The 288358-nt window shown below is 38.7% G+C and overlaps 4 protein-coding genes and 1 long non-coding RNA gene across 11 annotated transcripts in view; 1 reads left to right on the plus strand and 4 right to left on the minus strand.

Annotated features, from left to right (window-relative positions):
- LOC127446811 (Krueppel-like factor 5) overlaps positions 1-2003 on the minus strand; it is a 4826-nt gene extending 2823 nt beyond the window's left edge. Inside the window, exons 1-2 of the mRNA XM_051708053.1 lie at positions 1785-2003; positions 259-1042 (exon numbers count right to left, since the gene is read on the minus strand). Coding sequence (XP_051564013.1) covers positions 259-1042; positions 1785-1910 — 910 coding nt within the window. The 5' untranslated portion in view covers positions 1911-2003. The remainder of the gene's footprint in view (positions 1-258; positions 1043-1784) is intronic.
- A 69317-nt stretch (positions 2004-71320) lies between these two features.
- On the plus strand, positions 71321-223951 carry LOC127446807 (dachshund homolog 1-like). Of its 6 annotated transcripts, none has more exons than XM_051708046.1 (12): positions 71321-72846; positions 144890-145005; positions 155018-155179; positions 178880-179052; positions 179390-179525; positions 181104-181238; positions 205016-205158; positions 208331-208478; positions 210445-210588; positions 211533-211622; positions 213752-213820; positions 221830-223951. In XM_051708046.1, exons 1-12 carry the CDS (start codon positions 72284-72286, stop codon positions 221868-221870), a joined length of 1920 nt encoding a protein of 639 aa, XP_051564006.1. In that variant the 5' UTR covers positions 71321-72283; the 3' UTR covers positions 221871-223951. The 6 variants fall into 6 exon arrangements, with proteins under 6 accessions (XP_051564006.1, XP_051564005.1, XP_051564004.1 ...); XM_051708045.1 differs by having other exon boundaries at positions 71324-72846; positions 205013-205158; positions 221833-223951; XM_051708044.1 differs by having other exon boundaries at positions 71326-72846; positions 205013-205158.
- On the minus strand, positions 106363-108660 carry LOC127446816 (uncharacterized). 2 transcript variants are annotated; one of them, XR_007898253.1, is made up of 6 exons: positions 107844-108660; positions 107462-107529; positions 107237-107362; positions 107021-107137; positions 106868-106935; positions 106363-106768 (listed from the first exon to the last, which is right to left on the minus strand). It is a non-coding gene; the product is annotated as an uncharacterized LOC127446816 (long non-coding RNA). The 2 variants fall into 2 exon arrangements; XR_007898252.1 differs by having other exon boundaries at positions 107462-108660.
- A 27955-nt stretch (positions 223952-251906) lies between the features above and the next one.
- LOC127446814 (N-arachidonyl glycine receptor-like) lies at positions 251907-256480 on the minus strand. Its single transcript, XM_051708057.1, has 2 exons — positions 256320-256480; positions 251907-254055 (listed from the first exon to the last, which is right to left on the minus strand). The coding sequence occupies exon 2, from the start codon at positions 254043-254045 to the stop codon at positions 253056-253058; it is 990 nt and encodes a 329-aa protein (XP_051564017.1). The 5' UTR covers positions 254046-254055; positions 256320-256480; the 3' UTR covers positions 251907-253055.
- Positions 256481-284283: 27803 nt separating this feature from the next.
- The window catches only part of LOC127446812 (G-protein coupled receptor 183-A-like), an 11865-nt gene continuing 7790 nt past the window's right edge, over positions 284284-288358 (minus strand). The window contains exon 2 of the mRNA XM_051708054.1: positions 284284-288358. This exon is cut by the window's right edge and continues 6386 nt beyond it. The gene's annotated coding sequence lies outside the window, so the exon portion shown is untranslated.

Consider the following 288358-nt stretch of genomic DNA (forward strand, 5'->3'; position numbering starts at 1 on the left):
GTCCTCACGGCCCGGCCCCGCCCTCCTCCTTGTCACAAATATCTAGTCAACCATCTTAAATCATCTAAATAGTATGATATAGGCAGTCATATGGACTGTCTGAACTTTCAGAGCAAAACCTGTGGACACCTTCTAAATCCTTAAGTGTTATGTCAAATTAAGTATATAACCTAATACTAAAGTGTCAGAACATACTTAACTGAACCCCACTAAGCAGGGCAACAATTTTGTAATGCCCATCAAATCTATCTGGCTCACCTGGTACATCACAGTGATGTATCCTTCTTTTGTCTAGATCAGGATTGTTCCTGCGGTTGTATTGGACAGAAGTAGTTGGCCCTGGACCTTGGGTAGGACCTGCCATTTTAGAGGCAATGCTGGCAGCATAGGATGGAGGTGGCGACAAGTTCTGTATGAGTTCTTTCCTTCTGTCTGGGCTACCTGGTTCTGAGTTAGGAGGGGAGGGTGGTAGATAAGCAACCCTTTTCGGAGGATACTGGGCGGGTAGGGAATGTCCGCTACTGTCCATATTACAAAGGGATCTCTCTGCAATATGACTAGATGGTGGTTGAATGCTGTTATATGTCGACATTGGAGGGTATTCGGCATTGGGGGAATCTGTGCAAGAGTGGGCTCCAGGCACATTTGGGTCGAGTTCAGAATTCAACAGCTGAAACAATGGAATGTCTGGGAATTCGAGGGATTGAATCTCGTGCTTGACATAAACATTGCTACCCGTTTCTGCAGCTGGGCTGTAGAGGTTCAGATACTCTGGGTGGGTCACGGCAGGTGAGACAGCACCGTGGCAACTGGAGTAATTGAAAGACGAATGAAGAGGTTCCGTCTTTATCTGTGGCACTGCAGACCTCACGGGCCTGCACATGCCAGTCCGTAAGTAGGTGACGTCAGGTAAGAAAACATTCATGTTTATGCTGTATGGCGTGCCTTGGTCCATCGTCAGAGGATTGTCTTGACAAAACTTCTTATGGTCTGTCATTGTATGAAACTGAGGCTGCAGGTATCCATCCATGTCTAGTCTGATCTGAGGAATATAAAAAAATTCGGTTTTCAATCACAACAAAAACAACTGTCATAAAATACCTGAAAGTAAACAAGTTCACTAAGCTAGTGCTTGGAATTGTTGCATAAATCCTTTAAGCTTCCAGGAACGATGCATAAATTCCCAGAGAAATACAAGACAAGTTGGCATGAATGCAACTTAAACCTGACTCTTTTCACACTTTCTAAATGTAGCACTGTAACTGCGATCAACTCAAATAGATGCAGTAGACTTCCTTAAATTCTTCTCATATTCAGTGTAAGCAACTCAAGACAAGTGTGAATCTCTAAATGCACATGCTTGTTATTAAGCTCTCCACTCACACACTGTGCCATCCATAAACTAAGAAATATTCCATCTGAATGTATAGCCTACAGCAACTGCTCTGCTTTTATGGAGTTTTCAGATTAAGGTCAGTGCAGAGTTCAGCACAGTTCATCCAACATGTCCTGTTTGGATGAAGGAAACATTTCAATTAATTAATTCTGTTAAGACCAATCCAGTCACAAAACCCTAATACTGAAATGAAAACCATTAGCATATAGCCCATGTATACACACATCTCAGCTTATACGCCTTTATAACGTATTTGAACACTATAATTAAATGTAGGCTGTAGAGCAAACATGTTTTAGATCAAACGCATTAATAATACGCGCATTTCTGAAAGCATGGCACGCAGCACTGCTACAAATGTAACATGCAGTTTATAGAGTTACTCTACCAGAATCTGATGCTTTGATGGGGTGTCATTAAATCCACTGTAATCGTCCTTTCTCAATGCCTCGCGCTCAGTTCGTATAGGTGTATTATTGCAGCCGTGGATCCCGCACAACAAAGCGTTGCTCATAAATGCATGTCCTCAGCTAAAATAAACGGGAGATCACGTCATTCAATATCCCACAAATGAGAACCACACGACAGACAGCTAGTGATGTCAAGCGCTTCAAGCATTTGACAAGACAAATTACGCAACTGCCTCGTTTCAATGTCCCAAAACGGGGCGGGGCTTTATCATCATACATTTAATAAGTCACTTAAACAGGTTTTTAGGAGCTACAATAGTTTTACAATAATAAAAAATAAAAAAAAAGAAGAAAAAGCATGTGCATACAAATAAAATAAATTATGACTAAGCATAATTTATTTGTATGACTTGAAAAAAAAAAAGACATCTAAAATTAAGTCCAAATTTTAGTTTATTAATGGAATTCTTTCTCATTTTTAATATTTTATATTATAACACTGTTTCCCCAAGAAGTCTGCAAAGTAATCAGGTCACATAATCTACAATGCTAAAACGGTCCTCTTGTAATAACTGATAACATCCTCAATCCTGTGAATACAGTATGTAAAGGAATGGGTTAATTCACATAGGCCTATATGCCTCTCTCTCTCTCTCTCTCTCTCTCTCTCTCTCTCTCTCTCTCTCTCTCTCTCTCTCTCTCTCTCTCTCTCCCTTGAGCCATATGTGCTGGTATGCAAAAATGCTTGACTGCACTGCAGCTGCCTGTGTGGATTGTATGTTCTATGCCAACATGCTAAAAGAAGTGTCAAAGTAGGCAAAATTGCTGCCAGGGACAAATATCAGGAATGTTGTGATTAAAACAGCACCAGATCTTACAAGATCATGCTATTTTCAATGCCTCCCATTGTGATCTTCACAATTAATGACAATTTTGTTGACAAATTTGTGTCAACATGATTCATGAGAACAGGTATGCTGTAAAAATGTAAAAATGTAAAAATATAGTTACAAAATATGGAAGCCTAACAGGCTTATTTGCCTGACTATCTCTAACTGATTACAGCAGGATGGTTCTATGTCTTAGTTAACCTTGAATTTCTATCCATCAAAATATAACTGATTAGTGTAAATGTGCCTGAAATTCAGGTTCATTTTACTCTGAAAGGAAATCGATGTTACAATAAATAATGGCAAATTAATTGTGATGTTAAAATAAAGGCCGTTCCCATCATTCATTTGTGAGCCTGCATTGTTTTGATTCACAGAAGCTTTTGAAAACCAAACACAGGCATATTTGCTTGACATTCATAATTTTCAGAAAAACAAAGACACACGTCAGACAGGTTTAGAGATTTGTTCTGGGATCGAACAAACCACTGAAACTAAAACAATGTGGGAGCCACTGATGCTATTCTTTGTATAGTGAAATGACAGATGACGTAGATATGCCAAGTTTTCATTTTCAATATTTTTTCTTGGTTCACACTGGCAAATCATGCAGAAAAGACTGTTGTATAAAATACTTTAATGTTAAAGATTTGGTTGATGTAGAATTGTGCTGCACTGTAGAGCAGAGGAAGTTTTAATTTAAAGGGATAGTTCACCCCAGAATGAAAATTCTCTCATCATTTACTCACTCTCATGCCATCCCAGATGCGACTGACTTTCTTTCTTCTGCTGAACACAAACAAAAATTTTTAGAAGAATATCTCAGCTCTGTAGATCCATACAATGCAAGTGAATGATGACCAGAATTCCAAAAGCTCCAAAAAGGAGATAAAGTCAGCATAAAATTAATCCATCAGACTCCAGTGGTTTAATCAATGTCTTCTGAAGCGATCCAGTTGGTTTTGGGTAAGAATAGATCAAAATATAACTAATTTTACACTTTACATCTTGTCATTGCAGTCTCTAGGCACGATCATGATTTCAAGCTCAATTACACTTTCTAGTGCTTGACGCATACGCAGAGCACTAGATGGCGCTATAGAAAGCTTTTGGAGTTCTGGTCACCATTCACTTGCATTGTATGGACCTACAGAGCTGAGATATTCTTCTAAAATCTTCATTTGTGTTCAGCAAAAGAAAGAAAGCCATACATATCTGGGATGGCATGAGCTGAGTAAATGATAAGAGAATTTTCATTTTTGGGTGAACTAACTCTTTAAGATTACTGTTTAGTGATATTTATGAGTAGCATAAACAAATAAGCATAAACCTGATTTGTCATACAATCGTTGCATTTGTCATCCACATTCGGTCTATTGCTTTTGTGACATTATTTATTAATAAAGATGTATGTACACATTTTGTTCTATCAATAAATAGTCACACCCCATGCATCATTGCCAAATGTTAAATCAAGACCCACTGTGCTGAATCTAGTTATGCACTGAATGTGCATCAAAGACAAGCATTTTCTGTAGCTCATTAGAGAATTTAAGGATCATAGCAGCCAGGGAGCATCTGTTGATGTTGGCACATAGACATCATCATATGAATGCAAGTAATTCATGCCGCACATCATTAAAAACTCAGAATATTTCCAACAACTGCATGGCAGATTTTAGAGAATGCAAAACATCTATTTGGAGACAGTGAGCACCTACTGTACATGAATAAATAAGGTTAAACTAAGGTTAAAATTTGGAAGGATGCAATAGTTTGCAAATTCTTGTTGTTTATCATTTGCAGGTGAATTCACAGTAAAAACAACAACAACAACAACAATAAAAAAAAAAAAAAAACACACAACAACTATATAATATCCACGTATAGTGCAAATGCATTCTATTTAAGATCTATACTCATACTGTATACAGCATGAAATCATTAAATAGGTCTTTCATATTATGAAAGCATATGCATTAATTCAAATTCTCTCAAGCAGTACAATAAATATTGTAATAGGATATTTTATGGAATCTATTAAGAGTTCATAGCCAAATTCATATTTGTGTAATCCTGAAATACAAATAAAAAGACATTTATTTAGTTTTTCTCGTTTATTCGGTTTTCTCAAAAGGATTGTGTTGATCAGTGATTGCATACTGTATGTACTGTACTCTTCTATATTTAAAAAGCAGGTTGTTATGTCAATAGTGTAAAGCTGTAGTTTTAGAGGGTGTGGCATGTGAGAAACTTTAAATGTCTGTAGGATTACAGGTAGGCTTAATAAAAGAGCTTTTAATTAGATGACATTTAATGCTTGATGGCACTGAATAAAACTATTTTATCCAAGTGAGTTTGTGTGTTTATATGGCCTTTGAACTAAAACAGTGAGAGTAAAAATAGATGAAATGAGATAATGTGAATTACTTTTTGTTTAAAAGACATTAGTACACTTTTTACAGTAGTACAGAGATTTTAGGACCTCTGATACTGGGAAACTGTAGAAGCACAAAGTAGTCAGGCACCTACTTTGCTCCACTTAGGCCAAAGAGATCTGGGAGTTGTTGTTGTTTATGTTTGTCTTTATTAATTATTTGTTTAGTTTATTTGTTCTTAAATTTAGTACATAAAACATTTGTTGTATTTGTTATACATGTAAACCCTTTAAAATGCCTCTACAAAAATACTTAAGAGATACTTATTTTTTCTAAAAAACTCTTCTTGTGAGTGAAATAACTGATCCCTGCTCTTTCAAAAAAAAAAAAAAAAAAAAAAAAAAAATTATTGAAACAATTCTCTGCTGAGATATCCATAAAAGTCAAATCTTAAAAGCACATTAGTCAGTGCGTTTTTCATTGACATGTGTGATTACTTTAAATAGGCTATAGTATAAGTTAGATTTATGTGCTGTATATTTCTAAAGTCTGTTGTGAATTTTATCTTCTTTTAAGCTTCTGCTCTCCACTCAATGTGATGAAAGACCAAAACAGCAGTTATAGTATAATTATATAAATATTGAGAGAAAAACAATGGTGAAAAAATTGATGAGGAGACTTTTGTCAAGTCTAAACAATAAAAACCACCCATAGTTGCTGTTCAAGAAGATATTACTCTCTCATTTGTGAAAAGGTAAACCAACACTATTTTATTTTTAACAAGTTAGCTGGCAAGCATCATCATTCTGTTTGGTGATATGTCAGACTTACACAAAACTCGAAAAATGGAATTACAAATACCAGTAAACTGTTTAGACTGTTTTGGTGGGAAAAGAGCAGTGTTTTGAAATAGATGTAGTAATTACAGATTAGGAACTATTGGAGCATCGAAGTAAGTTTCACCTATACAGTTGGATTGGGGGAAAGGCACATAGAAATACTGTAGAAAATTTAACCTAATTCATGTATCAGTGTCGCTGCCTTAATTTTGTGGCTATTTCATCTTTCAAAGTTTATAGCTTTAAATAATAATAATAATAGTCAAGTTGTTTAAGCTTAATAATGATAATTTGAAAGTTAAAAGAAAATGAAGCAAATTGTGGGGATTCCCAAAATCAGCCCTTGGTGAGATCAGACAAACTGGTTACACGAGTCCATTTGCTTTTTATTAGACTATTGAATATCTGGAATCCTATAATGACCAGAATAACTGAAAAACTTTGGACTTTGAAGAAAATAAACTCAGCAAAATAATAGCAAAATTTTTTTATTTTGGTGTTTTTCAGAGTATAAAGGTCTCTTTAGTGTCCTAAGTTTTTATAACTGTGACCTTAATTTCCTACCATCTGTAAGCTGTTAGTGTCTTACCGACTGTTCCACAGGTGCATGTTCATTAATTGTTTATGGTTAATTGAACAAGCATGGAAAACATTGTTTAAACCCTTAACAATAAAGATCTGTAAAGTTATTTGGATTTTTACAAAATTATCTTTAAAATACAGTGTCCTGAAAAAGGGACGTTTCTTTTTTTGCTGAGTTTATATGCAAGTGTATCCAAGTTTTGTCTGGACCTAACCAAGATATGTCATCCCAAAAGCCCCCAAAATTGCTAGACTTCACTATGACTGTATGGCCAAAATAATGGAATAATGTTTCTCAGGAATTCAAAATAAAATAAAAAGATGATTCAAAAGGCTAAATTGCTACAGTAGAGCTACAAGCCATATTTCAGTGACATTATGCGTGATTTTATTTAAGAAGTTGACGCGAGCGTTGGTGTGGGCGGAGCCTCAGTTGTCCCCCAACCAGGTATTGAATATTAATATTAATTTTATTTGTATTATTATTATTATTTTTTTACTTTTTACAATAATTGTTTTTTTTTAATTCTTCTTCTTCTTCTTCTTCTTCTTCTTCTTCTTCTTCTTCTTATTTTTTTTTTTTATTTTATTTTATTTTTTACAAAAATCAAGTACTCTTTGGTATGGACATAATTTGTCATAATATTTCATGTATAAATGTTTGTTGTTTATTTATTTATTTATTTTACACACAATTTAACATTTTAGTTCTATTTCCTCGTTACACTTGCATACCGGAAGTGGTTAGCCGGCGGTAATTCTCCGAATAACGTTTCAAACAGATGATGTTAGTCAAATGCATTGAGAAAACTCCCAAAAGCGACGCATTCTTCAGCTTTAATAAGAAAGATCCACTTGTGGTGAGTTTGCCTACTATTTTGTTATTGAAACTCTTTTTTCTTGTAATGTTTGTTTTGACACTTTTGTTATGAAGTTTGTAAGGCCTTCGTTTGATAGGCTGTAGTGTAGGTTTACATAACGCCATGTGGGGTTTGGCCTGCCAGTGTTTTTCTTTACTTGAAAAATTGAAGATTTGATGACAATGTGGATGACAGGTATCTCCAGAGTGCGTAAATCCTACTGTAGTTACAGCTTTTTCCCTCCAGATGGCACTGTTTAGTCGTCATAGACATATAGATGTAAGGCCTTCAATGAGAGTCCAGTCTTTATAGCTGTCTGTATTCTGTAACACTGTAAAGATGTGGACTCATTAATATAATAATAGTTTGTATTATATATAATATAATTTGTATAGTTTTTATATAATTTTTTTTATCACCTTTATGTAAAGCACTTTGAATTGCCATTGTGTATGAAATGTGCAATACAAATAAACTTGCCTTGCCTTGCCTATTATTAATAGGATTTATGAAGCTAATGTGAAAACCTAAAATGATTGTATTTAAATAGTTTTCTCAGTAGCCACACACACACACACACACACACAGACACACACACACACACACACACACACAGAGACACACACACATGTTGGTTTAGCTATCCTTATGAGGACATATTGATTTTTATACTGTACAAACTATAGATTCTATCCCCTAAGCCTACCCCTAAACCTAACCCTCACAGAAACCTTTTTGCATTTTTACATTTTCAAAAAAACATAATTTAATATGCCATTTCCCTTGTGAGGACCGCTGGCTGGTCCTCACAACGTAGGTGATCTCAGGTTTTACTATCCTTGTGGGTACATTTGGTCCCCACAAGGATAGTAAAACCTGTACACACACACACACATACACACACACACACACACACATGCTGGTGCTGCTATCCTTATGAGGACTCCCTATAGACATAATGTTTTTTATACTGTACGATCTATAGATTCTATCCCCTAACCCTAACCCTACCCCTAAACCTAACCCTCACAAAAAACTCTCTGCATTTTTACATTTTCAATAAAACATCATTTAGTATGTTTAAGCGATTTGAATTATGGGAACTCTAGAAATGTCCTCATAAACCACATTTATAGCATAATACCCTTGTAATTACCAGTTTGTTACCTAAAAAAAAATGGCCTCATAAACCACTTAAACCTGTCCCCCCCCCCCCCCCCCCCCCCCACACACACACACACACACATGTTGGTGCAGCTATCATTATGAGGACTCTCCATAGACATAATGATTTTTATACTGTACAAACTATATATTCTTAGAAGACTTAGGATTTTTAGTATTGTTGAAGGTAATAAATTTGTAATAAATCAATCCCCCCACTGTGGCCAATAATGCCACCACTGTTAGGTTGGCGAGGAGGAAGATGCAGGTATACATGTTGTGCAACAAATTGCTTTCCATAATTGTGAGGGGATGAATTTTTTGTTCAGGATTTGCAAAGTAAACACACTGACTGATTCGTTAACAATGGAAATGTATTTATTCAGTATTGAGCTCCAAGATATACATTGCACTATACTAAAAGCAAAATAATACAAAAGTTCTAACAATGTAAATATATATATAAAAAGTAATATAGATAATTGAAATTACAAATTAAATTGCCACATCATTTGCTGAAGTGGTTATTTTGAATAAGTATGAACTTCATTTTTAAATGTCAGCCCTTAGATGCATTTGATGCTTTTTTTTTTTTAGCGTAATGTTAGTTGTTTTAATAATTTAACAAATAAATACATTTGTTGGACAAAATGTGTTGTCAAAATCTAAGTCACAGTGCTATCAAATTTCATTTGCAAATCAGGGAACAGACCTCTCCAGAGCAGCCCATTAAGATGTTAAATGGCTTTCAAACAATTCTTTTTTCATATTTAACAACATATGATAATACACACTCCATCTGCTTGTCTTTGCCTTTTATCTGACACAGTTTTATTTCCTTATGATCTTTGTGATCATTTCCACAACATTATATTTCCTTATTTTTAAGAGAGAACATGTGTCTAATGTTGCTCTCTGGGGAAGTTCAATATAATTTGTTAATTAAATGGATTAATTTAATTACAGTAGCTCCAAAAAACATTCATCAATATAATTGTTCCTCTAGCTCCAATTTAATTAATGTTGAAGTGAAAACAAGTCAGTTTCAAATATACATAATATTTGCCTACATGCTCCCCTGCCCCTTGCCACCTATTCATTTTCCATCTCTGATCCTCATCACACAAAAGCATGTCTGTGTTTGTTTGATTTTCAATGATACAGTGTTGCTGAAACCAAACATTTATTACAGCAATTTAATTTAACCTCTCAACAGGCTTTTACCAGAAGACCAGTGGGATCGTATCAGTGAAAGGCACTCAGTGTTCAGTTATTAATCTCCCACCGCCGTTGGCCCTTTAATAAAAGGTAAGTATTATCCAAACTCCAAACATACCACTGCCATTCAAGCTGTCTCGAATTTCATCGCAATGCGGACCAGATAAAGTTCAATTTGTCCATGCAAGCCAAAATAATAAAAGATAATTTCGGCTAATCTGCCCAAAGAATGTTGAGCGTTTGATGTGGACAGTGGTGGATCTTCAGTTGAAATAATTGCATATTGACTTGGTCGGGATAGTTGGCTCCTTTGTGTCTTACAGGTGTTCTTCTGGGCAGACAACCCTGCCCTTGTTTTAGAAAGAATGGGAGAGAAGAATCTGAAAGGATTCATCTGATAGCAGAAACAGCTTTTTTGTTGAACACTGGAATTAACAAAATGATATGAGAACTCAAGTGCACAGTGTATCCAAATTCTAGTCTGGTAGTGAAAGTTTCACACATTTTTTTGACATATCAAATAGATAAACATAATTGCTCACATTGTTTTACAAAACTCCAGATCAGGCTCATGATTAATCTAAAGGGGATATTTTACAGCAGTGGTAACTGTAAAAATATAGGTAAAACATAAGAAGGCCGTATATTGTCACTTTGTCAAGTTAACTTAAAAGAAGCATCTGTTTTTGTTCAGTTAATTTATTAACTTGGTATATAATGATCAAACTTCACAGATTCCAATTCAAGAAATAAAGAATTTTCACTATTCCTAATTTGAGTATTGAAACAGTGAGCTACATTTGTGAAACTCATTGTTTCAAAACAATGTTTCCACACCTTTGATCGGTTTGTATACTTGAAACAATTAAAGAATTGCACAGCAATGCTTTGCTCAAACATACACAGCTTATCTATGCCAGCTTAACAAGTTTCACGCTGCTACATGGGCAAATATTTGTAAGCCTTATAGAGGACGTTTTGTAATCAGCTTTTTTATGAGTTTTTAATTGATCACAAACAGGAATCGCACAATGTGAGAGAACATCTGTCCAATTGCTGAATCAAAGGAACAACATTAATGCTGGAATATTCACTGATGGCTCAAATCATTATGTCTCTATTCAACTGTGAGATTGGAGGAAGGAGTTGCCAGTTTTAAGTAGCAGCCGATTAAAAGTACTCTATTTAACAAATGTTATGTGCTGAAATAGTTTATAGTGATTGCAAAATTTGGACACATAAGCCACAGTCATTTTAGTTTTGTTTTCTATATGCATTATATAACAAATATATACTTAGTAGTATCCAGGGTTGGGAGGGTTACTTTCACCAAGTCAGATTACAGAATACATGCACTGGTGGTGGTTGAGGAGATCCCCCCTATACTATGTAAAGCACTTTGAGTGTCTAGAAAAGTGCTATATAAATGTAAAAAAAAATATGTATTATTATTATTATTATTATTATGCTGTAAAATTTCATTTGTAACATATTCCATTAGATTACTCAAGGTCAGTAATGCAATCTGAATACTTTGGTTTACTTCTTCAGCACTGGCAGATTTTCTTCACTTGTTTTGACTATACAGTGCATCCGGAAAGTATTCACAGCGCTTCACGTTTTCCACATTTTGTTTTGTTACAGCCTTATTCCAAAATGGATTAAATTCATTATTTTCCTCAAAATTCTACAAACAATACCCCATAATGACAACATGAAAGAAGTTTGTTTGAAATCTTTGCAAATTTATTAAAAATAAAAAACGAAAAAAATCACATGTACATAAGTATTCACAGCCTTTGCCATGACACTCAAAATTGAGCTCAGGTGCATCCTGTTTCCACTGATCATCCTTGAGATGTTTCTACAACTTGATTGGAGTCTACCTGTGGTAAATTCAGTTGATTGGACATGATTTGGAAAGGCACACACCTGTCTATATAAGGTCCCACAGTTTACAGTGCATGTCAGAGCACAAACCAAGCCATGAAGTCCAAGGAATTATCTGTAGACCTCCGAGACAGGATTGTATCGAGGCACAGATCTGGGGAAGAGTACAGAAAAATTTCTGCAGCATTGAAGGTCCCAATGAGCACAGTGGCCTCCATCATCCATAAATGGAAGAAGTTTGGAACCACCAGGACTCTTCCTAGAGCTGGCTACCTGGCCAAACTGAGTGATCGGAGGAGAAGGGCCTTAGTCAGGGAGGTGACCAAGAACCCAATGGTCACTCTGACAGAGCTCCAGCATTTCTCTGTGGAGAGAGGAGAACCTTCCAGAAGAACAACCATCTCTTCAGCACTCCACCAACCAGGCCTGTATGGTAGAGTGGCCAGACGGAAGCCACTCCTCAGTAAAAGGCACGTGACAGCCTGCCTGGAGTTTGCCAAAAGGCACCTGAAGGACTCTCAGACCATGAGAAACAAAGATTGAACTCTTTGGCCTGAATGGCAAGCGTCATGTCTGGAGGAAACCAGGCACCGCTCATCACCTGGCCAATACCATCTCTACAGTGATGGTGGTGGCAGCATCATGCTGTGGGGATGTTTTTCAGCGGCAGGAACTGGGAGACTAGTCAGGATCGAGGGAAAGATGAATGCAGCAATGTACAGAGACATCCTTGATGAAAACCTGCTCCAGAGCACTCTGGACCTCAGACTGGGGCGAAAGTTCATCTTCCAACAGGACAACGACCCTAAGCACACAGCCAAGATAACAAAGGAGTGGCTCCGGGACAACTCTGTGAATGTCCTTGAGTGGCCCAGCCAGAACCCAAATTGAACCCGATTGAACATCTCTGGAGAGATCTGAAAATGGCTGTGCACCGACGCTCCCCATCCAACCTGATGGAGCTTGAGAGGTCCTGCAAAGAATAATGGGAGAAACTGCCCAAAAACAGGTGTGCCAAGCTTGTAGCATCATACTCAAAAAGACTTGAGGCTGTAATTGGTGCCAAAGGTGCTTCAACAAAGTATTGAGCAAAGGCTGTGAATACTTATGTACATGTGATTTTTTTCATTTTTTATTTTTAATAAATTTGCAAAGATTTCAAACAAACTTCTTTCACGTTATCATTATGGGGTATTGTTTGTAGAATTTTGAGGAAAATAATGAATTTAATCCATTTTGGAATAAGGCTGTAACATAACAAAATGTGGAAAAAGTGAAGCGCTGTGAATACTTTCCGGATGCACTGTAAACAAGTTAATAACAAGTGGAAAAAACAGTAAGTACAGTCAGACAAAATGCACTTATATTGACAATACAATTTTGAAAAAAGCCTAAATATCTTATGCAAATTTATCTTGTTTTGGTTGTTGTTGTTGTTTTTTTTTTATTGTTTTTATAGGAAAACGATTTTAAAATGTCATCAAGAATAAGATTTTTTGCAGTATATCTTTGCCCTAATATCAAAGGTCTTGCTAGAGAAAAAAAAACTTTACGTATGATCGAATGTGGATTTTCTTGATATAAAAAAGAAAAATTGTAATCGTGGCTGGTAACGTACATGTAAGGACTAGAAATAGCATTTTTGCTTAGCATAAAACTAAATGTTCACATGACAGTTTACACAAGGTTAACTATTTATGCTGCTCCAAACTTACTTCAAAACCCCACAGAGTAAACACAACCACATCTTTTCCTCAGTGACATCATATCCACCTTTTCACTCATACAGTGTAAAAGCACCCTCTGTCTGGTTGTATGAATGTAACACATTATAAGAAATTGTTTCAGCACTGTTGATGATAAATTATGCACTCAGATCGCATCATTTATATGTATAAATGTTTTCCAACTGAATAGACTAAATATTAAAAGAAACAAATGACAATAAAATGCAAAGTAATCTCTTCAGTAATCAAAATACTTTTTGAATGTAACTGTATTCTGATTACCAACTATTTAAATTGTAACTGAAGTGGAATACAGTTACTTATATTTTGTATTTTAAATACGTAATCCCGTTACATGTATTCCGTTACTTCCCAACCCTGGTGGTATCTGCAAACAAATGATGTCAGGCTTTATCTCAGGTCCTTTATTCTCCCATTTTTGCAATTACTTGTAACCAGTGTTGGGTAGGTTACTAAAAAAAGTAATCAATTACAAATGACTAACTACTTCTCTAAAATTATAATCAAAATACTTTACTGATTAATTCAATGAAAAGTAAGCACATAACTTTTAAGTTATTTTCTAAAACACTTGTCTTAAAAAATTTTTTGTTTTTCAGCTCAACAAATTCAAAATAATGTCTATTTTCTCCTTGATCATTGTCGCACACCCTTTAGCTGTCACAGAAACGCAAACAGACGTACATACTGTATGTACACATGAATTCACATTTTAATTGTATTACACATAAATAATATTTTTTTAGAAGTATTTGTAACCTAAGTAATGTACCCAAAAATGATTATTCACTTACCCTGATCCCATCTCAGATGTGTATGACTGTCTTTCTTCAGCAGAACACAAATAAAGGTTTTTAGAGGAAGATAGAGCTCTGTCAGGTCCTTATAATGCAAGTAAATGGGTGCCAACACTTTGACAGTCCAAAAGTCATATTTAGGCAGCATAAAAGTAATCCACATGACTCCAGTCGATCAATGAATGTCTTCTGAAGCAAATCGATACGTTTGTGTAAAATTTTTATTGATAATTAAAACGTTATTAACTTTTAAAAAGTGCTTCCTGCCAGCAGCTGACGCGAAGCGTGACGTAAGCGTGTCAGCAAGTTCACGCGAGAATTCGGAAGTGGCGCTTATTTACTACAGAAGAACGAAAGTGTTCGGCCATTTCAAACACTCAGAGCCCTGGATGGAGGCGGCAATTTAAAGTTAAAAACGTTTTAATTATCGACTTCAGAAGACATTCATTGATCAACTGGATTTGCATGGATTACTTTTATGCTGCCTAAATGTGACTTTTGGACCGTCAAAGTGCTGGCACTTTTAAAAGTCTTCATTTGTGTTCTGCTGAAGAAAGAATATATATATTGTACACATCTGGTATGGCATCAAGGTAAGTGAATAATGAGATAATTCATTTAATGGTCAACTATTCCTTTAAAAGTAATTACTTTCATTGAAAGTCAATAACTGTAATCTGATTAAAAGAATTAGAAATGTAATGTGTTACACTACTTTTTGTGCCTAAAAGTAATTAGATTATAGTAACTAATTACTTTTTAATCCGATTACACACAATACTGCTTTTAACTAGCTGGTGCCAAGGTCATTTTTAGTTGATGAAGTCACTCTGTGTCCCAATCCGCACCCTATCGTCCTAAATAGTATCAAAGATTAGAATTAGGGTGTCCCAAATCATAGTATGTTGAAATGAGTGTCCCAAAGTTTGCCGGATGGTCTGCTGTTTCCGGTAGATTTTCGAAGTGTGGATCCGTGAACAATTTTTCGCCTAATATTGCCCACAATCCCTTGCTCCATGGAATAAGAGATTGACCCTTCACTTCACTGACCCTTCATTTGTCATAGGTGAAAAACTACAAACATGGCAGTGAGATCGACAGCGCTTTATCAGTTCATCATGTTTTATAACATAAAATCAACATTAAGCTTTACGTATGTTTGGTTGAAAGCTGTGAAAAGAAACAACTTTGTTCTCGCTGTAGGATGAAGATGGTGATCGGCTCATTAATTTGCGAATGATCAAGCAGCTCCATTTACAGTGATCAGAAAAGGGTAAGAGTGTTTAGTAATTCTCATCTTACCATCATGCATTTTTTTATGTCCACTGACTGTAGTTGTACTGCTTATTATGGATGCCCTTGAGTGTTCTTAAGGGCTTCTTTCTCAAAAATAATATTTAAGGAAAAGTGTTAGCACTATATCACAGAGAGAAAAGGATCAAATGAACACAATTATCTGTTCTAATTTTTTTATTTTTGTCATTTATTATATCACTGAAATATGGCAGGTCAGGTTCTCTTTCAAGGGACTGTTGTAATGATGTAAACAGTATTTGACACTGCCAAAGGAAAACAATAAAAATATAAAGTGATCAAGCACAATGTCATTCAAATTTTCTGTCTTTTTACGACTTATAACATTCAAGTTAAGTACTGTAGATAATCCTAGATTTTTACTTTAGTTGATGACAAACCAAGATCACATCTTTAACTTTAAATATCACTGTTATCTGTGTTATATTTAATCTGCAACACATTGTGAACATAACACATCAAATAGAGATAACGATAGGAAAATAGATAAGTTTGGTTTGCATTAACTACATATTACTATATACAGCATTATATTAAAACTTTGGTGTGCGGTGACTGGATGCACTTAACAGTGTGACTGAGGGGTCTTTGGTTTTAAGATGCAATTTTATGATGTGTTAGTATGTCCTAATACTTGCACACTTCTTTGCTACACACTAAAAAGCAGACACTTTACCATCACAAAAAGCATACACGCATAGTATAAGTAGGCAAATTGGGACGCAGCATCAGTTTCCCTCAGTTTCACACAGGTGCCCTAGCAGAGTAGTGACAGGTATAGTTTTTCACATTGACAACCAGATAGCATCCATGTACATCTAAACTTACTGTAGTGAAATGTATTGCTTGAAAAGTATGCTTGTGCCATCTTTATTAATAAATCTTCAAGTCTTCAAATAAATGCCACTTTATTAGATATTTTGTAATAATGGAATGCTATTCATGCATTTGTTTAGTGTGGCTTAAGTATTCATAATTTTTGGGGCCACTGTATATTCTTTTTTAATTGTATAACTCAATGTTTTAATATTTTCTTATATTTAATCAAAAAAGTGTTTTAATTCTGTGGCTTTAGATGATTTAGAGGCTATATTAGGTCAAAACATTTTATGTATATGAGCTGAAGTATATGGGAGATATAAAGGTAAATGGTACCTCTTCAGCTGCCACATTTCCAGCCATTAGCTGATCTGTCCACACCTTTTCCTCCTTAGTCATTGGCCACATTCCTTTAGAACAGAACTCTAATCATGTGACAAAGCTGTCTCTATTAGCCTCTGTCTTCCCCTCCCTTCCCTTCACTCATCTCTGTTCGGTTTCAAGTACACACACAGATTTGCCTGTTATTATTCACTTTATTGTTGTGCTAATGAATTATTTGACCATCAGTGTTATTTACTGTCATGTGAAATGAGCTAACGCCATAGTTAAGCCCTGAAACTGATATGGAACACTATGATAAAGCTAAGCCTCTTCTGGCTTTAGTCAATAAAATCTAAACAAAGGGGCACCTTCACCATTAAAGCCATCAGTATCCAGTGAAAAACAGACCTGCCAATCAATGGGCTTCTTCAAAGGCATTCGGTTAAACATGTTGTGCATTCCTAGTGAAAGAAGGGGAAATTAAGTAGGTTTTATTTGAAGCATTGTTGCAAAGACATCTTTAAATGCAGCCCTGTGTACCCTCGGAAATTGGTCTACCTAGTGTAGTCTTTTATAATTATTGTGCATGTAGATTTTTTTTAACCATATTTTAGTCATGACACCTTTCAAAAAGATTTAGCATGTTAATGTGGGTATGACATATTGATAGGATATTGGTCTTGGCAGATTAAATCTGCTCTACCGAATTAAGCATGTGGACATGCTGCTGCTACTGCTGGACAATTAGAAAAACACAAGACATGCTGCATTAAACATGTATGACGTAAAAACTATCCCCTTGTAGCAGATCTAGACATTTGGAGCTGGGGAGGTGGAGGGTTTCAGAAAATTTAAATATGAGACAAAGAGAGAGTATGCAAGTTGAATACACGTCAAAGGGCCTATCAGTTTACACTATGTGAGCCAATTGGCTTAACATATCACATGTAAGCGAGCTCAGTTGGCTAACAGATAACAAGTTTAAAGAACCTATTGGCTTGCACTATTCAGAGCTACATGCCTGAAATTAGTCATTAATTAAGAGACTATATAGAAGAGTTTTACTTTTAAAAATTAATTTGTCACACTTAGGGTTGGGAACCGAGAACCGTTCCTTGTTAAGAAACTGTTCCATTCTTTAAAAAATACCGGAATCGTAGAAGTAATAGAAGTAATCTTATACTGATGCACAACTTGAAATGCAATGAAAACTGTTGAAGTCTCACAAGCCTGAAGTAGAACATTAGATGTTACATAGTCTAAACTGTCTCTGGAACTGTTACTGTAATGTTACTGTAATATCATGTTACTTTAAACCTTTGAGACTTTAATCAAGCAGTGCAGATACTGACTGATTGTTCATATGACAATGTGTAATTAAAGATACATGAGTTTTGTTGTAATAAGTGGAATTTTATAAAGTTATAAATGAATAAATGAAATATGCCATCACATTTCTTGTTTGTTTAGATTTGTATATAGTTAGAATCTGTTATTAGATTTTATTTATGTTTCTAAAAAATCTACAAACACACCTTTTACAAGAATTGTATTACATTTATTTCTAATTTGTTATATCTGCTCTGTAGCAGAGGGTAGTAAATACAATAAGAATTGCATTTCTCATTTCCAAAAAATTCCTTTAAAAAAGTACTAAAAGAATTAATGGAGTCGTTACTGGAATCGTTAAGAAACCGGAATCGTTAGGAGCAATCGGATTCGGAACCAGAATCGTTAAATCCTTTACGATTCCCATCCCTAGTCACACCATAGGACCATAGGACCTCTGTCCTATGATGTGACTAGGGATAGTGAAAAACTTAATTTTAAGACATATTACACATTAAAATAGTTTATAAACATGCAGGCTGGTATACACTTTAAAAACAAGAGCTGTAATGCCAAATACCCATCCAGTGAGAAATGATCATAGTCCATGTTCATTGATCGCTATCCATTTGTTGAGATTTACCTCAGGGCACCTTACCTTTATAATTAAAAACACTTTAGTATCAAACAGTATACAGTAGAGGTTTGTTCAAAGGTATTAATTAGGACTTTATATATGCAGATCCCTCAAAGAATTTGCATAAAAATTTATTCCAAAGACGGGTTTATGGGTGTAATGAATGTGCCATCTTGTGATTAAACATCTGGTTCATCACAACAATGCTTGTCTTTTGAAACAAACAAACAAACAAACAAACAAACAAAAAAGGTTTAAGTTTAAAAACAAAGCAGCAGCAACGACTCATATTAAATAAGCTGAGTTTGCTCATGTACTGTAAGTTAAATAGAATGGAATGTTTCAAATTTATTTACAAAAAGCATGCTTTTTGTCTCTAAATTCAACACAATTAGTCCTGTTAAATATAATTTGTCCTCTCTTACAGAGACATAGTTTTATTATAGAACCCTTATTTGTTTTGTAATTCTCAAAGACTTCTACAAAGGAAGCAAACTCCCTTCATTTCTCCAATGTGCCAGTTGGCACACATTCCCAAAGTGCATTCAGCAAGATTTCAAACGAGGGGCGCTGTGCTCTCATCCTCCTCCGGCTACAAGGTCACTCGAGTATTGATAAATCACACAGCTGTGATTCCCTCCTGACAGCTCAAACTAACATCAACCTGGATGGGAGAGAACAAAAGACCATCAAGCGGCCCTTTTCTTGACACTTTTATTCAATCACGGCCAGATTACTTACGACAGCAGCAGCAGCTGTTTTGTCTTCATCTTTCCCCATTTGATAAAATGTGTCAAGTCATATTTTTGTAAGTATTTCACGTCACCCCTGCTGTGTGAAAGTGCTCCCATTCGGAATATGTATTCCACATGAGGGGATCATCAAATGGGTCAGGGTTTAATGACATCCCTCTCAAGGTCATCAGCCATCTAAAAGGGAAGCTGCCACAAAGCTACAAGCTGAGGGTCAAAGATAAGCACGCACTGGGAGATATCTTAGATAAAAAGCAGAAAATTAAACAATGAGAGAATGCGGGAACAATTTGATTGTGTTGTTTAGCGCAATTGTTATTTTGGGCGCACCGATTCACAGTGTGTTAACCTTGTCCTCTCAGGATAGAGGTTACTGATAGGACTTGCGCCACACATGGCCATTGTTTATTTTAGAGCTCCCAGGAATGGGATTTCCATTCCCTTGTTCTGGTCCAGTTATAGATTGAATTTGCAGCAGTTGTTTTTAAGGGTGATGTGTGATAACAATTACAGATGATTGAATGTTCTCTGATGGGGTGAGTGAGAGGTGAAAGGCAGACAGAAATGACAGGTTTAATTTTTTTGAGATTATGGAGAGTGAAAATATAATTTCAGAGAGATTAAATGGTCCTGTTGGTTAAACTATTTATATGGGACATTTCTTACCAGTGGGTGGTGCTGAAAGCTATATTGTTGTACTGAAAGTTCTTGGTGTTTGCAGACAAATGAAATATATGAGGGTCGTTTTTTTCTACACTTCACTTATATTATATACTGATTCACTCTCAGTGTTTAGTTGGACATAATGTTAATGCTTACAGGGTCACACTTGCTTATGTAAAAGGGATAGTTCATCCAAAACCTAAAATTCTGTGATTATTTATTCACCCTCATCTCTTTCTAAACCTTTATACTGTGAAACATAAAAGGTAATTATTTGAAGAAAGTTCTAGATTCTCTTTCCTTATAATGAAAGTGAATTAGGACTGGGGCTCCAATAAATAAATAAATAAATAAATAAATAAATAAATAAATAAATAAATAAAAGTATCATCATTCCAAGTCTTCTAAAGTAATATGATATGTCATTGTGTAAGGAACAGACTGAAACTGTATTTATGGTGATGGATGCTTTATGGGTTGCAGGGGCGGACTGGGAAGAGAATTCAGACTGTACATAGAAACTGGCCCAAAAGTTGTTGGGGGTTCAGCATAACGCAGTGGCCCGTTTCAGCTTATCGCCGTCCGTTCGGCCCCGTTTCGATCTCACCGATCTCACCAAAGTATTTAGTGCAAAAGTCAGCTCTTATATCTGTTCCACAAGTGCTGCTGAACTGCGCCGGGCCGGAATCGCTGCCATGTCCACGTATGATTTTGAATTCTCCACTGTAATGCGATGTCATGCATAAGGCAGCACATTGATTGGATGGAAGCATTCCTTCTCATGAGTAATCTAATGACATAGACATGCACTCTCTAACAATCACACTTTTTGTGATGTTGCTTCAACTTTCATTTTTAAAAAGGAAGAATGAAATGGTTTTAAAAAAAAAAAAAAAATCATGTTTCCCTAAGTATTAAACATAATGAGTCCAATCTTTTGTTTTCAGTTAAATGCAACTTGTACATACAGGCAAATGTTAATATTTTAAAAAATTTGTTTTGGGGTTTCATGACCCTTGGTGTTTAAATGGTCAAAGAAGCAATCTGGAAAGCAAACTGTACACCATATATCAAGTATAAATTACTTACTCTTGAGCTGGACAGAATCCCAGGTTTATACTCATCCTTAAAATCACTCGACTCTCCACAAAAACCAATGCACTGTCCATATGCTCACCTCCTTAGAGGGAGGATTCAAGCAACCAGCCTCTTTCAGGTTAAGAGATGAATGGCAATCAGTCATTGATCCCCTAATGTCCCCTCTGTTAAGACAGTTTAGATTGCTTTCCAGTACATTTATTCAAATCTTTAGCATTTCAAAGTCTTGTTGTTTTTGAGAGTTTTTTTTTTTTTGACAAAAGTATTATCAAAATATACTATTACTTTGAAATGAAATCTTGAATGTATACAGTATATACATTTACCACAAACTGCCGTGGTTGGTTAGGCATACATTCCATTCCAGACTGGTCTCACATTATGCGTCATGTTTATGTGTTTTATTCTTGTTTACATGTCTTTTATTTTCAAGTTTAGTTCCTGTTCCTGTTCCTGTCATGTCATGTCATGTGATTTCCTGTTCCCTCATGTGATCTTGTCATGTGTTTCCCCTGTTCATGTGTCTTGTTTTCATTGGTTCATTGTTTGATTACTTTGTTATTAGTCTTGTCTTTTCATTGGTTTAAGTTCATTTAGTCTTGTTATCTTGTTTATAGTTTAGTCTTGTGATTGGTTGTCTTGTTTACCTGTTACCCATGTCCTTGTATTTAAGCCCTCATGTTTGCCATTGTCTAGTGTCAGGTATTGTGTTTGTAACTTTGTTGTATCCAAAAGCAAAAGCAAAAGCAAAAGCAAAAGCAAAAGCAAAAGCAAAAGCAAAAGCAAAAGCAAAAGCAAAAGCAGTTTAAGTCAAGTCATGTTTTGTTTATGTCAAGTCTTTAGTCAAGTCATGTCTCAGTTGTTCATGTTTTTGTTTTGTTCATGTTAGTAGTCAGGGTTTTTGGATCTCACGTTTCGAAATAAACTGTACTTTGGTTCATCACTTCACCATCGTCTCTTCGTCTGTGTGTTTCCAGCATCGTTAAATTATGTTGCACTTACAGCTCTGTGAAACAGTTTTAAATCCTTTCAGCTAAAGACAATGAAAGTGTGAATGCAATTAAATGAAAGAATGAAATACCATAATGTTATTCCATATGTTACTCTGAAATGACTTTATTGAAGCAACATGCTTCCAAATCTTTTTTTTTATTTTTATTTTTTTTATTGATTCATTTATTTGCTCTTTTGAAGGTTTTTTTTTTTTTTTTTTTTTTGCTTGGCTGACTCTTGTTTCCTTTGATAACTTGTGTGCATTGAATTGTCAAGATGTTCAATGCATTGCCAATAACCTCTGCTGGTTTCTTTGGGCATATTATATTAAAAAATAGCATAAAGAAAAGTGGTATGTGATGTTAGTATGGATGTTATTCTATTACATAAATATTTTAGGGGAAAAAATACTCTCAATATGCTATCTGTTTTGAATGCATGTTGTTGTGTGTTTAAGTTTCTGTGGGAATGACAATTAAGGTAAACCATAAACCAGTGGATTAATTGCTATTGTAAAGCCATAAAGTCTATGCATCCCTTCAGTTGAGGTGGACTCAATTCAGATGAGACTTAATTAAGGTATATTTACCCAGTTTAAATCATCATATTCTTAACACTTTTAAGACTTCAGGCTATGGGCAACATTGCTCATTGTCAACTGTATGTCGCTGCTGCAATTATACAGAGAATTCTGTTTATTAGTCCTCAAGTATAATTTTATTATGCTGAGCATAATAAAGTATAACAGTTAAATATATAAAGTGCTTCAGTGTAATTACTGTTCTCTTAATATAATTTTACAACCATGACATGCTGTGCTATTCACATACATTTAGACTGTCAAGGACAATGCTTGGAAATTATCAGAATATTCATTAAGGGACACATTCTTACCAGCTCAATGACATCTTGCATTTCACAGATTATTATGAGACATTTCAGATAAATTACATTTTTTTTTTCTATTAACAAGAAGGTTCCCAGCATTATCAATTCATAATGGATTTCTCTCTAGCATTCTGCAGCTATACCTTATCAAAGAAACGCAGCCCTTCTGAGATGGGAACTCTCTAATATTTATTTTAGTGCCATTGACTGCCTACAACATAAGACAGTTAAAACTGTTATGGCATGCAGTTGTGAAAGAAAATCCATTGGAATTCTCTGGATTTTTCCATGGATGGCACTTCAAGTCTGATTCTCATTTAAAAAATAACTAAACTTTTTTTTTTTAGGTGACTTTTATGTTTTTATATATTAATAACATTGTGATGGCAGGACAGGAAATGTAGTAAAGAGAAGCAGTGTGGGAACAGGACACAACACAGTACAGATTTAAACCTGCACCCTGTGGGATTACAAATTTAAGTGTCACTATAAGATCAGGTGGTCCACGGTCTTTCACATTACGTCACATGAAAAAAAAAAAAAACTACAGTAATATAAAATCTAGCATTCAGGATGAGCACAGATAAATGATGCCTGTTTCTTAGTTCATTCTTGATAAGATTCAAACTGTGTGAGAATGTTGACCTGTCACTAGTTCTCTGGACCAGGTGGGCATCAAGACCTTTAGTGATATTATTTATCTAGATTAGGCATGCTGGAGCTCACAAGGCCTCAAGCCATTTGGTGATGCTTATATAGATTAGGTATATTTGAGTTTACAGTCAGGAGGTACATTGTCTCACCTCGGTTTCACCCCTGTGTGTAAGGCCAATATGGATAAGGACTGCCCACTGAATGCATATAAAATACAATGTATGCCTCCCTAAGTCAGACTTGATGACTGCTGCACAAGACAGCACATTCTGACCTGCAGACTGATGCCTCAAGATCTTCTTTAATAAAGAATCCTGCTTTACCCAAGTCTCCTGGTCTTCTCTGAGAAGTTTCCAAAACCCCCCAGCTCTTTGGCACTGAGGTCTTCTATGACTCTGTAGTCTACTCAATGGATCTGTGGAACCGGGGTCCACCAATAAAGATGTGGCAGCCGGGGCGTGGTCGAGCGCCCGTCCAGAGAGAGAGAAAGCGGTAAGGGCGCTTACACCAGAGCTAAATTATGTCTAACACCTGTCTCTAATTCCAGTGAGCTTGGGGAGAGCAGCATATAAACAGCCTTGCCACCGCCAGAAGAGAGAGAGAGAGTCTGGCACGAGAGTCTCACGGTGAAGCTACTGAGTTCGTGATGCTACAGAGTAGTGATAAAGACTTTGTGATGATTAAGAGGCTGTGACTAGGAGCCTGTGATGCTAAAGAGTTTGTGAAGCTGAGGAAGTTACTGTGCCAGTTGTGACTGTGTTATCCCTAAGTTTGTGATTAAAAGCTCATCTGAGACCTGAACCTTCCTGTCCCAGTGACCTCATTCCCTCACACTGGTTCCGAAATCCAGGAATCGAAGTACGCCCCATGGAGTCCTCCCAGGTGGCTGAGATCCTCCAGTCCCTCGCCAGCCTGCATCAGTCCAACCAGCAATCCCTGCTTGAGCTACGCCAAGACCAGGAATGACGTTTTTTTTAGATCCTGCGAGCTCAAGCAGAGGACCGGCTCATGATCTGGAGCCTCCTCGGCCAGGAGAGAGAGCAAGTGGCGACCCTGGACCACCTCAGCCAACTGCTTCCCCAACACTCCTGAAGATGTGTGCGGAGGACGATGCCGAGGCCTTCATCGATTTATTTGAGAGGACCGCGGAGATCTGGGCCTGGCCGCGTGACTAGTGTGTGGCCAGGTTCCTCCCACCACTGTCTGGGGAAGCCCAGCTTGCGGCCCAACAGTTGCCGGTGGCTAATCTCCTGGCCTATGACGACCTCTAAAAGTCCATCTTGCAGCGGGTGGGTCATAGCCCAACTTTGAAGCTGGGGAAGACCGACCGCCTGTTTGCCTTTTCCCAATGGCTCCGAGACGCGTGCCAGAAATGGCTGCTGGTGGGGAATTGTGACGTCGGGGGAGTGATCGACCAGGCGGTACTGGAACAGCTGATTCATCGACTGCCACAGGGAACAGCGGAGTGTGTCCAGTGCCACTGCCCAGCATCGCTGGAGGAAGCCTTCCAGCTTGCGGAGGATCACTTGGTGGCATACCCGAGGGCGGAAGAGCCCTCCTCTCTCTCTCTTCCCCCTCCCCCTGTGTGTTCCCCCATCCCTCTCACTCTGCTCTCTCCCCAGAGCCCATTCCTGCCCCGCGGAGGCCAATTCCTCGCCTGAGGAGATGGACACCGCCCCCTACCTCTACAGTGCCCCATCGCTTTCCCCCTCAGGTGGAGTGCCCGCCAATGCAGGTGCAGGCGTGATGTCTGGGCTGGTCTGCTGGGGTTACGGGGATCCGGGGCACTTCCGGGATCAATGCCCGGTGATGGAGCTGGGGACGATCCCCGACACCCCACAGGCTGCCCCCGACCGAGCCGGAGCGTACCGGATACCGGTAAGAATCAAGGGGTTACTCACCAAGCATTGCTGGACACAGGTTGTAATCAGACCACGGTCCACCAATGCTTGGTTCAACACGAGGCTTTGGGCACAGCTAAAACGGTGAGGGTGAGGTGTGTGCATGGGGATATTCACAAATACCCTATGGTGACCCTGGTGATTACATTTCGGGGTACAAAACATAGAGTGGAGGCCACGGTTAGTTAGATTTTTGGGACTAATTGGCCTGAATTTAGAAATGTATTAAAGGGAATATGCGCGGATGGGTCCTGCACAAAAGCGATGAGATGTGAAATGTACGATGCTCTGGCAGAGGAGGCAGAGCCAGGGCTGTCTTCATCTGCTCCACGTCACGATGACGTGAGGGGGGGAGAGGCTGCAGCCCCTCCCGTCCTCAGGGGATTTCCAGAAGGGGATTTCCCTTTGGAGCAGTCACGAGACGAAACACTCAAGCATGCCTCTGACCAAGTGAGAGTGATCGATAGTCAGCAACTCCAGCCGGGTGTCGCCCTTTCATATCCTTATTTCGCAATTATAAATGATCGGTTGTATAGAGTGATGCAGGATGCTCAAACAAAGGAAGATACAACCCAGCTTTTAATTCCGTGGAGCCATCAGGAAATGGTGTTCCAGGCGGCTCACTCTAATCCCATGGCAGGTCATCTAGGGGAGAGGAAAACACTGAAATGTCTAATAGCCCGTTTTTATTGGCCTGGCGGCGATGTCCGAAGGTGGTGTGTGACATGCCGCGAATGTCAGCTGGTGAATCCACCGGCCACCCCAAAAGCGCCATTGCGCCCCCTTCCGCTGATCGAGGTCCCCTTCAAGAGAATTGGAATGGACCCCGTCGGGCCATTAGAGTGGTCAGCATGTGGACATCACTTTATATTGGTCCTAGTGGACTATGCAACGCAATATCCGGAAGCCGTGCCTCTACGCAGCATCTCAGCATGTAGTGTTGCGGAGGCACTCTTCAAAATAATCTCCCGGGTGGGGATTCCGAAAGAAATCCTCACCGATCAGGGCACAACCTTTATGTCACGGACATTACACAAGCTTTATGAATTATTGGGCATTAAATCAATCCGCACCAGCGTTTACCATCCACAAACAGATGGCCTGGTGGAGCGATTTAATAAAACCCTTAAAAACATGATTTGTAAGTTCGTGCACGAGGATGCTAGAAATTGGGACAAATGGCTCGATCCCCTGTTATTCGCAGTACGAGAGGTCCCGCAAGCCTCCACTGGATTTTCCCCATTCGAGCTGCTATATGGGTGGTGCCCGCGCGACATGCTTGATGTTATGCGTGAAGCTTGGGAGGAGGGACCTTCAAACAGCAAGAATGAAATTCTTGATCTTAGAGCAAAACTCCACACTTTGGGGCAACTAACACAGGAGAATTTACTCCAAGCTCAAGAACGACAGAGCCGACTGTATGACAGGGGAACTCGGCTGTGGGAATTTGCACCGGGAGATAAGATACTTGTATTACTAGCCACATCGAGCTCCAAATTACTCGCCAAGTGGCAAGGACCCTTTGAGGTCACACGACGAGTGTGGGATCTCGATTATGAGGTAAAGCGAACCGATAGAGGGGGCGCACGTCAAATATATCACCTCAACCTCCTGAAATTTTGGAGGGAGGCAGTCCCGGTGACATTGGCTACAGTAGTTCTGGAGGGGGTGGAGCTCGGGCCGGAGGTGAATACAAAACACAATCATTTCACCCTGGTCACTTGCGGGGACCATCTCTCACCGTGTCAGCTTGCAGAGGTTGCCAAGTTGCAAAAGGAGTTTTCAGATGTGTTTTCCCCTCTACTGGGTCGTACGAACCTCATCCAGCACCACATCGAGACCGAGCCAGGGGTGGTGGTACGTAGCCGCCCCTAACGATTACCCGAGCACAAAAAGAAAATTGTCCGGGAAGAATTGGATGCAATGCTCGATATGGGGGTAATAGAGGAATCCCACAGTGATTGGTCCAGCCCGGTTGTTCTAGTTCCTAAGAGCGACGGATCTGTACAGTTCTGTGTGGATTATATAAAAGTCAACACGGTGTCTAAATTTGACACATACCCAATGCCTCACATTAATGAGTTGCTCGATCAGCTGGGCACTGCTCAATTTTATTCGACTCTGGATTTGACAAAGGGTTATTGGCAGATCCCCTTGACACCAATTTCCAATGAAAAAACAGCCTTCTCCACACCGTTTGGATTACACTAATGTGTGACGCTTCCGTTCGGTTTGTTTGGAGCCCCGGCTACGTTTCAGCGTCTCATGGACCAAATCCTCAGACCGCATTCAGCTTATGCCGCTGCCTATTTAGATGACATCATCATTTACAGTAATGATTGGCAGCGGCACATGCAGCATCTGAGGACGGTTCTGAGACCGCTGAGATGAGCGGGACTATTGGGCGGTTGGAGGTAGGGTATCTGGGGTTCCACTTGGGGCACGGGCAGGTGCATCCCCAAATTGACAAGACTGCGGTGATTTCGACCTGCCTGAGGCCCAAGACCAAAAAGGGGGTGAGACAGTTCCTGGGGCTGGCTGGCTATTATAGGAAATTCGAGCCTAATTATTCAGATGTCACCAGCCTGCTGACTGATCTCACTAAAAAGGGAGCTCCAGACCCAGTCCAGTGAACGGAGCAGTGTCAACAGGCGTTCACGCAGGTTAAAGCCGCACTTTGCGGGGGGCCGCTTTTACATTCACCCTATTTCTCTCTCCCTTTTGTCTAACAGACGGATGCTTCAGACAGGGGGAGGGGGGCCGTACTCTTGCAGGTGGTGGAGGGGGAGGAGCGCCCGGTGCTGTACATTAGCCGCAAGCTCTCGCTGAGGGATACTAAGTACAGCACCGTAGAAAAGGAGTGTCTTGCCATCAAGTTGGTGGTCCTCACTCTCCGGTACTACCTGCTGGGGCGGGCCTTCACCCTCTGCTCAGAACACGCCCCACTCCAATGGCTCCACTGCATGAAAGATACCAACGCGCGGATCACCCATTGGTATCTGGCTCTTCAGCCGTTTAAGTTCAAACTGGTCCACAGACCGGGAGCGCATATGGCTGTCACCGACTTCCTTTCCAGAAATGGTGGGGGAGTGGTAGACAGGCCGGATGTCTCCCCGGCCTGAGACAGGCGTGGGGATATGTGGCAGCGGGGGCGTGGTCGAGCGCCCGTCCGGAAAGAGAGAAAGCGGTAAGGGCGCTTACACCTGAGCTAAATTATGTCTAACACCTGTCTCTAATTCCAGTGAGCTTGGGGAGAGCAGCATATAAACAGCCACACCACTGCCAGAAGAGAGAGAGAGAGTCTGGCACGAGAGTCTCATGGTGAAGATACTGAGTTTGTGACGCTACAGAGTTGTGATAAAGTAACTTTCTATCCTTCAAAGTTTCACAAAAAGTGAACTTGTGGAATAAATGAAAATAAAAGATGCACAGTTTTGCATCAAACAAAAGTAAATTTGACAGGCGTTATACTTAGTGATGTTTCTTCACTGTGTGTCAGAGTGATTCTGATATGACCTGGCAGACACTGAACAGTAATTCATTGCTTTTATTTGTTATACAGTAAATACACCCCAAAAGCAAAGTTACACATTTCTAAAACTCAAAATGCATTTAGTTGTGCTTTGGCTTTGGAACAAATTAATTGCGCCATAGATGACTCTGATCAACTTTGAAAAACACTAAAACAAAAAGCCATAAAATGATCACCAACGATCTCTAGAATGACAAGTATTATCAACAAAAATTAATCAGCCACATCTTTTCATGAACTCAATTAATAATGTGCAACAACAGGGTCTTTTTTTTCTCGGGATGAAAATTAATTAGCAGTGGGAAGGTCACACCGAGACACTGACATCACTCATCAGAATGGTGTGGCAGTTCTAATTATTTGTCTTCCAGGCTTGGGTGATCAAAAATTATTGCAATACCTGAGCAACATTTAGAAAAAGCTGTGTTTTAAACCTGTTTAATTAGACGTAGCTATTTGATTAATGCCATGTAAGCATTCCAGTTCAACCTCTTATCAGGGTTCTGACAAGTTTTGGTGGTCACTGTTCTGTGAAAGACATTTCATTGACGTTAACCAACTGTTTAGTATCTAAATTACTCACTTTGCAACAATTAAAAAGCTATTTGCTTAGAGTGTACTTGTTGATATCAATAAAGATGTTATAAACTTTGACAAACCACCCAGTCTCTGTGTCACAGAGTGCTGTTATATGCATCACAGGAAGCCCAAGTGACCACAAATGCTGAACATCAGGTAGAGTTTATTCGGTTTTATATCCTGACCCCCATTGCATTTAGTGAAACAAACATCAGACATGAAGAGTGATTATGCATTGAATTGTTTAACCATCATGTTTTGTTTGGGGTCTACAAGACCCCAAGGCCCTAAAATCTAAAAATAAATAAATAAATAAAATTATCTTAACTTTGAAGTATTATTTTTTATTGTATCTTTATATGCTTTTTTGTTCTGAGGTCAAATTGATAACAACTGACAGTCACATTTCTGAAAGAAAAAAGTTCATTTATAACTGTCAGCTGGGTTCTGATTAGGTCAGAAGAACATATTAAAAGAAATGGAAGGGAAAGTAATTGGTTAATTTTGAAATAACTATTATTTTTTACATGTACATCACTGAGGTCTCTGGGACCCCAAACTTAAAGGGATAGTTTGTCCAAAAATGAAAATTCTGTCATTACTGACTTTAAAGTCAATCTCATCAGATCATAAGTGTTAACCATCGACAGTGGTAATATAGAAATTGCAGGACTACCTGTTGAATCCTTTATGCTAAAGACTGTATGAACATTATGTCTTTGAACTCCCAGTAGTCCCAAGTACAACTCCACTGTCGGTTGAAGTATCCCTTACCCTAACCACATCAATCCATATTACCTGCAAATTAGTGAAGTTCTACTTTCAAGCACACAGTACATTTGATCCAAATAGACTTTAAATGCCATTTCTGTTCCTATTAACCTAGAGAGTGCTATGGCAGATATTTCCATGAGGGTGTGTGGGTGAAAAACAGGGGGCTAATGGCTTAGTTGTGACAGCGCTTCTCATGGTGATTTATGATTCTGTGTTTAACTTGATTACTCCACTGCTGATTCTGAATACTATTTCAATTAGTACACTGAAGGTCACATCGCCAAATCCCTCCATAATCTATTCCTATTAACTCTAATGCAGGGAGTATCCGTATCTGTTCACCCTTGTTGATTCAAATAATCCCTGTTCCTAACAGGAGGCTTGTTTACCAGTTTACTGGTTTAGACATATCCAAGATGGTAATTTTCATCCCTTAGCATATCATTAGTGCTCTCACTTTTGACATGGCACCAGAAGGGATATCTCAATAGAGCTGTGATATTCCAGAGATCTTCATTTTTATATGTCTTATGGATTTTGTGATTTTTTTTTCTTCTAATCTGTAAATTTGATGTGGAAGTGTGCTGTGGAAGTTGTTAACACCATGTGATTTGTATCCACCAATTGCTGTTGTGGGTTTGCAACTAGATCTCATGAGAATTCGTATTTGTATGTATTCTTACATAGTAAATGAGGTTCTAGCAGATGTACATTTGCTTACGTTTGCATTAGGGATGTGCACGAGTTATCGACTATTTGAGTACTCGTTCTTCACCAACTAAGGTCAAGGTGTTGGTTGAGGGATGATGGTGTGTGCTTTCAGGCAAAGCCAAGTGTGGCAATACTTACAAATATTTTGGTTATAACTGAATTCTACTCTATTGGCATCAGTTATTGTTAGAGTCATGCATATCAGTGGATGAGGATCCACTCTTATGTTTGAAAAAAGTTAAGCACACGTGTAACTTGAAAGATTATCTGACCTGTGTGTATGTGCGTGAAATCTCTGAACACCGGCAGAGCGCATTTTCTTATAAGCCAACTTTCACCACTTGTCTCTCTGAATAAGAACATGTTAAATGATAGAGTTTATACTGTATATGTGCATTACCCTAATGCGGTCAGTATTGGTTTCTATGTAAGCTCTGGCTGAGTTTTCGTTTTTCATTTTTATTAATGCATATTGTTAATTTCATTTTTTCCTAAAGAAAAGCATAGTTTGTTATGTCATACATAGGGTGACCAGATTCCTACTTGTGGAAAACATGACAGCCTCCTCCCAGCAAAAATGAAACTGATGTATCCTTACCTAGGCGCAGATCAAAGCGAAGCAGAGGGTGCATCTGTATCTGTAACTGTTGTCACCTTGTACTTTTTGCTGGCAGCTATTTTTGTCAATGTGCACTTGTCTTTCAAGAGTTTATTGTAAAATGCAGAGCAGTCCAGTCCAAAATTAAGATGTATGAAAAGCATTGCCTTCATGAATGTTACACTGAGTCGAGATTTATCCAATGTCAATGCTGCTTTCAATAATAAGAATGATCCACAGATGCAGATGTCCCAGGCAGTCATAAAACAAACTCCACGACCTTGGCTAAGACTCCGAAGTTGATTGTCTTGCTCTTCAGCTCACGAAAAACATTTGTCCATCTCTCAGACACGGCCATCTTGTTCATGTTCCATTAAGTGATGCAACGAGTGACAGTGTTTTTCGTGCAAGTCCACTCATCAAAGAGCATGGTTTCGTCAATCAAACTGAGAGCGGGGATTCTGGAGTAGAAGTGTTCGAGGCTGCTCTGAATGTCTTTCCACTCTGGGATGTCTCTCAGTATTGCTCTCTCAAGTTTTTCTGTGTTCTCCAATGAACGGCTCCAATTTTGGAGGTAATCCACCAGTGCTGAATAAAAGTCTCTCACTGCACAAAAGAAATCATCTGCTCTTATGTCACCAGATTCAATTGGCATCCAACTGCTTTTTAATGTCAGAGGGTATGAATGATTACTCCAGCCTGGCCTGCAAGACTTTTCTCAGGTCATAAATGTGCAAAGCTATGGCCGTGCACAACAGAATGATAAGCAAAATGTCCTTCACTTGCATGCACCTTGTCAGATTCTGAACTTGGCTTCACAAAATAATTGCTAACACTTGGTGTTGCACACTTACTTTTAGCAGCATCCACTTGGTTTTTTGTATGAACATGCTGCACGATGTAGGTGCGGCCTCCATGGGCAATGGAAAAGCGAGCTCCACAAATCTCACACCTCACTTTACTAGGCTCTGTCTGTGACTCTTTTTTCAGAAATTTTAACTCTTTTTGAAGATACTCATTAAATGTACATGCATGCTTCCTTGACATTTTTCCAGCCGCAATTTTATCTGTGTGGTCTTTCAAACTGACTCTTCAATCAGTTCACTAACTGGACATCTATTGATAGGGGATTGTGATTGGATAGTTTAATCCAATCATGTACTTCAAATAACACTGTGTTTTTTTATTGGTTTTACAAGCCGTATCCTTGGCTACCTTTAATTAGAATACTCATGTGACTGAGAAATACGGGACAAAACAGAATTTTTTCAGAATAAGTCGGGACACTAGAAAAGTGCTTAAATACGGGACTGTCCCGGGATAAAATGGGAGGTCTGGCCACCCTAGTCATACATTACATGTTATTTTTTACTTACATTTTAATTTAATTAAGTTTCAAGATGGCGCCGCAGATGGCTGCTTCATTGTGGAGCGTTTTTGTTACTTTTGTTTGTTTGTCATGTTTTTTTGTCACTCTTTCGTGATCATTTTCACCAGGGATGAACTGCTGAATATTCGGCAGAGGATACCTGATAATTTTTTGCCAGTGTTTGATTATTCTGACGTTTTATTAGACATTTTAGTTGGAGGCGCAGTGGTGCTCTACAAGCGATCCAAATCATGCATGCGAGGGAAGTGAGCCGGCGTGTTTGTGAAGCTTCGTCAATGCAGATTTAGGACTCTGCTGCCGAGTATTCATCTGGCGAATGTCAGCTCCCTTGCCAACAAAACGGACAAACTGCTTCTGCTCACTCAAACAAATAAGGACTTTTCTAACTCCGCTGCTCTGTGTTTCATGGAAACCTGGCTAAATGAAGCCATCCCAAACAGCGCGTTTCACCTGCCATTCTTCCAGCTGTTCAGAACAGATCGCGTTGAGGAATTATCGGGGAAAACGAGAGGTGGTGGAACATGCTTTTACATCAATGAAAGTTGGTGTATTGATGTAACAGTGCTAAAGAAGATGTGCTGTCCTAATTTAGAAGTGCTCTTCATCAACTGTAAGCCTTTCTACTTGCCGCGGGAGTTTTCCTCATTCATTCTGGTAAGTGTTTATATCCCGCCACAAGCATGCGTGAACGCAGAGTTGCAACAGCTGGCTGTTCACATCACAGACATGGAGCAACAACACCCAGACTCACTTATTATTATTCTGGGAGATTTTAATAAAGCTACCTTCACCTGTGAACTGCCAAATACAAACAACACATCACATGCCCCACCAGAGACAGAAATATACTGGACCACTGCTACACCACTGTAAAGGATGCATATCGCTCTGCCCTACGTGCAGCTTTAGGACTCTCTGATCACTCTCTGGTTCATATTCTCCCGACCGACAAGCAGAAACTAAAACTAATGAACTGGACTAATGAAGCAGAGCTGGAACTAGAAGTCTGATTTGACTGCACTGATTGGAGTGTTTTTTAAGACCTGGACAAGCTCACATATACTGTGACATCATATATCAGTTTCTGTGAGGATATGTGCATCCCTACTAGGACATTTTTACCACTCAATAATGATAAACCATGGTTTACAGGAACACTCAGACAGCTTCGTCATGCCAAAGAGGATGCTTACAGAAGTGGGGATAAAATATTGTACAACCAGGCCAGACAAGCATCACCAAGTACAAGACACCTCCCCTCGCTCTGTAGAGAGTCAACTAATGGCTGATGAACTGAATGTGTTTTACTGCAGGTTTGAAAAGCCCAGTCTCACACCCCTCCCCCCTCTAATCTTCACTTCACACACACCAACACCTCCTGGAACCCCCCTCCTCCCCCCTCCTGCTACTCAATCTGCACTTATGATCTGTGATGAGGATGTGTGCCGGGTCTTTCGGTAACAAAAGTCTAGGAAATCTTCAGGCCAGATGGTGTCTCACCTGCCTGTCTGAAAGTCTGCGCTGACCAACTGGCCCCCATCTTCACACAGATCTTTAATAAATCACTTGAGCAGTGTGAAGTTCCCTGCTGCTTTTAAAGCTCCACCATCATTCAAGTCCCCAAAAAACCCAAAATCACAGGACTTAATGACTACAGACCTGTCTCTTTCACGTCTGTGGTCATGAAGTCGTTTGAGAGACTGGTTTTGGCCTACCAGAAGGACATCACTGGACCAAACACAACAATCTTGAGCTGAACACACACAAAACAGTGCAGATGATAGTGGTCTTCAGGAGAAATATCCCTGTACTCCCCCCTCACCATCCTGAACACCACTGTGGCAGCAGTAGAGTCATTCAGGTTCCTGGGCTCTACCATCTCTCAGGACCTGAAGTGGGACACTCACATAGACTCCATTGTGAAGAAGGCTCAGCAGATGTTGTACTTCCTTCACCAGCTGAGGAAGTTCAACCTCCCACAGGAGCTACTGACACAGTGCTACTCAGCCGTCACTGAGTCTGTCCTGTGTACATCTATAACTGTCTAGTTTGGTTCAGCCACCAAATCAGACAGAAGGAAACTACAATGGACAGTCAGGACTGCTGAGAGGATAATTGGTGCCCCCTGCCAACCCTCCAAGACCTGTACATCTCCAGAGTGAGGAAATGTGCAGGTAGAATTACTCTGGACCCCACACACCCTGCCCACACCCTCTTTGAACTGTTGACCTCTGGCCGGTGCTACAGAGCATTGAGTGCCAGGACATCCAGGCACAAGAACAGTTTTTACCCTCAGGCCATTTTCCACATGAACAATTAAACTGCCTCAGGACACCCCCATAGTGCAATAATGTAAATACGTATCTCATGTACATATGTAAATTCACATATTTAATTCAATACTGTACATACCCCTACCTTGCACATACATTACCACTTGCACATGTACATACACCATTCTGTTATATGTCCTATTATTTGTATGTCTATTTATACTCTTACCTTGTTTTATATTTTGTGTCTCACTGTAATGTTCTGTGTGCACTTGTTTCTCCTATCACAAATAATAAAATTCCTTGTGTAAGTGAGAACACTTTGCAATAAAGCTCATTCTGATTCTGATTCTGATTTTTTACTTGTTTTTGTGGGCTAGTATACTTGACTACATAATTAATAATGCCCATACCTTGTTTGCATAGACACTGCAGTATTGACAGCATCTAAAATGAAATAATTTATGTACGAACAACTTTATATTACCCTGGAATTACTATAAAAAAACTAGTAACCACTGCTGTTATGGGATTTCTAATACAGCTGCTGAGGGAGTAACAGTAAAACAGAAATCAATGCAGAATAGATTGATGTAAACTGTAGCCTTGTTCAAAGATATGAGAATATTCTACACGCACACGCTATAGACTACACACTCCAGAGCACCTTAGGTCACTTTGCACTGCCTCTCCACAGCCCCTCTCCATTTCTTTTGGACTGTGGAACTGCAAGTCAGCTGTCAACAAAGCTGACTTCATTCTGGCCTTTGCCAGTCAGTCAAAACTCAATGTTTTGGCTCTGACTGAGACATGGATCTGCACAAACAACACTGCAACTCCCTCAGCTCTCTCTACTGACTTCACTTTCACCCACACCCCTCGTCTAACTGGGCGGGATGGGGAAACTGGTTTGCTCATTTCCAACTCATGGAAATTCACTCCACTCTCATCTCTCTGCAATAACACAACTTTTGAATATCATGCCATTACTGCCACTAATCCTGTGAAAATTCACTTTATGGTCATCTAGAGCTAGATGTATTGCTGTCCTCATTCCCTGAGAATGGCACTCTGCTGGTGGTCCTTGGGGACTTTAACATCCACATGGACAAACCTCAAGCAGCTAACTTTCTAGCTATTCTGACCTCATTTGATCTTACAAGATTGGACACCCCAGCAACTCACAGAGCAGGGAAACAGCTAGATCTCATCCTTACACGTAATTGTATCTCCACTAAACCCCTTTTTAATCCTCTACATATCTCTGACCTTTTCTTCATCCAGTTTTCTCTCACTCTCCTTTCTTCTTTACCTCTCACTCCACCTAAGGTCTCCTTCCGCCACAACCTTCGGTCTCTCTCACCCACTCACTTCTCTTCCATAGTCTCTGCATCCCTTCCATCCACTAACCATTTATCTTCACTTGATTTAAATAAAGCTACAAATGCTCTTTGCTCAACATTAACTCTTACCTCCAGGCCAACACGTCCCACACCTTCCAGCCCCTGGCTGTCGAAGACATTTCGTGAACACAGCACCGAGCTGAGGGCTGTGGAGAGAAAGTGGTGCAAGTCAAAAGACCCTGCTGACCTAAGCAAGTATCAGTCACTTCTCTCCTCTTTTTCCAGCAGCGTTTCTAGTGTTAAAATTGATTATTACCAGAATATGATCAGTAACACTTCAGATTCACGTAAACTATTTTCAACTTTTTCATCTTTTCTTTATCCTCCTCCATCACATCGTACTACTTCTCTGACTGCTGATGACTTTGCCACATTTTTACTGACAAATTAGCGAGCATCAGCAGCTAGTTCTCTACACCTAACACCCACAGCCACTCTCTTCCAACATCCCATCCTCTGTTCTCCTCTTTCTCCCCTCTCTCTGAGACTGAGGTCTCCAAAGTGCTTCTTTATAACTGTCCTATCACTTGTCCACTTAACCCTATCCCCTCAAATCTAATGCAAGCTGCCTTTCCATCAATATTACCCACACTCACACACATTATCAACACATCTCTCACAACTGGAAACATTCCCAATACATTAAAGCAGGCTCGAGTAACCCCATTGCTCAAAAAACCAACACATAACCCCATAGTAGTCGACAGCTACAGACCAGTCTCTCTCCTACCCTTCCTGTCTAAAACTATTGAGAGGGTCGTATTCAACCAGTTGTCTGCTTACTAGCTTACTCGACAGACATCAGTCTGGCTTCAAAAAAGGACATTCAACAGAGACTGCCCTCTTGTCAGTAGCTGAAACCTTGCAACTGGTGAGAGCTAACTCCAAATCATTCATCCTCATCCTCCTTGACTTGTTTGCTTCTTTTGACATAGTGAACCACAATATTCTCCTGTCCACCCTCTCTGACCTGGGCATCACAGGAACTGGGCTTGGATGGGTTGAGACATACCTCATTGGCAGATTTTTCAAGGGCACCTGGAGAGGTGTCCAAGTCACACCAGCTCACCAATGGTGTTCCTCAAGAATCAGTGCTTAGACCCCTCGTTTTCTTGATATACACAACATCACTCAGACCGATCATTGAGGCACATGACTTTTCCTACCACTGCTACGCAGATGACACACAGCTCTACCTGTCGTTCCAGCCTGATGACCCTACTGTCTCAGCTTGTATCTCTGCCTGCCTCTTGGACATTTTGGCCTGGATGAAGAAACACCACCTTCAGCTCAACCTTGCCAAGACAGAAGTCCTTATGATCCCTGCCAACCCATCTGTTGACCACAACTTCACTATTCATCTTGGTTCAACTACACTAACACCAACCAGAACAGCTCGGAACCTGGGGGTGTTGGTAGATGACCAGCTTAATTTAACTGCCCACATCTCATCAACTGCCTGGTCTTGCAGATTTGTGCTCTACAATATCAGGAAAATCTGACCTTTTCTGTCTGAATATGCTGCACAGCTCCTGGTCCAAGCTCTGGTCATTTCAAGACTGGACTACTGTAATGCTTTGTTGGCTGGCCTCCCAGCTAACACAATTAAGCCACTGCAGATGGTACAGAATGCAGCAGCGCATCTGGTCTTCAGTCAGCCAAAAAGGGCTCATATCACCCCACTCTTGATTTCACTTCACTGGCTACCTGTAAATGCCGCATCAAATTCAAGGCTTTGACTCTGGCCTTCAGGACAGCCAATGGAACCACACCCTCTTACTTCAATTCACTTCTACAGGTCTATGCTCCAACTCGCTCTCTGCAGTCTATGAATGAGCAGCATCTGGTGGTCCCATCACAAAGAGGCTCAAAGTCTATTTCATGATCGTACACTTTCTCTGTTCCACTGTGGTGGAATGAGCTTCCAGCCATCACGTGATCTGCTGATACCATCTCAACATTCAAGAACTAGCTGAAAACACATCTGTTCCATGAGCACTTACTAATTACACTTACTATTGAACTTAATTTGCATTTACTGTACACACACAAAAAAAAAAAAATATATAAATATATATACTTCGCTGTCTCTTTGTTGTGCACTAGCATCTATACTACTCCAGCCACCTTTAGAGATTGGCAGTACAACACTTGAACTTTGTATGACAAATTGACAGCTATGTTCCTCATTCATAAGTCGCTTTGGATAAAAGCGTCTGCTAAATGACTAAATGTAAATATAAATAAAACAAACTATATATTGAGTTCTTAAGCCACTTTTTGATGTTGTCTTATCAATGTTTCTTCATCTGCCACAATAATGCAATTTATTTGAAACCAAATTTCAATACGTATTATATATTTTACGGCATCTTCACATTGTGCTGAGGTTCGGTCACTTCGGTCTGAGGTGTCGGGTGTGTGTGTTGCCGAACTCTCGCACAGGTGTCCTGTCTCATTTTGTCGCCTGTTGTGTGCATCATGTGGCGTTTGCCTCGCGATGTATGCTCGGGTTTTATTTAGTGTGGGAATGCGTGGCATCACTTTGTTTGGCGTTGCTATGTATTCTCTCATCTGTTCTGCCAGTTGGCATGAGCATATATTGCCTTATTGTTTTGGCGATGTGTGCTCTTGCCATTCAGGTGTTTTGTTGTCTTGTGAGAGCATGTGACTTTATTTTGTTTCTGTATCGCCGTGTTTCTCTCTGTCTTGCATCATACTCCACCTCCTTGTTTGCCCATTATTAGTTTATTAGTCACACCTGCCCTTTCTTGTTATCCTGTTGATTTCTCTCCCTATTTTAGTCTCCTTGTGTGTGCTGTATATATATATATATATATATATATATATATATATATATATATATAATTATAATGTCACTGTGCATATATCTGCCTGTTATGTTCATGATATTGTTGGAAAGTGGTTAGGTATAGGGATGGGATTAAGGGATCTAAAATAACTATAAAATATTTTCTTAAGCTGTAAATATTAAAAAAGTTTTAGATGTTATCAGTACGTCTAAATTCTATGTTTCAGCATCTTTCCAGACGTTCAAAAATGCAAACAAATAGCCATGAGAGGTTCTTGGGGAAGGCTACCAGGGCGTAAGCCTGTTATCATCTTGTAGTGATGTCAAAAGTACCAGTGCTTCAGTATCGAGTTGATATAAATATCAAAATATACATATACTGTATTTTTAATATTAAGCAATATATATAGCAATATATATGTTTTTTGCAAAACTCTTTAATTTGGACACCATGCCATGAACCTCGTAAACTTTGCCAAATCTATAACTTCTTTTTTATCACAATTATTTACAGCCTGCTATCTTCTAAACTAATTTAAAACACCCGATAAATCAATAATACGCTTCAAAACTGTAAATTGTACACAATGTGCATCGAACTACGGAAAGCTGAAGGAAATAGTCTTTTTTTCTTTTTTTTTAAATGCATTTGTTTTTTACTTGATTATTTTCCTTAAGGTTCACTTATAATGTTAGTAAAGTTTTTTTTATAAATATACTATTACATGACCTCTTACCACCCTGTCTCTGGCCCTATGTATGAAACGCTCAGTTTCTGCAATACTTCCCCTTTAAGACTTCAATATACACACCCAAGGTTATGATTGTCTAACATCTTTGCAGAGAAAACCATATCGTCATAACATGTGTGGATTGCTTGAAACAAGCAAGGGATTTACAAAATCCACTGAAAGTGCTCAGTCCAGGCAATCATTAATAGCTACATGTCCTAATTTATGTGAAGCACGCAATCAAATTACTACAGTTGTTCGACTGAAATAACAGTCGAAACCTGAACAAAGTCAGAACACTGTTGCTCCTGAATACTTATATTGTTTGGCATACAAGATTTGGTGATATAATAATGCTATATAAAGCTGACAACAGTGAAAATATTCTAGACTAACACAAGCTGTGAATGTGAAGGGTTTATAAACCTGTATCCAGGGTTCGCCTCTGTTGTGTCACCGCTTCAATACTTATCCTGTGTAGGGAAAAACGGATGTTTGCCATGTGGGGAGTTCCTCTTGATCATTTCGCCAGTCAACCAGGGGAGGGGAGCCCCCTCGACTGTTTCACTGCTTAAATATAGGACAATAGGCATCCCGTCTCATTCATTTCGGCCAAAATACAGAACCACTTGGCTAAAATTAGACAGTTGAGACAGCTGGCAAGCTTACTAGTGTTTACTTCACCATTGTCTTTCGTTGCACTCCACGGTATGCTAATCAATATTTTGTGAGCAATTGGGTACCTTTTTTCTTTTTTTTAAATGCATTTGTTTTTTACTTTATTTTTTTTCTTAAGGTTCACTTATAATGTTAGTAAAGGTTTTTTATAAATATACTATTACATGAATTAGACAGTTGAGACAGCTGGCAAGCTTACTAGTGTTTACTTCACCATTGTCTTTCGTTGCACTCCACGCTATGCTAATCAATATTTTGTGAGCAATTGGGTACCTTTTTTCTTTTTTTTAAATGCATTTGTTTTTTACTTTATTATTTTCCTTAAGGTTCACTTATAATGTTAGTAAAGGTTTTTATAAATATACTGTATTTCCGTGTTATAAGCATGATCTGCTCCACATTGGAGACTTGATCATGGTTTATTTCACGATTAAAAATGTCTGACTATACAAATCCTTACATATCAAACAAACACAGACGGATGAAACAGTAGTATTAAATTTGTTGCTGCATTAGTGTCAAGTCTATTATAGTTGGGACCGCTCCATCTTTCAATATAAGTTTCTTAGCTGAATCATAATTGTTCTTAAAAGAATCCATAGAGAGATGTGCCAGACAAAACATATAATCCTACATTGACCCGTTCAGGAACTTTGTCTAAATAAATTTAAGCCACGCATTACAAATGTTGGGGTCCTTTGGAAGGATATTTTGGAAGTTGTTCAACCAGGAACACAACAACATCTGGGGATCGTAATCTTTTCATTGGTTAAAAGCAAACTACAATAACAATATTACACTTTCAGTGCTGGATAACCTGACTTATTTACTTATGCCTACCAGCCCTCCTGGGCTATATGCTGCCAACCAGGACTCTCCAGACGTCTCTGTCTTGGGCTTTTCTTTCAAATTGACTTCAGGTGAAGCCCATCTTCTTGCAGTCAGCCTCAAGGTGTAGGCATCAGGTGTTTCTTGGCCGTCGTCTTTTTCATTTCCCTTGAGGGTTTCAGGTCAGGGCTTGTTTGGTGATGTTTGATGCAATCTTGCAGAGAGTGTGACTGATCCAGTCCCATTATCTCTTCATGATTTCAGCTTGGGGTGGGATGTCATTTGCTATACCTTGTTGTTGCTGATGGTGTTTGGCCAGCAGATTTGGAGGATTCATCTCAAATATGTTGATAAAAGTCTGGACTTTGTTGGATGCAGTCACTGTTGTCCTCCAAGTATCTGCTCCATACAGCAGGACCAACTTCACAATGGTGTTGAATTGTCTGACCTTGGTTTGTTGTGTTAAGTCCCTGGAGTTCCATATCTTCTTTAGTTAGAATTTGCTTTGCGAGTTCTAGCCTTGACAGGTACCTCAGCCGCTCTCTATTTGTTAATTCACTGCGATGACTACATATGTTGTGGATGTGGGTATATTCAATTATCTTTGAACTATGACATAAAAATGCAGTCAATTTCAACACAAGTCGTTTTTGTAGAGTGGAAACAATACTAACTGTATTGTGTCCACTCTGCAAAAATAAAAAATAAAAAAAATAAAAAAATGGAACTGGAGAGGACGTTTTGATTTCTGAAAATTAATCATAGTACAATGACCTCTTATATGTCAAAATGTCAAGGGAAATTGTATTCCTCATGACATGACCCCTTTAAATCACGTTTTAAAGTACATAGTGTTAAAGCATATCTTTGAGCATATGTGAAGCTGAGACAAAAGTAAGTGGGAGCTTGTAGTTTTACAGTAGTTTCAGTAATATTTAAAGATTTACTTTATAAATAACACCCAACAGTGTATTATATTTCGATATTGGATGGCCCAATACATATCCACAGAGGTCTGGGCAAAGCCCCGTATATCCACTCACCCTAGAACCACTCCTGCAAATAGCTACAATTATATATATACAATTGAAAACCTCTCACTTCCCCATGACATAGTCACATTGGCCTATACCGTGTGTGTGACTCTGTGTCAACAAAACAAGATCACTCTCATTACAAACAATATAGCTGTACTGCAAGTGGTGCAGCAATCTATGCAGGAGTACACATAGGGGTTAGTTAGATTTGGAATAAAGCAAGGTTGAGTAAATAATGACAGATTTTTTCTTTTCTCTAAGTTTGAGAAGTTCCAAAGTCGTGTCTCAAACAAACTGGTTGGGAACATGAAAATTCCCTGCTGTAGCTAAATGATCCCTCAGTCGCCCATCATGTGGAAAAGCCACTTTTTTAGAAAGTAAGATGAAAGTGCTGACATTGACATGGGATGACAAAGCCCCATTGAGGAATAGGTGAAGCACTTTGGGAAAGTGACATCAATTTTCAAGATGATTTACTCTAACCATAACACTCTTCTGGAGAAGGGGCAAAATTTCCAAAGTCTGATTTACCCCCACTGACAGTCATGCAACTCCCGTAACAATGTATCCAAGGCTACTAGCGAATGACGAGTGGTCATGTCTGTAGAACCGTCCCCATTGCTTTGATTTATGAGTGGGGGATCCAATAAAAATGGCAATCAAATCAGCCCAGCCACTTTACAGGTAGTAGGCTATCTGATTAAGTTGTCGAAGGCATGGCTGGGGTTCAGAATGATTATTCGGAGGAACTGAAAAGGGGTCCATTCCCACTGCCAACAAGGACGCCATTCATCTCCCGCTGTGTTCTTACCCCTCTGCGATACATATCCAAAATAACTGCACATCTACTACTCACGTCCCCTTACTGAAGGTTATTTGTTGTCTGAAGGACTTCTCTTGTCAAGATATGATGAATACTATGTACTCAGACCGGGGAGCATCAAAACCTGGATTAGCTGGAAAACTCACTGATCTGTGAATAACCTAAAAAAGAGGAGCCGAAGATTAGCAACAACGCTTTTAAGAATGATCCATCAAACTCAACTACCAGACGAGTGCGAATGAATCATCCGCCTTGATTTTTTAAACCTGGTCTCAGCGACTCGAACGCCGTCATGAATCCACCAAGAATCCATGGGAGAATGTTATTAAATAAAAGCCATTAATTTCACACAGATCATTTCTTATCTGGCCTTCAGAATGAATTATTCACACAATAGTGTCACAGATTGCTGAATTAATCTTAGGTCTTTTATATTCAACTCTGTTGACCAGAAACCCTAAAGCAATGTCAATGATTTAGCCCTTCATGAAAAATAATGGTTAATGGGGAAAGAAAAATCCCTTAAGAGCATGTACGACTTATTTTCTCTCATTCGCAATACAATAGAAGTAATTGCCGCATGTTAACCTTTGGTAGAATGAAGGACAGTCCCAAACTGCATTTCCCAAACCGTGAGGCCCAATCCCCCCCCCCCCCCCAACAGCAACCATTCATGCGGTTTCCTATACTAATGCCCCTGTGGTATTTAATGATCACATGGCTGCTTTAACACCATTGTCTCAAGATTTGCATTGGGGAAATGTGTAAGTTGAAATGCTGCTACAGCAGCTCTCTGCTAAGTCCACAGGGATGCAGCCAACAGGTAAAATATTCAATTTTAAATGTTTTTGTTGGTCTGAAGAAATGACAGCATACTTTCAGCCTGTTTACCGCCTGTAATTGGAAGTCCATTGCAGGAAGTGCATTGGATCAAAGTCAGGGCAGCTGGTTTAGCAGTTAGTGTGTGTGATAAGTCAAATGAAATCACCCTCATTGTTACATTGAAATGACATGTCTCAGTGTCTGACAGGAAAAAAGCAGGAAGAGGAAAATGGAGCTGATAGTTGGAGTTGCCTGAGTAATAAAACAAGGCCATGGGCAGCCCTCAAACTTTGAAACAGAACAATCAAGTGGAGAAGCTTTTGTGAAAGGAACACAATCACCCACCAAGAAATTATAGTCTTGTATGCATAATAGGCAAATCTTTGTAGACAAATCTAACCAGGGACCACAAACATGGCAATGACAGCCGTGCCTAGCTGTGATGTCTTTTTTTATATTATTCTTTGGCAGTAATGTGTTTGTTTCTATTAAAAAAAAGTAAAAAAAAAAATTGACATTTATCTGGCTAATGTCACCAATAATTTAAACAATCTACAACAATAGTTTTTTCCACATTGTAGTTATGTCATATGCATGATTTATGGATGCATGATTCAAAATGTCATGAAGCATAATTAGGCAAACAACATTAAATATATGGCCAAAGTAATTTCATGCAGATTCCTATCATTTCTTTAGGCATAACTTTACAAGTCCTGCTGAGACCCCTACATTCTTCATGTGAAAAGACAGGGGAATTCTTAGAACTTAGCGAGTCTGTCTAAATAACATGCATGAAACAGGAAATAACTATTCATTGATTTTTGTTTCCAGAAAGATCAATTTTATTCTTCCTTTGTTTTCCAAGTACAATGCTCCAAAGCTTCTTGCAGCTGGATATATCCTGTACACCAAAGAAGAAAAGAGGCTATTAATCAAATGGTGTTGGTGCAAGCACATTGTGTTGTCCTGCACAATAGAGACAACCTAAAGTGTTTCTTGTTATGCTGCCAGTCTCACATATTTTGTCTCTAAAGAAACATAGATCACTGGACATATGGAGGGGTGCCTGGCCACACTGATTGAAATATTTTAAGATATGACACGTGTTTCCTTCAGACCTTTTTATTTTTTAGCCATAAATCCTTGGCATCACACACCTCCATATTTCCCTACAACTTATTTCAGAGATTTAGCTGCTGTATGTGTTTTGTATGTGACTAAATTTAGTAATAAAAATAGTTTACCACACATATTGCAACAGTACTTTTTGCACTATGAATGGCTGTTGGTCAGCCTTCACATTCAAGTACAGATATGCTGTTTAAAACAATTTATAGAATATAGTATGGGATCTACACCCATCTTCTTCCCTTTTTATTTTTCCTGTATATATTCATTCTACTTTTCATTCCCATCTTTTATTTTTCCCTGCCAAAGAAGCATCACAATGATTATGTATGTACTGACGTCCTTTACCCCAGCCAGCACAGTGACAGCGAGTGAAAGTGATTTCTCAGGCTTTATCTTGCATCTGCCTGTTTAAGATTCATAGAAAAGGCTATTCGGCCTAATCGATATCTTCTTGAAATTTAAGTTGCATAATGCATCGCCTTCACTGGCATGATTTAAAACATCAGCACAAAGTATTTTTAATTTTATTGCCAGCTGTAAATTAAAATTAATGATGCTGACATCCACAATTAACAATGAAAAATGCAGATTCCTATAATTACTTCAGCCATAATATTGTTTTTCAACAAAGACTCAAGGTGCCGCAGCCCAGCTCCTCAACATTCAACGGAACACAAAGAGACAGCTTCATTACATTTTATGTGCTATAGATACAAAAAAGGGCTTTTTATTTGCTATAGAAAACAAAAAGAGGAAAGCTAACAAAAATCCACAGCTCATTTGGGATTCTCTCGCCATGCATAATTAAGCAAATTTGATTGGAATTAAGCATGACTTCTTTGGTTGAGTTTTAATGAATGCAAATCAGGCATCTACATCCCTAAGTTTAATTTCAGCCAATTAAAAAACAAAGCTTATTGGAAAGTGTGAAAGTGTTCAAAGCTGGGTAGCAAAGCATTTTTCCTCTGCTCGTCTCATCCTTATAACTTGTACTCAGGAGAATTTTCCCCTCTCAACTTTGATCATTAGCGTAGAGTTACAAGCAAGCCCTCTGAAATCAAATAGTGTAGAAAAGCACAATGCTCTAACCGCAAAGTCACTCCTCCACAACTCCTAAAAACTTTGTTCTGTCACACACTCTGATACATTTATAAGTAGTTCGTTGGATTGCAGTAGAGCCAAGTTTATGCATCCTAAGTACTTCTTTACTCTCCTGTTTTGTTTTAAAGATAAGTACATGATGTAGAAATGCACAGGGCCTACTGTAGATCTAAATTAATTAAATGTAGAGTTACCAGAAAATGATAATTGTCATCATTTACTCACCCACATTTAGTTCCTAATCCGTTCAAATTTCTTTCTTCAGTGAAACATAAAAGGAGATGTTAGACAGAATGTCAGCTTAAGTCACCAATAACTTTCATAGTATGAAAAAAATAAATAAAATAGTGCTATGAGAATGAATTGTGATTAAGACACATACTGCCAAACACCAACATCGCCAAACATCTACTTTTGGGCATAAAATATTGATTTCAAATAATTGTATTATGTGAGACGAAAGAGATAAGAGTCAGGACAACTTTGATTAACGATCATTACACAACATTTAAGTGCTGTGGCACCTATTGGATCCGTTAGTAGTATTATTATTATTCCTCCCTAATTGTAGTCTATGGCAGCCCATAGACCTGTACACAGGAAAATGATGAAATTTGGCACTCTGATAGGGGTGGGCATGAATAGCTCCCATACCAAATTTGGGGTCTCTAGAACACACTCTATAGCACCACCACCAGTTCAAATATTCACTTTTCTTTTGAGCTTACCTTTTGAACAGTTTGTCCTAGAAACAAAATTAACATGCACAGTTTGGTGACAGCACCACTTATGGGCCAAGAATCCACTACAAGTTACATCTCTAAAATTGTAATCAGATTACTTTTCTGAATACTTCATGGTAAAGCAATCACATTACTTTACTTTTAAGTAACTTTCCAAAACAATTTTCACAGAAAAAGTTTTTTTTCCAGCTCTGAAAACTGACAAAATATAGACATTCTTTTTAATTTGTATTGTTGTCTCTTTAGCTGCCACATAAACACAAACAGACATACATATGAATATATGTAATTAGTTTAAAATGAATTTTACATAAATAACATTACTTTAGAAATGTGTAAATGTAAAATGTAAAAACTTGATTTAAAGTTGGTAAATGTAATCTGATTACAAGAATTTAAATTGTAATGCATTACACTACTTTTTTGATTAAAGAGTAATTATATTACAGTAACTAATTACTTTGTAATCAGATTACACCCAACACGGGTTGTAAGTGTATACTGACATGTTTTATTTGCTTTGATGGAGTTTTGACACAGACATAATCTTTAGAAGAGCACAGTGAAATTAAATGGCTCTGGTCATGTGACTATTTGCACCTCTCAAGTCAAATTTTTTCACATGAAATCAAGAGTCTGCACTGTAATTTACAATTTACAACTCTTTGTAAAATACATCAACAACTCTTTTTAGACCCACCAAATTTCAAACTGAATTTAGGTCACAATTATAACCAGTGGGATTACATTTTTCAAACTGACATAACCACAGAAATAACTTGCATAACTGGTACCGTACTGTTGGGAATAAGTGGGTGATATTGGCCATTCTTTGAATGTGCATTTGTGAAAATGTGTAAATGCAGTGTATTGTAGGTTTTGAATGTTGTGTTCTTCTTTAACCACTCTTCATTTGGAGTCTTCTCATCTCTCTATATTTATACTCCTTAGATTAACTTCAAAAATGCACTTAACTCTTGGCAGTGCATCTTCTATAACCATTTTCTCCTCTAGCATTTGTTTCACTGCCTGGTTACTGCCAAAGCAGTTTCATGTTCCTGTTTTCTCCCCTGGGTGACTCTTCTGAAGCTCTTAATCTTTTAAAAATTTTACACACCTGCTAATGTTTCCCTATTTCCCATGTAGCCACTTAATAATTGAGGAATGGAAGAGGATCTTTCACTCAACACAGGAGAACATTCCTTCCAGCTTTCTGCAAAAACTCATGCTGGTAAATCCTGATTATTTGGCGCAAGCAGACATAAATACTAATGATTTAAGGCGAGCAGGCACCTTCACCATTTGGGGCTGTGGAATGCTAATCCCCATCACCCGCCCCCCCAACCACCCCCCCCCCCCAGCCCCCAGTATGTCGTTCGATAAGAGTGTACATCGATTTGATCTCGCATCAAAAGACAAACACTGATGCGACTCAGCAGTTCCTCTGTCAATGTCATTCCTTGATGTGTTTCTTTCCACACACATCTTTATGGAGCTGAAAGAATGAGCTTTGAGCAATCAGAACTATTGGCATTTTTTAAAGGAGATTCATGGGCGTGGGGAAGGGAGAGAGCATACAACGGCATTCCTTCCACCTGCCAGTCCGGGTGGGGATGCTTTGCTCTACGATAGCACTAATCCCATTGTCTTTACCTGTTATATGTTTCATTAACGTTGTCCTTTAGGATCAGCCTCCAGCAGTGTGGGGGAACAAGTTGAATATGCACAAAAAATAAAAGGAATTCAATGGCAAGGTTCAAAGCAGCCTGCAAAAGGCCTTTGTGTGCGCCTTAATCATGGTAAAACACAGGCTGGTATGCCGGGTGCGTCGTGCTCCCCTTGCTTTGCTGGGTGACAGGGAGAATTAATATTTGGCCTCTGATGCATTCTTTTTGAAGGAATAAAGAAAGTAAAGAGAAGCATTATTTATTCAAGTAGCGGAGGGAATAGAGTATTCCAAGCTGCCTCTGTTCAGCTGCTGTGTCTCATTTTGTCTATAGAAGATCAGAGAGCCGAGTACTCGCCACTGCTGAGCGCCGAGTGGGAAATGAGACTGAACTTAGAGTTTAAAATCCTCTGGGATAGTTTTGTAGGGGTAACTACATTATTGAGCTTATTTGCATCACACAACTGGTTAAATATACTACAAAGCGATATGTGAGCATGCAAATAGCAAAACAATGGAGCGCTGGTTTTACTAATTAAAAACATACACTGGTATATATTTTTAACTAGCCTTTGTAGACTTAGCAAAAACAAATATATTCAAGTTAATAAAGCATTAATAGCATTACGCATTTTTGCATGTTATTAAGTGTTTATTTTGTGTTAAGTTTGAAGTAAGGCGAGTCCCAGCTTACAAATGTATGTACTTAAAATGTTTTTCAAATGTTACACTGTGGTTGTGGGAACTAGAAATGTCCAGTTTTCTAAATGTGAGCTGAACGTTCTTTAGATTATCTTAACTTTTATTTGGCAACTGCTTTATCAGTTTTCACCTAGAAAAAATATATAGCAGAAATCTAGTTTAAAGGTGAAGTATGTAATTTCTGCACTACTAAACGGAATTACAAATATAAAGTATGTTTTCAAACAACCTTTGACAACACCCCTTATACTCATCACGCCCTTTCGCTAAAACTCTAATTCTAATTCCCTATGAACATATAGGCCATTCTAAATAAAAGTTGATAAACGTTGAATATCGTAATAAACAAGACCACTATAACATATACACACCGGACAGAAAGCTTGGCAGAGGAATCTGGGCATCCGATAACATCGCCGTATTGAATGGCATCTGGGTGTGCGGGGATCCAGCACATGAGGTAGGATGGTTCTTCTGGTAACTAGTAAGCATAACAATACATATTCCGAGTATCTTATGAATTTATCTGTTGTTCGACAGTAATGAGCTAACTTGTGTGGCAATACCTTGAGTGTAGCTTACCTGTCGGGAAGCAACTCTGCAAGTTTGATATCTCCATCGAACCCCAAAAATTGCCTCAAAGTCCTCCACCTTGTAAATGCGATGCCAATGTTCACTCTGATTTTACTCCGTTCTCTGTCTCTGTGTCTTTTAGCAAGTCTTCGAATTTTTGCAAAAATAAATTTATTTTCCTCTGTACACGTCTGCCATGGATGTTCATATTCCCCCAGCTAAACAAGTAGCCACGTCCCAAACTCATGCTATAGGTTGAGCTAGAAAGGGATGTGTGGAGCTGAGTGGGCCGCACAAAATATAAACATCAGTGTTTTGATAGTGCCTGGGAGGCTGTGTTTATACTTTTTGTGGAGGTATGCATGAACAATTTCGCACTAAGAACGTTTTCTTCTAACATTGTGTAAACTTTTATCGAATACTAAGGTAACATCCACACGAATCCGGATTCATTTAAAAACTCTGTTTTTAGTCATCATTTTCCAAAGTATGCAGAGAGCCTTTTCAAAACACTCTGCTTTCAGAGCTTGTGGATGAGACGTATACATTGCGAAATGAATGCGTTTTCAAACGAAAATGTATTAGTGTGGACATGGCCTAATAATAATTAACGTGTTTTAGCAACATTTGTTCCTATACTTTATATAATGTTAGACAAAGTTGTGGAAACGTTCCTTATACAGTAGGTGCCTCATGAAGAGATTAGAGACAAATAGAGCAGATCGACTACATTTCATCAGCCATTTACTTTAAACCACCCAGATATGTACTTTTTATATATATATATATATATATATATATTCATGGCAAACACTTTTTTTCCCTCAACCCCTTGGGCTTGATAGCCTATTAGCCAAAGGTTTATTGCTAGACATTGCTTGGCCTTATGTTTTACTTTATGCACCATAGACTACACATTGAAGTCCACTAGAGCAGAGTGTGGGCCTTTGGAAGCATTTGAAATGATTCAGTATAAAAACCACAGTGCTAATACATTTGTAACACAGTTGCAGATCTTCTGTTAGAGCAAAACACTCTCCAGATCACTGTATTCAGTGTGGGAATGTATGTTTCCCTTTATTTCTATGCATAATGACATAACAGATGTTTATTATTCCAAGGGTGAAATCAGTGAAAGGCTACTGAGTCCGTTTGTTTAAAGCCTCAGTAAAAGTGGAATAATTTGCAAAGTCTTTGAGAATCAACACAATCAGCAGTAGCTTTAATAGCATTTTAATTAATCTTCCTCAAATTGCGTGCAACCGTTTAAAAGGAGCCAGCATGGCGCTGGATCTTCTGGGTGTTATATTGTGTGGATGAAAGATGCAGCTATGAGATGGGAAACCCAGGGGACTTGCAGTAGGACAATGCTGGGTCTCTGGAGGATTTTATGCTGCCGAACTGAATGTGAATGCATAAAAGAAAAATCTGCAACAGTGGGGAATAGGGCACAACATGGTTTGTGTGTCTTTTGTACACAGGGATGTGAAAAACCCCCAGCTCAGAATATGTCCATATTCTGGCTCTAATCTTAAATAGGTTACTTATTCTTTATGCTTGGGTGAATTGCTTAGTAAAGCAGTCCTCAAATTGTGGGTTGCAATCCAAAAATGGGTCACAGGTTTGTTCTGATAGAACAGCAGGGAAAAACAATGCTAAATGCACATAATAAAATGCTACTAACCATATGATCATGCATTGTTAGGATAGCTAAATAAATAGGCTGATTTTAAAAGTGAGGGGAAAACACTTTCATATTTTTTGTTCTTGACATCAAAGGCTGTGTGTCCAGTGAAACACAAACACAAATGTATTTGTCACATGGTAATATTTCGAATTGTACAATATTTGGCCCACTGTTTATTACATGTACTGTACATAAATCATAAATTTGTACATAAATCTAATAAATCTGTTTGTTTATGCATTTACAAAATTGGAAATGTCATGATGATCATTTTGCATTTTTTGTTAGGCATGTGAAGTTTATGGTAATTTTAAGGGGTTAGTTCACCCAAAAATGAATTCTCTAATCATTTACTCACCCACATTCCATCCAAGATGTGTATGACTTTATTCTGCTGAACACAAATGAAGATATTTAGAAAAATATCTCAGCTCTGTAGTTTCATACAATGCAAGTGAATGGTGATCAGGCATTTGAAGCTCCAAAACGGAGATAAAGTCAGCATAAACATAATCCACCAGACTCCAATGGTTTAATCAATGTCTTCTGAAGCAATCCAGTTGGTTTTGGGTGAGAATAGACCAAAATGTGACTCCTTTTTCACAAATCTTGACATCAGCAGTCTCCTTGGTGAGCATGATTTTAAGCTTGATTACACTTATTATAGTGCCATCTAGTGCTCTGCGTATGCGTATGCGTCAAGCACTAGGAAGTGTAATCAAACTTGAAATCATGATCATGCCTGGAGACTGAAATGGCAAGATGTACAGTAAAGTTCTCACCCAAAACCCATCATATAGCTTCAGAAGACATTGATTGAACCATTGGAGTCATATGGATTAATTTTATGCTGACTTTATCTCCTTTTTGGAGCTTTAAACGCCTGATCACCATTCACTTGCATTGTATGGAACTACAGAGCTGAGATATTCTTCTAAAAATATTTGTTTGTGTTCAGCAGAAGAAAGAAAGTCATACACATCTGAGATGATGAAAGAATTTTCAGTTTTGGGTGAAATGTCCCTTTAATAAATTTAAGGACAGTTTTGTTACTTTTGTATGATATAAAATTTTAGTGCTGTTTTAAAATCTGGAACCACTGCCTTGGTAGATACACATTAGTTAAGACCCTTATTTATGTTGTAGTTCATGCACCACAAGAAAGAAATCTTACAAAGAGAGAGTGTTTTTATGAGAAAGAAAAAATGTTTTCTTGTCATCAATAAACAAAAACAGATACATGCAACGTGAGTATCAACCATGCGCTCTGTGTCAGCTCAGACTACACCCCGCTATTTGTTGCTTGCCTGCTTTTCCTGTTTGGTCTGCTCTCTTTTGGTTTGTCCCTTATCATTCCATCCTTCATTTCTCCTTCTTGATACAGCGCTTGGCTCTGCCTTGTGTTGTTTGGCACTCTTTCTTTCTACTCCCTCTCTCTGTGAAAGACACTTCTCATTCCTCTGCTGAAATTTAGAGATGAGGGATAAATGTCTTGGCAAAATGTTCTGGGTATGCTGCCATTATACCTGGATGTGTCCAATACTTTGTCCTGAGGGACATCTTGTCCTGCAATGCTGGACAAATAAAGTCTTCTTTGTTTACTCTGTACCAAACAACAAAAAAAAAAAAAAAAAAAAACAGTCAAGGTACCTTATTCTAAGTATGCTTCAAATGTAATTAGTTTTATTTTAGTTATTTTAAAGGGACAGTTCACCCCTAAATGAAAACTCTGTCATCATTTAGGTTCCAAACCTGTATGACTTCCTTTCTTGCATGGAACACAGAAGATATTTAGCTGAATGCCCAAGATCCATACAATGAAATTGGATGGGGACAGGGACAACTGTGGAAAGGAGCAGCTGGATATTGTGCTATATAATTCCTTTTGTGTTCAATGCAAGAAAGGAAATCATATGAGTTTGTAAAGACATGAGGGTGAGTAAATGATTACATAATTTTCATCTTTGGATGAACTATTGCTTTAACTATTACATTGTGTTTATGTATGTAGCCTATTGTTAACTGTTATAGTGACACTATTCTCTGTTTCTTCTCTGGAAGTCAAATGTAAATCAGAGTATTCCACCTTGAATCCCTGTAGAGGTCACTGTTGCTTGGTTCACTTGAAAACCACCATAGCTCATTGCAAGCATTATATGTTATTCACACATACAGTTGCAATTTCATAAAAGGCAAATCCTCAGATCACTTAATCCCAGCATAATCAAGAATGCTTATTTAAATGATCTGCAGCAACATCCTGAAAAATTTGAACACGTCATATTTTATATTTATTAGATCAGTTTATTTGTGCAAGTGCTCTCTCAGATGGTGATTGGATTCCTTGATATTTGTGTTTCTAGAAATGATTACAGGCTGTAATTAAGGGTGGACTTTGTTATGGAGCTCTGAAATGAGAGATATTAATTTGCTTACCACTCCACATTTGTTTGTGTCATTTAACTCTGAAATCCACACACACACACACACACACACACACACACACACACACACACGCAGTACGGAGAACAAGTCTGAATCAACTCTAAATCACATTTATCGCTAGGAACACACGTCCAGATGGCAGACTCTTAAGTGAGCTTGGATTAATGGAAGGACGAGCAAGAACTGCATCAAACTCCTCTTAAGGACCTTTGAAGAACAGCATTGCTAATCACTCATAAGGACGCTGTAGAGCATGTTTGTAGGGTAAAAATAAACAAATTATGCTTTGTTTGGAAACACATATTGCCAGCTTCAGCTGGCATTTCTGATAGATATTCTTTGAGACTGTGTGTTTATGGTAAAATGCAGATGGCCTGGCCCATATAAGCCCTTAGTTAGGATTCTGTTTTAGTGATAAAATCAATTCCAAGCAAATAACACGAAAACCTTTGTGTAAGCACTTTTTACACTGTTAATTCTCCCATGTTAAATTAGCCCTACTGCTGGAATGATGGGACCGTAGATGAGGATGAAACCTGAGCGAGCTGACAGTGGAGCATTAGTGGTTTGATATAAATGTTACTAAAGTGATGTTTTAACATTAAACCACTTTGTTTCAAAGCCAGCAGTATGCTAGTAAAATGAAATGCATTAAAAACTTATCTGATGTGGATGTTTTTCAAAGATTGACTATCTCTGTCAGATAATAGGTCATTGTAAATTCACAGTTACTAGGGGTTGAATTTATTGGGGTTTCCAACTGGGAGAAGCTGTTTTAATCTAAAAGAGATGTATCATTATGCGCTGATAATTCCACATAGAAAACGTGGCTGGCTATGTTTGCTTTGCCTTCACTAGGGTTTCTGTATGCTACCCCAGTTGATTTCCACATCTAAAAGGACAGGGCATCTCATTTCTTGTCACTGTGTCCCAAATTCCTAAAGGTACAATTAGCATTTTGTCTTACAAAGTGTTGAAATGTTCATAGATTGATATTTGCAAAAATGCAGCAAGATGTTTTTTTTTTTTTTTTTTTTTTTGCTTGAATGCAAATTTTGACATTTATTAACTTTTATTCTGGATCTGTTTATGGATTGTAAAAAAAAAAAAAAGAAAAAAAAGCGTGCATACATTTAACGAGAATAAAGCGAAATTACAATGTTTACACAGTTGCTGTCCAATGCACAAAGTGTGTAATTTAACATTGTGGCAATGAAATTTTTACTATCCTTGATTTATGTCTTCGACATGGCATTTCTAATGAGAGTGAGTGGCATTTCATTGCAGAACAGTGCAGGAAACTACATTTATTGCAGACCTGGTTTTCTCTAGGGTGTTTTTCCCTTGTGAAATAATGTCAGCACTTTCCCACCTTCAAAGTCCTTTTGTTTCTCAATCTATTAACAATTCTAATTGTACAGCACTTCTTAAGTAAGCATGGTAAATAAGGCAGGAAACACATTATTTCCCTTTAGTGCAGATTAAAGGTAGCACTGTGAAACACATTAGTGAACACTAGAGTAAAGACAGCGAAAAGAAAAACACTTCGTTCTTGCTTAGCAGTGCAGTATAGCGAATGCATGAGCTTCTTGACGTTTAAGTGCCGTTTCTGTGAAAAACAACTGCCTCATTCCATCCAGATATCTGTTAATGAACACATCCGTGCTCTGGAATCTTCAAAAGAGATGCAATCACTTTAAATTTGATTAAAGTGATACATATTAGGCTGCCTGTTTTTCTTTGGGCCTTTCAGCTAATTAAAAAGCTTTGTATGACATCAACTGCTTTTCTTAGACACAACACCCCAGTTCAACTTTGCTGGTCTGGATGGCCATATCTTAATTGGGGATCATTTTGCAAATGTGGTTCAATTTCCTTTACAAGACAGTTACTGTTAACTGCTATTTTTAAAGCCAATAACAATGTCAAAGCATTGGATGATTAAAGCAATTAAAGTTTCCCTTCGTTTTCTGAATACAGTGAGATAGGCAGCGGTGTTTGTATAACATTTATTAAACATTTACTAAATGGAATTGAATCTGTCATCGCAGAAGTTTTTCAAGACAATTACTTTTTTGTGTAGCGAACACGCTTTTATTCAGGGAATGTTTTGCATCTTATATCCTTGATTAGTCCTTTGATTTTAATCAAACTTTAACCTTAAATCTACAAGCTGTGAGAAGAACATAACTCATGTGTAATTTCAGCACCAGACTTTACCCAATTAGCATACTACATTTTCTCCATTAGATAAACTGCCTTTTGAGATCTGTCTGGTTTAATCTGTTTAATGTGCGTGTAAACCATAATCTCTCAATACTCCAAAACCCCTTAAAGACATTACTCACATACTCTTCACAAGATAGTTTTTGAAATGCATGATCTAGTGCTGCTTTTATAATCAGAATTAGATGCTGATTAGAAGACACATATTTCATGGACTTTTTCCTTCCTGGTCAGAGACAGGGAGTTGAGTTACATAAAAGTAATCAGTTGCAGACCAGTTTTACCACAAGTTTAATGGCATTGCACAACCAGACGTGTTCCTCGCACCACACTCATGTCACATTCAGATGTTACTAATCAGTGGATGTACAATGCAAAACAAATAATAAAAAAAAATGTAACAGGGAAATGTCAGCCTATGTAATTTTTAGACCTTTGTGCCCCATTCAGTGAATTTCATGAAGACTTTTATAGACATTTATATACTGTATATCAAAACTAATGAAAATAATCAAAACACTTGGTTTTTGCTTTCTGACAACTGAAGCACACATGAAATGACACAAAATGATTTGGGTATACAAAATGTACTTTCATAGGATGTGAATTGAGTGACGCAACAGAATATTTGAGTGCATATTATTGGGTTTGATATATACCATGGACTCTGGCCGGAATGGGTCTTTGTGCAGGTTTCTTTTGAAGTCACTTCATTGATTACCTCAAGCTTCGAGGAAATGGCTCATGCATCTCATGTACATTATAACAAATGTTCTCTTTGCTTTACAATTGAATTGTGATTGTTATGTTCAATCAATGGGAAAGGTCAAAGGATCGCCACTGCCAGCAATTTAATGGAGAAGTCGATGGAGATTCATTTTAATCACTGTGGCTGTTGCTGAACGAGCACAACAGGGTCTATGAATGGCACGGTAATTACTACTGTTTATACAGGTTTACCTTCCAATTTAGATATCCACAAATCTCTCACCTGATATAAAAGTCTGTGCCGCTTTAAACAGGGTACAGGGCACCGTGGAGTAATTGTACAGCTATCAAGCGGGTTCTTTTGAAAAAATGAAATTAGCTCTCTTTTAAAGACTGATATCACCAGAGGGGCCATATTTTACATACGGTTGGACGTTTTGCCAGCTCAGCTCACAAGACACTCATCTGGCATCCTTCCAAGTGAATCCTGAGATTTGCAGATATATTTGCAGACAGGATGCAGAGAGAGAGAGAACGAGAGAGATGTAAGGCAGGGTAACATCATCATAACAACCACACAAATGGATCATAACATCAGAAGAGCTTGAAATCTGATAATTATTTCATGGCAGCATATCTCTACATTGCATATAATGAACTGCTTCGTTCTAATTTAAGATTATGGTATAACTACATATTGATGAGGTTTTATGTTGGTAATGTACTTTGCCATTATGCTTTTTATTTATTTAAAAAGTACACAGTTTTATGCCAATATTAATATTAACTCCTTATCACAGTTAAGGTTACTGAAGACACTACTGGTCTTTTTCTATCTGTATATATTTTTGGGGGTGACTACAGATCTTTGAAAAACAGCTGGTGAACAAATAGACAACCTTAAAAAGAACTTTGACATCTTGCTGGGTAATGTGTCATTTGCATTTAAAGGCTGGGTGCTTACTCAGAAATGCAATTGGCAACTTTAGTGACTGCTTAGCAGAACCTATTAAACCTCCTATTGTCTTAGGTTAATTTTTGACCCAGGACAGGTAAAGAATATGTTATAAATACTACATAGTTTTTGGTACTGGAACCAAACACTGTGACTTTGACAAGACCATCAAAATAAATAAATAAATAAAATAAATTTTTTTTTTAAAAAATGTATATAATTATTTAAGAGAAATAACCATTTAATTCCATTTCATTGTCTTAATGGGTCAATTTTGACCTGTATGGGAAGAACTAATGACTTTTTACCTTCTGACTTTTTAGAGGTAATACAGCTTTAAATAGTTTTTTGAAAATCTATGAATCAAATGTGACATAAAAATATTTCAAATGGTCTTAAATTTAGCCCCTAGTGTCACGGTTCCGACATTTGTGCCGGCTCATACTGTTGTTTGTTTTTCTCTCCCCCTCGTGTCTCACAGGTGGAGCCGGCACGCGTGATCAGCGTTTCCCGGGGAGGCGCTGATCATGGCAATGATTTATTCACCCGTTCCACCTGCTTCTCACTGATTGCACTCCCTACTTATTCCTTTTATTCCTCTTTCTTTGCCAGTTTATTGTTTGCTGTCAAGTGTTAACCATACTCTCTTGTTTAGTTGGAGATTGCTCATGTGTCTGTTGGTTGCCTGTCTCTAGATGTGCAGTTGCCTTCCTGTTCACTGTCGCCTTCGCCTGTATTATCACCCAGTTCCCTTGGAGGAGGATTCCTCGGTCTCTGCCCATGTGTGGGGGGAGAAACTCACCCGGGCTTTGCTTCGCACCACACCAGCTTCAACTGACTCTCTTCGGATTGCTCCTGACTTCCACAACACACACACTCATCATACTAACACACTAATTCCTTAGCCCGCTGAGCAGCTATAGCTTTTGACTCTGCTCATCACTGCAGCTGATGCAGAGTGCACCTGTCCTTGTTTGCAAACATTGTTGTTAATAAACTCATTGATTGTTTCCCCCTGCGTTTGGGTCCCTTTGTCTCCCCTCACCCCCTGACAGAATAAACTGGCCACCATAGACCCAGCGGAGGAGCCTACTCTTCGCTCCGCCCTTTCACAACAAAGAGCTCTGCCTGGACGACAGCAAGATCAACTCTCTGCCTCAAACTGCTCTCTGGAAATGATGGCTTCACAGCTTGTGGAACTCACCGCGGTTGTCCAGCAGCTCCGCCCTCCTCTTGATCCCAGTCCCGCACAGGACACACCCCAATCTCCTTCAGCAGCTTTCCATGCCCCATGGTGCCCAGAGGCTCGCATCCTCCCTCCAGCTCCGTTCTCAGGTGAGAGATCTGTTAGTTTTCTCTCACGATGCTCACTGTTCTTCTCCTGGCAGCCCTCCACATTTCCCTCAGACACAATGAAGATTGCGTGTGTAATCACGCTCCTCTCCGGAAGGGCTGGAGAATGGGGAAAGGCAATGTGGGATAACCAGCATCCGTGCTGCTCCACCTATGAAGCTTTCTTCTCAGACCTTTGCCGAGTGTTTGACAGTGCAGCTCAAGGTCGGGAGGCTGGGAGGATTTTATCAGGACTGTCCCAGGGTAATCGATCAGTAGCCGACTATGCGATAGAGTTTCGCACCCTGGCCACTTCCAGCGACTGGAACGATCATGCTATGTGGTACCTGTTCTTGCAGGGACTTTCTGATACCATCCAGGATGAGATTTATCCTTTGGAATTTCCCCCTCGATTCGACGATTTGGTGGACCTGGCCATCCGAGTCCATCAACGCCTGACTCAGCGTCGTGATCATCGTCGACACCGCTCTTCGCCCGCTCGGGCAGCTGATCTTCACCCACGACCCGCTCCTTCTACCAGATCACCTCTAATAATCAATGACTCTCGTCTCGACTCTGAGCCCATGCAGGTGGGTAGACTTCCGGTGTCACATAAGGAAAGGCAGCGGCGGGTTCTTAAGGGGTTATGTATTTCTTGCGGCCGATCGGGCCACCTCTCTGCAACATGCCCATTTAAAGACAATGCTCATCAGTAGTAAGGGGGTTACTGGCGAGCGTGACAGCCTTGGACAAAGCCCCTGGACATCGCACACTTCTCCTGGCCCAGCTGCAGAATGGAACAGACAGTCATACGGATTCCGGTACCGAAGGGAATTTCATTGACACAGACTTGGCTTCCAAATTGTGGCTCCCCAGGGTCCAATTGGATGAGCCCGTCACCGCCCACACACTAAGTGGCACACCCCTGTCAGTCATCACCTGTTCCATGTAACCAATCACCTTTGTCTCCGGTAACCACTCTGAACAGTTGTCCTCCTATCTCATCCGGTCCCCATCAACTCCAGTTGTGCTGGGACATCCCTGGTTGGTAATGCACAACCCACACATAGATTGGGCAACCAACACAGTCCTTGCTTGGAGCTCTTTTTTTCTTCACATTGTCTTAACTCTGCTGCCTCCCCTGTCCAGTCTTGTGTTTCATTGCAGGATGAGCCAGTGGATTTATCCGGAGTACCATTGGCATACCACGACTTGAGGGCGGTGTTCAGCTGATCCTGCACCGTGACCCTCCCACCTCATCACCCGTACAACTGTACTATAGAATTGCTTCCTGGGACCTGTTCTCCTCAAGGATGGCTGTATTCACTCTCGGCCATGAACAGGTGTATTTAAATGATTCTTTAGCAGCCAGTCTCATCCGCCCTTACTCTTCACCCACAGGGGCAGGGTTCTTCCTCGTGGAGAAGACGGATGGCTTGCTTAGACCCTGCATAGATTATCGGGGGCTGAATGACATCACGGTGGAGAACCGTTATCCTTTGCTGTTGATGTCCTCAGCCTTCAAACTTGCAGGGGGTGTCCATCTTTACGAAGTTGGACCTACGCAAAGTTTATCACCTGGTCCGTATCAGGAAGGGGGATGAATGGAAGATGGCATTTAACACCCATAGGGGGCACTTTGAATATTTGTTCATGTCTTTCAGATTGGTCAATACCCCCGCCATCTTCCAGGGGCTTGTGAATGAGGTGCTTAGAGACAAGGTCGAACGTTTTGTTTTTGTTCATCTTGACGATATTCTGATCTTCTCCCAGAATATGAAGGACCATGTGCGGCACGTCAGGCAGGTGCTTCAGTGGCTGTTGGAAGATTGCCTGTTTGTCAAGGTGGAGAAGTGCGCTTTTCATGCACAGTCGGTTCCGTTCTTGGGGTTCATCATTTTGTCTGAGGGAGTGCAAATGGATCTGGCCAAGGTTAAAGCCATCTCCAAGTGGCCAACCCCAGATTCTTGCAATGCATTGCAGAGTTTTCTGGGGTTTGCCAACTTTTATCAGATGTTCATAAGAAATTATAGTCAACTCACCGTGTCCCTGACGGATCTCACCTCCACGTGCACTGAATTTTGTTGGTCTCTGTGGGCTGAAACTGCGTTTTCTAAACTTAAAGAGCGGTTTTCCACGGCACCTATTTTAATTACCCCCAACCCTGCTAGTCAGTTCGTGGTGGAGGTGGATGCATCTGAGGTTGGTGTTGGAGTGGTCCTCTCACAACGCTCTCTCTCGGATGGAAAGATGCATCCGTGTGCATTCTTTTCGCACCGCTTAACACTGGCAGAATTGAATTATGATGTCAGTAACCGGGAATTACTGGCTGTCCGGTTGGCTTTGGGCGAGTGGCATCATTGGTTAGAGGGTTTGGGGATACCTTTTGTGGTTCGACTGATCATAAGAACCTAGAGTACATCTGTAGCACCAAACATATTAACTCTAGGCAGGCTCGCTGGGCGTTGTATTTCACATGTTTTGATTTCACCCTGTCGTATCGCCCAGGCTCCAAAAACGTCAAGTCCCAATTCCTTATCTCGATGTATCGAAATTGAGACCTCCACTGCCCCATGCTCTGGAGTGGTGGGCATGATATCCTGGGAGTTGGAGGCTAAAGTCCACATTGCGCTACGTAACACCACGCCCCCCGCCACATGCCCAGTGGGTAAGCTGTTTGTTCCACAATCAGTTCGAACGCATGTCCTTCAGTGGGGTCACTTGTCTAATGTTGCCTGCCACCCGGGGGCTACTCATACCCAGACGCTCATTAAACAGTGTTTCTGGTGGCCATCACTTGCGCGGGATGTTCACCAGTTTGATGCTGCTTGTCCAGTTTGTGCGACTAATAAGACCTCCTGTAACCCCCCCGGCTGGCCCCTCCAACCGCTGTCAGTCCATTCAAGACCCTGGTCGCACATAGCCATGGACTTTGTAACTGGTCTCTCCCCTCCCATGGCAACACAGTAGTTTTGACTGTAGTGGACCAGTTCTCGAAGCTCGTTCATTTCATTCCCCTCCCCAAATTCCCCTCAGCGAGGGAGACAGCAGTAGTGGTCATTAATCACGCCTTCCGCATCCATGGCCTTCCGGTCGACATGGTTTCTGACAGAGGCCCCCAGTTTGTGTCACGGTTTTGGGCAGAGTTCTGTTGACAGCTGGGGGGCTACAGTGAGTTTTTCCTCTGGGTTTCACCCCCAGACAAATGGGCAAGCAGAGTGAGCTAATCAAGAACTGGAAAAGTCCCTGCGATGTATGGCCTCACATAACCCTTCTTCTTGGAGCAAAAGTTTAGTTTGGGTCGAGTATACCCATAACTCATTGCTGTCGTCATCTATGTGGTTGTCACCTTTCCAGTGTAGACTCGGCTACCAGCACCCTCTGTTTCCTACCCAAGGTCCTGTCTGTTCATGCATTTTTACAGAGGTGCCGATGCACATAAAGCCACCAGAAAAGCCCTCTTATGGACTGGCGCTCGTGTTAAAAGGTCAGCGGACCGACACCAGTCTAAGCCCCCCACTTACATGTGTGTGCAGAAGGTTTGGTTGTCCTCCCAGAACATTCCACTCCATCTCCCCTCACGTAAGCTGGGTCCCAAGTTTATCGGACCGTTTCTCATCGCCAAGGTCATTAGTCCAGTGGCGGTCCGCCTCAAATTACCTCCTCACCTCCGTCATATTCATCCTACCTTTCACGTTTCCAAAATTAAAATGTTTTGCATTCTAATTTGCAATTATCTATTATTACACTTTCCTAAACCCCTGTAACACTGCAACAAATTGTTTGACATTTGTGGGAAGCAATGGATTTGTTGCAATGGACGTGCAAAGTGTGCCCATTCTGACTGCTGTAAAAGGCAATAGAGATTCATTTGTGAAATAGGCATGTACTAAAATTGTAACTCTAAACTCTATGTACACTGTTGATTTTCTACATGCAGAATAAATAAAAAATTGTTGTAATATATTTAAAATATTATAAAATGCCAAAAGTGATTAAAATAAATGTAAATTGAGACATCCTTGGCCGATGTTTGTCAAGTTTTAAATCTTTTTATTTTTTTTTTTTATTTTTTTTTTACTCTTTAAAAATTATGTTACTTTATTCATATATAGAATATAGCATGTTTTTCCCTTTCATTATACACTTTGGGACCACAATATAACAGATTTTCACTAAGGGAGGTCTTTAATTTATGCATTTTGAATGGTTTTCATTACGGGTCAAAAATGACCCGAAGGACAAAAGGAGGGTGCAGTTTCTTAAGACAATAGGAGGGTTAATCACAATTGTGGCCTCGGTTTCTATGGGAATTTCTTTACAGAGATCGGTCACTAAAGTTCGTGTATTTGAATCTTTTTTATGTTAAATTTACACTTAGAATGTCTATATGAAAGATTCAAATAATTCAAATTAAGACGTCTCTGGAGAAAGTCTGGGCATTAATGGGATCAAATCTGCATTCCATTTTGAGGTTCTTTCTCAGATTGTATTGACATGCAACATTCCAATCAGGTAACAAAGAATAACATTTTTGGATTTAATTATGTCTCATAATGTCATATTTGATTTGAGCAGGAACTGCTTTGTGGAAATAAGACCTGTAGATCTGTAGTTTTATTATTACACATTTGGTCCCTGTTTACTCTCTGATCTCATCTGTGATGTGAGCACAACAAAGACAGCGGTAGTTTTGCTTTGTGAAACATTCCAACGGCAGTGAACTCAGAAAATTCCAGTCTGGGGAGAAACTCCATTCTAATTAAGCACAGGAAGTAATTCTCTCCATATTTTATTTAATGACAGTCCCCAACTGCCTTTTGTAAAGTTTTCATTCAGACTGCTACTACATGAGAGGGCTCTAATTAAGAGGCTTTATGTATTAACCCTGTCCTTTGTGTACCTGTAAGCTAAAATAAGATTTTCCACAGTTTACATAGTGAATAGGAAGGTATGTAGTGCTCTGAAACTAGGGTGGTGTCTTTCCCTAGAGAGTGGGTGGCTTTAGGCGCTGTTTGAAAATGCAAAAAGCCCCTGCAACGGCTCTCGGTGAGCTGAGGGTGGAACTGAATGTAGCTACTCATCTGCCCATTGTCGTGGTCAGTTTGTGTGCCGTGGTCAGTTTGTGTGTTGGGGGTTGTCTTCTTTGGATGGATAGGGTCAATGGCATGCAGCCTTGAGGCAAATATATGTATTTATCTCATTCTGGACTCTTTTTGTCCGAGCAGCACTTTAAGCTGTATCTTCCCCTGAGAAAAGAACAATGTGAGCAATATGTTAGTCAGAAGATAGACTTGCAAGCACTGTTAGAAGTACCCAAATATTCATCATCAGATGAGATATGTAGTAAGCAGGTTAGCATGTATTGGAATCTACCAACACATTGCAATGTTTCTATTTGAAGTAGGTATGCTCATTTTGTGCAATTAAAGTTATTTATCTCCCTTTTCAAAGTTCATCAATTATGTTGAAATACTCTTAATTTCCATAAGGGGGATGATGTATGATTGGTGTAATTATTTCTTATTCACCATGCTTTCAATTTTCAATATAAATTTTGTTAATACCATGTAATTAAAACATGTCAGTGCACTACAAGTTGTGGGCTATATTAATGAGTGTGAAAATTATTTTAATTAAATAGCCAATTATAGAAAAATCCTAACCGTGAGAATTGACATTTAAATGAATTTAATTTAAATTGCTTTTCAACATTGTTTTATCAAAGCCTTATAGACTGAATAAATTATTATATCAAAAAATATACAGTGCCATTGATCATACTGGTGTCATATCACAGTTTCTACTTTTAAATACTGCTTTGCTATTATAGTTTAGCTTTATGGTGATTCATGAAGATGGAGGAAAGCTCTGTGCACCCTGTTCATTCTCAGCTGCCTTTGTTTCTGTATTATTATAGGGATAGTTCACCCAAAAAGGAAAATTCATTCATACTTTACTCACCCTTATGTCGTTCCAAACCAATTAGGCAGAGTGTTAGCCTCAATCACCATTTACTTTTATTGCACCTTTTTTCCATATTCCCCAACATTCTGCCTAACATTATGGAATAACATGAGATTGAGTAAAAATGATAGAATTATAATTTTTGGACAAACTATCCCTTTAAGTCATCTAAACAGTGTGTTGAGAATCAGAAAAGAAAGTAGCCACATTGTTGTCAGCTTGATTGATTGAATATGTTTGATGCAATGTCACAGTGTTTGCTGTGTGTTTTCACTGTAACAAATACCATAGACAAAGTGGAATGGGTTAGTCATCAGACCTGTAATGCCATCAAACCTTTGTGCGTGTGGTCTTCCTTGCAAACAGTCTTGTGGTAGGCTAACATATGAACACACGGACGAAACACATAAACATCTTTGACTAACTTCAAGCACTGTTTGGAAACCATTTAAATGTCATTTTCAAACAGGAAAAAAGTGGAAAAATAAAACCCTTCATTCTTCTTTAGAAGATAATTGAGCATTTTATCAGTTGTGATCAAACAGTCAGACTGTTTTAATTTGTGGTTAAAATATTAATATGAATGCCAATGTTGTGAACACATTGGCATTCCATAATTACACTCATTCTCTAATGAAAGGGACATCCTGGCTCAAACTCGGACCATTTTTTAAACCAATCTTGCGCCTGTCTGTGTTTCACATATATCACAACTCTATGGACCCTTTTCACATTTCTGGGTTTGGAACACAGAGGTAAACAATAGCAGAATAAACTTCTGTAGCAGTAAATATGAAAACTAGCAGGTATTATTTTTGCGTCCCCATTTACACAAACAGCAAAAGAAAAAAAATCCACTATTAAGTTTCCACAACTTTCCAAAAGATGTCAAAATTTGACAGTGCATAATGGCAGAAGAGAGAAAGATGCCAAAACAATTGTCACTCCTTCATTAGCTGTATTTGAAACCCAAGAGTAGCAGTGTTGACTACAGTAGATTTCTTTTTAATTCATGCCAGGGTGATAGAACATGAAAAATTATATTATAAATGTACACTAAATAATAACAATAATTAAAATAAATAAATAAATAAATAAATAAACAAAAGTTTGTTAGATTTAAAAAGGTTAAAAAGTCTGAAATGGGTCATCACAGTCTGTGAAAAGGGTCCATACAAACTGCACTTGTTCAAGTATGGAACACTTCAAAAGCAAGAGCCATTGTGTAATTTTGAAAAACAAAAAAACAAAAAGAGTTTACATGGTTTACACATTATTCTGCATGACTCACACTCAAAAAAATTTTTTTGCTGCTTGTTCAATTTACTTAAAGGTGCAGTATGTAACAATTTTCATGTAATATTCGCCTTTTTATTTTTTGCCAATGTGTGAACGGCTTGTAATGCAACTTAAAAAAGGATCCCTTCCTGAACTTCCTAGGTTGCCTAATAAAAACTGTTCACTGATTTTCATGCGAAGGGAGCGGGTCGGTTTTACTGGGAAATTCCTAAGTATGTGACGTTTATGCACGCTTCCGAGAGCCTTGCCTCTGTGCTTCTCTTCCGCTATTCAACAGCGACAACAAACTGGAACACTAGGTAACGTTATCTTAGAGATGGAATCCAGCAAACGTCCGGCTCCCAGCACAACACCGACTCCTACACAAACTCAGAGTAAGGCAAAAAAAATAAAAAATCTACTGAATCCCATCTGGCTAAGCGGGAACGTGATCATGGTCAAGCAAAAACTAGAGTGAACATCGGCAGGGCATTTGATTCCTGGAGGGACCTTTGTTCGGTTTTGGTGATCAAAACTGACCCTTCTTATTGGACAGGTAAGCTTATATAACTGCAAAGCATGTGAAATATAGTGCCATAAGGATTGATCTGTGTAATTTTAGCTAACTTGATCTTGCTTGCTAATGCTGACAAATTGCAAGCTACCTTGCTTCGTAACTTTCAAATAATTTCAGTGATATTCTCTTTATAATAAAAGTCAGGTATACAGGATAAATGTAAGCAAATACGCTGGTTTCTTGATCGTAGTACAACATATGACATACAAAACATACAATAGTGCAACATAACAGTGCAGTGCAACAGCAAACTGTCTGGTATAGTTCGGTAGTATGTAGCTGTATGTGTGTATCAGTATGCTATGTTAGCTGATAAGTAATTTTAGTTTAGTCTCAAAGTTTGTAGTAAAACAATCATAACTGTGTAATTTGAATTATGCTACCTCATCTGTCAGCATGATTCACGTCCAGTCTCTTTGTACGTTATGCCATTGTTTTGGCTGATGCTCACTCGCTCGCGTCCCTGTGGAGTGTGTGCCCAAGTGCGAGCATGAGCAATAGGTAGCTGGCTGCAGTTCACTTAATGGCCACAGGTGTCATTAATAACAAGGGTTTCTGAATCTTACATACTGCACCTTTAAATGGGTCATGAAATGGAGAATAAAAGTTTCCTTGATATTTAGACATATAAGAGGTAAATATACTATAAAAACATGCTATAAATTTCAGAACTCAAAACTCCCTCTCCAGTCTAAAAAGAGCATTTATAGTTGCCATGCTGCTGAAATGCCTTGTTTTGAAATCGGTCTGTTCATGACGTCACGAAACATTGCTCCTTTGTATTTCCATATCCCACAACATGCGTCATCTCACCTTTGACCACTCCCCATGGCGCAGTTCGAGAGAGGAGGCCTTGTGTGGCTAACTATTCCTAACATAACACCTAAGGGGACCCATCTGGACTCGTTTAAATTATATTGTATATACAGTAAACATGAACATGTATGTGTGTTTTTTTCTGCTCATGTCAGCGTGGATCGCTTGTGAACCGGACATAATACGGTTCAAGCTTTGCAAAGGCAATGTTATTTAAGGATGGGGCAGTTAAAAACACTTGAACCCTATTAAAAACATAAGTAAATCGTTTCATTTATGAATATTTCAAATGTCATGACTGTCTGATATTTTACGGTGCTGAGTTATAACAGTTGTGCTTGATATGAACAGTTTAATATATTCGGATGCAATGTGTTGGATGTGTGTTATGTGTAAACCCTGTTTTTTTTTTTGTTTTATAATGTCGAGATTTATTCTCTTCCGATTGAGTTTGCTGAATTTGAGGGGCTGCATGATGTTAGTCAATCATAACAGTGTCTGTTTACGTTGAAGTTTTAAGGAGGTGCTTAGGCCAAAACTGAGCATTTCAGACAGAGGATCAAAAACAGGGTGGAAAATGATCATATATTACTAAATTATGACTGTTTTGGTGCAAAAAAACTTTAGAAGATTATCATTGGACCTCAGGGAAGATAATTAAATTACAAAAAATAGCACTTCATGACCACTTTAAATAAAATGAACTAAATCAGCACAGTTATAGAACAACTTGATATTATTGTGCTCTATCCATAAATTTGTAAAATGGAAGTTTACTTAATCCATTTGAGTTGGGACTACATGAATACTGGTGTTAATGTAGCACTGATGAAACTGGGGGGACCAATTCAACTAGGTTCTTTCTACACAAAGTGTTTGTGTTGAGTTTAAGTTAAGAAAACTCCTGGAACCACTGTCCACAAGTGAATCTCTTTCAGCCAAAGAGCTATTTGTGTGTGTGTGTGTGTGTGTGTGTGTGTGTGTGTCTGTGTGTGTGTGTGTACTTGAGGTCGACATGCATTTTATGAAATTTCGATACTGCTGACCTTGAACCAGACTTGATCAAAACATTATAACATTTATTTGTTGATGGTTTCAAGCTGCTCTTTGTTCCATATTTAATTATTGTTTGCTTGAACTTCACTCAGGTGGGCTGTGTTATTGTCAAATTACATAGTATTCTTCTCAATCCTGGCTCACTGGATAATGATGCAATGTAGAATGAACATGCCTTGGGGCGTTCAACAATTCTTCTAAACAGCGAGATTTGAGGAATTCGTGCAGTGAAGCTTATTTACCCAATACATTAAGATCACAGGCATTGTTAATTTACCCAGTAAAACTAACTGAATGTTCAAGGTTAGAATTTAACTGCTATGAGCATTTCTCTACATGGTACATCCTGCTGTTTGTCTATTGAAAGTCTGTTGTTCTAATATACATACGTTTGATTCATCAGGCCCACCCAGCTCATTAGACTCTGAATCTGAGACATCATAGAAGTCCTGTGGTGTTTGTGGATGCCTTTTTGTCTTATCATCATTCTTCTATGAATGAATGTCTACTTGCGGTTCTGCGTGGAATTTTATGGCCATCATTTGCTGTTAACCCCATGCTAACATGAAAAATTGTTGGCAAACTATCATGACATTCACTGTTTTAATGAAATCTTAATATGATGCATATTTAAGCAAAGGTTAGCAACATAAAGGGCAACTGGATTGTCTGGCTTTGAATTTTAAGTGGATATTGATTTTAGACTGCATGTTACCTCCATGCCTGAATGACAATTCTGAAATATTGTTCTGCTTATCTTAAGGAAGATCAAATCAGAATAACTTGCACTTTTAAGTTAACTTGAATAGTTAGGGTTCTGACAGTGTCCCATTTTATTTTCTCTTAACTTTAGAAAAGTTAGATCTGATTCAGCTCTTTGAAGAAACAGATACCCAAAATGTAATTAATTAAAATGAGAACAACCATGGTTTATAAGAAAAAAGTAACACTTTACAATAAGGTTCCATTCGTTAACATTAATTAATGCATTAGGTATCATGAACTAACAATAAACAATGTGTTTTTTTATAGCATTTATTAATTTTTGTTAATGCTAGTTAATAAAAATACAATGGTTCATTGTTATTTCATGTTATATACAACTTTTGATTTAAAAAATGTAGTACTACAATATATGTTGAAATTAACATTAACCAAGATTAATAACTGCTGTAAAGTTATTGTTCACTGTTAGTGCGTGTTAACTGATGTTGTTCACGAATGTTAACAAATGGAACCTTATTGTAAAGTTTTACCAAAATTATAAACATTTGGAATCTTGAATTTCACATTTGTAAAACCTATGCTGTTTACAAAGATGAAACTTTACTCCTATTGTGAAACTACACACTAATTATTTGGTAAGCTTCTTTAGCTTCATTTGCAACTAAATTTAGTTAAAAGTTTCAATATCAATACTATAATCTATAATACTGTAATCTTCTATTGTAAATGTAATATTTAAAATTAACAGTACTTTATGAATTTACTGGTGTTAATTTTCATAGTGGACTAATTCACATTTGACATTAAACTGTCATTAAAATAATTAAAAAAATATGGTGTAATGCTTAAAAAATCATTAATGAACATTTAAATAGCTAGAAATGCCATTAAACTTTGTCAAGTCAAGTTTTATTTATCATTTGCACATCTTACAATGTGTATACTGGGTGTGGCAATGCTGGGTATTGAATTGTGCAAAACATCAGAATCAGAATCAGAATGAGCTTTATTGCCAAGTGTTCTCACATACACAAGGATTTTTTTTTTTTTTTTTTTTTGGTGATACAGTGATAGACAGAATATAAAACATGGTAAGAGTATAAATAGACATACAAATGATAGGACATATAACATAGAATGGCATATGTACATGTGCAAGTGGTAATATATGTGCAAGGTAGGGGTATGTACAGTTATTGAAAAAACATGAGTAATTTTACATATTTACATGAGATATTTATTTACATTTACATTAAAACGACACAGACTTATCCTCAAAGGTAATAATAGAACGTACAGTATATATGTAATAGAAACATTCAAAATGTAAATGGTAAATAGAAAGTTTTAAAATAAATTAAAAAATAAAAATAAAAAAAAAGATAAAAAAAAAACTTCTATTAATGGAACATGAGCACTGATGGAACTCCTGAGTATTGTATTGTAATAAATTATAAGTGCATTCTATGTGGACAGCATTTTTATATCCACATACTGTATTTTCATATTAATAATGAAAGTGTTACCTTTTTATTTTGTTATTGTCTGTATCATCATGAAGTGCATGCTGCAAAAGCTAAAAAAACAAAACAATAACACTTTTTAAAAAGAGGTAATGCTGCGTCTTGAAATGTAGCAGAGAAACTCAGAATAAAGTTCAGTTTAAGAGCATTTGTTCTGTAGTTCTGTAGTTATCGCGCAAAGGTTTGAGGTACTACATGCTGCAAATGTTCTGTTTTCAGTTGCACTGATAGTCGCGCTCGAGGGTCGCATTAGATTCTGCATGTCTCCGTTTCAAAGGGCTGATAGTGGCTCCTCCCTCTCTGTACCTTGTGACAACAACAACTCATCCATAGAACAGAGCCACACTTTTCTGCTCAATTTCTTCCTGTCATTCTCTCTCAATCTTTCGCAGAGTCCTAATTTATCCACGACACCTCTCCTCGTGCACTCGCGCATCGGTGGAGCCCTCTCCGGTGGATTTCTTCTTCTTTGCGCTACTTTTGCATACTGGTTCTCTTTCCAATCTGAACTTATTTCATAGGTGCAGAACACCATGGCCGTACCGGCTGCTCTGATCCCCCCCTCGTCTCTGGTCCAGCCGTGTCCGATCTCAACTTCATCGTCAGCATCATCAGCATCATCATCATCATTCTCCGTGAACGCCGCACCATCATCCTCGCCCACGGCCACTTCTGCGTCTCCCTCTCAGTCAGCGACCCAGAATCTGTTCCGATCGGATCTGATCAGCGCTAACTCCAGCATTCCTCTGCCCGGCAAGCCCGTGTACTCGACCCCATCTCCTGTTGAAAACACCCCGCAGAATAATGAGTGCAGGATGGTGGAGCTTAGGGGTGCCAAGGTGGCCTCTTTCACAGTGGACGGACAGGAGCTCATTTGTCTTCCCCAGGCGTTTGACCTGTTCCTCAAACACCTGGTTGGAGGACTGCACACCGTCTACACCAAACTCAAGCGGCTGGAGATCACGCCCGTGGTGTGTAACGTGGAGCAGGTCCGCATCCTGCGGGGACTGGGGGCCATCCAGCCCGGGGTCAACCGCTGCAAACTCATATCCAGGAAAGACTTCGAAGTCCTCTACAATGACTGCACCAATGCCAGGTAAGAGAAGAACATGTGCAACTCTTTCAGTTTGAAATAGATAAGAAATGCAAGTTAGATAAGAACTAAAGATGGCCGTGACACTTTACACTACATTTTTACATTTTTACAGGTAATAAATAATGTACCAACTGTGTAGTTAATGTGTAATGCAATGTGTAAAAAACGTGCATGACATTTTTAAATAGTTCATATTAGTTTTTACCCTCATCTTTGTGTCATATCATCAAAACAATAATAACAAAAAAATAAAAATAAAAACATTAGTTTAAACTTTCTTTTGTTTAATTGATAAGGCAACAAATTCTAAAATACTGTAAAATTTCAATGTGTTGATGAAGTAGTTCTTAACTCTTTTGCACTGGTAGAAATGGAATATATTATTAATTATAAACATAAGCATCTTAATGGACAGTTTTAAAAACATATGTAAAGTCCAGGACCTTCTTTTTCTTTAAAATCACAATAGTACTGTTATAATTAGGCCTACTAGAATCAACAATTAATTCAGCTAAAAATATTTCGAAGAAATCATGCACAAGCATTTTTCCCCTTCTTTTTTATTATATAGTTTTGCTACTTACAAGTATGTTTTAAAGTTTAATAATTAAGCTTCATTAGATTAAATTAATTCACACTGCGTTTGTGCACATTGTAAGCAATATTTAGCTTAAAATGAGCATGTAAGGCAAATATTATTTTAAAAGATTTTCTGTGATTTGAGCAGACTTAAGTATGCTTGTCAGAACTGTAATAATAGATTTATAGGCTGACATGTCTTTGCACTCTTTTCCTTCTCTGGGGGAAATCAAATCATAGTCAATAAGTGCTTGTATACTTAATGACAGGAGTGATACAGTGCTTGCAGGTACAAAATCACAAAGGGAATTATTACTGCTTGTAACACTGGTGAATCATTTGCCCTAAAACTTCACTGTCACCCTTTAGTGAATGGGCCCAATAATTACTAAAAATACTGAAAACTAAAAATAGAAGTTGTCCATTAGAATCACTCTAAAATTAAAAAAATAATTAAAAGCTGGCAAAGGGCAGTTTACTCATAATTTTTATGTCAATACATTCAATTTAGTCCAAAAGTCATCTTTTTGAATCTGATTGTGTAATTTCAGCCACTATATTTTGCAGAACTTGTTTGAGTAATGAATATTATTTCACAGTTTTTAACACCATATTTTTTTTTTATAAAGTAACAATACATAAGCATTAAGGGATGTATGCGAAATAACAAAAAACACTCTTGCACACACACACACACACACACACACACACACACACACACACACACACACACACACACACACACACATGTTGGTGCAGCTATCATTATGAGGGCTTTCTATAGACATAATTATTTTTATACTGTACGATCTATAGATTCTATCCCCTAACCCTAACCCTACCCCTAAACCTAACCCTCACAAAAAACTTTCTGCATTTTTACATTTTCAATAAAACATAAACCACATTTATAGCATAATATCCTTGTAATTACCAGTTTGTAACCTAAAAAAAAGTCCTCGTAAACCACTTAAACCTGCCCACGCACACACACACACACACACACACACACACACACACAAACACACACACTCACTCATAATTTCCAAGTACATGTTTTGGACATATGTAACCTTTATTCAGCAAGAGTCCGGAATGACAACTCTTCTTTTTTAAATGACACATTATGATATTTTTGCAACATTCCTTTAATTTTTATATGCAAAGTTTGATATTGAATTTTTATCTGTTTCTTGTGAAACAGATATATTGTTTACACATGGATTTCCTAATTTTAGCTCTAGAATAACAAATGCATTATATAATTTGTTTCTCATGGCTACTTATTTTTTAAGCGAAATATTTATTTTATATTTATGTCTGAATTTGTATGCTTGCTAAACATTCCTCTCCAGCTGTATAACAAGTCAATGTGGTGTGTGATCATCCAGTAGCAGTGCTAATAGAGCAGTTTTTCCCATGTTGTCCCTGTGAGCTCATTCTGGACCTGTACTTGTACCCTCCCTCCCCATGCAAACCGTCCCAGGGTCCTCAGGTGATCGAGTGTGTGGTTTGATCTCCGGGGCTGAAAAGGAGAGTGGTCAGTGATGGGGTTAAAGGATAATGCAGTGCTACACATTGCTTTAATGACGTTAAAGTGCTGGCCTATTACTGCTGCATAGAGAGGCCTGTAATTGTCTCTGAAAGCACCAGGTACTGCCGGTGTTATGCTGAAATCAATCACCTCCTCCATGTCTGCTTCCAATTTGGAGGATTACATCATTTGTATGGACAAAAGTATCTGCTTGGATGGAATATAAACACACGGGCGGGACTGGCTTTTATTTGCAGTGTGGATTTAATGTATCTACATCTGTTTTGGTTCTCTGTACGGGGAAGGTCAGCCCGCTAAATCATAATTCTTGTGTGGACGTGACTTGGTGTGCTGTTATGTCCTTGGATGGTGAATTTTAAAGATGGACCATAGTGGCCTTTTTTTAAGTTCCTCTACCAAAATCAAAATTTTTATGATGTAATGTCTTAAGGGGGGTAGTGTGACTTGCTTTCCACATGAATCCTGTCTTTTGCAGTGAAATGTGCAGCACAGCACTTTACGTTAACAAGCACAAATGATTGCACTTTTCCAGTGTTCAGCGCAATTTACACAGTGCTGAAAAAGTGTTAATAATCCTCTTTTGGGATAACAGCGGCCTTATGTCTTTGTCTGCCCACGTTAAAAGAATTCCCTGTGAAGCCGAGTTAGACTCGCCTCATTCTCCCTCCGCATGAGGACATGTTCCTTCGGCTCCCCCCTCGTTCTCCCAGGGACCCTCGACCCAGATTAATGCGCACCTTCTGCGCCGAACAGATACAGGGCTGTAATCTCTCTACTTTTACAGGAGTTATGACTCTGCCCCGTGAGAAGCAGTACTTGTTCAGCTACTTGTTTTCCTTTCCATTTTGTCCATGTGGGACGGTATGGCTCTTGCCGCCTGGTGACACTTGAACTCTAAGGAAAGGTTATTGAAACACCAGGGCGGTGGGGCTGGAGGTGATTGCTGATGCAGCTGTTACGGTGGAGAGTTTGTCAGGCATTGATGTAGAAATTAAATGACACTCGTTGTCAACTATTGAAGGTTAAATAGATGCCTCTGAATGTTTTGCATATTTTAAACTTTTTACTTTTTAATTTAATGAGGCATTGTATACATTTGTATGCACTTTCAATTTAGTGTAGATGTCTGTTTTTTTTGTTTTTTTTTGTGCTGCTTTATGATTTTATGTTCCTGTTAGTTAAACCAGTTATGTTAGCAATCATATTTTCTTTAACATGTTTTTTTTTTTTTCTGTTTCATACTTCAGCCACAAGTGCATCACATTTAACAAAATATTTTTGTTTGTGTTATGGTACAGAATGGCATATTTACTGAGAAGCATCATTATTTTGTTTAACACTCGGGGGTACGTCTTAATACACAATGGCAGATTTTATCGCTCTTTTTTTCTCGCTCCCTCACTTTGCAGTCCTCTTCTGATATATTTGTTTTCGACAAGGCATGAATGTGTTTACAGGTACTCATGGGAAATCTTTGGATCGAATTCAAATCATTCCCAGTCAGAGTGGGTGCTAAGATACCCATCACCCAGCAACCACATCCAAGAGGGAGCTGGGGCGATAATAACTTCAAAAAACAGAGTGACAGATGCTGATTAGAATGAAAGAGTTTGGGGGGGGGGGGGGGGGCATCGGGGGTGGGGGGTGGGTGCATGTTAAAAGGCTTGTTAAAATTACAGATTCATTGTAGCACTTTCTTACAAATCATATGGATCATTCTATATTATTTGCTCGAATTCAGCACTGATGGATCAAAAATGAACAGATAAACAATTAGATTCTATTTTTTCTGTCACGGTGAGTCACTGGAGATCTGCTTGATAGGATTAGCCATGTGAGTTCAAATTAACTGTGCACATGGCATCCGTCATCAATGTGAGAAGAGACAGTACAGACCTACACAGGTTAATGAATGTGAAACTGATAAAAGCAACTCGATATATCTGCATGCAATTAAGGTTAATTTGAAACACCAGTTCTGTAAAAAATATATATGTGATATAATGACATGTGAAATGTTGCTTAGTTGTTGTTGCTATTTAGATAAATTGTGTTTAAAAGGCAGCAGATGCTATCACTGGTCATTTTATGGTTGTCTGTAGTCTTTAATTTGGTGCATAGTGTGTTTACACTGTTCAAGTTCTCACCGTATTTCATTGCACTGTATTGTATGTTTCTCACAATTGACTTGCATTTTAAATATTAAAAGAGTTTTTTCAGCTGGTCAAACATGTAATGATGTAGTAGATATTCATGATTCTCAAAAACAATTTGTTTTTGCAAAAAACAAACAAACAAACAAACAAACAAACAAAAAAAGTTAGGGTGTCAAATCATTTGCAGATGTTTTTTTTTTTTTTTTCTCAGAACTAGCTTGATTAAATGCGACCGACTGGGACACTCTGAAGCTGCCCATGAGACAGAGATTGCCGGTGGCAAAAGCAATGCATTACAAGCTTTCTGACTCAGAGCCCTGGCATGTCTTTAGCCACCATCCCTTCCACATTACAGCATATTTAGGAAGCAGTTTGCAGATCACTGATGCTCGCACAGGGACGTTAACCACTACTGACACAAGTTAGAGGGAGCAGATGAGATTTCTTGATTGGAGGGCAATTCCAGGCCTTAGCCTGGCTCTGTCTAATATGATCACATAAAGAAATAGATTTTCCTCAGAAATTAATTAATTTTTCATATAGCCCAAAGCTGGAGTTTAAAAAGAGAGTGCACTATCTGGTTTCCTATTTTCTTCCTTTTTTAAAGAATTATTGCCTAATCATATTAATACTTTTGCCCTAAGGATAGAAAGATGATTGTACAAATGTGCATTCGGAAATATGTATCATTGAGTATTTATGATTAAATTATGCAAATAACTCGGCTTTCATCCTTCGTGGACGCAGTTTGTCTAATTAGGATTGATATGCCGAGTAGATGTTCGGGAATCTGAATACAAGCATGTCCAAAGAGCAGAAAATTGAAAATGACAAGGCCAGAATCCTTAAAAAGTATTTTTTTTTTTCACTGTCTAATTCAGCGTAGCCGTATCAGGAGTTAATTTTCCCTGGCTTCATTTTCGTGTTGAAGCTGACAGGAGAAAAAAAAAAAAAAAGAATACTTCAGGGAAGAAATCTCAAATGGGATTCCAGAAATTTCCTCTTCTTGTTTTTTCCCCCATCTTCAAGATATTATCAAATGATGAATCTCCTCCCATATAAACTTTTCATGTTATCAAGAAAATATCTGCGTTGCTTGAACTTAATGGCCTCTTCTTGTCTCACTCTACTGTGATAAAAGAGAATGATGGGAAATCTAGCCAGTAAGAGTGATATTTACTCTGTTATATAAAAGGAAGAATTGCATGATGGATGTTTACGAGCTCTGTGGTTTTGAAGGAATACAGCAAAGTCTGGATATTTAAGTTTGAATTGCTGTCATAAACAGTTTCAATGAGGTGTGGGGGAACTCTGAGTTGCAGTCAGCAGGTTTGACGGGACTGCAGTAAAGGACAGGTGACCACGGAGGTCTCGAGGCTGTTTTCATTTAGGTCAGAACAAGTGGCACTTTACAGCACAATGAGAGCGCCATGACTCCATTAAAGAAAAACAAAGTGCTCTGAAGTGCTTGAGACTCTTTTCCTAGGACAAAATAAATAGCGCTCTCAATTCAGTTCACTTCAAGCTCTCCTGCAAGAATGAATTACAGTATTAAAGTACACTTTTTAAAAAAACTGCTTTCAGAATTCTGCCATAAATTATATATTTAGTAATTTATGAGTAGTCCAATAAATATGCTTTTACAATGCTTTATTAAGAGATGCTTTTTTTTATTTTTTATTATTTCTCATATATTTTAAGTAGTTCCAGAACAACTGAAGAGTTACCAATTTTTTTCATTATTCAAAGGAATAAAAGAGGAAAGAGGAAATTATACTTTTTTTTATCCACATTCCTCTTCTAGCAGTGCTTTGCTGTGCTACAAAAGACTTCTAACACCTCTGGAAGTATCTCATAAAGTTCTGATTGTTATCTAATCTTTACCTGGCCCACAGTTAATGACACTTGAGAATAGAAAGGAACTCTATCAGAGCTCAAAGCTTGTGCTCTCTTTGACAAAGCTGATATTCCAGACCTCCCTCATGAAGCTGAAATCTACATGCACCACACAGAAGCCTATGAAGTCATTTTAGCAAAATTTAATTATAATTGAAAATCCAAATATTGTCCTCATTGCCGCCCAGGAACCCATATGTTGCAGCAAGCTGTAGCTGATGCAGTTGCACTTGTTGTAGATGTGTTTGTATGTTATTCTCCACACCTTTGAGGCAGTCATAGAAAGCAAAAGATTTACTTAGCATGTGTTTTGATTACATCCCTCAAAATGTGTACGATTGTGTTCTTTTTTACTCTTAGGAAAATATTAAGCCTTTTTTGAAAGCAAAGCAAATAGTTAAGAGACCTTATACTTATCCAGTGTAGCTCTATCATGTTATGGCAGAGGAATGCCAGTAGAAGGCCAACATGAATCAGTGTCGCATAGCACAACAAACTTTCTGCTGGGGAAACATCCCGTCATGGAATGCAATCTATTTCAACACATACTATTATACTAAGGGCTTCTTGAAAACAAATGGAAATGCTTTTTCTAATAACTGTATTACATTTCCCAAACAACAATTCCCCAAACTGTCTGAAAACCTCCAAAGGTCTTACTGCATTTCACTCTCAGCAAACAAAGGTGTTTTTCCTTTGAAAGCGATCCAGAGCCTCTCACAGTGCAGTGAGACAGCCATTCTGATAACTCTTTCTATGATGCTCTGCTTGAGTTTCTACTCTAGACTCAAATGTCAGAGTCTCGCTAAGGTTTCTTAAAAAAAAAAAAAAAAAAAGTCCCTTCCATAGAAAGCTGTTTTGCCCAGCTATTATTACTCTCTTCTTAAAGACTGACAGTTTGCTCCAAAGAGACATGACACCAAACTCGTCTGCTGGAGGCGTACCATTGCATTTCCCATCTGTCCAATCAGATATTTATAAACTGACGACACCTGGCAGGAGAATGTAAATGGTGAGCCCAGAGCTGCAGCAGACACAGATATTGTTTTCATGCCTTTGTGTGGTGGAAAGATACGAGACACAGTTACATACTAGGAAACACAGATCATGCCACAGAGGAAAGTATTATTGCTCAGAGGATGCTCTTTCAAATCTCAGGAGGCCTAGTGGAGATCTCAGGTGTTTTGTGTGGTATTAATTTTGTCTTAGATGTTTCTCTTTAAATTAATTAGGATACATAAAATTAAAAAAACTGAAATTTAATGGTCAACATTCAGTATAGAGTATAGAGGTGTAAAATTAACCCTTAAATGCATGGTGATTTTCCCAAACACTCTTACATATTCGGGTCTTTAGAGACCCGGTACTTATATCTATCAAAAATTTATGTACAAAATGCCCAGATAGTGTAAAATTTTCCAAATATTTTCAAGACAATTAGAAAACAATAAAATAAAATATATTTTAATATATGTTTTATTTTTCATAAATTAAAGAGATAATGCAACAAATCAGTACAAATCAAGAACAGGATTCATTATTTTCACACTGAAATTTCATGATATGCAACTGGCTGTCAAACACATATTGAGCTACACATAACACATAATCTACAACTTATGTGTAGCTTATATGTATTTTATCAGGCTCTTTTTGAGTCTAAATAGATGCACAACTTGCATTATTTCAGTAGTACACCCAAATGACAATAGTCATACAGTATAATACTTTTCATGTGTTCGACTTATTTTAAATTTAATTCAAAGTTGTTTCTTCATCAAATAGCAATGTCAAATGGAAATCAAGTCAATCACTGAAACATCAGTGCCACCTTGGGTATGAAATAGCATGTATATTATGTATGTGTATACGCATATAAAATACTGATATTTCACCATTGTTGATAGTTCATTGTTCCACAGAAAATCAACGTGATATAGTATTTATTTGTATGAATATAGTACTAATTTCTCTTGTAATACACAAAGAAATAGATATCCTGTGAAAGTAAACTTAAAGCTACACTGTGTAACTTTTTTCATTAAAAAATAACAAAATGTTATTAATGAGAGAGTGCAACAAAAATCCATCTTCCAAACCATGCCTTTACCCAAATATACTTTGATAAACCTATAATAATGATTTATATTTTAGAGCTGTTGGGACAGATTTAGAAGGAAATTGCATACATACGTAATTCGCCCGTGCGTGTTCACGTGTTGACGTCATATCCGTATGCAGAGAAAATAAGCTATGGCCACTGTAGCATGTGTGTGGGAGTAGCGTGAACCTGAAAATATGTTGTCACAACGAACGAGAAAAATTGATGGATCATTCAAAACGGCAAACCTTTGTGGACTCACAGGTTGTAAAAACAAAGAAACCCCAAACAGAGCAGAGTCTATAAGCAAAAAGGGAAGCAACAGAGTCCATAATAAAACCCGAATCAACATCGGCTTTGCTTTCAGAGGTGGCGACAACTCCGAGATCTGAAAGGATTTAAAAGTGACCCAGAGATGGCTTTTTTCTTATTCAACAGGTAAGATATTTTACTGATAAGGTTTATGTATAGTTGTGCAATCACATACACACACATACGTATGTCTGTGTGTGTGCGTGTGTGTGTGTGTGTGTGTAGTGAAATACAATAATTGTACTGTAATCGGTGCAGAACTTTTCACTTGCTAGCACAAGTGTGTATTTTTCTTAATAACGGCAATAATTTATATAAATAAATCCTTTAGTCCTAGGCTTGCCAAGGACATGTGAGTCTTGAAATTATGTTGACCACTGGTTGGTAACAATGGCAATCTATAAATTAGTTACTACTATGGTCTGTTTGGACAGAATATCCTGCAGTTATTAAAACTTACAACATTTGACCTTATCAATGTGTCTAATGGTAACAAACATTGCCTAACTTTTTGAAATTTATTTCAAAACATCAATGTTTCCAAAAAGTCAAAACAACAGCATAAGATATGGCACTTACCTGCTCAGATGTCATGTTTTCGGATATCCGTCTTTTCCTTTCTTTCGTTATTTATTTGTCCATTCGCTCCGATAAGATGTTCTGTATCCATGTGTACACCGGTGCCTCGAACCACATTCATCCATGCAGAGGAGCAGAGCCAAAGCACAACTTACGTCATTACCAAAACAATGTTCTTCCGCAAGACACATGCAGTTTTATTTTTTAACCGCTAGAGGGCCAAAAGTTACATAGTGTAGCTTTAAATAGACATAAAATAATTATAAAAAATATTGCTCATGGAAGTGCAAAAAAAAACAAAAAAAAACAAAACAAATGACACTCTTAAGGCCAAAGTATACTTTGCGCATCCGCATTGCTGATCACTCTGTGCACAATATGTGTGAGCCGCCTAGATTTTCTTGACTCACGCACGCGGTCCTCGTCTGTGTGCATCGTCTGCGCATGTGCTGGCCATTGACTGTACTAAAAAAGTATTACAAATCAGCTGTAGTGTGCATACGTCGAATGCGTTCATGTTCGCTTGCGGTCAGAAAAGTATACTCACAAAGGAATCGTGGTCGCCCAGACACGATCCGATCCGGAACACGTAAAAACAAAGTATACCTGGGCCTTTACGTACTTTTGGTACTTAAACTGGTACTTTTTTTTTTGGTGCAATTTTTGCATTTTTTGTTTGACACACTATTTATAAGGGATAGATTGAGGACTACTAAAGGGGTGTGGGCACAACTCCAAAAAATGGAGGTACAGGGGGTGAAATGAAGTCCCGGGTCTCTAAAGACCCGAGGAATGCGTTTAAGGGTTAATGTGAATAACAATAATATTTTAATTGATATTTACACTTTTCCATTTAATGGGTGTTTAATATTAGTAAGAGTCCAAAAAAAACGACTAAAAAAGATTCTTTTTTATCTATGAACAATATTGCTCTCATAAAACATGTGGTTCACCTTCAGAGGTTTGAGATAAATGATTTAGTTAGAAATGCAGAAACACATATTGGTTATTCGGCACCTAATCAAAAATAATCAGTATCTGCATAGAATAATATTTGTGTATCTCTGTATAATATATAAATATAATATATAAATCTTTCAGATAATTTGATCTTGGAGGAATATGATGAGAAATGATTAATTTTGATCCAGACTCTGACTTTTGATCCAGACTTTGGGTTCTTAGCTAATCTGAGTACAGTCTGAGACATTATTGAGATCTCTTCTGAAGAGATCTGAACACTACTTGTGAGAGTACTGTTTTTTTTTTTCTTCTCATGAGAAAAATCTGAGAAGCAAGATACTCTATTTGCTCTCCATTTGTTCTCATTTTGTTTAGGAGAAATGTTTGTAATTTTTCTTTTCTGTTGAACTGTTTGTTGTCTTTTGAATTACTGCTGTACATTTTCAGACATGGTCAAGTCTTTTTACATCCTTTGTTTTTACTGCATCAGGAAGGATAACATTTACTAATTATTTTGATTGTGGATTTATTTTTGGACATGATGTCAGTAACGAATAATTCAGAGAAAATTATTTCCTTGAATGTTCTGCTTGTTTTCATTATAAAGCAGTTCAGAAGAAGCACAGGAGGTTCATTGCTGTACATACATTTACATATTAACATTAATGTACTTTGGAGAGAATTGTCTACCAGAGTGTCTAGTAAGAAAGATAATATATTCTGGTTTTGGATTCGGTCTCACTTTGAAACTCTGTTGTGTCTCCATGCAGACAGCTTACGCTGTGCTAAAACAACATTCCCAGCATAATGTGTCTGTCCACATCTATTATCCCACTCTGGAACAGGCAGTGTGATATCCGTAAACTTCACATATGGATAGGCTCAGCTGAAAGGGAGAATGAATTAAGTCAAGCTGACATTGCATGCCAATAAGCTTTGTTTCATTTCCAGTGCAGTATTCATTTGCTGCACAGAAAAATGTATTGTATGATTGACAATTATGAGAGGATGACCTAGTTTTTTTTGTAATGGAACAAAAATGGTTTTCATGGGACGGCACTGCCTGTCTTTGTATTCTGTGGATGCCAACTGAGTAGTAAGTAGGCTTTCTCACCAAGAGAAGCTGCTTTATCTTTCTCTTTTTTTTGGTTCGAAAGAATACTCAATCACTTTACTTTTGCTCAATATATTTTGTCTAGGATAAATAAGTGTTAAGTGTCAGCGGTCCACATAGACATCAATTTGCCATTAAACTAAAGCATTCAATTTGCTCCTCAAAGTTATTTTCAATGCGATTTGACATGGCTTTCCCTGCAGGCAAGCACTTAAGTCATTTTATACACGGAGGAGGTATGGTATAACTATTCAATAAGCTACTAAACTGTCTCCCGCACTACTGAAGCCATCCAACAATGGGATGGACAGCTATGTCTACTTAACCAGAGTAATATTCATGACACTCTTTATTGGGATCTGGCTAATATTTCATGATTCATGCATTTTTGATCTTACCTTTCTATTAACTGTTTTATTCAGCTCAGTAAAGCTCATTACAGCTGTGAGAGGGTCTCGAGCCCCCACGGGACCACCGGTTGAGTGGAACCACAAATGGCACAAGCACGGTTTAGCCAGAAGTTAATATCCTGCAAAATTGTTTCTGAGTAGCTCGGCAGAATACGGATGATTAAATGACACGAGCAGATCAAAAAAACGTTTTCTCTGACTACAAAGTGTTAAGTGCCAGTGCTTTCAAGCGCTAAAGGTTGCCATTAAGTGGAATAGGACTTATTTAATGGGAAAGTCTGTCCTGGCGGGGAGGGAGACGGGAACATGGTGCTGAGAGTACAGGGGAAGGCCTTGTGTGCTATATAGAGAATGGGTCAATGGCCTGATAAAACAACAACAGGAAAAACCACAAACAAGATTTGAATGTATCAGTGTCTTTATCTTCAGTTAAGTTGGAAAACTGTTTTATTAAATTCTTGGAGGTTTTTATTCCTTATGTCTGCTTATAATGTTATTCTTGCACCAAAAACATAATTTAGTTATCATTTAAATTTACATGTAATTTTCTACCCTCTGTTTGACCCTTACAATTAAACCAGCTGCACTGTGATGTGACAACCGAGATTTAAAAAAGAGCTGTTTTTACAGCTTAGTTTCAATAAGTGGTCTTTTTGGACTGGGGAGGGAGTTTTGAGTCCTGCAGGTTATGGTATGTTTACATAGTACATTGAACTATTTTATTTCAAAAGATCAAGGAAATTAATTTTTAATGTATATTTAAAATGCATGTATTGTTTTGTGCTGTGTTCTCCCTACCTATTAAGAGAAGGTAAAAACTAAAGTTAAATATTTGGGTCAAAACCATGCTACAGGCCAGTGCAGACAATGCTCAGTTTCCTGAAACCTTAAAAATCTTTACAAGGATGGAAAACAAAGTTTGTCTAACTCGTTATATGGGATCAGAAGTTTGGCTCACTTAGCATGCTTGTATTGCTGTGTAGCGCTTTGACCTTTTGTGATGGTCAGAGCATTGCCCGTTTCTTTCCTCTTTTTGTCTTCAGTACAGAAATTCCTCAAGCTTCACTTTATGATGAACAAATGTGAGCAAACACAATTTCTCTTTCTCTCCCTCTCTCTCAACTCTCCCCCAAAGATGAAATGGTGTTACCGATTCCAAGAAGACAGATTAAGGGTTGTAAAATGGAATATGAGGATTTTGCAGTTATCAAATTTCCTCTCACTCTTGACCTTTCAAATGTCAGAAATGGAATGTGTGACAAAAGCAAGCCCTACAGATTTGATTACATGGATCAAAAGAGTCTTTACACTCCTATCAGTGACGGACGTTTAATTGGAGGATATTGTTGAAGCCAGCTAAAACAATACATCATATTTATGTCTTCTGTTCTGTTTTTATCGTTCATGTGTTCCAGCATTGTCTTGTTGTGGTGGCAACAACTCGTAGTTATCAAAGCATTATGTAATCTTCCCCTGATAAAAAACCTCTTCCACAGCTGTGTCTCTTGCTAGTCTCACTGTCACATTCCAAATAGTCTAATATTATTCCAAGAGTCACAGGGCTCATAAATGAGTACTTTAAAAGAATAGCGCACATGATCTTGTGGCTCTGATATGTATATACTTTTTTGCCATGGAAGGAGATTTGAGACAGGATAATTAAAGTTATGTTTCTCAAAGGGTCAGGGTCAAGCCAATAGGAATGTCAGAGACTTGCGAGGCTATGACAGGTCTTTTCAACAGGCCGCGCTGGGCCGCGGCAAGCAGAGATAACGCAGTGCCCGAGAAAGGGCAACACGCTGACAGCTCTCCAGCCGCGCCAACCCAGCAGGAAGGCATCAGTTTGAGGAACAGATAGCGAGTAAGGCCATCGGTGGCATAGACCAAGTCGGGACAGATTAGGCGTGGCCCGTGGGTCACCCCGTTTCCACCGATTGCTCACAGCCTCGCGAACCCTGGAGAGTTATTAATAAAAGACAGTGCAGAAGTGCTCATTGAGAATCACAAACACAACTCTTTCATTTCACATACACCAACATACTTATACACACGCTTCCTGTGCCATTAGTATGCTACCTGTGGACACAAGTTGACATGTACTGTGCCCTACACTTAATTTCTGCAGCAATAATTTAATTGAAGTTAATAAAAAAAAAAAATGTTTTCAAGAAAGTTTTCAGAAAACACCCCCTTTCGTAAAAAAAAAAAAAAAAAAAAAAAAGAAGATAGTCCCACCCCAAACTCTGGTCAGGATGCTCAAACAAACAGAACAATGTTTTGATTGCGCCACCCCACCTAACATGGAACATTCCAACAACTTTATATGTACAATATATACATATAATAATCATACACATTTAAAACTATACTACTCTCTCCACCACCCCACCCCGAGAGCCCTCCAAAAACTCCAAATAGATGCCCTATTTCCCAACAAACAAATCCAAGTTACCCCGTCTTCCAAATGATATCTCTTCAAAAGCCGCCACCCTCCCCATCTCCGTGCACCACTCCCGAAATGCAGAGTCTGGGGCAAAATGAAAACCGAGTGCCCAACACGTCACACACAAAACTCTGAACCTTCACCCAGAATTTCTGGATCTCAACACACCAGGTGGGTGTGTATTTAAGACCAAGCCTATACAATCTAGAGGGGGTCCAATAAAATCTATGTAAAATCTTGAATTGCATAATGTGCACCCTTGCATCTCTAGATGCAGACTTGACGTTTTTTAGAATCCTAGCCCACACTCCCTCCTCCAGTACCAAGTTAAAATCTTTCTCCCATAATCTCTTGATAGAAGTTAATGCTCCATCCCCCAGACTCTGAATTAACAGGGACTAATACACTGATGCCTCATGACCTTTTCCAAAAGCAGTAATCACCATTCCCAGAGCATCTGCCGCTTTAGGGGGGTGTATGCTACTCCCAAAGATAGTACAGAGCAGGTGGTGCAGCTGTAAATACCTACAAAACTGAGATCTGTGAATCCCAAAATATTGAACCAAATTTTAAAAAGAGCCAATTCTGTAGCATAAAATCTAAAAAACTCAGCGGCAAAGCCATCTGGCCCCGGAGCCTTGCCTGTAGACAAGGCCTTAATTACCTCGCCAAGCTCCTCCAAGGTTATCTCAGAATCAAGAGAATTTTTTTGCTCAGTCGTCAGTTTAGGGAGTTCTAATGATTCCACAAAGTTTCTAATATCTTCATCAGTAGACGAAGACATGGAACTATAGAGATCAAGATAGAATTCTTTAAAAGCATTATTAATATCAATGGCCAAGGTAAAAATTTCACCACCAGCAGATTTCACTGAGGGAATGGTAGAAAAAGACTCTCTCTGCTTCCCTGCTTTCTCCCTCGACTCAAAGTATGACTGCCTTGCCCTGAATAGCCAAAAATCCACCTTCCATGACAAAATAGTATTATATCTGTATTTAAATCGGGTCATTTCTCTGAGGCCATCATGCCAAGGCACTTTAAATATTTCCTTCCAACTCCACGAGTTCTTGTGCTTTGGATTTTTTGATGAAAGAGGCATACTGTAGGATCTGACCCTAAGATCCGCCTTAAGTGCCTCCCAAGCCACGCCCACAGAGGATACTGAGGACCAGTTGGTCTCCATATAAACATTGATTTCAGCCTTTAACATTTATTGGAATTCAGGATTTTGCAAAAAGGATACATTAAAGCACCAACTATATGATTTCTTTTCTCAGTATGTGGCAACACCTCTAAACTCACCAGGGCATGATCTGAGACTAAGATGTTTCCAATTGAGCAGTCAACAACAAATGAAAAGAGGGACTTAGATATATATATAAAAAAATCTATTCTAGAATAAATCTTATGGACTGATGAAAAGAATGTATAGTCCGTACCAGATGGGTTCAGAAGTCTCCAAATATCTGTAAGACCAAGATTTTTACACATCCTGTGACACGTCAGTGTTGCTCTAGGGGGCTTACACACTTTTGCTTCGCTATGATCAAGGACTGAGTCCATCAATAAATTAAAGTCTCCTCCCAATATTATATCATGAGGGGTGCCAGCGGCTTGCGACATCCCTTGCAAGATCTATAAAAAAGCCCTGAGCATCAGCGTTAGGTGTGTAAATATTAGCCAAAATCAACCATTGCCCCTGAATTTCTGCTAAAATAATAATCACTCTTCCTAATTTATCTTTACTCTGTTTGAGACATTTGAATTGTAGATGTTTACTTATCAACATAATGACTCCCCTGCTCTTACTTGAGCCAGCACTAAAGAAAACATGCCCACCCCATATCTTCCCAAATTTTTCAGCTTCCTGCGGAATATGATGCATTTCTTGAAGAAACACTATATCATATTTATTTCATTTAAGAAAAGAAATAACCTTCCTTCTTTTTATGGGGTGCCCCAACCCATTCACATTCCATGTGGAGAGAGACAATCCACTCATATTAACATTTGACATTTTGACATATTAGAAAAAATGTATTGTGTGTCAAATACAAAATTATAAAGACCACATTCCAACATTAGTGCAACAATCAAACCCAGAACTTCCGCCACAACCAAAAAAACAGAAAAAAGAAAAACTTACGCATTAACCCCGCGCACAACAGCACCAACCGGCGTCCATCCCTCTAAACTCAAACAGTCCATGTATGCCTACAAGAGCCCCCGCGACAACTTTGCCGTCGGATTGCTCAAGTCCGGTGTTTCTATACAAATTTTGTGAGACAGAATTACATATCAGAAAAAAATCTATAAAACTAACTCCAGCCAATAGGTAGAATAAACACAAAGAAAGTGTAAATTCATCCACATAACCGTCCTGAAGGTGTGTTCCTCCACAATACAGGCTTCAGCCGCTAGCATAACCAGCACAGAAAAAGAAGGCAGTTTGGATTCCTCTGGCAGTCAAACGAATGTTCAGTGAGCAGGCTGTTACATGAGTGCAGCAGATGACCTAATCCCTCCAATGTCCTGCAAAAAATACTCCACAAAACAAACTCCAGCCAATAGGAGGCATAAGCACAAAGAACGTGCAGATTCATCCATAACACTGTCCCAAAAGAGTGTTACTACACAAAACAACCTCCAGCCACTAGGCGGAACCAGCACAAAAAGAAACAAAAAAGGCACCCAGTTTCCTCAGACAGTCAAGTGAATGTTCAGTGAGTCAGGCCCACTCGGCTGCAACGTGAGAATCACACAGTGACATACTCATTCCATTGACTTTGTGAAGGACCATGCTTGTTGGGGACAAGTAAATACTTTGCGGCCATCCTTAGTATCTATTCTCAATTTGGCCGGGAACATCAGTGCAAAAGCAACCTTCCATAAATGTAAGAGTTTCTTGCATTCCATGAATCGATCACGTTTCTCTCTTGTCGAATTTGCAAAGTATGGGAACAAGAAAATGTTGTGGTTCTTCCAAGAAAGCCTTCCTTTACACCTCGCTTCGTGTAACACAAGATCTTTATCGGATGATCTCAGAAATTTGGCCAGAATTGATCGGGGCCTGTCTCCCTCAGTGAATCACCGAGCCAGAACCCTGTGAGCTCGCTCGATTTCCAGCTTATGGCCTGTTATGTAGAGCAGACTTGGAAAGAGCCCATCCAGAAATTCCACCATATTCTGACCCTCTGCTCGCTCAGGAATTCCAACAATTCAGAAGTTGTTTTGCCGGTTACGATTCTCAAGGTCTTCCAACTTTTCCCAAACGCATTCCAAGTCTGCCTTGGTCGCTAGTGGATTAGCAGCTAATTCCCACTCCAATGACTCCAGATAATCGACCCGCTTCTCAACATCCGCCACTCTTGTAACCAACACAGTGAATTTCGTCTCCATGGCAGTGATCGATCGACGTATTACAGCAAAATCCTCCAAGTCAGCAATGACCTTCGTCAGCATTACCGACATGTTCGACAGTTGACGCTGACTCTCTTTCACCGCACCGTCCAGTTTGAGTCCCTGGTCCTAGGCCTGTTGCTCAGGGTCTTCAGCTTGAGCACGTAAGTGTCTTTTAATGTCTCCAGAGCCCAAGGATTTTGAATTCTTTGACATATTGTCTTCATAGAACAGTTATGGAACTGGGTGTATCAAATCTCACCGGTTTATGATACAAAAAGTATTAAAACTAGCAAAGTGCGCAGAGCTCGCCGTTCACATGTCCGAACCTCGCATGGCACCACGTGACTTTATGAAGGTATTTTTAAAGGTTTCCTGTTTCATTCCCAAAATTAAAGGCTTATAACGCTACAAAAAACCAAAGAGGGTCAATTGTTTTGTATCATTTTAAAGAAAATGTTTCACATTTTTTAATGATATAGATTATAATCAATTATGAGACTCTCAGCCTTTATATCTCAGGGTGTAAATAAGGTAGCTCTGAAAAACATTTGTTTTGTTCCCAATCATGTCACCTGTAACTGAGTAAAATGTTGTGTTGATACGACAAAGCAATCAAAAGTTATACCATTATAAAAATAATTTATCCAAAATGATATGTGTCCAAAAACATCTCCAAGTGTCCAAAAGCCTCTCCAAACAAATAAAACATAATATTTGCACATAAAACTAATTACACATGCAAATACAACAATGACTTAAGATCTCATTCAGTTCCATTCTGTGTCATTTCAGCTATCATTGAGTCTGTATCATGTGCTTGGCTCCATTTCTTGTGGCCATATGTAATTAGAGTAAATGACCTACGAATGGCAAACTTATAATTGTCTCTTCATCTTAAGTGGGGATAAGAGAAAGTATTGTAACATCTAAAAAATTACACACTTCACTTTTAACTGGAACTCTATTAACATTGCGCACTTGTCGCTGTAAATAATCGGTGCAATTCAACATGTTAGGTGAGAATATCTGTGCATGCATGGAGATAAGCCATGCTCACATAACTCTCTCCTTACCTTAAGCGATGACTGGTGTCACACCTGTCATGTGTATAAAAGGAAGCATAACTAGATAGAGCAAGATCTCCGATCGAGATGCGCAGGTGTGCGATGGCCATGATTTATATGCCATGCCTCAATAAAATGGATGTCAACTTCAGGCCTTAATGAAAGCTCTTGAACATATCTGTGGCAGAGAGATATGTTGACAGTCAGCATGCAAATGAGGTTAAATGTGCGCAAACTGAAATGAATCACCTCCTGTCTGGGTCGTTACTCCAGCAGTAAGAAAAGAAGCTCTTCGCTGGCTACGTAGTAGCTGGTGACACATTCCATCCTTTGTTTCAAACTGCTAACTGTATTTAATTTCACATCTTATCAGCCTAGGCTTTGTCTGTCTGCCGACTCCTCCCAAGTTAAAGCGACCCCTTGAGATAAACTCTGTCAGACTCCGGGGTGATTTATTAAATTCTGATTTCTGTGAAGGACTTTAATGGGGGTGGGGTGGGGAAATACATTGCAGGTGGCTGCCAGCTTCAGGCACTGTTTGTTCTCTGATACACTCACTAAAGGTAGAAGAAAGAGAGAGAGAAGTACAAATTTAAGTGGGATTTCCTTCCTTTGTTGTGGCAAGGGGAAACTTCCCCCTCCCTGTCCCCCTTTAATTTCACCATTGCAGTTGTTCTTAAAGGTGATGTGTGTTATTACTGCACTACTTGTGGCACCAAGTGGAATTGCAAAAATAATGACCCATCTTTCATTGGTCGTACAAACAGATAGTCCCGCCCCCAAACTCACGCGATTGCTTGAGTCAGTGCTGCTATGTCTGGCTGATTATAATACTTAAACAGAGCAATGTTTAATAGCACCACAGAGCCATAATGATCACACTTTTTGGGGAAATCCTTCGAAGGACTTACTTGTTTTCTCTGAAAACTGAAACAGTATAAGAATATTAGACAATTAAAAAAAGAGAGACTTCACCTTTAATAACTGCTGTTTAGAATTGAGACAGCTTGAGGAACTCAGGGCTATTTATATTATCCTGTGACCCAGAAGTGTAAATTTACATCCATGCAAATCCACTGGTGGACACCTAAAAGTATCTCTGACCCTCTATCCAAATCTATTAGGTAAATGTACTGACCAAATCTCAGCTATATTTTATTCAACTAGATTGCATCTCTTTTTCTGTACTGCACTTGTCGGCAATCTACCTGCAGTGAATGATGCGTGCATCACACTAACTATTTGAAGTGTGGTGTGTGAAAATGGGCTAGTCAGTGTGTTGTTAAAGGTAATTTACCGGCGAATATGATTAACCACAGCAGGCATTTCATCTCAAGGTTGTGCTCATATGGCCCCGTCTTTTTCTCTAGCCAATAATGGCGGGACAGTACAGCCCATAAAAGTGATGTGTTACTTAGTCTAGTGGTATCTCAGAATGGCTGTGTGATTAGTGCCTGATGTTCACTGGTACAGCAATACACTTTTCTGCTCCACGCTTGCCTACCTGCCAGCTTAATTTCAACGTAGAAGCTACACTCTCAAACAAATGGTGTAGATTTCATGTTTATTTGTTTGTGCTGTTGAAGCACTTAATATAACATGCTGTGCTGAGCTGAGAAAACTGTCCCTCCCTGCTGAAAAGAAAAGCATGAATTTCCATGCTGGTCTAATCTGGTATATGCTGGTTAGTATTGGTTTGGTGCTGGTCTAGCAGGTCCAGCAATGCTAACCTTTTCAACAGGGCTTGTGTGTGGAAGGCTGTCATGGGTTTGACATGGGTCTGCACGTGAACAGGGGCACATGGTTAACTTGATCGCCTGTTTAGTTACACTCAAAAACCGCACGTCTCCTTTACAGCTGAATCCCCACAGCGGTCTACTGTGATCCCAACATCGCACGTTCTCTATTGTTCTCTACTTCTCAGCATCTTTTGTCTTGTGGCACTGATTTGTCTTTTGATCTGCACAAGTGATTTATCTGCATGGAATCAGTTTTCGTGCAAAACATACCCACCCACCACCCCTTCCCTTCGGCCGCAGGAAATTTGGAATTGGTCTTCAATAACCTTGGCAGAACCAAACGGTATAAGCTGATCTTGTGTATTTTGATGCTGCCCTCCGCAAACCACCTTGAAATGCTTCTCAGCCACCATTACATTGTGTAAATGCAACACTGTTTAGTTTTTCTTACCATTACAATAATTTAACGACATTTATTTAAGATGTTTATATGCTTTCACCCTCTGTCTTGCTCCTCACTTCCGAGCTTCTGTGATCGGCCAATTTCAAGCCTGTGAAATCACTCCAAGATCAGGGGAGTTTGGTGGAAGACTCTGATGTCTTGAGACGGCAACAGTTTTTCCTCTGTTTGCTTGGTTAAAAGCATTGCGGGTTGGGGGATTGGAGTTGACAACCCTGAAGGTATTAGAGCTGTTTGCCTTCTCTCTCTCTCTCTTTCCCTTTTTTTTCCACTCATCTGCAGCTGTTTGAGTCTCTTCCCGCCAGCTGTCAGTTAGACGATCTCCGTAAACAACTCCACACACCACCTGCTTCCCAACAGGGAAATAGGTGTATGTTGGAAAAAGTTTGAACAATACAGAAAGGCAGACAGGTGGAGAATCTGTATTCAGGCTGCGAGTCCAAGGTCTGACAAGGCATTTAAGTGTCATCTATGTCCAGGGTTTTCAGAGTTACAATAATTCTAATTAGGAAGGCTGTGTTTGAGAAACGTCTTGTTTTGTATTCAAATGCAAGCTGCCTTGGTGATTTCAAAAGTTAAGAAATTGTGAGAATTATAAAATGGATTTCATGGGACAACATTTTTTTTTTTTTAAAGGAATTCCTATAGGTCAGCGTTTTGCAGTCAATTCCCAGAGTACCACTAACAGTACACATTTTGGATGTCTCCTTTATCTAACACACCTGATTCTACTGATTAGCTAATTAGTAGAGTGTCCCATGATCTGAGTTGAGTGTGTCAAATAAGGGAGACATCCAAAATGTGTAGTGTTGGTGGTACTCCAGGAAAGGATTGAGAAATACTGCTATAGGTAATTGTTTTTTTAATGCCGCAGTCTTGTAAATTTCTAATTGTCTTTTGGTGACCCAATGAATTAGACTTTTTCTGCAAAACATGTTTAACCCTTAAATGCATACCTCGGGTCTTTAATGACCCGGGATCTCTTGCCACCCCCTTTGAAGTTGTACCCACACCTCTTTAGTATTCCTCAATCTCACTCTTATACATAGTGTAAAAAAAATGCCAAAATTGCAAACAAAATGTTTTATTATTATTATTATAATGGTTTAAGTACCAAAGGTGTATAGGGTCATTAGAGAACTTGGTATGTAAGAGTGTCATTTTTTTTTTTTTTTTTACTTCCATAGATTATATTTTTATGATTATTTCATATCAATATAATTTTTACTATCACAGGGTATCTATTTCTTTGTTTATTAAAAGATAAATGAGTACTATATTAATACAAATAAATACTATATCACATTGATTTTCTGTGCACTAATGAATTAACAACAGTGGTGATTTATCAGTATTCCATATGCATATACTCATACACTACCGGTCAAAAGTTTTGAAACACTTGACTGAAATGTTTCTCATGATCTTTAAAATCTTTTGATCTGAAGGCGTATGCTTAAATGTTTGAAATTAGTTTTGTAGACAAAAATATATTTGTGCTACCATATTAATTTATTTCATTATAAAACTAAAATGTAATTAAAAAAAAAAAAAAAAAGTTTTTGAAATTGATGACTTGGACCAAATAATAAAGAAAAGCAGCCAATAAGTGCCCAACATAGATGGGAACTCCTTCAATACTGTTTAAAAAGCATCCCATCGTGATGCCTCAAGAAGTTGGTTGAAAAAATGTCAAGAGTACATGTCTGCAAATTCTAGGCAAAGGCTGACTACTTTGAAGATGCTAAAATATAACACAGTTTTGATTTGTTTTGGATTTTGTTTAGTCACAACATAATTCCCATAGTACCATTTATGTTGTTCCATAGTTTTGATGACTTTACTATTATTATAAAATGTGAAAAAAATTATAATAAAGAATGAGTAAGTGTTTCAAAACTTTTGACCGGTAGTGTACATGTTATACATGTTATTTCTTACTCAAAGTGGCACTGATGTGTCAGTGATCGACTTGATTTCCATTTGACATTGCTATTTGATGATGAAACAACATGGAAGTAAACTATAGCAAGTTCAACAAATGAACAGTATGATATGACTATTGTCATTTGGGTGTACTACTGAAATTATATAAGTTGTGCATCTATTTAGACTCATAAAGTACATGTGAAAACACATAAGTGTAGCTTATGTGTATCTTATGTGCTATGTGTAGCTCAGTATGTGTTTGACAGCCAGTTGGAAATTTCTCAGGAAATTTCAGTGTGAAATTAATTCTAAAGTAAAGTGTGATTTTTTTTCTTTGATATATGACAAGTAAAGCATCAAAATATACAGTACTATGCAAAAGTCTTAGGCACATAAGTTGTTTCATAAAAGCATTTGTCTTGAGATGGTTTAGTGTGTCAATAGGAAATATAAATGTACAGGGAACAGGGAGCCCTGCAACAGATGTCATGGCCCCCACAAAGCCCCCCACTGAACATCGTGTCAGTCTGAGATTACATAAAGAGACAGAAGCAATTGGTAGAGTGCTCCATGATCTGAATTGAGTGTGTCAAATAAGGGAGACATCCAAAATGTGTAGTGTAAGTGGTACTCCAGGAAAGGATTGAGAAAGGTGGTCACACCGAATATTGATTTAGCTTTTTTATGTTTACTGGATTTTGTATGACATTAAGTGATAAATGAAAACTATTTATGTCATTATATTTGAAGACATCCTCACTATGCAACATTTTTCACAAGTGCCTAAAACTTTTGCACAGTACTGTATTTTATTCTTTTACTTTCTAATTGTCTTGAAAATATTTAGAAAATTTGACATTATTGGGCATTTTGATCCATTTGTGATAGATATAAGTGCCAGGTCTACAAAGACCCGATAAATTTGGTGAAATTCCCATGCATTTAAGGCTTAAAACAATGTTTTTTGGTTATATACTTGTCTTTTGTAAATCTTTAAAAAAGTGAAAAAAATATGACAGAACCTATTTATATTATGACAATATCCATGTATAGTTCAAAACTGATCCTATTGTAATATTGTAATATGCTCTGAACTAACTTGTAATCTAACCTTTGTGGTTACTGAAGTGTTGTAATTCCTCATTTTAAATGTAAAATTACAACTGTTTAGTATAAATACTGCTTTAGGCACCCCCAAAACAATTGTAACTTTTCTTTCACCCACTTGTAATTGACACCATGAAGACCAGAACGCATAAATCAAAGTCAGGAAACTTTTGAAGTTGCATCCATATTGTGGACTAAATGAAATTTGCAGTCTGTTAGTCCGTCCACGTTCCTTCTTTTGCAATTACAGCATAATGTCTTGATTTTGCATCTGTGTGGGTGTGTTGGTGTTAAGTTACTGTCATAATATGAAGGAAAGCAGACAAGTATCTTTTCATCAGTCGACAGAAGCATTTATTCTGTCTGTTGGAATAGTGCAGACTCTGAGGAGAACATTATTTAACTTTCTGTCTTCCTTCCAAGACTAAATTCATCAATCCTCTGACATTATCTTTACACAAATTGTGAAAGCTAATTAAAGAAATGGCCTACAGAAATTCTGATAACCTGAATGTTTTTCTGAAGACTTGGCTTGTTGAGAGCCTCGCCAACAGGATTCTTTCACACAGGAAGTTATGAAAGTATTACACGGTGATCATTTGCACAATGAAATCCCAGGCCTCTCACAATGTTTGTGCTTAAATCAGCATAGCAAGCTGAAAAATGACCAGCTCAAGGCAAGTTTTGCTGCAACCTCTTAACTTCAGAAATCATTTAAGTACCACAGCCCTTTTTTCGAGACTCATTTTTTCTCGTGGTTGATTTAGATTTTGGATTTGTATTAGTGCTACCAAACTCGCAAAAGTTGCAACATTTCTAACAAATCGAGTAACCCAAGTCAACTAACCCTAGACTTCCTCAATGCTTGTGACCACAAACCGATTCCACAGTCTTACTGGAGATGGCATGTCCCTGGTTCTATTTGAGTTATTTCCTCACTTCAGACATTACACAACTGCCGTTAGAACACTCTGCAAATCAGTCAGCGAGGCAACAGAACAAGCTCCACCAACAGAGATTAAGGAGTGGTTTGATCTTGATAACAGACTTTCAGATTGTCACATGGAATGAAAAACAAAGCATGCAGGTTTTTTATGCCGGAGAACAGGGAAGAGAGGGGAGGAGGGTAACGGCATTGAGCTGAGCTCCTGTTTAGTGCTCGGCAGCCCCAGGCAACTGTAAGGCATCAAGGCCACCTGGGTGTGACTTTATTAAAGGATGAAATGAGAGGTCGCACGTTCCAGACCCTCACATGACATCCTGCTGCTGGTGTCCTACGCTGCCCTGCTCTCCACCAGCCTGACTTTTTTGATGGGTTAGCCATGAAAGTGTTTTTCATTAGTCCCTCCAAGGGACCCTGGAATGCTCTTTTGCGAGCAAATTTTAATTTAATTGTTGATAGGTCTGTTAGAAGCATGCCGTGTCTATCGCAACCTTTTAATTAATGCTACTTGAAGTGTTGGTGAGGAATTTGTGGATGGATGTGGAGCTCATCATTGTTTGAAGATTATTTTTTTTATATTTGTTTAACGAAAAGCTACATTAAATAAATTGGTTTGTGTCCTGCAAAGTCCCCATCTTTATGGTAACGAAACTATCGGTGCATGCTAGTGTTGCTAAAACAAGAATTGCTTTAATTTTTGCTGCTAATTGCAATGTGCAATCCTACATATTTTTAAAAGCAACTAGTTGGTTAGTTGTCTGAATGACTAATCTGTCTTAAAGTAATTGTTCACCCAAAAATTAAAATTCTTTTTCTTAAACATTTGCTTATTCCAAACCCATATGACAATTTTACTTCCATGGGAAACAAAAGGGAGATGTTTGGGAGAATGTTCGAAACTGACAGCCTCCAATAATCTTTTACTTTCATTGCATCTGTTTCAATACAACTGCATAGTGACTGAGGCTGTCATTATGCCTAACATCACCTATTGTTTGTCCAACAGAAGAAAGTAAGTCATATGATGAAAGGATTTTCTTTTTTGGATAAACTATCTCTTTAACCTCGTGCGACCTGCATCCACATGCGTGGATGTTGTATTTTGGCTTCGCTATACGTATAGGCTATACATCATTTAAATTCATTTAAGCCGACTGAACACTGTTCACAAGACTCTAGACCAGTGGTTCTCAACCTTTTTTTGATGAATGCCCCCCCCCCACTTTAGGATGTAGATGTAAATTTACTGGTGTCAACAACAGTAAGGTTATGTGTAACATCTATAAAAAGTTAACCTAATTTATGTGACTAAATTATTCTAACAGTGTGACTGAGTTGGAACTCCTTTCATCAGGTTCTTATTGATTCAAATTCTGTCATCTCTTGGAATTTCTGAAGGCAAACAAAACCAGTAGGATTTACGTATTTCTATTTAATCTAAAAAAAAAAATATATATATATAAAAACATTTGTATTTTGCATTTGCCCTTATGAAAATGTAAATGTATTAATTTATTTATTTTTATAGTTTTAACAGTGGTATTTGTAACAAGACCATAGGAAGTACATGGAAGAATGGATCTTCTTCACTGCTGTGGTTAGATGTAAAATTATTTCTATAAAACAAATTATGGCATTTTTGTAATCACGAACAGTAGGCCTACTCTAAACACATGTAATAACAATAAATACTAAATATAAACATTTAAAAGTTGTGACAAATTTATTATATTCCCTCACTCCCTTAATTTAGCCTATGACAAATGTAATAGAGCTGAATTAGTGATATGATCATATGTATTATGAATCTATTTCTGCCTAAAGTATAGTTAGTGTTAATATAGTAAATTCAAAGGTGGTCATATAGAATTCTCTGCCGAATTCAAATGGTTTCCACATCTCTTGCCGTGCTTCTAACTGGTTCTTGCAGCGCTGCAATGATCAGAGGTGGGCGTTTAAGAGCTTGAGATTGTCTGTGAGTAAAACGCACCTGCTTTTGCGCTCACGCTGCTATGTCCATTGAGCCGTATCCACCTACAGAGCCATACAGGTGCATTAGCGGAGGTTGTAACTTCACCTGTGACTTCATCTGTCTATTTGATGCTGCTACACCAGATACTTCTGATGCATCGCTAGACTTTAGAATTAGATGAACCATGGTACAAATGAATACCAACCCATATATTGGAATCTAGATAAACATTTTATTGCAAACAAAAACGTGATGATAGATTTGATTAACATGACTGATAAACGTCCCCCATTTGTAACCTAACACCCCCCTCTCTACTAATTTCATCTCAGCGCCCCCTGGCATCCTTTGAACACCCACTGGGGGGGGGCGGTACCACCCCCATTGAGAACCCCTACTCTAGACTGTCATTTAAATGTTAAACTTCTGGCCTACTAAGTCACGTGAAACTTAACAACTTGATGTGGATTTCTGTAAAGCGGTTCTACGTGCTCAGAGCCAAAAAAAGTGCCTCTGGTAAGAAACTTCTTTAAGTTTTTACATTTAAACCTGTTTGAGTGTAATGAGTAGCATTAGCATTTCATTTGATATGCCACTTTAAAAAATGCATTCATTTTTTGCGCGTCAGCGCACTGATAAACATGATGTCCTCATACGTGGATTTTGGGACATTATTCCCTCAAAACTTGACAAAAACATTTGAGTTATTTTGAATAACTTTCAACATTAACACATCTGTGGGTAATTTTGTTATCACTGTACAATACAGTTCTATTCATTAACATTAGTAAATGCATTTCTATATTCACTGTGCATTTTCACATTGCGAATCAATGGGTTCATCCAAAAGCTGAAAAATGTTGCTTTCAGAGGTTTTATTCTGAGACCAGTGCAGACAGACAGCACACTGGAGGTTAATTAATTCACTAAATAGGGAGAAAGGGGGCATCCTATAGCTCTCTGTGCAGCTAAGTGCATTCACTTCTAAAACCCAAAGTTCAATTTCAGGCAGCAGATGATGTTTGGACCACTCAACATGTTTGGCAGACATGGGACAATTGTAATCAGTACATAGGTTCAGAATTTAAAATGTATAGTTTATTTGAACTTGGTTGGCAGCGATTTGAATTACTTTGAATCAGAATGAATTATGCTCATTTCTGATGTAATGTCTGTAATGTCTCAAAAACATGAATAACCAACACTCCTGGTAAACAAAATAAACAATTTGATGTAAAAAATCAGACTTTCTATTGCTTGGTATTATTAAAATGTCAAAATTAGTCCCACTGTCTACATATGTGGAAAAGCTATTTGCTCTAGACATTTTTTTTTTATTTTTATTTTATTTTTTCGTTTATTAGATGCTACTAGTTACAAATCAGAAAGGGAAATGGAAAATACACACAGCAGTCACGATCAGGCATGGAAGCTTAAGAATATTGTGTCTTTCATTAGACACATTCTCATGTTCAAAAAAAGCTACATGGATCACAACAGCATGAAACAAAATGCAGTCTACATTTATGTGGATCAGAGTTTTATGCTCACTCAGTTTTTCATAAATAGTTTTTTGCATTGTAAACCTGTAATCTGATTGCAACAATTAGGTAACAATTAGGTAACAACTTTATAGTGCTTTATCATGGCTGTAGACTGTAAATTGTCTAACTGTTTGTATTGGCAGAATGTTCCACGTTTTATAGTAGTGTCACGTCATGTTAAACTCCTTATCGTTGACAGGCACTCTTGTGTTCTCACAAACAGGCACCTGTTTTAGCCATTTGAACATATATTTTTTTTTTAAAGGAAAAACTCTATTTGAGAGAAAAAAAGAAAACGCTAGCTTGTAAAAGTGCAATCTGTTGACATATTACACTGTAGCCTGTGATTGGTCTTTTACCGTGTTATCATTTAACAGGGAGCTTTTAATGCTATCATTTAATTCACCTCTCTCCCTCTTACCGGCTTATTTGTGTGCTGCTCTCTTGGTGTCTGTTTGGGCTAGCTTTAAGAAGCACAAAGCTTTTAATTGTGAGGTTTAACATTTTGCAATTAAAATCCACCCGTATTGCTCAGAGCAACGAATGATGAGGCTTTGATGTATTTTAATCAGTGGAGATGCATTGTACTTTAAGGAGCGTAGAGATCCCTGATACATTTCTGATTGTAAATTGACATCCTCTTCTACCTTTGAAGATGATAGCATTTCAAGCTGAAAGCACTGAGCTCGGGTCCCTCAAACCCACCCCCTAAATAATAAAGATTTTTATCTTTCTGATTCTAAAGTGGACAAATAGGATTATAAGAGACATTTATATTTTAGCTGAACCAAGAACTTTACATTGATTCCCCAGAGCATGAAGAATCAAATTTCCAAAGATGCAATAATTAGTAGGAAAAGTTTGCATGAAGAACTTTTCAGGATGATGACATACTCTGTGACATACTCAGTATTGTTTTTGTTTGATAATGTGAAACTGTAAAATAATACTTTTCACATTTCCGGATTTTGGATTGGGGGAGCAAACTAAAGCAGCGTCAACTTCTATAGAGGTACATAGGAGACCCTAGCAAATTTGTTTTTTTTACTTTCAGAAAAAGTAAACAGAAAAAAGAAAAAAAGAAAAAAAAAATCTCTATTGATTTTTGGAAATCCATTACGGCAGTCAGAAGAGAGAAAAATGCCAAACTTACTGTCATATCCTCACCTGCTGCATTTGAAATCCCATCGCAGCAGTGTTTCCTTTTTTTGTGTGTGTGTCAGGGTTATATAAAACAAAGAGTAGCATTATAAATTTACACTACATAGTTAAAAAAATTAAGATATAAGTTTGCTATATTAACAGTGCTAAATTTAGTCTGAAATTTGTCATCACGGTCTGTGAAAAGGGTCCATTGGTATTTTGGATCATGTTTGGAAAACATTTGCCTTGTTTGTCAAAGACAAGCAGGAATTCACTAACAATGGATCTCCTCCGCTCTGGTTTCCCTTTGACAGATGGACTGTGTGTGCACAAATCGAATTGGGCTTTAATTGCATTGTGGCGTTTCAAATTTATCTGCTCCAAAGATTTTGTTCACAGGTTTTAGGGCTCATAAAATGTGATGGTTTTCTTTTCTACTTCTCTAAACAGGAGACGACTGTAATTCGTGGAGAATGTGCCATGCAGTTTGCCCTGTGGGGACAAAACTGTTCAATAGGGTAGTGTGTTTTTTTCTTCTTCAATATAAAATTACGGTAAATAGTATACAACTGCCTGGATGGTCTTTGGAGCTTTGTGTCTGCTTGGCTGCACAATGTTCACATGATGGGGTTCATTTGGATAGGTGGACACAATGTAATCAAATTCCTTTCCGCACCTGAACTCGCCTCTCCTCTCACACATTTATGAACACTCTTTACACATGTTCACTAATGTCTTGCCTTATTAAGTCACTGCTTTTATCCTCGTATGCACATCAAAGGTCTGTTGTTCGGGTCGGAAATTATAAATATTGTCAGAAAAAAGATTCATACATACCATTGAAAATTAATTTTTCAGCATTTTCAAAACAAGCTAATGATGATTTTGTTTGATGATGTTTTGTCAACAACAAAAAATAAACAGTGTGTTTAGTTTTTTGTTTGTTTAAACAAATTCTGGAAAAAACTACAATAACACCTCAAAGACAGAAATATGACTGTGACGAGGAGGAGGGTGTGGCTGGGCCGTGAGAATGCACACCTGGTGCTGAGTTGCCTAATCAGCGGGAGGGAGATAAGGGAAGAGCCGGGGACGCCAGGGAGAGAGAGACACACGCGGCCGCTCTGTGTGTGTGTTTATGTTGCTGTGTTTTCAGTTTGATGTTCTGTTTGATTGAAGTTTTGTTGTTTGTTACTCCGGTTCCCTCATCCTCCTTTCCTGAACTGTTACATTGGTGCCGACACCCGGGAAAGGAGGAAGGGCACGCTGTCTGGGAGAACTCGTCGCTGCCGTCCGCCGGGAAGCGGAGGAGCCGCTGCCGTTCGCCAGGAGAAGGAGGAGCCATTGACGTCTTCCAGGGGACAGAGGAGTCTCTGCTGTCCGCCAGGAAGCGGAGGAGCTGTTGCTGTCCGCCAGGGGTTGGAGGACTCACTGCCATCCGCCGGGAGGCGGAGGAACCGCTGCCGTCTGCCAGGAGGCAGAGGAACCGCTGCCATCTGCCAGGGGACGGAGGTGCGGCTGAGGACCGGGTGGGCGGCGTGCCCGTGGGAGCCGAAGAAGAGTGTTTCTTTTCTCTCTCTCTTCTCTCTCTCTCTGTCTCTCCCGCTTGCTCTTTCTCTCTCCCCCTCCCTCCCCTCGTGTCTCTCAGATTCTCAGGTGGCGGGGAGAACCATTGGGTGGCAGAACGGCCGGAAGGGCAGCGTCTCCCCTCCAGAGATGGGGGGGAGGGGATGGAGTAAGCCAGTCCGGATGGCGCCCCGGCCTGAATGGGAGGGTGGAGGAGTGTGATGAGGAGGAAGGCGTGGCTGGGCCATGAGGATACAAGCCCGGCGCTGAGTTACCTAATCAGCGGGAGGGAGATAAGGGAAGAGCCGGGGATGCCAGGGAGAGAGAGACACATGCGGCCACTCTGTGTGTGTGTTTATGTTGCTGTGTTTTCAGTTTGATGTTCTGTTTGATTAAAGTGTTGTTGTTTGATACTCCGGTTCCTGCATCCTCCTTTCCTGAACTGTTACACTGGTGCCGACACCCAGGAAATGAGGAAGGGCACGCTGTCCAAGAGAACTCGTCGCTGCCGTCCGCCAGGAAGCGGAGGAGCTGCTGCTGTTCGCCAGGAGAAGGAGGAGCCATTGCCATCTTCCAGGGGATGGAGGACTCACTGCCATCTGCCGGGGGATGGAGGACTCACTGCCATCCGCCGGGAGGCGGAGGAACCGCTGCCGTCTGCCAGGGGACGGAGGTGCGGCCGAGGACCGGGTGGGCGGCGTGCCCGTGGGAGCCGAAGAAGAGTGTTTCTTTTCTCTCTCTCTTCTCTCTCTCTCTGTCTCTCCCGCTTGCTCTTTCTCTCTCCCCCTCCCTCCCCTCGTGTCTCTCAGATTCTCAGGAGGCGGGGAGAACCATCGGGTGGCAGAACGGCCGGAAGGGCAGCGTCTCCCCTCCAGAGATGGGGGGGAGGGGTTGGAGTAAGCCAGTCCGGATGGCGCCCCGGCCTGAATGGGAGGGTGGAGGAGTGTGATGAGGAGGAAGGCGTGGCTGGGCCGTGAGGATACACGCCCGGCGCTGAGTTACCTAATCAGTGGGAGGGAGATAAGGGAAGAGCCGGGGACGCTAGGGAGAGAGAGACACATGCGGCCACTCTGTGTGTGTGTTTATGTTGCTGTGTTTTCAGTTTGATGTTCTGTTTGATTAAAGTTTTGTTGTTTGTTACTCTGGTTCCCACATCCTCCTTTCCTGAACTGTTACAATGACAATCAGTAGAAAAAAGAAACAAACTTGCCATTGTAAATTGTTTTCTGTTATCTGTATTTTCAAAACAGGCCAATTATATTTTTGTTTGATGTTTTGTCAACAAAATAAATAAATAAAAAATGGCTTGTTTAGTCTTTTTTGTTTGTTTAAACAAATATAATTCTGGAGAGAAATCTCATTTCAGGGACAGAAATACCAGAAAAACCATTTTCTCTGTAAGTGTTTTTGTTAATATTGGTCTAGATGTTCATTAATCACTTGTAGCGTGCTTCGGGTTTTCCACTGAGTGAGTCAGACTAATGGTTAAATATTTTATAGAGTCCAGAAACATAATATTCATTTTGAAAGTTTCAAAATTTGTCAGCCTTTAAAAATGATATCCTTACAGTATGAAACAAAAGCATTCGCTTATTAAAAGTCCCTTCGAAGTCTTGGATGTTAAATCCTTAGCCACAGCAATAGAAACTCTCTGGAATAAGTTTGTGAAGAGAGAGGATGTTTCTATCTTGCCCTTTGCCACACTCTCATTTGCCTCCTCTTTGTGAGCCTATAATATTTTTCATGTGCTTCTAATGAAGATTACCCCTCTCTTTCCACTCACCTTATCATTATCCTGAGCTTTGCCCGTGCACTAATTGATGCACCCTTGCCAATTCAGACTCCGGCCCTGTCACTGACCCCCATTAAAAACCCATCCTCCCCTTCTTATGGAAATCACCCCCAGCGTTGTGAATCCTCCACCTTCAATCAGCTCCGCTTAAGTGGAGAAAACAGCCTCTTGTAGCTCGCCAAGATCAGGTCGACTCTCATTTCTGTGTCCACTGGCTACAGTGGCAGTGTTCTCAAAAAGATGCATTCTTTTACACTGATTGATCCAAAAACTTTACAATAGAGTATTGGTCAACCAATGTGGATTTTACAATGGCCGATGCCAGAACCGATATTAGAGAGCAAGGTGTTTGAAGACTGATATAATGATTATATATAGTCACAAAGTATAAAATATTTAAATATCACACACACACACACACACACACACACACACACACACACACACACACTAGAATAGAGAAGAATAGCATCTCAGAAAGTTATTCTGAGATGCTGGTTGGCGCTGTTTTGATTGCACGAGGGGGACCTGCAAAATATTAGGCAGGTGGTTTTAATGTTGTGGCTGATCAGTGTAGTTTTTAAATACATTTTTTGTTTTATTACCAGAAGAACATTTAATGGATATGCAAATTGAATAGTCCATATTCTATATCACTAAGCGAGTGAAATAACCATATAAAAGACATTTAAGTTTTATTAAGTAAAACATTTTTAATAGTTTGTATTTACAACAACACAGGCAATAATTAACATAATTCATAATGCACTAGTTCTGAGAATTTACTTAATAAATCCACAGGTTTGCAATAATAAGCTAAAACTTAATTAGTAGTAATATTATTTAAATAAACATCATAAACATTAAATCATTTAACATGAACTATGAGTTAACATTATAACCATAAGTAAGATTAATAAACAAGTAAAATAATAACAAATGACCAATGAAAAGCTGTTAAACAATTTTAGCACTGGGGCAGATACAGAATCATTTTGTTGGTCTGAAAAACTGAATAAGGTCTTTTAGATACAACATATTAAGCAAAACTTCACTTCAGCCATCTCCATGTCATCAGTCTGATGCCGACACTCTGCACTGAGGGGTCTGTACACCATATGAAAGATCAGGTTGAGGATGAATGTGCTGATCCCTGTAAGTATGTGAAACATTTAATAGACCTGCTGTCAGTATGCAGAGTAATTAAAAACAAAGAAATTGGTATCTCTCTAAACTGCATCTTAAAACTTACATGAATAGGAGTGTTGTGTTTTATCTGTATGAAGATAGTCAAACTGGTAATGCTGCACTCCAGAGCCACTGCAAACAGAAATTACCCATTATTTAGTGTCATAAAAGCCTTGATGCAATGCAAAAGAATGAGACAAATTAGACAAATATGTACCTTTTATGACATTGTTTATGTCATTGTTTTGAAGTCAAATGTCCCCTTTGACTTCCACTTCTCATGATGTTGATGTCCAGAACGTCAGAAATGCTCTGAGTTAGGTGAAGGCCTTTGCTAAAACCCATGTTAAATTAATATGGCATCTTCAATAAAAAATACATAATTATCATATTTTTGAAAATTACAATAAAACTACAAACAACAAATACTCACAAGTTGAGAAATTGAAACATTTCCATCTGTTCCTCTTTTTGACTTTGGACATTTGACATTTTCACACTATTGAATAAAGCTTGATTCATCTCTTTATAAAATTGTTTCAATTGTTCCCCATGTTTTCTAGATGCAAAGAAAATTAAATTATAACATAACCTGGTATCAAGATTACTAGTCAATCCAGAACAGAGATTTTAGTGATTCAAGTTGGAAATTACTAACCTCAGACTGGCGGAGAGTATTGCAGGCCTGGACGAAACCGTTATGTCGACATTTATTCTTTGTACTTGCTGAAATAAATGTGTAAGTCATAAATGACAAGGAGTTAGGTCAAAATAAATTAAAATAACATAAAATTAATCAACAAATAAATGTATTTCTCTTACTTAACAGAGTAACATCGCACTCAAGCTTTCAGCTCAGCCGACTTTCTGTGTAATCAACCAATGCCAATAATTTAAATGTCCAAATATCAGCCAATTTATCGACCTGGATGATTTATCACTCTATCACTACAATAGATAATGCTGCTCAATAATAAAGACGTGTGCATTCGTGATGATAATAAAATTACTTTTTTAATTTTAAGACACCTTTATCTCACCTGAACCGAATAAGATGATGAAGGACGTTTTATCTTGACCAATTAGCATGATCATTATCATCAACTTTATAAATGTTGGTGTATTGCACCTGTTCTAGTATCTTCATACTGTGCACACCAAACATGGCCATGTGATGTTTCCCTAGCTTAACTGCCCTTAAATAGACGCTATATCTCAACCTCTAGTTATTTATCTAGGGGTTTCCTCACAACTATGTGTGATGCCATCATATACAGTATGTAATGCAATTCTCTGCAAGTTTGACATTTTGAGCATTGCAGTTAAGATGCCTTCATATTACACCAGCTAATATGGTCTTTCAGAGATAGATGAAGACATCTGGTCGGGTCATACAGTTATTGTCTTGTGGCTTTAAAGATGAAGTGTAATTTCTTTGCCACTTGCATCACCAAATGCAATTGCAAAAATAATTTATTTCAAAAGGATTTCCTGAACACTCCCCTGTCTTTCAATTGTTGGAAAAACAGGTTGTCCCACCCCAAACTCATGCCATTGGTTGTGCCAATGTTGCTGTGTCAGGCTAGTCAGGGTGCTAACACAGATAGAGCAATGTTTTGATAAAACCACAGTGTTTACACTTTTCAGAAGAATCAACCTACAAATTGCTTAATTATACTTGCCTCTGCATATTTAGCTTGGATAGAAGAAAGTATTAAACAGCTTTAAATATGAGTTAGAATCAGCTTTCCACTTGGCTTTTTAACTCGCCTAATTACGTAATTACGTAAAAGATTTCTGTTTTCAGCATTAACTTTTTTATAACCTGCTCTCAGCTAGTGTAGCCTATTTATCCCATTTTTCTGGCTTTTTCCCCACAGCAAATTGTTTATGTGTCCAGCTGAATACAGCTGGAAATGCTTATTTCTCATTTCGAGTCCCCAGTGCAGAAGAGTCCACAGCCCCTGTCTTTACCTGTACTGATCTAAAACTGGGTCAGAGAAAGCAATCTGCCACATGCTAGCCCTTGCAACAATTTATAAAACAATTTATATATATATATATATATATATATATATATATATATATATATATATATATATATATATATAGTATCAATAGTCTGCCCTGCTCTCAGACAATGACATCACAACAATTGGGAATCACTTTCGGTGGCTCGCTCCATGAGGGTAACGGCAAGGCCCGAGACATCTAATGCACGGGGGACGGCTCACAGTCTAGTCAATGTGTAAACACAATGGGGCAGTTATTTTGTGAGTGATATGCACTTTAGTCATTGTAATACATGCCTTTAAGTTAAAATACAACAAAATGACAATGTTATTCTAATCCAGTGGTTCTCTCTTTTTCCCCCTTTGAAACTAGATTTGTTTCTAATTATTATTATAAAAAACTGATTTTTAACATATCAAAATAGATGATAAAATAAAACAATGAAACTGTTTTTCAGGTGCAATATTTAAGAGTAACATGAAAGGATTAGTTCCCCCCCCCCAAAAAAAAGAAAATATATATATATATATATATATATATATATATATATATATATATATATATATATATATATATATATATATATTAATCTGTGGAATACAAGGATGAGGGATGAAAGGGCAATGGGTTAGACTGTCAAGCTCTAAAAAGCACATAAATGTACTATAATAGTAGTCTATAGGACTCAAATGCTATATTCCCAGTCTTTGGAAGGCATACTATAACTTTGTGTGAGGAACAGACCCACATTTAAGTCTTTACTGACTGAAAATATTTTCCTCAACCCATATAAATCTGGCACTTGGAAGGGAATCTTTGTTTTATGTCTACCATAAGGATAAGAATTTGGCACAAACTTCATTTGTTCTTGCGTGTATCATCAACGTGGCAGATTTGAATGTGCACACAATTAGAGAACAAGGGCAGTCTCTTTTGAGTCTAGATAGATGCACATCTTACATACTTTTTTATTAGTACACCCAAATGACAATAGCCAAATCATACTGTTTATGTGTTACACTTGGTATAGTTTACTTCCCTGTTGATTATTCGTCAAAAAGCAATGTCAAATGTAAATCAAGACAATAACTGACACATCAGTGCCACTTTGAGTAAGAAATAGCATGTATTATGTGTACACGCATATGGAATACTGATAATTCACCACTGTCACACAGAAAGTCGACGTGATATAGTAGTCATTTGTATAAAAGCATTAAAGGGTTAAATGTATTTACTACAATTAGTAATCAGGCATTGTCCTTATGTTCTAACAAGCTACATTGTCATTAGTAACTTTAAACACCTTATGGGTACTTACACAGTGTTTTTATTTTTGTTGGATTGCTTTGTTTCATTACATGACAAAATCCTTTTTTGCTGAGGGCATTTTGATGCTCTTCCAGATTGTCCTCAAATGCCTCATAAAATATGGCTGCTGGATCAATTAATTGCATACAGAGTGGAAAAGCAGAACTGCAAGTGTTACAATGGAGGGCCTGTCTCCCCTGGGCCCTAGAGGCTTGCACTGTGATGTTTCATTAACTGTGCGCAGGCCTGTGGCGCCCAGTAAACATACAGTAATTAGGGAATTTTGAGTCGTCGTTTCTGAGCTTGCACTATGGTAATGATGTTATGACCCTAAAAAAATACAAGGTACTTGCGTGGTCACGAAATTGGCAACCTGCATTTAATTCTGTTTGCCGGTCCAATTTAAATTAGCCTGTGACTGTTTAATATTCCCATTTTTACATGTTAAAATGGAGATTTATTTGCAGATAAGGGCGAAGGATCATGTTATGGATTTTTTTTTCTTCGGAAGCTAATCATAGGGCGCAGATTGATGGAACGTTTGTCTGTGTCAGCAGCCAAGGACTTATTTGCTTGTTAATAAACACCGACATCTATACGTATACAGTCGTAAAAAAATTACTAGCAGTCAGAGTTAATTATTCCCGCGCAAAACAGCAAATAGCACAGTTTGTTATGCGCTGTGTGTTTTTACCTCTAATATTAACATTATATTAAGTCTCCTAATTAGTGATGGCTGCAGTCAAACCTCACAATAGTAATTGCTTTTGCTTCTTTATATAAAAGGCGGCATGTACAATTGCATCTCATTACTGATATTGGATAAACAGCGGCAGCAGGCGGGTTGGCTGAAACGAGAACAGTCGGGTTGGCGGGCGGTGCCGGGGCACAGAGGCTGAGAGACGAGCACCTCTAGAGGGACACAGAGAGAGAGAGAGAGAGAGAGAGAGAGAGAGAGAGAGAGAGCTGCGGATGGGGAGGCAGTGGAGGCAGCATGTCAATGAGACGACTGGATGTCAGTAAGCTCACCAGTCAGGACAGCCATCTGAAAAATCAAAGGCCAGCGCCATCTGCTTTACTGTATTCTTATATCTCACTGATGTCACCCGGGCCTCAGAAGTCTTTTTTTTTTTTCTTTTTCTTTTTTTCAAAATGGGATCTTTGTTTATATCTTCTCCTGGATTTGATAGCCATCTTGTTTTGTCAACACGGCTGATGTGGAATTTTTAAAGTCATTTCTTTTGGTTCAGGTTTTGTATTTTGACCCATGAGGGGACTGTAAAATTCTTCTGAGTTACAAATTTATGAAGTTCAGTGACACCTGAGTGTTTTTGTGAAAGAGCAGCGTTAACGTGTTTGTGTATTTCTAGAGTTTGGCTAAAGCATTGTTTAAAGAGCGACTGTATGCAGATCTCTATTTTTTAAGAAGCCTTGTCTGTGAGACACAGATTGAAAGGTGCCCCAGTGCTCTCCCTTAACCCCCCCTCTCCTGACTCTGTAAAATGGACAATGATGACATATGTGGATGCGAGCTTGTTCATATCTTTGTGGGGCCTTTAGGGAAATAAATATCTGAGAACATTCAGTGAAATGAAGCTCACTCAATAAATCAATCTGACACAATAAACACTTCTGGCACATGCGTCCCCCCTCCTTCCCCCTTTCCTTTCCGGCACCACCTACCTCTTGCCGCTCTCGCACTACCAAATGGTGCCTCCCCAAAGGCCGGTAAATCAAATCGGCACACAAATACAGTGGGAATTTATTTGGAATGGGTTTTTGTTCTGTTTAACGCCCGATTGTTAGATGGACTGGGCCGATGATAAATCTAGAGACTGCCGCTTTACCCGTGCTCGGAGCCTGTTGCTCCATGGCGCCGGGTATAAATCAAATCTCCGATTGCATGAGAGAGCTTTTGCTGGCTGCTGACAGGAAAGAGAGTGGCAAATGAACAGAATATATGTCCAACACTATTTATCTTCCCTGGCCGCTACTGCTGCAGACCGCTGAAAGTTCCCAGAAAGTTTCATATTGAATTGTGAGAGTTATGGGGTGGAGAAAATGTCTTGCGGTGTGATTAATGGCTACCGAGTCATACGCATTTGCCGTTGAACATATCTAAAATGTTGATGTTATTGTTAGCACACCTTGCACTGTCACCAGTTAGCATAAAATGTTTCATAAAATTTGCAACCTTGTGATTTTGTCTGGATTTTAAATTCAAATCCCTTCTGCCACTTTCCTACATGCCGAAATCCCAATCCCCTGGGCACTATTTAAACAGTAATAATATAAGCCGTATAGCAGGGAATCATTTGTTTATCAGTGTTTGCTATGGTAACACATAGTAACAGCCTTAAGTGACTGTATTTTCAAACACCAGGCCCTGCATACATTTTCCTTTATCTAACCAAGCAGTGGCTTTGATTGCTCAGTGTTATAAATGGCACGTACTTTGCAAGCGGAGAGAAAGACATTGTTTACAGTTGGCCCCACACAGTGAATCTGTCCAGTGTAAGGTAATCTGCGGTAATAAGCTCCATTTGTTTTGTTTAGCCCTTTAACAGAGGGCTGGGAAGGAGAGAGAGAAATCTCATTTCAAATCCTACTAACCTCCTTATCTTTATTTGTTCAGTTGTTTTTAATGCCACATACTGAAAGAATTTCAATTGTTGTTTTGCCATGAAGTCATTTGTTATCCTTCAGCAGGCTTTGGTCTCCCAATTGTGTGACAGCCGCCAAGTGCTTGAATCTTCCATATGGAGCTAGCCAGAAAGAGACGCTAACAAATGTGCACATGCACACAAACACTCACACTCAAATACCCACATACACACCACACAGACAGGAATACCTTTAGCATTTGGTAAAGGGTGAAATGATTGTGTAATGGTTTTCAATGTCTTAATTCCAAAAATATATACACTATATTAGAGAGGTGCCAGAATGTGTCATTGCATGCCTTGCGAGGCTCTTTGTTTTAACAGGTGGGATAGCCAGTGGGCTTGTCCTTAAAAGCTCCAGTCTTTGGAGTAATGCGTTGGTGACATCCTAACACGATTTATTCTAAGGCCAGTGTCATGTTGTATCCTATACAATCCTGTGTTACTTCACTTTACTGTGGCATTATGTGTTGCTGACAGGCTTTGGTGTGAAATTCACATTCAAGGTACACTGCTGCAAAAAAAGGTAACAGCTTAATGATATGCACTTTACCAGTCTTCATGACTGTCAAAATTGGAGTATTTGCTTTGAAGATATTTATATGCTAGTTAACTCTTTAATATTAACAAAATTACCTGTAAGCAGTTATACAGATTTGAAGGAATAGTTCACCCAAAAATGAAAATTCTGTCATCCTTTACTCACCCTCATGCCATCCCAGATGTGTATGACTTTCTGTCTCCAGTGATTAAATCTATATCTTCAGAAGTGATATGATAGGTGTGGGTGAGAAAAAGTTCAATATTTAAGTCCGTTTTTACGATGAATTCTCATACGTGCCCAATAGGTGGCGATATGCATGAAGAATACAAATCACCAAAAACAAAAGAAGAATGTGAAAGTAAAAAAGTGAAAGTGAAGATTTATAGTAAAAAAGGACTTAAATATTGATCTGTTTCTCACTCACACCTATCATATCACCTCTGAAGGCATGTATTCAACCACTGGAGTCTTATGGATTACTTTTATGCTGCCTTGTCATTTTGGAGCTTCAAAACGTTGGTTCCCATTCACTTGCATTGTATAGACCTACAGAGCTGAGATATTCTCCTTAAAATCTTTGTTTGTGCTCAGCAGAAGAATGAAAGTCATACACATCTGGGATGGCATTAGGGTGAGTAAATGATGAGAGAACTTTACGAAATACAATTATCTAAATGGGAATCTGCACGATTGAGAATATTGCGCGATGGACTTTCCATGGCGAAGAATTTCCTCTTGTGGATTTCGCATAGAGTTCAAGTTAAACTTTGACAGGCGAATTCTCAGCATTGACCAATAGGAAGTTGCTTGGTTTTCCAGTGACCTCTGTGTGGGTGATGTTTTCTACATTTTCAATGTAGAATTTTCAAAGTGGACAAGAACCACATTATGGAGACCAAGAGGAGGTTAACCCAATGTGACTCTACCCACCCTAGCAACCGGGCCAATTGGTTGCTTAGGAAGCCTGACTGGAGACACTTAGCACACCCTGGATTCGAACTTGCGACTCCAGGTGTGGTAGTCAGCGTCTTTACTTGCTGAGCTACCCAGGCCCCCAATATACAGTATGATATTTTGATAGCATTTGCTAAACCTTAGAGGTCAGTTCAATGCCTAGTTTTCTAACTTGAAATTGGATGTTGTGTGAAAAGGACTCATTTTGTTGTGCATCTGTTTGCAAAACACTCAACTTATTGAGCTAAACTTTGCTATAGTGAATAATTCTTTCAGATTACTCTCTAGAAAGGTGCCAACACCAGTACTCAAAAAAGATTCATCAGTATTAATTTTTCTGGCTGCTCACATGGGAAATGTAGTACATAGACCTTTGTGGTGTGATTCTTGCATGGGAAACAAAGAGACTTAGAAATGATTAGACTTTATTTTGTGTTTCAACAGGACTCTACTTTATTTATGTTTTCACTCATTTTGTCTTTTCCCTTTCTTTCTTCCATGGTGTTCTGGGCATCCCTGTGTGACAACCCGCCCAACTCAGGTTAGTGTTATTCAGTACTCTTTTCTATTATGTACAAATCCTTCCAAATGCCTGTCCGCAGAGACAAACAAAACACAGTTTCAAAGTAGAAATGCAAAGTAGAAAGTTTCAACTTAAATTACAAAGATAAAACACACATTGCCCTCAATACACTTTATCTACATGCATATGACTATTGGCCATCATGTTTTATCTAAATACAGAACTGCTAATAAGGTCTTTCTAGTGTTTGGCTGTAATAAGCATAACAGTGGCAGGAATATGACTGATTCACAGCGGACCTCCAGGTTCCATTCATAACTTAATGGAGCTGTGCTTTAATTTGACCAAGCTCTTGACTGACAGCTGCTTGCGATATCTCTGCAGTAACCCTTGACAATGGACATTAGCGTCGGATTAAAGCAAGGTGTTAAAGTGTATTAAAAAATTAAGTCGATTTCCATTCTGTTCCCTCATTTTCCCCCTCAGACTGCATTAGAATTTCTCTACACTTCATTTTTAATAGATGATAGCAACTTCTCAACGGCTCTCTGTGCTCTTTTGAAGAAAACCAAATGACCGCATATAGTGGTGTATTGTTATAAGGGAAAAAAAGAGAGAATAAAATGTCATCCTTCATTGAATAAAGCATACAAATATTCTATGACTTGTGTGCAGGGGAATTATCTGCAGAACACTGGGCTTTACCTGTCAAAATGAATCTAATCATATCTCAGATGGGTTCATATTGCAGGCTGGTACATGTAAGAAAGCACAGCCCCCCTCACAGAGAGCTTTATCTGTCAAAAATGCTCAGCTCGAACCTCTTAATTTGCAGTGAACTGCAAGCCTGCACTTTGTTTATTGTATTATTTCACGCTGCTGTAAATAGACATAAATCTCTGGTAAGAAATATTGTTCACCCAGACACCAAAGCTTCCTACTTGTACAGAGATTGAGCGTTACTTATTTGATTCCGTTTCCCATCGTTTATGGATTCGTGAAGAGTCTGGTTTGAAGACAATGAACTAACAAAAGATTGTTTTAACAGCTGTGTCTTTGATTACACGCTTCTTTGAAGTATCACTTTAAGTTTGCCCAGAAATGAATTGGGCTCCTTTTTGATGTAAAAGGCAGGATTTGATTGTTGAAATGTTCATAAACTGTTTCCAACAATATGAGAGGATAAGTTTGGTGTTGATTTTCAAAGGGGTATATGGGGGGCGGGATAGAGAGAGACACACACACAGAGAGACAGAGAGACTCCTCTTCCGGCACATGATAAAAAAATTAAAAATACACATGAGCAACGACTTGTTTTTCTTCAAAAGTGATTCTGGTTTCATGTAGCTGTTGGGGTCAAAAAGCTATTGTATCATATTTTGAATCCATCTTTACAAAGATTTTTTGCCTGAATTTCTGGAGCATATCACAAGAGCGGTTTTACAAAATATATTAATAATACAAAATAAATATAAATATAATAATTGATTTCTACAAGCACATTTTACACTAATCGAAGAGATTTGGAGGTTTCTCATCTTAAATCTAAGAGCCTTTTAAAAAGACAATAATATACAGTATAGGGTAGAATTACAGATAAGCTCAATTTCCTGTTGTTTGTAAGACGTACTGGATTATGATGTTGCGTAAAAGGAAAAGTTCCCCCAAAATTGAAAATGTATTCATTATATACTCATCCTCGTGTTATTCTAACCCAATGTGACTTTCTTTTTCGGTACACAGAGAAATACATTAAAAAAAATTAAAAAATAATTGTGCTCAGTGATGTCATGCAATGGCAGTGGATGGTGCCACTTCAAGCTTTAAAAGGATGCAAAAATATAATTCAGAATACGAATAAATAATCCCATGTGACTTATGCCTTGTTCTGAAGGCATACGTATGATAAGGTTTGGTGAGAAACAAACCAAAATCAAATTCATGAGAGGGCACAAGAGCAACAGATATGCTGCACCTGCTTGCGAAATTGGGCGTTCAAGCGAAAACTTGCATGTTTGGTACAATCGGACTACCACAAAGATATAAACAACAGAAAGCACAACACAACTGCACACAAACCAGAGAACCGAACTTACAAAACAAGTCTGAAGAGTCTGAAGTTGAAGAGGAGTTGCATTTCTATGCCCAGCATTATTTGTATGAACCGGAGTACTAGGAAATCGAACTTTGAACTAGAGTTGGGGTACTCGAGTTTGGACTCGGACTCGAGCCTTTGGGACTCGGGAGTCCAGCCAAGTCCTTGACATTTGTGACATTTGTCAAACTGAAATGTATTTTCAGTTACAAGTATGTCATTTTGTGTATTCAAGACTAAATACAGAGAAATTGCATAATAAACATCACCATTTCTAATCATTCAGTTTGCTCAGTTACAACAGTTTCACTAAACTGCAAACTCATTAACGTCAATTTTTTCATTCTTGAAGAAGATTCTTTATCTCCTGCACCACTTCAGCTCGTCCTGTGTGTGTGTGCTGTTATGTTTGTGTGTGCTTCAGTAAATGTTATATCACCCTCATGCGATCTCCCAACGCTATTACTTCAGACTGTTAAACAGAGGGCAACTGAGTGTATTGGAAAGCACGCAAACTGGGCTATTAATTTAAATGTCGGCTAATTTTATTATATCGATGCCTCAAAAATATATTTAAAAAAATAATGTGCCGATCAATAATCGATATATATAAATATTTTATGACATCCTTACTGTATACACATGACAGTGGCGTGTGGTGGACTTTCGAAATGAGGAGGCAGATTTTTTAATATTATGTAAATTCATATTTAAGTTACATTTGACATTTACTTAGTTTTCAGGTTAAATCCATTCATAAATTTGATATATCATAATAAAAAACATAGGCCTATAATTTGTATGTTCATGTATGGTTTTAAATGATAAAAAAGTATTTATGTATGCAACAACATATTTTTAAAAATACAAAAAGAATAGCTGCTTTCATGTATGTAACACACACACACACACACACACACACACACACACACACACACATATATATATATATATATATATATATGTAGTCTATATGTCCAAATACCTGAACTATATATCAGATTTCTTTATGGAAAAGTATATGAAATACCTTTGATCTTACACTGTTTATAAGCATACCATTAAATATTTGTATGGTCATATTAATAAACTATTTAAGTCAAATCAAAGTTTTTGCATTTTAGTATAATTATTTTTTACATTGCTTCCAAAATAATATCTACAATTATACAGCAACAGACATTTTCATGTATCATTTATCTATTCGCTTATTATTATTTTTTATAGTCACATAATTTTTAGATCATTGATTGACTCTTCTGTAGTGATGGCATGATGGCACTGAGTTGTATCTTTAAGAGAGTGTTCACTAAAAACCGGCTCACTGACACACACATTTTTAAAGTCATTTCAAGTTAATTTGGACGTGACCACAAGTGGAGTTGTCCGAGTTAGTTGGTTAGTTGCTACTTTCATAGTGATCTGCAGAGACCCACTGCGAATGTGAGAGAATGAAAGGCGGGCACTATCGCATTGATTGATTGACAGCATATTGAACGAATCAGTGCAAAATTGAGGCAGTGTCTCCTCTCACGTGACTTTTCGCCTGTACTCTGCGGTTCTCGGCTCACATTCACGCCATGCTTTAGGAGCTCAATGAGATCGCAATGCACTCTGTGAAACTTTATCTGCTGCTGTCACTATTACGCAGAGTTACTTTGGAAATATGATTGTTATACACATGATTTGAGCTCACATTTCGTGATATTTAATTTGTTTTATTTATGTGCAGTCAATTATTTTTCTCACCCAAATTTTTCACAAAGGCACTGCCTCCCTTGCCTCCTCTGAGAAACATCACTGACACAGTGTATACCCAAAGTATACCAATATTTCATACCGCTCATTTCAGTACTTCAAATTCAAAGGTCTCTTGAAAAGATGTAGTGTCTCCATGTCTCAACCCATACCCCCCCCCCCCCCCCCAAATTACAACTTCAACTCATAAAAATAGCTGAAACAAAGTTAGAGTACATGGCCTATATCTGTCAAAGACATTAAAAGACAGTGTGTAACTCTTGATTTATAATCGGCCGGGGGAAAAAAATTAAATTTTTTCAGTATATTTTCATTGAGTCAAGGACAAAGAAATGGATGGCCCCAGCTCACTAAATGACCCACATAACAGAATACATGCAATTCATGATCTACTTAAACAACATGATAAATGCAAATACTGTCACATAGCCCCTAATCCCTGTATCATTGTATTTTGTTTACTCTCTTTTCACCCTGCTGTTTCTGATACAAACACGCTCGCCTTTTTCCCAAGGCCTCTGATATGAATGTTATTGGAAGTGAAATGAGAAGAAATTTAGATATTTTTACTTGATGTCCTACATTTTGTCAGCCAAAATGGGGATATTGCCTGAGCGAGAGTGAGGCATGTTCTTCAGTTGTCAAAACGCAGAAAGTAATGATTAAAATAGCAGTGTGAATCGCTGGGAGATTAAAGTGATGCTAATGATAAGTGAGAGAAGAAAAAGGCAAGCTATATTTTAATTCCTAGGAGAATGGTTAATGACTTCTATTGCCTGAGATTAAACTAAACCTGTCTCATCAGCTTTTTTCTGCTCACAGAGGAAAAAAAAAGGCCCCGTGCACTTTAATTTATTAAACTCTTTTAAGGAGGCACATTGCTCTACATAGGTTAAACTTTCAAAATTTGGGCAGCACGTTCCATAAAGCTGTCTGCAAGAGCCGGGGCAGTGGAGTAGCTCAAGGCACCACCATAAAGAGTTCATTATCTATGAACTGCCACATTTAATCATAAAATATAAATTATTTAAAGGGGAAAGCTTGCACTGTTTAGCACCGGAGGATTTGGAGATGGTCTAGATTAAAGTGACAGCCGCTGACAATACGCTGTGTGAATTTCCACTGTAACACAAGCCCTCGTTTTAGGTCTATTCGCTACGGTATGTCAAAGCTTGCGCTCGCCTACTGTATTCACGTGTGTGATTACAATTACATAAATAATGCAGAGGTGTACTGCAAGTAAAATATTTATCTAGCATTTTCAGCCTCACTTGATTGACTAAGACATGTGTTGTAAAATTTTAACTGTGACATTAAAATACAACCTCTCTTGACCTGTGTAATGAAATGTATGTGTTTGTTGACACAGCATTATACGTTTCGACAGACTTTATTCATCTCGGTTTAGAGGGAACCATTTGGCATGTCCTTGGTGAAGATACAGGGTGGAAACAGACAGTGTGCGGCCCGATACATATTTTGGATGGTAATTAGCATGCATTCCAATCCACTGAACCCGGCATAACAGGCCAATCCTTGCAGCCACTAGACTCTTTCAGCACCAAGGTGATAGAAATCATTGAACATTCTGCTGACAGCAGATTATTTTTGTTTTTATACAGATGTCAGGCTTGAGTTGGTGGCGTTTTTCACTCTAGCTGCAGGGTCCCAGACGCCTTTGCTCAGTAATGCAGCAACGGGAGCAAACTATTATTCTTTTTTTCTCTTTGTTTCTTGTTTGAGACATAAAAAAGCTGATTTTTAAAGATCAGTTGATGTCAGCAGCATACATTTCCCATAATGCTGTGTTAGGCCCTCAAACATGGATCTTTTTTTTTTTTGTTTCACAAAACGACATGGTTCAAGATACAGTGCATATTTTCCTGGCAATTTCAGAATAGGGAACAACTCAGTGTTAGTGTTGGATTTGAGATAGTGAACTAATGACTGATTTATGGAAATATCTATTAGGTGAGCAGGAATATAAAGCACAGTGAGCCAGCTTGGGATCCAACAATAACGCTTACCATGCTGTGAATCAGTAGTGTCAATGGCCAAAGCTGCTATACAGAATTTGATACCAAGGACTTGTGGTGACGTTCACTCCTGGTCAATAGCTATGCAATCTTTTTTTTCTTGTTTGAATACATAATGACTTTCATTGTTAAGATAGACTCTGACATGGTGCGATTACAATTGATTGCTTCAATATATGCAAGAATATCCCAATAAATCACCCTTGCCAATAGTGCTTGATGTTTGCTGTTCAACTGATCAGGTATGGCATATGCCATAGCAGTGTTTGATTGCCTTTTATATAAGGTGTCTTTTAGCCATATTTAGTTATACTTTCTTACTGAGTGTGCATTTAAAATAATGACTAATTATAATTACATGCAGAAGCTTGGCTCCCATGTGCCCCCCACCGGTCAGACGATATAAAACTCGCACCCATCCACCCCCCACCCCAACCCGGTCGAACGGAATTTCAGTGCCACCCCAGACTGATCACGGTTCCCTGCCCGGTCCCCCCTGCGAAAAAATCCTGGCACCGCCCCTGTTTCCCCAGACACCAACATGTCACAGTTGTTGTTAGATCCCTACTGGTTTCAATTAAAATGTTTCTGAAACAATAAAAATAGGCAATTAAATTGGAGCAAGCACTGCAGAGATAGACATGGGCTGATTAAATTAACCTTGAACAGCAATTAGGGTTAAAAAATAAAATTATATGTATATTTGTCACAAGCAACAATGTTAATCCAATAAATGCTAGTGTACATCTTAATATTCTGAAAGTTTTAATTACAGCAGTTGCTTTAGTTTTAGAGTGATAACTTTGGTAATTTCATTACTTTGTACTTTGTTTCCATTCTTTGTGTTAATGAGCACTTACACGTCCCCACTCGTGGCAGTAAGTAACTTCTTTGATTGAATGTTGGCCATAGGACGCCCAACTCCCTCTTATATCAAGAGAATGACCTCAGCCTTGATATAGATGAGCTTTCTCAGGATGGCTTGGCCTTTGACTGTGACACTAATGGAATGCTTGTGCTCACAGGCTTTTACACGGTTAGGTATAAGGCTTTTGGTAGTGAATCCTAACATGTTAGCTTAAGTGAAAACATTTATTTCTGGAGCAATGCACTCACTGTCATTGGTGCTGCAGCTTGTGTCTGCCTGTGAGTCTCATTATCTGGCGCTTTAAATCAACATGTACCTCTCAACCCCAGCCCGACGGCACAGTGGTCCCGGGCCCTGTGGCTTTGACTGCTGTTCTCTTTGCCTCATCGCCATCTCCACCTGGAACGGAGCGTGTATGAAAAGTTACAAAATATTCCTGGTGTTGTCCAGGTTCCACACCATGGTCTCAATGCCGGCATTCCTTGAAGAATTTACATACATTTCTGCGATTATTTTCCCATGATTATTAGAATCCCATGATTTACATGCTTTATCTTTCTCAAGGCCCTTTTCAGCTAATATTGTACGCAGTTAGTAAATAGTTCTGCCCCCTATAAACAGTACAGTTGTGATCCTAAATTATAAATTAAGACATACCCCTTTTCTCAGTAGTTTACATACCCCAGAACATGTAAGATGTTTAGCATTTTTATAAAATAAGAGATCATACATTTTTCTTTTTTTTAGTTACAAATATATAATGATAAAAATATTCCATAAACCAAAATTATAACTGAAATTACTCAAATTATCCATTTCAAATGTTTACATACTCCAGGTGTTGCTTCCTTGGGCATCAATGACTGTTTGTTGCCTTGTGTTGATTTAGTTATTATTTTTTCTTATGTAATATATGAAAATATATCAAATATCTGCAATTTTTTTTAATCTCTCTTCTTTAAAAAAAGAAAAGAAAAGAAATAAACAATTTGCAGATTATACAAGGGGTACTAGTCTGTATGTAAACTCAAGAGCAGAACGGCAGTACCTGGAGGCTGGGCCAATGTCTGATTCTTTTGACTCAGGCATTTTGAATAAATATTTACTCTGTTAAAAGTGTGTTGTGGCATCTTCTGGACTATTGTAGTTCTTTTTTTTATTTTTCTGTCTCTTTCTGTCTGTCTCTTCCTACTCTACCCAGGCCACCCGCCTCCTCCTCCCTCAGCGCCCTTGGCAAATGAAAGGTCAAAGACGCTGCAGTGATTAATGAGCACCAAGCGCCAGGATCCCTCTGTCATTTCCCCCCTTGTGTTTTTAGTCAGGCTGCTAATTCCTCCAAGACAGCTCACGCTTTATTGGCCGATGGGAATGACATGGTGTCTATGGAGGTTTTGACAGAGCCACTCTTACTGTTTGGTTTAGCAAGAAAAAGAAAACAGTCCGACGGCACTCCTGAAAGGTTTTACTAAAAACCCTGTTACAACAATCTCTATGTTTTGCTCCCTGGTCCCTTTTAAACCCACTAAAATGTTTAAGCGTTGAGTGACGCTCCTTTCTCTTCAGTTTTGTTTGATCTAGGAACAAAAAAACCCACTCAGACAACAAGTTTAGATTTTTTCATGAAATAGAAGTGGCTGTCAGTTGTTTTTCCACTGTGTGGATGACACTTCAGCACTCCGTACCGAGTATTTATTTGAAAAAGTAATGAAATATTTACTCCCTATTGTGGGTAGGATTAGCAGTGGTAATTGACTGCAGCAAAACTGAGTCTGTGTGAAAGCGAGTAAGAGACTGAGAGAGAGAGGGAGAGAGAGAGAGGGCCCCTCATGTTTGAATGCAGATCCTCAGTCACAATGGTCCTGTTAGTGAGGCTGTATTTTGCTCTCTCCACATGTTGCTTTTTCTTTGAGAGATAAGTGGCCCTAATGCTGAACAAATAGTGTAAATCAGAAGCCACTGAGAATCATTCAGCACTGGTTTTCCCATGGCACCCAAATAGACGCCAGTCTCACGGAGAGAGGTAGCGTGGGGGGAGAGAAAGAGAAAAAAAACCCTCTCCGACGAGTGAAACAGTTTTGTCATCGAAAGCACATCCAATTGAAAAGTCTCCTGGACTGCAAAGAACTGGAGTTGTCAAACCGGGCCAGGGCACTGAAAAGATCCAAGAGCCCTAAATTGGCATCAGGTGTGGGGCTTCTCTCTCTGATGATGGGCTCCCACATTGTGTCAGCTAGACATTTGGCCAATTCCAAATATAATGGGAGAAATTAATGCAAATGAGTGGGTGGAATGAAATGTATTTAAATGCAGATTGAAAGGGCTTCTGCGTTCTGCCTGATAACAAGTTGCTTTAGGAGAAGGGCCACATTGTGTTGGCTCTTCTCACCCCCTACTGTTTCCGTACCCGCATTTGTGTCTCATAACAGGCCATTGTTCACTGGGTAAACTCACTCTCTAAACTTTTTACATTGCTCATTAATTTAAATTTCAGATGTAACTGCGCTCCCCCTCACAACCTTTGGCGAGACGGTCAAAAACGTTAATTGCACAAGCAGAAGACAGAAAGAGCCCAATATTTTATAATGGTGTTGCTGTTGACCATAACCTCATAAGAACCTGTAGTATTTCACAAACAAGTTCTTGGCCCTGTGTTGGCCGACTCCTTGCCTGTGGCTAGCCATCTCTTAAAACATCCTCTGTCTCGTTTCAAAGAGCTCTTGTTTCAGAGCCTCACACTCTGTGTGTTATAGCCATTATTAGAGAAGCCTGGAACACACCAGTTTCAAAGGAAATGTTCAAATCAACACAGTTCAGTGAGAGGCCACATTTGTTTATCTGTTTGGACAGTACGCCTGCCAGATGTGTCTGCGTCCAAAAGAACAGGATATTGTTAATTTGGATTCAGATATAAATTGTATAGATTTATTGTTGAAAAGATCAGCATTGATGGTTAGATTTTGTGTTTTGGATGCTAATATTACTACCATGCTTCAGCTTATAATGACTGTCCTGGGGTGCGATTCCGGTACAACTACGTAACTCACTGCTTAACCATCATAGTACAATGCATCGTTGGAGAAATTAACTAGCTAGTCACGACTGTTTCCCAAAACCATAGTAACTGTGTCGCACATCCATCGTTCGATCCACGTTGGTTCAGTGATAAAGAAAGAGCTGTCGTTAATGATGTTATGCATGGTATGGAGTAATAACTTCTGCGGATGTCAAATTATAACAGTTGTTTTACACGTACTCCAAAAAGCTGTTTATTGCACGAATATGCCGAAGACACGAAAGCTGCATGCATTATGTAAATGCGACATACATTGCGCTGCAATAGTGGGGTTTCCCTTGACATCAGTCTTCGGGGTTACCCGATGCACTTGAGCAAATATGCACATGCGCACTCCTCAGAAACCTATAAGAACGGCACTTATGTGTGAACATGGGCACATAATTCGTGTTTTCCCACAGAATCCATGTTTGTTAAAGTGCTTTCTCTTAACAGCCTTTAATCCCTTAAATGGCTGCATTTGCGTTTACGTGAGGTCTCAGAACGCGGTTTTCTGCAAAACCCCGGAATAAGCTATTTTCTTTAGCACATGTAAACACTGTCAAAGTCTTGAGAGAATGAAAGATATACAGTATATGAAATTAAATATATTGAAGCAGTGGCGAAGTCAAATGATGTCCACACAGCAAACTAACAAGAAACTATGCTTCTAATCACAGGTGGAGAGCTGTAGTTTTCAAAAAAACACCAAATCGTTGAAATATGTTGTTAACGGTGGAACTTGCGACCATAGTTTGCTAATGATGCTTTTGGGAAATGCACCCCAGGTTTACAAGTACTTTTTGCTGGTGAAAAACATGGCTATGCTGATCCACCAGCTAGACCAAGACCAAACCAGCACTAACAAGCATGAAAAAATTTGGACCAGCATGGAAATTCATTATGGTCTAAGCTGTTTTTTTTTTTGTTTTTTTTTCTTCAGCATTGTTGTCTGTACTTACAAAAATGCTGAGAAAACATTTGTTTAGCATATGCTAAGAGTGTGGTTGAAAAAAGGGAAAACTTTCTACAGATGCAATTTACATGCAATTAATTTTAGTTAATTGGATACACTGACTTCATTTATCATGCATATTTATGTCAAGCAGCTTGTGTTTTTCCCTGATTATTAACTGATAAGGAGAAACATGAGCATTTGACTCTTATCTATCTTCCTAACATTATCTGCTGTATAAAGAGACAGCCGCTCTTACTGGCATGTAGCTCTGACATTTCGTGTGTCTAGTGCACTAAGAAGGGATGGTCAGGTTTGATGAGAGTCCAGGGCAGAGCAGGAGACCGCTGTGTCCAGAAGGTCCGGGCCTGTGATTAATGTGATAGATAATGTGCTGGGGAAATGAGTAAACACTCCCTCGCTGCCTAGCTTTGTGCTTCATCGAGCTGATGACAAGGGCAGCACAAGGTGAGAATTTAACAGGCCTGCTGGAAGAAAAGAGCAAAAAAAGGAGAGGGATTCAAAGGAGTGAACCATGACAGACATGGGGAGGTAGAGAGACAGAGAGAAAGAGAGAGAGAGTGGGAGTAGGCTGCTTTGCTAATAAAGCAAGCTGACAAAAGTGGAAGTTTTTCAGGAGAGGAATAATTAAAAGTGCTCAGGGGACTGCAGTTTTAATTTCACATGTAAAGGGCTAAAGATTTCATTTATAGGCGCACTGAGTAGCGAGAAGGTTAATAAGACGAACAAAGCGTGTATTGTGAGAACATACACTCGGAGCAAGGCTGCTGGACTTTCACCTGACACGTTTTTAATTATCTCTCTTTACATATTTCTTGCAAGATGAGAAAAAAAGAGGAGATTAACTGATTAACAGTTTTAGTAACCAATTGCTGATGGTGGATTATACTCAAGTGTCTTGTTCAGCGTTAAACAACAGCATCAAGTACAAAAGTTCTTTGCTTTACAACTCATTTTGTGGTAAAACATTGAACTTGAGCACTTAGATTAAGTTGGAAATTGTATTGTTAGTGGGGGAAAATTCAGATTTTTTTTTTTTCCAGTTAATAAATACTTAATATAAAGAAAAAAGTAGAAAAAGTATTTTTCAATTATTTAAAATGCCCTGCGAACATTTTTATGTATTCAGTTGTTTTCAAATGAATTAAAAAAAATTTTAATTAAAATTTGTATTCAAAGTACCTCATGATAACAGTTTTTCAGCAGTTTTTCTCTCATGTTATAATGGAATTATTAGAGGGATACTGGGGTAAGCTGTGTACTTTTTATTGAAGTTGTCCTCTAGGTAAGGAAAGATGTGTGATATAGGTACAATAGAGGTAGAGGTAATAATACAAGGTACACAGAAGCATTTAGAACACTTTACCCCACAGCTACCATTGTGAAGAAAAATATTTATTGACTAATCCATGGCTAATCTTTAGCCACAATATTGACAATTCACCAACATATGTGATATACTTATATTTGTATGTATAATATTGTATGTATGAAATACTGTATATACAGTACATGTATGATGTATATTCTTAGACCTGAGTACGTTTGCTTTGATATCAAATACATTTTATGTTCATGTAAAAAAATAACAATACATATATTTTTAACAGTTTTTAACATAAAAATGCAAAAAAAAAAAAACTTTTCTCATGTGCATCAATCAATCACAGGCAAGTGTATATGATGGGCGTTTTTAAAATATGCATAATGTACCAATGCCCACTTTGCTAGATTAAGGGGGTTTAAACAGCGCACCCACTGACACATCTTACCCCACTTTCCCCTAAACACATTTTCTTAATTTGAACCCAGAATCCCAAAGCTGCAGTACGATTTTCTGAAAACCTGCTGAACCACAAAAGAATAAATTCAATCTGTTGAAGCCCTGATCCTTAAACAATGTCAATATGACAGACACTCTGATGCATGTATTTGTGGTTTGAGTCCCACTTCATTCAGACAGTCTGGGTCTCGTTCATCCTCTCGCACCCCATAATGTCCCGGGCTGGTCCAGATCATTCTGTCATTCAGCAGTGGATCGTGGGAATGAATGATTGCAGCAGCGAAATCCTCCAAATCCTGCCTCCGCCGGCCTGTCACACGCTCCACTCTGGGCCTGACACTTCTCTATTATATGTTTATCAGTCTCTAATGAAATTCTGACAAGTTTCGCCACACAACCGATACTGTGTTCCATTAATAGTATTTAACGAACCTTGAGCTCTCACAATGGCTGGGCCCTATTGCCAGTGACAGCTAAGGGGCCCCATTGCTGCTCCCTGGTGAGAGAAGATATTATGCATTATGAACATTTGCAATCCCCCTCTCTTGCCCCAGACCATCTTACTTGTCTTGCTGAAGGGAGAGAGAGTGAGATGGCCCGTTGCAATATGGTCAGTGGTGTCTAGTTAGAATTGAACCCATGCTGTTGTGAATTTTACAAATCCGCTGATGTGGTGCTGAGATAGATAATGAGGAAGAAATAATTTTTCAAATAATTTTTTGGATTTGTATTACATATCTTTAGTTTACTACTATGTTTTTTTCTCTAATGAACAAAAGAGAGCTTAAACTGAATGAGCGCCAATCAGTGTAAAAGTTTATAGATTTATCATAGATAGGTGCTCTATAACTGATTCTAGATTAGTACTCAATCACTGATTCTAGATCAGTTCTACAAAACTGTAAAGTCTGACATATATGGGCTCAGATGTTTCCTTGCACACTGTATGCAGTAACTCAATATATGTATCAACTGGTGGAACACTAAATGTCTATTTAAAGGTGAAGTGTATAATTTCTGCACCACAGCATCACCAAACGGAATTGCAAAAGAATAATTTTTTCAAACACGTTTTCTGACCGCTACCTATTTTGTGTTGGTCAAGACTGTAGTTATTAATATTTAGATTTTTTTTTCTTGCGGGATCATCCAAGCTTAACCAGGTTAACAGGGTTAAACAAACATAGCAATATTTTTTAAAAAAAATCAACCTTCAAATTGCTTTCTTTTAGTTGGTTTTGCATATTAAACTGGGATAGTTGAAAAAACATAAAAAAAATAAAATAACTAACTTTACTTTTAAAGCTGAAGTATGTAACTTTTTCAGTGTTAAAATACTTTATTCTATCCCAGCTTAATATGCAGAGACAACTATAAGTAAGCCATTCATAGGTTAATTTTTAAAAATAAATTGTAAACAATATGTCTCTGTGGTGCTATAAAAATTCCTGTTTGTTTTGAGTGACCCACCCTAACATTGTTATTCAACCAATGGCGTGAGTTGGGGGCAGGACTATCTGACTGTTTGAACAACTGCAGTCGAGGGGCAAATTCAGAAAGCTGTTTTGAAAACATTGTTTATTTTTGCAGTTCCGTTCAGTGTTGCAGAAATTACATACTTCAGCTTTAACTATATACTGTCATAAATAACTTTATAAGGTTTATAAGTAGTTTAAGTTTATGAGTAGTTCAAGTCTAATATTCTCTGTCTTGTCTGATTAGACTTTAAACAGTAGACCTATAGTTTTCTCTGTATTAGCCATTAAAGCAACAGTAAACTGTGCAACAATTCCCCTAAAAGCTATTATCTCTTATTAGCGAGTGAGGGAAATTCTGTTCTCATGAATAACTGGCCATAGCACCTTGCATACCTCCGACCATAGTTTATTTCTGTTTAAGTAACCTTTTCCACTGAAGTCACTGAAAACTTTAGTGTGTCATGGTAATTTTAAGCAGATGCCCGCTCGACCCACAAAGTGATTAGTTTCCACAGATGTCCGTGAATATGCAAGCCACGGCTTACGAGACGTGCGTGAAATATCGGCGAGGTCTGGCTTAAAAGTAGAGAGCAAAGATGTACCTCATCTGTAATACACTGTGTAGACTAATATCTGCTTCTTTTTTCTTATATTGCAGTGCGATATTGATCTGCTAAAATTGTACCATATTGGAGCTGTCTGTTGTAATATTCATCATTCTGTCATGCCCCCCACCCCACCCCTCCTGTAGCGACGAGTTATTAGAGGCAGCGGTTTGAAGAGGTTGAAGGCTTTAGTCGCAGAGATGTTGCAAACAATTCATCATAAAACCGAGAGAGAGAGATAGTGGAGAGGGAAGGAAAAAAAATCTCAGGTGATGTCTCGTTTAAGATTTATGTGTACCAGGGCCATGCATTACGAATTACATCATCAAGTGGTGTGAAGACTTTGCGCGATGTGCTGAGTTGGACTATTTGCTCTCGTGCTGAGCTTAAATGGACTTTTCTTACATCCTCATGAAGCTTTTTAATGGAATCTAGAGCTTCCAGGAATAAAGCATGTGATTTAGTTAGTGTGGTGGTGGCGGGCTGCTGCGGCTGGGTCATGGGCCCTGATAAAGCTTGTCTGAAGTAATTGTTATTCTGTGGGTTTAATGAAACAGGCCTTGCCTTGCTGCCATTATGCCACATTTGGCAGTTGATGGCAATCAGACACCGAGGATGAAAGTAAACTTGTACGTGCCACATTCGATTTGTCTCCTGACTGGGTGGGGCGCATTTCCCTCCAACTGTCTTAAAAGGTTCTGGTTGTTTGCTCTCCACACAACTCCTGAAGTCTTCCTGAAGGATCAAAGGACGGATGTGGCTGACAGTCGTGTGTTTAGCAGTCTGGCCTTGATTTCTCTTTACTGGGACAAATCGAGGGATTTTGTTAGAATGGTCTATTTTCAATGGTGTTGAGGTCAATTGTTCTGGTATCACGGTTAATAGCTTTTAAACTGCAGCTGACTGAACTGACCAGAATCCGCGACTCACAGAGGATGAATTGGTCTGCACAAACAGTATCCAAAAGCGTGAACACTCCTGCTATATCCTTGGAGAAAGAGACACTGGGTCTCATTCACTAACCATGTGTGCACACTAGTGCTGTCAGTTGATTAAAATTTTAATCACGATTAATCACATAATCTTTCATATTTAATCGCGATTAATCACAGATTTAGAAAGTGCTGAAATTTTACACTATATATACTTCTTTTCTTGTCAAAATGCATTTATTTCCTTTTTTATGAAAGAAAACAAGATAACGTAACAAGATAATGCTTTATTAACATTTTCCAAACAAAGCCTTCCACAGTATAAAGATAGAAATGCAATAAAATAATTCAAGTAACATTAAACTTTTCTCAATGTCTAAGTGGGAGTTTGACTAATTGAAATAACTAGTCCCTTGATAGGTTGCATAGTCATTGCAATGGGCATTAAATCTCATAAACCCTCATCATCCACAATATTAATCAGCCGGCAGAATGTGGATCTGCTTTGTTGCAGCAGTTGTGAAGCTGCGTTCATGATTTGCATCAGGGCATCAGTGCCAGCGTCAAGCGCCACTCTGATCTCCACATGAAAAGTGGTGCAGACAACATCTCATTCTGCGTTTTCGCGATAGTTAAGTCTGGACCTGCTTCTGTGGTAATTAAATTGCACCTTACAGAGGCTGAAAAGTACTTGCTTTCTATCACAAGTCATGCTTTGTACACACAAATAGCGTTAAGAGGTCCTTTCCCATCACTATTGTGTGTGTGCTGTGTTGTGTGCGTCAGTGGTATGACTCCGGGCGAACACATCGCAATGGTTCCATCCTAGTCCTATCAGTGTTTTTGCTGCTTTATGCTTTATTAATAGTAAATGCATTAATAGCAATTAAGAAAAATGTACACGTTAAACTTTTGTAAATTAATCGCATGCCTTAACGCCTTAATTTTGACAGCTTTAGTATGCATATATTGTTCAGATCAATTTAGGATCCAATTTAGAAACACAAAAATCACAGATTAGAGAAAATTTATTTATATATTATTTTTTAGTTAACTTGAATAACTAAGCGACTACAACAAACATGATGTATAAATCTGGGATAGGTTCTGCTTAAAAAATGCAGCTGATCACATTTAATCTAGGCCAGTATAAAGTTGTTTATTTTGTTTGAACTGGTGTTGAGAATGGACAACGTGATCTCATGAGAACTTGTATGTACTCTTACGTAAAGTTTGGTTCTAGCAAGCGTACATTCTCTTATGTTTGCATAGATACCGAAACGTACAATATTGACGTATTGACTACATGTAATATCATCATCATTTTATATATTAACACCTATAGAAACGTACAAATGTTTACGTGTACTGTTTGAATTTATTAATATTAAATAATTCATAGAATTAATCAGTTAAATACATTTAATTTATAATCAATGAGATTAGTTAAATGCCATCACATTTATTTAATGCAGTTGACATTATAATATGACATTTTAACGGTTTCATTCAGTTCTGCTGCCCTATACAACGTTTTTAAGGATTATATCACTTTAACCAAGACTACACTTTAAAATCTTAAATGAATAAAATCTCTGTAATCGTTTAATCATTTATTAAACATTAAATTTTATTTTTGTTTGCCATGGGACACAAAAGGAGTTTTCAGAATATACCAAAAAGCAAAATAAACCACAAAAAGCACCACAGAACAACAATAAAATTAATCAATAACATTTGTAAAGAACAGATCAAAATTCAAGCCTTTTATTCAACGATCTCCATATCCATCAGTCATCACTCCCACTGTAACCGTCAACCCGCGTTGATTTCGTTTTCAAAATTCAAAAACTGCCGCCTCAAGCATTACGACCAGCAGTTTTACGGCAGTGATGCCGAATGCCCACTGGCTTTCAAGTGTCTCGTGACCGTTTGCGGCATGCTGTATTCTCCGATGTATATGTTAGAATGAGATATGACAGCGCCTTATTGGAGTGCATCAGGAGAAGATTTAGAGCGATTAATAATTTAAATTCTACTCTCCACCTCACACAATGCTATTGTATGCCATCAGGGAGTACACTGGATGCGGCGCATCGCCCTTTGGACTACTTTTGTACTGAATTTAGCAATTTTTCTGAATAAATTATTGTGATTAAATGTATCAGCCTGTTATGTGTTTTATATGCTTTATAAATGGTTATGGTTAGGTTTAGGAGTAGGTGTGGGATTAGTGACTGTAAAATATATATAAATGAATATATTTTAACAAAAATTATTGCATTAATCTACTTACATGTTTTTATATTGTTGAAATGTGGTTATGTTTAGAGGTTGGGGTAGGGTTAAGGGATCTAAAATATCTATAAAACAGTAAAACTTTACAAATATATTTATAATCAATTCGCGTGTTCAAATATAGTTGTAATGGATTTGTCAATATTTTATGTTTCTAAAGCTGTAAATATGTAAAAAATTTTACATTTTAGATGCTTTCAAACGTCCATATTGTACGTTTTAGTGTCTATTCAAATGTGAAAACGTACGTTTAAAGTTACAAATATTAACATACAAATAGCTGCGTATATTAATGAGATCAGGCTGGAATGGAACACTTGACATTAACCAAATATCTTGCATCTTTAAAGAGCATTTGCAGAGTGTGATGAATTGCTGTAGGGGTGAGGTTGTGCAATAAGCCCTTTTATGGAGATGTTTGGGTGTATATTATGCTAATTCTTATCTGCTGGCATGCATTCCCTCATCTAGAATAATCTGGATTCATCAACATTAGAATGGCTGTAAGAACACATTTTTGTGCATATGCACTTGTTGTGAATTGTGCAAAAGAGAAACCTTTTGTATGCACAAGTAAGAACAGTTGTACGCAATTATTAGTGAATGAGAACCAGTGTTATTTCTGTCTTGGAAGTGCAAGAAACAGGGCAGATTTGTAACCTCTTTCTCTGCAACGCAAACTCCACCATTGTGCCATTGTGTAAACATCGCTCTTCCTCTCCCACCACAGATCACTTGTGGACTCCCTGGAATATTTACATTTCATTAATTATTAAAAAAGAAGAAAGAGTATAAACAGTGGATCATTTTTGTTTAATGTTTCACTCAGGATTCCGATTCCACAGTCCAAATAATGTTAATCATTAAGGACTTCCTGTTTAGTTCTGACATTAATTTAGTTTGTCCCTGAGAGGATACAGACCTTAAATAAATATTTGCTCATATTATAATCATCTTAGCCTATTTTAGTTGCAACTATTTAGACACTGAATTAATGATTTAAGAGATTGCTCAGAGGTGGGAACTGGGTTCAAGAACTGGGTTTCCTCTGTCATTTGCCAATTAAAATGCATAAAATACACTATATAATATGTGTTTATGAAACATAATTCCATGTAATGTGGGATAAATGTATTTTTTCCTCATTAGAGGAAAAAGCCTCTAGATTTGTGAGTGTGTGCTTGCATGCTTATTTGTATGGCCCGCTGCCTTATTCGTATTGATTCCGAAATCATATTCTCTGAATTAATATGCGTCAGTCTGAATGCTATTGTTTTGTGGCCTCTTAATTGCTTCCTGCTGTTAATATTAAAGCACGTTAAAGTCTTAACTATTGGCTCTATCTGAAGTTACTTTCAGCGTCATTTTCACAAGACAATGGGAGGGATTAATAAACTGCGGCTTGATCTCTGTTATCAAGCTCTTTTACTATAGAGAACCAATTAAGTACCCTTCAAGATGACTTTCACTTAGTCTGTTCCTCTGCCAGAATTTGGTATTAATTGGGAATTAATATCCTCACTAGAACAAGTTCGCTTTGTTTGCTTTGTCTGACTTTAACAATTGGCACAGAGGTTATCCCAACCTGTTTGTCAAACCCCCCCACTCCCCTTATGTGAGACTGATACATACACGTCCCAGATCCCTTCAAGCTGAAAATATGGGCCATTAAGAGAGAATAGTCGACAATGATTTTATTCTCTGCGTATAATTTTTTTGAGCTTTATTAGCCATGCATATTAATGACTCAATTAATTCTATTCATCGTCAGAAGTCAGCTGTTTGTTTTCACCTGACCTTTTATCTTAGATGTATTCACGCTCAGCTCGGTTTAAGCACTTCCTTTGCGCCGGCGTTCTCCCACAGTGGTCGAGTGGCACCGAAGGGAGTCATTTTATGTGCTTGGGCAAAAAACCTGCCTCTGTCAGAAAGCATGCTGGATGTAAATGTGACAGGAAATATGCTATTATTACACACCAAACCTTTCGCCTGACTTCCCACCAAATAAAATTGCAGCATTTCCCCCTCCTCCCCCTCTCCTTGTCTCCATCTCATCGCCTCTAAAACACCTCTTTTTTTAATTTATGAAGATCGGAGTAAACAGGCATGTGATGTGGAGGAGACCGGGGTTGGATACTTGCCCCACGCTACATCTATCTCCAATTCAAAGTTAGTGTTGAGGACAGGACATATAATTGAAAACTGCAGCTGGACTGTGTACAATCATGTAAAAGGATGCCTTGGAAATTAGATTAATCAAGAGGCAGACATTGTGGGGAAAGTTTGTTTCGAATGCCTGACAGTATCGCTCTTTCTCTCATTTCAAATGCTGGCAGGGCAGCAGGCAGCTCCAAGGGAAATGTGCTCCTTTCATACTTGAGTAATTGATGAATTGTATGCAATATGCAAATGAGAATCCATAAATCTTATGAATGACAGCTTAATTTATGTGAGCCTTAATGAATGCAGGATTAGATTTTAATTAAATATCCTCAAAGGCACCCTGACTAGTAAGTTTTTAAAGCCTTGTTTTGAAGACTTGTTTCATATGTGTTGCCATTCTGCATGGTAAAGAGAGATCACTCTATGCGGTTCCTCACCATTCGTAAGATAAGGACAGCTCTGTTTTGTTAACCAAAGGGACTAAAATTAATAAATGTTGCGATGGAAATCATATCTACCGATCTCATTTTAACTTTCCTGGAACTGATCATTTCATACATTTGATTAACTGCATTTATTCCAACCCCCCCCCCCCCCCCCCAACCCCTGCCGTATCTGATCTATAACATTTTCTGCAGTGTCTTTTTAATTAAGAGAATCGTCCATTAGGCACGGAAAAGTCAACCAATTAGGCATTCTACATCAGTTCCCTAGATGTACAGGCCTGCTGCTCCTTATTAGTGCTAATAGTACTGATAGAAAACAATTTTAAGCTTTACAATTATAGGATGCAATTAAGAAATTGGCTTTTCATCATTAATGATGCATTAAAATAATCAACAGTTTATCATGCTTTAAGATCTATTCTCCACTAAGATCTTCCTCTATGAAGTTGTATTTGCAATCACGGTCTATTTTTTGACCAGTTGGACAATTTTACATGATGCCATGTAAATAAAGCTAAAGGAAAGAACATGACTTGGTTGCAAGTTCCTTCTGATGGCCCTGCCCAGTGGCTCTTTAATCAGAACATGCAGCGTACAAAGGCAACAGGACAGCCCTTTTTTATAATCTGAGCGCTTCCTGCATCTCTAAATATTACACTCAGTGCTGGGCTGTTGAAGGATTGTTTGTAGACGGATGAGGTAACTGCTACCTTTGATTGTATGCATTTGATCTTACATATTGTTCTTCACAAAAGTTCACAGCTGTTCCTGCTTATAAAACTCTTTATATGAAGTGCTCGCACATAATCCATCAATGTGGATCTGATAAGGCATCTACCTTGCTGAGGGTGACAGGTGTGAGAGAGGGAGCTGGTGGAGATAAAGCAACAACAGTTCAATGCAAATAAAGAGAGAGATAAAATGGAGATCTGAGGCAGGACTGATTAATGCTGGAGTGGTGTTCGAACGGGACGTTACGGCGCTCTGGATGACCTCTCCTGTGAGCGTTCCATTCATGTGCAGGTGTAAGTGACAACCACTTTGCTCCTTAGTATCGGGAGGGATTGCAGATTCTATTACGTTGCTTCCATACAACCCTTGTTGGAAACATAGTCTAAGGTTATGCTGGCGGTGTGTGTATAGAATCAAAAAGGTGTTTAATAGTTTGCAAAGTCGAGAATGTTAGTGTTTCGTAATGCAATTGTGGTCATGGCATGTCCATGGTGGTCAAAGGCTTTTAAAAGGCAGTAAAAGTCTTTTAAAAGCATTAAATAGTTTCAAAGAGCAATTTGTAATCGCTCCACTAAGTTTAGAATCCATCAATTCAGATTACCCAGTGCAATGTTTTGGCTCAGTTTCATGTTCGATTTTGTCCTTTAGATGTATAGTAGTTAAAATTGAATATCTTTCTAACTATGATCAATCATCTGAGGTTTTATACTTTAATTTTCAAGTCAGTCCACAACAAAAAAGGTACTGTAGAAAAGGAAGACCTTTACCTGCCAGCATTCCATCTAATCGGGCCGAGTAAAGCTGCAAAGTCTGGGGCCCTCTGTTATTGTAGTGTGTTATTGTAGTGCAGAGACCTCGGTTTGTTATCAGGCCCATGTTTTCTCTGCTAGCCACCACCTCAGCAAAGTAATCAATGAGGCATGTGCTGCTATCTCGCGAAAATAAATGAAAAATAAACCAGTGATAATCTCTCAGTTAAAAGGTTATTCAGGCTGATAAAAGCTATTTTGTTAATTTATTTACATAAATGTATTTACATTTTGCTTCAGCAAGATAAAGAAAGGGAACAATTAGGGAATTCTAGGTGAGAGATTTGAAAAGGGCAATGACATTGGGTTAATATTTTATAAGGCGTGATTGGTGGGCTTCTGGAAGAGCCTGTATTTACAGAGGCAGAGATGATGCGATTCGTCCGCTTGTTTTGGTTGACTATGAATAAATGGAATAAATATCTTCATCTTTACCTTTCCCAATGACAAACAAAAGGAAGATGGGAAAGGTTAATTGCTCCATTTGAGGCAAATCAAAACTGAATGTTCTTTCGGTAAACTTGAACAAGACATGTATTGACTCCAGGTTAAGGTTTCATCGGCTGCCATCCAAACGTGTCTCCATCAGATAATGAGACCCCAAAACCTTACAAAGTTGTCAGAAATACTGAAAGAATTTCTTCTGTGTTTACCTGTGTAATATGAAATACTGAATTTTGAATAGCATCATCTGAAATGTTTGTTTCTGGTGTACCACAGAGTCATGCATAATAAATGTGTTTATATGCTGATAAGAAACTCAAATTGGCATATTTCAGCCTGATGGCTATAGACAGATCTCTAGACAAAAGTTTAGAGACCTTGGAATAGATTTAAAATAATTGACTATTGACTTTATCGGTCTTAAATTTCCTGTTAAAGAAATTATAATGAAACTGTCATCCATGATGGTTTAGCAACTGTGTGCAATGATTTGCATGCAAAACAATGGTCTAACACAGTAGTTCTCAACCTTTTTTTGACGAAAAAAAAAAAAGTGTATTTTGCATTTGCCCTTATGAAAATTTAAATATATTTATTTATTATTTTTTTTATAGTTTTAATAGTAGTATTTGTAAAAAGACCACAGTAAGCACATGGAAGAATGGATCTTCACTACCATGGCTAGATGTAACATGATTTCAATAAAACAAATTATGGCATTTTTGTAATTATAAACAGTAGGCCTACTCTAAACATGTAAAAAACAATAAATGCTAAAAATAAACATTTAAAAGTTGTAACAAAAATATATTATATTCCCTCACTCCCCTAATATATCCTATGACACATTTAATAGAACTGAAGTAGTGATATGATAATATGTGTTATGAATCTATTTCCGCCTAAAGTACAGTTAGTGTTAATATAGTAAATTCATGGATGGTCATATGGGGTAAATTCTGTGACGAATTCAAATGGTTTCCACATCTCGTGCCGTGCTTCTAACTGGTTCTCGCAGCTCTACAATGATCAGAGGTGCGTGTTTAAGAGATCGAGATGGTCTGTGAGTAAAAATGCACCTGCTTTGCGCTTGCGCTGCTCTGTCCATTGAGCCGTATCCACCTACAGAGCCATACAGGTGCATTAGCGGAGGTTGTAACTTCACCTGTCTATTTGACGCTGCTAAAACAGATACGTTGCTAGACTTCATCAGATGAACCGCGGTACAAGTGCACACCAACCTGTATTATGGAGTCTAGTTTAACATTTTAATGCAAACAGGAACTTGACGATAGATTTGAATAACATGACTGATAAATGCCCCCCATTTGTAATATAACATCTCCCTCTCTACTAATTTGCTCTCAGCGCTCCCTGGGATCCTTGAACGCCACTGGGATGCGGTACCGCCCCTGTTGAGAACCCCTGGTCTTACAAATATCAGCAGATTTAGAAATAAAAAATGTTTTATATTTTAAAAAGGATAAAAAACATTATGAACAGTTTACTGCTGTTGCATGATTATTTTAATCATGTAATCCATCAAAAAGTAAATGTAATCTGATTATGAGTATTTTAAAATGTACATTTATCTAATTACTAGTATTTTTTTATTTTTTTTTGTGATTTGATTACGTAATTCAGATACATGTAATCCATTACTACCCAGCACTGCTTTTTACAATGTCAGAAACAAAACTTTAGTTTTAAACATTGATGAAGTTATTTACACTATTTGAATTTGATATTATTGGAATTTTTGTGTATTCATACATAAAATCTTTGTTCCACTCAGTCATTTACTTGTCTGGGATGTTAACAAAGACCAAAAAATTCCACATATATTTTTTTGTCAAACTGCTCTCTTGAATAAAGCATCTAGTTTCCTACATTTGTGAGATATTTGAACCAAAACTCAAGAAATTACATACCCCAAATAAAATGGTTGCAATACTTTGGAGGCTATACTATATTTTTGCCCAAGACATTGGTTTTTGACAGAAAAAAAGAGTTTGGTGATTTTCTTTTTTATAAACACGTTTCTTAATATAATTTCCTGATGGGGAAAAAGCACACACATGAGAAGGTGAATTTAATTATTTGCTGACTTTTGTATTGTGGTAGTGAGATGGCCGAATATTGTGTGGATCTAATCTGATTGCTTTCTCAGTGTGGTGGGGTGGAGAAGATCATGTTCCAATGTAAACTCCTGGGTCAACATTGACCAAGTCCATTAAAGGAAGCGTGGTTCATGGAAAGTTCACTGCTATTTTCTTTTCGCCATGAATGCAAAACAAAAAGGAGAATTCCTACATTTGTTACAAATTTGGCACTTTTTGCCCCTCAGGCAAGTGCTGTCTATAAAGTTTCCTAAGTTGATATATAGGATGTGTGATTAATTATGGCATGAGCAATAAATGGAGAGTGAAGGGTGATTATTTGGTTATATTATTTTTTGCTGAAAAGAAAACATAATAGAGAAGAACTTGTGAGTGAAATTCAGAGAACATGGTAACTAAAACCCTCTTCCTTAAAGGAATAGTTCACACAAAAATGTAATTTCTGTCATCATTTACTCACCTCATGTTGTTCCAAACCCTTATGACTTACTTTCTTCCGTGGAACACAAAAGGAGATGTTAGGCAAAATGCTATCCTAAGTCAACATTCACTTACATTGCCCTTTGTTTCATACAATGAATGGTGACTGAGGCTGTCATTCTGCCAACTCTCCTTTTGTTTTCCATGGGAGGAAGAAAGTCATGTGGGTTGGAAAAGCTTGAGGGAGAGTAATATATGACATAATTTTAATTTTGGGGTATACTACCCCTTTAATAACTGATTGTCTGTTTCATATATTACATTTTACAGCTAATTTCAAATGTTTACATTCTGAATAATACAAACCACTCAGCTTTATCTAATAAATAAATGCATTATATTACAATACATTGTGTTCCTCCTCTAGGGGTAAAATTCTTGTTTATTTACATTTCTCAGCATCATGCACAGCAAAACTTCACGAATAGCCTTGCATCTCCCATTGTGTAAAAAATATATCCCCAGAGTTACACAAAATAAAAAATAAATGTAAGGGGAAAAGGATGTAACTAAATTTGGTAGTGGTGACATGCAGTATTTGAGTGGACAGGGCATATCTTGGACACAAGTGGATCTCATGCACCGTTGTTGTGCTCTAATAGCCTAATTTTGAGGACTTTTTGTGCCTGGCTATTTAAGGACTCAGCATCCAGCACATGACAAATTATACTAAATTATTTTCAAGCAGGTCTGCTGAACACTCCCCCTGTCTGCCTTAGAAAAAAAAGACAGTCCCACCCCAAACTCATGCAATTGGTTGCGCCAATAGTACTATGTTGGACTGGTCGGGATGCTGAAACAAACAGAGCAATGTTTTGATATTGCCACAGAACCACAATGTTTTAATTTTCGGGGAAATGAACCTTGAGTACCAATGGATTGCTTTAATATTGTCTATTCACATTAAGCTAGAGTAGAAAGTCTTTTAACGTTGAAAAAATAAAACACTTTACCTTTAAGTGTTTACTTTATACTGTAAGTTAAAATATTGCTGCTACAGCCTTAGAAAAAGCCACACGATCAGCGTCTCCTCTTTCCACTCTATACCTTCGTCTGATATGGTGTAAACACTCCATAAGCAGATCCCACCACAGCTTGGAGGCTAAACGTCTTCTTTGTTCATAATCCCCTGCTCTTCCCAGACCTAAAGTTGATGTGACATTTTTGTCCATTTTTTGTCCAAGTATTTTCTGCTTTTGGCATTGTTAAGGGAGGGGGGTAAAGGCTTTTACCATCACATGCCATCTATTTAGGTCTTTTATAAATAATTCAGTCGGGTACATTGAAAATGATGACAGCAATAGTGTCATGCAATCTCCCTCATGAGATCAAAGAGGTGTTTCTATAGGAGAAGGAATTTCATTTCAGGACTTTCTGTGGGTCGGGCATGTGATCATTTCTTCCCGCTGTCTCATCTGTGCCAAGTCTGTTTTGCTACTCTGTGGCAAAATCAGATAAAGAGCTAAATTTAAAGGAACAATCCACCTTTGCCTTTAAGAAAGATTTCTGGCCTGCTACATGCCTGAAAAGAGACTCATAATTAAAGCAAATAGAATAGCAATGAAGAAACTTGATACATGCCAATTATGAACAAAGGGGGTGCTGCAAAGATGAATAATAAAAAAATAAAAAAATAATCCTAAGGATGAAACATAATTTTTATTTTTATTTTTCAATTTGGAATGCCCAATTCCCAATATGCTCCAAGTCCTCGTAGTGGCATAGTGACTCGCCTCAATCTGGGTGGCGGAGGACGAATCTCATTTGCCTCCACATCTGAGACCGTCAGTCCACGCATCTTATCACGTGGCTTGTTGAGCACGTTACCGCAGAGACATAGCGTGTGTGGAGGCTTCACACTATTCTCCACGGCATCCACGCACAACTCACCACGCACCCCACCGAGAGCAAACCACATTATAACGACCACGAGGAGGTAACCCCATTTGACTCTACCCTCTCTAGCAACCGCGCCAATTTGGTTGCTGAGGAGACCTGGCTGGAGTCACTCAGCATGCCCTGGATTCGAACTCGTGAATCCAGGGGTGGTAGTCAGTGTCTTTACTCGCTGAACTACCCAGGGTTTTTGAATAAAATTACTCGTTTTCTTTTACAATAGTCATTTGTAAATCACTTTGGACATTTGTAAGTGACTTTGGATTTAAGCATCTTCTACTGTAAATTATTAAATGTAAATGTAAATCTATGTTGGTTTTAAACACCTAGTTCAAAACCTTCTTAAAACTAATTAATATTTACTCAAATTTCAGTATATCATATTTCTGCTTTGGCTGTTGGGTAAACAAGTGAACACAATAAAACCTCTTTGGCATAGAGCACAAAGGGGCTTAAGGCCCCCTGGGTAAATGCAGGCGTGGCTCATCTAGATGGGCAGGTAGGGCAGAGCCCCACCTAAATGTTCATCCACTTAAAAACATAGATCCATACTATGAACTGCTATTAATGAAATTTGTTAACACGTAAATTTGTTCAAAATGCTGACATGTGTATTTTTAAAATGTTGCAAATGTGTGTAATGAGAATCCCTGATATTATCACATTTATTTTTAGACAAAATACCTATTTATAATTTTTGTTCAAGGTGATTAAAACAAAAGTTTTTTAGTAACTGTCCAATAAGTGAAAGGATAGTGTTTGGAGTAAAAAGCCCCCTGTTGCAGGGGCTGAAGGCCCCCATAAAACACATTGTTCTTCTTAAGTGGGGTGAATAGATTTATAATGAAAAATGTTCAAAGTGGGCTCACATTGACTGATCCAATTACAATGGACATTAATTTGTTTAGAAAATACTTGAGATGTTATGAAACGCCAAATATGATTGATATTAACATGAAATGTTTAACACTTTTCTGAAGTGGGATTATTTTAACTTGTTACTCAAAAAAGCATCTTGCTGTTTCAAAAATATTTGCCTAAGTTGTCAAATTTTGCCCTATAACTATTGTCCCTTTGTATTTGCACGATATCACTATAACCCCCCTGGTGGCCTTTTACACCATATGTGGGAGCCTTTTACCCCAAGTGTGCGGTAAAAGTCTCCTTCGCCACCTTTAAATTTGTTTTAAACCTTCCGTTATTATTTCTTTTCACACAAATGATGTTTTATTCAATAAAAAAGTGTATTTTTTTTTTTTCAATCTTGATACACTTTGTGACCAGAAAAAAAAAAGCACATTTCACACAAAGGTGTGCCTTCAGCCTCGTTGTACCCTACATTTAGGCAAAACTCAACTGTGAATTGAAAGGTTGAAGTTCTTAGGACAAGGTTATTTATGTTTTAAATGTTATACATTTATACAATTTATTAATTACAATGTTTGAATTTTTTAATTGTAATTGTTATAATTTACATTGTTTTTGCTGATTTACAAAATTGTTTACATTTAGCTGAAAAGCCTGTAATTGACTATTTAATGGCAGGCTCCATTATGACAACTTACCCACATATAGTCTGGCCAGAACTTTAAGATAGATTTTCAAAAATAAACCTACCCTGACAAATATTAGCTGGAGTAAAAAGTGTGACAATCTCTATTGTTTTTTTTTTTTTTTTGTTTTGTTTTTTTTATGTTTGTGAACATAACAATTCAGAATACCTTACTGGAACAATCTCCATTTTGGGATGTGACGTGGAAATGATTCTATCACATCTGAACAGGCTGATGTGGTGTAAGCTCCTTACAGTGTGAATAGCCCCAGGCCTGTCTCTGTCGTGTGCTGCTCTTTCACATAGCTTGGAGTTTATGGCCCCTCTGTTTTTAGTGCATGAAGTGAAGAATTTCTGTTTCAATTTAATGCCTGTCAGGGATAAAACATGATAAAATGCTATAAAAGGAGCTCATCTGCCCAGTCTGTAAATGGGCTAAACGGATGCACATGACAGACTTTCGTGGTATGTGAATAAGTGAGTTTTTAAAAAGACCTTGGGTTTCAGTAAATGCACTCTTCTCTTTCGTACTGGCCATGAAAATGAGGCCTTGTTTAGTCACTGGAAAAGCAGAGAACAAGACCTTGAGTTAATGAAGGTCTCTTTCAGTCATGTTCTGATATTCCATTGTAACAGAAGTGCTATGAAATATAGACAGTGCCCTAAAAATGAGTTTACTTGGACCACAGCAATTTAGAGACAGTCATTGTGAAGGAATATTTTTGTAAATGCCTCTTTGGTATTATGCAAGCTGCTGTCTGAATAAAAATTACAAGGGAAAATGCATGGATGAACAAAACTTAGTAATGTGTGAAAAAATATTTGACAATCAGCTAGGAGGGGCGTTTTTTATCCTCCGTCAGCCTTGCACTTGCTGTGTCATTAATCATTGTGTGATCTTGGTCACTCATTTAAAGTAATAAAAGTTTCCATCATAAACGCACAACAGGTCTGAGTCACTCAGTCACACCAGCTTCCAGCAAAGGCTCCTATTAAATCAAGCAAGCAGAACATTTCCTAAGGCAGCCATTGGCTTTTAATTTCCTGAAGAACCTTAGAATATCATTCATTATGAGAACTACACATATTTGGTTTTTAAAAGTCTCATAAATCAATAGTGGCCTGACTGCAATAATTATAACAAGTTAACATATAATTTTCCAGGCTGAAAGCCGCATTGCCAGATTTTAGCATATGCAAACGAGGTGATTCAAATAGTGTAGGGATATTAATACAGAGGGGCAGGTAACGAGGTACAGGCTATGAATTATGCATAAAAAAGTGGTTGAACTTCAATAAAGGAAATGAATTCACTTTGTAATCTAATTAGTTATGGAAGTCTATTATGTCGAGCAGCAGAAAGCAACTGTCCTTGAAAAGGGATTTATTTACAGTACATGTTAGCTCTTTGGAATGAAATTGCATTCTGGAGCAGTCTGAATGTTAACGGAAACCTCTGTCCCTCACCCCTTCTCTCTCCATCTTTCCTCTATACTTTCTCTGTGTCCTCCTCTGCCTTTACCACCCCCTTTCCGCCACTTCACTTCTGTTTTAGCTCAAGACCCGGGAGGCCTCCAAAACGGACCCAGAGTGTGACATCGCCGGAGAACCCGCACATCATGCCACACTCGGTGCCGGGGCTCATGTCTCCAGGAATCATTCCCCCCACAGGTAACACATGCGGGCCTCCACCCTCACACTGGTCCGTTTCACAGCGGCCTGCTGCCCATCCGTTAAATGGCACACTGCAAAATCTGACAGCACTAACCCAAACTGCCAGCCAGAACCATTGGCCCCCCTCCCTTCCCAGCAGCCCCCTCTGCAACCAAAGCTTCAGAATAAATTGGAGTGGAGGGAATTTTTTTCTCCTAGATTTCTACAGTGTTGCATTCTGCCTTGAGTGGATTTTAATTAGCCCGATTAAATCCACTTCACTGCTATATGTACATAGGCCATTGTGATGTTAAAGTAAGCTTATCGCCACAAGAATCAACAACAACGTTTGTGCCTTTAGTTCGCCTAGAGCGAGTCTTATGCTTTTGTTCTATTTACAGCTGGTTTTCATTGTAGCGGCTTTGAAGTTGCTCGCAAGAAAGTGTCCTGATTTACATATTGTGCTCTCAGTTATTCTAGCATCTTTTAATAATACACAGTCATTAAGTTACAGTTAACTCTTTGTTAGTGCACAGTTAACTCCTTGTTAAAGATCTCTTGCATACTGTTAAACAATTATTTAACACAAAGCCATAGCTCATTAACTTACATACCATTTGTTTGTGTATTATTATTATTTTTACACTATTAAAGATCTTAAAGGATGAAGCATTGTGGCGCAACAAGAGCAACCATGCTTCTGGGTTATGGATTTGATAAATTATTATCTGTAAGTCATTGTACAGTATAATGTAATGTTTGTTAATGTTAATAAAGTTATTATAAAGTGATATCTATGGTTTAAAGTGAAGAAATGTCCTTTTTTGAACAATAGACAAAAAATGTGCAACTTTTTTTTTTATTCAGTATTTGAATTTGTTAGATGAGTAACAGGTTATTAAATACACAACCTCAAACCGCAACACTTCTAAAGCCTAAGAAATGTGACATTTAAAAGTACAAATCATTACAGCTTAAATACACATTTACCACATAAGTAATAATATTTGACATTGATCAGAAGGAATAGTTCACCCAAAACCAAAAATTCTCACTTCAGTTACTCACCCTCATGACATTCCAGATGTGAATGACTTTCTTTTTTCTGCTGAACACAAACAAACATTTTTAGAAAATAATTTCAGCTCTGTAGGTCCTCACAATGCAAGTGAATGTGTCCCAAAATGTTGAAGCTCCAAAAGCACATAAGAGCAGCATAAAAGTAATCCATATGACTCCAGTGGTTAAATATATGTCTTCAGAAGCGATATGATAGGTGTGAGTGAGAAACAGAAAAATATTTTTCCTTTTTTACTATCAATTTCCACTTTCAATTTCACAGTCTTCTACTTTTGTTTTTGGCGATTCACATTCTTCATGCATATTGCCACCTACTGGGCAGGGAGGAGAATTTACAGGAAAAAAGGACTTAAATATTGATCTTTTTTTTCACCCACACCTATCATGTCGCTATCATATCATGTTGATTTAACCAATGGAGTCTTATGGATTACTTTTATACTGTCTTTATGTGCTTTTTTGAGCTTCAAAATTTTGGTACCAATTCACTTGTATTGTGAGATCTACAGAGCTTAAATATTCTACTAAAAATCTTCGTTTGTGTTCTGCAGAAACACAGTACCAAAATTGTTCAAATTAGCTATTTGTGACTTCTTTATCTTATTTCCATTGGCATTTTTTTTAGTTGTTTGAACCTTAAACCTCACTAAATGTATTATTTTATTTCTTATTTTCTAACAGCAATTTTTGAAGTGTTATTTCTTTCTTTTTTTAATCCAAAATGCAAGAGTAGCATTCTCTCTCTCTGTAAAGGAATGCAATGTTTCATTTGAAATTCAACATTGGCAATAGAACTGGTAATGTTGAACAATAGAGCTGAAGCATTAATAAGGTTTTCAGCTTTGGAGACTGGGGCCAGCTGCCCCCTCCATGTTTGAGTGAGGTCATCCTATCTGTGTCTTGTTTAGAAACAGGAACTCAAAGGCCATGCAGTACAGGATGAGAGCCCAGGATGAGAGTGTACTCTTATTTAGTCCTGAACAACCATGACAAAAACCCTTTGATATCCAGGCCTTTAAACCTTAAGAGATGCTCAGATCTTGACATTTTGTTTGGGACTACAATCAAGTTTGTAAGGGTCTTCGGTTGTTTGAGGGACCGGCATACAATGAGTAGATGTAGTAAGATTTGCTCGCATTCAGCTTTGATGGATCCTTGTCATCTTGGACAACCCCAGGATTGGGAGGGCAAATGTAAACGACTGTTTTAATCAGCATCAAGTTGTCCTAGCTATTTTGTTAATGTAACTTTATCATAAATGAATACAGTTGTAACATCGTCAAATGTTCAGGGCCGTTTTGCACTTCACTATGCTCATGCAATACTATTACACTTTAGGGTCATTAAAACCGTTAAAAATCTCACTGTCAGTCTCAGACTGCTGTCCCTTTTAAGTCAATATTCACTAATAATTTTCCCCTTCACTGATGTGCTGAAATCTCATTCATGTCTATGTCAGATTTTTTTAAATGGTGCGTCAACCCATTGCACCATGTTTGATGGCATTGGTTCTCATGTGTCATATGACTGAACATGTGTGGCAGTTAGGATACATATAGTATGTGGAATGGAGACTGAGATTTGAGAGCTGCAGCGGAGGGGAAGTTTATCAGTGAATAAATATTTAAATTTGGGACTCCTGGCTTTAATAATAGGTCAGGTATACTACAGATATATTTATACCATCCATGCACACAAGACAAAGCTAGCAGAAGCTAAAAGCTAGCAAAACTAGAACTTTATTAACAGAAATAGACAGAAAAAGAAATGTTATTTGTTCATAATATAACATTGTTTTATTATTAATACCAAACAAGGTATAAAGACTTATTTAATGTACTTGAACATCTGTTTTGTAGCCAAGCAGGAAATGACGTCAGAGTATCATTCCATCAATCTGTTGTTAGGTGGTAACACTCACAATCAACTTGAAATGCTGCTAGAGTGGGAGAATAGACACAAAAAGAGGTTAATGAAACATGTAGCCCTTCACACAGATGCAAGATTACACTGTCATAAACAGATCAGTCAACCCTAATGTGACTGTCCTTACTCTGAGTTCCAGCAGCTTAGTGCCGTCTATAATTTATGTGCAGTATTTGGCTCTAATACAGATGGAACAATCCAGTTATATTAGTTCACCCAGTCCTTGTTGGCACAATCTTGACTTTTGCGTGCAGTCAGCTCTCAATAATCACCGAAACTGAACTCATCTCTGCAAGCATACTAAGTAAATAGAGTGAAAATTGGCCTTGGTCTCTATTAGGAGCCCTAAATGTTAAGTCAGTAGATAAACACTTGCTTATCATCAGCAAGGCTAAGTCACTCTTTGTGTACTGATGTGAAGTTAATCTGATCTTAATTTAATTACACTATTAGTGGAAGTACAGTACATTCCTTATTTGTTATAAGAATGTTCTGACATTGAGCAGGTATGGGGCAGCCCGTATGTTAATTAATAATGAACATTCTGACAATATTCAGAGGCATGACAGCATTAAGCCAGTCTGCTGCTGGTTCCTTTGCATATTAATAGATCCTTCATTATTATTTAATATGACAGCTGCTCCAAGGGCTACGATCAGACCCCATCTTTATTATTTTCTGTTTTGTGCACAGTGTGACAGTACCATGCGATTCTTTATTTGTTGGACAGAGTCCCCTCCCCTCGCCACCGTCTTCCATCTGCCTGCTCTTGCGCTCTCTTTTAGGCTTGGCTGTTTATATATGGCCAAAGAGATTCACATGTCTGTGCGAAAACAGACATGGGTGTCTGAATCTAAAGGTGACTTTCAAAAGTCAAGACGTTGCAAACTGCTATTGGTGCTTAGAATACTAATGAATGCTAATTGAGGATGGACATGCGAGGGCACAGCAAGTAGACTTGTTGCTGATATGAAGAACAGTTTATTGATGAGTACTCTAGTGTAGACTTATTGTTAGAGTCAAACACCTTTGTAGATAAGATGGATCGTATTTGTGATCGAGCAAAACAATAAACAAAGCTTAATGGGATAGTTCACCCAAAAAGTTAAAATTCTCTCATCATTTACTCACCCTCATGCCATCCTAGATGTGTATGACATTCTTTCTTCTGTTGAACACACTTTTAGAAGAACATCTCAGCTCTGTTGATGCTCACAATGCAAGTGAACGGTGACCAGACCTTTGAAGCTCCAAAAATCACATAAAGGCCACATAAGGTAATACATACAACTCAAGTGGTTCAATCCATGTCTTCAGAAGATATATGATAGGTGTGGGTGAGAAACAGATCAATATTTAAGTCATTTTTTATCATAAATCTTCACTTTCACTTTAAGAAATGTGAAAGAATGTGAAAGTGACAGTGAAAGTGGAGATTAAGTTAAAACAACTTAAATATTGATTTGTTTTTCACCAAAACTTATCATATCGCTTTTGAAGATGTGGATTTATCCACGAGAGTTTTATGGATTACATTTATGTTGCCTTTATGTGATTTTTGGAGCTTCAAAGGTCACCATTCATTTGCATTGTGAGGATCAACAGAGATATTCTTCTAAAAATCTTTGTTTGTGTTCTGCAGAAAGAAGAAAGCCCCAGATGGCATGAGGGTGAGGTTTAAATTCCTTTGAATTTAATTTGAAATGAACAATATGAAATGATAATATAAAAATTATCCATAAGCATGTGTTTAAATGCTTATACTAGTGGTTCTCAACTGGTTTTGCCTCATGAACCAGATTTTACTTTGTCATCAAGTGGCGACCCATCACAGTACCAAAATTGTTTGTCGCATAAAAGTATACAAAAATGACCTTACAATCAAACATCGAAAAGTATTATTAGTATTTGCTTATTGTATTAAGTCAATAAATCATAATACAAAATGCGGTGGGGTCAGCACAAACCGTGTTTGTTCTCATCGAGAGTGAAACTGAATTTAATGTAGTTGTATCTTCTGTTACCTTGCATCGTTGTCACGCAACCTGTTCATGTATTTTGACACAATTTTATCTTTCACTTTAAGCTAGCAATAGTCTATTTTGGCTAGCTTCTCCCAAGTGACAGATTAATTTGCACCAAATTATCATTGAGTTTTCATGAACTTTGACCTCAACCACAAAAGATATAGGAAGCATTTTCTCCTTCCTTGTAAAAGTTGATGAGTCTTTATTTGACAATCATAACTATGCACATTGGTTAGCAGCCCTATCAGAACCGTCCCATGACCAGTTGAGAACCACTAGTCTATACTGTTATAAGCTAATTAAGCATGAAATTGTTGTAAGCTGTTTATTGATAACGTTCATACCTGCAGGAGATTCAACATTGGCACGTCCATTTTAGTGAGCTGTTAAATGAGAACAAAAGACAGTGTTTAATGCATAGCTGAAGTGAGTAATTGCTGGTCCAAAGATTTCCTTAAATGCTACTCAAGTGCCTGACTTTATCGTGCAAACAACATTATTCTTAATGTTTTCCCTAGGTCTCTGCTATGCATACATCTCATTAGAAAACAGTTGACTCTCTCCCATTAGACGCAAATGAAGACTGACCTTCAGTGCGACTGGAGGCCATATTTATTATGAGTGTGTGCATGTAGTGGTGGGGTGGGGGGTTGTTATATCCCATTCGCAGCTCTAGGACATGCATATGCAACAGCAAACAAGAGCAGCCACTCCAACACGAAATATACGATACATCAATATGGTACTGATGTACTTTAAAATGCAAACAAGCCCAGAAAGCCGGTGGCATGCGATGCTGCCTGTGCCATCTGCCTATCTGCTGGTGGGGAGGCAAGGTGGCGTAGTAATGCCACATGCTCGATATCTTTCCTTTTCCCTTTCTCCTCGTGTTTATGTCAGAGACCTAGGGCAAATGGCCACAGTCGAGTCATATCAGTGAGATTTGACAGCTAAGTAATGATGAATTTACCAATTGGCTCCCCTTGTGTGGGGAAAACAGAATTCAAACAGGCCATGGAGCAGTGGTTATATAACTGTTTGATGGTACATAAGTGGATTTTTAGATTTTGAGAGCATAAATACAGAATGTATGTCTTGTAATAAGTTTGCTGAAAGCTCTGTCTTAATAAATATTCAAGATACGTAACTGTATAAATTAAGGATGGATTTGTCCAGCAACCGACTAGTGAATAGTGAGATCAACTAAATTTAGATTTTTTCTTATTCATTTAAATGTTTTATTATTTAAATTTAGATTTTTTGTGCATTTGCTTTCACACTCGATGCATTCTTGCATTCCACCTAGACTATTTTATTTATTGTTTCAACTTATGTAAATATGCATCAGATTGATGCATATGGCCATTGTAGTCTCACTGTTTTTTAGTGTCTTGCACCATGAGCACTGCATTTTGAGAATGCTAATGTTCATATTAGCAATGGCATTTGTGAGTTAATACGCCTATAAACACATCTTCTGTTAAATTATGTTGCACTCTGTCTATCTTCTAATGCAGGAACACATCCTTTGTGAACAGCCCCTTAGACAGTTTGCATGGTAAAACCCTCTCAAAGAAGTTGTGCCTTTAGATTCACCCCCTTTTGTGCATCACTGCTACACCCATACACATGTTGCAGACTAATGTCTTTTGCCATTGTGTCATGACTATCATGTGTCAAGCTGTTTTTTGAGCATTTTGTGCCATGAGCACTGCATTTTTTTAAATTATGTGTTGAGTTTAAAATAGTTCAACAAATGTGTCTCAAGACCCCTGCATGCTTTTTGAGCATGCAACCTATGTGAATGCCCCCAGATATGTATCTGATCGGTGTCAAGTGAACCCAAATCCAGCCTAATTATTAAGGGCTTCCTTAGACTGATTAGTCTATAAGTCATTCAGGCAACTGTTTTTTGCAGATCTCTTGTTTAAAACACACACACACACACACAAAAAAAAATAAATAAATAAATATATATATATATATATATATATATATATATATATATATATATATATATATATATATATATATATATATATAAAACCTTCTTGTTCACTTATGTCATTTAATATTTTGTGGTTGCTCAGCCCATAACCTAGAACCCTTTTTGCCTCCTAATCTCATACAAAAGTCTATTGTACTCTTACCACTTTCAATACACTGTATGTATAAAATGAGACAGAGATCAGAGGATTCACTGAGCACTGCTGGAAAAAAAAAAGCCCAGCTTTGATACATCCATTCACAGCATTTCATTAATCTTCATTCATGATTTCAAAGTCTCTTTCAAGGATCTCTCTTTTACTTTCTGAGAGTCGTTCAGGTGTTTTGTCATTGAAAAAGAGTAAATGACAGCGAATCAGTTCTTTATCAAATCTCCCCGGCTCCGCGGTGCTCCTTTTAAACAAATCAAACAATGGAAAAATTATTATTGCCACTGGAGCCATAAAAATGTGCAGCGTTCCTATTCATTCAGGGGGAATGACAATGGATTTGGAGTCAGTCAAGAGCATTCAGTGTGCGTTTATTTGAGATGTCATAGACATTTGCATGTCTTTGTGAGTGTGTGTGATTTAAACACGTCTTTGGTTTCCCACTGTTTCAGGCTGTTTGTTTTCACTTTGTCATACATTCCCACCCGTTTATTTACAAACAGAAACCATGGCAAAATGTCAGTCCCGATATGTTCTCCTGACTCCATCTGTCACCATCAAAGCACAATAGTGTCATCTTTGCATTTAGAGAGGAAAAGAGACAGAAATAAGGGAAGACACACATGACAGTCAGGCTTCCTGCAGAAAACGTTGCATCAGTCCAATGGGGCCAGCAGTGTAATCAAATACAGCAAAAGCTACTGTCAGTGATGGGATGCAAATGACGCGCTCTAGTTAAAACGAAGTGCTAGACTGAGTTAGGCTAGTGATGGGAGAAAAGACTGTGTCAAACAGTTACAGAGCGAGAAGTTCTTTTTTCTTTTATCTGAGCTATAGCTCTAAGTAATGTGTCATCTGAGAAGCATAAGGAGTGTAAAAGAGCAGTGATCTTATGCATAATTACATCACACATGTTGACGGTATCTGCTCAAGTCATGTTTCAGTGCATCTCATTTATTGTTGGCTGGAATATATGTACAAAATGCACAATATCCAATAATGTAAAGATGTCTTTACACAGGCAAGTTAAGGCTGCTCTGAGCAGACTTTGTGCCAGCTTCAAATTGGTTGTAAGATGTAAAGACGCAATGCCACATACTGTAAAATGAAATGCAGCAAACTTCGTTGTCATGATAGAGCATACATTTTATACCCTAAAATGTGTTTATTTATAATTCTATATTTTCACTCATAATTTAATATTTCTGTAATTATCATTTGATATCTTATCATTAATAATCATATTAGTTCTTATTTCTTTTTGTGGTACTTACAGTATGTCACCTCTGATGCAGCCTCAGTGGTTCCTTTGCAGTGTAAAAATGACATACTGTAAGTCACTAAATTTTCTAGAATATTTCTAGAGGGATTCTGGAGCATCAAGAAGCACAATCTGGACTCCCCACTAAACTCCTACTTATCGTTATTATTATTATTTTTGTATATAAATATAAAAAAAATACATGTGAAAAAAAATCTCTTTACTAGCTTGTAATTTTCTTGCAAAACTTGGAACTTTGTATTGCAGCACTTCTCTTCAGCTGTATAAAAATATCTGCTAAATAAATTAATATAGAAGTAAAGTCGTGCAGTGGTGCATCCAGGAATTTTTTAATGAGGTGGCCAGAAGGAGACAGGTAAAAATCTCTCTCTCTCTCTCTCTCTCTCTCTCTCTCTCTCTCTCTCTCTCTCTCTCTATATACATACACACAGTCTGTCAATTAATCATGTAATCATGTAATGCAAGTTTCAGCAGTCAATTTGTTTATAATTCAATAATTATTTAATTTAATTAAGATTTATTTATATAGTACTTTTCATAAAACAAATTGTTCCAGAGCATGATGATGATGAGTAATTTTTTTTTCAAACAAATATGAAAGCATAATATTAGATTACGATAGCATCTTTTATAAAAGTAAAACTACCTGCCAACACACGTTTTCTATCTGCCATACAAGTGAATCAAGAAGCCACAGATGAAATTATTTATTGATTCCCACAATTGTAATTGCTGTATAAATGTATTTACTGTATACCTCATCTGTGCATTAATCAGTATGTGAAACACACCTTTTCATTGCAAACCATATGACACTTCAGTTGGACCATTTCTCCACATCAAAATTACAAAAAAAAACCAAATTGTATTATGCTAATATAATTATAATATAGCTATTCGCCCTCCTTGTGGAACCAATCTTAGACGAATGGTAAGCAAAAAGTAGGAAAAGCTAATATTCTTAATTCTTTTCTAAATAAACCAGGACAATTTTTTATGAAAGATAGCCATCTCACATCAGTTTTCATATTCAGAGTTACAGAGAGTCAAGCATTTTCCGTTTACCTGGGAAGACCAAAGTGTATCTTTTTTACAAGGGAAATAAAACATTTGGTGAAATATGTTGTATAAATGCTTACCGTACTTCTTTTGTCCAAAGAGCTGGTTTTGTTGTTGTCAAGTTCACAGTGCTCCTCTTACATGCACTGCTGATGAAGTGGCATGCTACAATGCGCATACGCAACAAAAGTGGATTTGGAGTTTTAAAGGGAAATTCAAAATTTAAAAAAATGCACGTAATATTGGTACATCAGAAATACCAAAAATATTATTCTATCTTAAATAAAAACTTTTATTATGATCAAGATGGATAGGTTGGGGGGCAGTGGGGTGGCCAGGGTTTGCAAGGCAATGCAAGGCACACTTATCTAATAATTCACTGAATTTCCTGGAAAATGTTTAGTCTGGAAGCACTCTCGACCATGCCCTTTTTTTAAGCCGACATGAGCTGCAGCGTTCTTACAGTGCTGTGACCCAATCCCTCCACTCTGCTGCTGCAGGTCTGACAGCCGCCGCTGCAGCAGCTGCAGCCGCCACCAATGCCGCCATCGCCGAGGCCATGAAGGTGAAGAAAATCAAACTCGAGGTGATGAGCAGCTACCACAGCAACCGCACTCACCATGGTGCAGACTCAGAGAACGGAGATCTCAGTTCCAGTGTGGGTGAGTCACCATTGACCGGCCTCATGGCCCACACTGCACTCAGACTCAAGACTTTTGCAGCCGCTTATAGCATTGTTTATTTACTTGCGCTGTATGTGATGTTTTAGCACCCTATACAATAAAGGAATTGCGCAAATGAGGTAACAACACAAACAAGCTAAATATACTGGGACTATACACCATCGCTCAACCAACTTCAGGCACCTAAATCGGCTCTTTAAAATGCAGAAAATGCACAAACTACACCGCACGTCTGGATATATGCCTGGTTATAATGTGCTTCTCCGTTATTTCATTATCATTTGTTGAGTTACTGCTGCTTGATCAATCCAAAATGTACACAAACATCTATTTTTTTAATAGCATTCAGTTTACCGCCTGCTTTCTGTAGGCAGTAATAATGCAACATTATTTTCACCAGGCTAATTTAGCATAATTTACATAGAAAGGAAGTGTGTTTGTGCTAAAAAAAATACAACAATGACTTGAAAGGAGTAGTTCATACAAAAATTAACATGCCATCATGCCATCCCAGATGTGTATGACTTCCTTTCTTCTGCAGAACAAAAACATAGATTTTTAGAAGAATATCTCTGCTCTGAAGGTCCATGCGATGCAATTGAATGGTGACCAAAACTTTGAAGCTCTGAAAAGCACATAAAGGCAGCATAGAAATAATACATAATACTCCAGTGGCTTAATCCATGTCTTCTGAAGCAATCCAATCGGTTTTGGGTGAGAACAGACCAAAATGTAAATTTGTAAATTTTTCTCTATAAATATTGACATCAGTCTCCTTGGCGATCATTATTTCAAGCTCAGTTACTCTTCCTTGCGCCATCTATCGCTCTGCACATGCATCGAGCTCTAGGAAGTGTAATCCAGTTTGAAATTATGATCCTGCCTAGAGACTACAATGGTAAGATGTACATAAATTTTGGTCTGTTCTCACCCAATTGGATTGCTACAGAAGATGTGGATTAAACCACTGGAGTCTTGTGGTTTTATGCTGCCTTTATGAGTTTTTTGGAGCTTGAAAGTTGTGGTCACTTTTCACCTGCATTGTATGAAACTATAGAGCTGAGATATTCTTCTAAAAATCTTTGTGTTCTTCAGAAGAAAGAAAGTCATACACATCTGGGATGGAATGAAGGTGAGTAAATGATGAGAGAATTTAAATCTTTGGGTGAACAATTCTTGAAATACTCACAGCACAACACTATTTCAGCGCATTTAGTGCTTGGTTAACTGGATTGTGAGTGGTTTGTGAATAAGACTAAAATACTACACGCAAATGTGGCGGAACTGTTTAAGAAGCAACTGATATGTTGTAGTGTTACTAAATGTCATTTATTGTATTTACCTACCAAAAACTCTTGAGATGTTTGTTTAAACTCTGTTTGCACTTTAAACACCATACTTCTGCATCTGTAAGGAAACTAGCAAGCTTTGTGCAATCTCCTTTTGAGCAGTCAGTTTGTTTGCTTGTTTCCAAATTCATCATTAGCAGGTAATGCCCTCTTAAAGTAGCCACACATCAAATGCATCCATGAGCACTTTATCCCAAAGCTAATAGCTATTAAGCGAGCCGCTAATTCAATTTGGTGAAGAAAATTGGTTTTGAATGTCTCACGTTCCAATTAATTGTTTCTGAGATACATTCAGATTTTTTCTCTCTCTATGCAACATTACTTAAAGCCATTTTTTGTGGAAATTACACTGTTATATTAAACCACAAATCCATTACAAATGATTCAGTTAACATAATCCCTGAGCTGAACTGTGTGTGTCTGATTTCCATTGTGAATATCCACTTTGTGTCGAGGATTTCCCAGCTGTATTTAACACTGTGAGTTTTGGCAAAACATGGTACGTTTTAGGCAGATAAAAAAAATAAATAAAAAAAAATGCGCATGGAGCTGAGGTCATCTAACAGCTAACAGCGGCGGAGGGTTACAAAGTCACCAAAATAAAGATAAATGCGAATCAAAATAAGCGAGGCTGCGGCAATGGGGCTAATAAGAAACTGTTTTTATCTTTTTACAATTTAAATTGTAACCTTGAACACGCAGACTCCCTGAAGAATAATAATTCTGGGCCCAGCAGTGAGCAAAGGAGACGAACTCGAGAGGCATTAGAAGCTCTGAGTGAAATATATGGCCGCGACGCCTCTCTAGCCCATCCACAATCAATTGGATTCTTTTACTTTAATATTTACTCGCAGCGATGAGATGCTAGTCTGCATGGTGATGAACAGTCTACCTCTGGTGTTTGAAGGTGACCTGTCACCGCGTATGGACAAATCTCTCGCTAGCAGAAATGTAGAAAATAAATCATTAAGGCAGGCGCGCTTCTCATTCCAGGATTTAAATCACTCCCAGATTTATGATTTAAATTAATGCTTCGTTTGGTCAAAAGAACGGAGGCTGAGACAAATGATGTTTGGTACTGAAGCCATCCTAATATTGATTACTGGATGTCAGTGCAATCTCTTGTTTATATCAAGCACTCTCCTGTGACGGCATGGCCAATAGGAGTCACCCACATGATAAGAGGGCGAAATATAGCGGCTTCTATTCAGACAGCCAGAGGGAAGAAACAAGCTCCTTTCAGCCTTTAATTGCAACATAAATTAGGTTTTTAAGTGAAATAGACAGTGTTTTCTTTTCCCGTCTTCCAGCAAATTCCCTCACTACACCGGATCATTACGGCATTAAAACGGAAAGGTCATTTCGCCAGAGAACCAGGAGAGATATCATGTCAGGGTGTTTTAAGAGAGCACCAGAGAAAACAGGCAAACTGTGAAAATAAACTCTTATGTACAGTGCTCTGCTGACTTCTGCCTTTTGGAGCACAGTGATTGGCTCTAATGGCTTTGGACTGTGAATGCCTATTATGTCCTGCTTACAGGCGCATTGTGCAGCTGGAGCCCAGAGCCTGAAATCATTTGACAGATATAAAGATGACTGCAGAAGAGAGGAACTCTTCTGCAGGAAATGAGCTTGTGCTATATTAAAACAGCTGCTCTGAGGTTTATGTACAGACACTAAGTTACATGCACGTGTAAGTATTTCCTAAATGTTACCAGGGGTGTAAACAACACCACCACCATTTATTATAATAATAATAATAATAATAATAATAATAATAATAATAATAATAATAATAACAACCCTGCTGGAAAATCCAGATATTACTAGTTTTGCATGTCCTGGATGGTTGATCTGCTGGACTAACTACTGGTGGGGTTGAGGTTAACTTGATAGACCATTGTGGTCAAGCTGGTTAGAATTGGTAGATCACCTTGGCCGTCCAATTTCATGTTCTAAAAACCTGTTTGACCAACTCAAGCTGGTATGAATAGTTTTTTCTAGCATATAATAATAATAATACTTATTATGATTATTATTATTTTATATAATTATTGTATTTCTTTATATATATATATATATATATATATATATATATATATTATATTTTTTTTTGTTGCATTTTCTGAAGAAAATATTTGTGGAGCTTGCCTGTGCAAAAGGTACCACCACAATTCTAGGGTGTTGTGAGTGAATCCCTGGTTATTGCTATGCAGTTACTAAGGTGCTCTTCATTGTTTTTAGCATGTTGCTGTGTGGTTGCTAGGGTGTTGTGGGTAGTTGCTTGGCTGTTACAGGGAGTTTCTTGGTGGTATCTAGGTGGTTGCTTACTGTAGAAAAAAAAAAAAAAAATATATATATATATATATATATATATATATATATATATATATATATATATATATATATATATATATATATATATATATAGATAGTGTGTGTGTGTGTGTGTGTGTGTGAAATGGGCATTGAAACATGTTCTTCTCTTTTACTACTCCTCCACCGAGATCTTTTAATTTCAATTGGAGATTCTCTGCATTCTGTAGAACAGATAGTCAGAAATATAGACAGGCTGATACTAAGTGTGAAGGGCATTATACTCTCCTCTAGAGTCGCTGGTGTTGTTGATATAAATTGGATGGGCTATCTGTGTTTCTTCTGCATTAAATATTCAACTCAATCTACCTCCTCAGCTTGCGACACTGTTTCAATTACAAAAAAAGAGAGAAAAACAGTCAGCCAGTTCAAGTTGTAGCCAAATAGCCAAACATCCTGAGTGAGAGAGACAGAGGTGAACGTGATTAAGCTAAGTGCTTGGTTCCCTTGGATTCTTCCCCAGTTTTTTACAATGAGAAGGGGGTTCCCTCCTCTTACAATGTGGATTGTTCCATTGACTCACATGCAGGAAATAGCACAATTACAGCTCACAAACCAAGCAAAACATGTGTGAAACGGTGCCTGGAAGAGAAACAATCAGTGATCTATTCCCTCCCACTGAGTTGACCTAAACCAAAACCTTCATTATCCACCAGAGGAATCGTGAACTAATACCTGCCTGTTTCAACAAGAGGAATTGTTTGCTTATTTATGTGTAGGAATTGGTTGCTTATGTATTTGGATGTATTTCTTAAATTTTCTGTGAAGGTAGAAAAGAAAGAAAAAAAAAAGAACATTTGCAGCCTTTGGGTTAAGAAAGGGATGGAGATGAAAAGAATATCTCTCTTGGTGACCACTATATGCCATTTTGCATCTGATTCCTCGCCACAGCAATGTTAATGGACCTTAAATCCTCTCTGTAATTAGATGGGGGAATTGTGTGTATCACCAACCAGATGATGCTGCCATAATGAAATAAGCGACAAACTTTCAGGCATGCATGCACGCGTGGGCACGTTTTTGTGGGTTTCTCTGATTTAGCAAGATAGCGTGCTCAGACCTGGCCCAGACCTGGTGTTTAGTGTTTTGGGGATGTGGGAAGCGGGAGTCAAGTCATGGCTGGTGACAGGTGTCTATGTTAGGGACAGAATTAAAAGTGAAGGGAGGGAGATTATGGGTGGGCCTCCCACCATCGATGAGGTCAGCCCGCTAATTCCGCCAGGCTTCTTCTGGTGGAAGAGGCCAGCACTCAAGAGATAGATCTGTAGAGAGACCGCAGCTGTAAGCGTGGAAGAGCTAATTGGTCCTTATCTTGCTGTCCCATTCATCTTCATTTTTTACCAATTACTGAGCATTATCTGTGTTCTCGGTTGGATATGGGAGTTAATCCTTTCTGATAAAGCTGCTGGTGCAGCTTACAAATTTCCACTGGTGGAGGGGGTGAAAGAGTCACCACGAAAAACAAACTTAGGAAACTTCTCATCATTTTACACTGGAAGGAATCGATTGGACCTCAGGGAGGAGGGGAATCAATTATTGGTGTTATAATTCAAGTTCTAGTTTGCAAATGTTGCAACACCATTGATTAAATTGTTTTCATTGCGCTTTCTATTATCGAGTTGTTAAAATCATATTTTCTTCTCATCTGTGGTTTCAAATGTGCAGCCAATCAACCACTGGTGTTTAAAAGCTTGTAATAATTATTCAAAATGTATTAAATTGTGGCACTACCTGCCAAAATGGAGAATTACCCACTTTTTCTTAATTTCAACATTATTTCAGCACAGAACTCATTATTACTATTTTATTATACGTTAAAACATATGGATAAGCTTGCAAACACATTAATAACTGTGAGACTCATGCCTCTTATTGCACTTGTTACACTGTCAAGAACAATCTCATCACAAATTCAGTGCATCACTGCATCAGCCATTCGACAATGCTTTTAACTGACACTGATGTCGGCAAAAGGATGTCGGTAGCAGCGCGATATCTGTCTGATGAGCACTGTCACATTTCCTCAACACCTATCAAAAAAACATAGACCCTCAACCTATTGTCTTTACAGCAGGCACATCCATCATGCATCGGGGCTGCGTCGCCTCTTTGCTATCAGCCAGCTTGTACATTGAGCCCTAATTTAGCATAAAGCATTTGCGCTCAATGCCGGGCCTCTTAAAATAGCTCCCCATAGAGGACGGATTGAGTGAGCCATGCCTCCTGCTCTTTGATAGGGATCTGTTTGGTCACTCACAGCACCAGCTGTCATCTCTGCCTCGACTGCTGTGATTTAATTAGTCTGTTTATGTCCTTTCTAATAATAAATCCCACACTGTGGAAGGACAAATCCAACAAGGGTTGTTCTTTGTTTTTTTAATCTGGTGGCCCGCACTGCTAAACGTGGCTCAACAATGGAAAACAGCCGAAAGCTTTGGTTTTATCATTTCTGTCTGACTTTCTCTTTTTCTGTTTCTCTTTTCCTCACTGTGGCTGCCTTCCTTACTCGCTGCCCAGTTAGTCAGGTGACTTAAGTTCACCCAAAAATGAAAATTCCCTCATCATTTACTCACCCTAATGCCATCCCAGATGTGTATGACTTTCTTCTGCAGAACACAATGAAGATTTTTAGAAGAATATTTCAGCTCTGTAGTTCCATTTAATGCAAGTGAATGGGTCAAATGGACATAAAGACAGCTTAAAAGTAATCCATAAGACTCCAGTGGTTAACTCCATTTCTTCAGAAGTGATATTATAGGTGTGGGTGAGAAACAGATAAATATTTAAGTCATTTTCCACTCATTCTCCACTTTTACTTTCACTTTCACATTCATCTTATATTTTTGGTGATTTGCATTCTTCATGCATATTGCCTTGAATATTGATCTCCCAATGTCTCCCTCTCAGAGCTCTACCAAGAGAATTACCCACCTGCACCTAAAGACTGTAAACATGTTGTTCACTTCCCGGCCATATCTGAGCCGCACCGGCAGAAATCAGAGCAATGATTCATTCCTTAGAACTCACTGACTGAGTCCTACCACAGCCATTTAGCATTGCAGAGTAATTTTCTCCAAAACTGCTTCACCTGTGTCGGTTTACATTGTTGAATGCTGTTTTGTCTAGCCTTACACATCAGCAGGGCTCTTCACAGGAAGCGTTAGTAATAGCTCTGAGACCAGGATGAGAAGCAGGGCTGATTTTAGAGAGAGACACGCCGTCTCTCCTGGGCATTCGTTGCTGAGTGCTTCTATTAGTCTGTTGTGCTCCTGGGAAGCAGGTGACAGATAAGTGGAGAGCATCACACATTTTAATAGAATTTCAAAAGATAACTCGATAATCACTTAGTTTTTTTAATGAAGTCGAATTGCTTGTTTTAATTCCGTTTGCATCGACAGTTAAGCATCAGCATAAAATTGAATATGCATGATTTTAGAAGTGGGGTGTCGGGGGGGAGGGTGAATTTTGCAAAGCACTGGTGTACACAAAAGTGTACAACTGCAGAAACAGATTACAAAATGGGAATTGATTAAACATTATTTCTGTAATGATCCGTATCATGCTCTATCATCTCAGAAAAGCAGCACAGCTCAACTTTATTGCAGTGAGCACAGCCGACAAGAACATGATGCATAAAACACTCGTAATGCAATATTTGTGTGGCCGCCTTTCGCACTACAAAGGCAGGGGTATAAAAAAATAAATGGATAAATAAACAAGTGACCGATTTACATGTCAGGCCTCATCAACATTAAAGCTCATTCCTCATTAATTGGATGAATTAATTTGAAGCTGTTTGATTCAGTGGTGAGACGTGGTGCGTTGCGAGTCTCTCTTTACTAATCTCTGTCAGGTTGCATTTATAAGTGGAATTGAGTGACCTTTGGAGGCAAAGATAGGGATGAAGAGACCGGCGCAATTTGAAAAGACATTGTCACATGGTGTAAATGCGATACATGTAATAAATGACATTCAACCTTTCACAGATGATAAGCTTCTGCGGTCCGTAATGCGAAAGATGCACACACTTTGACTGCTTAGAATATTTCTCCGATAGGTCATCTCACTGCACTCAATTACGTAGAAAAATAAACTGCCGTATGACATGTAACCAGCATGCCTTATGATGACAGAGAGGATGCAGCGCATTCGGAATATTGCAGCGATTATTGCAGTGATAATAACATTGCAGCAATTAGAACATGAGAAATGAAGGCACGGTCATTATCATTTACTGGTATCAATCATGCCTGGAGCCCCATTAACCCAAACCAGACAAGTGATTCTGCTCTGGGACAGGCTATCTGCCAAAACAAATCACCCCAAAGTTACAGAAAGTAGACTGTTTTTTTTTGCTACAGTAGAGCAGAAGCCCATGTAGTAAATACAGGAATGTATATATATATATATATATATATATATATATATATATATATATATATATATATATATATATAAAACAGCTATTTCTGGTCCTCGAATCTGATTGGACAAAAGACGTTCCATGAGTACTGATGGTCTCACACCATCAGCACTCCGACGCTTCACTATTTGTATCACTCTGCTTGTGTTCGTGCCGTTCTAAACTAAAGTGTAAGAGCAGTGCATATGTGTTAAGAGCTATATGTGTCTCTTTACATTTAATGTTTTGACATTACATATTTTAGCCAGCAGGTGGTGGCAAAAGACCATTTTTGTGTGTAACATGGGACAGGTGACGTGAAGTGAGAGCTGAGAGACACAACAGACCGATTAATTACACAAACTCAAAGCGCTTACTTCTTACCGGAGTTTGCACATTGGAGAGGACATACTGTTCAAAATGGCGGAGGAGATTGCGGTTTCAATAGTGAATGACTCTTGCGCACCAGCTACCACGAAACAGAGAGGAATACCCCCGCTTGGACGGCTATTTTTCCACTGAGAAAATAGGATGAATTTGACCAAAATTACATTATCTTCAGAAAGCTGACTAACACACTACAGCATCATCAACAGGTGATTGCACATGCTCCATCTCTCTCTCTCTCTCTCTCTCTCTCTCTCTCGCAGTCTCACACACACACACACACACACACACACACACACACACACATCCTTGTTTCTCCAATAACTAGGCCTCGTGCCTGCGGCTGAATTACAGCAGTGCTGATGTAGGGCCATATCGCACTCTTGCTCGGTGGAGGCGGAGGAGTGGTCGAGGACTAGGTGACGGCATGTCTGGGAACTGGCGAGCAAAATTTTTTTCTCTCCTCTCTTTCTCTCACGGTTGCTCCACCTCGCTCTTTCCCTCTCCCCTTTTCCCTCCCCTTGTCTCCTTCCCAGGTCTCAAGAGAGGTGGGGGAAAGAAGGGCAACCCCCCCGTATAAGTACAGCATTCTGAGCTTTTGAGCTTTTCATAGAGGAAATATGTATTGCTAAAAAGTTGCTCTTTTTTGTAGCTCCAGAGACTTGCTCGTGTGATATTGCTTAAATATATATATATATATATATATATATACAGTACTGTGCAAAAGTTTTAGGCACTTGTGAAAAACTTTCAAAGTGAGGATTTCTTAAAAAACTAATGACATAAATAGTTTTTATTAATCAATTAACGTCATACAAAGTCCAGTAAACAGAAAAAGAGCTAATTCAATATTTGGTGTGAACACTTTTGCCTTCAAAACAGCACCAATTCTCCTACTTAAACTTGGACACAAGTTTTTCTTGGTTGTTGGCAGATAAGATGTTCCAAGCTTCTTGGAGAATTCACCACAGTTCTTTTATTTATTTCAGCTGTCTCAGTTACTTCTGTCTCTTCGTGTAATCCCAGACTGACCCGATGTTCAGTGGGGGGCTCTGTGAGGGCCATACCATCTGTTGCAGGGCTCCCTGTTCTTCTGTTCTATTCTGTTTGCAAAAGGAATGTTTGGGAGTATAAAATTCATATTTCCTATTGACACACTAAAGTAGCAGATATAAATAACTATCTCAAGACAAATGTTTTCTTATGTGCCTAAGACTTTTGCACAGTACTGTATATATATATATACAGGGTTGGGAGGATTACTTTTGAAATGTATTCCACTGCAGATTACAGAATACATGCTGTAAAATGTAATTTGTAACGTATTCCATTAGATTACTCAAGGTCAGTAACGTATTCTAAATACTTTGGATTACTTCTTCAGCACTGGTAGATTTTTTCACTTGTTTTAACTATAAAAACTCTGCCAGTACAGTAAGACATAATACACGTTAAAAATACATTCTCTGAAAAACCTAAATATTTTATGCAGTGCTGTTTCTAAAACAAGATCAATCAAATTGATCTTGTTTTAAGGATTTTTTAATATTTTTACAGGAAAACGATAAAAAATTATTATCAAGAATACGATTTTTGCCCTAATATCAAAGGTCTTACTAGAAAAAAAGAAATTATGATACAACGTGAATTTTCTTGATAAAAAAAAAATGATCGTGCCTGGTAACGTGCATGTAAAATGGCTAGAAATAGCATTTTAGCTTAGCGTAAAGCTGACAATTTATACAAGGTTTATTTCTATTTCTTCTGCTCCAAACTTTAAACTTCCTTCTCTGTCTGCTCGTATGAGTGTAACACAGCATAAGAAAGTGTTTCACTGCTGTTTATATTGCATCATTTATATGTATAAATGTTTTCTTGAAGGGGAAAATATAGTCTGAAAGGACTAAACATTAAATGAAACAAATGACAATAAAATGCAAAGTAATCTCTTCAGTAATCATAATACTTTTTGAATGTAACTGTATTCTAATTACCAATGATTTAAATTGTAACTGTAGTGGAATAAAGTTACTTATATTTTGTATTTTAAATACTGGCTGTGTCTCGTTTGGAAGGATGCGTCCTCCGGAGGTCGCATTTCTCGGCTGCATACGTCATCAAGGCTGTCTCGTTTCAGAAAAGCGAGTAGAACACTTCAAATGCAGCCTTCGAATGCGACCTGCTTTCATGGGAATTCTGAGGATGCATGAGGTGTATCCTTCTTGGGCTCTCACAACCCACAATTCTTTGCTTCAACGGAAATGTCTAAAAAAAATAACGCCAATTTGCCCGTAAATATGATGTTCAAATGCAAGTAATGTTAATTCCCAAGTTGAAGTACCTCAGAAGATGGGTGCAGAGTATATAATATGTATAATTATATTAATATATAATTAAAATAAAGTATTAGACTAAAAGTACACCTGTAAAATCTATTTTCTTTTCTCTCTACATCATTATAACTCTCCTAAAATGTACCTCATGCATTCCCTTCCAGAGGGACTTTGTTCTCTTCTCACTCAAAGCGCTCGCACTTGTTAAAGTGTAGCGTGCTGTCATAGCAACCATGTTACGTTCCATTTCCGTTTGTCCTACAAAGGCCGTCTCGTTTAAACGACACTTGTTTAAAGGAGGACACTCGGTATACTGCAGCCTTCAAAGGACGCAACCTCTGGAGGACGCATCCTTCCAAAGGAGACACAGCCACTGTGATGAGGAGGAGGGCGGGGCTGGGCCGTGAGTGTGCACGGCCGGCCCTCAATCGGGTTAATCAGCCGAGGAGAGGGATAAAGCCGAGCCGGATGCAGCAGTTCGAGAGAGAGAGAGCCACACGCAGCTGCCGTGTGTGCAATTGTGTTTGTGCCTTTTTGTTTAAGTTTACATTAAATATTACTTTGAATGTTCAGCCTGTTCCTGCCTCCTCCTTGCCTTAGCTTTAACCCTGTTACAAATATGTAATCCCGTTACATGTATTCCGTTACTCCCCAACCCTGTATATATATATATATATATATATATATATATATATATATATATATATATATATATATCATAAAGTACAGCATTCTGAGCTTTTGAGCTTTTCATTATATTAACATATAGGAAATTTATATTGCTAAAAGGTTGCTCTTTTATAGCTCCAGAGACTTGAAGAGTATTAACTTTGTCTTATATGTCTCTCCTTGGAAATGTTACAAGAACTAAAAAAATAAAATAAATAAAAACTGTTGACATTAAGGGCTCTATTTTTGTCAGCATGAAAAACAGTCCTACACGCTATGATTGTGCACTAAGTCTTAGCCAATTTTTGTGAAAGCACTAATTCTAAGCGCAATTTTTGTGCAAGTGGGCATGGGTGGTATTGTTTGGGCTAACTGTGGGTGTATACGCGCAAACTGTGGGTGTATTGTAATGGTAATGAAGTGGCACAAAGCGCAATTTGCTATTTTCCTGAGAAATAGGTCATTGCTCTAAGATGTTTCAAAACCATATCTGTTTACAGTGCAAAGTCCAAATTCAGTTCTAGGATTTTCGGTTTGGAGATGGTTTGGTGGTAATAAAGTTAATGTCCAAACTCTGAAAATATGGTGGAACATCAAATTATGAATTACATTTTTCAAAATCAAAATCAAAATCGACTGGTAGAAAAGTTTAGTACATTCTGAAACAATAACGTCCTGGTTACTTTCATAACCTCCGTTCCCTGATGGAGGGAATGAGACATTGTGTCAATGTAGTGACACTAGGGGTCACTCTTGGGAGCCCCAAACCCCTTTTGAAAAAAGGTCAATGGGAATTGGCGAGAGGAATTTGCATGCCACTCCCCCAGACATACGGGTATAAAAGGAGCTGGTATGCAACCACTCATTCAGGTTTTGTGCTGAGGAGCCGTGACAAGGTGAGCTGTGTTACGTGGACTGGCAGTGCGAGACGGGCAGACCGCTGTGTGCCTCGTAGCCAGTGGCACCAGGCCGTCACGTAACCTCCCCCAACACTCTTATGAGCGTCAAACGGTCCTTCGGGAACAAGTCGACTGCCCAAAATATAGGGACAGGCTAGCCCAGCCGTGGCCTCTTTTCCTCTTTTGTCTCCCCAAAAAGAGTGGAATTTGTTAACCGACTGGGGTCCATAAATGCCTACGTCGGGGGGGGGTCACTCCCAAGGGAAGACACCGCGGAGACGCACACCCCGCCCAGAGAATAGGGGGAGGATTTTGAGTGGAAATACGAGGGGCCTCTGCCAAAGGAAGACGCAGTTTATCGACTGGGAAAGATTTAGCGGAGGATATCACATGAGGCCACCTACGGGGAACCAGGACATGTGGAGCACCTACCTCAGTTCAGGGCCTAAATAGTACATGTACTGTGCCAGCAGCGAGTTTCTTCACAAACTCGTCTGCCACAGGGCTAAGGAGGAAAGTCATCCAGGGATCACAGCTTGTGACCATGACTGGGAGTCAAAAGCACACGTCTTCACCTCATGGGAGGGGAAAGGCGCTATACACATGTGGTATACCCGGCCAGCTTTCCTGGAACTTACCTGCTCGTACCTGACAACACACGGGACGAAACCGGCTCAACCCGGAGATTATAGAACCTCGCAAAGGTGTTAGGTGTTGCCCAGCCTGCTGCTTTGCAGATGGTCAGGGCCCAGGAGGCCACTACACTCCTAGTAGAGTGGGCTCGTAGCCCCACGGGGGGGCGGCACGTCCTGAGCGTGATATGCCATCATGATGGCGTCAATGACCCAGTGGGCGATCCTCTGTTTGGAGACAGCGCTTCCTTTCTGCTGTCCACCAAAACAGACAAAGAGCTGCTCGGAACTTCTAAAGCTCTGCGTGCGATCCAAATAGATGCGTAAAGCACGCACCAGACACAGCAACACCAAGGCTAGGTCTGCCTCCTCCTGGGACAGTGCTTGCAGGTTCACCACCTGATCCCTAAAAGGGATCATGGTAACCTTGGTCACAAAGCCCGGTCGGGGTCTCAGGATCATGTAAGAGTAACCCGGACTGAACTCCAGGCATAATTCGCTGACAGAGAATGCCTGCAGGTCCCCAACCCTCTTGATGGAAGTGAGCGCAGTCAGGAGGGCAGTCTTCAAAGAGAGTGCCTTAAGCTCAACTGACTCCAGGGGCTCAAAGGGAGCTCCCCGTAGACCCCGAAGGACTACAGAGAGGTCCCACGAGGGGATGAGGCGCGGTCTGGAGGGATTCAATCTCCTAGCGCCTCTCAGGAACCTGATGATCAAGTCGTGCTTCCCCAAATACTTACCATCCACTGCATCGTGATGTGCCAAAATGGTGGCTACATACACCTTCAAGGTGGAGGGGGACAGCCCCCCCTCCAGCCTCTCCTGCAGGAATGAAAGCACCAATCTGACTGCGCATCTCTGGGGGTCTTCGCATCGGGAAGAACACCACTTAGCGAGCAGTCGCCACTTCAAGGCATACAGGCGCCTCGTAGAGGGAGCCCTAGCCTGAGTGATCATGCCTACCACTGCGGGTATTCTGCGTCCCATCCAAGGGCCAGACGTGGAGATTCCAGAGGTCTGGTAGCGGGTGCCAGATGGTGCCCCATCCCTGAGAAAGAAGGTCCTTCCTCAGGGGAATTTGCCTCGGGGGGTGCTGTCACGAGGAGCTTGAGGTCCGAGAACCACGTCTGGGTGGGCCAGTAGGGTGCTACTAGGATGACCTGCTCCTCGTCCTCCCTGACCTTGCACAGGGTCTGTGCAAATAGGCTCACTGGGGCAAATGCATATTTGCATAATCCCGGGGGCCAGCTGTGTGCCAGGGCGTCTATACCAAGGGGTGCCTTGGTCAGGGCGTACCAAAGCAGGCAGTGGGAGGATTCCCGGGAAGCAAATAGGTCTACCTGTGCTTGACCTAATTGACTCCAAATCAACTGGACCACCTGGGGGTGGAGTCTCCTCTCTCCCCTGAGTGTAACCTGTCGTGAGAGCGCATCCGCTGCGGTGTTGAGGTCGCCCCAGATGTGAGTGGCTCGTAGCGACTTGAGGCGTTGGTTACCCCAGAGGAGGAGATGGCGGGCGAGTTGTGACATGCAACGGGAGCGTAGACCGCCTTGATGGTTGATGTATGCTACCGTCACTGTGTTGCTACCGTCACACCGGACCAACACATGCTTGCCCTGGATCAACGGCCAGAACCTCCGCAGGGCGAGCAGTACTGCCTACAACTCGAGGCAGTTGATGTGCCAACGCAGCCGCGGGCCAGTCCAGGAGCCGGCGGCTGTGTGCCCGTTGCATACACCGCCCCAGCCCATCTTGGAAGCGTCCGTCATAACCACGACGCACCTGGAGACCTGCTCTAGGGGAACCCCTGCCCATAGAAATGCAAGGTCGGTCCAAGGGCTGAAGAGGTGGCGACAGATTGGAGTGATGACCACGCGATGTGTCCCGTGGTGCCATGCCCATCTCGGGACTCGAGTCTGAAGCCAGTGCTGAAGCAGTCTCATATGCATCAACCCGAGCGGTGTGGCCACCTCTGAGGATGCCATATGCCCCAGGAGCCTCTGAAAAAGTTTCAGTGGAACAACTGTCTTCTATCTGAACGCCTTCAGACAGTTCAGCACCGACTGCATGACTCATTCGTGAGGTGCGAAATCATTGAGACTGAGTCCAACTCCAAGCCGAGAAAAGAGATGCTCTGAACCGTGGAGGGCTTGCTCTTTTCTCAGTTGACCCGAAGCCCCAGTCGGCTGAGGTGCGTGAGCACCAGGTCTCTGTGCGCACACAATACATCCCGAGAGTGAGCTAGGATTAGCCAGTCATCGAGACAATTGAGGATGCAGATGCCCACTTCCCTTAGCGGGGCAAGGGCTGCCTCTGCAACCTTCGTGAAGACACGAGGGGACAAGGACAGGCCGAAGGGGAGGACCTTGTACTGGTACGCCCGGCCCTTGAAAGCAAACCGCAGGAAGGGTCAGTGTCAAGGTAAGACTGAGACATGGAAGTACGCGTCCTTCAGGTCTACTGCCGCGAACCAATCTCGATGCCGGACGCTCGCTTAAATGTGTTTTTGTGTCAGCATCTTGAACGGGAGTCTGTGCAAGGTCCGGTTCAGTTCTTGCAGGTCCAAGATTGGCCGAAACCCACCACCTTGCTTCGGTACAATGAAGTAGGGGCTGTAAAACCCCTTCTTCATCTCGGCCGGAGGGACAGGCTCTATCGCACCCTTCCGTAGAAGGGTAGTGATCTCTGCACGCAAGGTAGCGGCATTCTCGCTGTTCACCAAGGTGTAGCTGACGCCGCTGAACCTGGGCGGGCGCCTGCCGAACTGAATCACGTAGCCGAGTCGGACGGTCCGGGTCAGCCATCGCGACAGGTTGGAAAGCGTGAGCCACACGTCCAAACTCCGGGTGAGGGGGACCAAGGGGATAATCACGTCGGACATACCGGCGGGTGGGGCCTCGCAGTGGGGCAGAGCCTGAGGCGCCACGTTGAGGGGGTTCGAACCCCATGACCGTGCTGAGTGCAGAGACATCGAAGCACTTACCTGGCTCCTGATGCCCACCATAAGATTGGTCGAGGAGGGGGGAGGAGGTACATCATCCCCGCAGTCCGTTGGAACCAACCCGGTGTGGGCATGTTTGTACCACAGCTGGGCGCACAGGGGCGGGGGGTCCGCCGCGACCGCAACGTTGCCATGGTCATGTTCTCACAATGAAGACAAGACCCATCCACGAACGAAGTCTCCATGTGGGCAGCGCCCAGACACGTAAGACAGCGATCGTGGCCATCAGAAGTGGAGAGATAACGACCGCAACCAGGAATAACACACAAACGGAAGGCATCTTTAAAAAGACTTTCCGTGTGTGCCGCTCTTTTAGAATTGAAAATATGCTCTTTTTTAGAATATACTCTTTTTGTTGTTCTGCCGAAGCACCCAGGGGCGTTCTCTGCACTCCATGGGGGCAGAGGGGGAGAAGCCGCTGAAATGTGCCGTAAAATTCAGCAGTTTGAGGTGATCGGTAGGGAGAAATTGAATTCAGTGCACTGAATGCAACCGCTCGGCTCCGATGGGAAAATCTGAATGAGTGGTTACATACCAGCTCCTTTTATACCCGTATGTCCGGGGGAGTGGCATGCAAATTCCACTTGCCAATTCCCATTGCCATTTTTTCAAAAAGCAGAGGTGTTTGGGGCTCCCAAGAATGACCCCTAGTGTCACTACATCGACACAACGTCGAGTGAGTGACAGATAGGGAACTGATAATACTAGCCATGATTTTTGTGTCAGTTGATGAAAATGATTAATTATACTTACATTCTCTATAATTTAGTGGAGCCTACATCTGTATCCTGAACCACATTTTCCATTTGTGTAAAAGGAGCGTGTCACATTTAACAAAGTTAATGCACTAAAAAATACATAGACTTAGCGCATGCTTGCAGGAAAATATCAAAACTTCATGGCCATGCCCATTGACTTTGTGTTTATGACAAATGGCATAGTGCTGCGCTTAACACTAGCACTCTTAAAATAAAATAAAAAAAACTATTTTTAAAAAAACTGTAAAATTAATGTGGATAGCATATCACAGATAATGTGGTCTTGGGAAAAAAAAGAGAAATGTTTGAGTTCATATCAAACTCACTGAATGTTGGTTTGATCAAGACCAAATATTGGTCTGACAAGCAGAAGACTTAAGCAACAATCTCCATTTGATCTCCATTTAATCTCACTGCTGTTCCTGCTGAATAATAATAAAAAATAAATAAATGAACCAGCCCAAGGTAAAAAGTGTAGTAAACTGCAATTGTTACCTTAAAGAGCTGCCTGTATTTCTACCTGATTTAACGCTTAACAATTAGTTTTGTTTGTTTAATGTAATGTAGTCAGGTTGATTCAGTCATTTTAAATAATATTTTTGACTTATTTTAAAAATCAGTTAATTAAGATTTAGTGCGGAAAGTACTGAAACAGAAAAAAAGGATGATTTTTAAGTGCATACAATTAGACGAAAGAAGTATGACAAACATAACAAATCTCCTTTCACAAGGAATTTCAGAATCCTACAAAGATGCAGCCTCTGCAATGTGATGCTAATTTTGTAATTAGAACAGATGATGCAAGAGGCAGTCTCATCCCCTGGAAAGCCTTCCCATAGACCCCTGCACTGTGTGACTGATAACACCGTTCGATACATTTCATTTCACAGTCCAAGTCAAATGACAACTGCCTGCCATTGACCAAAAGCAATCTTTTTAAACGGGACTCTTTGCTCAGTATCAGATGGAAATGATTCCCCTCGCTCTGCCTGGGTGTCACAGCCCCCGAGGGGGGTGTTTATTGATTGGGCTTGAATATATTGTACTCTCAGTGGAAACAGCTGCTAGTAATGTCCACTCCCTCCCAGTTTCCCCAAAACAGCAGTAGTTTATTGAGAATGATACGGGACAAGTCTAAACTGAAACCAATTCAAATCTGAAATTGGGTGTGCTTTCAGTAATGTGTCCTGAAGACCCATGTCTGCGCATCTTGTACCATGTGGATAATTACGTTAACCAGATCAAGTTACAGCCTATATGAAACCAAGCTGTGGCGCTCACCAGAGACAGACGATTAGAGCGTACCCATGGCTTTATATTTCATGTTTGTTTTTGTTTCATGATTACCTGTGACATTTCAATAAATACAAAGACCAGAGAGATGGAACTCAGATTTCAATGAAAAAAAAAAAAAAAACATTCCTTTGAACAGCCACTCAATCAGGTGAAAATGAGAAAACAGATAGTTCTAAGTCATTGTAAAACAACTGTAAACGCACACCTTTAACCGAGTTGCTATGTCACTTGTCAACTGCGAAGAGCCTATAATTAGGTAAATGAACAAATGTACATTTACATTTATTCATTTGGCAGATGCTTTTATCCAAAGCGACTTAGAAAAGAGGAATAATACAACACAAGCGATTCACCTTAAGGAGATGGTAGTACGAAAAGTGCTGCATTACAAAGTTTCAATTGCATCAGAAAAATACTATCCAAGACAAAGATTAGAGTGCAACAAAAAAACAAATATATATATATATATATATATATATATAGTTATTTAGTTATTTAGTTATTTTATTTTATGGGTGTATGGTCAAGTGCTATTACTTGTTTATTCAGATCATTTTTCATAATACATTTAATATTTTTTGACCCTTGGTGTCTTTTATTATAGTGGTGTTGCCATCCTTTATGAAAGCAACATTCCAAAAAATGATTCCCAGAAAAAGTCATTTAAACAGGGATTAAATTAGATTTTAATTAGTCCAATTAATGCCAATGCAAATGTTTTTGCTCTGCAATTTACCAAACTGTATTTAAGTGTACTGTTTAAGTTCATATTCCTCATTCATTTTAATTAAATAATTTACATTTATTCTGAATTCATCATATGTTCACTATTTCAAAATGACTCAATTCAGTTTGATGACTATTTGTCATACAATTAAAATGCGTAAACTTTAAAAATAGACTAAAATATAAAATATAAGTGAATAAAGCCACTCTAGTGCATTATAGTGATTTTACCATGGGAAAAGTGTTTTAGATATTTCACGTTGTGAACACCCCTTGCCCGTGATAATATCACTGTAACACATGGCCTCTTGTGGCTTATTGCCCGGATATGCTTTATTAAATTATACTGAAAACCAATAACTATCATCTTACATTAAATTTAGATCAAATGCTCTTCAACAATGAACATCAAATTGTTTGTTATCGGCCAGGCTGGGTAACAGGTAGTGACGCTGGACTTAAAAACAACTCCACCATATGCCAAGAACTGCTGCTGGGCCTTTATCCTCCTGGTGGAAGACTAAATAAATAAATAAATAATAAAACAATGCTGTCTGTCTCCTCCGTAATCCCTACCACATGTTTGCTTTGATGGTTGTGGGGGGTTGCAGGGCTGCGTAATTATGCTACCTCATCAGACCAGAGATGTTTTGTTACCATTATTTTTTACTTTCATGTGTAATAGCCATTTTCTTTGCCTTCTGTTTCTTATTAAGCACTCTCACTTCAGACTGAGCATAGTAAATGCATTTTGCAAGGATGTAGTTTCTCTGTCAATGTCTAAAATTGCTTGTGGCTTCAGAAATTGCCCGCATCACATACACATGGGTCTGAGGGTGTTTTGTGATAGTATACAGGTCTGTTTCTTTTTTTTATTTTATTATCATTTTTGGGGGGATATTAAAAATTCAAGATGTTATTTTTTTATGATTAGCATTACAATTATAAGAAGGAAGAAAAGACTTTAAAGTTTTTCTCAATGACACAGAAAGACCGTGGGTGGCTACTTCAAAGTGAATACCTTCCTTTCTAACGGCCTTAATGAGTTACAGCGTTTAACAGCCTTGACTATGCCATCTGGGAATAAGAAAACAATCTATACTCTTCGTCTTTTTTATGAAGGACCTATGCTTTCATTTCCAATAACACTTCCTTTACACAGATGGAGATCTGCTCTTTGTAAAAGACGGAATGTATTTATGACTAGCCTATATTATGTATACAATTAAAATATAGCATGGTCCGTTGTCTGTATGAAAAGTCTCTTTTTTTTCTGTGTGGTTCTAATTCCCTGCTAAAGTCCCTGATTACAAAATTGTTTATAAATGGTTTAATCGATTAGTGTTTATGGCAATGACTAATGCAACTGCATGGTGAGACCTCATTATAACAATGGACATCGCAAAAAATAACAGTCTGCTATTATACAGCGAGGTGGAAAATAATATACATTTGTTATCCCGATTGAATAGCTACTTCAAAAGGCAGAACGTTTTGGCTCTCAAATCAAAGCGATGACTAAAACAACGTCTGTTTAGATAAGAGCATTGACAACATACTGCTCTGTCGCTTTGCGCTCACAAACAAAGATGGATAGGCCAGAAACAAGTCATTTAATTAGCGCTGGAACCCCCGTCTCTGAGTTCGGCAGCCAATTACACATTCCAACGGCATCTGCAGGTCCTATTTCATGGGAGGAAAGCAAATCTTCCCTGGCTCAGCTTCATACAGTACATCTTTCCTCATCCATTTAAGAGAAGGTAAATAGCAGAGATAGACAGCTTCATTAGACAGCATCTGAGAAGCAGGCAGGGTGGATTGTCGCTTAAATAGTGGGCTTTTACTGGAGGGCTAACCGGCGACCTCAGATCAATTACAGCTGACATTATTGTTTGTCGTGAGCTCTTCCAGGACAGAGGAGCAGAGGCAGAAGCTGTGCTGAAAATGTAATTTTCCTCCTCTTTTGCTTTCAATCCACAAACAATAAATCACTCAGTTGAAGAGATAATAAAGTGCCAAGTAGAAGCGTGTTTAATTTTTGTCAAGGGAAAGCTTCCTCCCTCACAGGATAATGCAGCCTGCTAGTCCTTTAAAGGCCAGCTTTTACCAGACAATGGCTGGTTCAGTCTGTCTCTTTTAAAAACCACTGTAAGAACTAGCAAAGTTCATGCATTTGACAATAATATCTCAGTCTCTAATGCATGCAAATTAAATTAGGATTAAATAAGTACAAAAAGATCAGCCTATGTATTCAAGTGGAATACAGGAATATACAGATTTAGAAAATGATATATTTACACAATTATACTGAATATCAGCACAGCTTTTATTTGGCTGCAGGTAACAGTGTGATTGTGATATTGCTTTTAAACAATAGCCAAATAAGAAATAAAATAATCAAATAACAATATGTCAAGCTGTTTTGTCTGTTTTTGCTTCACCAATGAAAATAGGTCCGAACACTTGGACTGCATTGGCAGAGCACACATCAACACATTCACTGACCATTTATCCCTTGAAATCAGAATAAATCAGTGATTCTACTTTTTTTTTTTTTTTTACTTTTTTCCCCCTTTGTAATGTACTGTAATCAGTCAATCAGCAATTCTGACATACAGTATGCTGCACTTGAAAAGCAATTGTCATGATAAGAACAAAACCAATGGCACCTTATTTAAAAGTAGTTGGTGAATTTCTATTAACAAGGCAGATTCATCAATATAGTTTTGCTGCCTTCACAGTTTCTGAAGGGGTTTTGTTTTGGGACTAATTTATAGAAAGCTACAAAAGAGGGAAAAAGACAGTTGATGAACAATGTGACTGCTTCATCCGACTTCTGGATTCTAAACATCCACAATTCATTGCCTTTCGGGCTGTCTGAAAAACCTTGGTGGACTCCTTTTAGCTTGTATCATGTTTTCTTACAGTTTTGAATAGGCCATTATGGCTGAAACATCACTTAAGGATGGCGGAACATGAAAGGAGGTGGGACAGCGAGAGAGAAAGAGAGAGATTAGGCCCCTGAGAGAAGTCTGCTACTATAAGCCCACAGTCGTTCGTACACACACACACACACACTCACACACACAGTTCTGCTCTGTGGAAGTCTGTCAACACAACAGACATTATTGACCGCTGGGTTGATAAAGGACGCCCATTTAAATGACAAAAGCAAAGTCATATCAGACTTCAATACATTTCTCCCCTTTCTTGTAAATGTTGATTTCCTGAAATCTAGGCAGACCTTTGCTATGTGAATCACAAAGGCATGCTGGCACTCAATCCGGCTCTCGAAAGTTCTGAAAGGTAGATACGTGCATGAATGCCTCTCTCAATTTGTTTCGACGTGGCGCTGTAAGTATCTTGCAATCACACACTGGTGCCGTGGCAGATTTTAATTGAGTCCGGTCCTGCGAGCGGTAATTGATTCAGACTCTGCACTCGACAAGAGACGCATTTACAAGGTGCTGCCTAGCCTCTCGTTCTTTTAATCTCCACCTCCTTTTTAATGTTGGGGAATGTGTTTTCCCTGCAAATCCACTGGTCATCTTTCTTATGGAAATGTACAATGCTTCTCCGAAGAGCAGTGACACTGAAGTGGGGTGATTTTTTTTGTTTTGTTTTTTTTGCATCTCTCTTTTCTCTCCTCTTCAAACACTGATGTTGACTCTCTCACAGCCCTTGGCCACTGATATTGTGCACAAAAACAACGCAAAGCTGCTTGGTGGATTATCCCTCAGTTCCTGTTACCTTGAGCTTGGCGTTAAAGGGGAAACATGGGACTGATCGAGGCAGTCGCTCGACTGGTTCCACTGCAGACGCTGAAGTTTTCTTTCAAGCACTCGAATGTCTTTGAATGCCCGAGACCAGAATTTTCCCAGTTATATTTGATCCTTTAGTTCAAAGTCACAAGTGGAAGAGAGTAGGTCTTTAGTTCAGGGACACACACCAGGCTGTGACCTTATTTGTGTGCATATGTCCTTTGAAAATGGGGGACCGTTTCCTTTCTACCTATTTAATCACTGTCTAAGAACGTAGCACAGTTGGCTTTGGATATAGATGATATTAAAGTCCATTCACATGTCCTCCTACATTCAGGATCTGTTTTTTTGTTTTGTTTTTCTCGTAAGAGAGCATTAAATGTCTTAAGTATTGCAATCCCATGTAGCTATCAAGGACTAATAAGGAAGTCATACAGTTGAAGCTAAATGCTCTCTGTTAAACAAGCAAAGAGTAATGGAGTTTCTGCCACAAATACTCATAATTAGCTTCTAGCCATTCTATGATGCACACTTAGTTTTAATTGGCTCATTTTCACTCATTTTAAGTAATGCCTTTCATGTCTGCCTTATTTTTCCACAGATATTTTGAATGCATTTACTATTAATGGCTAAATATTTCCATAGTTTTTCCTTTTCCCAACTTAATAAAAATTAGTTTAAATCTATGTTAGGTTATTATGGCTGTAATCAGTTTTTTACTATATATTTTATTAATAAGCATATGTATTATTAACAAATGGAAGTGAATATTTATGTTTTTAATGAGCATAATGGTTTGAAAACATACCAGAATAAAGCATTTAATTACAGTATTTTTTTAAATAATACATTATAATTTGAATGTAATACAGTATGTAATGTGAAGATTATTATTTAATGAATATTTACTTTGTAACCCAAGCTGCACGCACGATAGGTTACACATGAATAATTCATTGAGTTGCTCCTTTAAATCTCCCTCTCTTCTTTAGCAATGCACTTTCCTTTTTGTTACACACATCTTTCATTTGCACAGAACTTAATGCCAAAGATGATTAATTAATCAGCTACTCTCCTCTCTCATCTTCAGGCTTGGAACTGCCATTTATGATGATGCCCCACCCCCTGATCCCTGTCAGCCTGCCTCCCGCATCCGTCACCATGGCGATGAGTCAGATGAACCACCTCAGCACCATCGCCAATATGGCCGCCGCAGCACAGGGACAGAGTGCCCCATCCAGAATGGTGACATCAGTGATTAAGGTAACCCACGGCGCCGTTCTCTCATTGTGTCGTGCACATCTCTCATCAGCCATTGGGGAAACCTGGAAAGGGACAGGTGGTGTGCGATCCGTGCTTTCATACAGCATTGCATGGAGCAGACTGTCAGACAATAGCCTGGGGATGAAAGCAAGAAGCAGAAAAGGGGTGGGGTGGGGGGTGGGGGCATGGTGCATACAACAATCACGACGCACGCATATAGAAGCTTCTCTGTCCATGGCGGCATGGAAGCATTTGCCTATAAAGAGCTGTTGAGTGCAGAGTGTGTGTCATGTAATGGCCACTGTGGCTGTGTTTGTTTTTCCTGTTGGCTGTGCAGGAGCGTGTCCCTGACAGTCCCTCCCCTGCCCCCTCTCTGGAAGATGGCAGGAGGCCGGGGAGCCGACCCTCATCCCAGCGCAGCAGCAGCGTCTCCAGCTCTCCCGCGCACACCGAGAGCTCTTCCGACAGAATGCGTACGTTTATCTCATAAATCTCTCACCCACTTTCTTTGTCTCTCAGTTTCTTTGCCCAGTCTCTCTACACACCATCACACACACACTCTACTAAATGCTACTCTAAAAATGCCTCTTGTTTGCAAACGTGTGGTCCTGCCCAGTTTACGTTATTTTGGACAGATGTAAAAGAGTCCTGGATATTTATGTGATCATTTTAATCTTCAGCCATTAGTTCCTCTCTGGCTCCTCATGTGCAAAGACCATTTTAAGTGTTTTTCTTGCTTGTCACACATCATTAGCTGTGTCATAGAATAAAAACAATGTCTTTAATCACAGAAAGAGCCTCTATGTATGTCTCCCGGCATCATCTCTAAAATATGCTTCCATGCTTTATTACATTATATTACGAGCAGTGTCTTAAAGGAATAGTTCACCCAAAAATGAAAATTTGCTGATAATTAACTCACCCTCAGGCCATCCAAGATGTATCAAATGTACAAATGTTCGCTTCCGTACATCTCTGTGACGTGCGCTCATGAGAGGGATGAAGTAAGCTCATTGGTAAGGTCACGCATCACGTGGAGGAGGAGTCAGGAAGCATGTCATTGTTTACAAGAGAAACTTGTGCCGTTCACAAACCAAAACAGTCCAAAACAATTTCAAAACAATATAAAATAAATAAAAAATAATTTCCAAATAATAATAATTAAAAAAAACAATGCTTCCTGACTCCTCCACGTGACGCGTGACCTTACTAACGAGCTTACGTCATCCCTCTCATGAGCGCACGTCACAGAGATGTACGGAAGCGAACATTTGTAGTTAAAAAGTATATAAGTATTGTTTTGTTTCTAAAAATAAGCAATCATTTGCGTTCAGAAGAACTTTATTTGTCGTGTGGATTATTTTGATGTATCCTAAATATGCATTTTGGACCGTCAAAAAACGGAGGACATTCACTTGCATTGTTTAGTGGAGGAGGCCTGAAATGAAATCCTAAATGTCTTAAATTCTGTTTTGATGAAGAAAGAAACTTTTCAAAAACTTAATTTTTTGGAGAATTATTCCTTTAAAGAAATAGTTCACCCCAAAATGTAATTTATCTTATTTACTCACCCTTGTGTCATTCCAAATCTATATGAATTTCCTGCCTACGTGAAACATGAAAGGACATGTTAGGCAGGGTATTTGGGACTGTCTGCCTCAGTCACCATTCACTTTCGTTGTATGGAATGAAAGTGCATTTAGTTTCGTTGTATGGAATGAGAGTGCATTTAGTTTGTTCCATTTATCTGAAGTATTTTTGAGATAATTGTATTTGAGGGATATCAACGAGTTTAGTTTTAGGAAATGGTGCTATAAAGGGGATTGCGTTTTTTATTTTTATTTTATTTATTTATTTTTCTGTTAAGGAGCATTTTTTTCTAATCAACAGATGCAGTTTTCTATGTATTTTGCTCACAAGTTCTGCCGCCTCATAATAGATATTGTAGAGAACTGCACTGAGGATTTATCACTCGAGGTGTTTTACGTTGTCGATTGAGAGCGTGAGGAGATGGGAAAAATGTGTTGAACTTTCTTTCTGTTTTCTCAAAGCTGTGCATCAGAACGGACTGTCGAGGAACCAGGCATTACTGGGCCTGTCTCCCAGCATCTTACCCGGACCTAAGGAGGGTGACTTGGCAACTCACGACATTGGCCATGAGGCCAAGAGAATGCACCTGGAGAAAGGTCAGATTTCAGTCACTTGTTACAAATCTTAAACCAACAAATCTTTTTATAATTTTATAATAACTTGAAAACCCACCCTATCCCATTGTTTTATGTGGAGATAATTTAATGTAATTGTTGTCTGAAGTAGTCTTGTAATTGGGTTCCCTGATATTTGGGTTTTAAATGAAGTATCTTTTTTTTATTATTACTCTGTTGAAATCTCAATTTATTCCACAATACAAAAATGTACCAAAAAGTGCCATGGTTTTTGGATATGCATTCTTTGAAGTACCTTGGATTACCTAATAAAACATGGTATATTAATATGGTAATGATTTGTTACCATGGGACAGTATATCCTCGTGCGACCCTGTATACACGTGTGGACAAGGGCGTAGATATGGCTTGATCATTGGGGGGGGGTGTTGCAACATAAAGCATTTACATGTTTCCATTGATCATAGTATAAATATTGGGGGGGGGTTGTACTTGCTTCTTTTGATTATTGGGGAATCTACACCTCTGTGCGTGGACATTGTATTTTGGCTTCGCTATACGCAACGCATAATTTAGTTTCATTTAAACCGACTGATCTCAGTTTAGGAGACTCTGGGCTGTCAGTAAAGGGTTACATTTTTGAGGTACGGTGTCATGTGACAAAACAACGTGCTGTTAATCACAGCAGAGTTTGTCTTTAGGAGAAACGCCAACAAAATCTGATAAGAAACCTAATTATGTTTTAGAGTAAAAGAATAAAAGATTAGGGTCTCTAGTTTCATCCGATATGCCATTTTTAAAATCTGAGTGATTTATCGTGAAACGTCACTGCTAAATACAGTGTACTCAGTGTACAATAGTACAAGGTTTTCATTAGAAATTCTATATTTACTGTGCAATTTCACATTGAGAAAAACAATTCCTTTAGAGGCTTAACTAATTAGACACATCCAGACTGAGCCGATATGTCTCTATGGGGAAAAATTTTCTGTGGAACAACATATATTGTGATAATATTATAATAAACATGCCAAGATAGCAGGGGTGTCAATCGAGACAAAGTACACAATCAGTCACAAGAAACATGAAATGAGAACGCATCAACAACACACATACCAGTTCAACAACTCCATCCCCCTAAGACCCACACAAAACACCTCTCCAACCTACAGGCTGGTTACAGTACACTTAGTGCTCCATTCACTCCCATTCAAACACATCCGCATGCTGCAGACCGGAAACCCTAGCTCATGAAAAGAAATTTCTTACTACACTGTGTACCAAAATTCAAGCTTGGTGAACTCTGTACAGTAAATTTGAATGAGAAGAGGATGCGTGACCAATAGGAGATCGGCGTTATTGGCTTTTGTGCTTAATTTAAAGGATACAAATTTTAAAGATGTGAAATTTATTGTTGCTGGAAAGTTAGTTGACAGTTTAAAAAATAATATTATTTTTTATTTGTGATTTATTATTTACTTGCACCAGAAGCCCTCCCGCATGAAATCATATCCTGGTTCATAACGTTGTCCGAAAAAAAGTTGTGTGCTCAAAGCCTAGTGTGACCGCCCCTTTTGAATTAAAACTACGGTGCATTCTGGATTGTCCTAAAACAAGGGCAGACAGACAGCACACTGGAGGTTAAGTCATTCACTAAATAGGGAGCAACGGAGCAAGGGAGCATCCTATAGCTTTCTAAAAGTTGTTTCAGGCTACAGACTATGTTTGAATCACTCAACATGGTTGGCAGTGATTGGACAATGCTGGCCATTACTTGTATAAGAATTAATTATGCTAATTTATGATTGGTAAAATGCTTCAGCACTGGCTATCACTTGTTTGTTTGACAGTGAAATAAGAGAACATTTAGATTTTGTTGCCAAAGTAGAAAACAAAAAAACATTAAAAGACAAATCAAGTCAAATATTTTTTATTTGTATAGTTTTTTATTTGTGCTTTTCCCAATACACATTTTTCCAAAGCAGCTTTACAGAAAATCAGCTTTAATGAAAAACATAAATAATCGGCTGAAAAACATAAATAATCAACACTCCAAGAAACATAATAAACAATTTGATTAAAAAAATCAAAACATAGTATTATTTAAAATTTCACAACTTAGTCTTGTTGTCCTCATATATGGCCATACATTTTTAGGAAAACTATTCTGCTCTAAAAATATATTATTATTATTATTATTATTATTATTATTGCATGTTTATTAGGTGCTACTAGTTACAAATCAAAAAGGAAAATGGAAAATGCACACAGCAGGAGGATATAAAAGTGTATATATACCATGGTACTGAATCAGTATATACCATAAAGAAGTATATACCACGTTAATAAAGTATAAAGTATATATCACTGAACCATGGCACCTCTGCTTTACCTTTTTTGTAAATGATGCAAAAAGGATAAAACAACTCTTGTTACAATACCTTTCAATCAAATATTATGTAATCCTTTATTTTAGACTGTTAACCTTCATAAAACCTGAACAATTAAAATTATTACTCCCTTCAATGTTTGAATGTGAGTAATAGTAATAGAATAAAAACTGGTGAAATGTCCATTAATAACTCTAAGCATGCAAAAGTGTCATTCCCAAATGCCCTGTTACTGCATTGCATTCAACAAATCTATCAAAATGCATCCATCTCCTGAGTATAAACTTGCAGACAGTGCATTAAATTAGAACATTTAAATATTTCTATACTTTTCAGAAGTTGCTTTGGTCTGGCTAAAGAAATGAAAAGGCCTTTTACCTGCTTTGGATTAAACACAAAATGAAGAAAATAATAGATTTGAGAATTCTCTCCAGGCGGAAGGCAGGGCTGGGGAAGTGTTGGAGAGGGTGATAATGACATTAAAACCACGGTGGAAATCACTGGGCTGCACATTCCCTGCTGGATCCGCCTGGAAAGGAGGCGCTGTGTAGGTCTCTCCCATAGATAGAGCAAGCCTGTGAATCAAAGTAATTAGCATGATTATATGAATTTACAGGTCAGACCTTAGGTGTGATGGGCGGGAGGGGGTTGGAGAGGAGGAGTTTTGTGTGGGTCTTAGGGGGATGGAGTTTGTGAATTGGTGTGTGTGTGTGGTTGATGTGTTCTCATCTCATGTTTCTTGTGACTGATTGTGTACTTTGTCTCGACTGACACCCCTGCCATCTTGGCATGTTTATTATAATATTATCACAATATATGTCGTTCCACAGAACATTTTTCACCATAGAGACATATCGGCTCAGTCTGGATGCGTCTAATCCCCCAGCACGCCACGGTTCCTCTAGCCTCTTTAGATATCAATTGAGTTAGATTGGTCCTGATTCTCTCCGACTGAGTGAAAATCCACATTGTCTATTTGCACCGCCGCTGCATTGCCGTTCAGATGCTTGGTATGCTTAATATGTCACTCGTCTTGATTAGAATCCAAAGCTCTCTAACGTGTGCAGCAAAGGTCTCGGGCTGTGGAAAACATTTTTATAAAATAATCCATTAATGCAGAGGGGTGCGACTAAATTAGTTACCAATTTGCTGAGCATGAATTAATGAACAGAGCTTCTCCCGGCTCCCAGAGTTGTAATTTTCATAATAACCTCAGACCTTTATTTGGCAGGTTGTTTAGTTTTTTCGTTTGAAGGTTTTCATTAGTCTAATGAGGACTGTGCAAGGGCGAGCAGTCAGCACAATTTACATGAGGAAGCTATCATAATAAATGAGGCAATTTGAATAACATGCGCAGGTTTATGCTGCGAGATGAGAAAGATTGTAATGCCGGATCTAGAGGTAACCAATACATTAGAACAGCTAATAACCAAAGTAATCCCAATAAAAGCCTTAAGTGAAGGGAATAAAATTAATGATAGATATATTGAACTGTAATGATATGATACATGATGCATTAGATTAATAAAATAAATGTGCCCCATTGTTAAAGAGGAGGGGTTCGTCTGGCCTGGCCTGTTTTTGTTTATGGCAGCCTTTTTAATTAGGGCTGTTCATTGGATCAGTTTGTTTAGACAAATGAGATTACATTCCAATGGTTTAATGATATTTCTCCACTCGTTTGATCTTTATGGTCCTGGCAGAGCATTAAATTAATGCCACGTGGTGCACTTTCACTACAGAGCGAAATATTATGATTCAGGTGTTGACGTCACTTGTATCCAACCAGATGAGTTTGGGACATTCTTTGTGTCTGAAGCTTTTATAAAATCTTTTCCTCTTTGTGGTTTTGTGGAAACAAAGCTCTCACTCTTAGTTAACAAATGTTTCTGAAAAGGTTGTATACGATAATACACCATTATCATATAGCAGCCTCTCTGTCTTTTTTGCTAGGTTATCCGTGCCAACAGATTTGCTGGCAACTCACTCTGAAGTGAAGCAAAAAAGTAAAACTAGCTTGCATTTATTATAAAGTTTAGACTTGTTTCACGAAGGGAATCTGTCAGAATTGTTTTTGACAAGCCTCGCTCTCGTGAAACAGCAGGTAGTTGACAAACAAGGAAATTTGAAAGGCTCTAAAGCCTTTGGCAGTAAACTCATTTTGGACATCAAACATTTAACATGGTTTCTCTCCTTGGGGGAGCTGCTCGTGAACACATCCACATATGGGCGGTAGCTTTAGCTAAGCACTATATAATAACAACACTAGAAGAGTAATTTATGGGATAATAACTGCAAACAGTTTCTGTTGCCCAAGGCAATGGTAGAAGTTTATTTTACCAAATGAAAACAGCTCGCACATAAATTATTCCTACATTATTGATCATTACAGATAAGTCAGATCTGATGACACTGATGAGTGCCAACCTAATGTTGGTGCCCCATGGCATGTGTTTAGTAATGCAAAATCTGATTTGTGTAAAGGAACTTCAAATAATAAAAATGTACAGTGCTGTACAAAAGGCTTTGGCACATAAGATGTTTCACAAAAGCATTTGTCTTAAGATGGTTATTTATATCTTCAGATTAGTGTGTTAATAGGAAATATACATTTTAGACCTCCAAACATTCCTATTATAAATAAAATATGATTCAATAGAAGAACAAGGAGCCTTGCAACAGATGGCATGACCACCACAGAGCCCCTCTACTAAACATAGAGTCAGTCTGGGATTACATGAAGAGACAGAAGCAATTGAGAGCCTAAACAGATAGAAGAACTTTGGTGAATTCTCCAAGAAGCTTGAAACATCCTATCTGCCAATAACCAAGAAAAACTGTGTCCAGGTGTACCTAGGAGAATTGGTGCTGTTTTAAAGGCAAAGATGGTCACACCAAATATTGATTTAGCTTTTTTTATGTTTACTGGACTTTGTATGTTGTTGCAAAAATTTTGCACAGTATTGTACATTCTTTTTTCAATACTTGATTGGACAACATTCTTTAATAAATGTAAAACACTTTACATAAAGATTATATTCGATAACATTAGTAAATGCATTACTTGTCATGAACTAACAATAAACAATTATTTGTTACAGCATTTATTAATCTTGGTTTATATTAATTTTAAATATACTATTTTTCATCATTATGTTAGTTTATTATGCATTAATTAATGTTAACCTATACAACTTTCATTGTTAAAAGTGTGTTAGTATAAGTTGAATTAAACATTAACCAAGATTAATAAGTGCTGTAAAAGTACTGTTCACTGTTAGTTCATGTTAAGTAACTAATGTTAATGAATACAACCTAATGTGTTGTAACCTTAAACATTACAAATAATGCTTCAACTAGTTATATAACAACTGCAAAAAAAAAAAAAATCTGAAAAAATCTGAAAAAGTATGAAATCTATGGGACTATGGTACGCATCAATTCTTATTGAAGATTATAACTACAAATGATTCTGGTTTCCAAATGGCTAGTGTATATATGATTATTACCCTTTTCCCCTTTTGTAGTTTCCATGGTATTCAAATACATAAATGACCACATCCTCATCACAAGCTTATTGTGTGACATTGAAGGAACACCGTACCATCACAGAGTCTCTCTATTGACAGTACATCATGACTTTGGTTATGCAAGTAATTGATGCATACACCCCCTCCTCTGAATTCAGCATTAAATGTGTGTAGAATAATCGGATCTGATTTGGCCAAACAGACAAGCATAGAGATGCAGTAGTATGAATAATGAAGCATGGCAGCTGCAGTATCACTCCAATAATTTGCCAGCTGGTCAGTGAATGGCAAAGCATGTGTTAGCCATTATATAGTTTCATCATAAAATACCACATCCTTAAAAACATCAAAAGACACAGAATAAAAGTTCTCTTTTAAAAACTCAAATCAAAGAGAAAAATGTACATCTTGAAAAAAAAAAAAAAAAATGTACATCACACAAGGATGTGTGATGTACAAAAACCAGGCGTTCCTACTTTTGGGGTTAGTCCTAAGAGTTTCTGACAGCATGTAACATTGTTGTATTGCAGTTTGCAGATGAACTAACATTGTAAGATCTTAAATTTGTCAAATATCCTGGCATTAAATTTAATCGACAGAAAAAGAGTGGGGAAATCTACTGTGATTTATTTTTCCATCTGGCAGAATTAGATATTTTTCTTGCAGTGAAAGAATGGAAACTCATTAAATTGCTTTGCTGATGTAATTGTCTTCACAAACCCAAAGGACAGAGGCTTTATTTCATTTAGAGAGTAATGCTTCAGAAATAATTGGGCTAATTTCACTAAGCATAGTGCAAATCCTGTGATCCTTTCCAGCTAAATAAAAGTCATGATGTTTGTTTCATACAGTATCATATAACGCGATCATAGACATGATTATTGAGAAGGGAGATGTTTTCAATTTTACGATTCAGTAAATAAATTACATAAACAGAAAAGTAATACTTATTTGAAAAGTTACACCAATATAGAGCACAACAGTCGGGTTCAGAAGTAAAAATCCCATTCATTTTCTCTATAGGCAAATTCATTTTTAATAATAACTTATAAACATTTAAACTCAGACCTGTGTCACTGCAATGGCATAATGCGTATTAATGGTGTGGATGTGCTTTTTTCATGTGGTCGGCCCGGGTTCGATTCCCCCTTTTGTTCCACTAGTGTTGGGTTCGAGTCCACCTTAGCTGAGTCCGAGTCAAGTCCGAGTCCGAGTCGATTCCAAGTCCAAAAGGGGCCGAGTCGGACTCAAGGCCGAGTCCATAACAGGCCGAATCCGAGTTGAGTCTGAGTCCGAGTCCGAATGAATCTGTTCAAGAATCTGAATTAAAAATGTAACCGTAAACTCAACATCAATATTTTAAGCTTATTTTAACCTTCACAACTAAGAAAAAAATGTTTCAATATAAATGCAAAAAAAATACAAAAATAAATGATTTGTATCCTGCTGAACAAATTTCAAAGCAGTTTCAGAATGAAAGCATTTGTTTTAGGTGTATGAAGACAAAACTGTCCTTCAACACACTTCTTTTTGCGTTCTGTTGACATTTCAATTATTTTTTGCTTTTCCCCTCCACTCAAACATACACCAGAGAAAGTGAAAGCTGCATTAGTCATTACAACCATTATTAACAAAGTTATTATTATTTCAATTTTAATTTAGTTTTATTTGTACTTCATTTTCAATTTGTCCATTCAATTTAGTTTCGTTTTATCTAAAATTATGGGTGAAATACATTTAATGTAATTAATTAAATAAATTTAATGTGGTTAATACATTTAATAAATGGTAATATTAAAACATTTAATAATGCCCATAAAATTAAATACAACAACATAATATAAAAACAGAAAAGATCAGATACCATTAAAAAAATATTTATATACTACAGTACTACACTTCACACTTTTCAGTCCTCCTGCTGTGTCCAGATGTAGCCTATTTTCCTAAAGTCAAGATCAAATTTTTGACAAAATCACCTTGGCGGACGTTTCTTTTCACATATATATATATATATATTTAGTATGGATAATAGGTGAATAGAGACTTCTCCCCTCACTTGTGCTTTTTATTTTATTTTCTGACTTTTTTACCATTGAAATGCAAGTGCCAGCTTTACAGGTAACACAGAGAGGTTGTGCTACAAATATGTGACGGACTGAGTTGTACAACTGTATTTCATCCGTCATATTAGTTCAAATGTCCCTGATACATTGTAAATTTGATTTTGTCTCAATATAGTCAACATTTTCAGTTAGACTTTGCGTAGTCTGATCAAATGTGTTCTATTTAATCATTTGCAGAGTTCGGGAACATACTTTTTAAGGTGTACTTACGTTATTGATATTTCTAGATGAGAGTGGCAGAGCACATCTGGTGAATGGCGATCTCTTTCCCGCGCACACATATAGCACAGGCATGCGGGCGAGAGAGTTAAAAAAGTACTTTGAAAGAGTGCGTGCTGCTGCTCTCAGCCAGAATAATCACACATTAAGACATATACGTGTGAAAACTGATGCACAGTATCAAATACACAGAATGTATGATAGTACTAACTGTAGAGACTACATCATTATGAAGACAAAGCCAAATCCTGGACATTTATAGCCAATTTTGAAATCCCAGCCGGACGCTTTTTTCAGGTCTGAAAAAGAGGACATGTCCATGAAAAAGAGGATGTATGGTCACCCTATGTTACGTTATTTGTTTGCTTGTTTGTTTGTCATTGCATCTCAAATGCCATGGACTCGGCTGGAGTCCGAGTCAAGTTCAAGTAAAAATGCACTGGAGTCCGTGACAAGTCCAAGTCCATTAAAACTGGATCCGTGACTTGGACTCGAGTCCGAACTCGAGTACCCCAACTCTATTTTTTCCCATCCTGCTTCTGTTTCCACTTTTAATATATATATATATATATATATACATATATATATATATATATATATATATATATATATATATATACAAAAAATAAAATATAAAATGAAAAAATATATATATATATATATATATATATATATATATATATATATATATATTTATTTTTTATTTTTATTTTTTATTTTTTTTATTATAAGTAGTATTATAGGTTTATTGGCTCACAGTGATTTGGTTATGGTGACGGTCGGGGAAAAAGGTTTGATCTGGGTAAAATTATCCATAGATTTACTATAGTAATATTGTGTTAATATAGTAACCATGTTTAATTTTGTGGTTTACTATGATTTTACTGCAAAATACCATGGCGATACTATGGTCACTGTATAAAACCATGGTTCATTTTTGTAAGGGAAGTTTAGGGTTAGGGGTAGGGGTTGGTGTAGGGTGTTTGTGGGACTCTAAATAAACACAATAAACACATTGTTTAATGCCCCTATACTGTATGTTAGTATTGCTATTTGCCGGGGTGCATCTATTGGGCCTCTGCCTATATTTATATATTTTTATTATACACTTTTAACATAATTTTTTATTTGATTTCATCATTCATAATGCTTCATGGGCAGTGTTGGGTGTAATGCGTTACAAAGTAACGTGTTACTGTAATCTGATTACATTTTGCTGTAATGCGTTACTTTAAAATGAAGGAATCTGATTACAGTTACAGACATGAATAAAATTATGTTACTTGGATTACACATTTATTGCTAAGACAATAATATGAATTAAGTAGAATGTATTTTAAAATGTTTTATGTTCCTATGTTAGTAATTTTATGTGTTACTGTGTCAGCTAATGAGCATGCACTTTAACAAACCACCATGGCATAGAGGACATGTATCGAGATGAGTGAACTGCGTTACTATGGATGCAGAAAAATGTAGTTGTTTATTCAAAATGAAAACGTAAGTAAAGCGTTTCAAGATTTCATGCGCTCACAACCAACCTCAGTGAGCTCTGTGTCGGCATGCTCCCAGCCCTGGCTGGAATTGAGAGGCACGCAAGGCTGAGCCGGCAACAAATCCTCCTCAAATCTCCGCACTCTGTCCCATCCTCGCATGCCTCCCTCGTGTATCCCTCTGCAGCTGCTGCGGGAGGAGAAGGGATCGGCTTCTGGCGTATATGGAAAACAGCGCTCGTTTTCGTCTGACAAAGGGATATATCGCTCACAAGGTGGAAACATTTGCAGAACGCCGTCTTGAAAAAGACATCGCTAAGCAAACGGCTCTTTTATGTTCTTTATGTACTGTACACAATTAAACACAGACACAATGCTATAGCATTCTAACTCCTAAGCAACCAAATTGGCCCAGTTGCTAGGGAGGGTAGAGTCACATGGGGTAACCTCCTCGTGGTCACTATAATGTGTGGTTCTCGCTCTCGGTGGGGCGTGTGGTGAGTTGTGCGTGGATGCCGCAGAGAATAGCATGGGCCTCCACACGCGCTATGTCTCCGCGGTAATGCGCTCAACAAGCCATGTGATAAGATGCATGGATTGACGGTCTTAGACGTGAAAGCAACTGAGATTCGTCCTCCGCCACCTGTATTGAAGCAAGTCACTATGCCACCACGAGGACTTAGAGCACATTGGGAATTGGGCATTCCAAATTGGGGAGAAAAGGGGAGAAGAAAAAAAACAAGCATTCAAATACACAATGGATTTACTATCAAAGCTGTTTGCAAGTGTGTTTTCAGAATTGTTTTCAGTTTATTAGGATTCTTTTTCTGTCTTTCAAACCAACACAAACACAGGTAAACAAGCATACTGTACACATACATGCCACACACAGCTAAGAAGGTTGTAGATAGCGTGGACACACACACACACACACACACACACACACACACCCATGAAGATACTACTACAGCATATTTGAGATAAGAATGTTAAGTTGCATATTTAGAAATGCATTGGATCTCTTTAGCCAAGTTGCTGTCATATTGCTGTAATTTTGTTATTGTTTTCAGTCAATATTAAAGTTCTAAAAGTCTATATTAAAGTTCTGTTAGTGTCACATTTGTTTTTTGCAGGTTTGATTGGTTTTAGAAAGTAACTTCAAACTAAAGTAATTAGTAATTGTATTACTTTCCCAATGAAGTAATCAGTAAAGTAATCAAATTACAATTTTAAAGAAGTATTCAGTAGTGTATTACTTTTTGAAAGAAACTTACCCAACACTGTTCATGGGAATGTAGTTCATGCCCTCATGGAAGACATTAAGTCTTGTACCTTTGTCTTTTTATCCGATTTTCAAATACTCATGGCTTAGAACTCTTTTATGAAGGACTTTATGAAATTCCCTATGGAAGAAACGTCAGGAACCACAGTGGCTGCAAAACTGGGTGGGCACTGTTGTGCTCTACTGTATGTTGGTGTAAATGGAAAAACACATAACACAGTGATTTCAAAAAGTAATTTGATTAAGTAATGCAAGTAATGCATGTTACCACACACTAATCTCTACCCATAAATGCTGATATCTAATTATTAGGTTGCTGGAGAGGGTAGACAATTACAAAACTATTGAGAAAGGAATAAAGTTACATAGTTTAAGAAAATAAAAATAAAATGGATCCAGTTCAGCAGTTTCATGATCACCATCTCACATAGTTATAGACACAGATTTTTGCTTAGCAAACATGTTGCCTTACAACACAGGTATTTAACTCCACTTCTGGTCATGGTAAACTTACATACTCTTCTTTCATTAGACACTTGCTTTCCAAGCATGTTTTCTTTCGCCTTTTTAAGTGTCCTTGCGTTTCTTGCTTCAAAAGTGAAACGGACTGATGCTTGTGCTGATTCGGCTGACTTTTCCTAAGACAAAAGGCTGGATCATTAGCCATGGGGATCTGAAATGTGACTTGGCAGACAATCATGGTTTATGATCAAACAACTTGTCAGCGTGGTCTGTCGAAATGAAGGGGTGCAAAAAAAATAATTAAATAGAGGATCAATCAAGTTTGCAAGCAGTGAAACAAATAGTGCTGATGATGCAAACTTGGGCCGTCCCTCCAGGACACGGCGCTTCATTCGGATATTTGTTCTACCTCATGAATGTTCCATTACATGATACCAAAGACTGCTAATCACATTCCACAAGAAAGACTTGCTTTTAGAAATGTTGAAAAGAGAGAGGTTCTGTCAAATCTTTGAAATGCCTTAAAAGTGACAGAATGCTTTCTCCTGCCAAGATGTAAGGCTTAGATAGAGAGATAAATATGCTGTGGTCAGCTAAGAGTATCTCGCACACAGAGAGGCAAATTTAATAATGTATAATAATTCACTAGGGAAGGTGAAATCTCTTTGTCCATCACAACACGCCAGGGCCGTGTTATGTTATGCTTCATTTCAAAGGAAGCAATGTGCTGCGGAGACAACTGCTCTGATAAAAAAGAGAGATGCAACTCTTGGCCTGGAGGGTTAGGGCTTCTCATTTTTGACGGTGCTTCTAAACTCTGCACTGGTGGTTCGAACATTTTCCTTTCAGTGTTTTGTTTTGTAGTAGAAGGGCAATTAGAATGAACTTGGATCCATATGCAATGCGGACAGTCTCTTTGTGAATTCTAAGTACATATCAGAGCATCTGCCCTTAACGGTATGCGCACTGCTGTGAACAAATCTACCTGCTTGCCCTTGGACAGACAAAATGTAACAATTAGCAAAACTGCTTCCGCTGTTGCTAATTTGTGATTCAGAATGCAAAAAGCTGAATAACAACTGTCGTAATAAGGTGAGGCTGACCCTAACTTTGTGTTTATTCACCTGTCTTCTGTGCTGTAGACATAACAATTAAAACCTCAAAGATCCTTGTTTTCCATGCACTGTTTTTCTTTAGTAAATAACATTTATAGGATGTTGTCAAACCGATTTACTAGACATAACAATTTTGAGGATGCATTGCCAACATTGTAGTTTACAGACTGATGTACTGCCATCAAAACCCCTATTAATATCATATTTGAACATAGTGTGTCACATTTTATATTTTTAATCTTCTGTAATTATCATTGGATATTTAAGGCTTTTATATTCTTTTTCTGTGAATTAAATTGTTTCTAATAAAAAAGAATAGGGGGTAGAGAAAAACTGCAGGAGGACTAATTTTCCACTCTCTTGCAGCTCGAGTTGCACGTATGAAAGCTTGCCTAAGTGTTCCAGTCACCTTGACTTTGCCGCCACAGGCCCAGAGACGCTGTTGCTTATCCCGCCTAACCCCGGCCTGTCAATTAGGTGTTTAAAAATTAATCTCTTTAACTGGAAATACCATGCCAGCTTTCTTCCATCTGTAAATGGAGTGTTATTAATTCAAGCTGTGCAAAGCCAGTGTTATGAATAATGTTATCAAAACAGATTTCCACACATTTAACACATCACTCGCTTTTAAAAATCCTAAGTATTTTTATAGCTGTGAACCAGATGCAAATGGATTTGCATCCATTTTCCTTGAGGAAAGGGCTTGAGAAACAGAGAAAGAGAGAGTGTCAGACTGGGGGCTTCTAAGCTTTGCTCTTTTTTTTAAATTTACATTTACATTTCTTTATTGTCTTTCATCCTTGGTCTCCAAAGCGGCTCAGTACATAGAGACTGGATTAGTGCCAGAGTTGATTGTCACCCAAACATCCTCATTCCCTGTAGGATTGCTACGAATTACATTAATATGTCCACCTGTCTTCGAAGGAATGCACTCCACTGTGATCAGACTGCAGACTATTTTCCATTTCTCAATGTTTGAGTGCTTGTTCTATCAAAATGTTTTGATTATGTAGGGTTTTTGCTCCTTGTTTGAATTTCTAATGTCAGTGTGGGTACAATGTGGAAGACATTTACATATTTGGCACTGGAAGAAATTTGTTTTTGTGTAAGGACGACAAACCTCACATTATTCTTGAGTAGCAAGTTTGTAGAGTACCAAATGAGGACAATTCCAGTTAACACAAATAAATAAATAAATAAATCTTCATGTTCACACAAAGCCATCTCTAGAGATGATTAGCAATAGATTGCACAGGAGGGTCTGGAGTGTGATTGTGAGGGCCATAGCATTCAGTGATCAATAAAATGATTCAATATGGACTGATTACTTCTGTAATGCAAGCTCATCGTAACACAATTCCCCCTAAAAAGCTCAGGTTTGTTAGGATACAACATGTTCGATTTCCAGACCTTAATCATCATCACCACCCCACACCCCACCCCCCCCACACACACAAATAGTAAACAAGACCCTTCACTACATTCAAATCTTGCATACATTTACTTTTCAAAAGGTAATTAATTCAAAGGCCTTTGAGGGCATTAGTTACTCATCCTTATTTACCTTTATTAATCACGTTACACAACACTCTCGCCAACGCGCCATCCAGCTTTAAGGAGTGTCTGTTTACGACAACGATGGATGTCATTGTGTGGCTAGTGCGGTCTTCCTGTAGGACACTCACTTGAAGTAACAAAAGTAGTGGAGGGGCTTTTTTTATGCAGTCATCACAGGCAGTCAAGCCTTTAATCCTCAGCGGCCCGATAATGACATCCCTTCTGCATTTATTACATGGAGAAGCATGGAAAAACGCTGACTTTGAACAAATGAACACTCTGACCTTTATGCAATAAATATGACATGGGCCATATAAAAAGACAAGATAACTTCTTCTACTGGGGCTTGCGTCAGAAACATTGCCTTGCCTCTGTTGTATGGCCCTACACCAGAAAGCAAGATGTTTGTGACAATGCTGTACATGCACTTGAATTAAAAAGTACGAATTGTGAGCAAACGTGTCCTTAAATTCTTTCAAGAGGGTTTTTAGGACTCAGATTGCAACACATGGTCTCTCTGATTTGTTCAGGTTTACATGTTGGCAATGTTGCATGAGCCCATGAACATTGCTACCAGTGTTGGGGAGTAACTAAACAAAAATTAGCAAAACTACTTAACAACTTAACTGCATTTTTCAGTAGCATGACAGTTTTTCAGTAGCTCAGTTGCTTTTAAAAAATGTTTCGCTTTTCCAGTATCGAGCTACTTTTTTAAGTTTAGCGATGTGCATGACAAAACACTACATCACTGTTTTGTGAGGTAATAATCACATTAGCTTGCCTAAAATTGCCTCTCTCTCTCTCAAATGAAGCATTGAGAAGTCTGATTCATTTTAGTTTGGATGCTTCTTTTAAATGAATGGTTCCAAAAAATTATTTACCAATTCATTTGACTTCCTGCGCAGAGAGAGACTAAGTGGTTAGCTACTTTTTATTTGGAGCTTGTAGCATACCTGACTACTTTTTTTTAAGGGTAGCTTGAATGTAGTTAAACTACTTTGAAATTACAAATTTCTTGTAGCTTGATAAGATACAGTTTCAAAGAAGCTTTCCCAACACTGGTGTCTTCTTGTAGCTTATAATCTTAACCAACATTGCTTGCTGTAGTGAGTGATAACCGCACAAGAAATTGTTTCGCTGGTTGTGAAATGCACACCATAAAGGCTGCTTTTGTTTTTATCACTGACCGCGTGCGACAGTTAAGGATTTATGAAGATTTCCTCCCCTTCGCCATGCGGCTGTCTTCAGTGTGGCCTTGAGAATATGTTTCAATTTATTAAGCCAAACCAAAGGACTCATTATTTCAGAAGAGGGGCGCGGAGTGACACACAGAATTGGTTATTAATGGAAAGGCTCTGCCACAGGGCAGTTGAAATTTAATGATATCCTACAAGAAAATATGATGGTGTCACTTTCCCAAAAGTCATGCGAAATGTCAGCGTTTTAAGGTCTCGATGCTAATTTTATGCCCGTGCACAGTAATGTTTAGAAGTGCATTTAGGAAACATGGACCAGTGCCTGTGCTGATTATCCCCCTCACCTTCCCTGTGCTCTCAAATGGGTTTGTGCAGCAAGCGATTTAATCTCTAAGTGTAGAGAACATTAGTGGAGAAAGAGAGAGAAAGCAGCACTGTGCATTTCTCAGAGATAAGGCTTTCCAAGCCAAATGTTACCTGTTAATCCAGGGGCAACTGACTCCAGCACTTGACTTTGAATCTCAGCAGGAATTTTGAAATGGCTAATTTTCCTCTCGGAATTAAAGAGGAGAAAAGAGCAAAGTGGAGTGGATGTGAGCAAGGTTAGTGACTCTGTGGTAGATAGCTGCCTTCTAGTAACATTTTTGCCATGGTGTCTGTTCACCCTGCCCATATGCACAACATATGCACCTTTAAGTCATTCTAAATGAATTTGCCCACTATGGATCACAGCACACATTTCTCACTGTGGTCTACATGTGTACACATTCTGTAAAGGTAGAATTACTTTACCCTTCAATCTTTTCTTTTCCTTTTTTCTGCTTCTTTTATTGTTTTGTTTTGTCTTAGTTACAGAGTCTGCAAAGTGAGCACTGTATTTATACAGTTTGCCCCTTACTTACACATTTCTGCAATGAATTCATTTGCTTAACATACAGACTCTGTTCAAACCTTAAGTGTGCTATCTATTTTGTCATCTATATTGATAGAATGCTTGCCATTCAAAATTGACAGCATTGATGTGATTTTAATATTGGCATACTGAATTGTGATTAGTCTTTTTCACATCTTATATTGTATCATTCTCTCTATATATTTCTCCTTCTATCTATATCTAGGTTTTCAACATTCCCAACTTTTTACCTAATCTTTTTTCCTAAAATTTGAACACTATTTATTCTTTTGCTGACTTTTAAACTCTGGTATTTCCTTAAGGAAATGCAAATATTGTTCTACCCATCTTACATGCATTGCTTTTTTTTTTTTTAAGAGTTTGTTTGAACATACCTGTAAAGGAAATGGGCAGCAGTCAGACACTGGCAGTGGGGGGCCGTGCAATTACAGTCTAGGCCTTCAGTGTGATTCATGCCATTAAGAAAACACAGTTTCACAATGAATAAGGCACCCTATACCTTTGGGCATCATACATTATGTCGCAGCTAACTAGTAATACCAACTGACATTTTAAAAACACGTCTACGCACGAAAGCTAGAACTTGAAATGACACTTAATGCTCAAGCAAGCCTAATTTTAACTGCAGAATGACGTCTCCTGAACAGACATTCAAAAATCATAATTTTTCATATGAATCCACCAAGGAGGTCTATAATACCTGGAAAAATCTATCTAATAATATTTGTGATTTAAATGTTGCTTGCAATAAATTTTGTTTCGTCAGGGTACACGGTTATGCTATGTTCCATTCAAGTTGGATGTGGGATATTCCTACTTGATATCTCTGACCATAAATGCATTCCATTCCCTGATATTCGGAAGATGACGATTAAGGAAACAAAACTGCAATGCTCCCGTTAGCTTAGCAGGGGTTTGACTCTCATTAGAGATGTCTTTTAGCAACCCAACTGATAAACAATGCTGCAACGCTAGCATTTGTGCTTCAGGTGTACGACTATAATTTACTATGTTTTATACACCTGTTTCTGCAGGCGTTTGTTAAACAAGCTTTAATATCATGTAATGTGGAAACTAACTCATTTATCGATATTACTTAATAAAGTGAATGTTTATCACTTACTTTGTATAACTCCCTGAGTGTCGAAATGTTTGTGTGACATCATGCACCTGCCTCTTGTTTGAGAATTTCTGCACGAGTCTTCAAGTTGTAATTTTGATGCATTCCATTGCACTTTTGCTAGTAGGAAGTTGTAAAATCCAACTTTCCAAGTTGAATGGAATGCAACACTACTTTTCAAAACTTGATCTGACACTGAATGCTCAAGCAGCCTAATTTACACTTAGAAAACTCCTGATGTTGTTATAACAATGCAAAAAGCACTTACCAATTTACTTGAAGTGAAAATCAGTTTCCTGTATAATAAATTAAGCAATCACACGGACATGCAGAACATCTCGTGTTTTTAAATCCATAAGGATCTCTTTTTCAATGACAATACCAGCAGTGATGACAGGCAACTCGTCATGCAGCATGAGCTTACGTTTTTCGCTCTTGAATTACGTACATCACTTAAAGCATGATTGCGTCACTCAAGGCCAGCTAGAAGGCCTTGACCGGGACATATTCTAAAGATCACACCCACCAAGAACAAATAAATCAATCTGATTGGCTGATGAATCTGACAGTCTGACTTTAGTTGCCCATTCATTTGCACTACTGAGGGATTCTGAAGAAATTCTGAAGGCCTGATGGAGTGGAGCTCAAACTCACGCACTGCTTCGGCTTCGGGCTTCGGGTATGTGATTTGTTAAACAGTTGTCACACTTTGCTTGTAAGCATCAAGGAATAAATTCTGACTGGATAAACTTTTCGTTTTTCTCTATTTGTTTGTAGATTAATTAAAGTGGAAAGCGATTAAAAATACATAGGCAAAAAGGTGATTGAGAATGAAAGGATGAAAAATATGTATTTATTTGGCATGTTAGGCCAGCAGAGAAGGCTTTGCTGGCCCTGAGAATTTGCCACTGGACACTGGCACTTTAAATGCAGACTATAAAAACTAAGAAAAAGAGTTTCCTGTTGAAATATTTAATGGAATGCAGAAGAAAAAAGAAGATGATGCTGTTTTAAAGATTAACCACTGTATAATGCAGTGTTGTCTCCATTTGTGAGGCTGAAAGATCATAACCACTCCCATGGAAGGAGGCAACTTCCTCAGCCCCATTGGTAGGTCATATAAAATGTAATTGTCTGCTGTAGGCAGCGGCAGCCTTTGCAGAGAGGAAACTGACATCCTCCAGGTTTTAAACATTCAATTCTCCTGCTGCGAGGAACACAGGTTTGCAAGGACACGGGCTTCACCTGTCAATATATCACAGTGACTAGCTAGCCAAATGCTACAATGCCCCCCCACCCTCCTCCGGCTCAGTGCCTTCATTGGAGAAATCAGCTGAAAGGACCACTGGGACCTCAATTCAAACACTGCAACTCAGAGCATATGGCAGATTTTCAGCTCTCAAGGTCAATTAAAGCTATTTATTGAGAGAATGTTGCTAAATTTCCCAAGGTTTCCACTCAACTCATCGCAGAGTGCCTTGTCTATCGTATTAAAAATCAGTCGAGTGGTTTGCACTCTCCTTGCCTTGACTTTCCATCAAAGATATCAAATGGTTTTGAGACATTTTATCTTCTCTTATCAAAAACATCTCTCTTACTCACTCTTCCCTTTTCCTCGGCACAGCCTTGTCCAAACGCTGCTCACAATACAAATCTAATAACATGTAAATTGGAGATAAGCCCAGATCCCGCCAAGTGATATTTTTTACATTCATAGTTTGTCAAGTCGATTTCTAAGCCCCTGTTTTAGCAGCACAACACATAAGGACTGAGAGAATTAACTGGAAAGGTGATTTATCATTGCTACCTCACTGTCAAGGACTCCCACACGAGAGGGAGGGCATACGTGTGTGTGTATTTACATGTGTATGAGTATGTACTATACGTTGTTTTAAATTATGGCATTTCATTCCAAAAGCGCTCTATTTACAGCATCCCATTTTTATTTGAGGCTCCTATTATTCCGTGAAACAGTTGTGCATGAAATGTTTTTTGTGACACAGCTGACCTAAAAGGATTTCATAAAGATTTTTTTGAGGCAGAAAGCTGCAAATGGACCTGTCACAGCTGCTGCTGGCAGCCCCGGCGGAGAAATATTACCTGGAAAGCACAGCTCTCTCCTTCGGTCTCTTCATCACGTTGTCGTCTGGCACTGTAATTAAGTCCAAGTCAATGATTCTGGACCAATGGCAGAAAATAAACAGATAAAGCCAGGCCAAAATGGATTGCACAAAACAAAGAGCAAATCAGAGAATGCTCACAAACACAATAGCACTAAAGTGTGGCTCATGTAAATGGAGAATGACCAAATAAATAAAAAAAATTCAGACAGCCGTTTGGTTAATGTGGTTGTGATTTTACAATGGCAAATTCTGGCCCATTGGAATGCTACTTGAGAGCTGAATTGGTAATTTGAGATGAAATGTGCTGTTTGCTTTCTAATGCATGACAGATTGTTTCGTAGTAACAAAGCAATATGAACCACCCTGTGATCCAGTATTGTGTTTGTGGTGAGGTCCAAAGCATAAGTTGGTTTAAGCGATGATGTATCATTTATGCCAACACCACAATCCAGGACCACAGTGGCTGCAGTCCAAGAACTGGCTTCTGATATCCAAATTTCCTCTATTGTTTCTCATTTGCTGATTCACAACTTACTGTTTGACATGCAAAGAATCAAAGCAGTGAAACAGTCAAAGCATTTTTTTATAATGTTACAACTGGGTTGTTGACATTAAATACTTTTGGGAAGTTGACAAGTCCTTCATGCTGTATTCCATTTTAAACTATTTAAAAAAAACAAATTCTAATTATTATGCATGCAGATTCATGCAGGTTTATGAACCTAATATTAAAAGAGAGAGTACTTTAAAAAATTCTAATATAGATGTGACAAGTTACAGCACAATAAATATACTCTTTCCCTTTTACATTCATATACATTTTAACCATAAATGTTGATATTCATAAAAATAGTTTAATGTTGTGCCTCAACTACCCTTTAATCAGTTTACCTACTTAGTTTATCATAGCACAAAACTAAGCCATCCAACAGCAGTAATATGTGTTTTGTAAACACAGTTGTGTCTCATTTATTTCTGAAATTTGATTATGAGCAAATGTAGATCCATTAGATGGCTGCCCATTGTCGACAATGAACTGGAGTAAAATGCTGGTTAAATTGTAAAGAGATTGAAGGAGATCCTCCACGGATTCCCGGCACTCCTCTTGGCCTTTCCTCGGTCCAAGAATTTCAAATTGTAAAGTCCTAATTGTGGTGGCTGATATTCAACTGTAGGTTGGCTGGATGTTTCCAGGGCATTTGCAGATGCTCGGAATAATCTCTTATGTTTTGCAATCTGCTGCGGAGATGGTTGAAATAAATACTTTAAACTAATTAATGTAAGACCAGCTGTTACCATGCCTTGGCCGGTGTTAGTGAATATTGATGGCAGAAGAGGGGCTCCTCAAGTCGTGCCGTGTTTGTGCATGATTTAGGGAGTCATATAAACACATTAATTCTGTATGAGAGGCTGATCGTGGGGTTTGGTACTTCAATGAGGGAAAAAAATTATAATTTATGAAGCCTATACAGTATATATACAAAATGCATTAAAACACAATATCAACACCAAATTTAATATTTTCATGTGTTATATTGCATTTTAGCCTATTCTTTAGGTGTAACCACAAATATGAATTCTAATGTCTTATAGCTGTTGTGGCATTTATTTATGAAAATATATAATCGATTACAATGTATATCACAAGGCATTATACACACAGACTCTATAGAATGCTTTGCAAAATCTTTCTTGATTGTGGTGTTTTTCTTACCTTTTAGATGGTCAGAATTATCCTGTTGTGTTCCAGTTGTTGGTGACATGGCCTGTGTGTTGTTTCCTTTTGTGGCTGGCAGAAGGTTGAGACAGTCCTCTGTTATGATTGGCAGCTCGCTATGACAGCATGAAGATAGTGTCAACGCAGGGCTGCATGGTTTTAAATGAGTTATGATAGTCTGTGTGTACATGTTTGTCTATGTGTGTGTGTGTGTGTGTGTGTGTGGGGGGGGGGGGGGTGCAGGTTTAAGTGGTTTAAGAGGAAATTTTTTTAGGTTACAAACTGGTAATCACAAGGATATTATGCTATAAATGTGGTTTATGAGAACATTTGTAGTGTCCCCATAATTCAATTGGCTTAAAAAATATTGAAAATGTAAAAATGCAGAAAGTTTTTTGTGAGGGTTAGGTTTAGGGGTAGGGTTAGGGTTAGGGGATAGAATCTATAGTTCGTACAGTATAAAAATCATTATGTCTATGGAGAGTCCTCATAACGATAGCTGCACCAACGTGTGTGTGTGTGTGTGTGTGTGTGTGTGTGTGGAGGTAGATGTAGAGTTATGATGGTCCATGCAGAAGATGGCAGAGGTCTGCCCTTACGGCACTGATGAATGGCAGATGATGTCATCAGGGCACTGACAGGCGATGTTTGCTGCTCACATCAAGTGCAGCCGTGCCCGTAATCTCAAGTTACTCCAGGAGGACAGAAGTACCTTTGGAAAAAGCTTTAGCTATTGATTGTTTCCCAACCTTTTTTGTCTTATGTATCCCCATAAATAAGGCTCAAATACATCGACACCGAACCAGTGATGTCCCTTTTAACACATATTACTGGGTATCATTTAGCATTTTCATTTATATTACTAAAGTCAAAAAACAAAATATACTGTGGGTGAAAAAGAGACTTACCAAGTAGCACATACTTTATATTCTACAATGAATGTCATCTAAATCTTTTTTTTTTTTTTTTAAACAATTAGTACAGATTACACATATATATATATTTTTTTTTTGTTTTCTTTTCTTAAAAAGAAACTTGAAAATCATAAGAGAAATCATGATAAATAATGTAGTGATTAGGTTTTTTCTGTTTCATAAGTTTAACAAAGCAAAATTAAAAAGCAGAAGTACACCCTGGAACCTGCTTAAGTGCTCATCTACCCCTTGTTGGTTGGAAGTGAAATTAGGGAATTAGTACTTTAAAGAAATGTCTGTTGGATGCATACCTTACCAAAGACTGTAAAATTGACTAGGTTTGATCATAATCAATGCCTACTGCTTGTATTGCTCTACATGTGTTTCTGTAGCCCATCTGGTTGAGCATGGTGCTAGCAAAGACAAGGGGATGGGTATGATTCCCAGGAAACACGTCCTGAAAAAATGAACTGTGAATGCATTGTAATTCGTTGTGGAAAAAAGCATCTACCAAATGCATACATGTAAATGTAATTCATGTTGAATGTAACGCAACTGTTTATTAAGCTGCAAAGAGGATTTTATTTTTTTCAGGTATGTGTGAGCATGTGTTTAGTTTATTTATTTATTTTTTAACACAGGGTACTTTATATTACTTTAATTTGCCCGCATGATGTTTAACAAGTTGGCATTGTGATTAATCTTGGAAAGCTATTTGGAAAGACATGCTGCACACTTTACAGGGCTCATTCCAGCATATTCTCTCCTTTTGACATTCAACAAGAAGTCCCAATGGACTAAGTGATAAAATATATACTCTTTAATGTTCCAGCCTCTGTTTTTATTTGTCTGGCAGACATAAAATACTTTTTCTTTTATTTCCAGTGTGTTTTAACAGCAGCCCCACCTGTGGCATTTTACACCTGCACATTTATGTGTCACCGGCTGAAAGAGAGAATAAATGATATTTATTGGACTCCTCTGTTTTTGTTCCACCAAGTTCCTCTTGATTCTCTTCCAGTCATATTGATTTTTGAATGCAGCGATTCCTTCGAGGGGTTTAATCCATTTGTCCAAAATGACATTGACATTCTGGTGAGGGGGAGGCAGTAGTATTGAAACATGGTGAATGAGGGTTCACCACCTTGTGCCATATGGCCTTTATTGGGGAGCCAAGGCCCTTGATAATCTCAGCTTGTCATATGCATCTGCTTGAGTGTGGTCTTTTGATATAAGATAGTTTTGTGCCATATGGAAGGGGTGGGCTTGATCTCCCAACATTTCTGTGCCCTTGACAATATAGAGAACATATACTTTCCCAAATATGGAATTGCCTAGAAATGCCTATTTTTTTATAGATCCTTTCATTCTGTCTGTGTGTAAAATCTCTCAAGCATTTATAGCAGCCATAAATACAGTAGCATCAATAATAGAGTGCTGTGTGACACTGACAAAATGGGCTATCAATCATATCTGCTTGATTGGGTATGCTTGTATAGATGTTAATTTTACATCTCACAAACAATCTGTGTGTATAAACACCAATTCGGGAAAATAATGATTTATTTTAAACCACAGTATTACATGAAGTGTGTCGTTTGTTGTGCTGAATGTGTATGTTTCTGTGCTTGCCACCAGAAGAAAATCCCCTGTGCACGCCAACAGCGAGAGACAGCTATGAGAGACTGTCGCTGGCAAGTCAGGGTTTACCTCCAGGATTCCCCTCACCTTTCCTCTTCCCTGATGGACTGTCATCTATAGAGACACTTCTTACTAACATTCAGGTGAGAGACAGTAGATTCTCAGCAGATTAACTTTTCTAGGTCCAGTTCTCTCTGGTCAATATGATCACGTGGGAAGTTGGCACGTTATTTCCGAGAGTTCCAGTACCCTAGGTCACGTTATACTGACTCACTGACAAGCGGCATCTCCCATTTGACATTTTTGCATTGACTCAAGCATAATTTCCTTTTTCTTGATGTGCAACTGGAAGTGCATTGAGTCAGCAGCTTAGGAGACCCGGGTTTGAAACCAGGAAGTAGTTGCGTTTGCGCAATAAAATATTGAATTTTTTCCCCCTTACATTACATTTTTACTCCACTGATGGTTAGGTTTGGTGTTTGGGGGTACGGTTTATAAAATGCGCATTCCTTTTCACTGTATTACATCTTGTACAGCTGGAAACAACTCACTTCACAACTCACTTTTGGCACTCCTCCATGGACATTACACCCGGAAAATGGAGCACATACGCTCAACAAAACTTACTGCTTTGGCCACTGGGGGCAGTGTTTAAAATTTCGGTAAGCACATACTGATTTTACCTAAAGAAAAGTCAACCTACTCTTTCCAATTTCACTGTGAGATCAGTCTGTCCTGGTTAATTCAGATAGTCTAACTACTAAGTAATGAATTGGTAAGATTTGGTTGACTTGCAAAGCATTTTAAAACATTAGACTGTAAGTAAGAAATGTAAAACTGTAAGGTGAGTGATATGGAACCATAACCATGAAAATGGTATCGACTGATGACTCAAACAAATTGTTAAATCAGTTTTTGATCAGTTCACTGAAGTGAAATGTCTGAATGAACCAAAGTGATAAACAAACCTCCTAACGAACTGAATCAAAAAATGAATCAGACTTCCCAGCTCTACTACAAATTTATAAATGTATAATAAGTGGTTATTGGAGTTCTAGGATTCTTCAATTAAACACATTTAAAACTGTGAACTGTCCCTTGATTTCTAGCTAACATCCAGCTGGTTGTCACAGTAATGCTTTATTTTAGCCCTCTGTGGACTGGCCAGCTGACACATGCCATGATCTTATCACGTCATATGTCAACACAATGAAAACCACAAAACAATATCACTATTTATGGCAATCTCAACCCTCAGTTCGGAAAAAATATTGTGAAAAGAGTCTGATGTGCAAGTGTACAAGTATGTGTACACTGACATAGGGCCCACACCAGCTAACTATTTTAAGACACAGGAAAAAATTACTGTTCAAATGAATGGTTTGTTTGTTAGTAAATTCACAAAGATGCTATTGTAGACACTAATAGACACTCAGTGTCCAAGATTAATACTCGTCAAGTGCCAAATGCAAGTAGAAATAAGGCAAATAAATGAAACTAATCCTAGTGGCCTTTTTTAGGAATAGAAGAAATGCATATAGTCTGATCCTCGATGATGCCAAAATATTAAAGGTGCACTCAGTACATTTTTAGCTGGCTCTTACTTGTCCTGTTGGTCCCAGTTATACTTGTGGTTTTGGACTCTATACTAACACCCATTGTCCTGGATACTGGAATTTTGTTTACTAAGTGCTGCCGCTTCACACCGAAGATGTGTTTATCTTTTGTTTTGTTACTTTTAGTCTGTGTTTTTCTCCGTGTCATACTACACACGTCCTTTTCATGGACATTCTTGGATTCAATCCAAACGAATTTCCACGCGTTGTTGCGCACTGGACATAACTAGTGGTAGTAACTCAGTCAAATTAAAATGCATGACACAGGTTGTCATGTGTTGTCAACATGGCAGTGCGCATGAAGGGGTGACCCGCTCAATGTTAATGTTAATTAAACAGCTTTTATTGGGTTGCTGACATGACTGGAGTCTTCATCTAATCTGAGTTTAGTGAGTGTAGGTAATTTTGATCATATTTCTAAAAATATATATTTATGTCTTTATGTGTAAAACTTTTTTTAAATAACAAAAACTTACTAAGTACTCCTTTAAATCAAAGAGAAACAAACAGTCTACTAAAGACAAGCTTAGTAACTGTAGTGGGTCTTGTAACCACGTTTATTATCAGAAGTTTAACCTGTAAAGCAGCCATATACTGTATATATATGATGTTTTTTCTTCAAAACAAATTTGCAACCACTTATATTTGGCATGACTCCCTTGATCAGCTGTGGTTATCCTGCACATAAGACCTAGTCAGAAAGATAAATGTAGTTGATTAACACCTCCTTTGAGACTAATGATGTGGGTACAGTATAAGGAGTGAGAAGTTTGGTCACTGCTCTTGTAATATGGCCATCAGATCTATCATGCTCCTTTCGCCCCATTGTTAATTAGCAGGACTTAGTTTAGTCAGTCATCTTTAATTGTGATTTCAGGGTAATGTTTTGATTGAACATTCACACACAAATCAACAAAACGAACCCAAGCAAAAAATTCCGATAAAGCAACTTAGTATATATTGGGGTCATAAGAAGGAACAATTAGTATGATACAGCCCATTGCATTTGCCTCAATTGCATGCGTACAGGGAATACTTGTTTTAAAATGGTCAGCGCTCCGTTTGTGCTGCAAACACCACTGTAAGTGGCTGTAAGTTGACATAAATCTCACAGTAGTTGCTGTTCATCACTTCATTTGAGGAACTGACACAGTGAGCCAATAATGATTGAGTTGTGGCTCATAGTCTCAGTTTTCCCAAAATATTTTCTCTAACAAGTTTTTATCTGAGGATTGTTTAAGTGACAACTTTCAGTATTAAGTGACATCACTGGGTCCAAACAGAATTAACTTTGCATTTTAACATGCCGCTGTTGTCAGTAGCTTGGACAACAAGTTTTAATGCTAGCTTAGGTTCAGTTTCATTAACTCTAAGTAAAGGAAGTATAGATTAAAGCTTGTGTATTAACAAACAATCAGACTTAATTTTTTATGTTTGTTTTGTAGCAGTGTAGACAGTTTAAAAGATAAAATTTAAAGTGACACCATGAATCCAACATCCAACATTCAGTGCACATTTTTCAAGATGTGGCTCTTTTAAGCAAATTAAATTGGTCAATTTAGCGCTGGAACTGGCTTAGTATGAGTACCACTGCTCTAACATACTGTAAGATAAACCATTCATAGACTTTACTGACTCCTGAGTATGTATAGTGTGTGCAGACTGTGAAAGATGTGTTTGTGTGCTGGTTCTGTTGCAGGGTTTGCTGAAGGTGGCGATTGATAACGCCCGCGCTCAGGAGAAACAAGTGCAGCTGGAGAAGACGGAGCTGAAGATGGAGCTGTTTAGAGAGAGAGAGCTTAGAGAGACCCTGGAGAAACAACTGGCTGTTGAGCAGAAGAACAGAGGTGTGTACCGTACAAACACTCACACACACACAAATACAAATTACTGTATTTGAAAACCCCTCTCGCTAGATATTAAAATTTGCCGCATAATGCATCCTGCACCATTTGTGCTAGAAACATGAATAATACCTGAAACAGTGCAACATGTTTTGGAGAGGTTTGCTATAACTTTTCTAGGCTTACAATTTTCACCTGGCAGATGATAAAAAAAAAAAAAAAAAAAAAAAATTTAAATAAAAACATTAGACTTACATTGAAGGAGGGACCTGAGCTATGTCTGGGAACCAAAATATCATAGAGACTTGGAGGTGAGCTCTTTTAAATTGGTCCAGCACTGTAAACCCTAAAGTTGTCATTACTGGAAATATCAAGTTGTCTTAATTAAGTATTACTTGAAATGTCAAGTTTTGGGCATAACTCACATAACTCAAATATTTAAGTTTATTGAACTTATTATTATAATTTTTTTAATCCATAGACTTATGATTTTAAGTATTAATAACTCAAAAGGTTGAGTACAAAATTGAGGTTATGGGGAATCCCACACAATCCCTTGCGATTGAATTACTTAATTATGTTTCCCTGGTCAAAGAAAAGTTATGGGAGCATTTAAATAGTTGTTATTAAGAATTAATAGAGGTTTTAGCTCTTCTGTAATATTATGTATGATGTCGTTTTATTTCAAAAATTTGAAATAGCAAATTTGTTGTCACAAAATTTGACTTAATTTCATATGTTTTGGAGACACCATTACTCAATTCAGTTGAGGGAACTACTTCACTCAAACAAATGAGAAGAGTCAACTTTTCAGTGAGAAAGCAGCCACTTAGCATCCAAATTACACTAGCAATCACATAGCAAGGCCCTGGCAACCACCCACAACAGCAATCACATAGCAAGGCCCTGGAAACCACCCACAACATCCTAGCATTCAAGCACCACTCACTATTTCTTCAGAAAATCTAGTATAGGTAAAGCATCCAATAATTAGTGCTCAAGAAAAGCATGAAAAACATCATTAACAGCATGAAAAAATTAAGCTAAAAGCTCAGTTAATTACAAGCTCACAAAAAGCACAGAGATCTCAGTAATAGTGCCAGAGTGATAGAAACAAGGTCATAAATCGAGCAGAATGAGACATATTCACATTACGATCAATACACAAGCATGTATTGAATATTTGTGTAGAAGCACTTGTGAGAATACAGTATATTACTGTAACTACATTTTCAGACAACATCTAAATGCACAGAGAGCATTAGGAAGATCTAGACAGTCTTTATGCAACTGAAAATATGAATAAGTAATTTATATGTTCTTAAATGAGCCACAATATTTCTCTAGGGAAGGTAATGATTAGACTACAGATTGTTAATAGTTGAGCTAATAATTTTCAACTCTCTTTGAAATTAAAAGGGATATGTGCATTACAGATGGCCTCTAGTTACACACTCCATTGTACTCCATTATTGCATGAACATATAATTATGAATCTACATTTTGATTTTTTTTTTTTTTTTTTTTTGAATTTCTCTGCAGAGAAGTATAACTAAATGTGACTTAATATGTATTTATCCTACATAATGAATCAAATGTAGCTTATTAAGCCAGTTTCACAGAAGGATCCTTAGAAATGTGCTTACAGCCCTCCAGCTTTCTTCTGTTTAATATTCAGAGTGCCTTTCTCCTCTCCCTCTTTGGAGAAAGTTTCCTTTAACCTCATCTCATTGGCATTTTAACCTAGGTTAATCCAGGTTATCGCTGGTTCAATTAATTTGCTAATGACACAGTCCGTTTTTATTGAATGAGAACAATTTTTAAGCTGCAAGTTTTCTATGAATATTTCCTCCCAAACAGAGTTTAAAAGCCAACTTTCCCTCTTTAAGTCTTGAATATCAGATCCTGGGGCCATTTCTACCTCTGCATATGACTGCGGTTCATTGACTTTTTTTGACTTTGTGCCCAGCTATCATTCAGAAGCGTTTGAAGAAAGAGAAGAAAGCGAAGAGGAAATTGCAAGAAGCACTGGAGTACGAGTCAAAGCGACGAGAGCAGGCGGAGCAGTCCCTGAAACAAACGTCACCCACAGAAAATCTCAGATCACTCAACGGTGAGACCTGCAATGATACCTTATCTGGGATGCGTTTCCCGTACAACTTTGTAACTCACTGCTTAACCACCATAGTACGATGCATCGTTGGAGAAATTGACTGGCTAGTCACGACTATTTCCAGAAACCGTAGTACAGTAACTTTGTCGCACATCCATCATTCAAACCACGTTGGTTCAACAACATAGAGCTGTTGTAAATTATATTATGCAGAGGGTGGAGTAAAATCTTCTGGGGAGATCAAATTTGAGCTTATTTGCACGTACACCAGAAAGCTGTTTATTGCGCAAAAGCTGCTGAAAACATGAAAGCGGCGCACACTATGTAAATGCGAAAGACACAATAGTAGGGTTTCCCTTTTACATCAGATTTTGGGGTTCCCCCGACGCACTTGAGCACTTACATGCACAGTCTTCAAAAACCTATTAGAATGGCACTAATGTGTTAACATGGACACATAAGCCGTGTTCTCCAACAGAAGGCATGTGTCAAAACGATTTCTCTTAACAGCCTTAAATCCCTTAAACGGCTGCATCCGTGTTTACGTGAAGATTTAGAAAGCAGCTTTCTCCAAAACCCCAGAATAAGCTGTTTTCTTATGTGCGTTTAAACGTGGTCAGAGTCTTGACAAAATGAAAGATAGATATGGAATAAAAGATATAGATGCCAAATGATGTCCACACAGCAAATTAACAAGGAACTATGCTTCTAACCGGGACTAAAAATGAAATGTTTTGCATTTCAGTTTGTTCTGAGCAGAAACGATATGTTTTAGTTAATAAATACATCTTGCCATCTAAAATCAATTAATAGCCAAAATCTCTCTCCAGCATGCATGCATACACTGCTTGGCATGTTTGGACTAAACGTCATATTATGCGGGCTGAATTATTTTATTTGAAACGTAATAATTATTTAATTTTAATTATTTGTTTTAATTACAGATCTGCTTCTCGGTCAGAACCTGGCAGCATCAAATCTGTATCAAAGCATCATATCTAACAATAATTCAGTGAAGACTTGGAAACAACTGAGTAATGTACTTTTTACCTCAATATATTTCCTTGTATCTGGATTAACCATGCATGTATACGTAGTAGTTATGTATAGTTAACTAAAAGGTCTTCAGCATGTCACAGAAGGCTACATCCACAACATTCAGTAAGGCAAAGAAATGGGTGATGCAACGGTTTTCCTTCAGAATCAAAGCACATGCTCATCATATTCAACTAAAAAGAGAGAATCCTAATTTTTTGGGCAACAGGAAGTTGTGTATTTCTGAAAATTTACTGTATTAAACTATTTAGACTTTGGTTTCATGAAAAAATTATCAGAATTAAATTAACCAGTTATTAACCTGTTCTGCAAACAATTCCTTTCCTTTTCGTTCCTTGGAACGTTTTCAGTCCTTGCTTCTAACCACAGGTGGAGTGCATTACTCCACTAAGTATTTGCATTGTGGTTTGCGAATGTTCGTTGGAACTATGGTTTCGGGAAACACAAAATCATTGAACTATGTTGGTAATGATGGATCTTGCGGCCATAGTGGGCTAATGATGCTTTTGGAAAACGCACCCCTGAACATTGGCATATTTAAATTGAATGAATTAAAGGGCCTGTAAGAGATTTTTTCATTGAAAGGTATGCAAAAAATATTCCTACTCCTTGAAAGATATTACTGAAATAAGTGTTGTGAGATATCTCACCTGTTTCTGTGACAGCACTAGACTGTGTGCCCTTTTGACCTGTCAATCATTTTGCGTGCTCTAATAGTATTGTAGTTGCAGCGATTTATTGAGGCTTACTGCCATTTTTATGCCATGTTGTTCATAACAGTTGTCAGCTGAGGGTGCTATTTTGCTTCTGTTGTTTTTAACATCCGTTTCTGCTCGATATTGGTCTCAATAAAGCTCATTTGGTATCTTCTGAGTGCAGGGTTTTGGAAAGAAGGGGAGTGGCTAATTCAACAGCTCAGTCTTCTGGAATTAGAATGGCTGAAATCGCTTACAGCATGCAGTATGTACTTGTTGTTGGTTTATGAAGATTTAGATTCAGTCTGCCTAGAAAAGATGTTTTCCTGTGAAACATTTTGATGTTTAATGCTGGATGTAACTTTTTACTTAATAGTACTTTAAATAAATTTGTTCAAATTATAATATCATTGGCATAGAAAAAGCTGTTTTAGGCCACTTCCACTCTAATACATTTTCATGTCAAATCACATTGATTTAGGAAATTGAAAACAGAGTTTTTAAACTTAAATGAATTAGTGTGGATGTAGCCTCATTCTACATGGGTTCGGTTGCTCCCCAAATTAAACCGACAAGATTTATGCAATAATGATCAGATGACTGTACGTGATTCCACTTATTACATGGCTACTTACCAAATAAATCAACTAAAGGACATGAAATATTGATGTGAGATGGAAAATATGTATCATTTGATAAAAAAGAAGAATTAAAAGTTATATGAATGATATGAGACAAGCACAGCTATGTAGGAAATCGGATGCTTGGTACATCAGTCAATTGTACAGATTAGTGTTCATTATACAAAAATGTAACTGCAGAATGCTGTGATTGACCAATCAGAATGAAGTATTCCAGGGAGATGTTTAATAAGCCTAAATGAGATGAGACAAATTTGCATGATGAAAAAGCAAACACAAGCCTAAATTGTTGTTTAAAAACCATAAAAAAAGGCATTTTCTCTCCCACTGAAGAACTTGACATATTTGACCCAAATCTGGTTCATTCTTAGTGATTGAGTGTTTGCTGTCAAAATGTTGTACGCCAGTTGATTTTGATGAATTTGTGATGTGTCTACTGTATGAAACCATAGCACCCACAGCTGTGTCTAAAGGACTGGACACACGAAGCATTTATACACCCTCAAAAGGTTTAAGGTTTATTTAAAAAAGTTGTATATACTGCATTAGCAACATAGCATGCAAGCTTTGCAAGATACGTGACGAAAATATACCACTGTGTTTTGTATTCATAACATCGTTCAGCCAGTGATTGGTTGAAATTTCGCCCTGCCCCGAGCAATCCGCTGTACACTTTCCCTCCGCCCGTCATGAAAGACGGTTAGAAAAACATTCCTAATTAAGCACAGATGTCATGGATGTTTAATCGTCATTATCTTTTCATTTTGTCAGACTCGTTGACCCAGGAGATAGAGACTGACCGCAGTGGTGGCAGAACAGATGCTGAGAGGACAATACAAGGTACGTGTTTTTGAGGAGACCATAAATCTCTGCGTAGCTCCGGTATATGAGCCTCACTTTAACTCGGCCTGCTGTCCATTCATGCAGCCTGCCATCTGGGCCACAGATCTCACAGTTCAAGAGGAAGGTCAAGATCACTGGGATCTGTCAGTAGAACATTTCTTGAGAGGGAAAATCGCATCCTCTCGCACAAATGTGTGATACGAATATGTCACGGCCTACTAAGTTGGAGAGTAGGGGTAGGGGATGTGACCAAAATACAGTATTATATCATGGTATGAGTAATTTTGTATCACGGTAACAGTATATATCATAAATAGTTATTTTTGATGGCAATAGAGCACAACAATCTGGTTCCGGAAGTAAAAATCCCATTCATTTATCCCATAGACTAATTGATTTATAAAACTTTAAAGACAGACCTACCGTGAGCTACAAGGTTGTTCATCGATGGTATATGCTTCCATTGAAGCCATCCATCTGTGCTATTTCATCTTCATTGTTTAAAAATTGTGTTTGATACTGGAATTCATGGTAAACAACTAGATTACCCATGGTACAGCAGAGAAAAATCCACCAATCAGAGAACTTTGCTAACGAAACCTGCAAAATATGCCTCGGAGCAGCCACACGCTCCTGTGATGCACTGTGAATGATGTAATCGAGTCGGTGGCTCTTCACCCTTAAACTACTTATATATTTGTACATAGCGGGATATTTTGCAATAATTTCTATGCTTATAATCAGCAACCTACAATCAATAGTTTTATATATTACCATTGTTTTTATTCAATGACATCAATGCTTCATGGGATTGTAGTTTGTGCCATCATGAAAGACAGTAAGTACACAGCCTTGTACCGTTGTCTTTATGTCTGGTTTTCAAATAGTTTTTTTGCCTCAAAACAAAGTTTGTGATGTGATTTACCTCAGAGCTGGCTGGTTTGGTTCATGGCTTACAACTCTTTTATGAAGGATTTTATTAAAAGTCTGTGGAAGAAATGAAAAAGTGGACAGGCACTGTTGCGCCCTATTCAACAAAAACTGTTTATACGGGCGCTTCTTCAACTTTGGATAATTTCATATACCAGGGTTTAGACAACGAACAGATTTCAACTTTTTTTTTTTTCTTTTTGTTAAATTAAGGTCACATTAAAAATTTACTTGGAAACTCGGAGTGAAATAAGCACAAATAATTTCATATTTATTGTGGGAAAATTATTTCTATAATTCTTTTCAAAAATTACAACTCTCCCACATTGGCATCATTTCCACCACACCAAAAATTTTGCCCCTTACGATTTTTTGTTTTGTTTTGTTTTTTCAAAGTTATTGTACTTAAAAGTGTCAATGAAGTGCAGGCTTGAGATAAAATATGAGACAAGAGATGGTAAATGTTAAGGTAAATATTACTTAAGAGCAGAATATTTTTACTGACTGTCAATTCCAATCAAGCTGTAATTTTGCCAAATTATGCAAAAAGTTTAAAAATATTATTTAATTGTGTATGTTTTGATACACAAAATGTCAGCAATGAAACATTAAAAATGTCTCTTCCATCTCCATCATTTCCACCACAGAATTCTATTAAACACAACACAGAATTTGAGACATGGTGAAAATGACACTGTGGTGGGAATTTTAATGACCTATAGGTAAAATGGCAAAAATTACATAAATCTAAAAGTGGTTTACACATGTACATATACTGTATATGTATATAGTTATGCCATTTTTTGTTTTTTTTGTTTTAATAATCCAGTGAATGAACGGTACTTCATCTCATTTGATTATTTTCTCTTTTTATTTTTGAACTTGACGGACACAAAACATTTGAATTAATAATTCAATACATTTTATAAAATGAATGATAATTCTGGCATCAGTGCAAAAACTGTTTCACATTACGTAACACTTGAGTTAAAGACTCTGATGTCAACTAATGTTATAAAGCAAATAGATCCTCTAAATTCTAATTTTCCGAGCCACATTTGAAGCCATTGTAAAATCCTGCCCAATGATAGCTAAACAAATATTTTTTCTATGGTATAAACAGTATAGCACAATCTGTACCATTTCACACATTTCTGCCATCATACTTGCTACACATTGTACTGTCATACCACCCAGCCCTATAGGAGTGTTGACTCTTTGTGAGTGTGTGAGGGAACTTAATAGGTTATTAAACAAGGAACGATGAGATGATTAAACTTTAAAAAAGCCCACTGAGTCAATTATAATTGTACATTTGTTTTGTAGTTTTTACCAGCAGGGATATATTAAGATATTATTAGGTTATAAAAAGCAATTTTGTAGTATACAGCTCTGGAAAAAAATTAAGAGACCACTGCAAAATCATCAGATTCTCTGGATTTACTATTTATAGGTATGTGCAAGGGTGTAGATTTTTAAATTTGTATTTTCTTGGGGTTGCAGTATGAAGCATTTAGATGATTCCATTGATCATGGAATAAATAATGGGGGGGGGGGGGGGGCTTATTACCTCCCCCCAATCCCCCCTGGAGTCTATGCCCCTGGGTATGTGTTTGAGTAAAATTAACATTTTTGTTTTATTCTATAAAGTACTGACAAAATTTCTCCCAAATTCCAAATAAAAATATTGTCATTTAGAGCATTTATTTGCAGAAAATGACAACTGGTCAAAATAACAAAAAAGATGCAGTGTTCTAATAATGCAAAGAAAACAAGTTCATATTCATTTATAAACAACACAATACTAATGTTTTAACTTCTAACAAATTTAGAAATCAATATTTGGTGGAATAACCCTGATTTTCTATCACAGCTTTCATGCGTCTTGGCATGCTGTCTACCAGTCTTTCACACTGCTGTTGGGTGACTTTATGCCACTCCTGGTGCAAAAATTCAAGCAGCTTGGCTTTGTTTGATGGCTTGTGGCCATCCATCTTCCTCTTGATCACATTCCAGAGGTTTTCATTTGGGGTTCATGTCTGGAGATTGGGCTTGCCATGACAGTGTCTTGATCCGGTGGTCCTCCATCCACACCTTGATTGACCTGGCTGTGTGGCATGGAGCATTGTCCTGCTGGCAAAACCAATCCTCAGATTTGGGGAACATTGTCAGAGCACAAGGAAGCAAGTTTTCTTCCAGGACAACTTTGTACATGGCTTGATTCATGCGTCATTCACAAAGATGAATCTGCCCGATTCCATCCTTGCTGAAGCACAACTAGATCATCACCGATCCTCCACCTGGTCGTCTAATGGTTAGATGGAGACCTGAAGAGGCCTTCAAGCCACAGTGTCTCGCACCCACTTTGAAATTTGGTGGAGGATCGTTGATGATCTCAAGGTGCTTCAGCAAGGCTGTAATCGGTCAGATTCATCTTTGTGAAGGATGCATGAATCAAGCCAAAGTTAAAACATTAGTATTGTATTTTAAAAAATGAATATGAACTTGTTTTCTTTGCAATATTCGAGGTCTGAAAACACTGCATCTTTTTTTGTTATTTTGACCAGTTGTAATTTTCTGCAAGTAAATGCTCTAAATGACAATATTTTTATTTGGAATTTGGGAGAAATGTTTAAATTAGTACTTTAAAGAATAAAACAAAAATGTACATTTTACTCAAACACATACCTATAAATAGTAAATCCAGAGAAACTGATAATTTTGCAGTGGTCTCTTAATTTTTTTCAGAGCTGTATATACAGCATTAAGATGTTTTTTTCTACCCAACAGATGAAGCTGAAAGATAATATTATTTGGATTAAAGACAGAGAATAATTTTAAAGATAGACCCTCCCTTGATGGTAAGATTCTGTCTTAGGTTGTAGACCTCAGAGACCAGTGCATTTTAATGAGCATAATAAGAAGTTTCATTATCTTAGGATGACCCACAGTGGAGTTGCCTCACAGGAGCACAACATACCCACTCAAAACTGTAAATACACACATACTAATATTTTATGGGTTTATGGTCCAGGTTTGGTAAATGTCAAGAGAAAATCAACACTTTTGAAAATATTTCAGTCACACTCTTTTAACTACACATTAAGTGTTAAGTCACTCGTTTCTCAGATGTCTATTTTAATTGTACCCAGCAGCATATGTGATACAAAAACCTCGTCTTGAGTGGTCTCAATTTCCCTTTGAAAATAGTCTGTGGAAATTGCTATGAAATGTGCAAAATGGCATTTTAATACCCCGTCGCAAGTAAAAGCCCCGTAAACCAGTTTGATTAACCTAGTTAAAAGATTTTAGTATAATAAATGGAGAGTATGTTTTTTTTTGTTGTTTTTTTTTACCCCATTCAATCAAGGAACTTTGAGCTGATAAACGGAATGCTTTTTTTCACAGCATATAATGTCATTGGCATTATGATGGTTTTTATTTTAATAAGATTAATAATATTTCAGCACTAATTGCTCAGAAGGTTAGCATACTGTAAGGTTAACATGAACACTACGTATGTGTATGTGTGTATGTATGTTTGTGTATGTGTATATGTATGTATGTATATATGTCTGTGTGTGTGTGTGTGTATATATATCTATATCTATATCTATATCTATATCTATATATATATATATATATATATATATATATATATATATATATAGTCTATTGTGTATTCTGTATATACTTTATTTTCTTTTCAATATTTATTTATTCAATTTTTAAATATTTTTTAAAAGTCTTGCTGCTGTTTTTGTATTGTTTTGTATTGTTGTGTACTGGAAGCTCCTGTCACCAAGACAAATTCCTTGTATGTGTAAGCATACTTGGCAAGAAAGCTCATTCTGATTCTGATTCTGATTCTGATTCTGAACAGAAAGGGCAGAATGCCTGACTATTGCTTGAATTTCTTTTGTCTCAGTTACTTATTTGAGCAGACACATATTCAAATATAAGACATTGACATCATTTGATCTGAGAAATTCGTCATCTCCGTTCTTTATTAATGTTTTTACTCAATAGTTATTTGTGTGTGTGTGTGTGTGTAAATAGCAATTATAAGGTTTTTCTTTTTTTTTTTTTTTTTTTTTTTTTTTACTCTGTCCTACAACCAGTAGGCATAATTGGACTACTTTCAAATGGCAAAAACATAAAAAAGATGCTGATAAATTACACTCGCATATGAGGGGGGAAATTATATCCCGATTCTTATGCAAAAAACCAAAGAGACGTGCTATAATTTCATCACTTGGCTGTTGGGAAAAAAAAAAATAATGAGAGCATAATTCCAGAGAACTAATTATTTCTATTTGTCTTTTGTCACACTCTGTAATTCTGCTATATTAACACAGTCTGTGTTTATTAATTGCTTTTCCAGTGTTTTGAATCCATTCCAAGAATAAGCTTGACTGTTTTTCCTGGCTCCGTGCTTCTGGGAGCACATCTCGCCACTAATTCCTTGTGATACCAAACATAATATCTCCCGGTATCTCTTCCCGATTCTCACCGCTTGCCTCTTGATGTTTTCTGCAAGTTTACACGACCCTGTGAGGGAAGATAAAGTTCTTTGTTGCAAGATTAAACATCAAAACAGTTAAAGTGAAATTAAAATTAAATGAATGAATGTCACTGAAGCAAAAAAGGCAGTCATTAATGGTTCCCTTAATTGTCTTCATAAAATATTTGCATGGGCATAATTTGCATAATTTACATGTATTAATTAATCTTTCAAAGGAATTTTATGCTGAGAGAAGCCAAAAATTCCTTTTATTTTATTTAGCATCTAATGAAATATTTATCCTCTTTAATTAACTTTTCATCTTGATTTGAATAAAAAAATGCAAAATTTTTAACAGATTTTAATGAGGGGGTTCTTTCATAAAACAACATGGCAGTCATCTGATTTTTCCCGCTCAAGAAACTTTCCTGGCACTGTTTGCACATGATAGTTTAGCTACACTCCATTTGGCCCAGAATTAATATGGTAATTTGTAAATTTAAGATTAGCTCTTCGCCAACTAACATGTTATCAAGGTATTGAAATTGATTTCCTCAAAACCGTGAACAAATCCATTTGTTTTTTGTGTTTACATTACAGATTAATCTGTAACAATAGAAGTCATGGTTTGTTATTGTTATATGACTGTGGCATTTCATATTTTAGTAGTGTATTTTTACAACATAATTTAGAAAAGATAATTCTTGGGTGTGATTCTTGGGAATAATTGCTTTATTGCTGTTGTTGTTCGATATTAAGATGATATACTGAACATTTCCATTACTAAATACAATACGATTTGAAATTTAGGCACTCAATTTGATTACCCCCTTAGAGGCCAGAATATAATTGATTTCCTTCTTCAAACTACATATTTTCTGAACAAGTCTCTAAAGTGTGTTTTATTAATTGGTTTAAAGATTATTGTGTTTTGCTTTCAGTGTTTTATATGCTTTTATAAAACATAGTTTTTTTTTTTTTTTTTGTAAGAGGCCAGTGAGTGACAAATTACATTTGAAAAAGAGAGAGATGAGAGCAAAGCTTAAAATGACACACAAAGATGAAGTGTGTGTGAAACAAATTGAAGGCATGTTGCACTGGGTAAAGAAATGAGTCAACCTGTGTGTTGCTCTGTGTTGCTCAGACTGCAGTTATCCCTTGACATTTGGAGCTGTAATGACTTTTACACATAACTCAGCATTGGAACTGGTCATAGAGAAGAGCCTTGGAGACACAGGTCTTTTTCTGTATTTAGCCTTGCTGTTTGTCTGTGCCTGAGACAACTTCTGTTGTCTACACAGCTCTTACAATTCATCAGATTCCTGGGTTCATAAGACCAAACTGGGAGAAAAGCTTCCTGCTTAAGCTGTTTTTTCTTCTTCTTCTTCCAACAGGGATGGGTATCATATTACAAATTAATTGAAGAAAAGTCCAAATGCACAGATTTAGAAATGTTTATTTTATAGTTTACATATTTTTTTTTACATAGAATCAATGGAACACATTATCAAATGATTTCATATCTATGGTTTCACTAAGCGAACACAAAATAACCAAGCCACAAAACAGAAATGGCATGTTAACACATGTCACTTCTGCACCAGATATTGCCATCAAACCAATTGCCTAATTTCAGCCAACACAGATCTTCCAGGATATGTCACCACTTTACTGTATGTGTTTTGTTGTCCTTTTGCTCATCAGAATTAAATTATTTATCTGCACTTTCAAAGAGAGGACATGCTGCTTAAAGGCAGTGATGCAGCATTCCTGTGCACAGAGGAAATATTCTGGTAATAAACGTCAAACAAGCTCCTGAGCCATGCCTAACAGATGCTTTTATCAGCAGAGGCAATGAGAGCTGCCGCCCATTCAGGCATAAATTCACCACGAAAGTTCCCTGGAAATGGACAAAGCTTGTTAGATTGCAGGTGGCGGAGATAGTATTGCAGAAGAATGGCTTTTCACTAAACGCTATTTACACACAGGAAGTGTCATTTGTAAAGTGCTTTACATCATGAGTGCAATATTGTGTTCAAACATGTATGTCAGAAGAAATATCTTAAACATGTGACATGCATTGATCTGGGGTTTACATTGTTATAGTTATTCTCTAAGTTTGTGAATTTGCATTGCATGTTTCTTAAATTCCCCATGAAATCAAAATTGTTTTGTGACTTTTAGTCAATGTCTATTAGCTTTGAAGCCAACTATTTGCTATTATACTCCTACAAGTTGATAAAACTAATTTATAACTTAATAGATTTTACTGCATCCTTTCAAATTTAGTCTTTCTCTTTGGAAAACCCAACTGAAAATATTGATGACTCATCTTGCGCTACACAGATTTTTGCATAGATTTTTGTCAGATGCTCTCTAGAATGAGAATATCCCTCCCTCTAATACCATCTGCACCTGACTTGCAAGTAGCATATAATGGTTCATAGCTGTGATGTAACTAAAGAAACAGCGCTCGGCAAGTGATTTCATGGGGTCTTTAACTTTGGTTTATGGCTCAACTCTGTCTAGTATGCCATGCTTATTTTTTTCTCTCCCTGTGTTTTATTGTTAGCAGATGGAAGACTTTTTCTGAAAACCACAGTGATGTACTGATAGCATGCCGTTGAAGACTGGTGTCATATGAAGATTTTCCCGAGTCCCCTTGCAGGGTAATTTAGTTACAGCAACAGGTCAATCGCTCATAGAGGTGCATCAAGTGTCTGTTCTTGGCCCGATGTGGAAGACGGATTGTTTCAGAATGTAGTATTAGGACTCTTATTCTCACAGAAATTAATGTTATAATATGCCAGTTGTGGGGTTTGGATATCATGAGTTGGCTGTTGTGAAGGTGACAATTTGAGCACAGTAAAATGTACCGTTTGGTACACATGGTGATAATACTTACAACAAACTCACAGCACTGAAGAATTTTTATACTGTATTTAAACCAGCGAGAAAGCTTCGAAAATAAAATCTGATTCAGAGGTTTTGTTTTGTATTAAAAAAAAAGAAAAAACATAAGTCCTTAATGTCATAACTATTTGCCAAGATGTTAAAAATCCAAGCTTAGAAAAGAGCCTCTGAAAAATTTAATTTGAATATATGTTGATGAACAAAAATGACTAATATTTGCTTTTAATGTTTTCTAAACTAGAAGAAAAAAACAATCATGTTTCATTTCTATCATTATTGTATATACAAGAACAGAAACTATAGGTTAACTCACTCAATTTGGTATTTGTATATAGTGTTAAAAGTTGGTATTGTGTATGCAGTAGATCTATTAGGAGAACAATACCAACGTTTATATTGAATTTATAAATTTGTTTTGTTTCTGAGCCATCATTCTTTCAATTCGCTACCACTATGGTGAGGAAGCATGTAGGCATGTAAATGTGTTGTCCTGATTTTATGTTATTCAATAAATACTTAACTGTGCTGAACAATTACGTACTTAGGGTTTATTCACTTACACCCAGAAAAGGTTGATAAACAGTATCATTTTAACTGCTACATTTTCAGTTTGCAGTGAGATGAATCTTAACCATGTATGCATTGATTTAAGCTGCAGTTTATGAAGAAGTTGTATAGATCATTATGTTTAATCTGGTGTAACCCCCCTTTAAATGACAAGTGCTCATTGTGTAAATAGATATTTTCACAGCAGAGCAACATACTACCTTCTTAAAATAATGGGGGGGGGAGGGGGGTGAAGGAATAGCTTGAGTTAAAGAAGGTTGAGTGCATTTTTTCATTGAATAATATTATATATGATAAAAATGTATCTTGAATTTGGATTTGTTTTAATCACTTGCTGAACTGTAATAATCCTAGTTTAAAACTGTTATTTCCAACAAGATTAGATACTTCATTAGAATATTAGATATTTCACTAGATATTTCAGTCTAGACTTGTTAGCAACACATCAATTTGTTCATAAAAATGTCCTTTATTGTTATATTTGAAATCATTATTTATTATGTAAGATTCTTTTAGAAATTCCTGAATTAATTGACAACATTTGGCAAATTCCCAACAATTAACTTTTACATATACACTACCAGTCAAAACTTTTGAAACACTTGACTGAAATGTTTCTCATGATCTTAAAAATCTTTTGATCTGAAGGCGTATGCTTAAATGTTTGAAATTAGTTTTGTAGACAAAAATATAATTGTGCCACCATATTAATTATTTCATTATAAAACTAAAATGTAATAAAAAAAAAAATTAAAAAAAATAGTTTTTGAAATTGATGACTTGGACCAAATAATAAAGAAAAGCAGCCAATAAGTGCCCAACATAGATGGAAACTCCTTCAATACTGTTTAAAAAGCATCCCAGGGTGATACCTCAAGAAGTTGGTTGAGAAAATGTCAAGAGTACATGTCTGCAAATTCTAGGCAAAGGGTGACTACTTTGAAGATGCTAAAATATAACACAGTTTTGATTTATTTTGGATTTTGTTTAGTCACAACATAATTCCCATTGTTCCATTTATGTTATTCCATAGTTTTGATGACTTTACTATTATTCTAAAATGTGAAAAAAAAATTATAACAAAGAATGAGTAAGTGTTTCAAAACTTTTGACCGGTAGTGTACGTTATTGAACTTTGCCAATATAAAGGCAAAAATCAAGTTATCATGTCAATCTGAAACTATTGAATTTGAATAAAGTGCGAAACAATTGTATCAGTTTAAAATAATACTGTGCCAATTAATGGTAATATCGAACACATTTAAGCATAGATTACTTTCATTGTATCTAGTAGATGATTAATATGATTATACGGCAGTTATTGGATAATCAAGAAATAATTTGTGTTGAAAGGATGCTAGATGGACGTATCTAATGTTACGGGGCAGCTATTTATACTATACTCATAGACATTATTTTGTCACACATTTGTCCACACTCTGAAACAATTTGAATGTTTATTGTTTTAAACTACATGTAAAAGTATCTTTTACCTCATCAACGAATAGGCTACTTTTTTTATGTGGTGTAAACACTGTAGCAAGATTTATGGACATATTGTTCCTTATTTCTTTCTATGGCGGAAAAGGAAACGTATAGGTATTGAAATAACAAAGATGTCTTGTTTTATAGTGCTTTTCCTTATTTTATGATCTTGTCTCCTGTAATGACACAGTATGAAAGAGAGTGTGTGTGTGAGAGTGTCTGTGTGTGTGTTTCTACAGTAAGTAAGTGTGTCTGTGGGGCATTGCATGAATGTGCATCTGTTTTGGTGTCATATATGGTATTAAAATGTTTGTGAGTCAAAGATTATTAGGCTAAGCTCTTTTGAAAATAAATCACTTTGTCATTATACAATTTTTGAGAGAGAATGGTTGTTCATAATATTACAATATGTCACCAAAATAATGAAGGTGTAGCCATTAATGCACACATTATACAGTATATGAACCTCAAATAGAAAGAGATGTTTTTTAAAAACATGTCTGTGGCAACCTGACAGTCGCAAAGTTTAAACAAGAACAAAAACAAATAACTCTTGCTCTTAAGCAATCTATGATGTGGCTTTACCTTCAAATGTCACTGTGTTTAATGGAGTTGAACTTTTAAATCTAACAGATTATTTTTCCATGATTCAATCCGAAGAAAGTCCTGCTAGGGTATGCTTATAACTAGACTGCAAAAGTTCAGCCGCAAACAAAACGTCACATATCATAGTAGTACATAAGCAGCATGCTTATATTTTAATCTGAAGGGCAATCAAAATTGTTCATGGTTGAGTTGTAAAACATGTGTTACTGAGCAATGACAATATCTAGCAGAATAAAACCACTCATGCTTAGTACAGTGAGCATGCAGCTCTACACAACACATAATTGAGAAATAATATCTTTCATTCCAGCTGAATAGGCACAAAATTCCTGGGAAAAGCCTCATATTTAAAATGTGTATCACATAAAAAAAAGAAGAAACCTACCATCATTATTGATATAATGTTAGGAGCTAACCTTCCTTAAAGGGATAGTTCAGCTAAAAATAAACATTATGTCATTATTTACTCACCCTCATGAAGTTCCAAACTCAAATTACTTTCTTTTTTCTGTAAAACAAAAAAGAGATGTGGAATAACAGCCATAATTCCAATTCACTTTCATTGTATGAAAAAAAAAAAAAAAGATGCAATGAAAGTGAATGGTGACTGATTCATACTAACATTCTGCCTAAAGTCATGAAAGTAAGAACGTAAATGGTGATATGATTTTTGGATGAACTATCCCTTTAAACTGACCAAATGATTGTATTAATATTATTTTGAGAACATCTAATTTACTGGTTCAGGAAACAGTATTTTCTTGTTGTATAGAGCAGGGGTCGGCAACCTATGGCATGCGGGCCAGCATTGGCATGCGGAGGGGTAATCACTGGCACGACAGCAAGGGCGAGAGAGGAGTAAACTATTTTATTTATATGAAATTCCGCACCAGCATTCCAATCTACATCTTGATGTAACCCTTCCTCATGATCACGCAGTGTGTTTTCATGAGCTGAATGGGAGGCTAAACAAAAAGTTCAAATGTGACGAGACTGCAGTATACCCAACAGACTCATGTAGCCGGCAGCACTTCATGTTCGATTAATCACGCGAGTAAACACACCCGCTTTGCTTCGGTCAGGCTGCGTGGATGACAGCCTACATTCCTTGTTTCATTACTTTCTTTTTGCTTTCAGAACAACACGTGATGTAGTAAGGAAAACACCACTATTAATCCTTGAGATTTCCAACCCAGCATACAGGTACACCCTCCTTAAACCACAGTCACACTCAAAATTACATTAAACGATTAAAAGAGAAAACATAAACCCACATCATGGGGTTCAAAAATCTGAGTCAACTCAAAATATAAATTAAACCTGGAAATAAAGTTTTAGGATTTTGCAGGTGCAATTCACCGAAAAAGGGCTAAATAGTTGATCGGCTTGTGATGCACAAATGGCTTGCACGCTTGAAAAAAGATGGCTCGAAAATCAGAATCATAAGAAAGGATTACATCAAGATGCAGATTGGAATGCTGGTGCGAAAAACTTAATATAAATAAAATAGTATGGAGATGGAATTGTTTCATATTAACATACAAATGGAAAAAGATTCACAAAGAGAAAGTTGGTTCACAAAGATACTGAATGAGATCCACAAATAAATGTAAGGTGTTTCGCAAAAATGAAATTAATTCACAAATAAAAAGAATGAGAGTTATAAATATATGTTAGGAGTTTCACAAAAATAAAGTGATTTCACAAATAAATAAAATGAAATTTGCAAATAAAAAAAAATTATATACAAATATATTTTTTTAACTCACAAACACAACTCTGTCCAGCATTTATTTGTGGATCGCTTCTTGTGCATTTGCAGATCGCTACACGCATTTGTCAGTTTTGAAATAAATCTAGCGTCCAGACATGCACACAAATCTACAAATACAGTTGAAGTCAGAAGTTTACATACACCTTAGCCAAATACATTTAAACTCAGTTAGGATCACTACTTTATTTTAAGAATGTGAAATGTCAGAATAATAGTTGATTTATTTCAGTTTTTATTTCTTTCATCACATTCCCAGTGGGTCAGAAGTTTACATACACTTTGTTAGTATTTGGTAGCATTGCCTTTAAATCATTTAACTTGGGTCAAACATTTTGGATAGCCTTCCGCAAGCTTCTCACAATAAGTTGCTGGAATTTTGGCCCATTCCTCCAGACAGAACTGGTGTAACTGAGTCAGGTTTGTAGGCCTCCTTGCTCGCACATGCTTTTTCAGTTCTGCCCACAAATTTTCCATCAGATTAAGGTCAGGGCTTTGTGATGGCCACTCCAATACCTTGACTTTGTTGTCCTTAAGCCATTTTGCTACAACTTTGGAGGTATGCTTGGGGTCATTGTCCATTTGGAAGACCCATTAGCAACCGAGCTTTAACTACCTGGCTGATGTCTTAAGATGTTGCTTCAATATATCCACAATTTTCCTTCCTCATGATGCCATCTATTTTGTGAAGTGCACCAGTCCCTCCTACAGCAAAGCACCCCCATAACATGATGCTGCCACCCCCATGCTTCACGGTTGGGATGGTGGTCTTCGGCTTGCAAGCCTCACCCTTTTTCCTCTATACATAACTGTGGTCATTATGGCCAAACAGTTTAATTTTTGTTTCATCAAACCAGTGGACATTTCTCCAAAAAGTGAGATATTTTTCCCCATGTGGACTTACAAACGGTATAAAAGGAGATGGCTCGCAACAACTCTTTCAGGTTTTGTGCTGAGGAGCCGAGACAAGGACCCGGCCATTTCAGCGGGTAGTTCAGCATTGTGGCAAGAGGGACACAAATCTCGTTCCCTCCATCAGGGAACGGAGGTTACGAAAGTAACCAGGACGTTCCCTATCTGTCACTCACTCAACGTTGTGTCGATGTAGGGACACTAAGGTTCCCTATACGAAACGCCACAATAAGCTGAACTGTGTTACGTGGACTGGCATTGTGAAACGGGCAGACCGCTTTGTGTCTCATAGCCAGCGCACCAGGCCATCACGTCACGTCCTGAGCATGATGACCCAATGGGCGATCCTCTGTTTGGAGACAGCACTCCCTTTCCGCTGTCCGCCAAAGTAGACAAAGAGCTGCTCGGAACTTCTAAAGCTCTGCGTGCGATCCAAATAGATGCGTAAAGCACACACCAGACACAGCAACGCCAAGGCTGGGTCTGCCTCCTCCTGGGGCAGCACTTGCATGTTCACCACCTGATCCCTAAATGGGGTCGTGGGAACCTTGGGCACATAGCCCGGTCGGAGTCTCAGGATCACGTGAGAGTAGCCCGGACTGAACTTCAGGCACCTTTCGCTGACAGAGAACGCCTGCAGGTCCCCTATCCTCTTGATGGAAGTGAACGCAGTCAGGAGGGCAGTCTTCAAAGAGAGTGCCTTAAGCTCAACTGACTCTAGGGGCTCGAAGGGAGCTCCCCATAGACCCCGAAGGACTACAGAGAGGTCCCACAAGGGGATGAGGCATGGCCTGGATGGATTCAACCTCCAAGCTCCTCTCAGGAACCTGATGATCAAGTCATGCTTCCCCAAATACTTACCATCTACTGCATCGTGATGTGCCGAAATGGCGGCTACATACACCTTCAAGGTGGAGGGGGACAGCCGCCCCTCCAGCCTCTCCTGCAGGAAGGAAAGCACCGATCTGACTGCGCATCTCTGGGGGTCTTCGCATCGGGAAGGACACCACTTAGCGAACAGACGCCACTTCAAGGCATACAGGCGCCTCATAGAGGGAGCCCTAGCCTGAGTGATCGTGTCTACCACCGCAGACTTAGGTCTTCTGCGCCCTGTCCAAGGGCCAGATGTGGAGATTCCAGAGGTCTGGTCACGGGTGCTAGATGGTGCCCCATCCCTGAGAAAGAAGGTACTTCCTCAGGGGAATTCACCGGGGGGGGGGGGGGGGCTGTCGCAAAGAGTGTGAGGTCCGAGAACCATATCTGGGTGGGCCAGTAGGGTGCTACTAGGACAACCTGCTCCCCGTCCTCCCTGACATTGCACTGGGTCTGTGCAAGTAGGCTCACTAGGGGAAACGCGTATCTGCATAGTCCCAGGGGCCAGCTGTGTGCCAGCGTGTCTATACCGAGGGGTGCCTCGGTCAGGGCGTACCAAAGCAAACAAGTCTACCTGTGCTCGACCAAATCGACTCCAAATCAGCTGGACCACCTGGGGGTGGAGTCTCCATTCTCCCCTGAGCGTGACAGCGTGTCCGCTACGGTGTTGAGGTCACCCGGGATATGAGTGTCTCTCAGCGACTTGAGGCGCTGCTGATTCCATAGGAGGAGACGGCGGGCGAGTTGTGACATGCAACGGGAGCGTAGGCTGCCTTGGCGGTTGATGTACGCTACCATCACCATGTTGTCCATCCGGACCAACACATGCTTGCCCTGGATCAACGGCCAGATCCTCCGCAGGGCGAGTAGTACTGGCAACACCTCAAGGCAGTTGATGTACCAACGCAGCCGCGGGCTAGTCCAAGAGCCGGCAACTGCGTGCCCATTGCATACAGCGTCCAAGCCCGTCTTGGAGGCGTCCGTTGTAACCACGATGCGCCTGGAGACCTGCTCTAGGGGAACCCCTGCCCGTAGAAATGCTAGGTAGGTCCAAGGGCTGAAGAGGCGGCGACAGATCGGCGTGATGACCACGCGATGTGTCCCGCAGTACCATGCCCATCTCGGGACTCAAGTCTGAAGCCAGTGCTGAACCGGTGTCATATGCATCAACCCTAGTGGTGTGGCCACCGCTGAGGATGCCATATGCCCCAGGCGCCTCTGAAAAAGTTTCAGTGGAACCGCTGTCCTCCGTCTGAATGCCTTCAGACAGTTCAGCACCGACTGTGCACGCTTATTTGTGAGGTGCGCCGTCATCGAGACTGAGTCCAACTCCAAACCGAGAAAAGAGATGCTCTGAACCGGGGAGAGCTTGCTCTATTCCCAGTTGACCCGAAGCCCCAACCGGCTGAGGTGCGTGAGCACCAGATCCCTGTGCGCACACAACACATCCCGAGAGTGAGCTAGGATTAGCCAGTTGTTGAGATAATTGAGGATGCGGACGCCAACTTCTCTTAGCGGGGCAAGGGCTGCCTCTGCGACCTTCGTGAAGACACGAGGGGACAAGGACAGGCCTAAGGGAAGGACCTTGTACTGGTACGCTTGGCCCTCGAAAGCAAACCACAGGAAGGGTCTGTGTCGAGGTAAAACCGAGACATGGAAGTATGTGTCCTTCAGGTCTACCGCCGCGAACCAATCTTGATGTCCGACGCTCGCTAGAATGCGTTTTTGCATCAGCATCTTGAACGGGAGTCTGTGAAAGCCCAGTTCAGTACTCGCAGGTCCAAGATTGGCCACAACCCACCGCCTTTCTTCGGTACGAAGCAGTAGGGGCTGTAAAACCCCTTCTTCATCTCGGCCGGAGGGCCAGGCTCTATGGCACCCTTCCGTAGAAGGGTAGCGATCTCCGCACGCAAGGTAGCAGTGTTCTCGCCCTTCACCGAAGTGATGGGGCCACCCATTGGCCTTTTTTCAAAATCAGAGGTGTTTGGGGCTCCCAAGAGTGACCCCTAGTGTCACTACATCGACACAATGTCGAGTGAGTGACAGATAGGCAACCATAGTTTTCTAAAATGAAATCTGTGGAGTGGTTAAAAAATTAGTTTTAATGACTTCAACCTTAGTGTATGTAAACTTCTGACTTCAGCTGTAGGTGGACTCCACCCATCGTCTACTCAAGCCAATCAGATAACGGCCACATTACTCGGACCAATCATAGCACGTTCTATCTTCAACCAATCTCACTTCGTTTTACTATCAGGGCGGGACCAGAGTCATAGCTCTCATGAGCAAGGAATCAAGCAAATAGAGATAAGCTCCAAGGCCACAAACTTTTAAAGAAACGGACACCATCAGAGGAATACTGTGACTTAAGGTTCGTATCATTTTCTCTCAGTTATAAACATGTGTAGTGTCTTGTTAAATGTTGACAGCTGAAAATTGCCTATTTGATCAATAGCTTTATAGCTAACCTGGCTGACTGTAAGAGTCTGCTATTTTAATTTTAACCAAATTTCTTGGCTGAAATGTGTCGTCAACTTTACTCTTAATGTTACATGGCAGATCCAAACAGACACACTACTAAACACTACAAAGGATCAGTAGTACAGATAGTGTCTTTATAAAACATGAATCATATTAGATGATCTTAAGAGCACAAACCATAAATTAATACCCTATATTACACAGTGTACAAGATCTGCTATGCCAATAATTTGGTTTCACATTATATTAATTTATTTAATAAAAGCAGATGTAAGGTAATATTTTGGCACAGCCATTGATCAGGAAAATAAAAAATGGAACTCCATGTCAAAAAGGTTGCCGATCCCTGGTATAGAGCAGTGGAGATAATTGATATTAGTGTTATTTCAAATTTATAAAAGCTTAGCCAATTGACACTGAATGACAATTTCCTGTTGTAAGCAATTCTGTTGGAAATTTGTTGACACAGCATGGTCATGCACAGGTCCATTTTGCATGCTTTTGAAAGCATGGCTGTAACAGAGAGCCTTCAATATGAATAATTGACTGATCGCTGCATAATTCAACGCAGCATTGTAAAAATTCAAGGTCTGGAACGTTTCATGTTTTTCTTCTTTATTGAAAATGAGGTTAAAGTTTCTATCAACCTTGGAAAAACTACAGATAAAGTGGCAATCAATGGTGACTGTAATTCAAGTTCGGCCCTTTCACAAGCATAAAAGGTTTCAGTCGCTTTCCAGTGAAACCTGAACTGTTAGGGTTTGAGGCAGTAAAGAAGCCACAAATATGTTGTCCATCAAATAGTTTTTATTTTTTTCTTGTTCACCTGCATTCTTAAAGGAATTGTTCACCCAAAAAGGAAAATTCTCGAATAATTCACTCCCCCCTCATGTTGCATCAAACCCATATGACGTTCTTTCATGAATCACAAAGGGAGATGTTACGCTTGATGTTAGATTGCATTTTTTCTGAACAATGAAAGTAAATGGTGACTGAGGCTGGTCTCTTTTTTTGTTCTACTGAAGAAAGTTAAACAGAACAACACCCAATGATAACCATGTATCACCCTGAAGGGTTTTGTTTTGCAATAACAACCAGCTGACTTTATATTATCTTATTAAACTGCTATAACCAAATAAATAAATAAATGGACATAAAATATTGATCTGCGTTGAAATTATGTTAGAAGAAAAATCACAGAACAGCTGAATTACTCCTCTGGTTTGCATCTATTGGTGTTTATTTAGTAAATAATGACCTCCAACTACTCTTTATACAGCTTTTTACAAGTCTACTCGGCAAATAAATTGATAAATTGACATGAAACGATTTGAGTTAAATTATTTTATTAGCTTATATGTAGAGATCATGCAGTGATACGAGCAGTAGGAAAGATGACTCACAATACCCGGATTGATATGTATTAATAATAATAAATAATTACTCCAAAATATAAGACTGCTAGATGGTACAGTTGACCAATCAGAATCGAGTATTTCAGAGACCTGTGCAATAAAGCAGTTTAATGAATGCATATTGAAAAAGAGGTCTAAAAGACAGAGGGTCTTTGTATTTTAAAAGTTGGCAGTCAAAAATAAAACTGTTGGAGGATACCTATATTTTTCATTCTTTCTGACAAACAGCCATAAAAGGCAATGTGAATAACAGTATGCTACATTTTTAAATTGTAGCATACAGCATTTATTAAAATGGGGGAATAGCATTCGCAACTCAATATTCACCATTCACTACGCTTGATTACTTTTAAATGAGCTACTTTTTTGTTCTTACTAAAGTTAAAGTACTGTTACTTCCCCAAAAATTTTGTGTGAGTAGAGTAAAAAGTACCTATCCTAAAAACTACTTTGAGTATGGTTTTTCAGTACTCTTTCCACCCCTGCTCTTAAGTTGGTAGACAATGTTAAATAACAGCTAATCAAGACATTCTTTAGCTAAGAATACTATTTATTTCCTCTCTCTCATACAGACATATACAGTAGTTATGAGCTATTTGATGTCTTATTCTGCCCCAGCTATTTAAGCAAGGTTTTCCCCTCCAGCTAGATGTTTCATATCACTGCACATATTGTAATAAATACATTTCATTTAGAACATGACTCTGAGGCATTTGAAAGACCAAAATGTCCACTGTGCTATAATTGTGTCCATGTCGAGCACATTTATAATGGGTATAGCACATTCCAAACATGGATCGTGTCAATGTCATCACTTCAGAGTGTGTGCTTTTCTTGCATTGAGCAAGCATATAAAGATATCCTCCTGAGGTTAACATTTCACACGATCTTTTCATTGCTATCATGCGACCATGCCCAAATTGACACTGTCAAATGGTTTGTGACGAAGCAGATACAGTAAGTGCAAATTAATCTACATGTTCAGTTAGATTTCCATGCAGTAGCTCTCACGATGATGAATATAAGAGAATTTCATGGCTTTGAGTCTTTATCTCATAGACTTCATAGATGGATGTTTAGAGAAGCCTAATAAACTTTTCCTATACAGTTGCATTAATTAACAAATTAATAGACTAGCATGAATAAATGCTCATTTATTTCATTCAGGTAAAAAAAACAAAAAAAGAGATTAATTACCAATTAGTCAGTATCATGCAAGCAAAAACAGCATGATTGCGAGTGTGATATTGCTTTTATAAAACAGTTCTTTAAAGTTAATATCAAGTGAGTCACATTTTAAAGACAATATGGATAGTTATTTTGTCTATTTTTGCTTGTGTTATAAAAAATATCAAGAGGACCAAAACTAAATGCTCTATAATAATATATTAACACACTGCCCACAAAATGTTGATGTATGGTTTTATTTTAGCATTTCCCTTGCATGCCTGGGACACCACACAACAACTCTTTTAGAGGTATATTAAAGTGTAATATTGTTTTTTTTGTAGCTTTTGTTGGTCAGACATAATAACTCATCCTTATTTGACATTTAATAAAGTATAAAGGTATCAAAGACTCGCCAGCCATGTGACTCTGTTCTTCATCTGCTCATCTTTGAGTCTGCGAGGAAGGAAATCGTACAGGCTTGATTGAACACAAGATAGACTTAATGTCATCTAATCAGAAAGACCATTATGTATTAGTGGAACCACCAAACAGAATTATCTGACAAGGGGCAGGCCACATTATCTAAATTAACATTTTGCAAGCATGAACATGCAAGGCCACAGTGGAAAATGAAAGGCTACAGGAGAGCGGCCTGCATTTAGACATTCGAGCAGTAATTATTAATTTATGCTTGTCTGTGGTCTTAATGAAAATGAAAGCCAGGAGAAGAGAACAGGGAAGGATAATGTGCCGTGAAATTGAGTTTCACTTGTTCGGGGGCCACCTTTTAACTTTTCCTTTCTTCCCAGGAAATGAAACCAGCCAGAGTTCTTGTGTGTTTTTCTTCCGTGCACTCACCACTGACCCCAGCCACACACACACACACACACATCTTCCCAGCGTAGACCCAGACAATTTCTTGACCTCTGCAGTATCTGTAAATATCCTGTATGCCTCTATAATCTACTTTATAGAGCCCTGCTCCAATGACTATTATTTCTTCTTCAATAAAAACTGCCCATGTTAGCACTTTGTTCTCCACCATGTGATGATATTGAGAACACAACCTATTACAGATTGTGTACTGGAGCAACCAATGAACAGTTGAGGTATGGTGTCAGAAATGGATAATGAACTGTCTTTTAATGTGTGCTATTGTAAACTTCAAGAAAAATGTGTTCATGGTTATGTACTGTATAATACACACATTCTAAAAAAAATAAAAAAAATAATAAAAATATAAAAAAGGTTCAAAGTAGAACCAAAACCTGTGTTTTACAAACGTATACCATTGAAGAGAGCATTTTAAGTTCCACAAGCAACTTTTTATCCTATGGTTCCTCAGAAAACCACATAGGTACTTTAAATCAGTGATTCTCAACTGGTTTTGCTTCAGAACCCAAATTTTGTATTGGGCATCAAGTGATAACCCAACACAGTGCCAAATTTGTTCAGTGTACAAAAGAAGACAAATGTCTGTGAAATCAAACATTGAAACATATTATTACGATTTATTTGTCATTAATATTGATCAATTTACCACAATAAAAAAAATTAAAAAAACATTGCGGTTGCCTCACACTATGTTTAATCTTCAAATTACCCCACAGAAGCAATTTAAAAACCCTATATTAATCATTTAAAAAAAAAAAAATGCCACATAGTTGATCAAATAGCATGGTCATGTAATTAATGTTTAAATATTTTAAAGAGGTAAGTTTGTTTTCTACTGAAACGTTTTTGTAGATGTGATGTGCACATGATGTCAGTTGTATGATGAAAAAACAGGAGTGTTCAGAGAGAAAAGCCACCATGAAGTTTCTTGATCCAGGGATTTTTCTTCATTTTGTCCATTTGTCAAAAGGAAGGGTTGGATACGTGTTGTACGAGGACTCTGAACATATAGCCATGCATGCACACAGAAACACATACAGAAGCTATTAACCTTCCTCCAGCTTATCAACTTTGCTTTGCAATCTTCCCACTGAACCATTAGAATACCCTGAAGAAATGACTTTCCAATTAAAGGGGATCTAGGAGTAGACAGCCTTTTTATCTCTGACTCCAGGAGTTCTTTATTCCAATCATTTAAATTGGAATTGATTTTTCAATTTAGCTGCTGCTGGACTGTTCTGGACAAGCAGCAGAGGGGGCCAAGCTGAGTTCTGAAATATTTGTCCCTCATAAAGTCATGGTGGCCTCAAAAGCATTAATGTGTTCTGCACGCCACTGCCGCAGACAACAGATTTTTAGCTCAGCATGCTGATGGAGAGAAAGCTCATTAAGAGTGGCCACCTCCCTCACTCTGCAGTGCACTGGACTGCCTGCTGCCTGTGGATTTTTTTATTTTTATTTATTTATTTCTGCCAGAAAAGCATTGAGATTATTTTTCACTTTTTTTTTTAGTTTACACTGCTAATGTATCTATATAAATAGCTTGGCTCATTTGGTCAGAAGGGATGTGGTGTTCACAGATGTAATCTGTAGATGCTATAATTGCAGCACATCACTTCAGAGTTTAATTTTCATTTATAAGGTTGTTATCGTAGCTAATCCCCCACATTAATCAGTTGATCAGTCAGTGCAGTGAATGATTAACTGTTCTAGAGTTTAGCATTGTGCTGCTGTTCCTGTAGTTTAACTAGAGCATGGTGCTAGCATTGCCAAAGTCATGGGTTTGATTCCAAGGAAATATACATACTGTATACCATGAATGGACTGTGAGTTCAGAAACATACTCTACACAAGTATCCATCCATCCAACTTCTAAAGCTGCTTGTCCTATGTAAAGTCGCAGGTAATGCTGGAGCCTATCCCAGCTGTCTCAGGCTGAAGGCTACAAAAGTATGCATACTTGAATCCTTGGCCAGTGCCTTACCATACATTTCCACTGGCGCATTGTGAGCAAAGGTGAGCGAATGTTTTCAATTCATTCATATGGAAGTCGAGCGCCATGCTCTCGAGTTGGATTGTAGGATTGACAGAGGCGCGGAGAATGCATTGAAGGTGGTCGATAGTGTCAAAAAAATTGAAATTCTTTAACTTTATGCAAATGAGGAATGAAAAACACTGGGTGCCGGCCAATGACTATGAGCTGAAAGCAGTGATGTCTGTCATAAGTGCTTCAATATATGAGGATAATGCTAACGTTTCTGCTGGATTCAGGGCTGTGATCATCAACGGACTTCAAATAATGATTGCATGCATTAATTGTGAAAATACAGTGGCTGGATGGAAAAGCACAATAAATCAACACAGTTTTTATACATTGGGCATCTGGAAATAAAGTTTGCATTTTTCTGACTGTAATCATGCATATTGATGATGATTAGATAGACCGTGAACTGAAAACAATAACAGGATGAGTTTAAATGACATACTACATATACTTTTTGTAGCAAATTAGCTTAAAAAGGGAATTATTTATAATTAATTATAACTGGTTATAATCAATAATAAATATTTAGATTAGATCTTAGAATTAACTGTAGCAGAATCGATATTACAACCATTTGATCTGTCCGTCCACCGAGCAGACAATATAATTATTTATCAATTCTAGGAAGATTACTTTCCTGACCAAGGAACAATAGCCTTCCTACTTATACAGTGCTAGCAGTAGTTTAGCATGTAGCAAGGAGCAACATTCAGTGACTTTGAATTGTGAGCGGAACACAGAGACAATCAAGTGTGAATATAAGGGATTTAATAAATGAAACTATAACTAACATACAAACAAACTAAGCAAAACATACATATATAGAATGAAGGAAAGTAAGGAAAGGAGAGAGAAGAGCAAAGAATGGCAGTATTTCACATCAATTAACCACAACCTAAATGAGAATCATCAGAGGCACAATTCACCTTAAAAGGGGTTCAAACTTAAACACGCATCTAATCAGTTGTAAATGGTTACTTGCATTGGTTTGTTGCTGAATAAGAGTCTTGATGCGGTAGACGAGGTTCTCGACGATTTCTTTAGGAGTGAGTTGAAGAAGTCCACAGCAAATCCACAAAGTTACTTGAAGGTAAACACTGCCAGAAGGTTAAACTCAAGAGGAGAGTTTTGGAGTGTGTTGGTCTCAAGAAGAAGAGTTTTGAGCAATGATTAGTCTGCGTTCTGGAGTTTTAATAGTTTATTGCCGCACCCATTTTGTGGGTGGAGTGGCCAATCAGAGGCATGCATTTTGAGCGGGAGAGACATCCTTTGTCTCCGTTTATGGCCCATTCGCATTTTATTGCTGATCTGGACCGCTAGTGCAGCTTTTAATTCAAAACATAGTAAGAATTGTTCGATGCATTTCACGATCACATGGTGTACATTATTGTGTGAGAAATAAAGAGAAGATCATTTTGATACCAAGAAGGTAACTTCCAGACGATATTAAAGCAGAGATACACTCATACACTTGAATATAGGCATTTAATGTCTAACTAATACAAGTAAAGGGTTTTAACTAAGTTAATATAATAGGGGAATATACATACAACACATGCACATAGCAGATACATTTATAACTGCTTACTATGGCCTAAATAGAGAAAATGTCTTTAGGTGTGTGTGTGACGTGTATTGGAATTGGTGGAAACAGACAACTGCTCTGGTGCCTGGCACGGGGGTCACCCCCCTTTCTGTGGAATGTGTTTGAAGCTTGATGGAGACACTCCAGAGGCGACCTGTTTTAGCATCCTTTTGATAGTGATAAAGACCATCTGCAATTTAGCACCCATATAAATGTAAACGCGGAGGCCAGGTCAGTAATTTATATGCAAATGTCAAAAGGCTAAAAGGGTTTTTTTTAAACAAAGTGTAATTAGCCATCACTGATCTTACACAGACGTTACATTTTACTATTTCTGCCACAGACTGATGTGGCAGAAGCAGTAAAAGTAGTAAGGGAAGTATGCGATTGTGAAGAGAGCCCACAGTCACTGTAACGGCCCAAAGCAGCAGCTCTATTGTGTTGAGAGCGGCTTTGAGCAGAGTTTTTCAGTCAGCAGCATTGTCTCTCGCTCCATAATCGCTCAGATTACACTACAGCATGGAAATAAAGTTAAACTAACAGCTACAGTATTAAGGGTTATCATAGCTGAGAGACAGAACAGATGAAGTAATCACACATACTCAAGGTGCTTACCTACTTGAGTTTCCGTGTTGGGAGCAGACGCAGGTACTCGCACAGCCTCAATCTCTCTCTCTCTTTCTCTCTCTCTCGCTCTCTCTCACTCTCTCTCACACACACACACACACACTCACACCTTGTTTCTCCAGTAATTTGTTAGAAACAGCCAAAGCCATTGTAACTAGGTCTAAAGTGACGTTTTTGAGTTAGTAATGGAGGCTTGGGTGCATCTTTCGATCTAGCAAAGGCAGATCCTGATCCGTGGCGTAAGAAAGTAGTTCCATGCACAAGTGCGTTTTGTGTGTGTGTGTGTGTGTGTGTGTGTCATTCCTAATTTTTTTTTATTTACTTGTTCGTTGGCTAGCTAGCTTGCTGAGCTAAAGTAGGAACAACTGATTTGCACAACATCAGGTAAGTAACATTACAGTAACTATTGTATAAAAGCAATATCAGTCGCAGTCATGCTGTATGGCCCTAAATCAGCACGACTGTGATTACATAAGGTACGAGGCCACAGCCGAATCACAGCCGTGCTGATGTAGGGCCTTACAGCACTCTTGCACGTGTGATATTGCTTTAATAACATCAGTTACTGTAACGTTACTTACCTGATGTTGTGCAAGTCAGTTGTTCCTTGTTTACTGCACCTCAAGCTAGTTATAATTAACCACTTTGTCCAAATAAATATGCCTGTAGCCCTGTAGTACATTGCTTGGAGTATGTTATATGTAGGCTGGCATCTGAAACCATATTATAAATCATATTTTTAGATGTAAAGACATGCAGAAATTTTTTTTTTTTTTTTTTTTTTTTTTTTAAGAAAACAGAAAGACAATGCCAGTCAGGAGGAAATAGGGAGCTCAAGAGGTATGACATGACCAATGTCAGACTAGTAAATGAGAAATAGATTGATTTATACAGACAGTTATTTTTAAAGGGCCAGACCTCTTATATAATTCAATTTTTTTGTTTTGTTTCAATTTAAGATGTTAAGTGAATAGTCGTCCATACACTGTAAATACATTATAGTTGGTCGTTTACATCCATGCCATGTAAACATACAGTTCTGTGCAAAAGTTTTAGGCACTTGTGAAAAATGTTGCATAGTGAGGATGTCTTCAAAATTAATGACATAAATAGTTTTCATTTATTACTTAGTGTCATGCAAAGTCCAGTAAACATAAAAAAGCTAAATCAATATTCGGTGTGACCACCTTTGCTTTTAAAACAGCACCAATTCTCCTAGGTACACCTGGACACAGTTTTGCTTTGTTGGCAGATAGGATGTTCCAAGCTTCTTGGAGAATTTGCCACTGTTCTTCTATCTATTTTGGCTGTCTCAATTGCTTCTGTCTCTTTATGTAATCTCAGACTGACATGATGTTCAGTAGGGGGCTTTGTGGGGGCCATGACATTTGTTGCAGGGCTTCCTGTTCTTCTATTCTAATCTTTTTCTATTTGCAAAAGTAATGTTTGGGAGTCTAACATTTATATTTCCTATTGACACACTAAAGCTGAAGATATAAATAACCATCTTAAGACAAATGCTTTTGTGAAACATCTTATGTGCCTAAGACTTTTGCACAGTACTGTATATATACACTGGCGGTCAAAAGTTTGGAATAATGAAAAGATTTAGCTGTTTCGGAAGGAAATTGGTACTTTAATTCACCAAAGTGGCATTCAGCTGATCACAAAGTATAGTCATGACATTACTGATGTAAAAAAACAGCACCATCACTATTTGAAAAAAGTCAAATTTGATCAAATCTAGACAGGCCCCATTTCCAGCAGCCATCACTCCAACACCTTATCCTTGAGTAATCATGCTAAATTGCTCATTTGGTACTAGAAAATAACTTGCCATTATATCAAACACAACTGAAAGCTATTTGGTTCATTAAATGAAGCTTAACATTATCTTTGTGTTTGTTTTTGAGTTGACACCGTATGCATGTCTTAAGGTCAATATTAGGTCAAAAATGGCAAAAAAGAAACAGCTTTCTCTAGAAACTCATCAGTCAATCATTGTTTTGAGGAATGAAGGCTATACAGTGCTTGAAACTGCCAAAAAAAAAAAAAAAAAAACTGAAGATTTCATACAAAGGTGTACACAACAGTCTTCAAAGACAAAGGACAACTGGCTCTATCAAGGAAAAAAAGAGATGTGGAAGGCCAGATGTACAACTAAACAAGAGGATAAATACATCAGAGTCTCTAGTTTGAGAAATATATGCCTTGCATGTCCTCAGCTGACATCTTCATTGAATTCTACCTGCTCAACACCAGTTTCATGTACAACAGTAAAGATAAGACTCAGGGGTGCAGGCCTTATGGGAAGAATTGCGAAGAAAAAGCCACTTTTGAAACAGAAAAACAAAAAGAAAATGTTAGAGTGGGCAAAGAAACACAGATATTGGACAACAGATAATTGGAAAAGAGTGTTATGGATCTTAAACCCACTGAGCTTTTGTTGGATCAGCTAGACTGTAAGGTGCGTGAGAATTGCCCGACAAGACAGCCATATCTATGACAAGTACTACAGGAAGTGTGGGGTGAAATGTCACCTGAGTATCTGGACAAACTGACAGCTAGATTGCCAAGGATCTGCAAAGCTGTCATTGCAGCATGTGGAGGATTTTTTGATGAGAACTCTTTGAAGTAGTTTAACTTTACCTAACTTGTTAAGCAAGATTCTCTTCAAACTGTTACTCCACCATGATAGTAGTTGACGTGAAAGAAAAACATTGACCGTAGAAGAAGACACTTTACACCATTACCCGCTGCAGTGCCCCTTGTGGCAACCCTGAGAATGCAACTCGTTATTAATAGTATTCTGACACATACACATACTTGTTTATAGTATGTTTTTGGCCCACATATCTTTGGTTAAAGCATCTGTCAAATGCATAAATGGGACAATGAAAATGAACACATGGCATTGGACAGTTTGTAGTGTGTAACAATGCTTTGTACTTAAATAATCATATGCCATGGCAGTAAAACTGAACCAACCTGAATTTAAGGGTGCAGTTAAAGAAAAATAAGACATTGAACTACACTACTAGCTAAAGTTCTGTGTTTAACAGGCCTCGGCTACTGTGTAGTCCAGCCTCTAACAAGCTCTGCCATCAGCACTGTAAATTTCCCAAGCTTCAGCCCAGGCGGAAACAGTTGTCTTCTTCAATTACAATTGGAATCAGATGTGCTTGTGTTTTCTAGCCAGGCCTATGAAGTCCTCAACAGTCCTGGCAGCTGCCTTTTAATGAGCATTTATTGTTTCGCTGGGCATGGATACCACTTTTATAGGGTCAGGTTCAAGGCAAAATTATTTTCTTCACAATGTTTTACGGAAGCGTTTAGAGAGGAGAAGGTGGGTTTTTGTGGACTGATGGCTCACTCTCGGCTTCCTGACAGCTGTGCCGGCTTGTTTGGCTCTCTCCCACTTTTCTTTTTCTCTCTCCAGAGTTGTTTAATATAGTTGTGTCGCAGGAATACGGAGGAGAAGATTAATGGATGCAAAAGATCAGTGGCAGTTGCGAAGAGATGCAGGACAGAACAGGCCAGCAGCCATCTGTTCTCAGTACCTTTATGGCTCTCTTAATGGAGGAAAAGAGACAAAAGCATCTCCGCCACAAGGCAGGCTTTGAGCATCTCTGTACCTCCACTGTAAACTAATTGTCAGCTCTTTTGACGATGCACAAGCAAGCCACAAACACATACACACAGATTTTCTCCCAAATGTCTTTTTACCTCTCAATCAAGTATAGTTGGGGGTGGTCCAAGACAGTTGCATCACGTTTAGAGGAACGATGCTACGAGAGAAAAGTGATTAAAAGATTCTCTTGAGGCAAAACAGATCATTCACGGAGACAGGATGGCATGTAATCAAATTAAGATGAACAAATAGAGATGGCCCTTTGGTCTTTCTTCCATTTGAAATGAAACAGAGATGTTCTCAGATCTTCATCAAATGTTGGCCCATGCTCAAACACAATGCAGCTTCTTCTGAACATCATAAGCAGCAAGGGATAGATATAACTGAACAATATCACACCTGCAAGAGGGCTGTTGTACTGAATATCACAGCTATACTGATATTTTGTATAATAGCAGGGCTGCAATTGTGATATTTCTTTTATACAAAAGTTGTGTTACTTTAAAAGCATAAATGTTTTCCAATTGAATAGACTAAATATAAAATGAAACAAATGACAATAAAATGCTAAGTAATCTCTTCAGTTATCAAAATATTTTTGAAAGTAACTGTATTCTGATTACCAATTATTTAAATTGTAACTGTAGTGGAATACAGTTACTCATATCTTGCATTTTAAATACATAACGCCGTTACATGTACTGTATTCCGTTACTACCCAACCATAAAACACACTGCATGATTATGAGGAAAGATTACATCAAGATGTAGATTGTAATGCAGGTGCGAGAGACTTAATTTACTGTAAATAAAATGAAAGCTCTTCTCAGTGATGCTTACATTTCAGTGATTACCCCTTCATAAGCCAATGGTGGCACGTGTGCCATAGGTTGCTGACGCCTGATTTATATTTTTCTCCTCTAACAAAAATAGTTTCAAACTGAGCCAAAGCAGGATTAAGCATTGCATGTCGCGACTGTCGCCAGACCAACATGATCACACGGGATGTCGACATGTTGGTACCGAATGTTCCAGTACCCTGTAATTGACCCCATTCTGCTGAGATACTGACAAGCACCATCTCCCATCAGACATTTTTGCTGAAGTTTTTACCTTTTCCTGTGGTGTGACTGTGTTGTGTCAGCAGCCTTAGAGACTCGGGTTCTCGTCTCGCATTGAAATTAAGAATTTTTGTGTTCACATAATCAATGATGAGTGCGATTCAGAGGTTACATTTTCCTCTAAAATTAAATTTGTACTCCACTTGGGGAGAAAAACATTTTTATTTTACTCCACTGATGGTTATGTTTAGGGTTGTAATTTGGGTTAGGGGATAAAGTAAATACAATATGAATTTCTGTTCACTGTATACATCATTTACAAAAAAACAAGTTGCTTTACAACTCGCTTTTGGTGCCCCTCTGTGGAGAATCTGGAGCTCACACATGCCCATATGTTCAAAAAATACACTTTCCACTTCGGCCACTTGGGGTAGTGCTTAGAATTTTGGTAAACATAGTCAGATTTTAGCTGAAGAATTTTCGACCCACTGTCACCGAATTCACAGTGAGATCAGTCTGGCCTGGCAAAGCACAGCCCGACAGCCTGTCTAGAACATTGCGAACACAGACACAACAGAGTGATAGCCTACTAACAGAGAAACATCTCATGTATGTCCCCAGAAATGCCACATGTCCAGTCAGATTATATGGACTAACTGTAGTATAAAAATCATATTTTATAAGACTACATCTTATTTCTGTCATTTTTAGTAGGTCATTACTATAGGTAAATAACAGCCCTCCTAGTTTCATATGGGCTGAAGCCATGTTTAAACTTTCGCCTGGCACCACAATGGGTCCTGCGTACGCAGCTCTCGGCGGCCTGAGGCATTTATACTTGATGCGAACCACAGTTGCACTCTTCTCCAAACTACAGACGGCACTGCAGAAAATATCAGCTAAACCAGCAAGAAACAGCAGTGAGGAAGTGCTTTGCTGAACTTTACATTTACAGAGCCAGGTATGATAATAAATAGTTCATGGTTGCTGGTCAAATGCAAGAGGTGAACAAAACAAAAACACATTAGAACCACTAGTCGGCTATTTACACTGTCTGGCTGTGGCTAAACTCAAGTACTTTAATTTGTTTACAGTTAAGATACTAGTGTTTTCTATTTTATAACCTAGTCAAGATAAAAAAAAAAATAATTAAAAATAATTGTATGGTAACTCCAATTACATTTAAACACATTTAAATTTACACACGCTGTAAAATAACAAGAGCCGTTCAGTTATATATTATTGAAACCAAACTCTAGTGTATTGTTTAGACCTTTTTATTCAGTCTACAAAAGCAAGTAGATTAATAAGCATACTTGTCTTGCCTTTCTATTTGCAGTAGTTTTACTATGCCTCAAAAGCACAGGCACATCTGTCCTGCTCCCTTCCTCAAATTCGTCCAATGGGATTGAAGCACTGCGCAAAAAGTTACCAAATTTGGCCTGTGCACGACTAAGCCTAGTCAATAGCCGCAATGATGTCACTTTGTGCGTACGAACCCTTGAGAACAAGCAGCTGGGTCAAGTATAAACCAGGCTTTATTCTCATTCCACAAAACCATCTTATGTTGAACAACAACCTCGCTTTTCTCTGGTGGTGTCGACATCTGTAAAGCAAAATGAAGCTTCCTCTCTGAGTATCAATCTTGTAATTGAGCTCTTGGAGGCTGCTACGTGACGTGCACTCACAAAAAGCCTCCCCTCTGTCAGATCCCTATACGCGACTGCCCTGTGCTGCTGTCACACTAAAGAGGGCTCCTTCTCTCTCCTCTTTCTCACAATTACAGTATTTGTCTGTATGCAGCTCCCTTGACCCTGCAGTGGGAGTCCACCCGCGCATTTAACGAGTCAGGTTTCAATTATTTTGAATACCAAAAATCTTCCCATAATGAAGCATGACACAGACATGTAGTCGAATTTTAAATTGGATTTAGTTGTTTTCTCAGTTGTAACTTCTGTAGGATAACAAGAGGCAAAGGAAGAGAGAGGGGGATTGATTGAAAGAGTGAGAAAAAAGAATAGTGAGAACTGAAGGAAGTGAGTGGGAGAAAGACAAATTCTGCCAGTGATGGAAAGAGAAAGAAAAAAGTAAAGTCTCTGATCTGTTCATCTTAACACAAATCTCTCTGTGTAAGCTAGCTCTAGCAAGGGCAATGTTTGGAATTACAACTTTTATGTCTCTTATCCCTGTTGTAATCCTGCCTTCCCTGTTCCACTGGTGCGATACAATGGATCATGGCGAACTTTAAGCGAGACTGAATAAAATATTAAACCAATCTGACATGAGCCCTGTCTGCTTCACAATGCTACAATTAAAACCAGAGTGCCATGCTTTTGAATGCAACACTCGATCCCTGCTGAACACTGTCAGGAACATGCTACTTTACAGACTTAAAATAAATCTTGTCCTAATCTATTGAAAACCTGACAAGTGGAGCCCAAGGTTTCAAGGCACTTAGCTGAGTAGTGTAGAAAAAGGACTCTACATTATTTATGCCATCTAATGGCGCTGTTCTCTGTGTGTGAATCAGCAACAGCCCAGTCTGCTTAAATAACTGCAGCTGTAATCAAAGCCATACATTTTCCTCACCTCTCGCCTGCTAACTGGTGAGTCAATGGGACTCATCTTTGCATTGAGCATGTTCTTTCAGGGAGATTATGCCGTTTAATATAGATTAAATAGTTCTTTTTCCCCACTTTTGACCAGACAAGATCTTAATGTGTAAGCTAGTAAGGGTAAATACAGGCACCACTGGTTAGGCATTAGGCATTAGGCATTTTTTGAGATTTCTGTGGCTGTAGATCTAATGAAGGGCACCATCCAATCGTTTTCAAACACAACTATCCACCTCAATTCATTAGGTCAATATGCCACTTTTGACATTTGTGTCATTTTAAAAACATTGTGCAATGTGTGAGATGACCCTGAATAAGTTGTTATGAGAATAATGCTGTTCTGCCATTTGATATTATCATGTCAAATCTTAAAGCTGCACTATGGAAGATTTTTTTGATTAAAATGAACAAAAGTCCATTATTGAGTGAGTACATAATAAATCTGTGTTTAAAACCCTGTACTTGTCTGACCCCGATTCACTATGGTAAGCCTATAATAATGATTTTTATTGTGAGCTGTCGGGTCGGATTTGCAGCGAAATCGCAGGCTAACTTCATTAATCTTTGCGTGTTTATGTCATGTTTGGGCCGGCTACTGTGTGCATGTATGTGGCGGTTGGGGAGGATACGGCTGTTCAGTCAGTCACAGTTTAGGACAGCAGTGACAATACAGCACTCTCTAGATAGATATTTAATTGTTAATTTGTTTGGCAAAATTGTTTACTTTCTATAAGGCTAGGTTATGTTTTCTGGTAGGGTTGTTAAAGCTTATATCAGTTGTCATGCTTCAATGAATTAAACATTACTCGGGGGACATTGTGTTTACAGATTGCTAAATGTTTATTATGTTTCGTTTTCCGGTGAAGTTACTGTAACATGTTTACTAATATTCATGACTTCTGAGTATATTATAACATTGCTTCAGTTTTGAGGTTCTCTATGTGTGTGTGAATGTGCTCTTGTGCCGCTGTTTTCTCATTCATTTTACCCCAATCACAGAAATTAACAAGTTGTTGTCACTTTCCATTGCCCTTTTATCAGATAAACAGAGTGAACAATGTAAAATTGTATCTAAAAGCCAATATAGATACTAGCAATACTGGGTAGTAACGGATTACATGTAATCTCGATTACATGTAATCAGTTGCTAAAAATAAAAAAAAATTATATTTGTAATTAGATTAAATTGCATTTTAAAATACTCACAATCAGATTACAGTTACTTTTCATGGATTATATGATGAAACAATCATGCAAAGGCTGTAAATTGTTCAGAATTTATTGATCCTCCTAATTCCCTGCTTTTTTAGACTTTTATTTTTTGTGACGTTGATTTACAAATATAACTGGTCTGATCTGTTACCACACATGGATGGCGTTTGTAATGCCAAAATATACTGCGTAAGAACCTTTAAGAAGCATCACGGTGATCCGATCACATGTGGTCAGGTGAGATCGCTGTTTACACCTGGCTGCTTAAATGCATCTCCTGTGACCACTTGTGTTCGGATTTGGAGATGAGGGTCTCTGTTTAATGACGAAATACATCAATCACTATGTCAGTGTGTTACTGCATGATAATAAAGTGCAACAAAGTCAGACAAAACAAAGAAATGGCACATAGTTTCTCCCAGATGTAGCTGAAATTTAATCTAAGCACAAACGCAACATGTCAAGCAGAATTATCCTTTATTTTGGATTACCTGTATAGGAGCTTCAGGTGTCTGTGCCCTCATCTGTGTTGATATCAGACACACTGAAGAAGATCTGTGAAGCTCTCGTGCTAGTGCATATATCAGCTTTTTTAAATTTTCTTTATTTCCTTTTAAAGCCACTCGTAACCGGCAAAGTTTAAACTCTTGTTTAAGCACAGCGGTTGATTGACAGGTGAGGGGTGGTGCTTCACTGCTGCTGGGACGCATACAGGAAGGATTAGCGTTTATGAAACCGGTCCTGCTCGACCCGCTCCAAGCAGGATTCAAATTGGCGTCTCCGACATGTGAGGCGGGCACGCAAAAGAGGAGGCTAAAGGCTACAGCCTCTAGTGTCAGTTGCTAGTGCACTTCTTGAGGCCAGGGGAGTGAGGTTAACACACTGCACAGCTACCTACCTGCTGGCTAACGTTACTTTTACACCTCAGATGCGATGTGGTCATATGCGTTTTTGACCACATTCGTATGTGGTTTTTGTGATCCGATCACAAAACGTTTTAGACCCCATTTAGACCTGTATTTAGGGCTGACCACATATGATCAGATCACCTGAAACGCATTTTAATACCAGGTGGAAATGGGGTCTTCAGTGCCTTTTTTATTTCACTCAGAAACAGACAAATAGTGAGTAAATGACACACTAAAAGTCATCTTATTACTTATTCTCATATTTTGATCCATAAAGTAAGTATATTTTTACGTTTTAGCAACATTATGTCAAAATGTTACAAGTTTATCCTACTCAAATGCTTGTGACATCAAATAAACAAGAATTAGTTCAGAAGTAATCTGATAGCATTCAGATTACAAGATTACTTTAAAATGTAATCCAAGAGATTATGTTACTGACTACAGTTTTAGTGATGTAATTTGTACATCAAGATTACAATTCAGAGGACATCTACTGGATACAAGGTAATAAAAGGTAGTTCCCCATGAATGTAGAGTAAACTCATCTTAATTTGTTTATCACGTAAAATTTTATAGCACAGTAAGCCATCCATTTTCAATATCCGCTTATCAAATGTAGGGTCGCGGGGAGTGCTGGAGCCTATCCCAGCTGTCTTGGGCTGAAGGTAGAGAAACACCCTGGACAGTTAGCCAGTATATCGCAGAGCTAACAGAAAGAAGTTCATATGAATCATATTACCCTGGAGTGGTCTGATAAAGCAAGTCAGACACTACCAGTTTTTATATGATTTGTGAATTTAGCACTGGTATAAGTGCCCACCAACAGTAGAATCCCATTATAATTCCCATATCAGATTATAAACTCTGCAACAGCTGAGGCATAAAAACAACACCAAACCCACTCCATTGAACTCACTGGAGACACCGTGGAGCAATATCCCACCAAACAAACACTGCGGGCCCACTCTGATCATCACTTGATAGTGTGCTGACAAGCAAACTCTATTAAGCTGTCTTCAAATATGCAAAATTATATGATTTTACAATGATTACATATTCACTTCCCAGCTGGCTGGCTCCATGCAACTCCATTTGTCATTGACTATTGTGTCCAATTATATGATTAGCTCCGAACACTCCGCCACTTGGAGAGCTCTCGTGTGTTCCAGTGCACTGACTGATTCACAAACAAAGTCATTACAACATGTATTCACACATATCAAATAACAAACAGATGGCCATTGTGCGCCGACTGATTTGTTTGTAACACGAGCATCAGAAAAAAAGGTCGTTTTTGCTGGGCTTTGTTTAAGCACTGACTGTTTTATTCCCAGAGAGAGACATCTGGCTGCCGAGGCAGCTAAATCAACTCAAATGAAAGACAATCTTGTTTCCATTAATTTTTCCTATGGCAAAAGCACTTGTTATGAAGATTCGAAATTACTGAGAATCCTTCGAGATAATTCATCATGTGGGCTGGACAGAAGACTGCAATTGCTCAGAGTGTCTGTCACCATCAGAGGGTATTAACTAAATTTGATGTGTATCAGGTGGGGTTGCTGAAGTGTGGAAATGTTTGTTGTAGCAACACACACTTTACAGTATGGTTTCACGGTAGGTTTAGGCAAATTCATTTAACCATGAAAGAAACTGAAACAATCATCTAGCAGGCTTCCTCTTTGAACATCCAGACATTTTCATTATATGAATCACAATGAATGTGACTCAAGACCTGACTAACAGTTACAGATATGAATGCTGTAGTTTTGTAATGTATGTTTTATATAACAAAAGTTATATATAGGCCTATTATAAATAAATATGAAATGTAATTATTGTTCCAAACAGGTTTCCCCAAAACTCCAACCATACACATGTTATGTTATGTTGTCCCTGCCAACAGACAGCAGATTCCTGGAGTTACTGACCATAGATCTGTCATGGCAGCACAGTTGCAAAGACTGGAAAAACTAAATTACTTATTCATAGTAGCACAATATTTTATTTTTGACATCAATGAAAAAGAGGCTGTGAGGGAAGACTTACAATCTCTTTAATGGCATGCACTGTACAGTATAATGCTGTATAAAGATCTAGAATAGATTGCATCTAATTTTCACAACTAGGGTTTTCTGGAGTTTTTGTCTATTGAAATTTTTTGGAAAGATATATTACCAATGTTTCATCAGATGAGCCATCAAAACCAATCTAAACAACAGTACAGCACATTAAACAGAATTTACTTCTATCTCTCACAGCCTCGTTTTCATTTGTGGCAGCAGTGCAGTGCATAAAATCATGCAGAAACAGGTCAGGAGCTTCAGTTAATGTTCACATCAACCATCAGAATGGGGAAAAAAATTTGATCTCAGTGATTTCAACCGTAGCATGATTGTTGGTGCCAGACACGCTGGTTTGAGTATTTCTGTATCTGCTGATCTCCTGTGATTTTCAAAACAAAAACTAAACAAAAATCAGTGAGCAGCAGTTCTGCAGACGGAAACACCTTGTTGATGAGAGAGGTCAACAGAGAATGGCCAGACTGGTTCGAGCTGACATAAAAGCTACGGTAACTCAGATAACCACTCTGTACAATGGTAGTGAGCAGAATAGCATCTCAGAATGCACAACATGTCGAACCTTGAGACAGATGGACTACAACAGCAGAAGACCACATTGGGAACTTTATTAGGACCATAGTGTTCCTAATAAAGTGCTCAGTGAGTGTATATATTACATTGAAATACAGTCAAAATAAATATTAACTTTAGTTATAGATCAATATTTAAGTCCTTTTTTACTATAAATTTTCACTTTCACATTCTTTAACATTTTGAAAGTGAAAGTGGAGATTTTTGGTAAATAAAAAAACTTAAATATTGACCTTTTTCTCACCCACACCTGTCATATTACTTCTGAAGATATATATTTAACCAGTGGAGTCTTATGTATTACTTTTATGTGGCCTTTATGTGATTTTTTTTTTTTTTTTTACTTCAAAGATCTGGTCAACATTCACCTGTATTGTATGGACCAACAGAACTGAGATATTCTTTTAAAAAATTTCATTTGTGTTCTGCAGAAGAAAGAAAGTCATAAATATCTGGGATAGCATGAGGGTAAATGATGAGAGAATTTCATTTTTGGGTGAAATATCTCTTAAACCGACAGTGTTTTTGAATGAATGGAAATCACATGAACAGTTTGAAAAGCACCTTATTTTCATCCTGCCCTGCTATCCGAAAGCAGCAATTTCTAGTTTCCAGATGCAGCTATTGTGTGTTCCGGGAAAGCAGAGGTTGTATGGTCAGCGTGTGTCTTAATAATTGTTTCTGACCTGGCAATTATTCATTTAAAAGTGAAGCACTTGTTGTATATACAGTGATTACACACTATAGCCTACATAAAGTACATTTCTAAAAGTGCACTTTTTGTTCTGAAAGATATGTTTATACAATATAAAGCAATACCTTCCTTTCCCATTCTCTCGATGTAAGGTATTTAAAGTTCAAATTCAAATTATGATCTAAGTGTGCACAATTCCCTTCCATGCCCCCCACTTAAACCTGCCTTTACCGGAGGCACCTTAGCTGTGATTTTATATCCTTGTCCATTTAATCTCTATGGTTTTGGACAAGTCTAGACATGATTGATGCACTGGTTAATCATGGAAAGGTCAGGTGACAATCCTTTACTAAAGCTCAGTGGTGTTTGGAATACTGTATCTGTAATGCCAAAACAGAAGGAATGTAGGCACAGAGTGGTAAAAGACCATGTGTCTACTTTGTTTGGTCCAGGTTTCAACTTTTATTCAGGTAACATGAATATGTGGATATTGGTGCTTTTAAAAATAAACATAAAATAAATCAGTCAGTCTGTTAGCAGCCATGTCTATTTTATGGAAAGTTAAGGAGAACAAGAGAAAACCTTAATGGAAGCCACTGAACAGATATAATGGCAATTTCATCAGAAACAAAGTACATAACCATCTAATGGTGATGAAATGTTGTCTGTTATTACATGACACCACCTAATGGTGATATTAGAACAAAGCACTGTGAGGGCAGAATATACAGCCCTGGTGAGTAGTGCCTCCCACTGGCCACTTATATGACAGGTCAAGTTTATCATGTACTGTTATATTGTTCATGTAATTTTTGATATTATTTATAATTATTGGGTCCATTAAACAAATCACAAAATTGCTATAGATAAAGTGCTCTTATACTATATAATTTAATTAGTTTTTACTCTTCTGTTTGGACATTTTAATGTGCTTTTCATCCCATCCTATCTCATTTTACTCTTCTAAAATAGCCAAACATGTGTGCTTAGAAATAACCTTTTTAAAAAGGTGATGTTAGCTGTATCGGAATCATACTTGGTACAATTAAAAAGCATGCTTAGCAAGTCTAAAATCTAAAATCAGTGCAAAGAGTACAGAGAAAATTGTGCAAAGATCCTGCAAAGGAAAATATTTAAAACTCCTTGGCATGAGATATGTTTTCATATCTGAAGTTGAAACTTTTGGGCCAGTTCTGGCAATAGCTATAGCATCGCAATTTAAAACTCGGAACAGATGAACTTGCAACATGAAACAAAATGGAACTTGAAATAGTGTGATTTAAGGGGCAATTCTTGCATATAATAAAAAGTGATGACCTTGTCAGAAAATTGTCTGCATTCCGAATTAGTTTGATTTATGCATTGGTATTCGTTCATCTTGTTCATGAGGCATTATACACCTCTGTAATTTATATACAAATGCCATCCCATTTGTGATCGATCTTTTAAAATCTTTAGCCAGTTTTGCAGCCCACACATAAAGTTAGGGCTTTCAGCAGTAGGAGTAGGAGTACCAACCGAGTACAGCCACTCGACCTCCTGCCATAAGATCACTATATGTGCACAGGTCATCACAGCTTAAAACGTAATTTTGTAGACATTCTTCCAAACTACATTCTTTGATATGTACACTCTCCGTAAGCAGATGCACACATACGTTTTTGTCCACTGTATTATTTCTCAGATCATGGCACTGGTCAGGTTGCTGAGGGAGCGTATGCTGTTAGTATGACGACTCTTCCTGCGGACACTTCTCAGATAGTTCCTGTACAGGATCACACTGATCACACGATCCTGGAACTGCTTTGATACAATATAGAAGAGTATGATGTCCAGCACTGTACTCGCGTTCATTAAGAAGGTGGTGAAGGCCCCCCAGGTGTTATAACCTTGCCCACTGCTCTCCAACAGCAGGAAAACAAAACATACATGGAAAGGCACAAAGCACACCAGCACCTGGACGATCAATGTGATAATGATCCTTATCGACTTCTGCTTGACTTTGGGCTTCAGTTTAGACGTGCGTCCATGGATTAGGTTGTCTACGATGATAATGTAACAGCCCACCATGATGCATACAGGCACCAGGAAGAAGAAGATGAGACGTGCAAAGTGGACGGGATTGTCGCGGCGCAAGTAGATGATGTCATGCATCTTGATGCAGGTGGTGTAGTTTGAGATGCTGTCTGGATCGTCTTCCAGGAGAACGAGAGGTGCGGTGCTGCCCAGGGTCATGATCCAGACCCCTGCACAGGACAGCAAGGCTTTACGGACACTCTTCAGTTCTCGGGTGTGTCGTGGTTGCACGATGGCCACATAACGATCTGTGCTGATGAGGGCGAACAGCCACAAGGCCAGGCAGGGATAGAGCACAGTCAGTGCGGCATTAACCCTGCAGAACACATCCCCAAAGGGCCAGTAGTCCTGACTGTAGTAGACCATTCGAAAGGGAAGCAGTGAGATAAATACCAAGTCCACTAAAGCAACATTGATCATGTAAACAGTGATAGAGTTCCGTCTTTTAGTGGTCAAGGCAAAGACCCAGAGGGCTGTCAGGTTAACCACTGAGCCAATGATGAAGATAATGATGTAAAAGATTAGGCTAGCAGTCTTGTACACTTGGGGAATGTGGCCTTCCATGGTGATGGGCAAAGTTATGTTATTAGCCATAATGGTTTGCCTGATTGGAGCATAAAAAGAAACCAATATTAGATATAAATGTCCAATTTTTTTTTACATTTGCTGGCAAGCTTTAATACATTCTATAAGGCTGCACAATTAATTTAAAATAATTACGAGATTTCCATCACGGCAGTTGCAATTAACTAATTGTAAAACGTGTCAGTTACAGAATCCCCGTCAGGTATATTCCAGTCATGCCTAAGTTTTTAATTTACAATGTGGTTGTATTGAGCATTGTAACCAGTGTCTTTTGTGTGCAAGCATGCAATGATGAATCATAGTGTTTAAATTTTTTAGGCCCAGACAGACACTTTTTTTTCAGAGTGACTATTTGCAATGGGCGTAAATAGCACCTGCCACACATCACCGCTATTTGCACTCCTGCAGTCTGATCGAAACACAGAACTGGAAGACTGCACCTCAAAGTGTTGCTGTAATAGTGTAGTATGTAAAGATGGTATGGATGTGCTTTTTTTGTGCAGACAATCCGGGTTCTAATCTGCCTTTTGTCCCACTTTTCCTGTTTCCTGTCTCCACTCTTAATATTTCCTTTAATTCTACTTATAATAATAAACAAAATTAACATAAAGTTTGATTTCCTTGCAGTGATTTGCTCATGGTGAAGGACAGGGAGTTGAGAGAAAGGTTTGATCCTGGTCAAATTAACCATGGTTTTACTATAGTAATATTGCAGGAACCATCTTTTTTGTCGGAAACCAAAAATTTTATGCAATTAACAATGGTGTTACTACAGCAATATGGTGTTCATATTGTAACCATGTTTAATTTTGTGTTTACTATGGTTTTACCACAAAATGCCATGGTGATACTATTGTTGTTGTAGTAATACCATGGTTAATTTTTCTAAAAGAAGATTAGGGTTAGGTTTAGGTGTAGGGGTTGGCATAGGGTGTCTTTGGAACTCTTAATAAACACAATAAGCATGCTGCAGTGATAACGCTATTCTGTATGTTAGTATTAGGGGTGCAAACAGCATCTAACACTATTTGCACTTAGTGCAGAGAAGATGCTTTTTTGTAGCTATTTACACTTAGTGTAAATTAATATAATACTTTATATTACTAATATTACACTTAGTGTAAATGGCATCTATTGCTATTTGCACTTAGTTTAAATAGCATCTATCGCTATTTGCACTTAGTATACTTAGCGCAAATAGCTTCTGCCCTTTTTATTTTTATTTTATTAATTTTTTTGTTATTTTCTGTGCTGATTTTGTTGGAAAATAAAAAATAATAATAATTGCGGAATGGATTTAAAATGGCAACATTTTTTTTTTAACTTAGTGGAGAGTACTACAGTCCTAATGGCTGCTGAAGGTATGATCAAATTAGCTCCAAAAATCTTTAAAAGCACGCACATCCAAAAAAAAAAATATATCAATAAAAACACGCATCAAAGTTGTTACACTGTTGCTCCCAAATCAATTTAATGAGCTCACCAAGAGATAAGCAAATGTGACGTTTCGAGCTACATGCTCTACATCAGACTCCATTATCAAATTAGTTAAAATATTTAATAAACAAACACACATGGGGCAGGGAATGTGTGGAAATTTGTGAATTATGTGTGTCCCATTGCAGAAATCTGCAGTTTTCTCGGCTTGTCTTGGATGTGTAGCCTAAATAAAGAATATGACATGCAGTTGCCCTAAACAAAATATTTTTTATTTTATTTTTAAATATCAAGGGAAGTAATAAACAATTATGATTTTTGTTTTTCGTTTTTCATAATCGTGTAGTCCTAACAGTTATTCTGACAGTCTGTGAAGTCCTTTCAGTCAGAGGATTGGTAAAATCTTTCAAGACATCAAATAAGTGTTAAAAGGGGAAGCAAAAATGGCATAGAGTATCTCTTATCAAAATGTTATTGTTTTTTTTTTAAACAATAACAATAAAAATTCCTTACAATAAATTTAGGCAATGTACCTAGACAAGAAACACTACTTGTAAAGAATAACTAAAATCCTAACACAGTCTTTTTAAAGTCTTAAAAAACTTGTTTTGGTGACCAATCTCTCCAAAACGTTCATCAAATCATCTTTCATCAAATCATGTTGTGCCCTAAATGATCATTAATTTAGTATTTTTAAAAAATATATATATACATGAATTACTTACAGCTAAATATTATGTAAAATCACATTAGATTTACAGCATATTCTAATAATAACAGCTGTTTTATTAACACATGAGTTTCAGTTGTGTTCTATGTCAAATTAAAATCTTTAAAATGACCAACCTCAGAGATCCGTTAAATCATTGTGTCTTGGCATTATAACCATTTTGATGCCTGTGCGGGTGATGACTGTAATGTGCCATTGCTGCAGAGCTCGGAAGAAAAATAGAGGAAGTCATGAAGCCAGTGCCTTTATTTAGATTAGACCTTTTTTCTTTTGGTTTCTGTAAAGCCCCTTCTCTTCCTGTAATGCATGTACTGGTGGAGAATGTCTCTTTAAAGCAAACAGTATGTCAAATGCATTTTGATAATGGTGGAGAAGTAAAGATGTGACAGGTTTGGGTGCTGATTATTGATTGAGAAAATAGGGTTTGTCACACAGCATTAGCTCTCTTGGGAGCACCTCACAGCAGGTGGCAACAAAAGGCATCTGGTGCTGAAGAGTTTTAATTAAACACAGGATGCTGAGCTTGTTGGTGTTTACACAGGAAATGAGAACTTTGTGATGTAGGTTACATTACATGTTGAGACTGCAAACAGAGAGATTGTAGCCCATCTTATAACCTCAAGTACAAACAGAAAACCTCTAGATCTGACAAGTGATCACACTTGTTATAACACTTTTATACTCATAATTATTTTGTTTGAGATCAAATAGCTATTTGAAGATTAATATGATTATGGTAACTGTACCACACTTTTTGGGAATAATAATGAACTATGTCTCAAATAGTGATTTAAAATAGGGTGTGTTTTCAAGTAAAAAAATAAATAAAACAATTCATAGCTGACATTTTTTGTTTCCATTTTCATTACTGGTGTTATTGTTTCATGCCTAACCTTTGGGGCCAAACCCACACAAATGGAGTGTTCCAGCAGTCACACTTTAGCAGCAAGATTAATATTCTGTTACTGTATGTGAAAGTAGGTTGTAGGTTCATTTAAAAAATAAAATTAAAATTAAAATTGAATTAGATAACAAATTATTGAAAAGTGTGCTATCTTTCATAGTAAATACCATCTGTTGCCAGTTGATACAGTATTGTGGTATCTTATGCAATGACATTCTTATGATTTTAAGTGTCCAAATATTTTTGGTATCACTGTACATTCATATTCTCCATCATCATCATTACAGTAGACCATGTGCTCCACTGTGAACTTTTACTCTACTTCAAAGAGTAGGGCCAGTGTGCCACCCACACTGTATACTGACGAATTAATTCACCCTTTCAAACACTGTGTGACATTTCCCCAGTTCAGCATCCACCTACACCAGGAAGTCACCAGATTTAACTTTAAACCCATAAGTTGATTACTGACTGACACACACACACACACACACACACACACACACACACACACACACACACACACACACACGTGCGTTGTAGTTGAAACTTAGGAATTTTAGTTTTGGTGCAGTGTTGAAAGTTTAGGGAAATGAACTTGCAGCCTGTAAAATGAGGAACGTCTGCTTGGTCTCTGAATGCACACAGATATTTATTTCAGTTCCACCATATTAGAAAAAAGGAAGAAAGAATAAATGAACATACCGACATGTCTTATACAAAACTAGTTTAAATTTCAGTAGTGAAAAATTACATTGCTTGTGCACCATGCATTTCTTGTACAACAACATAACTCACTGCTGAACCAACATAGTACGATGCATCATTAGAGAAACTAACTAGCTAGTCACAACTGTTTCCTGAAACCGTGGTAACTATGTCACATATCCATCGTTCGAACCATGTTGGCTCAACAATGTGGAGGTGTCGTTCATGCCGTTTTGCTGTGGGTGGAGTAATAACTTCTACAGAGATTGAATGGATATCAAATTGTAACAGCTAATTTACTTGGTCAGAAAGCACTTTATTGTGAGACCACTGCTTAAGACAAGAAATAGTCATTTACATTTAAATGCGCTTTGTAAGTGGCATATTCTTTACTACAGTATACAAGCGGTTTGGTCAGTAGGCACTAAGCAGCTCCATAGCAATGTTATTTCCCCACAATGCTGCTGTTAATAACGAACATGGCATCCGAGGACTACTTCGCTATTTTCTGTTCTCCGTTGTTTCACTTTATTTTCACATTTCCTCTGTTGCTCGTGTGTTTGTTTTCATTGCAACCTGTCGCAGTGTTGAGCTGCAATAGTGGGGTTTCCTTCTTACCTCACTTTACCACACTTGAGCACATACATATGCACTCTCTTCAAAAATCAATAAGAACGTCATCATTATTTTTGACACAATGAGAGATATAGAATTAAATATATATAGAGTGAAAGATACAGACTGGGTCTGGCAAATGGGCTCTGGTGAAGCTGTGTGCTTTTGCATGGCAACAAACATACAATTTTCAACTTGCTTTGAGAAGTTAAAACCCTTCACCATCTGAATTGAAATACAAAATATAATATCCCATTTGGTGACCAAAAATACTCATTTTGTAATGTGTTTTGTGTTAGTGCTTTTCTAATATGCATGGCATTCATCCAGTAGTTTAAGATGTGGAAATGAGCACATAAATGTGATACTTGTGACTTGATGCATCACAGTAGCATGTCAGATAAAAATGTAAACATTAATGTGTGAATCATGTCTACCATGAATCCCTGTCATCCCTTCATAATCAGCTACCAAAATAATGCCATTAATAAATTAAATAAGTATGATAATGAATCATATGGAATGAAATACAAACTTTTATTGTTTTGCAGTAGTGACCCACCATCACATACACTACAACAGTCAAGTAACTAAAGTTTACTATGTAAAGATTTTCTCAATACACAATATAATGATTATATATATATATATATATATATATATATATATATATATATATATATATATATATATATATATATATATATATATATATATTTATTTATATAATATCCTTTATTGAAATCCTCAGACAATTCTCAAGAGAGGCTTACTTATAATTTCTCCCAAGCCACAGCATGAAAACTATGAAAAACAGCATGAAAACAGCCTATTTTAAAACCAAAAACCAATTAACAGATTAATATAATTACAATGTGAGAAACGTGATAATCAGATTAAACTGTACCCTATTACTGTCACCAATCATTGATGAATACTCATGTTTAGCTAGTTAATTTAGAATGATTATTAGCCACTAAGGTGTTTCTATCCATCCCTCAGGTACATCAGTAGCAGGTGTACTAATGACTCTCCTAATAAAAACGTCTCGGTTACTGTCCTTACCTCCATTTCCTGATGGAGGGAACGAGACATGTGTCGATGTAGTGACACTAGGGGTCGCTCTTGAGAGCCCCGATAATCTCAGATCTTTGAGAAAAGGCCAATGAGAATTGGCGAGTGGAATTTGCATGCCACTCCCCCGGACATACGGGTATAAAAGGGAGCTAGAATGCAGGATTCATTCAGGTTTTGTGCTGAGGAGCCGAGACACGGTCCCGGCCATTTCAGCGGCTAGTACAGCATTGTGGGAAGAGGGACCCCTTCTGTCACTCACTCGACGTTGTGTTGATGTAGTGACACTAGGGGTCCCTATGGAAAAATGCCACAACAGCTGAACCGTGTTATGTGAACTGCCAATGCAGGTGCAAGCAAGCTGCTGCGTGCGTAATAGCAGGTGCATCAGACTGCACATAACCTCCCCCAACGCCCCAAAAGACATCATGAGGTTCCCCACATCCCTGAGGGGGGGAAGCGACGTAACTAGCATGGGAGCAGGCCGCGCCAGCCGCAGCCTTTTCTCTCTATGTTTTCTCTCCACAGAGTATTAGATTCAGCTGGGGCCATCTAATGCTATCATATACATCGGGGAAGGTGTTCTTTTCCTTTCCAATTCTTTCAGGGGGAAAAGACCCTGCGGAGACCACATCCTGCCCAAAAGGGGAGGTCAACATGTGGCAATACGACACATGGGCTCAGCAGCCGCACGTGGAAGAGGCGCGGTGGTAGGTCCCGCCACGAAAAAAGGGGGGGAGACTCTACAAACACAGCGACCGGGGGCAGAGAGAGCTCTGCCCAAGGGAGACGTGGGTCCGCTGACAGGGAGACCGTACCGCGGAATATACATCACTGGGGTTACTAGAGTAATTGGCACCTGTGGAGCACCTATACCAGTACAGGGCATATTAGACCCCGTAGTGGGGCTGGCTGCGAACTCCTCTGCGAACCATAGGGCTAGGGAGGAAGGACATCCAGGGTCAATGACTTCGTGAACTCGACTGGGGGTAAAAGTGCATATACGCAAGCGATACACCTGGCCAGCTGTTCCGTAATAATGAACTCTACCTGTTCATACCCGAAAGAACATGGGACGAAACCGGCTCAACCCGGATATTGTAAAATCTCACGAAAGTATTGGGTGTTGCCCAGCCCGCTGCTCTGCAGATGTCTGATAGAGAGGTGCCATTGGCCAGTGCCCACGAGGATGCCACACTCCTTGTAGAGTGTGATCGAACCCGCAAGGGGGCGGGCATGGCCTGGGTCTGGTAGGCCAATGCAATGGCGTTCACGATCCAGTGGGCAAGCCTCTGTTTGGAGACGGCATTCCCTTTCCACTGTCCACCAAAGCAGACAAAGAGCTGCTCAGAGCATCTAAAGCTCTGCGTGCGATCCAAGTAGGTGCGCAAAGCACGGACCGGACACAGCAACGACAGGGCTGGGTCTGCCTCCTCCTGGGCAGCACTTGCAGGTTCACCACCTGATCCCTGAAGGGGGTCATGGGAACCTTGGGCACATAGCCCGGTCGGGGTCTCAGGATCACGTGAGAATCTGCTGGACCGAACTCCAGGCAAGTGTTGCTGACAGAGAACGCTTGCAGGTCCCCCACCCTCTTGATGGAGGTGAGCGCAATCAGGAGGGCCGTCTTTAAGGAGAGAGCTTTCAGCTCGACTGACTCTAGCGGCTCAAATGGGGCTCTCCGAAGGCCCAGGAGGACCACGGTGAGATCCCATGAGGGGAAGAGGCATGGCCTGGGAGGATTAAGCCTCCGGGCACCTTTGAGGAACCTGATGATCAGGTCATGCTGTCCAAGGGACTTACCGTCGACTGTGTCATGGTGAGCCACTATAGCGGCTACATAAACCTTCAAGGTGGAGGGGGACAGCCGCCCCTCCAGCCTCTCCTGCAGAAACGAGAGCACTCGACTGCACATCTCTGGGGGTCTTCAGCTCGGGAAGAACACCAATTTGCGAATAAGCGCCACTTTAGGGCATAAAGCTGCCTGGTAGAGGGAGCTCTGGCTTGAGTGATCGTGTCTACGACTGCTGGTTCTGAAGGTTTATGAGCCTTCCGGGTCCTCAGCTTCCTGCCTGGGCTTTCACCGCCGCAGAGGGAAGCCCTCGGCGAACAGTCGGGGTGCGGGATCTTGAGTCGCGCCAGGGCAAGATGTGCTGGATGGCCTCCATCTGCTTCTTCACCGCCAAGAACTGCTGGGCGAAGTCCTCAACGGTGTCGCCAAAAAGTCCAATCTGGGAGATGGGCGCATTGAGAAAGCGTGCTTTGCCGGCGTCCCTCATCTCGACCAGATTCAGCCACAGATGGCGCTCCTGGACCACCAAGGTGGACATCACCTGCCCAAGTGCTCGTGCCGTGACCTTCATTGCCCGGAGGGTGAGGTCGGTTGCAGAACGTAGCTCCTGCAGCACATCAGGATCAGGACTACCCACGTGCAGTTCTTTTAGTGCATTGGCCTGGTGTACCTGCAGGAGGGCCATGGCATGTAGGGTAGAGGTGGCCTGTCCAGCGGCACTGTAGGCTTTGGTCGCCAGAGACGACATAGTCCTACAGGCTCTGGAGGGGAGCGCTGGACGATCCCGCCAGGTGGCAGCGTTTTGCGGGTACAGGTGCATCGCAACCACCTGATCCACCTGAGGGACCTCCGTGTACCCGTGGACCGCCCCGCCGTCGAGGGTAGTGAGAGCGGACGAACCCGGAAGTCTGTTTCGGGCAGCGAAAGGTGCCCTCCACGACCTCGTGAGTTCGTCATGCACCTCCGGGAAGAAAGGAACCGGGGGGGGCGTGGCCGTGAGCGGCGCCCCAAACCCAGGAACCAATCATCAAGCTGCGAGCACTCAGGGGAGGCTGGAGCGTGTCCTCGTGTCCTCTGCATCTGACATCGCCAGTGTGCTCTCCGATGCAGCAATCGAAGACTCGTCCTGCTCGCGGACCCCGAAAGAGATGTCAAGCCAGCCATGAGGTGGGCTGGTCTCATTTTGGAACTGGACAGGAGCAAACAAGAGTGCTGGGGAACGGGAGGTCCGCGGGGAATTACCCGGCGAGACCGCACTCATTGAACTCCCCAAATTGCCTCCAGAGCCAGCTGGGCCGGCCTCACACCCGTGGGTAGAAGGCAGAGCGCGGGAGGCGGCTAGAGTGGCTTTCCCTCGGAAGAAGGAAAGCCGTGACCGCAACGTTGCCATGGTTATATCCTCGCAATGAGAACATGAACCATCCACAAATGCTGCCTCAGTGTGATCGCTGCCCAGACACGTGAGGCAGCACCTGTGGCCGTCGGAGGTGGAGAGATAATGACCGCATCCAGGAATCACACAAAGACGGAAAGACATCTTTAAAAAGACGCATCTTTAAAAAGATGTTCTACGTCAATGTGTGTGCTCTAATAGAGAAAATATACTCTTTAGCAGGAATATATACTCTTTTAGTGCTGTCGAAGTGCCCAGGGGTGAAATCTGCACTCGTCGTGTAGAAGGAGATAAAGCCGCTGGAAATGCGTAGTATATCCAACAGCATACGCTTCTTAAGAGGTAAATGGAACAGCAGTAGTATTCAGCTCACTGATAGTACAACCGCTCGGCTCCGAAGAAAAAATCTGAATGAATCCTGCATTCCAGCTCCCTTTTATACCCGTATGTCTGGTGGAGTGGCATGCAAATTCCACTCACCAATTCTCATTGGCCTTTTCTCAAAGATCTGAGGTGATCTGGGCTCTGAAGAGTGACCCCTAGTGTCACTACATCGACACAACATCGAGTGAGTGACAGAAGGGGAACAGTATTTATGTGTGTTTCAAATGCTCAGCAATGGCAGCTTTACAAAGTATTCTACAGCTTGAGCACAGAAGGTAACACAGAACTCAGGCAGTGTAAATAAATGCCTACAAAAGGACAACGTTCACCACGCTTGACTCTCTATCCAATGATGACATCATAAGAATATTCCGGCATTCAAGGACCAAGATTCTTGAGAGGGCCACAAGAAGAAACTATGCCTTAAGTCCAGCAATGCAGTTCTTAGCTGCACTGTGTTATTATGCTGTGGGAATTTTTATGGAGGTGGTTGGTGATGGCCTGTGGCTCAGCAAGTCTTTGGTCAGCAAGGCTGTGACAGCAGTAACACATTTGTTGTTGCCGATGATGATGATCCTCTGAACCCACATCAAGGCATTATGCATCATGCAGGAGCAGAAGTCAGAGAACATTTAATTCAGAATACAACAAATTATGATTATTTTTAAATAGTTTGGTTACTGTATTTTCTATTATTTCATCTGACTGACATAACTTATGTTTTTGTAAAATTGCCTACCTTGGTTTATGTATTTTTCCCCCTGCAATCATTAATTGAAAGACTGCTACAGACAAGAAGCATGCTGTACATTTGATCCCTATCTATCACTCACTTGACATTGTGTCGATGTAGTGACACTAGGGGTCACTCTTGGGAGCCCAAGACACCTCTGGTCTTTGATAAAAGGCCAATGAAAATTAATATTTGTAATCAATTATATAATCAATGAATATTTGCATACCACTCCCCCAGACATACGAGTATAAAAGGAGCTGGTATGCAACCACTCATTCAGATTTTCTCTTCGGAGCTGAACGGTCGATGTTTACTGAGCTGACTGTTCATTCACCTCTGCTGGATCTGACAGCGCATTTCAATGGCTTCTCCCTCCTCTGCAGTGGTGCACTGCAGAGAACGCCCCTGGGCGCTTCGGCAGAAATAAGAGAGTATATTTTTCTAAAAGAGTATATTTCTCTAAAAGAGCGGCACACACGGAATGTCTTTTTAAAGATCACTTTCCGTTTGTTTGTTATTCCTGGTTGTTGTTTGTTATTCTCTCAACTTCTGAAGGTCACGATTGCTGTCTTTTGTGTCTGGGCGCGACCCACATGGAGACAGCATTCGTGAATGGATCATGTACTCATTGCGAGAACATGACCATGGCAACGTTGTGGTCGCAGCTTGCTTTCGTAAGAAATTCACAGCGAGTTCGACCTCTTGTTCAGAGCCTGCGAAGCTGATGAGCTCTCGAGCACAGTATCGGAGAACGGGCTCGTCCAGTCAGACGCAGAAGCCTCAGCTGGACTCCCCCCCTCGGGAATGGTCGCCCAGTCACAGGCTGAGGCGGAAATGACGGACATGCTTTCCCGGGCAGCCGGGAGCGTCGGGCTAGAGTGGGACCCTCCGCTCTCCTTTGAACCCTCACGGCTCGATGATTGGTTCCTGGGCTCGCGGTGCCGCTCACAGCCACACCCCGCTCCAGTTCCTTCCTTCCCGGAAGCGCATGAGGTGCTAACAAGGTCATGAGAGGCACCTTTTACTGCCCGGTCCCAATCTTTCAGCTCCCATGCCCTCACTACCCTCGATGGTGGGGCGGCCAGGGGCTATTAGGCGATTCCCCCGGTGGATAAGGCGTCCAAGGCCTGTAGGTTTACGTCTTCCCTGACGGCCAAAGACTACAGTGCTGCTGGACAAGCCGCCTCAGCCCTGCATGCCATGGCTCTCCTGCAAGACCACCAAGCCAAGGCGCTAAAGGAACTGCACAAGGGTAGTTCCGCCCCAGATTTGATGCAGGAGCTATGCTCGGCGACCGACCTCGCTCTCCGGGTGACGAAGGTAACGGCATGGTCTCTCGGGCGGGCGATGTCCACCTTGGTGGTCCAGGAGCACCACCTTTGACTCAATCTGGTCGAGATGGGAGAGGCCGACAAGGCATGGTTCCTTGCTGCCCCCATTTCCCAGGTTGGCCTATTCGGCGACACCGTCTGGGACTTTGTCCAGCAGTTCTCGACGGTGAAGCAGCAGATGGAGTCTATCCGGCACATCCTGCCCCGGAGCGGCTCAAGATCCTGCACCCTGCCTGCTCATCACCGAGGGCGTCCCCATGCGGTGACTGCACCGGCTCTGCCGCAGCCCGCCCCTTCAGCCTGGCCCCGGCGTGGAGCCCACCGCAGGAAGCAGACACCACCCGTCTCATGGCCGGCCCTCAAGATCCCACGAAAGAGATGGGCAACCCAGGGACGATGAAACCCACTGCCTTGGAGCTGGTAAGCAGACCACTCCATCCCCCGGTGGAGGGCCGGAAGGAGAATCTTTTGCTGCCTTTTCATTTAATTTTGCTGCATGCCCAAGTGGCTGCGGTACCCAACAGTTCAGCAAAAGAACGGTTTCCTTGTTCCCTGAGTCTCATACCCAGTGTGCACGGCCGTCATCACGACCACCACCCACCATTCCATTTTGGCAGGTTTGGCGCTCCAGCGGTGGTCTCCTCGCCCCTGCACGCCCAGCTGTGGCACAAATCCGCCCCTGATGTGACAGTCTCCACGGGTCACAAGGACAGGCCTCTTCCTCCCCCATCCCAGGCTGTTCCGGGGGTGGTCACAAGGAGCCAGGTAAGTGTTTTGATGTCCCTAAACTCAGCACGGCCACAACATGGCGTGGCACCTCAGGCTCCGCCCCGCCATGAGTCCCCACCCGCCGGTACGTCTGACGAGATTGTCCCCTTGGTCCCCCTCGCCTGGAACTTGGACGCGTGGCTTGCGCTTTCCAATCCGTTGCGATGGCTGATCTGGACTGTCCGACTCGGCTACGTGATTCAGTTCGCCAGGCGTCCGCCCAGGTTCAGCGGTATCCACTACACCTCGGTGAAGGGCGAGAACGCTGCTACCTTGCACGCAGAGATCGCTACCCTCATACAGAAGGATGCGATAGAGCTTGTCCCTCTGGCAGAGATGAAGAAGGGGCCCCTACTTCATTGTACTGAAAAAAAGTGGTGGGTTGCGGCCAATCTTGGACCTGCGAGTACTAAACCGGGCTTTGCACAGACTCCTGTCCAAGATGCTAACGCAAAAACGCACTCTAACGAGCGTCCGGCATCAAGATTGTTTCATGGCGTTAGACCTGAAGGACGCGTACTGCCACGTCTTGGTCTTACCTCGACACAGACCCTTCCTGCGGTTTGCATTCGAAGGCCAGGCTTACCAGTACAAGGTCCTCCCTTTCGGCCTGTCCTTGTCCCCTCGTGTCTTCACAAAGGTGGCAGAGGCAGCCCTTGCCCTACTGGCTAATCCTAGCTCACTCTCGAGAGTTGCTGTGCGCACACAGGGACCTCGTGCTCCAGAACCTCAGCTGAATGGGGCTTTGGGTCAACTGGGAAAAGAGCAAGCTCTCCCCGGTTTAGAGCGTCTCTTTTCTCGGTTTGGAGTTGGACTCAGTCTCTGACAGCGTGCCTCACGAACGAGAGCATGCAGTCAGTGCTGAACTGTCTGAAGGCGTTCAGACGGAGTACAGCGGTTCCACTGAAACTTTTTCAGAGGCTCCTGGGGCATATGGCATCCTCAGCGGTGGCCACACCGCTCGGGTTGATGCATATGAGACCGCTTCAGCACTGTTTTCAGACTCGAGTCCTGAGATGGGCATGGCGTCGTGGGACACATCACGTGACCATCACGCCGATCTGTCGCCGCCTCTTCAGCCCTTGGACCGACCTTGCATTTCTACGGGCAGGGGTTCCACTAGAGCAGGTCTCCAGATGCCTCCGAGATGGGATGGGGCACCAGATGCAATGGGCACACAGCCGCCGGCTCCTGGACTGACCTGTGGCTACATTGGCACATCAACTGCCTAGAGTTGTTGGCAGTACTGCTCGCCATGCGGAGGTTCCGGCCGTTGATCCAGGGCAAGCACGTGTTGGTCCAGATGGACAACACAGCGATGGTAGCGTACATCAACCATCAAGGCGGTCAACGCTCCCATTGCATGTCACAACTCGCCCGCCATCTCCTCTTCTGGAGTCAGCAGCGCCTCAGGTCGCTACGAGCCACTCACATCCTGGGCGACCTCAACACCACAGTGGATGCGCTGTCACATCAGGTTAACCTCAGGGGAGAGTGGAGACTCCCCCCTCAGGTGGTCCAGCTAATTTGGAGTCGATTCGGTTGAGCACAGGTAGACCTGCTTCCCAGGAATCCGCCCTCTGCCCGCTTTGGTACACCCTGACCGAGGCACCCCCCAGTATAAATGCGCTGGCACACAGCTGGCCCCCTGGACTACGCAAATATGCGTTTCCTCCAGTGAGCCTACTTGCACAGACCCTGTGCAAGGTCAGGGAGGACGAGGAGCAGGTCGTCCTAGTAGCAACCTACTGGCCCACCCAGACGTGGTTCTCGGATCTCACTCTCCTCATGACAGCCCCCCCCCCCAGAGTCCCCTGAGGAAGGACCTTCTTTCTCAGGGACGGGGCACCATCTGGCACCCGCGACCAGACCTCTGGATTCTCCACGTCTGGCCCCTGGACAGGACGCAGAAGACCTAAGTGGCCTACCACCCGCGGTGGTAGACACGATCACTCAGGCTAGGGCTCCCTCTACGAGGCGCCTCTATGCCTTGAAGTGGCCTCTGTTCGCTAAGTGGTGTTCTTCCTGACATGAAGACCCCCAGAGATGTGCAGTCGGATCGGTGCTTTCCTCCCTGCAGGAGAGGCTGGAGGGGCGGCTGACCCCTCCACCTTGAAGGTGTATGTAGCCGCTATTTCGGCTCATCACGATGCAGTAGATGGTAAGTACTTGGGGAAGCACGACTTGATCATCAGGTTCCTGAGAGGCACTAGGAGGTTGAATCCCTCCAGACCGTGCCTCGTCCCCTCCTGGAACCTCTCTGTAGTCCTTCAGGGTCAACAGGGAGCTCCCTTTGAGCCCTTGGAGTCAGCTGAGCTTAAGGCACTCTCTTTAAAGGCTGCCCTCCTGACTGCGCTCACTTCCATCAAAAGGGTAGGGGACCTGCAGGTGTTCTCTGTCAGCGAATCGTGCCTGGAGTTTGGTCCGGGTTACTCTTACGTGATCCTGAGACCCTGACCGGGCTATGTGTCCAAGGTTCCCATGACCCCTTTTAGGGATCACGTGGTGAACCTGCAAGCACTGCCCCAGGAGAAGGCAGACCCAGCCTTGGCATTGCTGTGTCTGGTGCAAGCTTTACGCATCTATTTGGATCGCACGTAGAGCCTTAGAAGCTCCGAGCAGCTCTTTGTCTGCTTTGGTGGACAGCGGAAAGGAAGCACTGGCTCCAAACAGAGGATCGCCCACTGGGTCATTGACGCCATCGCGATGGCATATCAGGCTCTGGACGTGCCACCCCCTGCAGGGTTACAAGCCCACTCTACCAGGAGTGTGGAGGCTTCCTGGGCCCTGGCCAGTGGCGCCTCTTTGGCAAACATCTGCAGAGCAGCGGGCTGGGCAGCATCCAACACCTTTGTGAGGTTCTACAATATCCGGGTTGAGCCGGTCTTGTCCTGTGTATTGGCAGGCACGAGCAGGTAAGTTCCGGGACAGCTGGCCGGGTGTACCACTTGCGCATAGCGCCTTTCCCCTCCCTTGAGTTGAAGACGTGCACTCTTGAATCCCAGTCGTGTTCACAGACTGTGATCCCTGGATGAATTTCCTCCTTAGCCCTATGCCCCCCGTCACCATGCTCTGTAGAAACTCCTCCCCCTTCGGCTAGGACCTACCATGGGACCTCTCCACATGACATACTTCCGACAAGACTCGGTAAGACCATGTGACGTATTCCACTCAATATACCCCCCCCCCCACACACTTTTGGGCAGTGTGTTGTCTCCGCGGTGTCTTCCCCTTCTGGGGAGAAAAGAGAGGGAAAAAGGCCTCGGCTGGGCTAGCCTGTCCCTATAGTTGGGCAGTCAACTTGTTTCTGTTGGACCGTTTGACGCTCATAAGAGCATTGGGGGAGGTTATGTGACGGCCTGGTGTGCTGGCTATGAGGCACACAGCGGTCTGCCCGTCACACACCACCAGTTCACGTAACACAGTTCAGATAGTTGTTACATTTTGTATAGGGATCCCTAGTGTCACTACATCGACATAACGTCGATTGAGTGACAGATAGGGAACGTCCTGGTTACATTCGTAACCTTCCCAGACATTGTGTCCCTCTTGCCACAACGCTGAACTACCCGCTGAAATGGCCGGGACCTGGTCTCGGCTCCTCAGCACAAAACCTGAATGAGTGGTTGCATACCAGCTCCTTTTATACCTGTATGTCCGGGGAGTGGCATGCAAATTCCACTCGCCAATTCTCATTGGCCTTTTTTCAAATAAGCAGAGGTGTTTGGGGCTCCCAAGAGTGACCCCTAGTGTCACAACATCGACACAATGTCTCGTTCCCTCCATCAGGGAATGGAGGTTACAAAAGTAACCAAGACGTTTCTCTGGCACATAAGGTGAATAGGCTGAGCTAGAATGGGATGGGTGGGGCTAAGTGAGCCACTCAAAATATAGTCTCACATAGCCATAGGTCTGGGGTCTATAGCTGACAAATTCTGTGATTATTTCATCCTCAAAAGTGCTCAGTCTATCAACCAGGGCTGTAATCACAATATACTTTGAGGGGGACAAGTCCCCACCAATAATCAGATATAGCCAGATTGTACCCCCCAATAATTGATATCCTTGTTGCAGTCCATTATGCACCGCTGTCTAATTGTCATTAAGTTGTTGCAGGAATAACATAATGGTTAAAAAAGTTTAATTTTGACCATGCTCAGTAGTCTAACACCCCTCATCAATGACATTTGAGATCAAAAGGCGGGACTCAATTTAAGATGCTAAGTGGGAACCTCGTGGATTATTCCAGTGCCGCGCATCAACAAGCAGTTAAGGTTAAGAGTGTTTGTGTCATGTAAGATGTAAGTATCTAACTAAACATGCAATATTTGATCACTGTTTTATGATTGAAATTTTATACTGACCAACATTAATTTCCAAGGGTGCAAACTATTCACCATTTGGCTGTGAACTGTGAATGTGAACACATTAACATAGCAGTTTTCAGCGTATCAGGCTCAAGACAAAGAGTGAATGTGTGTATATTATAAAGGAATTGAATGAATGTGGTAATCTGGCAAGCTTTTGAAGTAGCTTTTTAGAAAATTCTCTTGACATTGTCTAAAAAAAATATCTATCAAAAAAACACAAACTAGGGTGTTATCATCCAGATCAGAACTAGTACATGGTAAAACCTGTGACTTGTGACTTCTATTGTGCTTTTAGGTTTTTGGCAAGGAAAGTGTCATATATTGTTAATGCAAATATTATTAGGCAATAATTTAAAATCAGTTTAAGATTTTCTAAATAATTTCTTTATGTCTTTAATTCTGAATTTTGTACAGCATCTCCTAAGAGTCTACTTTTAAAGAGACCATTTTATTTTGTGTATGTCTTGTCAGGTTTGTACTCAAAAAATGAGCCACCATTTAAAAGAGTAATTAACATAAATATGGAAGATTTACTTTTACTCACTCATTTACTAACCCCTATGTTGTTCAAAACCCATATGCTGGTTTTATTTATTTTTTTTATTTTATTATATTTTATATTTATTTATTTATTTGGAACATAAAAATAGATATTTTACGCAGCTCTATTTCATAAAATATCAGTTTATAGTGAGCAGGAGCTGTCAAGCTTCAAAAAGGACAAATACTATAAAGCACTATTAAAGGTTCAGTATAAAGACATCATAACAGTAGTCCATATGACAAGTGCACTATATTCCAAGCTTTCTGGGGCCACACAACAGCTGTGTTTTTATGGTATTTTTATAATGATTTTTTTTTTCTCTTTGGACCTTGACAGCAGTGGTCAATATGAACTGTTTTTGTGTGGAAAAGAGCAGCGTTAGGATTTTTGAAGCTAATATTGTGTTAAGATTCTGCTGGGAGGAAAAAACAATGAGGGACAATTTGTGGGCAGTAAATAATTTTGTGTAATTTCTTTTTGCTAGTCAGCTGACACAGTCATGTAAGTTTACAGATACAGCAGTGATGAAAAGAAATTCAAATTATATTAATCTTTTCTTTGAGACAGCACAAAAAAGAAAGAATTTCAGTGCCTTTACTATATTAAAGAACCAAAGAGGACCATTATATTTGTGACCTCAACACCCATGCCCATCCCCCCCCCCCCAAATGGTTTGCTTTGCTCTGAGTTGATCAACAAAGCATTTTCAAATTTTGTGTGTTGTAAGCATAAGACAGTTAGAGAAAGGCCTGTGAGCGGTCCATGGATGTACAGAGGCTGAGACTACTCAAAATATAAACATCAATTTTTTGATAGTGCCTGGGAGGCTCAGTGTTTATAATTTTGAGGGAGGTAAACCCACGAATGGCTTACTTATAGTTGTCAATGCACAATAAACTGGGATAGTAGAAAGTATTTTGAAATTAAAAAAGTTACATCACCTTTTAGTATTTATAACGAATGTATTTCTGTAGGTTCTGTTAGATGGAAATCTATGAAGCTGCTTTTAGAAGAAAACTGAGGTATGTAAGTTTCTTGACATTTGCCACAGTGTATATTATGGCAAACACATCACAGTTCATCTCATGTGATTGAAAGTGTTGATTGACAGTATGCAAAAAGAGCCATTTTTGACTCTGTTTGCATGTTCTTGAGTGAAATGTTTTCTAGCTGCAGTTTTAGTCATTACAAAATTTCAAATCTTTGAAGACACAAACATTAATGAAACGCTCTACATATTAAGTTCACTTATATCACTTTGACATGGATCTGCATGGGCAATACAAATGAAACAGACCTTATATGCTGGTAGTTTTTTCGTGTCTCCAGAATATATTGTGAGCCAACAATTGTATTTTTAGTCATTACAAAATTTCAAATCTTTGAAGACACAAACATTAATGAAACGCTCTACATATTAAGTTCACTTATATCACTTTGACATGGATCTGCATGGGCAATACAAATGAAACAGACCTTATATGCTGGTAGTTTTTTCGTGTCTCCAGAATATATTGTGAGCCAACAATTGTATTTTTAGTCTAAATTGATTTCATCTGCCAGTATTATCAATACCAGAGAAGTTAACATTATAGTTCCAGAGAAGTGACTACTGTATGTTAATGCCTGAATAATGACTTAATCATCTCTCTAAGTGTTTCTAGGCTTATATGGAAATATGAGACATGGTGGAGATCTTAGCTGTCATTTAAATAATGAATTTGATGTTAATTAACAACAAACAAGATAAAACTAATAAACATGCGGCATAATTTGCAACTTAAAATTGTTCTAATAGAATACATAATAAAGATTATTTAGGGTAGGCTGATTTTGCACATTTCTATAATCATTAGATATAAAAGTAAATGAGTAAACATGTTTGTGGCTTTAAGGGCTCTAGCAAAGACTCAGCTTATGCTCTAAGAGTCTCCTGGACATAATTATGGAGGAAAAGATTTTAGAGAGAGAAAATTGCTTACTAACATTTTCTGTGTAAAGTTATATCCAATTTTATAACTTCGTTGCCATGACGATGTCAACAAACCCTCAAACCCAAAAACAATTGTAAAAACTACAATTTAAACTATTTAATTATGGAGGAAAAGGTGGTGTTGGGAAAAAATGGAGGAGGGGTGCCCTTTCAAAATTCTACCCCCTTTTAAGAGAACAGTGTAGCTATTGTATTTAAATAATGCTATAGTCAAAATGTCTGTCACGTTATCCTGTTGTAGATGATCATGTAAATACAGATATAATTTAAAAGTACTTCTATGCAGGTAATATAATATAAAATATTAGGCTATATTTCATATAATTTGTTGGTATTACATTACATTGATTATAACTTTCGATATATGTTTCTGTTACCTAATAAATAATCATAATAATTAAAAAATGTATATCCTTTGAAAAGTGAACATTATTATGTAGCACTTTCTTCAATCCTCAAAATAAAGTGCTCTGGGTTAGCAAAAATATTAGCTATATTCAGAGGTGGGTAGAGTAGCCAAAACCTTTACTCAAGTAAAAGTACAAATACTTAAAATAATAATAATAATAATAATTACTCAAGTAGAAGTAAAAGTAATAATGTTATAAATTACTCAAATAAGAGTCAGAACGTATCCTATAAAAAGAATAATCAAGTAGTGAGTAATTAGTTACTTTCAAATTTAACGTAATGGATGTTTACTCTTATATATTCCAGTACGTGATACACATTTAACATGTATTACAGAATGATTAATAATAATAATATTAATAATAATAATATTATTGTTAATAATGGAAATTGTCATCATTCACCACCATGCTGTTTCAAACCCATATGACTTATTTCTTCCATACATCAAATTAAAGGGATAGTTCACCATAAAATTAAAATGCTCTCATTTTGTCACCCTCATGCCATTCCAGATGTGCGTGACTTTCTTTCTTCTGGAGAACACAAATGAAGATTTTTAGAAGAATATCTCATCTTTGTTGGTCCATACAATGCAAGTGAATGGTGACCAGAACTTTGAAGCTCCAAAAAGCACATAGAGGCAGCATAAAAGCAATTCATACGACTCCAGTGATTTTCAGAAGCAATATGTTAGGTGTGGGTGAGAAACAGATAAATATATATATAACTTTATAATATATAAAGTCTTTTGACTTTTGATTTTTTTACTATTAATTCTCCTCCCTGCCCAGTAGGTGGCAATACGCACAAAGAATTTAATCACCAAAAACACAAGAAGAAGCATGTGAAAGTGCAGATTTATTAGTAAAAAGGATTTAAATATTGATCTGTTTCTCACCCACACTTATCATATCCCTTCTGAAGACAGACTGAACCAGTGTCATTTGAATTCCTTTAATTCTGCCTTTATGTGCTTTCTGAGCTTCAAAGGTTTGGTACCCATTCACTTGCATTCTAGTATAAACTAACAGAGCTGAGATATTTTTCTAAAAATCTTGGTGTTCAGTAGAAGAAGAAAACAAAAAATTATTCTTATAAGGAGATGTTAGACAGAATGCTAACCTTAATCATCATTTACTTTCACTGCATGTTTTTTCCCCCCTCCACATTTTGAAAGGGAATGATGACTGAGACTGTCAAGTCATTTTTATTTGTATAGTGCCTTTCACAACACATCGTTTCAAAGCAGCTTTACAGAAAATCATGCATTAACAAAAATTGAAACTTTAATATCTATAAAGTCTTAGTTATTGTGTAGTTTGATTAAAGAGCACCTATTATGGTTTTTAAACATGCCTAATTTTGTTTTAAAGGTCTCATACAATAGATTTACATGCATCCGAGGTCAAAAAACACTTTAATTTGCTCATAATTTAAATTGCAGCATTACCATTTTTTTTTCCCAGTGTCAAAAATGACTCAATCAATGATCCATTCTAAAGGATTCATTCTAAACTCCTCCTTTCAGAGAGCCTACTCTGCTCTGACTGGTCAGATGTCTCAGTCTTTTGTGATTGGTCTACCACTTAGTGTAGTTTTGAAGGCAGGTCATAGCTGTTCGCGAGCAGCCAAAGACGACCAGAGGCAGGTTTTTTGTTACCAAATTAGGTTAGTACAGAAGTAAGTCTGGAATTACTAATGACTCATTTCAGGTGTTCAGAATCGGTTCTTTCTTTTGGGAGTCAATAACTCCATTTGTCGTGCACTTTGATTTTTGAAACTTTGCAGAATTTTTTACATTCACAAACAGCTATATAACACACTACATGAAAGGTAATATTTGAAAAACCATAACAGGTGCTCTTTAAATACGATTATGAAGTGTGTATAAAAATAAGTAATTAAATAATAATTGCATTTAGAAACCCAGTGAGCAAGCCGAAGGCAACTCTGGCAAGGAACACAAAACTCCATAAGATGTTGGTTAATGGAGAAAAATAACCTTGGGAGAAACCAGGCTCACTGTGGGGGCCAGTTCTCCTCTGGCTAACAGCATGAATATAATGCCAATATTACTTATGTATGTGCAGTGCAAGTCATGGTTTAAAATTATTAAACTAAGTGTTAAGGGCCAGTGTTTAAAGAAAGATTTTGTAAGAATTGTAAGATTAATGACTAATGTCTTTGAAATTCATCCTGGATTAACTGCAGTAGTTCATACAGATGCATTGTCCTTTGTTAGTTGGCTGATGAAGGCTTTTGTTGGCAATTTACTGATAGTCTATGTATTCCATTTCAGGAGTGCAGTCCATTATTAGACCAAGGTGATGCTGGCCGAGATCAGTGAAGTGCTTTGCAATTCAACTGGCCAGTCATTTCGGTGAGGTCTATCCTAAGTCATTTCGGTGAGGTCTATCCTAAGTCCAAGGTTCAGGCAATGGCATATGAAGTATCCCATGTCTTATGGTTGGAGTTGGCATCAGTTCATCCGCTGAGGTCCATCGTAATAGACTGAAATGATGTCTGGCTGGCACCAGCTGCATTTAAGAGACACATAGCAATGGAGTCCGATACCAAGCAGGAATGGAGCTGGATCCGACCGGTTCTGGTGACCTCGGGATAGGAGTCCCGAGGTTGAGACATGGAAACAAATAGAATAATATTAGCATAGATGCCATTACATTTTTTGCAGAGTTATAGATCATGATCAATGTTTAAGGTTCCGGCAGACCTAACTAAAGCAGCCTAATTGTGTGGTAAAGAATAAATTAGGGGTATGCCTGGCTAAATAGATGAATCTTTAGTCTAGACTTAAACTGAGTGTGTCTGCATCCCGAACAGTGTTAGGGAGATTATTCCATAGTTTAGGAGCCAAACAGGAAAAGGATCTACCTCCTTTTGTGGATTTTGATATTCTAGGAACTATTAACAGGCCAGAGTTTTGCGATTGTAATGAACGTGATGGAATATAGTGTGGTAGAAGGTCACTTAAGTACTGGCTAGACCATTCAAAGCTTTGTATGTAGTTAGTGGAATTTTAAAATTAATACGAAATTTAACAGGTAGCCAATGTAACGACAATAAAATGGAGCTAATATGATCATACAGTACTGTGCAAAAGTCTTAGGCACATAAGATGCTTCACAAAAACATTTGTCTTAAGATGGTTATTTATATTTTCAACTTTTGTGAGTCAATAGGAAATATACATTTTAGACTCCCAAAATTCTTTTGCAAATAGAATAGAATAGAAGAACAGGGAGCCCTGCAACAGATGGAATGTTCCCCACAGAGCCCCCACTGAATATTGAGTCAGTCTGGGATTACAAGAAGAGACAGAAGCAATTGTGACAGCTGAAATAGATAGAAAAACTGTGGCAAATTCTCCAATAAGCTTGGAACATCCTATCTGCCAACAACCAAGAAAAACTGTATCCAGGTGTACCTAGGAGAATTGGTGCTGTTTTAAAGGTAAAGGTGGTCACACTTAATATTGATTTAGCTTTTTTTTTATGCTTACTGGACTTTGTATGACATTAATTGATAAATGAAAACTATTTATGGCATTATTTTTGAAGACATCCTCACTATGCAACATTTTTCCCAAGTGCCTACAACTTTTGCACAGTACTGTATTTCTTGGTTCTAGTCAGCACTCTGGCTGCTGCATTTTGAACCAATTGAAGTTTATTTATTGAACTTGCAGGACATCCTCCCAGTAATGCATTACAATAATCTAGTCTTGAGGTCATGAACACATGAATTATTTTTCGGCATCAGTAACAGAGAGCATGTGTCATAACTTGGAAGAAATTTGATTTTCAAATGACATATTGGTATCAAATATAACACCTAAGTTCTTTGCTGTTGAAGACAATGTAACAGTACATCCATTGAGAGTCAAATTATATATTTGTGGCTTATTTTTAGAGGTTTTTGGTCCAATAACTAGAACCTCTTTTTTGTCAGAATTGAGTAGAAGGAAATTTCCGGCCATCCAATCTTTGATTTCATTGATACACTCTGCTAATTTGGAGAAATGTGAAATTTTGTCGGGTTTCAAAGAAATATGAAGTCAGTCTCTAACATTCTGTCTAACATCTTTTGGGTTCCACAGAATACAGACAGTTTCACAGGGTTGGAAGAACATGAGGGTGGGGAAATGATGATATAATATTAATTAAAGGTTGAACTATCACTTTAAGTATGCTTCTCAGATTTGGACTAATCTGTCAGTTAGAAGAGAAGTTTGGAAATCGTTTTCTAGAAATTATTACAGTGAAAAACGTGAAAAATGTTACACAGTCCCAAGTTATATATAATTTTTAATTATACACTGAAGCAAGATCATGCTTTATTCATGCCTTCAGTCGCTATTTCACAGCTTTTTACATCCTGCATGAATTTAGTTCAGTGACGGTCCAGCATTGTCAGTGTCAAAAGAGTTTAGATAATTAGTTCTGTACACTAGGCAAGGCAAAACATTTGCACTTAATGCGGATGTTTACAAGGATTTATACAGTAGGCACTGATATGTTGCAGCACTGATATAAAAATGCAAACTTAGAAACTGAGGTCATAAGAGCCCACAGTTAAAGATTCACGCTGAAAATGAACAAGTATCACCATGACACAGACAAGTCCACATTGTCACAAACTCTAAAATTTACCTCACCTTGTTTTCTTAAGTTGGAGCTGCAACTGTAATCTTGAAATATATCCTTGTCTTGGTGTAAAATTAAGGCATTGTGTGGAGTGAAGAAATGTTTGTTTTGCATGCTTGCTGCTGTAGTGTTGAATGCGACTCGAATGACAGCGTGCAGCTGTGAAGTTACGCTGTCGTAAGAGTCCCATTCAAAAATATTAATAAATTACGCATTTATTAACACTTGTTAAATTAAAACCATTAATGTAACGACAGGAACGCTACCCACTGTAATGAAGTAAAAGTTAAAAAATTTAATCAGAAATTTACTTGAAAAGTACCCACCATAAAGCATACTCATAAAAGTAATTTATTTCCAAAAAGTTACTCAAGTAAATGTAACGGAGTAAATGTAGCATGTTACTACCCACCTCTGTTTATATTTGCTAATGAGTAATCCAGTTGGATACTCAAAAGAATAAAAAATGAAGCTAAAGAATCACTTAATTCACTTCAGATGAATAAAATAAATTCACTTTAAGAATCACAGTTCTCAAAAGTAACACATTGTTCACACTGGAATAAAATATTTTGAAAATTAATCAGTTATTTATTGATTCAAATAGTTTGTTTCAAAGAATCAATTTAAGTATTAAGTCAAATAATTAAATAAGGAATGAAATAGGGAACTGAATTGTTCAAATCGGGAGTCAAATATTAAAAAAAAAAAATCAAGTAACAAATCAAAAGATTCTAACAGTGAATCAAATAATCAAAAGAACCTTTCATTCAAAACTCACAGCTTTTCAATGTTTTACACAAATATAAAGACACTTGTCACCCAAATTCAAAGGTATACACCCTTAAATACACTTTTCTTTGGTATAAACAGTTATTCACTGGATCCAGACTCTTTTAAAGTGTATATTAGCCGGCAGTTAGTTTAGATATGAAAATAAACAAACCCAAATACCCTTTTGCAGGCCTGTGTGACACTTGGGTGCGTTGAGACATAAAACTATGTTGCCACTTCACTCTAACACAGCAGAAACAATTAGAACATTACTCACAAAGTATAATGGTGTCCTGGAACCATTAGTAGTTCTTGTGATCAGCAGGGAACTGAGAAGAGCAGCCGGTGGGAAAGCCATACTGATCCGCAATGAATCCACGACTCTCGTGGTGCCAGAGGAGATCACGGGTGTTTCAGTAACCTGGAGGTCTGTCTGGATAATTGAATACAGTGATGCCAGAGGAGCTCAGTCTCCAGTTTAACCGTCTCAGATTTGCAGCAAAAGAGGCATGCAGCAAGTAAGTGAAGATTAAATTTGTGCACAAAATGTAACTAAAACACACTTTTCACTGGTGATGAACTCTCAACACTTCTATTACTCTCAGAAATTATGAAAGAAAAGATTAAACACTCTATACTCAAACGCATGAGAGAAATATTAACGAGCAACACACACAGTTAGTATGAGACTCAGAAAAGTCACTGCAGTGCGGAGCAGGGTGGGGCCAGGGCCGGAATGACGCACACCCGGACCTCAATCAGCCTGATCAGGTGAGCCAGGGATGGCAGTTCGAGAGAGAGAGAGAGAGAGAGCTACAGGCAGCTGTCCTGCATGTTTGTTTGTTATTTGGCTTTTGTTTTAAATTCACTATTAAATTATGAGTTACACCTTCAAACCAGTTCTCGCCTTCTCCTTTCCCTTTTAACCCCTTTACATTGGTGCCGAAACCCGGGAGGGAGGAGGGATCCCATCATAGAGTCCTCGACACTGCCATCCACCCAGGGGAGCGCCGCTGCCATCTGCCAGGAAACAGAGTAGCCCGACCGCCCGGACATGGGGAACGGCCACCGTCCTCGAGGCGAGGAGGGACTGGACTCCCTGACCACCTGGAGCGATGGAGCTGCTGCCAGGGGTGGAGGAGTGCCCTGCCAGCTGCCAGAAACACGGAGGTGTCGAGGGAAGACTGCCGTCCGTGAGGGGAGGAGGGAATCGACTCCCTGACCGCCTGGAGCGGTAGCTGCCAGAGGCAGAGGAGTGTCCCCACGGGCCCCCAGAAATGCGGAGGGGCATTCTGTCTGCTGGGGGTTGGAGGTTTGACTCCAGCCTGCCCAGTGAGGAGCGGCTGTCGTCTGCCTGAGAGGGTGGAGGAGTGATCGAGGACCACATGACAGCGCATCAGAGAACCGGTGAGTGAGTTTCTTTTTCTCTCTCTCCTCTCTCTCACTGTCGCACCGTGTTGGCCTTTCCCTCGCCTGTTTTGTTTTTTCTTTTTTTTTCTCCTGTCTCCTCCAAGGTCGAAGAAGGCGGGGATGACCTGCGCAAGGCACGCCCCCCCCCACCCCCACCCCCCCACCCCATGGCTCCCCGTCCTGAGGCAACGCAGGGAGGAGTGTAGCACGGAGGAGGGCGGGGCGGGGCTGGACTCTTGCACGCCAGGACCCCAAGCAGCCTGATGAGGCGAGCCAGGGATAAAGGCGACCGGAGACAGCAGTTCAAGAGAGAGAGGGAGCTACAGGCAGCTGTCCTGCATGTTTGTTTGTTATTTGGCTTTTGCTTTAAATTCAATATTAAATTATGAGTTACACCAGCCACAAGCCAGTTCTCGCCTCCTCCTTTCCCTTTTAACCCCTTTACAGTCATGTTTTCTGTACACGTGAATGCTACACATGCATGCCATTAAGTGTTATAAAGCAAAAATATGTATTAAAGAAAATAAAAATGTAAACACTCAAATGTATGTGTTTTACTATAACTTTTTTTAAAGCAAGAGCTACATCCTCCCCCTTCTACAAGGTCTGCATGTCCCCATTAGACTCAAACTGGACATGGTTCATGTTTGCAAAGGCAAATAGGGAAACTGGTAAGTATAAAGATAAGGTAAGGTAAGTGTTTGTGTGTTTGTTTTTGTTTTTTCAAAATTTTACTTTCTTCTTACTGATAAGAAATTTTAATCATCATTCTTCTGTGTACTATTGTAATTGGTCTGTCTGTTGGCCTCCCAGGCTCATCATAACTAAGGCTCATCATGACATGCTTTATTTCTCTTCATGCTCTGAGCTCACAGATAGGCTCCACATCCTCATCCAAGATACTAGAAGCAAGGATGTCTCCCCCTTCTAGTTCTGTTTCCACCACAGGGTCCTGAACAGGTGGTAAAGGATTATCTGTTTCTTCCTCTTCACGAATTAACACTTCTTCTCTGTCTTCTTCCTCAGCTACTTTTAAAACTTGGAGTTCATCAACAGGAGCAGTATCACTCTGAACATTTAAGGTATCATCAGATTCAAGCGATCTCTCCACCGACATTGTATGATGAAAGGTAAGTTAAGGCAAGGGATATAAATCCTCATCTTCGGATTCAGAGGCCCACACATCGTGAACTTCATTTTGGTCACTCTGTGACTGACTCTGTACATGTGACTCTTCCAGCCTTGTAGCTCTGTGTGCTCGGGTCATTAGTCTCTGGTTCTTGTGTGAATGAGTTTGCACCGGCATCCTCACCAGGTAACCAAGTGGCAGAATGTGTCACAATATATTGTTTTGACAACGCCTAGTCCCTGTTCTGGCTTTAATCAGTAAACGGGTAAGTTGGAAAGCTTTCCAATCACCAGGTAAGGTAATGGATTCCGCTTGACTTGCAATTTGTGTTTACCAGTGAGTCTTAGATTGCGTATTAGCACTCTGTCACCTTCTTCAAGAGTCTGATTTCTGACTGTAATGTCATAGAGTCTCTCATGATTCTTAGAAGCTGAATTAGTGGCTAGTTGGTAGGCACTTTTCAACTCACGCTTCATCTTGTCCACACTTTACTTCATCTTCACTGTCAGGAGATATTCTGAAACACAGGTCAATAGGCGGCCTTGCCTTTCTATCGAACATTAAGAAATATGGAGAGAAACCAGTGGCATTGTTTTTGGTGCAGTTGCAAGCTGGCTTATGTGCTGACTCCATCCTGACTTTTTGTCTGGATCAAGGGTTCCGAGCACTGATAACAGTGTGCGGTTCAATTTTTCAGGTTGTGCATTTCCTTGAGGTTGGTATAGGGATGTTCTTGATTTTTGAACACCAAGCATTCTGAGCAACTTTTTAATGACTTGACTTTCAAAGTCACATCCTTGGTCAGAATAAAAACAAGATGGTAACCCATAGTGCACAAAGAATTTTTCAAACAGGACTTTCGCAACCATCAAGGCTTTTTGATATCTTGTAGTGGAAGCCTGTGCATAAGTGGTAAAGTGATCTGTTACAATCAACACATTTGAAATTCCTTTAGAACAGACAAAAAGTCTATGCACACCAAGTCTTAGGGACTGGAACTTATGATTTGTTGCAGCGGTGTGGCTCTCTTTGGCACTGTCTTTCGAGCCACACATCTACCACAGTTTTTGATGTACTGAGTGATCTCAAAAACAATTCTGGGCCAATAAAATCAGTCCTTAATGAGCTTCATATTGCGCTCAACTTTAAAATGACCTATATCATTGTGCATGGTCTTCGGGACCATAATCCTGTACACAGCTGGCAGTACTAACTGATACACTTCTTTTCCAGATCTCTGGATGAATTGATGTAGGAGTCCTTTTTTCATTTTGATCTTAGGGCTCTCCCTCTGAAGTATTGCAATTTCTGGGTTTTGTGTTTTCAGATCTGAAATGGGCTTTCCAGCCTCAACTTGCTTCAGCACAACACCAATGGCTGGATCTGATCTCTGGGCTTTGATTTCAACTCAACTGCTCAAGAGGACTCACTTCAAGTTGTGTGGGGAAGGCAAAAACATCAGGGATGGCATCAGGAGGAGCTCCAAGCTGATCTACAAATCTGGATGGTACATCATTATTGCTGACATGAACTTGACGACAAAGAGCTTTCACTCCAGACGGTGGTATAATCTCCCATTCTTCCTGGACATCTTATGGGCTGGGCGATTAATCAAATTTTATTTTTAATTATGATTTTGGCTTCCAATGATTATGAAAACAAGATAATCGAGATAAAATGATTATTGTGCCGCATTCCGTTTCGCAATGAAACACCCCAGTGTTATATCTTTAAAGCATCCTTTATTACAATTCAAATAATAAGGAAGCGGGTTATGAAAATAAACTCAGAAACCGGCATTTCTCTGTGCGGTCAGCGATAGACTCAGTCTATGAGTTGCGTGAAGTGACTGGGGAAGAGATTGAATCTTTCCCAACTGATGCACACTCTGGTGTGGGGACACTCGTCACTTGTCAAAATAATATCTAAAACTCCTTTAAAACAACATACATTTACTTTAGGAGCTATACTGCAGAAGAAAAAAAATGTTATCGGAGAATATTGAATACAATATTTAATCAGGGCTCAACATTAACACTTGTCGGCTTGTCGGTGACAAGTGGATTTTTGAAGGGGCTAGAGAAAGATAATTTTATTTGTGCGACCGGACAAGCAGACTGATTAAAATATCAATAATGAAAAAATATCTGCTTATATATGTGATAGCCTAGGTCTGTCACTTATTAAAAAGTTAATATTCTTATTCTGCTGTTGAAAGTAATCCAGAGCACGTAATTTCATAATTCGCTAGCGATCTAGTAATAGCTGCGCCCTGTTTGATTGACAGGTGGCATATGTGTGTGTGCTGAACATGTGCATGTGTTCCAAAAATGCTTGCGCTAATGCACACCTGAACTGTCAAATACATTTATATTCCGCCAAAATGCCCGTCTTGGTGAGGCATTCATGAAAACACAAAGAGTGATGTCTAAAGTGAACGTAAACAGTGGAGAAAAAAAGCAGATTTGTATTAAAATGTCAGACTTGTAATATAAATGTAAGCTAACAGACCTGCTGCCGTCTAGTGAAGTGTGTCATTATAATAATCAAACAACCATTACAGGAAAGAAAGAAAACACTCACTGCTCTTGATTGGGTAACTTTAGTAGCTTTAAAAAGTATTAATGTATTATAATCATACAGTGAAGACCAGTAGTTTTTTTATGTTGCATTTCATTCTGAATGTTTACTTGAATACTTGGTAGCCTCTGCTGTTAAAAACGTATAAAGCTGTTAAAAAAAGCACTGAATTTTCTTAATTTTTATTTTTTGTTCTATTATTTTTTACCTATTTCTATTCATTGCTGTTTTTTTATTGTTATTTTATTACTGACTATTTACTAGTTTTGAATAATTACTTAAGAACTTGAAACCATTCTTCCATAATTAACATATTATTTAGTGTTATTATTTGTTGTGGTTTTGAAGCTGGTATTGAGAATCATCAAATTTCACTACCAACTACTGAAATTTTGGTATTGTGATAATGTATAGCCTTTATTGTACATGGTAGATCTTGCTGCAATAACATGATGAAAAAGTAGATCTCATTCCATAGAAGTATGATCACCCCTCAGTCAATCAAATCAAATCACTGTATTGTCACTCAACCATATACACAAGTGCAACAGTGGGTGAAAGTCTTGGGTGCAGTTCCAAGCAACATAGCAGTCATGACAGTGATGAGACATATACCAGTTTACAATAAACATCAGATTTACATAATACAATTTACATATCTAATATACACATAATTGCACACAACACAATAAACAGATAATAATATACAATGTACAGTATACAATACACACAATATAGGATACACATACACACAATATAGAACACATCGTATAAAAATAAATAAATAAATAAATACAAATAAAATAAAATAGTATATAAAAAATATACAGTAGATTGTATTGTGCTGTATGACATTCAGGCTGTCGGTTGATAGTCAGTTGCCAGTTTGTTGTTAAGAGAGAATATAATTTATGACAGTCCAGTGTAAGATAAGAGAGATCAAGAGTTCAAAAGTCTGATTGCTTGGGGGAAGGCTTTCCTTTATTTGACTACCATACATAACATATAATAATTCTCATATGAAAATAGCCTCCTCCCCTACCCAGTGCAGTTTACATTTCAAGTTCAAGGAATTCCACTGTTAAAAAGACAAGTTTTTTAAAAAAGTTCAATAAATGCATGATGTTTCCAAAGTCAGTGAGTAATCGTGATAAATAATTGTGATCTGATATGGGGGCCTGGGTAGCTCAGCGAGAATTGACACTGACTACCACCCCTGGAGTCACGAGTTTGAATCCAAGGCATGCTGAGTGACTCCAGACAGGTCTCCTAAACAACTAAACTGGCCCGGTTGCTAGGGAGGGTAGAGTCACATGGAGTAACCTTCTCGTGGTCTCGATTAGGGGTTCTTGCTCTCAATGGGGTATGTGGTAAGTTGTTCGTGGATCGCGGAGATTAGCATGAGCCTCCCGTGCTGTGAGTCTCCGCGGTGTCATGCACAACGAGCAAAGTGATAAGATGCGCAGATTGACTGTCTCAGAAGCGGAGGCAACTCAGACTTGTCCTCTGCCACCCGGATTGAGGTGAGTAACCACACCACCACGAGGACCTACTAAGTAGTGGGAATTGGGCATTCCAAAAAAAAAAAAAAAAAAAAACTGTGATCTCAATATTGACCAAAATAATAGTGATTATGATTTTTGCCATAATCAAGCAGCCCTAATATCTTGTGCATTCCTGGACAACAAATCTGCATCAATGTTGTTCTTTTGAGGTTTGTACTGTACATTGAAGTCGTAAGTAGTCAAGGCAGCTAACCAACTGTGGCCAGTAGCGTTAAGTTTTGCGTTAAGTATTGTTATCCATTCTCACATTAAATTTGGCACCATACAGGAAATTGTTAAATGTATCCATGATGGACCTTTTCAGGGCAAGGAACTCTAGCCGATGAATTGGGTAGTTGCGTTCTGACCAACTCAACTTTCAGCTGGGGAAAGCAACAGCACGGAGGCCTTCAGGGTATTCTTGGTTGAGTACAGCTCCCAAACCATCAAGATTTGCATCAACATGTAAGATGTAAGGTTTGTTTGGGGCCATTCGTATGACAATGTATGACTTTCTGGAAGGAAGCATCACAGGTTTCATCCCATCAGTCAGCAAAAGGTTCAGACTCTTCAAAGTAGTGCTGCTTTTTGATCCTCTTGCGCAAAAGAAAAGGAAAACAAGTAGTACCTTTGGTCAACTCTGTCAAGGGTCTGACAATTGTGGAATAATTTGCAATGAGTTGATGGTAGTATCCACAGAATCCAAGTAACGACCTTAAAGATTTGAGATCTATTGGTTTCGTCCAATTTAGAACTTTTTCTGGGTCTGTGGCAATGCCAGCAGGAGACACAACAGGGCCACATATTTCACTTGTGGCTGACAAAACTGACACTTGTCAAGCGAGATTTTGAGACCACACTCCTCCAGCCGATCCAGCACATTAAAAATGTGTTCTTCATGCTCAATTGTTTTTCCAAACACTATAAGATCATTCAAATAGACAAGTACTTCTAACAGGTTCATGTCACCCACTGCAGCCTCCATTAACCTTTTTCCTGGCGATAACTATGGGGGAGGCATAAGGGCTACAGGATTCTTTAATTATTCCTGTTTCCAGCAGTTCTTGTAAATGGCGGCGGACATCATCAATGTCAGCTGGTGCAGTTCTCCTGGATCTCTCACGGAATGGCTTAGAATCACATCTTATATGGTGTTCTACCCCTTTGACCAGTCTCATATCCCATTCGTCCAGTGAAAATACTCCAGCCCTCTCTGACAGCTTTCTGCTTGGATGTAGCACAGTTGCAGTGTCTACAGCATACACATAAGCAAGGAGTGGCAGTTTCTTTTTGGGACTCATTACGCATTGGTAAGAGGAAGTTATTTACACCCATGGTAGCTGAAGTCATCACTAGAGAAGGCACTAACACACTGGCAGGGAGTTTGTTGTCTTCTGGAGTCTCCACCATGAAAATGCTGTTGCCTAAAGGTTGGTAGGAAGTAACCTTACAGACAACATAGCTAGTGCTATGAGAAGGGAAGGTTAAGGGTCTTGAACCTAACCATTTTACAAGTCTCACAGCATCATCAGGTACTAAACTGCTTAACTTCAGGGACTGTTTTGGGACTTTCAACTCATAAGGTATTATTCTCAGAGATCTGATTGTACGGTCATTGTCCAACTCTTTACAGTGTGCAAACAATGTTTTGATCTTAGAAGCTTTGTTGCCAAGAATGACAGACACAGGATCAGGATTTTTTGGTCTGGACATACCAGAGTCAAGATGGAAACTCTCTTCAGCAAGCTATTTGTAACTGCAGAAAGTCAAGTCAACAGATATATAACCCCTATAAGGGTAAGTGGAATCACTGAGACCCCATATGGCAAGGTCTGTTAGTGGCAAAATTGGAACATGAGAAATGTACTGCTTGTACCAGCTCTCAAATACTATTGCGAATTGAGAACTACTGTTAAGTAGGGCTTTACAGGGCTGACCTTCAATTGTCACATTAGCAAGAGTAGAGGGACCAACTAAGCCCTCTGGGAGGCGACTGAGCTTAGGAGAGTTTACAGTTCCTCATCTGACAGAACAATTCTCCACTGCTGCAGTTGGTTCATGGATAGGATCTTTTTCACTTTCACTCTTACGAAGAGCTCGGATCAGTTTCGGAATTACTTTGCAGTGTTCTCTGGAGAGTTACAATGAGTGGCAATGTGGCCATCTTCACCACATCCATAGCAAAAGAACTCAGGAGAGTAATTAGGAAACTGAGACTGCTTGTAATGAAATGGTTTGTGTTTAACTTCCTTCTTTTGTGAATCTCTAGACACTGAAGTGCTGTGTGACAGTCATTACACTGAGCTGCTCTTGAAGCTGTTTCACTTGTTTCTGCAAAACACACTCTGTGATGATCTCAACTGTCTTTTTAGAATTTTGACTCTTTGTTTCAGGCTCTGTATCTCTTTTATTTGTTAACTCTCCAAGCTTGGAGGTCAACATTTTTCTGCTTTCAACTCTTGAATTTCAGAAGATTTTGGTGTTACCTCTTCTGTAGGCTGAACCTACCTCACTGTAGGATTCAACTTACATTGTGAGGCTTCATACTCTTCCTCCTCTCGAAATTCATTCAACAACTGTAAGAATGTAAGAGGCTTTTCTTTTCTCTCCCTGAGACGGAGATGTACAAGTGTCTTGTCAGTCTCTGAGGAACCTCTAATAAGCTGTTCCAGCCTAGCTTGATCAGTGCATTGAGGAGATATGGCACCTCTTTGAATGACTTTTCTGAGAGATCTCTCAATCTCTGCAGGAAGTCAAAAAGCTTTTCACCAGACTGTTGGTGCATAGTTCTGATGGTGAAATACAGGTCCTTTCTAGACTCAGGAGTTCCAAAGGCATTTTCTAATGCTGTATAGTATTCAGAAGGACTGGCTTCTGGGTAGTTTAGCCTCACAGCTTGAATAATATCCAAGGCTGGGCCTTTCAAGCTTTCAAATATTCGACTATGCTCTTCTCTGTTTGAACAGTAACTCTCTTCACCCTTCAAAGTGGGCTTGTGTGAACCAATGTTCTAGGCTTTCTTCACCAG

The sequence above is a fragment of the Myxocyprinus asiaticus genome, chromosome 10, assembly GCF_019703515.2.
Source record: "Myxocyprinus asiaticus isolate MX2 ecotype Aquarium Trade chromosome 10, UBuf_Myxa_2, whole genome shotgun sequence".
NCBI classification, from domain to species: domain Eukaryota; kingdom Metazoa; phylum Chordata; class Actinopteri; order Cypriniformes; family Catostomidae; genus Myxocyprinus; species Myxocyprinus asiaticus.

Coding starts and splice junctions, on each gene's coding strand:
- LOC127446807 (XM_051708044.1), top strand. CDS start 72,284: ATGGCCGTACCGGCTGCTCTGATCCCCCCCTCGTCTCTGGTCCAGCCG. Junction 208,479..210,444: donor TGTTGAGCAGAAGAACAGAG/GTGTGTACCGTA, acceptor CTTTGTGCCCAG/CTATCATTCAGAAGCGTTTG. Junction 210,589..211,532: donor AAATCTCAGATCACTCAACG/GTGAGACCTGCA, acceptor TTTTAATTACAG/ATCTGCTTCTCGGTCAGAAC.
- LOC127446814 (XM_051708057.1), bottom strand. CDS start 254,045: ATGGCTAATAACATAACTTTGCCCATCACCATGGAAGGCCACATTCCC.